The sequence below is a fragment of the Lissotriton helveticus genome, chromosome 6 (assembly GCF_964261635.1).
Source record: "Lissotriton helveticus chromosome 6, aLisHel1.1, whole genome shotgun sequence".
Classification (NCBI taxonomy): Eukaryota; Metazoa; Chordata; class Amphibia; order Caudata; family Salamandridae; genus Lissotriton; species Lissotriton helveticus.
Genome location: NC_136067.1, coordinates 625,443,372 through 625,731,729, shown reverse-complemented (window position 1 = coordinate 625,731,729; position 288,358 = coordinate 625,443,372).

Genomic DNA, 288,358 nt, shown 5'->3' with positions numbered 1-288,358 from the left:
CAGGTAGTGACTGAGATCGTGTGGGTTCGAGACCCAAATTAACTATTTATTCGTTTACACAAGGCAACACTGCAGCGATGGTGTGGGCTGCCTTGTATGAATTGGAGAGAGAACATATGCACCATACCTACTAAGATATGCTGCAATATTTCTCTCCCTGTGCATTGCTGCACTTTTGGCACGCAAAAGCCAAAGCACACAACCTTGTCCTATAGTGTAAGGGTGTGTGAGCTCTCAGTAGCATATCGTTTGTACTGGAAGGGGTCCCTTTCAATTCAAGTGCTATGCTTTGAGGCTTTTCCAATGTTTTATGTGGGCTGTATAATGTAGCACACATTCCTTCACGTTATGTTTACCTCGAGAAGTCTTAAGATTCTGGTGCAAATTCCTCTCTAGCACTGTTTGTAGATAGGGATTTGCATCAAAACCCATGGTGGTTGTATGGGAATGCCCATGGACCACCCATGGAACTCCCACTTGAACAAAAATACCGCAGAGCGTAGAACAATATTATGTTACTTTGGGATACTATCGAATGCAAATCAAGACTTGCATTGGATACTAAATCCCACCCAAATACTTTGAGCTGGGTTTGCAACACAAAAGTGATGCAAACACAGTGCAAAGCATTAGTAAACCTGTGCTTGAGTGCCAGTAAGTATTAGTGAGATTAAGAGCGAATGCAAATGAATGAGTGGAAATGGGTAAGGATGCGTGTTAAGAGGTGTAACAGAGTGTGTGTGATGTTAGGGTTATGTGTCATGCCCTCCTGGAAACACTTTGGGTCAAGTGTCAAATCATGCCACTTCCTGTGATGTCATTAAGATTATAGGATATGTGATGTCCCTTCCACAATCCCAGGGGCCTCATTTATGAGAAATGACGCATCGCTGCGTGAAAGCAGCGATGCGTCACTTCTCAGTGCGCACTCCTTGCGACATTCCTGATGCGTCATATTTAATGTATGACGCATCATGTCGCAAAGAGTTACAGATACTTCAATATTTCTGACGTATCTGTAAGCGCAAAAGTGACGCATTGCTGGAGTGTGTCACAAAAGTGATGCAATGCGCCCTTTCACATGGGGCAAGTCCCATGTGAAAGGGCCTGCGTCAGTCTTATGCCTGCTGTGAGGCAGGCGCAAGATTTTGACGCAACAGTGTCCTAAAAGTGACGCCGTGAAATCTCATAGATTTCACTGCGTCACCTCTACGACCCTTCCTTGCGTCAATACGCCCCCCTTGCATACATTATACCTGGTGCAGGTATAATGTGGCGCAGGGGTTTACAAAGTGACGCATCTACCTAGATGCGTCACTTTGTAAATATGACGCAAAAAGGCGCATTTTTTACGTCACTGGTGCGTCACAAAAAGTGACGCACCGGCGGCGTAAAAGTGACGCACAGCCTCATAAATGAGGCCCCTGACATTTTGGTGAATCCACGCCATTGGAGCCAGACTTCAGGCTCATGCATAGCTCGAGCTTTTAGCGGCTCACCCACCTCTAGTGGCAACAAGCAAATGCTACCGAGCTGATGCCACAGGTAAGTACTCATTTGTAGAGAGGAAGACCCACAATAACTTTAAGTTGAGTAACCTGTTCCTTCCAGGCTATTACCAGAACTGGAGGGCGGTTGCTAGTAATACTTCAGGAACTCGGATCCTGGACCTACATATGGTCCTCGAGGGACCCTAGGGATTCTTGATCTATCCCCGCTGTAAACTAAAAGACAAGCACAACTAAATTATAGCACTGTGCCTCATGAAGCTGTAAATGTCATGAATTTCGTGGTATGTCTCAGTTTAGGTGAGAGTTACCGTTCGCCGGATGTGAAATCCGCATTCAGCGCTGATCCCTTCAGATAATCTGTACACAAAACGAGATCCTGTGTTGGCAAGGTTCTGGGGCTACGTCTGCCTGTGGATCCTGGAGACTGTGCCCTTCCTCCAACAATGGAAGTTGTCTGCTGTGATTGCTAGGTTCAAACAGGCGCTAAATGCACTGGGACAGCAGATTGGGTATGGGGTCCATCAACGTTGCCATGTGCTCTAACCAAGAGTTTGTAATAAATTATGTTAATTGCATTTATTCTAGCATTATGCATATATGCAGTACATAGTATTTGAGTTGATAGTTTAATTTGAAAAATTATTGAAAACTATTCAAACATTCTTGTGGTAGTTTATTTTTGATTTAATATTGAACAACGTGTTTAAAGTCCCATGAGGTAGTGCATTCTGTCAGCATAATTATTACAGGAAAAATCAGCCACTTAAAAAGATTTGTTACCAGTTCTACAGTTACATAATCATTTTTATTTAATAAAAGCAGATAGATTAGCTCAGTTGTAATTGTATCTTCAAGTTATGTTTGCTATATTCATAAAAATATGCATTTTATTGCATTTGCACGCCGCATAATCGTCCATTTAAACAATTTTCCTCAATTATCTTTTCAAATATTTCACGTGTCACATTTGATAAGCAGTTCACTTACATCCTTGTTAGAGCCACAATTCCTTTCCTATTAATGACGAAGATTGTGCTGTTTATCTTAAACGTTACATTTAATGGGGTATATTGCGCAAGGAAGTAGATTATATAATTTACTTGCTTACTTCATGGTCTCGCATGCAGAGACTAGTTCTAGAGCAAAAACAGGTGCACTTGATATTTGCACCTCGTTTTTGTTAATAAAGCCTATTTTTGAGTTGAGCACTAAGTGTATGGAAACTCGTTTAGCATTCCGTATTAATGGTAGCTTCAAACTGATACTGCAAATTGTAGGAAAAAATTCAGGGAGGCTGCTGGCAGGGAACTCATCAGAAGGCTGAAATAGGGTTTTGTAGTCACCCAGGATGTTTTGCATTTTGCTGGAACCTATATTTTTGCTCTCTTTAAAACGCTGTGCAGTTTAACCTGTTAACCAGTACTAAAGTGCCTGTGTTGCTGACATTGCAAGATGATTTGCCTACATTTAAAATAAATAAAATAAATCGTAGGCCTGCTTGTTTTGCAGGGCATCTGCTAGAACCTGCATTCTACACCATTGAACTGCTGCAGTCAGATTACCTTATTTCCATTGGTGGCTCCTCGGCATTGTGGAACAAGTCAATTCAAAAACCTTAACTTTACCGTTCAGACCCAATAATTTCCTCCCCATTTCTCTTCTACCTCCTGTCCTTCAGCTGCTGAAAGTGCAAGCATGGGTCAGCTTCAGAAATTCTTAAATAAAGGTGAAAATATGGATGCTTTACAAGCAGTTTGTAGACCAGAAGAAACTAAATTGGTGTACCTCAGGGTTCTTTTTTATCACTTCTGTTATTTAATATGTATGCCATCAATGAAGCCCTTCTGCTTACTATGGGTGTATGCGTCTTCATGTACCCGGATGTTAGACCTCTCATTCTAAGTGTGGTCTTCCCCCAAATGTTGTGTCTTCCTCTTCTTATTTTTGCTGATCTATTATTTTTTGTCCTTGGGACTCTGCTCAGTTTACCTCTTGTTGGAACTGGCCCTTTTTGCAGGGTTATCCCCACATTTCTTACCTTCCTCCTGTACTTGTTCTGACTTGTGTTTGCTGGTTTTATGACTCTGGGCACTTTACCACTGATGATCAGTGCTAAAGTGCATGTGCTCTCTCTTGTAAACTTGGTAAGATTTGTTTACACATGTTTGGACAATTTAATTTACCTGTAAGTCCCTTGTACGGTGGTATCCTATATACCCAGGGCCTGTAAATTAAATGCTACTGGTGGGCCTGCAGTGCTGCTTGTGCCACCCACTGAAGCAGTCTTTCAAACATGTCTCAGGCCTCTGATATATGCTTCAGTGGTAATTTATTATATAAAATGGCATGTTTTGAATAGTAGTAATAACTCTTTCTTATTGGTGAAAGCGTATTTGTTATTACTATTTTAGAAATGCCAGTTTTAGAAGTGGGCATTTCTGTGTGCTTCTGACTCTTTGTGTGCTGCCTGGCTGTGTATTCAATGTCTGGTTTGTCCTGACAGTAGAAGGGGATGTGCATTCACTCTAGATAGTCCCTAGAGGGGGTGTGATGTGTGTCCAGCCTTTCCTGGGTGACTCAGCGCTGGGATGCATAGACCTTGGCTGCATTTAGAGTGGTAGGAGAAGTTTCCTTTGCACCTGGATAGGGCTGTGCCTGGCTTTCACAATGTTGTCTCTGCCCCCCTGGAGTTTGTCTGGACCCAGGGCTTGGGATTGAATGGGGGTCTTATGCGTTTCTGAAAGTTGTTCAGAAAGTCCCCAAAACAAAGACTTTTGGACTATAAGTACAGGGGCTGTGACCCCATGATTTGAGAATATGCGTGGGACTTGCAACCAGACGCTGCTGGCTCTACAGACTGAACATCTACCAGAAGGATTGCTGAGCTGCAGAGGGACTCACTGGATTGCATTGCTGAGTATTGCCCTGCTGCTAGCCCGCCCCCTTGTCTCTGGACTACCTAAGCACTGCTGGACTGCCAGGAGGAACAGCCCTTCATTGCCTCTAGGAAGCTGGCCTCTTTGGTTACTGCTGCCTGCCATGTGTTCAACCTACCAATGGTCTCCCAGGGAGCCCAGCATGTGGTAAGTGCTGGTTGCTGCCCCTGCAACCATAGCATGTGGGGAAGCGATACATTGGGCAAATCAATTTCCTTTAGCCTATAAAAATAGCCCATGGAGAGCACTTGGAATCTTCACTTTAGTGTCCCAAGAAGTGCATGAGGAGTGCTGTGTTTATGGGAGAGGGCAGCACATGGGAAATGGGTAGCCCTGAGCACTCATACACGTGGGTGTTGATGAGAGGTGGTGCGGGTGTGCCCGAGTCCTCAAGGCAGAGAGACTACCACAAGTGTAGGACACCACTGCTGCCCAGCCTCGCATGCATCTGTGAGGTTCTAGTGAGATCCAGAGTGGCTCTGTGTGGGGAGCAGCATGGAAGGACCTCCAGCTTCCCCTGTGGGCAGGGGGGTGTGAGGGAGAGAGAGAAAGAGAGAGAGAGAGAGAGAGAGAGAGAGAGAGAGAGAGAGAGAGAGAGAGAGAGAGAGAGAGAGAGAGAGAGAGACAGACACACGGACACACAGACACACACACCGGGACACACCGGGAAGTCCCCAATGGCTCCAGCTTTGCAGCAACGTTGACCGTGCAGTAGGTGTGCAGCCTCACCATGGTATGCACACACCTTGGGGCATTTTCTTGTTTGATACCCATCCCGGGGGAATCCTCGGCAGAGGCCTCTGCTACGTGGAATAGAGAACTTGCTGAGGATTACCATATTCTCCTTTAAAGGAGTGCAGGTGTCTCTGCACTCTGTCAGGAATCTAGGATATTCATATCATTTGTAGGCACACAGATGCTCCTTTGGCCTACATACAGGCTTCTCTTACAGCCAGGCTCTCTCTGTGTACTGTATTATAAATAAAATGAGCACAGGGCTTCCTGTGACTTGTTGGTGATGGGCCTATGGCAGATGATGGGTTTCTAATGAGGTATGTTGATTTATGTACCATGATGTGTAGCAACCCATCTGTTTTCTCTTCCTAACCTACCTACTGAATTTCTTTCCCTGATGTGATGATTTATTGCATTTGTCAAGTTAGAAGGCATGGTGCAGTGGTGATGTTTTTGTAACCTGTGCTACCTATAAAGTGTTTACTTGATTGCACTACCTACACAGTTATGATAATTGCCTTATGGCAAAGTGATTTATGATCTAAGTGATGTCATGACAATCGCTTAATTTTCAAGGTGATATATGTGATTATTGTTAGAAATGGGGGTCTCTAGCTGGCAATAGCTTGCACCTTTTCCAAGTAGGGATTGTTTCTTCTAGTCAGGGTAGGGGAGTTAAGCCCTTAGACAACCTTTTCACACCCCCTTGGTAGCTTGGCATGAGCAGGCAGGCTTATCTCAGAGGCAGTGTGTAAAGCATACGTGCACACATAAAGTAATACAGTGAAAACACTCTGTGGGACCTCTTTGCTATCTCATACCTCTAAAACCACTGACAAATGTAATCACTAAGCATACAACCCTTAATCAACTCCTTGAGAATATGCACACTCCCTCTAGATGCACTGAAGACAATCTTCCACCATTGGAACTGGACTCCACACTCTTGGCTTTTATGCCCAGCTCCTTCAAACTTCTCTCATGCTCTAAAAGCATCCTCTTTCCATTCATGGCAAGCTTCTGTTTCTACAACTCCAATTTCTTATCCTCCATATCACTCTCTTTCCCCAAATTGAGCATAGCAAGCTCCATCTCATGCACTCTGCTTCTCACTCTGTCCTCCAGCTCTACTGGAGACAGCCCCTTTGAATACACACTGCTGCCCCACTGGGAAAGCACCCTCACTCCAGGCAGAACCAATAGCCGATCCTGCTGCCCATCTGAATTCTCTTCCTCTACCATAGGCTCCTTGGTATGCTTACTGGCATTCCTTGATTCCAACCATGCCCTCAGCGCGTTTTAGTATTCCTCCTTTCTGGTGAGGCCTCCTACTGAGATTTTGAATTTCTTGTAGATGGAATTCAATTGTGGCACAGTGTAGGTTTTCACCCTATCATCTTCAAACTTAATATCCACCGATGCAATTGATGCTGGTTTTGTCATGGTGAAAATTTGCAGTTCACAAGTTGCAGACACGTCCCCCCCAAAAAAAGTCACCAAATAGTATGTGGTTGCGTAATGGTCTGCACTATACCAGTAGTGTACACTAATCACTGTATATTAGGCACAAATGCAAGTCCTAATCCTCCCCGCTGACCACCAATGTTAGGAATGGGGGTCATTATTTTGCAATGGTTGGCACCTTTGTCCAAGTAGGTACCTTTGCTTCTAGTCAGGGTAAGGGAGTTAAGTCCATAGACAACCCCTGCTCACCCCCTTGGTAGCTTGCCACGTGCAGTCAGGCTTGTCTTAGAGGCAGTGGGTAAAGCATTTGTGCACACATACAGTAATACAGTGAAAACACTCCAATTGGACGCCACACCAGTTTAGAAAAAAAGTAGTCTATCTAAATCTAAAAAGACCAAAACAACAAAATCCACAATACATATACCAAGATATCCTCAAAAAGTAAGTTATTCACACAAATACAACTTGTAGCGAGAAATAACTCCATCTGGAGCTATTACGACGCATGACAGATGAAATTCCAAAGTACGGCAGTAACCGCAAGGTGCGCAACGTCGGGCGTGGAGTCACACAGACCCCCAAAGAACAGTACCTTGACAAACGATGAAAGCCATCGTGGTGTACAGCATCAGGGAGGTGATGCTTGGTTGTCGCCGGGTGGTGTTGGTTCCTTATGACCACAGGAGAGGTGTTGCGTTGGTTCCCTACAACCCCAGGCGAGGTGAGACCCCGTTCTTTACTGTGCTGCAGGGGAGCTGAGGCGTTGGTTCCTTACTGTTGATGGGGAGGTGATGTTGAGATGATGGTGAGGCATTGTTTCCTTACAAAGGTGTGGTGTCTATGGATAGAGGAATACACCCATGCCCAGTCTCCGCTCCACGATGATGAAGCACCAGCATCTGTAAAGTCGGGGCTGCAGTGTAAGTTAGGGAGGAGCGTCCTGAGCGTCACAAGCAGTGCCTTCAGCTCCGTGAAGGCAGTGGCCTCATTGACGGCGTCTGAGTCGATATGGTGCTGCGTCAGCAGGCATCAGGGCTGTTGTAGAAGTCGGGATGGTGCGTCGTGCTCTTCAGAGTGGTGATCACAACTTTGTTGCAGGTTGCAACATCGCTCGCCTGCGTTGTGGTTGCAATGTTCCTCTGTGGCAGCTGAAACAGCAGCTCCAGGTGCAGGAGGGCAGAGGAAATGAAACCTGGTGTCCTTGAGACTTCAGAACAGGAGGCAAGCTCTACAACAAGCCCTTGGAGATCTTCTACAAGCAGGATACACAGCACACAGAAAAGTCTTGGTCCTCTCTTTGGCAGAAACAGCCACTGCAGTCCAACCTCAGACAGCTCACAGCAACGGGGCAGTATGTCTCCTACAGGTTTCCCAGCTCCTACCCTTGGCATAGGTTCCTATTGAGTTCAGAAGTAATTTATACAACATTTTCCTTTGTTCTCTGGTGGCAGAGACGCTTTAAGATCAGCCAAATCAATGTTGTCCTCTCTGGTCCAGCTTCCTGGCAGGAGGTGGAGACAGCTTTGTGTAGGTCCATTCAGGTGTAAGGACATGTCCTCCCCCTACTCTAAATGCATCCCAGGTCTATTCAGCCCAGCCCTTACTCATGCAGGAAAGACAGGATACACCTCAACAACTCAACCTCCCCATTAGCTGTCTACAGTGTTTGACAAGTACTTTTAATTTTTACATGCCCTGGTAGTGAAAATCTTATTACATTTAGAATGTGATAACTTAGCAATGAGGAGCAGGCCCGAATATTAAGTTTAGTGTCTAAAGAATTGTAATACAAAAAGCCCTCTTTAATTGTAAAGTCAGATTTTAAGTCACAATTCTGAAAATGCCACTTTTAGAAACTTAAAAGATCAGTGGACAGAATGCAGAATAATGCAAACATTCATCCCCAGTAAGAGATCTGGGTTTAATGTATTGTTTTTTGCTTACCAGGCCACCCCAGTGTGGACCCAGCCATATGCAAATCAGTCTTGACCCTGCTCCTCATGGGAAGTCCAGCCCGAATTGCCGGCCAGGTCCTCCCTGGACCGGAAAAAAGTATCCTGGGACCGGTTTTAGGATAAACCACTTATCACCCAAGATAGCTTGAATCCAGAAATGTAGTGAGCACATTATCCACTTCTGGGCATACTCTTCCCACTTAGCAGGACAAAAGCAAAAATAACAGACTACCCGTTAGAAAATTGCAAAAACCTCAGTAAAATTTTTACCAACTCTGCTTATTCCTGAAAGCTGGAAAGAGGATGATCTTAGCATAGCAAACCTTTTGTTGATTTCACTCTTTGACAAAAGCACACTTTCATCCTCAGCACATAAAAAAGAAACACTTTGTCACATTTGAACACTTTTCTTATTTGCTTCCAGATGAATGCACAAACCCTGGGTACCTCTAGAATCACTGCTTGATGAGGAAAAAGAGAACACAATTATGGACTGTTTGATTTGTGTTAAATCTTTATGAAGACTTAAGTGTGAACTGGACCAAATATCAAAAAAGGACTCAGCACTGTCAGGATGAAGTTGGGGGTGGGGAAGCCTCAGGACTTAATGGGGAAGACTCAGGACTTAATAAAGTTAATTTTGCAACAGGTAGCGTATATATTTGTCTTTGAAATTTGCATATAATATGCGTATATATAACCAACATGTTAAATTGTGAATTAAAACTTCTGCAGTTTTCTAAGAATTCAGTAGAAAGCGCGCTTACTGAAAACATATCACTAAATGTCAATGTTTGATCTGTCTTTTTATTTCCTGGCTTCTAACTCTTGTTTCCAAGACCCAGCTACAAGCGCTACATTGTCGAACAAGAGCACATCTTCAAGGGCAAGTCTGCTCATCACAAAGTTGAACAACGTCTTGAGCGTTATCATTGGGTACACCTACAGAACATCAATGAGAACACAGGGAACAGATCAAAAGAACTTCTTGAACGCAAGATTATGAAAGGTCTGTTAAAAGGAAGAAGCAAAAGGTCACAATGAATCTTTTAATACACTTTGAGTGAAATATGATGGCGTTGGATCCACGATCTATAATTTAACATGTCGAATATAAAAGAATGCCACGATTAAAACCAGCTGCTTTTAGCAATGAACGTTATGCATTATTTTCGGGATTACTGTTTTTGTATGTTGTACACTTTAAATAATATGCATTTTCATCAAACTATGCACCGCTCATGAATGTTTTTGTAATTCTAGGGCAATGACTATAGACATTAATTCAGTAACATTCATTACTACATTTTGAATGTACTGTACAATATTGCGCTTGATAGCCCATACTAATATAGTTAAAGTATACCGCTGTTGAATTGCAATTCACTTATTGCCCATTCATGTATGACTTTGGCCATAACTTTGTCATTGAAGTTAGAGTTGTGCGAAAATGATATGTTTTGTTTCTTCAAACCTTATAAAGATCTAAGAAAAACTTTGCAAACTTCACAGAGTATGTCAAGATTTTCACCTTACACCTTCTGTGTGAAGATTGGAGCTTTTTTTTAGTTTAAATGTACATGTAATTAACGACAAACGGTGTCATTGAAATTATCAGCCTGATTCATGAAGCAAAATTGCACTCGCAAAGGGCAAGATTCTCAGAATCTTGCCTTTTGCGAGTGCAATTTTGGCATTTGGGATTCACAATCCCAAATGCAAAAATCGCTAATGAGGAATTAGCAAATATGCGAGGATTAGCATTTAAGGAATCTCTATTAGAGATTCCTTAAATGCTATTCATGACACTTGCAAAAATTGCGATTTAGCAAAATTGGGCCGCTATTTACCGAGAGGTCAGACCTCTCGGTAAATAGCAAAAACATAGAAAAATGCTTTTAAAAGCATTTTTCTAAGTTGCATGTTGCACACACACATGTCCTTTGGACATGTGTGTGCGCAACACCTGTTCAAATGTGCATTTTAGGGGTGCTACAGGGTGTCCTTTGGACACCCCTGGCACCCTTAAAATCGCTATCTGATTTGCGAGTAGCAAATTGCTACTCGCAAATAAGGGATACTCCCCATTCATTCCTATGGGCCTTTTGGCCCATAGGAATGAATCGGGAGTTATTCCTTTTTTTGCGAGTAGCAAATTGCTACTCGCAAATAGAGAACATGTAGGAATCGCTATTGATTTAGCAATTCCTACATGAATGCCGTTTTGCGTGTCCTCAATAGCGAGTCGCTATGATTCGCTATTAGGGCCACGCAAAACGGCCCGTACATGAATCAGGCTGTAAATTTCTTAGTAGTCAGCCTTTCTCTTCATTGTAAAGACTGTAGGGCAGATTTTCAAAAAAGCCATGCAACGCTGGGCAGGAGCCAGAAATGTTGTGCTGCGTTGTGTGACAGGAAGGGAGCAGGCCAGGGCCAAATCTACAGAGATATGATTTTCTACTCCCTCTCCCTTGTGCTGGCGCTGATTTTAGCTGCCATGCACCAGGCACAAACATTAGCACCATAGCGATAAAGTGTGTGCCTGAGTATAGCATAGGTTTTGTGCATAGCCTACATACAACGACGAGGTGAAAATTAATGATTTATTTATTTTCCCTCGTGGTCATCTGTCAAATCCCCCCAACCCGGCCCTGCCATCCCGCTGCTCTTACCTGTACGGGCCACCCCTGTTTGTTCATGAAGGGTCCCCTTCCTGTACAAAATACTATGCCTAGACAAGATCAAACACTTTTCCCACTTTGTTAGTGGGCTGCACGGTCCAGCACGCATACAAAGTAGGAAAATCAAGGCGAAATGAAAACATTTATCCTCTTAAAACCTTTCGGATGGAATTCATTTTTGGCACTAAACTCCGTCTACAATTGTTTGTAGATAGGGTTTTGCATCAAAAGGCATGGGTGGCTGCATGGGAAAGCCCATGTGCCACCCATGTAACGCTCCCTTGGCGCTAAATAACACAAAGCAATGATTTGCATTACTTGTAGGGCACTTGTAGTGTACCTTTCAATACAAAGCAAGTTTTGCACTCAAAAGTAAATTGGTAAAGAAAAATGGCGTGCTGGTTAGTGTTACTTTTGTTTGAAAATCGACCCCATTGTGTGTAAATGATTTCCCTGCAAAAATTTGCCTTATAGGAATCAACAATTACAAGCATTTTAAGTGAGTTTTTTGCTCAGTAATATGAAACAATACACAACTAGCTTGAGTTTAATTCTCTGGTCGTTTTCGCCTAAAAAACATTATCTATCATATTGGTTCCTTTTTCTAATTTTTCAACAGAAACACAGTCCTGGTAAAAAATTTCAACCCATGCCTGCTCCATTCTTCCCTCTTTCATTCGCTCTCTCTTTGCCATCAATCCATTCCATTCTCTCTTTTCTCCTTCTCTCTCACACATCTCGTTCTCTGAATTCTCTCTTTCGTTTAATCTTCAGAAGCCCCGCTTCTGCCCCATGTAATTAAACTCAGAGAGCTAGATAAAGGGACACGGGCACCAGATGTGGTATCAGGCCTTTCAAAAAACAGCACCCTGTGGAGCCAGTCCTCAGGGGAACAACTTGTAAATTGTGTTAAGTACAAAATATGGATAAAGTGATTTTGTTGCACCAGAAATGCGGCTACATTGGGCAGGGCTGTGAGAAAGTTGAGAATTGGGACTCTGTCAGGTAAGGGTCGACTACCAATCAAAATACAACGAAACATCATTTGTGTGAGAAGTTAGCCTGGCATATGATGTCCACTAGTTCTAGTGGGCAGCTTGCACTCAATCAATCAATCAAGCATTTGTATAGCACGCTACTCACCCGTAGGGTCTCCACCAGTCTAATCGACCCTTATTGATGGTGGTTGTAAAGTCAACGTTATAGAAAGCTATCCTCGTGGTAGCATGGACCAGCAGTCATCAGGCTAAGACTTCAGAGAGCGTAATAAGTAAGTTGTTTTACCAATTATAATATCTTGAGTACCAAATGAAAGGACACCACACAAGGTATATATCAAATATATATGTATTTATTCTAAACACAACCCCTCTGCACTCTTTATGAGGTCAGAGGTAAACGCACAATACAAGTTACTCAATTACTATACGATAAGTTGCACAGTATACGTTATGCCCTAGGGGCCTCACAAACCATATACTAAAATAGTGGTATAAGAACCACGAGAGAATTAGAAAGCAGGCCTGGGGCCTGTGGAATCACTGGGCTACTCTAAACAACCAAAGGTTAGAAAGTAGGAGGCCCACAGGAGACGCGTGCAGTGTCTAAACACAGCCACGGATTACCATTGACTTTCTACGGGAAACAAAGAAGTTACAAATATACAATTTAAGGACACTTCCGGATAGACTACGATGGAACCCTTTTAAACTAGGACACTTCGAGAGTCAAGACCCACAGGAGCACCGGAGTACTTGGGTGCATAGGTGTCTTTTTGTGTCGTGTTTCGTCTTCGTTTTCAATGGAGAGCTGCAAAAAAGTGCTGCAGGCGACCAGAGGAGAAGTGTCCGGGAGGATCCAAGGGTGGATCGAAGATCTGTAGAACCTGAAAGCAGAAGGGACAGAGTCTGGGTCACTTACCAGTGACCAGGGCGGTGATAGGAAGATGCCACCAGATGTTGGGTGATTTCAGGTGAAGATGTGAAGTTTGTCTCTTCAGCCACGAGGACCAGGAGGTGTTGACGACAACCAGGAGCTGGATTTGATCTGTGCCATGAAGGATATAGTTGACTGCGGTGTCGGTATCTGGACTGGACCCAACAAGCCTTGGCAAATGCAACCCGCACAGGATATCAAGATTGGCTTCGGAGCAGACCAACAAGGTCTGAGGAACTTTTCCTTTGTACGAAAGTTGGAGCAAGCCTGGAGCAACTAGGAAAGCAAGTTAGATGTAAAGGAAAGTCTTTGGTGGGGCTCACAAGGCAATGGACTAGGAACCGCAAAGACGCGTCAAACTGAAATGCAAAACTGGGGCCCACGAGTCACTCATGGAGTGGGGGCCTCAGAGCTTCCGTGCAAATAGTGCGCGGGTCTGGGGCTTCAAGAACCCCAATGCATGACTTAGAGTTACCTCATGAAGTGAGTGCAGCTTGCAAAATGCAGGATATCCAGGAGTTCCAGTCCCACGTCTCTCGTGTCCGCCACGGGTCTCAGCTTTGCTGTGAGCGAAGGCAAGGGTCAGAGATGTCTGGAAGTCTATCTCTTGTGTCACAGATTCTTCGGGATCCGGCAGGAGCCTCGAAAATGCAGACCAGCAAAGTTGCTGTTGGGGCCTGTTTGAACAGGGTGGTCACTCCTTGACCACAAGGGAGAGGTCTTCCATCTTCCAGTCCAAATGGAATGTCGAAGGTCCAAGATTTATTTTTTAGAGTTTCATCCAGGGTAATCTAAAATCCTAGTGACTGGGCTCCTATACTTATACTGAGTTTAGGGGCTGGACTACCCTTAAGGTCCCTCCTATGGGTGGACCTGGGAAGGGGGTGGTTACACCCCTTTCACTTTGTCCAGTTTCACGCCAGAGCTCGGGCAGAGTTCCCCAGCAACTGGTTTGAACTGGGAAATGTATGGAGCACCTTGTGTGCCCCAGGCAGTGTCTGGAAAGCATTCACTGAATGCAGCCCTCCCTGCCCCAATACACTAAAGCCTGTCTGGGGAGGTGCTGGCACCTCCCTTAACAGGAAACCTATTGTCCAGGCCTCCCCTGCCGGAGTTTCGTCCAGCAACAGGAGGTCAGACTCGTGTCTGTGGCAGAAGCATCCATTTTGTGATGCTGAGGCTCTGTTTAACTTTAACCGGGTAAACCAGTAACTAGAGGGGCTCAGCTCATGCTAGGGCGCCCTCTCACATAAAACCAAGCACTCTGCCTCCAGGATTGTTAAGGCCTGCCATAGGAGTGACTTATAGGTGTATATGTGTCTATATGTATATATAGATATAGGTATACTATATCTAAGTAAGGGGTGATTACACCAACTTACCCAGGCTGTGTGAACCGACCCGTGGTGTCAGTTTGGAAGGCAAACCAGGGGTGGCACAATACATGCTGCAGCCCCTGGTAGGACTAGGGTGCACCTATGCCCTGGGTACCTATGGTACACTATACAGGGGCTCACAAGGGTGACCCAGTAACCAATCTGGTATATACCTAATGTACATGGAGTTCATTTTATAGAGAACGCTAACTAAGTCGAAAACCAGCAAAACACCAGGAAAAAAGAAAAGTGGGGGTAACCATATAGTCAGATATCCACCTTCCTACAATTTGTATAACAATAGCATAGAAGAAGAATTATTAGTAGGATAGAGGCAAGAAGAAGGGAGAAGGTTCACAGAGATGGACATGTTCTGCTAGACAGAGATAAGTACTGAAATGCCGGTAATGGAGTATTGGCTACGTAGTTTTATAGTTTTGCTTTTTCCAGTATATTTGGTGTGTTGCCCATTACTGATATGTGTTCTCGACCTGCATTACTTTATGTGCTGAAAATACAATACTTAAGGTGATATTGTTACACTTCAATTTGCTTTAATGGGTCAGAACATATAACCTTAACCGATAAACGATGTGAGAATCAAATGAAATCATGGATAAAAGGGTGTTTTTAATTCTACACTTCCTTCTTCTTCAGATGCTAGTAGTACAATGGTAAGAAGAGTACAATTACAAGCTGTTTATGTTACTCAGAATGTATTCCCCCCATTGTGAATTCATATGTATTTGGTCTTTGGACTCCTGCCAGATAAAAACCAAAGTACATGCTGGCAGCTGAACAGAATAATGGGTTTAGGGTGTATTGACATTTCATCTTTCCATTGCGAATTATTTTAGCCTAAAAGATTGCTTCTCAGACCCGCTGTCATATTACTTCCCACTAACAGGCACTTAATTATCAAGCATACGTATTTCACGTATGTAAAAAAAAATATGTATATGTACCTACAGTAAATTGTAGCCTTCTGGGGGGTTTTTCCACCACACTCGTTTTAAGATTAGTCTTTGCATCCCAACAACTGTTCCATTCCTTTTTAGAACATAACGATTTTCTGTTAGTCCTATAGAAATCAAACGAAATGGAGAGTTTAAAGTTTATAGAATGCGAAAGCATTCTTTTGCCTAAGAAATCATAGAGCAAGGCAAACATGCCTGACTGTGCAATCCAGGGAGCCATTGTGTTTTCAGATAAAACTTGAGACCTTTTGTTACTAACAATGAAATTTAGAGCACAACAGAACTCATAATAGAAGAGGTTGAGAACTAGGACACTTGATTGGAAGAGAAGGGTGGTATCAGGACTACGTTTGGTATATTGTCATATGATCAACATCACATCACTCACCCGCATGATGCGTTTAAAATCCTCAGTGCAATGATTTCACTCTATATATTTTATTATACCTTTTTTTAGGGAACAGCATAGAATAAAGGATAATGTACTAATAATTGGAGTCGAATTTCCAGTCTGGTCATTATATTCGTTGATGGTTAAGGTAGAATAAAATTATGCCTTATCACCTGCAACTCAAATTCAACTCGATGGGGAACTGACACGTAAACCTTCACTCGTTGTCCTACTACTTGTTTTATCACTTGTGTTTTTAACTGCCATATTAAATGTTTGTTGCACTCTGACCTCTGTGACTCAAGGAACATTTTACATCAAAAATAAATATGCTTAATTTTACATCTAATAGATCTATGGAATTCTTGGGGGAAGCTCTCCAAAAAAAGCTTTCCCCTTTGCCAGAATAGCAACAAGAGAGAAGAGTTTTCCACAATTTTAGAGCAATTGACAGTCAAATGCTTGAGACAGGTCCATAAATGGCAAGTAAATAGGGGAACATTTAGCCACAGTATAATTTGCAATAATCAGTGACAAATTAATACATTGCTCAACAGTCCCCACCCAGTTTCTGAATTGTATTGGCAAGGGTATAAAGTGGACGTATCCTGTATCCACTCTTTAATCCTGTTATACAACACCCTCTCTAAAGTTTTAACAGGTGTGTCAGTCAAGAAACTTTATTCAGTCGATTTAACCATAAAAAGTATAATGGGTACAGAATAGTAGATTCACCAACACTTACAATGATTACTGATGTTACTATATACAACATTAGCTGACAATTAAAACATCTTCATGAGAAGGTTTAAAATAGATAAAACATTGCAAATTAAAAAGAGAAAATAGAAATTAAAACTTGTCGAGAGAGCTACAGTCAGTTGTTTAGGTATTATTCAGTTTAAGTCTTCTAATTAGCCATACTTTACAAAGAAATGTGGCCACTGCACAAGCTAATAGTGGAATAGAGTCTGTTTTTAGAATACTTAGCTCCTCTTGATAACATCGGGTACCCATCAGCCTACAGACGGGGGCAAACCACTTGAGCCTCGGGGATTTGTACAGTGGGCATGCAAAGAAAACGTGGTTAATCATCTCATGAGCCCTTGAGCAGTGAGGACAGCAGCGTGATGCGTCGTCAGATCCCCACTGCCAGTCAGCTGTAAATGAATTCAGTGGGAGTGTACCAAATCTGAACTGTATGTATCGCTTTCTATCATTTGGGATGATGATTACCTCAATACACTGCTCACACATACTAAATAGCTTGAATTCAAGAAAATCTGTTGTAAGGCGGCCACGGCCACCTAACAGGTCTTGATGCAGTCCCAACTAGATAGCAAATTAATTTCAGACTCATCCTACAGATTCCCCAGACAAACCGCACAGGGGGATTTTGGAATGTTACTAATCCAGACTATTTGTTTCGAACAATCTAGGCTACAAACTTTTTCAAGGGCAGCCACATAGTGGATAAGCTCAGGTGTTTTTTTTAGACGTAGCCAAAAAAGAATGAGGCGTAATCTGGCTTTGTCCACTATCGTGGATCTACCCATTTTGTGTCTTAGAAGGAGGAGTGGAGTACTCTGCGGGAGGGAGCAAATTGACTTCAGGAATTTATTTTCAGTGCAGAGAATACCCTCAAAGTTATCAACCCCCCAAAGTTCAGCTCCATAAAGAGTAGAGTTTACCACTTTCTGATAGTAGATTTGGAGCAATGCTGCTATCAGCCTAGTTTGTGAAGCCCTGTGTTCCTTCAGTGATGCCCCTGTAGTTTTCCTCTGCTGGAGGGTCCGTTTCAAGATGTGATGTTTCCAGGACATTTTCTCCTCCAGCGTTACGCCCAAGTAATTGAAAGTGTCCACTCTCTCTAGGGACATCCCATCAAGCAATAGTTTGCCCTTGAATGATTTATGTGTATTTAACTGCATGAGCTTTGTTTTGAGCAGTTAATCTCTAATCCTCTAGATTTACAGAAAGACATAAAGTGATCAAGTAGTAATTGAAGGCCACTGGGGTTTTTTTTTAGACCAGGAGAGTATGATCCACAAACAGTAAGGCTGTAATTTTCACTCCCCCCAATTTGTAGGCATCCGCGTGAAACTCAGCTAGGTACTTCACCACTCCATTTATGAACATTGAAAAAGGAATGGGCGCCAGGATGCAGCCCTGCTGTACCCCTCTAGCAACTTTGATTGGAACTGACAACTGCCCTTGGTATACCCACCTCATCCTTGTGTAGTTTCCCTCGTGTAGCCATATAAGAAGAATCAAAATGTCATGTGGGAGCCTCTGATCATGTAAAACCTGCAATAATTTAGGCCTGGGTATGAGATCAAAAGCTGACTTTAGATCAATAAAGGCAGTATACAGACTACCCTGTTCTAGGAATATTGTTTTCCTGGCCAGCATGGAAAAACGAAAAACTTGATCAACGGAGCTCCCTTTCTTTCTGAACCCCGCTTGGTAGGGGGATAGTATGTTGTTTTCCTCCATGCAATCTGTGATTTTGTTTAATAGAGCACCGGAAAAAACCTTCTGAGAGGCATCAATAAGGCTGATTGGCATATAGTTGGAGTGTAGTGAACAATCTCCCTTCTTAAATACTGGGATAACTTCGGCTCCCCTCCACGACCGGCGTATCGGGGCCCCTGCGTAAATTCCATTTGCTAAAGTCAGAATATAGTTAGTCCAGTTCGGGATGTCGCTCAGGAAAACATCTCCAGGTATGCCGTTGTAGTGTAGTTCCTATCATCCCAATAGGCTCTGCGCATTGGAATAATACCTACAGCAGTAAAGGCCTAGACCAGACGTTAACTAGGTCTACTACTGTCGATACTAGACTTAAAGTTTTGGGTTTGCCAGCGTAGCTCAGAGTTCACTAGAAACTTTCTCGAATGTTCAAGGAGGACTTAACTTCCCTGATTAGACAAGAAGGGATTTAGTTTCTGACAACCATAGAACATGACAACTTTGCTCTCCCCTAATCAAGAGTAAATCTCGAGAGTCGTGTGAACAAAAGGCAATTTATTTTACTCAGTCAGTACTCAGTCATTCTTAGTCTCATCAGAATGTAGAGAAAAGGAAGAGACGGGCGTGTTCAATAAAAAGGTGTTATTTATTGATCAGTCTCTTTTCTCATACAAGAGAAATGGATCGATATTATTGCAATACTTATAGCTAAGTAAAGTGCATACATTAAAAGCAATAGTATAAAATAATACTGTAAAAACATTGATATGGTTTCTAAGCCATAAGATGTTTTAAAATGAATAAAATATATTACATACACATATACATTTGACTAAACGTGCTCAACTGGTGTTTCTAGATACGCCTACCCCGTGTACCTGACCTAAGCCTAATACGTGGGCGGGAATAGAAAGTTACAGTTTAAGTTAAGTTTGTTTTTGCCAAGTGAATAACTAAAGAATTCTCTGTGAGGGGTTATTCAGTTCTGTACCTGGAAGTTAGGATGAATGAGGAATGGTATCTCTCTCTCTGGTCTCGATATTCCAGGCTGCCTGCGAGGGCTACCCAGAAACGCCGGTGCTGGATTCTCGGCAGGAGAAAGCAGCGCGTCTCTCAGCGCGTCAGGAAGGCGGGGCTGCTGCCAGCGGGGTCTGCTCTGCTCTTGGCTTCGGCAAGTATGGCTGCTCCGTCTCGTCACCACGCGTGTGTTTGCATAGGGCAAGATCGGTAATATTTATACCTTTAAGGTGCCGAGATTGACGTAAGGATGGACATAGATACGTCAATAAGGATGTCATACGACTTGCTCGTTAGCACATTCTTTTACTGAAGTTCTCGGTGAAATCAAAACAATGGCCGCAGGGTTTTGCCCAGGTTGTCATAGGTTTGATTTGTTATGAGAACTCCGTATGCCTTATCAGGGGCTGGAGGAATATCGCTTGTCTAATTAGATCGCAAGCGTTATGACCTAATCAGATAACACGTTCCTGTGCCGTAGTGTGACTGCGTCAGATAACGGTATCTGCATCATGGGGGTTTTCTGCCTCATGGGCTGACTGCTAGTTAACTTGTTGGTTTGTTTAACTAGAATAGGGTCAGGAATAGGGGGATCGATTCAGAACCTATAGGAATACATGACACCCACTCCATGCTAACTATGAACATATTTACTAATCTAGGCATAGTATAACATAGTACAACATACTATAGAGTAGTGTGTATACCTTACCACCCCAAAATACATAAATGCATTTTGAAATTCTTCAAATATACGGAAAATTTGCAGACATATATATTGTATGCACTCAAGCTATGGAATAATGCTAAAGTAATCACGCATTTGTATACATTATTGCTTATTTGGTATATGAGAATTACACATGAAATGGTTTCTTAAATACAGAAAAAAGTTTTGAGACCATTCCATCACAGAATAAAATATTTGTGAACATACCAGTGGGCAGCTAAAGTCTATAAAGTATCTAAAAATAGAAATCTTAGTTCTTTAGGAATAGTTTCTTACTTTAAGCAGAAGATAAGTGTCCCGAAAAACCGAAAAAATGAATTGGGGCTTCTGAAAGAGTTGCTGTCCGTGAACTGGAGTGAAAAATAGTTCATGTGACTTTATTATTTAAAGTTGAAGGCCGAATTCAGGGAACGCCGTGTGCGAGCTTGCTCAAAAGTCTCTATTTCTGTTCGGGTGAGAACATCATATCATTTAGGCTTTCGAAAAAACTGTCAACAGCTTCCTGGGAAAGTTCTACTAACTCGGAAATAGGTGTAATCATGCATTCTTGTGCATGATTGTCTTCATTGACATTCTGATTCGCATTGCTGACAGAAGGTCGTACCTGTTCGATGCTGCTTTCATCTTGAACTTCACTACCCATCAATCGCAGTGGTGAAGCTTCCACGAATGCCATCATCAGGATTGGTAGCCTTTGAGGGCAGCACAAAGCATGAACCTTGATCGGGCTCAACAATGTTTCTGCATCCATCGGCGCATCCGATTGTAGCGTCAGACATGTGTCTAACACGCATTCTTCTCCGCATAGCAGACACCTCAATACAGGTAAAACACATCTTTGCCACATTGGTCGAAATGATAGAAACCAAGTCATGTTCAGGTCTCTAAGCCGGGAGAGTCCCAGGATTTTTGATATCCGGTCCCGGTATCCAATGGCTAGGATTGTTTCTTCTCTTGTCGCCAGAGTTTTGTCTGTGACATGAGTTGCCATAACGAAAAATAAGGACTAATAATAGGATTCCTGCAATTAGTCCCAAGATCAGGGGAAGTCCGCCAAAAATCGAATGGACGAAATCTGGAAAAATACCCAGTATGGCTTTGAATGGTGTTAATGCCATCGAAAATACTGTCTTAAATACCTTTGAGACCCCATTGGTATCAGAAATATTTAAGATTTCATTCAGGATTTCCGCGAAATGTACGGGGGAATTAGTTGATAATAATGTATGTATCTCTGCAGTCGTCCTTGCGACTTGTAGATCATACATTTCTTTTGATGACGAGAGCCTGGTAGGCGTCTGAAGAAGCACTGTTTTCATTCTGCTTAAAGTATCTATTCGAATAGAAGTAATTTTCAAATCGGGCCATGCCCTTGCCTCCCTGTCTGGGAAGGAGCTGGGGAACAACAAGCGTCCACAGCACTTGACCTTCGCAGTGGTAGTTACTAGATAAGGAGTCCCGGGCATAAGACTACAACATCTGCGGTCTACAATTAGAATGTAACTCCCATTATAGAGTCTTTGAAAGAATGGTTCTATTTCTGTTGCAGGTGCGCCTTGCTGGTGACATGAAAGGTTGTATGAATTCCCTTCACAGGCTCCATGCAAACTAATTCCGTTACACAGAAGTGTGCCACTTAGTGACATCGTACAATTGTTGCCACTAAGAAACACTTTCTGTCCTTTATTACTGACACATGCATGTGAATAGGGCAGGTTCCATGTTGTTTTAAGGTACCCCTTTCCCAATTTCTCGTACATGCCAGCCTGTATATATTTTTGGCAGTATTGAAACCTGAAGGTTGAGATTGGAATATTTATTATCCCATGTATTATCCATTCACTGACAGGTCGTTCCGACATTGTCACTGGTAATCTTTCGAGTTTTTCAATGCTCAAAATTGTATAATCAGCACCCTTTTGTGCCATACTGATTTGTCTATCAGTAAGGTTAAAGATTTGGAATAATGACGTTGTGTTGATTAGACGCCAAGGCACATAGCCTGAACGCAGATTTTGTAACGTCCAGCCAAGCTGTACAATAGAACGCAATTGTGACTGACCGTGTTGTAATAACAGTAAGTCTTGCGATAATATATCGATTGCTGAAGACACAATGCTGTCCAAAGAAAAAATTCTGGAGGACAGAGTCATTAACCCATTGTCCACTACAGAAAGTGATTTTTCCAAATTAATACGATCAATTTCCCGTATTCTCTCTGCTGTTTCAATTTGAGTAACCTTCCAGGCCTCATTGTATGCTGCATATACAGAGGCTGCTATGAAACGCTTTTGACGCTGTTTGCGTGGTCCCATAGTGAAATCACGCAAGTCAGCACCATCAGTAAGTAAAGTTAGGTGTTGCTTAATTTCTGCCAGTGTGGAAGTTTGTAGCCATTGAAGGCATAATTTGCCCACACTGTAGGTGGTTATTATCCCTGGGTGATGTCTTTGAGGATATCTAGGGTCTGGCCTGGTCATTTTGAACCCCTGCATTTTGTTCAGGAATCTGTCTTGACAGTTATTAGTATCTGTGGGCCAGATCAACCACTGTTTCCAATCAGGATGTGTTCTGTTTTGGTTTAATATATGGTTTACGTCTATCTCTTCATCTGTATCAGAGTTATTGCTAAACATTGTTGGCTTTGGAATAGACGGTTTATTTAAATCTTTGATTTTGGCTAAGCCAAGACAGGTGGTCTGTTGAACAGTGTCATTTAAAAATATCATTTGTTCTGGGATCATGCAGGCTCTAAACAAAGCTTCTATACCCTGTACTTGCCAATCTTTTGTACCCCAAACACTTTTCAATTCAACATTTTTGTCCCAATAATCAAATCCAAAGGTATTCATTTTTTCAAAGAATGAGTCTGAATATAACAATTTTGTGTTGGTTATCATGGTCTTGGTCCCTGTCTTATTTGATAATTTAAAATAAAATGCTTCAGCATTACTTGTGTTAAAACCTGAAAAATATGAATATTTGTCGTAAACGGTTCTTGAGCTCCCTTTTGGAGGTGTTGCACAATGTTCCCATTGATTATAGTTTAAAACATTTCTAGGTTGTGCAGATCTATGTAAAAAATGGTTACCATAGTGGTTATAACAGTACATACTATCATAATTGGTAGAACCCTGCAAATAATCATGTTTGGTAAATTTAGCAGACATTACTAAATCAGACATCATACTATTAATGTTTTCGAAGTCCCAATCATCAGCAAATGAGTTTGGTTTTACAAAGTCACTCAAGGAGATCTTAATTTGGTGTGGATATTTCAGGATCTCGACCGGACCATAAATTTCATAGTCAGTGTTGTCCCAGGCTACCCCACCAGGTATCGGATTGGCTGTGAAGTTGGCTGAAGAAAGTTCAATTTTCTCGACGTGTGAAGATGTGTGTGGTTTGAGGATCAAGTTGATTTTCTGACTTGCTGTGTCCATTTTTGCATATTTTCCCTCAATAAAGCGTCCCAATGTTAGTATCATGATGAGCCAAAGTATGAGGATAAATGCACCAAAACCCACCCAAAATTCAATCCATGGAGAAATCAGATATGTTTCTTTCAGTTGTTTCAAAAGTTCTTTGGCTTTATCTTTAAAGGTTTTTGATGATGGCTGTGTCTTTGATTCACTGAAGCCTTCAGAGGAATCATCGAAGTTTATGAAGTAGCCAGATGCTGTTCTGTCAATTGTTCCAATTGCTTCAGGATTACTGTTTCTTGCATTTTCACTTGGTACTTCATTATAGATTGGTGTGTCTCTGCTAAATGTTTTTATTTGGGTTTTCAGAGGTCTGAGTTCTATTGCATTGTTGCATAGTCCTTGTTGTTCTTCTGTAGGCGTTTCGTATGTGATGAGCCTCTTCGTTAGGACCTCTGTACTGGTAGCAAACCTTGGTGTTCTGCTACCTATTGGGAGTCCACTTGGCCTACTGTTTGTTATCGGCCACATGTTGTGGTTTTACCAGGTCGATGGATACAACTCGGTTCTCCTTTTTACCAGCAAGTGGCAGTAGTACAACTGATCTTGTCCCGTTGACAGACAAGACGGAACTGCTTTTCTGTAAGAAGGCCCAAATTCCTTCTTTACCGCTATCTTCTCCCTGACTAGATCCCCGACTTTAGGAATCCAGACAGGTCTTGCTGGGACAGGTGGTGGTTCTTCAGTGGTTGTTGGCTGTTGTTTCAACTTTATGTTGCTCAGGTCTTTTCTTGTTTTGTTTAAGTCCTGCAAAATAGCCAAACGGTCTTTGCTATCAAAGATTTTTTCTTTCACCACTGAAGTCTGACTGTCAAGGTCAGAGATAATCATCCTAGTTCCTAATAATAATTCGTACGGACTGAATCCCTTCAGAGAATTTCTTGGCAAGTTATTGAGACTACGTTGGACACTTATTAGATGTTTGACCCACCCAGCTCCCGTACCTAATATCCTTTCCGTTATAGATTGCTTTATGCCTTGGTTTTTTCTTTACACCATCCCGTACCCTCAGGAAGGAAGTGAGAAGATTCCCGCTGGGCTATGCTCATTTGGCCATGTTTCCCCCCATGCTTGAGGGCTAGAGTGGAGACAATGGTCAAACATAGCATGCTCTTAGCGTATATGCCATTTAGACTCGCAAATCTTTGTATAACAGTCCGGACGTCAGCCGAGTGCTGGTGATCTACATTATAAGTGGAACTAGCCTGTATAAGTTAATCGCAACCCTTCCTTTTTACTCCTGCTTCTTCCTGGAGTAAACCGACGAGGTATTAAACTGTTTCTCTCCTCACTGCGATCTCTGTTGCAGTTTGGGCAGTTTTTTACAAACATGGTGTGACACAGGCTCATGCCTGGCCACCAGTACCTTGATTGTAATTCTTCCAGAGAATTTTTTAGTTTGAGGTGTCTGAGACCCTCGCCCATATGTGCGTCTGCGATTAACAAGTTTCTCCTGTCCATGTTTGGAATCACTCTATCCCCCACTCCAGGGATTCGAGCAAAAGGGACGGAGTTTGCATCGATTATGTATGTATAATTGAGTGGATAGTTGATCGGTAACGCTGAGCAGTCGCCTTTTGATGACGTTTTCACTGCCAGCACTGTTTCACCGTCAATGTATTTTAATGTACGCTTTTTTCGATCTACGGGAGCCGTTTTAGTTGCTGCCGCTGTGGCTGTTTCAGCCAATGAATTCCCTGCAACGTGAACGCCATCACGCTGATGACTCAGTGAGTGTGTCACGTGAGTCTTTGGTAGTTCTTTTTGTAAAAGAGCTACTTGTTCCCAAAGCAGTTTCTGCTTTATTGGTGCATCTGTGTCATCTTTGTAACCGTTTTGAATCCATGTCTGCAAATCCTTGTTATATGATTTGACGCAGTAATATGAATCTGACACTATAAGTGTCGGGAATTCGCGATCCGCATTATCTAGCGCCATTTTCAAAGCTAATATTTCAGTTTGTTGTTCTGAATTAGTTTCTACTGAGTGTGTCTTTGTTAATAGAGGTTTTAGTTTACCTCCGCGCCACACTTCTTTTGTAATCTCACATGTGGGGTTGTATGCTTGTTCTCCCCAAACGGAGGGTTGAGCATGTCCGTCTGTATAGATTACACAGGCGTAATGTCGTAAAGGCAGAATATCGAGTGGCAGAGGATATGTTTCTTCATATTCTAGATTTTTCAATTCTTCTAGTTCTTGATCAAGGTAATAGTATACTTTGTCCGTTGTGATTGAATTCACCCATTGTATCCACTTTGGATTCAATGTTGTTGTTGGTAAATTACACGGTGTTGTTAGTGCCTCAAAGGCTGATTCTGCTGTTCTGACTGTGATGTGTCTACCGTCAGCTTGATCTTTTTCTCTAGCTATTGCTGTTTGAACTGCATGAACAATTTTTTCTTTGTTGCTGGATTTCTGTTCAGCTTCTGTGTACAAGTGTGATTTGAATGCAATTGGTACCTTTTCTCCCTCATTAGAGGTCAGGTATGTGAATCCGCATCTTCCTGGGATGACTCGAATCACAAGATTGCGTGTGTTATCACGTGTTTCTAATTTTGTTTTAATTAGCATGTCTGTTTGTAGGGATCTCAAAATTTCTGTGTGTATTTGAGTCCAATTGGATCTTTTAAAATCTGGTTTTATCAGATCATAAAGGGGTTTGACCCTTTCTGCGTAATTTGCAATGTATGTTCTTCCGAAATTTAGGAAGCCTAGAATCGACTGTAAGTTTTTTAGTGTTCTAGGTGCTTGGATTACGGCACATTTCTCTAGGAAATTGTCAGCCAGGCTTTTGCCTTCACTTGATAACTCATATCCTAAGAATAGGACTGTCAGATGGGCAATTCTGGATTTTTTTAAATTGAATTTGTAACCCTCTGCTGCGAACCCAAGTATTATGGTGTTCACTCTCTTCAAGTGAGTCTCCAAGTCATCATCTGTTAAGTAAATGTCATCGACATAAGATAATGCTTCATCATCATATAGTTGTAGTAATTCTGTTACTCTCGCTGAGAATACCCCCGGGCTGTTCTTGTACCCCTGGGCTAACCGACAGAATTGTTTTTGAGTGCCATTTATTGAGAATGCATTTAAATATCTGCTCTCTGGTGCTATGTTTTGACAAAAGAATCCATTAGAGATGTCCAAGGTTGTTTTGTATTTTTTGCGCACTATGTTATTCATTAGTGCAGCACTGTGTGAGTTTTGCACTGCAAAAGTTTTGCAACATGTGTTAAGGTGTCGGTAATCCAAAACTAGACGATATGAATTGTCTGGTTTGGAGACCGGAAACAAAGGGTTGTTCATTTGTGAGGTGCAAGTTTCAATCACCCCCTGGTATTCTAGCTGATCTAGTATTTCATTTACCTGTTTTTTAGCTTCTTGCTTAATTGGGTACTGCCTTTGTGCAGTTGGTTGTGATTTTAACTGGATTTTGTGAGGAGGAGAGTCCTCATCCCATCCTACATGATTTTTATATAAGGCAGGAGCTAGAGCCACTGCCCACTTTCTAGCAAGTGTGTATTTTTTATGAATTGGAATTTGATTTGAGAAGGCAGGCATAATTACTTCTTCGCCATGAGGGCACTCCCTGACAAACTCTGGTGGCCAGTCTTTTTCAGCTAGAAGGATATCATAGCCCTTGGAGAGATTATCCCAAAATAGTCCCCTTATTTTCCTAGTCTTATCCCCCTCTACACGCAATGTTATTTCGTATATTTTGTGAGGTTTGCTAACTCTGGTGTCCGCAGTTTCCACTTGAAGATATTCATTCGTGTCCACTGTCTCCAGATGATTCATAAGGACTTTGCGAGCTATGCTCACTTCTGCTGCGCTGTCTAGCATTGTCTGAGCCCACTCTCTGTTTTTCAGTTGTGTCCTCAGTATTCTCGGCATTGTTAACTACCTTGATACTGGCTACCTTCTTTTTTGGAAATTGTAATTTCTTTTTTAGTTGAGCAGGTTCCTTGTCTTTGGACTTGGCGTGCTCTTCTCTTTGTTCTGATCGTCCTCTTCTTTCCGATTTCTGCGAGGAAGTCTGAAAAGATTGAGAGGGACGTGTATCAATGTCTTGATATCTATCAGGCTTTTTTATATTATCCCTATTTCTAAGGTTATATCTTTTCCCAGAGGGGTCACTCTGGGGTGACCTGTGTCTTTGGTTCGGAGATTTCTCTCTTCGCCTAGGAGACCTTCCTCTGGACTGGAATTTCTTTTCTTTAGGATTGGATTGTTTGTTTCCATCCCAGTTCTTTTTTGGTGAATTATTATTAAAAAATATTTTTTCTGGACTTTCAGTCAGTTGTGGTTTTACTGGTATTCCACCTAAACTATCTCTACCTAGTTCCTCATAGGATTTTTCTATGATTCTGGCAATTTCAGCTGGTTGGTCTGCTATATCTGTCTCTTTTAACCTCTGGCGGATCGCCACGTTTGCTGCTTCTCCCTTTATGTTGGCTAATAATATAGCCGAGACCTGCTTGAAGTTTTTTAGTAATTTCATACCAAGAGTTAAAGCGGGTTCAGGTCCATATTCATCTTGAATTTGTTTTAGCACATCTGGTATTACCGAAATGGATGGAACACCGTGCGTTTTTGTGTAGATGGAAGCAAAGACTGTACCCCAAGTGTCACAGTCCTCAATGTGTGGTGCGATTCCCATTGGAAGGCAGATAGTCAGAATCCTGTGCTTTTCTAGCGGGGTGGTGTCAGGAAACACCGCCTCTATTTGGGTGATTTTTTGCGCTAGCCAGAATGGTATTTGTTCCCGTTTAGCCGGTACTTTACCTAGGCAGGATTGGATGTTCTGTGGTGTAATTTTATTTGTGTTCCCCTGGTGAGGGGTCAGCTGTGGAAGTTTAATCGCTGGCTGAATTGTTGATGTCCGCATCACATACTGAACTAATTGTCTATGAATTTTTATTAATTGTTTTAGCTCTGTTAACAGCTCTGCTGCAGACATCCCATTGATGTCTGGATGTGGTGTGTATCCGGCTAGGACCGGCCACGTTGCTCCTGGTCTACCTAAAGGACCGAGCCTGGTGATGTGATTGTTATGTTTTAGGGCGCCATCAAATAAGAGCAAATGCTCTTGAAATTTGAGTGGTACTTCCACCTCCTCGAAAGGAGTGTACTCATTAGGAGGTTCCTCTATTTTGTAATAGTGGAAGTACTTTGTTACAGCATTTGCTGCTGGAAAATGTATCCATGAATAGTATACCTCTGTCTGCCGATATTCGTGTGCCTCAATTACGAATATGACTGTGCCACCTCTAGGTGTCAGTCCATTTTCTATAAGTTTCAGGGTTATAGATCTCCTTTTGATGACCGGGATGAGTATTATATCCCCGTCCGCATCTAGTGCTGCAGCATCAGCCGCTGCGAGTTCAGCTGCTAATCTGACTGCCTCTCTTTCTTCTCCATTGTCTGACATTTTACTGTCCTGAAGGTTATTTCTTTTGTTTGCAGATCAGGTTTCTTATGGAAACAAAGATTAGATGCACAATATTTTGGAACAGTGTATCCTTCAACGTTGACTATACCAAGACCCATACATAGGAGTTCCCTCCTGCGAGGTCTGGCGGATATAACCTTTCACCCACTCCAGACGTCTTTGGAGTATTTGGGAAAAGGGGTCTGAGTGAGAAAGCACGACTGAGTTACTCTAAATGTCTTACGTTAGTTTTATCGCCCTTTCCAAACGCGTTGGGCGCCATGTAGTGTAGTTCCTATCATCCCAATAGGCTCTGCGCATTGGAATAATACCTACAACAGTAAAGGCCTAGACCAGACGTTAACTAGGTCTACTACTGTCGATACTAGACTTAAAGTTTTGGGTTTGCCAGCGTAGCTCAGAGTTCACTAGAAACTTTCTCGAATGTTCAAGGAGGACTTAACTTCCCTGATTAGACAAGACGGGATTTAATTTCTGACAACCATAGAACATGACAACTTTGCTCTCCCCTAATCAAGAGTAAATCTCGAGAGTCGTGTGAACAAAAGGCAATTTATTTTACTCAGTCAGTACGTGCATTCTTAGTCTCATCAGAATGTAGAGAAAAGGAAGAGACGGGCGTGTTCAATAAAAAGGTGTTATTTATTGATCAGTCTCTTTTCTCATACAAGAGAAATGGATCGATATTATTGCAATACTTATAGCTAAGTAAAGTGCATACATTAAAAGCAATAGTATAAAATAATACTGTAAAAACATTGATATGGTTTCTAAGCCATAAGATGTTTTAAAATGAATAAAATATATTACATACACATATACATTTGACTAAACGTGCTCATCTGGTGTTTCTAGATACGCCTACCCCGTGTACCTGACCTAAGCCTAATACGTGGGCGGGAATAGAAAGTTACAGTTTAAGTTAAGTTTGTTTTTGCCAAGTGAATAACTAAAGAATTCTCTGTGAGGGGTTATTCAGTTCTGTACCTGGAAGTTAGGATGAATGAGGAATGGTATCTCTCTCTCTGGTCTCGATATTCCAGGCTGCCTGCGAGGGCTACCCAGAAACGCCGGTGCTGGATTCTCGGCAGGAGAAAGCAGCGCGTCTCTCAGCGCGTCAGGAAGGCGGGGCTGCTGCCAGCGGGGTCTGCTCTGCTCTTGGCTTCGGCAAGTATGGCTGCTCCGTCTCGTCACCACGCGTGTGTTTGCATAGGGCAAGATCGGTAATATTTATACCTTTAAGGTGCCGAGATTGACGTAAGGATGGACATAGATACGTCAATAAGGATGTCATACGACTTGCTCGTTAGCACATTCTTTTACTGAAGTTCTCGGTGAAATCAAAACAATGGCCGCAGGGTTTTGCCCAGGTTGTCATAGGTTTGATTTGTTATGAGAACTCCGTATGCCTTATCAGGGGCTGGAGGAATATCGCTTGTCTAATTAGATCGCAAGCGTTATGACCTAATCAGATAACACGTTCCTGTGCCGTAGTGTGACTGCGTCAGATAACGGTATCTGCATCATGGGGGTTTTCTGCCTCATGGGCTGACTGCTAGTTAACTTGTTGGTTTGTTTAACTAGAATAGGGTCAGGAATAGGGGGATCGATTCAGAACCTATAGGAATACATGACACCTTCAGGGCCAGATGCTTTGGTTTTAATTATAGTGCAAATACTTTGTGTTATCTCTGCTGAGGAGAACAGATTGATACTAAGGTGGTTAGTTCTGTGATCCATCAGGGGATCTTCTGAATCTTCCACTTCTGATCCTGTGCAAACTGCTGGGAAATGTTCGTACCGTGCAGCTTCAAGGATATTACTTGTCGGTAGTTTGGATTTTTCAGCATCGCCCCTCGTAAAAAACAGCCAGAACAGTTGGGAATCTTTCCTTTGACAGGCTTCACAAATTTTAACCCAGCTGTTTTTAGTCCACTCCATTATTGCTTTGGCCTGCGCTAGTTTGTATTGTTTCCTCACCAGTCGTATCACCTCTACTTGGTCTACTCTTATCACGGATGCCAGCTCAAGCCGCAGCAGCTTTTTACACTTCGGGGTGAACCAGGAGAAGTGACACTGTGTAGGGCCCCGGCCCGGTTGCACTCAATTGAATACGGCAATACTTTGGTTGAGTGGCATAAAGTTGGAGGGTTTCAAGGACGTGCTCCACCTGTCAATCAATTAGGGCCAAAGGTGAATCCATCCCCAACCGGGTATCGTGCCTTCTATATGCTTGGTTCTGGAACATGGCGGGGGGTATACTTCATCTGTATGTTAGTGGAAGTGGGTGAGCATGATCTTGCCTCCAACGCTTTAAGATAATGAACCAGGGTCTCATCTTTCAGATGTAATTCAATTGAATCGGTCAGCGAGGTGCTTTGGTTTAGCCGTCGCTAATATCGAAAATAAATATGCTTAATTTTACATGTAATAGATCTATGAAATTCTTTGGGGAAAGGTCTCCAAAATAAAGCTTTCCCCTTTTCCAGAATAGCAACATGTTATTGTTTCCAAAAGAGCCATAGAGAAGCAAAGTAGGAGCACACAGGGGCGAATCTTACAGTGAATAAAGATGGTGCTTTCAAATAGGAGAACATCCATTCTGTGTGGGGTATTGTCGGACAAAACCGTTTTTATTCGGATAATCAAATATCCATAAAAGAAAAAACATATTAAGGACATATAAAAACATATAACGTATTAAGTATAGAATAAAACATAATTCATCATACACAGAAGTGACTTAAAAAAGCACTACAGTTTTAACTGTACAATCTTGACCGGGAAACATTATATAGAATAAAGACAATTGATGACACACAAAATTAAAACCAACCTATGGTGACATGTATAATCACTACAATATCAACAGGGCCATCTTAATCAGAAAGAATGGAATGTCGCTTTAAGAAAAGATCCTACATATAAGTTTGTCTCATCATCCGGTATTTGTAAGAGAAAACAGAATGCCACCTTAAAATCCTTAATATTGTGTATTTTAACGAGCAGAAGTAAAACGTGTTTCTCATATCTTAAATAAAAGTAGCAAAAATGTGCAAAGTGCTGCATGGACTGACCAGAACTCCAATCACAGGGGCGAGGGAGTATTTTAATGTGCCAGCCCTAGACTGAAACAACAAACTTCATGCCCAGCGTCCTCTTACTGTAAAGAGGCAGCTGGTAGGAGTGCTGTCTACAGCCATGTTTAAATAAACTGTCACTGTCGACGTCCCCTCATCCTAGTTTAATTAGTGATACGTTCATAATTAAACAGGGGTTGCTGCACAAATTTCTTATTTACATTCACAATATTTTTGGGGTCTGTGAAGACACACTGTCAACCAATCTCTTGAAAAACAGACTCCATAGCTCCAACTCCTAACCATGTGATTTGGTGTCCCCTTTCACACCAAAGACAGTCCCTATTAATATTCCTGGTTAAAGTGCTCTGCATTTTTACAAGCTGCTGACCACAGTTGTGCAAGTTATGCTCTACTGTGATATTTTAATTATTGTAAATCCAGTTCTTTGTGGCAGATCACATAGGAGGATGATATAGGGACCGACAGCACCTTCCTGCAGAACCTATTTTCTTTGATCTGTATAGCATCGCATTTGGAGATACCCCATATCCCAGCTCAATATGTTGCCACAGGAGTGCAATAAGGGGCAAGGAGCACACCCTCCTGGTGGCTGTGGTGGATTACATAGTGAGACAACCACCCTAGACAACTTAGACATTGACTGAGGCCTTCAGGACCCAGAAATAGCAAACGTGACACCCAAATAGGAAAAAGTGCTGGTGCATCTTAAACTGTTATTACCCACAGAAAGGGTTGCTAAATGCTTGCTCTTTTGACCACATAGCATAATATAGGATTTAATAAAGTTTGTTTGTAAATCCATGGAACCCTTTAAGTTCACAAAGGCATACACCAGCTGATGCAGGGCTTTAGGTGTCTGCATCATCGACGTAAAGTAGAGACAGGAGCTGTAGCCTTTGGGTTCTAGGTACATCTGGGGTAGCAGTGACCCAAAAAAGGTGAAACCTATTAATATATATCATAAATAAAAGATGGGCCAAAACACACCCTTGTTTCACCCCGCGTAAAAGCATTGGATACCTTTCCTTCCATACTTATTCTAACTCTAGCCTTCATATATCGATGGAAATATGCCATGAGGTGCACCATTGCTTATTCCATCCCTTAAGAGAGAAGAGTTTTCCACAATTTAGAGCAATTAACAGTCAAACGCTTGAGACAGGTTCATAAATGGCAAGTATAAAGGGGAACATTTAGCCACAGTATAATTTGCAATAATCAATGACAAATTAATACATTGCTCAATGGTCCCCACCCGGTTTCTGAACCTGTATTGGCAAGGGTACAAAGTGGGCGTATCCTGTATCCACTCTTTAATCCTGTTATACAACACCCTCCCTAGAGTTTTAACAGGTGTGTCAGTCAAGAAGCTTTATTCAGTCGATTTGACGATAAAAAGTATAATGGGTACAGAATAATAGATTCACCCAACACTTACAATGATTACTGATGTTACTATATAAAACATTAGCTGACAATAAATACATCTTCATGAGAAGGTTGAAAATAGATAAAACATTGCAAATTAAAAAAAGAAATTAGAAATTAAAACTTGTCGATAAAAAACATACATTAGCAATAAACAATTTTTATAGGCATGCAACTAATGTCTAATAGGCGGAGTTTCCTTGGATCAACTGAATAGCTCCTTTAGTTGAGTCGACTAAGCTTACAAATATCATGATAAAAGGAAGATACATATTGATAAAGTTAAGCGCAAAAATGAGCACCAAACAGTGTTCTCAAACATAAAACATCAGAGTGGAAGATGGAGAAGAAAAGTGCTAGTGCTTGTAATACAGGAGTACCACTGTACAAAGTTGCTATTTAGCTAGTACAAATACAGCTTACACTGTTTTACCCTAATAAAGATGAAACAAATGTGCAGTGAAAAAGGAGTGGGTGCCAGGATGCAGCCCTGCCGTACCCCTCTAGCAACTTTGATTGGATCTGACAACTGCCCTTGGTATACCCACCTCACCCTTGCGTAGCCGTATTAGAAGAATCAAAGTCATGTGGGAGCCTCTGATCATGTAAAACCTGCAAAAATGTAGGCTAGGGTATGAGATCAAAAGCTGACTTTAGATCAATAAAGACAGTATATAGACTACCATGTTCTAGTAATACTGTTTTCCTGGCCAGCATTGAAAAAAACGAAAAACTGGATAAACGGAGCTTACTTTCTTTCTGAACCCCGCTTAGTAGGGGGATAGTATGTTGTTTTCCTCCATGCAATCTGTGATTTTGTTTAATAGAGCACCGGAAAAAACCTTCTGAGAGGCATCAATTAGGCTGATTGGCCTATAGTTGGAGGGTATGGAACAATCTCCCATCTTAAATACTGGGATAACTTTGGCTCCCTTCCTCGACCGGTTTATCAGAGCCCCTGCGGCAATTCCATTTGCTAAAGTCAGAATATAGTTAGTCCAGTTGGGATGTCGCTCAGGAAAACATCAACAGGTATGTCGTCAGGGCCAGATGCTTTGTTTTTAATTACAGTGCAAATACTTTGCGTTATCTCCGCTGAGGAGAACAGATTGATACTAAGGTGGTTACTTTTGTGATCCATGAGGGGATCTTGTGAATCTTCCACTTCTGATCCTGTGCACTGAGAAATGTTTGTACCATGCAGCTTCAGAGATATTACTTGTCGGTAGTTTGGATTTTTCAGTATCGCCCCTCGTAAAAAACAGCCAGAATAGCTGGGTATCTTTCCTTTGACAGGCTTCACAAATTTAAACCCAGCTGTTTTCAGTCCACTCCTTTTTTGCTTCAGCCTGCGCTAGTTTGTATTGTTTCCTCACCAGTCATATCGCCTCTACTTGGTTTGCTCGTAGCACGGCTGCCAGATCAAGCTGCAGCAGCTTTTTACACTTCGGGGTAAACCAGGAGAAGTGATAATTGTCTGGTGGCTTCTTGCCGGGAGATATTTGGAGGAATGAAATGAGAAGCTAGCTCTGAAAACAAGGACGTGGGGGTGGTCATTCTTGCTGAAAGCTCATCCCTTTTCAGTATTAGATCACTAAGAATGTTGGTAATGTTCAGAAGTGCTTGATTAATAGCTTCCAGCTTACATTCATCAATAGCTACTCAAGCCCACTTAAGATGCCTATTGTTGTTCGTGGAGTATACCTACTCTGTTGCAAGCTTCGCAGCAATAGAGCATGAGTTCTCCTTACAACTACTGTTCATTGTAAGATCAAGGGGGTTGTAATCACTATCTGAGGTTTATCCAACAATCATATACAAAACATCAGGCCACAGTCTCAGATCAAGTAGTATGTAGTCAATTCGGTTCACATTGTCCGTTCTATTGAATGTATTTGCCCCCTTCCTATCAGATAAGGTGCGGCCATTGACAGCCCTGAGACCGTACTCAAGAGTAAGGGCTTGGAGTTGTAGGGCAGTTTGGGTCAATTTTGTAATAGATTGGAGTTCAAGTAGAGGAACATGCCATATCTCATCTACCTTGTTGGTGTCTGTAGGATCATCTATACCCAGCGGTTTAAACTTAGTATTAACATCTCCTGCTATTAGTAAAGGGGATAAGGACTCTCTTTCTACTAGGCAATCGTCCAAGGCTTGTATGGTTGGCGATCTTGAACCCACTTTGGCGTCACGGGCATAGACATTATAAATGTCTAGCCCCTTGCCATTCTTGCCCCTCAGGTTGCTCGCAAGTATATCTGGGCTATTGGTCGTGATCACCCTGACAGCGCATTGCAATTCAATCTTGATCCAGATCAGCAGATCCCCAAGTGGCCGCTCGGTCTACTTTTCAAAAGTGGGAGCTTACCGTAACATAACCAGGGATAAAGATCGGAACAGCAGCCCACGTTTCTTGCAGGATGCAGATATCGAAGTGCTCTATGTACTGGACCCAGTGGAGGAGTTCTACCTTAGATCTTAAACATTTCATGTAAGTATACAGAGTTTGGACGTCGATTCTACTGAGCTGGTTCGGGTTGTCTGGAAATCCTCTATTATATTGCATGTCTGTGGTGGAGTAGAGCATACTTCCTGGTCTAAACTTAACAGTGGAGTAATGCCAATATTAGCTGATAAAGAATCCTGCAGCTAGCTCCATGGTGGTAAGCTTGAACTTTAGTGGCAAGACACTGTGTAGGGCCCTGGCCCGGTTGTCCTCAATTGAAGATGGCAATACTTTGGTTGAGTGGTATAAAGTTGGGGGGTTTCAAGGACCTATTCCACCTGTCAATCAATTAGGGCCAAATGTGAATCCATCACCAACCTGGTATCGTGCCTTCTATTTGCTTGAGTCTGGAACATGGCGGGGGGGTTATACTTCATCTGTATGTTAGTGAAAGTGGGTGAGCATGATCTTGCCTCCAACACTTTAAGATTATGAACCAGCGTCTCGTCTTTCAGATGTAATTTAATTGAATCGGTCGTCGAGGTGATATGGTTTAGACGTCTTGCCCAGGAGATGTCTTCTCTAATTACTGACTTACACCCTCTTGTTTTCCAGATCCAATGAACTGCTTTGTAAACCAAAGAATTTGTATCTTCGTGTTTGGCTAGGGCATGTGGAACTTTTGGTACATTGATCAAGAAAATGCTATTCAGAGAGAGGTCGGTCTCGATCATATCTTGGGCTGTGAGGATACTTTAACTCAGCTGACTGAGTATCATTTGATCCTGCTGGCCTCCAAACGTTTTCCTCTACTTGTTGTGAGTGCCACGTTTGTATGGACATAAGAGGGACAAGAGGTGCTGAGTTATTAAAAGGTTTAGGTGCAACATTGGTACCTTGCATAGTATCCTGTCTGCATTGAGGGCTCAGCGGCTCGGCGGTGTAAGAGGCCTCTCTAAGTTGTTTGTTGGTCATCAGGATCCTAACTTGTTTGGTAAGTGCTACAATGAGCGAGTTAAGTAGGGTGACTTCATCCCTGAGATCAGAGATGATCCTATGTGTTTCCAGCCCTACTGACGGATCCTTAGTTAAATCTCCCTCCCCTCTATTATCTTGGGCCTCTATCACAGGGACCTGGCGTACTGTAACTTGGGTTACCAGTGAAGGTATCCTACCTGATTCATGACCTCTTGTTGGGCTTTCAGATAAACCATGTAGCAGGGAATAACTGTTAGTAGTAGAAACATCAAAGATGGTATTGCTTAAACCACTATTGGCCATCTCTGCTACATCTTTAAGGTCTTCACTTGAGCTTTTATCTGTCACCTCAACAGGTAAAAAACCTAATCTTTTATCACTAATGGCTTTTACTGAATCAAGACAAGGGCAATTATCTAGCACTGATGCCATAAACGTTGAGCTACGCGTAGTATGCTTAGAAATAATGGACAGGATTCTTTTAATCAAGTTAGAAGTAAGGCTGGGGAGAGGGGGAGGGTTAAATACACTAGATGAATACTGTGTATGAGACAGCTGGAATCAAAAACGGGTCTAATATGTCATGGCATTCTACCAGAAGATCATCGATACGGTTAAGAACACAATTGGTAGCACTGAGTTTTTGGGTCACCTTGATTTTGCTAACTTTCCTGCATGGCCCTTCACTCTTCCCACCCCCTTCTTTATCAACAGACTTCCTTTTTCCCATAATAGTAGATCAATAGGTGGTGGTGCTTTGGTGTGCAAACCAGAAAACAATCTATTGAACCCAGACAAATAGTCTATATAACCTCGATTGCACCAATAGGAAGAGAGAATAGAATCATAGAGACCCTGAGTCTACAGCTCGAGGAGGAGAAGCTCACTAGTAAATCTTAAGACTTAAACAGAATAACAGAAAGAGCATGACAAATCCTATATTATGTTATTAACTCACAGTTTAGGGAGTATAACAGAGTTCAAAGTCCCAGACAATTCCAGTTGGAATAGGAGCGCAAGGACCGGAAGCCAAGTGGGGTGGCCCTGCCCTGCCTCTTCCTGTCGATGATGGGCACAGGATGGGCCAGCTGCTGGATCTTAAGCGCAATGTTGACTCATCCCTCCTGGGAGGCGGATTGCTTTTGGGGCTTTGCGGAGAAAGAGAAGGTGGCGTCCTTTGTGGTTTGAAAGCAGTATTAGTCAGTCCGCTACATACCACACAGCTCCCCGCTCTGGTCGGTCAAGCAGCTCCCGGCAATCTTGGCTCTCCCTACTTGTCTTCCTATTTATCAGGATATCATCCGTCAGATAACAGGTGTGTCTATTATAGAGATGGGCCTGTGTGAGAGTGATCTCCCTTCTTAAAGATGGGTTTAATAGTTGAGGTTTTCCAGGACTCTGATAGTGGGGAGTTAACAAGGTTGTTGAAACATTTGTTGATAGAGGTGCCCAAAATTCCAGATTGTATTTTGTAAGATCAATAGATACCTCGTCTGAGCCGGGGGTCTTACCAAACAAACTCTGGCTAACGGCATCTTGTACGTCTCTCAAAGTTACCTGCATGCCTGAACAATTGTTATTAACCAGAGAGGACTCAATGTCTGTAGGCTATGTTGTGTAGATTTCAGAGAAATGCGCCTCCAAAAACTTACTGGGAATACGACCAGCTAATTCGGCTCACAGTTAAATTCATTCTACGCATTTCTGTCACACGCAACCAAAAACGTTTACTGTTCTTTTTGTCTGCTGCTACTACAAGGAAGTCCCGTTGCTGTGTTAACACCTCCCTGCGACGCTTGAGGTTAGCTTCTTTAGAATTCCTCCGCAAGTTAGCCACCATCGAGAGAACCCTTGGCCTTGTCACAAGCCATTGATGTAATGATCAATTGGCCACAGAACATTTGTGATTTGTCCACTTAAGTGTATTAGATGGAGGACAGGAGGGTCTTGATAAAGCTTTTCTAATATTGGTACAGAGGTTGGTAAACACTTCCACCTCCTGATGGTCTATTTCTTCTGCTACTAGACAGGCTTATACAAGCCCTAAATTCTCCTTGATTGTCTGGGGGTAGAATTGGGCTGGCTCATGTAATCTCCATACCAACCTAGTGTTTTCTGATGAGGGTTTGAGGTTACATTCCCCACTGTCTACTCTATATTGGGGCTTTGATGACATTAGAAGTGCTAATTTGATGGTGTCTTAGCCTTCAGAGTTAGAGGAGACCACTTTCCCCACACAACATTCTCTTGTTGTGGTTCCTGCCACAGCTCACCTCTCTTGACTATCATGAACTATCATGACTCGTATCATTCTCCTCAACAATTATAATTGAAAAAATGTCTTGTACCTTGACTTTTGACCATATTACATGCTGTTGGTCATAGCTAGCTGCAGCTAGTGCTTCCCCGTTTGTTTAAAAAGGCTTAATAGCTTTTCCTAAGGTTTTACCATGCATATGCAAGGTCAGGTTTCAGGCACCATGGAAACATCCAGAAAATCCACCAGAATAAGCATGAACCAACCTATATAGATGACCTCAACGTAAAACTTCTGGAAGACAGCCATCATCAAATTAATCCCCTTCGCCTGTTTCTCGCTATAGGCAGTTGGAATGTGACCTTCGTGATCATTCTAAAACACCTTCTAGAAGACAGCCTCATCAAATTAATCATCTGCACCTGTTCCTTCCTATAAGCAATTAGATCGCAACATTTTGTGAACATTCTAAAACACCTTCTAGAAGACAGCTTCATCAAATTAATCATCTTGCCCTCTTTCTTGCTATAAGCATTTTGAACGCAACATGTGTGACTATTCTAAAGCACCTTCTAGAAGGCAGCCTCATCAAGTTAATTATCTGCTCCTGTTCCTTGTTACAAACAGTTTGAATGTGACTTTCATGAATGTTCTAAAGCAGTCTTATTTAAAGGCTGTCCACACGCCTCCCCACTTCTTGGACTCTTCTGCCATTTGCCTGTTTACCGGTTTCCAGGGCTTTTGTTTTGCCAGCTCCCTTGATCCTCCAGCCTCAACATCACCACAAAGAGCATCCTGCATTAGTCGTCGCACCTGGATGGAAAAAAGAACAAGAAGAAAAGAAGAGACGCATTAACAGACTTGATTTTTCTATGCTCTGAGCTCAGTCTCAACATTGTGCTGCAAATAAAAGTAGCAAGTGTTTTTGTTCAACTTGTACATACTGCTTGCAGATCTCTGCCAGAGAGGACTTAGGCGGAGCTAAACATGTCCCAATTGGCTTGTGGGTTTGATGCTGAACTCACCACAGTTTTGAAAATTATGTAATCTATGGACAATCTAAATGAAAACAAAACAACAACAAAACTATAGGTTGGTTGAAATTTGAAGAGCTTTCGTGAGATGCTACCTTAAGAGATAGAGTTAATGCTAGACTGAAGCCTTATTATTTGTTTGCTTATAGGTACCATATCTGCCGGTACTATTCATCAGACTGGTGTGAATGCCTGCTGCTGTGTTGTTTTTGAGTAGATGAGCTGCAGCATCTTTGACTATACAGGCTTTCTCCATCCCAACCTCCTTCCCCCTGGGATTTGCCACCAGCGCAGTATATCCTTCTGTAAACCGATGGTGTTTCGGGATGATTCGGGAACTAGCATCTCCGCCCCATTGGAATCATCTGGAATCGAGATAGGTGGCTTATGACATCACTAATAAGTTAGACAAGATAAAGAAGTAGTCAATAGTGGAGGAACGATCTCTGCTTCTATTTGTTGGCACTGGACACTTATTTGCACACGCCCCATCCATAACATTACTTAGGTAATGGGAGATTAGGTTACATGACAGCTCTAGGCCTCTTGGGTCATAACTCACAACATTGCTCACTGACAGGCTGGCCAGGATACCCATTGGAAAAATGGTATAAACTAGAGAGCAGTGGAAGTTTGATATAAAAGTCACCAGCAAGGCACAATAAGGCCGCATGCCTCTTATTAACAGCTTTATTCAATATCGAATTGATGTAATCAAATAATGTCGGAGGTTTTGTATTGGGAATTTTAGTAAAGTTGTTGTTATAGAAATTAATTAAGTGCAGAGTCATATCCCTCACACCTTACTACTTAAAAACTGTTATTTGGGCACTTAAGTGCACTAGTGCAGCCACTAACAGTTTCTATTGTTGTTCTTTCTACACAACACTTTGTTTTTCTCAATATTATTCTTATCAAGAGTTGGTCATGGCTACCACATCAAGCATGTCCCAACCACCACCTTTTTTATCAGAGGAAGGAGAACAGATCCTTCCTTGGAAGAGATGGAGGAACTTGTTTGACTGCTATATAGTGGCAATTGGAGGAGAGAAGTTCTCAGCATTTAGGAAACAAGCTATCCTTCTTCATAATCTAGGTGTAGAGGGAAGGAACATTTATGACAGCATGGACCTTATCCTTGTTGGCAGTGGGGATGGAGAGCCAGCCGACGTTTATGAAATGTCCATGACCATGTTAGAGAAACATTCTGGTCCTCACATTAATGTTGTACTAGAAAGACACAAGTTTTTTACTAGGGTTCAGGGTCCTATTGAACAAATTGGAAGCTGTGTTGCATCTCTTAAGACTCTAGCAGGGACTTGTGAATTTGGTAAACTCTCGGATTCTCTCGTCAGAGATCAGCTAGTGAGATGCACCTATAGCACTCGAGTCCAAGAGAAACTGTTGTCAAAAAACTTGTCATTGGTTTAAGCTGTTGCCATTGTAGAAGGAATGGCGAATACTTCTACTTGGGTAAAAGAGATGAGGAAAAGCCGAGAGGACAAAAAAGAAGGGCAAAATCATGTTAATGCCTTGGTTGACAGCGAGACCAATGAGAACTGTGATAATGTTGCCAAGCTGTGATACTGTTGTGGTTCTGAGCATTGGCGATAGTGAGAATGAAGTTGACGCTGGAAAAATTGTGATGCCTGAATGTGACATCTCTGTTGATGGTCATGACTTTGTAGTTTTAGCTGACTCGGGCTCACCGTTCACAATGGTTGGTAATAAGCAATGGGACGAGGTTATGGGGTTGGACAGTATGATATTGTTGCCACCTGATATAAACCCTGTCAGTTATGGTGGTACGAAAATCAATGTGCTTGGATATGTCGAAGCTAATATCCAATTCAAGTGGAGACAAACAATGGGTAAGGTCTATGTAGCTGAGAGAGGAGACAATCTTTTGGGACGGAGATACCAACATGACCTAGGCATCATACTTAATGCTAGTGCACAAGATACCAAAGATCAAGTTATGTTGGTGGACTTTGAATATGAGAATCACGATTTTAATTATTTTGAGAAGTTTCTAGAAGTTTTCACAGATACTTTGGGATGTCTTAAGGGGGTTGAGCACCAGATTATTCTCAAGGAGAGAGCTGTACCCTGTGTGCATAAAGTCAGGAGGGTGCGCCATATGATGATGGCACTGTTCGAGTCTGAGCTCAAAAGACTCCTAAGTCTGGTAATTATTGAAGAAATAGAAGGCTCGGAGTGGTTAGCCCCCATCGTTTTGGCCCCTAAAGATAGTGGTGCCAGCGTTAGGATGTGTGTGGACTTTAGGGGTCTTAACAAGTGGATATGCGTAGATCGCCAACCCCTACCAAACATTTTTTGAGTCTCTTAGCATGCTCAAAGGAGAGCAGATGTTTAGTGTGCTGGAATTATCGTCCGCATACCACCAGATACTTCTTCACAAGGACTCAAGACATCTTTTGTGACGCCTCTGGGAGCTTACCGCTTCCTGAGAATGCCTTTTGGGTTGGCATTGGCGGTGGCATGCTTCCAGAGGGTGATGAAGATGGTTCTGAAAGAAATACACAATATCATGTTCTTTCAGGATGACATTTTAGTCTATGGGAAGAATGAGGTTAAACATAGTGTTACTCTAACGTCTGTTTTAGAGAAGTTGAAAGAGAAGAGACTTACTGTGAAGAAACAGAAATGTCGCTTGGGGTTGAGATCAGTCACTTATTTAAGACATGTAATCTCTGGTGAAGGGATTCAACCCAAGTTAGAACTTGCAGAGAGTACTGTGAAAGCTCCTGCACCCAAAGATAAAGATCAAGTCAGGTCATTTCTAGGACTGGCTGAATTTTATTCCAAGTTTGTGAAGGAAAGGTACGCATTTTTTATGGCGGGATGATTGTGAAAGAACTTTTATTGACATTAAAACTGAGATTGGGAAGTTACCGACCTTAGGGCATTTTGATGTCAACCGGGAAATTCTGTTAACTACCAATGCCAGTCTCAAGGGGTTGGGGGCAGTGCTCTCCCAAATTGTGGATGGAGAAGAGATGACTGTTCCTTTTGCCTCTAGAGATATTGGAGATGCAGAAGTCAATTATTTGTGTATTGAGAGAGAAGCTCTGAGTGTGTTTTGGGCTATTCAGCACTTTAAGTTTTTATCTCTGAGGTATTCCATTCCTGGTCAAGACAGTTCATCGTTCCTTAATCCAAATCTTTTCATGCCGCCATAGTGAGCATATCATGCCCAGTCTCAATTCTGGAGTGAGGATTTTCAGGAATATAACTTCCGTGTACAGCACATACCCGGGAATAGTAACAAATCTGGTGACTGCCTTTCACGTTTACCTGTTGAACATAGAGAATGTTTGTTGGGTGGCTGAGGCAACCTTGTATGGTGAAGCATGGTTGGATGGTGTGAAGAAAGACAAGATTTTTTCTTCTCTCAAGTTGTGGATGAGTCAAAGCTGGCCTGACTATACAGCTTTGGACCAATAAATGAAATTGTATTTGTCTGTGATGGAAGAGTTATCATTTTATGGTAGAAAACCTATAAGAGGAGATAGGTTAATTCCTTCTGTGGAATTCAGGAACATGATAATTAATATATCACATGAAGGGCACTTTGGTAGAAGTGTCACCAAGGCCAGAGTGAGAGAAAGATACTGGTGGCCCAGCATGGATCACATGACTGAAGATGTTGTCAAGGACTGTGTGTTATGTGCTTCCAGTGAAAGGTCTTGCATTCCCAATCTTGCACCCTTGTCCCCTGTGGAAGTTCCTGATGTTGTGTGGACAAAACTGGTGTTGGATATTGGTGGCCAGTTTGAGGTTTTACCATCTTATGAATGTTTCGTTATTTTGTTAGTGGATTACACTTTAAAATGGGAAATTACCAAATGTGTGTCTACTGTAGCACCAAGAATGTGATTGATTTTATTGGGGATGTTTTTGCCACGGAAGGTTTACCAAAATTTTTGATTACAGATAATGGGGTGCAGTTTGTTTCCCATGAGAAGTGTAAGTTTCTTAAAGATCATAACATCATTCATCAAAAAACAGCTCTATACACGCCCCAAGCTAATGGTTTGACTGAGAGGATGAACTGAGTTGTCAAAAGTTGTACTCAGCGTGCTCTTGAATCTAAAGTGTCTTTCAATAGTCTTTTGAGGGATACTGGTGGGCACACCGTCCTACTCCCAATGTGGTTACACAACAATCACCTTTTGAAGCCTTGAGAGGATGGAAGGCGGTTTCTAAACCCAGTTTGGCTGCCTGCTTGTATTGATGGAGGTATTTCTGTGGAGACCAGGCGTACCAGAATTCCTGAGTATCAGCAGAAATACAAATCTAAGATGTGTGTGAGGAAGAAAAAATGGCACCTTGGTGACAGGGTTATGGTGAAAAATCCTAGGCATACTTTAAAAGGGAAATCTAGCATTTTAGGTCCCTTTACCATTGTTGCCATTAGGAAGAATGTGGTTAAGGTTGCACAGGTTGTATATAGAGCATGTCTAGACTTGTGAGATATACAGAAATACTTTCAGATTCATCTCCAAGTTTAGATTTTCAGCCCTCAGATGTGAATGTCAGCTGCAAAGAAGGCTTTTCTTCAGGAAGAAGTAAGAATCTGCCTGTTAAGTTAAAAGACAACGCTTTATTCTGATGCTATGTTTTCTATAATTATCCTCCTTGCTGGAATTTTGTATGATATATACCCTGTTTTGCAGTGTTTCTAATATCATTTTTTTTGCTTGCAGGGTCTTGTTTGAATTTTTTTTTTATTGAAAGGGGATGTGTTGTAATCTTGGGTAAGGTTAGAAGCTTGCTATGTCATGTCTGGAACTTAGCTGTGTGTTGGAATGCGGCGATGCTTGCCTCTGGGTAGATATGGCATTCCAGAGCTTAGTATCCTGCTGTACAGTTGGTGCTATATGCTCATGCTGAGCTACTTAATTAAATACCTACACAACAACTTCACCTGGAGGGTGTCTTATTTCAACAATGTGCCAGCAAGGGTCCAAGGTCTAACAGATCTGAGGTTAATGGGGAGGCATTCAATGCTGTTGACTTGTAAAAAAAACCTAGGTGAAGTCTTAAAAATGATTTCCCTCTTGGACCTTCAATTTATGCCTCACATAAGAGGGATTACTGAAATTTACCACAATGCAATCCCAGCTGATATCCTTTTTGAAACCTCCCACCCAACCCCTCATTATAATATCATCTATTCCCCAGGAATTTATGCAAATGTGAGTACTCAGCCAGTGTGTAGTTCTATTGCGAAGCTCTGCCCATGATTCTATTTGGTCATGCACTCCTGCTACGGACAGGACATACGGACATGCTGCTGGGGTACATTTTGGATCTCTCTGCTAGGATTTGAGCTTACTACAGAAGGACATCATTGATTTCTCAAGATTTTCTGCCCTAAGGCAGTTGTCTGCCTTTATGTGGCTACATGAAAGATACTGAAGGGTTCATCCATAAACCTTAATGCTACAGGATCAACGCTGTCATGACACTCTTCCTGAGTTGCTACTGGGACCCTTGCAGATACTTGTGCTCCATTTTCCATAGTACATTGAACGGAAGGGACACCTTCCTGCACATAAACAATATTTCATGCCAAATTGAAAGCTGAATGCTGTGTACCACCAGCTCCAAAATTCAAAAAAACAAGTCAGGCCTCAGATAAGCTGCTTCTAATCCACATAATTTGTTCCTGCCAAGAAATGTATTTTCCTATAATCTGGTTCACAGTAAATTGGCATTTTTTCATATATTTTCCCTATGCTGTCACACCTATATACTGAAGAAGGGCATGCACTGCTTATAGCCTGAACTTTGGATGTTTCAGCACCTTTTTGTTATCCTTGAAGGCCAGTAAAAAATCAAAATCCCCGACTTGCTTCACTTACTTCACCACAATGCAAACGGGTGCCTCCAGGTTGATGGAGAGTTCTTCGTTCAAGTCTTGGGTCTGTTCTTCTGCATTCTTTTTGCCCATGAGCTCTTTCCCCCAAGTGCTGTTGCATTCTTCCACTCCATGGGCCACCTTAAGGAGTCTTCTTTCAATGGGGAATATAGTTGGTGGCATCTCTGTTGCAGGATTTGTGCTCCCTTCCTCCTCCAGTGAGGGAGCTTTTACGCTATCTTGCTGCCGGAAAAACATCTATTTCCCCAGCATTTCGGGACCCCAATCTTTTGCTGCCTTCCCTGATCTTGGCGTATTCTGCCTTGCAGGTCCCATAACACTTCACTCTGGTCTCACAGGAACCCTGCAGCAGCCTCACCCACCTGCAGTGTACTGATCTTCAAATATCAGCTATTGTGGCTGATACAAGCAAAATTCCTCTGGGTTCTGTTAGAGCTCCAACAATATGAGTCTAACCGGCCATGTTGTTACGCATTGCCTGTGGTTAATAGTTACTCTTATATAACTCCTAACCCTCTTAGTGGTAGAAGTTCACTAGATATACCATTGCTCTTGTTTCACAAGAATGGTATATCTTTCTTCCCACAACATACCTTGAATAACAAAACTGCTACATTCAGGTATGGGTAGATTTTTTCAATGTTCTTCTAGCCTCTCAATTGTAAGAGCAACTGCTATTGTCCTTGTCATTCATGTCTGTGTCAAAATGTTTCCACACCATTTTAAGCCCTCAGCAGGTCAAGCATTTTTGGGGGGACAACACCATAGTGTACAACCAACCTGTACTGCCAAGGGTTAGTAAAGGTAGATTTTATCACCCGGCTATCTTTAGATTTAGCAAACTATTAACTTAAACGAGAAAATACAGCAGTGAACTCTCACATCACAAGATGAAAACTTAAATCAGTGTTTGCTTAAGACCCGCATAGATTCATCATTGTGTCAGCACTGACACAGTTGTTGTTTCTATAATGCGCTTCACATAGTAGATGTTCTTCAGACAAATAAAGGATAGATTTTAATACAGTGACTGCAGAATAACTATTGCTTATTGGTAGATGAAGTCAACTAGTCTTCAGTGATAATATTCCACCTGAGGATGGATAGCTGTCCTACTGAGAACAAATCAAGGCACCAAATGTGTGGCCGAATCTTATGCACATCAATATTATAAATATGTTTGCCAGCCAGGTAAAATCATGAAGTATGACAGGTGCTATAGATTCTCACCATGAGTCATGCCAGGTTTAACAATATGCTTCCTAGTACTACTTCTGGAGTTCAATAGAATAAATACATAGCATGTTTATTATTCTAACATTTTTAATAGTATCCACTTCTGAATAAGATTAAATATGTAATGTAGAGGCATAGTGTTAGATTTAGGGGTCTCTAGTTGGCAGAGGTAGGTACCTTTGACCAAATAGGGACCCTTGCGTCTAGTCAGGGTAAGGGGTACACTCCTAAAATAACCCCTGCTCACCCCCTTGGTAGCTTGGCATGAGCAGACAGGCTTATCTCAGAGGCAGTGTGTAAAGCATTTGTGAACACATAGAGTAACCCAGTGACAACACTACAGATGGATACCACACATGTTGTAGTATAAAAATAAGTATTTTTATATCGAATTAACACAAGACCACAAATGACAAAAATCCACAATACTGTACTTTAAAAATGGTAGAAATAGCTTAGTTCTCATTTAGATGTAAAATGTGACACTTTGAGTTCAATGTACCTTTGGAAGCGTAACGCTATACAAGGAAAGAGTTGCAGGGAAGGTGATGCATTGGTTCCTTACACGCAAGAACGGTGATGCGTCAGTTCCTTACTGCGCTTGCATGGCGATGCGACCAGCAGCGCCGGGATGCGATGAAGATCCGGTGCAATGAAACAAAATGGCGGCGTCTTCTTGTTGCGACAACGATGCGTGTATGCCTCATGGCCGTGCGGCGACTCAATGAATCTTCTGAGCCACGACAGGCCCTGTGACATGCTTCTCCGGTGATGCAACAGCATCTGCTGCGACGACGACACTCTTCTCTGGTGATGCGGGGCGCCTCGGTGATGCGATGCGACAGTGGCAGCGGTGGTGCACTTTCTCTGCAATGCAACAACAGTGGCTACAGCAGCGACACTCTTCTCCGGTGATGCGACGGCGTCTGCTGCAACGGCGACACTCTTCTCTGGTGATGCGAGGCGCTTTGGGTGATGCGGTGGCGACAGCGGGAGTATGCTTCTCCGGTGATGCGATGGCGTCCGGTGCGACGGCGACACTCTTTTCCGGTGATGCAATGACAATGGATGCAGCGGCAACTCGCTTCTATGTCTTGAGTCGCGCTTCCAGATCCCAGCGACACACAGTCTTTCCCAAGGCCCAGCTCTACAGAAGGCACTTCAATTCCCAGCAAGTGAAGGCAGGGGAGCTGGTTGGTGAAGTCTGTTATCCCAGAGACTTCGGCAGGAGGCAAGCTCTATCTCAAGCCCTTGGAGATCCTTTACAAGTTGATTTGAAAGTAGCACAACATCCTTTCTCCTTTTTTTGGAAGTCAGGCAACCACTGCAGGCCAATCCCCCAAATAGCACTCAGCTTAGGGATAGTCTCCTCCTCAGTTTCTCTGGCTTCTCTCCTCAGCAAAGGTTCTTCTTGTTTCCCAAAAGTGATCTAAAGTTCTTGGGTCTTGGTCCCAATATTTATATTTGAATATATTGAAGGCAGAGGGTCCTGTACCCAGTACAAACTAGTTCTGGACCACTTTGTTGACAAGACACCTTCTTTCCTTTGACAGTGTGGGCCAGGGACGTCAGAAGCACCACAGGAGGTAGAGCCAGCATTGTGGAAGGCAGGCACAGCCCTATTCAGGTCCCAGGTGCAACTCCTCCTTCCCATCTACATGCAGATAGCTCTATCCAGCCCTGTGCTGACTCACCCTGTCTCCTGGAATCCCCCAGCCCCTGTCACTAAAACTTCAGTCAAGGAATACACAACCTAGCAGACACAGGCTTGGACGATTAGACAAGAAAATACCTACTTTCTAAAAGTGGTATTTTCAAGCACAGAATGATAAAACCAACTTCACTAAAATATGTATTTCGTCATTTATTTACGCAACTTTTATAGCGCGACAAATACCCGAAGGTGTCTCGGCGCTGTGGAGCAACTGGAATCTATCATCAAATCATCCTCTTACTGATTAAACAGCCAGGTTTTCAAGAGCCTGCGAAAGCTCATCAGATTCGGGGCGGTTTTGATGGCTAGTGGCAAGAGGTTCCAAAGTTTTGGAGTGGCCACAAGAAAGCGCCTGTCTCCCCAGGTGACCGATCTTGTGCGTGGCACCGGGAGGAGGCTGATATTGGCCGATCTTAATTGCCTCCTAGGAGTATACAGCTGGAAAGCTTCAACCAGGAACCTAGGTCCAATGCCATGTACAGCCTTATAAGCAATACAGAGGGCCTTAAACTTAACGCGGCTCTCCACTCTCAGCCAATGAAGCTGACGAATACCAAGAGTGGTAGATTTGCGACGGGGGATGTTGAGAAGAATCCTAGCAGCCGCATTCTGAACAGATTGCAGCTTCGTTGTGACACGCTTCTGGGTGTGAAGGAAAAGTGCATTCCCATAATCTATCCTAGAAAAGACTAGGGTAGAGACCAGGGTCTTCCCAGCTGACGGCGGGAGATAAGGCAGCAACTTCTTGATTTTTTTCAAAATGAAAAAAGACGACGACACAACCTTGTTGGTGTGGAGGTCGAAAACCAACTTGTTATCAAAGATCACTCCCAGGTTTCTGGTTTTTTCCACTGGGACAGGTGGAGGGCCAAGCTTTTCTGGCCACCAACCAAAAGACCATTCAGGGGAGAGTCTTCCAAAGGACATGACCTCGGTCTTATCCGAGTTGAGGCGAAGGCAGTTCAGAGCCATCCAGCTGCTGACCTCAAGCATAGCTTTCTGAAAGTTGGCTGCTACAGTGAGACCATCCTTATGGATACCCAGCACCAGCTGGGTATCGTCTGCATACGATGTAAGCTGTATCCCATAGGCCTTTATTATCCTCGCCAAGTCCGCTACATAGATATTAAAAAGCATAGGACTTAGCGAGGAGCCTTGTGGGACTCCACAAGGGAGTGCAGAGATAGGGGAATAGAAATCTCCCAACTTTACTGTCTGGGTACGGTTTGCCAGGAAAGATGAAATAAGATCCTTGGCACAACCGTTAATCCCCAAAGCAGTGACACGGTCGACTAAGGTGGCATGGTCGACCGTGTCGAAAGCTGCTGACAAATCCAAAAGGATAAGAACAGCCGCCCCTCCCTGGTCCATGATCACCCTGATCTCGTCAGAGGCCTTTATCAAGGCAGTCTCTGTTCCATGCCCTTTCCTAAATCCAAACTGCGTATCGTCGAGAAGCTGGTGCGTCTCGACGAACTCTGAGAGCTGTCTATTCATCAGGTATTCGCATACTTTGGCAGGAAAGGGCAGGCACGCGATCGGTCTGTAGCTTGCAACAGCTGTGGGATCTAAGGAAGGTTTTTTCAGGAGGGGTTTTATGACAGCGTTCTTCCATATACTTGGAAATTGGCCTGTGGAAAATGCAGTATTGCAAATCTCCATGAGAGGGCGGGAAATCACTTCTGTGAGTTTTAACATCACGGATGGGGGACAAGGATCCAGTGGGGAACCCGATTTGATAGTGGAGACGATTTTAATCACATCCTCATGTGAGGCGGGTAGAAAGCATGGAAAATGGTCATGGTTGTAGTGAGACAATGCTTCTTTCCCGCTACCACCTCTACATTCAGTTCTAGAGTTATCTTCAAAGGAAGCATATATATCTGCAACCTTTGTGATAAAGAAAGCTGCTAATTCGTTACAGAAAGCCTGTGAGGGCTCCACTTCAGGCCCAACAGGGGGGGTAGACAAGCTGGTAACAACGGAGAACAGTTCTCTGGCCGAATTGGCAGCGATCTTGATTTGTGCCGAGAAAAATTCAGTTTTTCGGGCCAAGATTGCCTTTTTATAAACCTGAAGGGCATCTTTATAAGTTTGTCTGGCTATGGGGCAATAGACCTTCCTCCAACGCCTTTCTAGATTTCTTCAGTGTTGGCGATGTAGTCGAAGATCCTCATTGTACCAGGGAGCCGAGGGGGATACTCTGTTGGGCTTCGTGATTTTCTCTGGGGCCACTAGGTCAGCGGCACTTCGGATCCAGTCCTGAAAAGCTGAAGGCGATAGTGCCGGAGTATTTCCACCCTGAGGACGGGAGGAAGCCAGAGAATGTAGCATCTGAGGCATATCTGCAGTTTTCCAGGCACGAGTGCCCATTCTGGTTCCAGGCCTGGAGACTAAAGGGGCAACAGGTCGTATGTCTATTTGAAAGATGATGGCCCTGTGGTCAGACCAAGTAATTGGGATGATATCTAATACAGATATGCCAGGGTCATTCGTGAACAGACCATCAAGGGAATGTCCAGCTTGATGCGTAATGCCCTTGACTAGTTGGTGCAACCCTAAGTTGGAAAAATCAGCTGTAAGTTGGGCAGTGTCGATGTTATCCTGCTCTTCCAAGTGAAAATTAAAATCTCCCAATATGGTGTATGTATCAGAACATATAACATTGTCACTTAGGTCAGAAAGGGAGGAAAGAAAAGAGTTACGGGGGCCAGGGGGACGATAAAGTATGACACCCTTTAGTGCCTGCTTGGGGGTAATGCTAATAGCAAAAACGGCTGATTCACAGTTAGCCGAGTTTATAGTCATTCTGTGTTCAGGCATACTAAACTCGAATTTCTACCTAGTTCCCTGAGCCAGTTAGGACTATAAGATGTAATAATCAAACTGCCCATTCTGGCCTATGGGGAACAGGACAGGTAGCCTTGCAATGGTGAAGAACAAAAATGCCTGTAATTCACTATCAGGACATGCCAAATACATCAGGGCATGTCCTACCTTTTACCTACAATGCACCCTGCCCTTGGGCCTACCATAGGGAAGACTAATATGCAGAAAAGGGAAGGATTAGGGACTGCAAGTGGGTGCACTTGCCCAGTCAACATGGCAGTACCAGACATCACACAGGCTCTACAGTGGCAGACCTGAGACACACTTTACAGGCTACTTCTGTGGGTGGAACAACCAGTGCTGCAATCCCACCAACCGCATGTGGTTTACAAGCCCTGGGCACACACTGCGCAGTGTACTAGGGTCTGACAAGTAAACCAAATCAGCAAATCATGGAGTCACTAATCCGTACATCAATTTTCCATAGGGAGAGCATATGCACTTTAGCACTGAACAGCAGTGGTAAAGTGCCCAGAGTCATAAAACCAACAAAAACAGGTCAGACAAAATACAGGAGGAAGGCAAAAAGATCAGGTATGACCCTGCAAAATGGGCCAAGTCCAACACATAGTTATCAAATGTGTTCATTCATTGAAAGTCGACAACTCTCAATGCTAGTGTGGCTAAAATAGTGAGTGGTTGCATGAAGTCCAACTTGACGCACAAGTGAAAGATATTGATTCTAGTCACTCATCATAATTGCCACTCTGGATGATCAGAACTGTCCAGCGGTCAGTATTATCACTGCCCAGTAAAGATGGTCTTGATTCTGACCACTCACTATATTCTTACAAGAAGAAAAATTGAGTCATGCAGAATAATTTGTGATTTAAATACGGTTCCAAATGGTAAATGTAGTGGCTGCATGTTGATGAATACCTGAAACAGCAGTGTTAGAAATGGGGTCTCTAGTTGGCAGTGGTATGCACCCTGTCCAAGTAGGGATCCTTCCTTCTTGTCAGGATGAGTAAAGTACTCACCCTCTGGTAGCTTGGCACCGAGCAATCAGGCTAAACTTCAGAGGCAATATGTAAAGGATTTGTGTATAACCCACAGAAACACAGTGAAAATACCACTTTTTCTAAACCGAACAAGACCAAAACAACACAAATCCAACGTACACATCTCAAAATATCACTTGTTAGTTGACAATAGCTCCAAATGCAGCTATCTTGACATTGTGACAGGTACAAATCAAAAAAACTACACTGACAGTGAGATGTGTGGGTCGGCCACGGAGTCACATGGACACCCAGGTAAACAGTACCGTTTGGTATTATCCAAACAAAGACATTGCATGGTATTGGGGAGGTGATGAGGTGCCTGTGCCGGCAGCGTTGGTTCCTTACTGCCACAGGGGAGGTGTGGCGTTGGTGTCTTCCTGCCACAGGGGAGGTGAGGTGTTAGTTCCTTATTGCCATAAGGGAGGTGAGGCATTTGTTCTTTACTGCTACGCAGGGGAGGTGAGGTGTTGGCTCCCTACTGTTGCCGGGGATGTGAGGCATTTTGTCCTTATTGTGCAGGGGAGGTGACGCGGTGTTTGTGGTGGTGTGTCTGGTCCTTGCGATGGTGCAGCAAGGGGTAGACACCCACGTTGGTTATCGACTCTGTGATGTAGTGCAGGAGGCACTGGCGTTGATCACCATCAGGAAGTGCTTTGTGAGCTCCACAAACAGTGCCCTTCGCCCAGGTGTTGGCAGCGACCTTGATTACTATGCCAGAGTCGATACGTAGATGGGGTCGGAAGGCGTCTGGGCTGCGATGTTATCACGGTCGGTGCTCACTCACTTAGCCAGCAGTCACCACAACTTTGTTGCAGGCAGCTGCATTAGAGACAACATTGAAAGTCTTCTTCTTGGGGTTTTGCTACTCAGAAAACACCTCCACTGGTCCAGAACTAGGAGTGCCACCACTAGGCAGGTTGGAACTCCCAGCAGTGCTGCAAGTGAAGTGCATGTGTTCCTGAGACTCAAGAACAGGAGGCAAGCTCTACTTCAAGTCCTTGGAGATCATCTCAAGAAGGATTCACAGCAAACCGTAGTCTTTGTCCTATTTCAGGTAGAAGTAGGCAACTGTATGCTAACCCAGCAAAGCATCAGACAGCAAAGGGGCAGTACTCCTCCTTACAGCTCTTCAGCCCTTCTTCTTTTCAGTGGGTCCTCTTGATCCAGAAGCAATATAAAGTTCTTGGGTTTCAGGTCTACTACTAATACCCCTTTTGCCTTTGGAGTCCTTGTTCAGAAAGTCTCTCTTGCTCCATAGAACCAGTTCTCTCCTCCCTGGTCCAGCTTCAATACAGGAGGTGGAGACAGCATTGTTCAGAGCAGAAACAGCTTAATCAGGTGCTAGTGAAAACTCCCACCACTCTAAATGCAGAATGGTCTATTCATTCTGACAATGAGTCACCAGGGAAACGCAGGACATACCTAAATCCCCCTTGTGACTATCTAGAGTGAATGCACATCCGCCAGCTCCTGTCACTCCAAAACCAGACAGGGAATACACAAACAGGAAGAGGCACAGAGAATGGTAAAAATGCTTACAAGGGATTTTGTTTAACCTCAAATTACATATCTTTCAACACTGTTTGTGACGGCCCCAGTGTTAGATTCCTAGCAAAGACATTTTCAACTTAGATACAACCACTTTATCTATACTACTATTATAAAGCAAGAACTTTGGACCTTTGAGGCGGGTAAACTCGGGAACCACAGCGCCAATCCACACACCCGATACATCATTGTAATCGTCAGGGTGTGCAGATGGACATAGGCTATATAAATAAAAAAAATATACGTTATTTTAAAAATTGATGATAAAAAAGTAGTCCCTTGCAAGTAGCGCCGGCTGCGACCTGCGTGGTGACATCAGGAGCGTGGGGAGGAGCGGCGTGCAGGAGCGGAAGAGGAGCGGCGGACATCAGCACGGGGAGGAGCGGCGGACAGGCTGGAAGGAGCGGTGAGGAGCGGCGGACAGGCATGGAGGAGCGGTGAGGAGCGGCGGGCAGGCGGTGAGGAGCGGCAAGGAGCGGCGGGGAGGAGCGGTGAACGGCAGGTGAGGTAGGTTATTTATTTATTTATTAAGGAGCGCGGAACGGCATTGACAATCGTGAGCCATCAAGTGCTACCAAACGGTGCATTAGCGTAGCAAACAGTGCATTACAAGAGAAAAAAGTGACGTGTGCAGGAGCGGCAATGACAATCGTGAGCCAAAAAAATGCAAGAGCTAGCAAATGGTGCATTAGCGTAGCAAACGGTGCATTACAGGAGGAAAAAGTGACGTGTGCAGGAGCGGCAATGACAATCGTGAGCCCCAAAAATACAAGAGCTAGCAAACGGTGCATTAGCATAGCAAACGGTGCATTACAGGAGAAAAAAGTGACGTGTGCAGGAGCGCCAATGACAATCGTGAGCCCAAAAAATACAAGAGCTAGCAAACGGTGCATTAGCGTAGCAAACGGTGCATTACAGGAGAAAAAAGTGACGTGTGCAGGAGCGCCAATGACAATCGTGAGCCAAAAAAGTACAAGAGCTACCAAACAGTGCATTAGCGTAGCAAACGGTGCATTACAGGAGAAAAAAGTGACGTGTGCAGGTTACAAAAGCATACAAAGTAAACAGAAAGGTATAATACTGCAATATATGGAGGAAGGCTCCGGGGGACCCACGGAGAACGTCGGGGCGGCGGGGGGCCTGAAGCCTAATTGCTCCCGGACACCGTCGGGACGGGTTGCTAGTAATGTATAAATCTCTCAAAACAAAAGAAACGAAGTAGGGTCTATTTCTGTTTGTATACATTTATGATCTTATAGTAAGAATCAAAGGGTACATAAATAGCTCATGGATACAGGAGTGGCAGAGACAAAAGTCGTATTATATTATTGATCCCAATCACTGATGTACTACAACCCACTTCAGATAATCCTGATGAAAAAGGCCTATACATTAAGAATAATAAACCCGTATTTGTAAAGCGCAAACAATTACCCCTAAGGGTGTCAAGGCTCTGGGGGCCGTCTGGCAGATTAAGCAAGCTATTGCCCAAAATCACATGGTGCTGGGCTAACCTGCCACTGGAATCGAACCATGAGCCCCCATGTTCCGGAGTCAGCCGCCCTGGCCGCTGCACCACACCTCTTCCTCTTATACATTAGACATAGTTTTCAAGAACATCGATGTTCTTTTAAAAAAGGCGTTGGTGCGTCTGCGTTTTGGTCTTTTATGTTATCCATCTATAAGACCATCTTCAGGACATTGGAATTCACATGAAAAAAATTGTTATGTGAATCAGTAAGACTTAATTGCTCCAATCATATTATCGCTCATGAGTTATATAGATAATCTCCATGTCGAGTGCCATTAAAATGTTTTAGTTAATTTTTTAGCGTCGTCCTCAATCAACGTGTCTGTGCAGTGTCTTTTCTGCGGCCTAAAAGTGGCATTTTCAAACACTCAATTTAAAAACCACCTTTCCTAAAAGGTGTGTTATTAAATTCTGAGTTCAGAGAGCCTAAACTCCAAATCTCTAGCTGTTCCCAATTGAAAGTTACACATTTTAAATGTTACAGTGCAGCTCCCATGTTATCCTATGGGAGAGATAGCCCCTGCAACAGTGAAAAACGAAATTGGCAGTATTTCACTATCAGGACTTGTAAACACATGACTACATGCCCTACCTTTCACATACACTGCACCCTGCCTTTGGGGGTACCTTGAGCATACCTTAGCAGTGCCATACATTTAGGAAACTGGAAGGTTAGGGCCTGGGAGGTGGGTGCACTTGCCAGGTCGACATGAGAGTTTAAAACTATACTCACAGACATGGCAGTGGCAGGTCTGAGATACATTGTAAAGAGCTACTTTGGTGGATGGCACAACTAGTGCTACAGGCCCATTAGTAGCATTTGATCTTTAGGCACTGGGCACTGCTAGCTTCTACGTGATTAGCATATTTTTTGTAGTGGTAGATTTAGTACTCTTGAAATCCAGGGTCAGAAGACTGTGTGACTACAAAATGCTATTCGTGTTGTTCATGCTGGCGAAATTGTAATAGAAGTGTTCATTTTGTTTTCTGTTACAATAATAGGGGCTAACGGGCATGCTAGGCTGACTCAGTACCTCTGTTCCTTCCTCTGTCCTATTAAAGATCATATATTCATCCAAAGACCATCTTCATAACAAGTAACAACCAGACCTTCTAAGCATTTCCTTTTGCCATTTAACATTTCCTGATAAGATACATGCCCCATGTCACTGCCAACATCACCTACACTGGGACATGAAGAAGATGAGGAACTGTTTCTTGGAGGGGTGATGCATTCTCCATTTCCGATACTGCTCTGATACTACAATTGTAACTTCGCATTGTTCGTCTGAGTAATAATTCTTGGCTCCCGGCTGCCTCACTGATTGCTACAACCAGCAGAGCATATCCAGGAAAAAGAATCACGTTTTACCATCGATGGGAAATTGTACATTAGAGCCAGTATAGTCTACTTTTTCACCACTAGTACTGGTGCGCCAGGTACAACATGATTGAAAATGCAGAGGTTGTGTTTTTATCTTCTTCCACATTGGTCGCCTTCTTATAGGTAGACGCAGTGACCCGTTTATGGAATTCATTTTATTCGTGCTTGCAGGCAGGAGTAAATAAGAAAGAATATCGCCGCATTTGGGAACTGCAGTACAAACATTCAATGCAGATATGATATTTTAACATTTATTTATGCAAACATTTTTTGCAAAGCGAACAACGGCATGGGCTATCTCTTAATCAAGAGTTTGACTCTGGAATATCTGTAATTAGTTACTCATGTAAACACACAAAGATGAAACTTTTGACAATTCGTAGATATAATTTTGCCTTCATTGCTCTTTCCGGCTTGCAGCAAATAAAAAGGCACTTCCTAAGGACAGCCATGCAAATTATGCCACACACACAATAATAATTGTCATAACATTTCAGGCGATATTCCAGAGCCAACCAGGCTTATATCCTTAATGAAACAAAGAAACACAAACTAGGATTATATATATATGGTAAACCACTCACACTTTCAAACCAATACAGGTTCAAACCATGTGGAATTAAAAAAAACTAAAACTCATGGATTCGTTTGTGTTTTCCTATTTCCGTGACCTCAGCACTCATACAAATTGTATACAAAATACACAGACAAAGCTGGAGACTACCACACAGGTCCACAACCCTACAGACACATTACATCCTGAAATACCCCAAAATGCAGGTGGTATCTGTTAGCAAATATTCACCATCCACAACCCGGTCCTCTAAATACATATACCAATGACATAAACATCTAAAAACCTCTAGAGTAAACCTATGGCATCTCCCATCCTTGCACGTCACCCAATATGCCCTTACTACTAACAAAAAAATGAATCGTATTGATGCTTGGGTAAGCATGAAAGCAAAGTTATGAGTACTCCAAATGTATACTGCTCACATTAGATAATGCACAGGAATTGGAGATGTTCACCTCAATGCAGCAGTTGACTTACAATTAGCTTAAAAAACGATCATTATTCTTTCATAAATATGCGCAAATCTTTACTTGTCCCAAACCCTTCATACGGATAAAAGATACATCACAACATTAAGATACTTCTAGTAGCAATACACACCCTTGAAATTACTCCTCCTAACATATACATCTTTAATAATAAAAGGCTAATGAGGAGGCGGGGCTTGACTCCGACGAGTATGGCGACTCTTCCCTAAGGCTCCCTTGAAGACGCAAGGCTGCAAGCCCTAAACATCCATCTCCCGGTTGTCTAGGTGCTCGGGGGTGGGGCAATGATGATCCTGTACCAAGGACAAGAATAAACTACAGCTTTCACTTAGCCTGTGCCATATCCCGCAAATTTTTCTTAAACAAAAACAAGAGCAATCCTTATGTCCATGTGAACATAGGTGTCAAGTTATGCTCGGAGCAAGTGTTCACATAGAACTCATTTCTAAAGACAAATAATAGTTGCACAGATCTTATTGTGTAGAATCAATCTTTTATGCCATTAGTGTTTTTTCCATCAACATTAACATTTAAAGAATGGTTGAAAAATAGTTTTAAAAAATAGCCAGCATCTGTAAATAGCTACGAATCTTCCGAACCAAGCTTTATCTGAAAGACATATATGTATTTTCATATATTACCTACTGGCGGTCGCCAGTAGGTATATATAGTTAGGATTTTTTCCCTATGGGATTTTTGAAAATTCTATGTCTAATAACTTTGGCGTTTGTGGACGGAATTGGCTGAAATTTTCTGGAAAATGGAACATTTTGTTTCTGAGCAGCCCTTGGAAATTTGGGGGGGTTTCGTCAAGGGGGGGCCGAGAAAAAAGGGGGGTCCCAAAACGTGTTTTTAACATTGAGTTTTCCATAGGGCGGTTGGCCTCACTTTTAGCCCGAACGGCTGAATGGATTTCCATGAAACTTGGCAAAATTGTAGGGACTGGTAGCCCGATGTGCCTTTTCTAGGTCTCAATATATGTGCTCCAGTGGATTTTGAGAAATTAACGTTTAAAAAAAGATATATATCTGTAAGCGCGCTCCGGGCAGCGCTCCGGTCCGCGGACCTTAAGCGTACCGGAACTTCGCGTAGCTAAGCTGATTGGCTCTCCGGTGTCTGTCAACATTCTAAACAGTCCGGAGCGGCCGCCATCTTGTCTCTCGGTAGGATTGAGAGACAAGAGGAGGCCAAAACAAAGGCGAAAATGACCATAAGGGGGCATACTAGATCCTCCCTGACCCCCTAGGTTTAATGTGGAGGTTTTAAAAGGGCCCCGCGGGGCAAAAAAAACAAAAAAATTTTTTTGTTTTTTTTGCGTGGGGAGCGCCCGGTCCGCGAACCGGGAAGCGTTCTGGGCAGCGTACTGCAATGAAAAATGAATGATAGACTTTTCAAATGCTGTATGTTAATTGATTGTTGTTTTTGTTGATTATTTTTTATTTTCTTTATTTTTTAAGCATTTTTTTTTTATGTGATTGTGTTTCATAATTTATTAAACTTTCTAACATTTCATTGTCAGAAATTTCATAATTATCATGGAATATACATTGTAGTCTCTGAGGGTGTAAAATGTCCTCATTTGCAAGGAGGTTATCTACTGCTTGTACACATTGCAGTAGTTCATTGTCCCAAGTTTCATCGAAAAATTCAATGTCAATTTGATCAATTGTATCAATCAATTCTTGGCTGCTCTCTTGCAGGTCCATTTCAAAAGAAACTTGGTTTTCGCCTTCCATTTTGCCTGAAATTTGGATTAAAAAAATATATATTAGTAGAGATAGGGCAATGTTGGGAATAATTTTAGATAGGCATTTTTTATCAGTGAATTTATCTTTGGGCAGTGTATAGTATCAGAGTGGAAGTAGGAATATAAAAAAGTGTATGTGATTTAACGTAAGTAAATTCATAATTATACAAGAGAAGCCTAACTCCATCCATAACTATAACAGAGAAGTCTCTCTAAATCTATAACTACTACAGAGGGATAGTATATATCTATCATAAAAAGTTTACCATATTAACTTATAGTGCACAATATACTTCAGTTTTAAAAATAAAAACTTACCTTTAGAAAGAAGTTGAAGGAATTAGTGAAAATACTATTGAAATGTACAGCAAGAAGTAGTAGTCAAAATGGCTGTGTTTTCTTCTCTTCCTTTATATATATTCAGGTATATAACCAATGAAATGTCAGGTAAAAAAAATAGAAAATGAAAGTAACATTTTCATTGGTTGTCAATTCCAACACTTCAGATGTGTTTTGTGAAGTAATTTACCTCAGGGTATTTAGAGAGGTCTACAGGCTAAATGACTAAATGGAATTCCAATCAAATTTGTGAAAATGGTAGGGATTGGTATGTAGTATGAGCTAATCTATATTTGGTGAAATTGTCTCCAGTGGCTTTTCTGTGAACTACTTTCCCACCTTTTTTGATGGTGCGCTTCCCAGAGAGCGACCCGGTACGCGAACCGTTGAGCGCCCCGGTTCGCGAACCTTAAGCGTTCCGGGAGTCCACCATTTTGTGTTTCGGTCGAATTAAGATACAAGATGGAGGGCAAATAATGTTCAGAATGGGTAGAAGGGGGCACGGTAGAGTTATCTTGACCCCCTAGGTTTTCTGAGGGTGGCTGAGGAGGCTTATATGTGCGAAAAAAAAACATTTTAAAAAATTTTTTCGCAAGGTTAGCTCCCGGTTCGCGTACCGGGTAGCGCCCCAGGGAGCGTACTTTGTTGGAAATTAGTGAAAAATGTTAGAGTAAAATAATAATTGTGAGTGATCAGATGTAGGGTAGCTCTGAGAAGAGCTTTTGGGTTTATGGTACATTTAGGTACTTATAAGTAGGTACCAATGCACATTCTTAAATTCAGAGTGAAAACTCTGTTGCCCTCATCTGAGAAGTGAACTCCATCTCCTCTGTAGATATCTTGCATGTAGTAACGCAAGTTATTGTTGTACAGGGAGCCCATTCCATGGTCTCTCATGTAAGCTGAAACAGATTTGTTTACATGCTTCCTCGACTTCTCAATTTGTGGACAAAATTGGTTTGACCACCTCCATTTCTGTCTTTGGCATATATTTGAATATACCAAGGCAGTCTGAGGAAAAAGTGCCATTAATTGCTCAAAGGTGTCCTTTAAAAGCATTTCCAGACCTACACCAGTCAAAGTGCCCAAGTCATTACCTCCACAGTGCACAATTAACAGGTCAGGTTTGGGCAAATGCATAAAGGTTTTCACCAATGGTATCAATTGGTGACATTTTAATCCTCTGTGGCCAAACCACTTAATTTCCACATCTTGTAAATTGAGGTTAGGTAATTTCCTGTTTTCAACGTACCTTTGAGCCCAGTGAATATAACTATGTCCAACAATCCAGACAGAAAACATGGTGAGAGAAGGTTCTCCTGCAGTCAGATGAAGTGTGGCAATGAAATGGCAGTTGAAAAAATGAGAGTTTAAAATGAAAAAAAACTGTGGAGTTTCTGTGTTCATGAAGCAGTAACAGTGATTGGTGGATTTTGATTGCTGAAAACAGAAAGTTAGGGTGCACGGATGTGTTCTTTGAAAGATGTATTTTGAATGGTCAATAAAAAATCATTAAATGAAAGAATGCACTGGATATGCAGGTGCACTGAGAGTTCAGAGTTCAATTGCAACAAAGTTGTGTGAACTTGCAAACACCAGAAGTCTTCCAAGAGGTGGTTGCCATGCAGAAAAGACAGAAAGGGCAGAGGGGGGAAGGGTTTTCATTTGAAAAAAAGTGAGGGAAGAGTTTTGATTGGGTGAAATGAGAAATATGTGTGAAGAATTACAGCATTTCTGTGCTTTTGATAGCTGCAGACTCTGGAGTGCATACCTTTTGCTCTGCTGAAGACAAATTGGTGTGTTTCTGAGACTGTTTTCAAACTCAACGTATTTGCTAAGGTGAGAAAATATTTCTTTAATTTAGAGAATAGTGTGCTTTAAGGAGAAAATTATGAATTATGTGGCGCAAATTGCTTGTAAATATGCTCCCACCTGTGCATGGAAAATTTAGATTTTGAATGTTTGTGTTACATAGCCATGTTAAAGGTGACCCAACCATGCAGGAAAGGCAATCAAAAAACGCTTTTATGTGTCTTAAGGACATTTTAAGTAATTTTCCCATGTGCAGTGTTTTGAAATTATGATTTGAAAATCGTTTTTGAGGTAAAGGAATTGTTTTTAAATTTATGACAAGGACATAATGGTGTATGCTTCTTTATAAGGCAAATGACTGTCCCTGATGTTATTTTTCCCATTTTAATGTAAGACTTTTCTCTGTGGCGCAAATTGCTTGTAAATATGCTCCCACCTGTGCATGGTAAATTTAGATTTTAAATGTTTGTGTTACATAGCCATGTTAAAAGTGACCCAACCATGCTGGAAAGGCAATCAAAAAACGCTTTCATGTGTCTTAAGGACATTTTAAGTCATTTTCCCATGTGCAGTGTTTTGAAATTATGATTTGAAAATCGTTTTTGGGGAAAAGGAATTGTTTTTAAATTTATGACAAGGACATAATGGTGTATGCTTCTTTATAAGGCAATTGACTGTCCCTGATGTTATTTTTCCCATTTTAGTGTAAGACCTTTGTCTGTGGCGCAAATTGCTTGTAAATATGCTCCCACCTGTGCATGGCAAATTTAGATTTTGAATGTTTGTGTTACATAGCCATGTTAAAAGTGATACAAACATGCTGCAAAGGCAATCAAAAAACGCTTTTATGTGTCTTAAGGACATTTTAAGTAATTTTCCCATGTGCAGTGTTTTGAAATTATGATTTGAAAATCGTTTTTGAGGTAAAGGAATGTTGTTAAAATTTATGTGCGCCATATGCCCCCAAATTTCTTTTTCAGGGGTGCAGCAGGGTGTTATTGAGACACCCCTGCAGCTTTGGAAAAATTCCTAATTTGCGATGAGCAAATTGTTAATCGCAAATTGCACCTTCATTTATATGAGCCTCCTAGCCCATGGAAATGAATGGGTAATTTGCAATTAGCAATTTGCTCATCGCAAATTTGGAATGGTAAAGAATCGCTATTTATTCCTTAAAATTCGCTATTTTGGAAATGCAAAATAGTTATATGATACATATGGCGGTTGATGTCTAAGAAGATAAGAAGCTTAGGGATACATTTATGATGACTGGTGCAATGAAGTTGACATCACTTACTTCATTGGTAGAGCTTTACATGTATTATGTCCTCTGTATTCTTCATCAAGCGTAACTTTAATCTGCAATCCTGAGTAGGCCTCACCTTAAACAAACCTCTGGATAGGCCACATCTTATTGTCATCCTGAATTAATCATTTAAAATGCTAGGGACAGATTTATGATAGGTGTATGCCTCTTTTGCGCCACTTAGAAAACACTGTCCATGGGGAAATGACTTAAAATGTCCTTAAGACACATGAATGTGTTTTTTTAAAACGTTTGCAATTTTTTTGGGTCACTTTTAACATGGTTATGTGACTCAAACAGTCAAAATCTAAATTCGCCATGCTCAGGTGGGAGCATATTTACAAGGAATGTGCTCCATGGGGAAAGGTCTTATAATGTAATATGGGAAAAATGACATCAGAGACACTGAAATGCCTTATAGAGAAGCATACACCATTATGTCCTTGTCATAAATTTGCAAACCATTACTTTTCCCCAAAAACGATTTTCAAATCATAATTTCAAAACACTGCACATATGGAAATGACTTAAAATGTCCTTAATTCAAAATTTGCTATTCCTTATTTTGCGATTGCACTGAAGGATTTGCAAATTTTACGATTCCTTAAATGCAATGTATCAAACAAAAAATATGTAAAAAATGATATTAAGGATTTGGAAACTACCACCAACTTCTAGTTTGTGGTAATTTGCGAATTCTTTTCAAAAAGCATTTTTTTCTAAAAAACAAAAGGTCCCATATGACGCCCATACATGTCCTTAGGGCATGTATGTGTGCCATATGCCCCCAAATTTCTTTTTCAGGGGTGCAGCAGGGTGTTCTTGAGATACCCCTGCACGCTTGAAAAAATTCCTATTTTGTGATGAGCTAATTGCTAATCGCAAATTGCAACCTTCATTCCTATGAGCCTCCTAGCCCATGGAAATGAATGGGTAATTTGCAATTTGCTCATTGCAAATTAGGAATGGTAAAGAATTGCTATTTATTCCTTAAAATTTGCTATTTAGGAAATGCAAAATAGTTTGATGGTACATATGGTGGTTCATCTGTAACAAGATAAGAAGCTTAGGGATACATTTATGATGACTGGCGCAATAAAGTGGACATTACTTACTTCATTGGTAGGCCTTTACATGTATTATCTCCTCTGTATTCTTCATCAAGCGTAACTTTAATCTGCAATCCTGAGTAGGCCTCAACTTAAACAAACCTTTGGATAGGCCACACCTTATTGTCATCCTGGATTAATCATTTAAAATGCTAGGGACAGATTTATGATAGGTGTATGCCTCTTTTCTGCCACTGTGCGTCACTTTTATGATGCAGCGGCGGTGGAAAAGATTTGCTATGAGGCGACAACATTACAAATTGATGCATTTAGGCAGATATGTCATGGTGTAAAAAAAACGTACCACATGAAACCGATGCAGCAGTGATGCAAAAGATGCACCATGTCGCAAGACAGGCCTCACTTGGGGCCATATGTATCAAGCTAATTAGCATTCGCAAAGATCAAAATTCTACGAATTTCGGCCTTTGCGAATGTTAATTAGACAAATGGTATGTATCAAACAAGTTTGATGCAAAATAAGGAGTAGCAAAATTAGCTATTCCTTATTTTGCAATTGCACTGAAGGATTTGCACATTTTTTTGAGACTACTTAAATGCAATGTATCAAACAAAAAATATGTAAAAAATGACATTAAGGATTTGTAAACTATTGTGGTAAATTGGTGGTAATTTGTGAATTCTTTTCAAAAAGCTTTTTTAAAAAAAAACAAAAGGTCACATATGACGCCAACACATGCCCTTAGGGCATGTATGTGTGCCATATGCCCCCAAATTTCTTTTTCAGGGGTGCAGCAGGGTGTTCTTGAGACACCCCTGCACCCTTGGAAAAATTCCTAATTTGTGATGAGCAAATTGCTAATTGCAAATTAAACCTTCATTCCTATGAGCCTCCTAGCCCATGGAAATGAATGGGTAACTTGCAATTAGCAATTTGCTCATCGCAAATTAGGAATGGTAAAGAATCGCTATTTATTCCTTAAAATTCGCTATTTAGGAAATGCAAAATATTTTGATGATACATATGGCAGTTCATCTCTAACAAGATAAGAAGCTTAGGGATAGATTTATGATGACTGGCTGTTATATATTCACAATTGATTATTAATCTTGGTTCTCTCGTGCTTGCAAGCACGAGAGACCTTCATTGTTTGTTCTAGAACCCCATGTCCAGCCTCGAGGATTCCTGGAACGTCACTTGAGACGTTGGCTTCCTCAAGACTGGACGGCTCTGGTAGTGGGTGCTTTCTTGTATATTTATTCTTAAAATAAATACTGAATTGAACCCATATTAGTCTCTAAGACTATTCTTAACATATTTGGCGACGATCGGGATTTTCTCCGCACCCACCGCCAGTCAAGACTCACCAGGACAACAACTCGACCACTGCTCGTCTTTCACCAAACCTGCCTCCAGTCCAACGATACCAAAGGTCGTATAATTCTTGGACATTATCTCCCGTCCATCACCTGGCCCCCGGCATGAATATCCGTCAATTTTGACAATTTCTCGGCGTTACTTGTTGCTGGCGGTTGCTGCCTCGCGCTCCATCACGCGCGCAGCATTCCAACTTACTCCTCGCGCTACTTCACGCGCACTGCGCCTACGCCACAAAACAAGCCCACCGCCTCTAAAAATTCACGTTGTCCCGTCCTGTCACCTTGACAACGACGCCGGCGGCCATTTTAAGCGACTTTTACACAACATTCAGCATTAATTACAGTTTACCGCTTTCAATAATACTTGCATCTACAGCGATAGGCACGCTTTACAGCCTATCATCTTCAGCATTAATTACAGTTTACCACTTTCAATAATACTTGCATCTACAGCAATAGGCACGCTTTACAGCCTATCATCTTCTTCAACATTTTATTTTAACAAATCTTCTAGTCAATTACAACAAAGCGATAGGCACGCTTCACAGCCTATCATTTTCATCGTATTTACATTGACAAGATTCAAATTACAATTAATACAAGTTTTCAAATAAACTTTAAAAACTGTGTCAAACAAATACAAACAAAGTCACACTTATTAATATCATTTATTATTTTACATTTTGAGCCTTTCATTCACCAAATTGATAGACAATACTTATAGTTTACCAATGGCTTCCTCTCAACAATTTCAAACCCCAGCTCCTTTCCTACAAACACCTGGAAAACCTACTCTCGCTTGGCGCAATTGGTTCAAAAGTTTTGAAAACTATTTAGTGGCCATCGATGCTACCAAATATGATCCTCCTCGCAAAGTTGCCATTCTTTATGGATGTTTGGGAGTTGCTGCTCAACAAGTTTTTGAAAATTTACCCCATATTTCTGCTCCCACTGGCAAAGCAGGTGATGGCTGGAACGCTTATGAAGAAGCCATTGCTCGTCTCAATAAACAATATGACGATGAACCTAGTATTGTTCTAGAACGTCATAATTTTTTCAAACGTAAACAGAGTGTTGAAGAAAGTGTAGAAGACTATATCGCTCAGCTCAGAATTTTAGCTTCTACCTGCGAATTTGGTGCTGGCACAGATATCTACATTAGAGATCAATTCATTTTGGCTTGCTACTCAAAGAAAGTCCAAGAGCGTTTATTAAGCTGCAAGAATCCTCCCTTATCTGAAACAGTCGATATCGCAAAAGGGATTGAACGTGCAACTTATTCATCCAAAATTCTACAAGAAAGTCTGTCTCAACCTTCAGTTCATTTAGTTGATCAAGCTTCTGGTTTCACCTCCATTGACCTTGTCAACAATTATTCAAGACAACCAAACAAGAGACCACTCATTTGCTACAGATGCGGATCCAAGAATCATCTTGGCAATTCTCCCACGTGTCCGGCTTCTGGCAAAAAATGCTCTTCCTGCAAGAAGATTGGACATTTCCCCTCCGTTTGCAGAGGTCGCAAAAGATTCACCAGAGTCAATAACATTGAATTTCAAGAAAATGTAGAATTTATTTCCTCTAGACTCAATGATGTTATGTTATCCATTGAATGTGATTCTATTGAATTTACTAAAATTAAGAGTCCCTTGTGTGAATTGTTAATAGGCACAATTTCAATCCAAGTCAAAGCAGATTCTGGATCTCCCATCACCATTCTATCCGACCTTACATTTTATGCTAATTGGAGTCATGTTGTTCTTTCAGAGTCAGACGTCAATCCCAAGGCATTTGGCGAAAAGGACATCGATATGTTAGGTTTCTTTTATTCTGATATTGCTTGCCTAGGCAGATACACATTTACTAAAGTATATGTTGCACTTAAGGGCAGGGATATCGTAGGTTGGTTCGATTTAGCCAGAATGGGTTTGATTCTCAAACCCGGATCTGATCAACCTATCGCCCTAGGCGACATCCCGGATGACTATTATACTAGTCATGATTCGGGAAATTTCAATATCTCGGACATTTCCTTTCCCATACTCAAAATGGACACCTTATTAAATTCCTTTCCGAATTTATTCAAAAATAAGGTTGGCACAGTAATAGGTTTTAAACATGAAATTCGACTTAAACCCAATGTTCAACCCATCGTTCACAAAGTTCGTCCTCTTCCCTTGAGTGCTAGAGATGAACTTAAGACTGTCCTAAAAAGTCTCTGCAATGAAGGAATCATTACCCCTTGTGACTCATCTGAGTGGGTATCTCCTATCGTTGTAGTTCGCAAAAAATCCGGAGAGGTGAGATTGTGTGCTGATTTACGCTCACTAAATAACAATATAATTGTAGATTGCCACCCCCTTCCCAAAATTCATGACCTTTTGGCTAATTTGGGTGAAGCTAAATTTTTCTCCCTCCTTGATCTCAGATCTGCTTATCACCAGATTCCCTTGTCCCCCGCATCTCAAGAATTAACAACATTCATCACACCCTTTGGTGCCTACAAATACCTCAGGCTTCCCTTTGGTTTAGCTTCGGCAGCCAGTATTTTCCAAAAACTGATGGACAATCTTTTTCAAGACATCCCCGGTGTGCAGGCATACCAAGATGACATCTTGGTCTATGCCAAAGACTCTTTACAACATAACCACACTCTTAATACTGTATTACAAGTTTTGGAAAAAGCTGGCATGACTATTAGACACGACAAGTGTAAATTTGGTGTTCAAAAGTTAGATTACTTAGGCCACTCTCTTTCTCCCAGTGGCATTAAACCTAAGTTCTCTTTAATCAAAGCCATTCGAGATGCCAAACCCCCCAAGGATCGTGATGCTCTTCGCTCCTTCCTGGGCTTATCTGAATATTACGCCAGATTTATTCATGGCTATGCCCAGATTGTTGAACCTTTAAGAGCACTTTTGAGAAAAGGTGTCAAATTCGTTTGGTCTCAAGACTTACAAAAAGTTTTTGATCAAGTCAAAAAGATCATCAAAAATTCACCTGCATTAAATCCTTTTTGTGACGGCTCCAAATGTTTTATCACAGTAGATGCCAGTCTTACTGGTTTGGGTGCCGTTTTGGGACAATGGGTTGAAGGCAAAGAACACACAGTTGCCTTTGCCTCCAGAACGCTGCTTCCAGCTGAAACCAGGTACAGCACAATCGAAAGAGAAGCCCTAGCTTGCGTTTGGGCAATTCAGAAATTCAAATCCTACATTTGGGGTCGAGAATTCGAGATTTACACAGACCATAAACCCCTTATGCATATGCTGTCTGACAGTACCTCCAATAGAGCTTCTGCCAGACTTGTTCGTCTTTTATCCAAACTCCATGAATTCCATTTTGTCATTAAACACATTCCCGGGGGTAAGAATTTCAGGGCCGATTGCCTGTCGAGAATGTCTTTAAATGATGATTCAATTATTAATGATGATATTGAGTGCGTTGTTGCCACATTTGATGCAGTTACTGAATGTCAACCCATTTCTGTAACACAATGGAATGTGGCATATAAGAATGATCTTGTTCTTTCCAAAGTTAAAGATTTCATTGTTAACAAATGGCCTGAAACTAAAACCCTTTCCCCCGAGCTAAGAGGTTTTGCAAATGTGTCAGACGAACTATCTTTGGTCAATGATATGGTCATGCGCAATGATTTATTTGTTCCTCCTCAGTCTGTTCGTGATCATATCATTCGTTATGCCCATCAGGGTCACCTTGGTATTATTAAGACCTGTCAACGCATCAAGCAATTTTATTGGTGGCCTTCCATGGACTCTCACATTAGAAAGATGATTGAAAATTGCACACAGTGCATCCTTTCTGATAAGCACTGGAAGACTCTTTCCACACCTTTATGTCCCGTTCCATTACCGGCTGCTCCATGGGACAAAGTAGCTTTAGACTTTGCCGGTCCATATGATGTTTTACCTTCAGAACACAAATTTCTTATCCTTCTTGTTGACTATTACTCTAGATGGCTTTATTATTCATTTTGCAATTCTGCATCTACTGACAATGCTATTAAATTTTTACAGTCTATTTTTGATGTTGAAGGTTTTCCCAAGTCCATCATTACCGATAATGGTACTCATTTTGTCTCACTGAAAATGTGTTCCTTCCTCAAGTCACACGATATTTCTCACCTCAAAGTGGCCTTGTATTCACCATCATCGAATGGTCTAGTAGAAAGATGTAATCGCATTATTAAGGAGGGTATTCAGACTGCTTTGTCTTCTAGGCTCGATCCTTTAGCTTTTGTTCATGACAAAGTGTGGGCATACAATACTTCCCCACATTCCACCACTGGTGTCTCGCCCTTTAGTCTACTTCGTAAAAGAGGTTTTCATTCTGCTCTCAATCCCAGTTGGTTACATAAAAATTGTGATTTATCAAATTCTTCCTTTTCTGTACAGGATCGTGTGTGTGCAAAACAATTGTCGATGAAATCACGCTTTGACAAAGGTAAACATTCTGTTGACCAACCTTTACAAAAAGGTGATCTTGTTCTTGTCAAACATCCCAAGAAAGTTTCTAAAGGAAAATCTAAATTTTCTTCCCCTAATTTGGTTACACACGTCAGTAAAACGTCAGCTCTTCTTGATGACAGTGGATGGTGGAACAAACGAGCTCTTGTTAAGGTTTCTCCATTTCAAGCCCACGTCATCAGGGAACATGCCACTTCAGATTCCGAACATTGCGATTGGTTTGATTATTCACCCTCATCCAATCCAATTACTGAATCTTCTTCTAATCCACCTATTGAAATTTCAGATGCCATGCCTTCCACTTCCACCTTACCAACGACCTCCATTTCCACAGAGTTACCCGAGTCACATGATTCGACTTCACAGGAAACCTCTGAAGTGACAACAAAAAGAGCTTTCCGTTTAAAGCAGTTATCATGTAGATTGAGAGACTATGTCTTAGAATAACTCTGTTTTATTATTCAATTGCTCATGTTCACACTCATATGTTTTCATTGTTTCTCATTGTAGTGGGAAGGATGTTATATATTCACAATTGATTATTAATCTTGGTTCTCTCGTGCTTGCAAGCACGAGAGACCTTCAATGTTTGTTCTAGAACCCCATGTCCAGCCTCGAGGATTCCTGGAACGTCACTTGAGACGTTGGCTTCCTCAAGACTGGACGGCTCTGGTAGTGGGTGCTTTCTTGTATATTTATTCTCAAAATAAATACTGAATTGAACCCATATTAGTCTCTAAGACTATTCTTAACACTGGCGCATCACCAGGGATGTGCCAGTCATCCTGCGCCGCTGTTCCGCCACCCATGGTGTGCTGCATTTACAATGCGGCGCAGCATGGGGCAAAAACGGCACAGATGCGTGACGCATCTGTGCCGTTAAGGTGGCGCATTGCTGGAGTTGTATCGCAAGTGCGATGCAGCTCCAGCAACGCTCAAGGGTGCACCATCTCCACAATGTTGCGTCAAGACCTATGCCTGCTTAAAGCAGGCGCAGGGTTTTCACGCAGGTTTCTCCTATCTGATTGTAAATGCGGCACACCATGGGTGGCAGAGCAGTGGTGCACGTTAACTGGTGCATGCCTGGGGATGTGCCATTTAACATAAATCTGCCCCTTTACATTTAAGTATGTGCAGGGGACACAGAGTCGGTGAGGCTTATCCAAGGTTAAGAAGAGATGAGTCCTGTTCAGTGAAAAATTAGACATAGGCTTCACCTGCTCAGCATCGCTGGACATGGCTAAATAATAGCTGCAAAATTTTACTCTTGTTAAACAATTTTACTATTATATTCTCTGAGATTTGTCTCTTACTCTGCAACATCTCATTGTTGTTATCTTTCTTTAAAGATAAAGACAACCTCAACATGAGCGACAATCTGCAATCAGTTGATTTTGACCTCATCATTGAACTTGTAATTGAAACATCAGTGGATGTTGATCCCTTGGATGATTTAAATCCTGAGGATGAAGAAGAGCGTGATGAGGATGCAGATTTGTCGGAATTATATGAAATAGGATGGGAAGCTGACCTGCTTGAGCCTATGGAAATATAAACATTTATTTTTAAAATTTATAATTAATAAAAAGTAAAAAGGTAAACCGTTTAATTTAAAAATAAAGACACCTTCAAAAGCAGGTTATGTGTAGTGTCTTCAATAAAATATTAAAATATGCTCATAAAATTAGATCAGATTCACATATAAAATAGCATAGGTAACATAAATATAAATGTCATTTCTTTTCTGGTATTTCTGTATTGTAAATTTGCAAGGACTAAAAAATCTTCTATTTAAAATGTCAAGTAGTGTGTTAAGTTTTTGATCACTGTTATTGTTTTACTGTTTGGTAATAATGGTTAATAACATTTTTTATTATATTTTACCACAGATTCAACTGCAGATCATTTCAAGATTTCACCATGCCTACAATAGAAAGACAGAGAAAGGCTGCAAAACGTCAAAGACAGCAGGTGAAAAAAAATAAGCAGCAGTCCTCTAACAAAAAGATTTGTCAAGTCACGAAGAAAGCACCGGGTAAGAGCACAAAACAATTCATAAGAAATATGTGTAGTAAAAAAAATATTACTACTGAAAATGTTTCAGTCCATAAAACGAGAAGGAAATCAAATGGAAAGGAAAGGCCAATGAAAAATGTTACTGCTAGAGCAAGATATAACTCTGTGCATGATAGTAGAAGGAAACAACAGTTTAGGGAGATTCGTAAACGAATGTTCCGCAACAGGATAATTGGCAATTTGTTAAAAAATATTAAGAAACGTCAACAGAAACTGTTTTTTTATAAGAGAAAAAAAAAAGTTGAGAAAGTTATTGATCAGGCATTTGAAATTAAACGTAAGTTATTTATTTTGATAATCAATAGAATTAGGAAGCTAAACAAGGCAATTTATGATTTCAAAAGAAATAGTAGATGGAAGAGAATAGTTAATCGTAGTAATTTTTGTGAAGTTTTTTCTGGAGAATGGATGCATAGTTCAAGCTGTGAGGCATTTTTTAATGAGGAGAGTTATTTCCAGGATAATGATTTGGTGCATGCAGTTGACACCAGTGGTCGTGCTTATGAAGTGAAAAATGGTTGTCCAGTTGAAAAAGAAAAACTTGTGACAACAGAGGCAGAAGAGGTGTTAGGTAATGAGGTTTTAGGAAGACGTGCTAAGGGTCCTGTGTACACCTGGAAGTGTAGTAGTATTTGCAGTGTGCGACAGGATTCCATCAATTTGCTTTGTGATTTTGTACGGTCATTTAATAAGAAAAGTTTGAAGCAGAAAATAAGGTTGTTGCAAGAATTAGATCCTTGCAGAGTGAGAGAAGTGACAGGTTTGCATGGTCATTCACTGGCTTGTCTTTCCAGGAGAGTATGCCAGAGTGTTTTTCATCATTTCAGGATGCTAGCAGTGCATCATAATAAAGTGAGGAAATTAGTTAGAATGTTGTATTATGCTAAGAGTCCAGCAATTATGCTTAAAAAATTATGCGCTGCTCTTTTGCATGGTTCTGAAATAGATGTGAAGAATATATGTGAAGAAATTGAGTTTTGTTACTTTGGAAGTAAAGAGGAGAATGTTGAAATTGAGCAAGAAGAAGAGGGTCATGTGGAAGATAGTGTACAGGTTTCCAGTACAGATAATTTTCAGAGGGAAATTGCCACGTTTCAGGTGAAATCAAGTGAGAGGCCTAATTTCACTTGTGTGTGTTGTCGACGCACTTATTATAAGAATCAGACTAAGTTAGTGGATTTATATGCAAAAAGTGAAAGGGAAAATAATAGTGAATGGAAGGATTTTGCAACATACTTGATGGTAGAAAATTGTTTTGATTTGGGATTGGATCAACGTGTGTGTACTTATTGTTGTTGCAAATTAAATCAAAACCAGATGCCTGCTAGAGCAGTTCATAATAATCTGGAATTGGTTGAGATTCCTTCTGAATTGAAGGATTTAAATACTTATGAATCTATTTTGATTCAAAGTATCCATCCCTTTCAGGCTATTGTAAGAATGGAGCCAAAGACAGGGAAATTGCCTCCATCAGATTTACAGAGAGGATTAAAGGGAAGAGTTGTTTATTTGCCTCTAGATTTGAAGAAAAACATTAACACAATTGGAGTAGAAAAAGTGGAAGAGGAACCTCTGGTTATCTTAGTTAATGGGGTTCCGACAAAGAATAAGAAAATATGGCAATATTTAGTAGATGTTAGGAAAGTTAAAAAGGCAACATTGTATTTGAAAAAAAATAATAAATACTATAAGAATGTATATGTTGCAGAAGAGGAAGTAAGTGAGGAAGAGGATAGCGATTTGTGTGCTGGTCAAATTGAGAAAGTAGAACCCTCTACTAGTGAAGAAATATATGAACATTATAGTGTTCATCCTTTGCATTCCAAGGAAGTCATGGGGAATGCTATTGAGTTCTTTCAAATGAAACAAGCCAAAGGGAGTCCCATTAGTGTTTGGGAGGAAAGTTTGGAAGCTCGGTGTTTCCCACAGCTTTTTCCAACAGGTCAGGGAGGAAGATATGATGAGCGACCTCATCAAATTCCTGCTTCTGAATACCGGACTTTGCGATTGTATGCAGGAGATGCTAGGTTTCGACAATGCATTCCTTATTTGTTTCATCTCCTGTTTGAAAGCGATCTGTCTGGACTGTCATATGCAGTGAACCACATCTTGAAAAGTGGTATACACATGCAAAACATCTCGGCAAGTGACTTTATGGATAAAGTCAATGTCCAAGACAGTATTTTGGATTCTCACCTGATTAATCTCATGGCGTGTCAGCGTGGTACTAATGAGTACTGGTACCGTCGTCATGGTGATTTAAAATGTATGCTGAGGAACTTAGGTACTCCCACATGGTTCCTCACTCTGAGCTGTGCCGAGTATGGCTGGGAAGACTTACTTGAATTTCTACGAGAGGCAAATGCTAACGTAGATAACATCGAATTCAAGACACCTGGAGAACTGTGCTCTTTGGATCCAGTCAATGTATGTAGGTACTTCAATCATAGATTTGAAGCTATGATGTCTTTCATCATGAAGAAGAAGAATCCACCTCTTGGAGAGGTGTTGGATTTCTTCTGGAGAAAGGAGTACCAAGCAAGAGGTGCTCCTCATATACATATGTTGCTGTGGATCAAGGATGCACCTAAATTTGGAACGGATCCAGAAGACTCAGTGATGAGTTTCATCCAACAGTATTCTACGTGTGCTGTTCCAAACTCAAAGGAGAAGAAAAGCCTAAGAGAAAAAGTTCTGCGTTTCCAAAGCCATCGATGTGGAAAGTACTGCCGTCGTAAATTCCGAAACAAGGACAAGTTCTACACTAAATGTCGTTTCGGCTTTCCACGACCGGTGATTTCTAAAGGAAGAGTAAACAGTTTGATGTCTTCGCTGCGACACAATGTCATGAAGAAATCACCTAAAAACACTTACAATTTGAAGAGGAACCAAGAGTCCAAGTACATCAACGACTACAACCCGGTGATTTTGTCCATGTGGAATGCTAACATGGATATACAGTTTGTGGCTGATAACTGTATGGCTGTGGCTCGGTATGTGACGTCTTACATCACCAAAAAAGAGAAGACAGAATTGAAGGATATGTGGGAGGACATTTCCCATGAAAAGAGCCTCAGCAAGAAGTTGTACAGTTTCAGTCTGAAGATGTTGTCGCATCGAGAAATCGGAGCGTACGAATGTTCTGACCGGTTGTCTTCAGCAAGTCTCTATGCCAAGTCCAGGAGTATCGTTTGGGCGAGTCTTGGTCTTGCAGCAACGCGTAATCGAGTTCTCAAACCTGTGCGGGAAATTGAGTATTTGGCGGAAAAGGAGCCAAACAGTACCGACATTTTGAAGACAAACATGTTGGATACATATTATCCAAATCGAAGCAGTCACCTCGAGAATGTTTGTCTGTATGAGGTTCTGCAAAATTACATATTCAAGAGGAACATCAAAGAAGATACTGAGAAAGGAGTGTATGCTGTAATAGGAAGTGAGGGATGTCTGGTCAAGCAAAGAAAATGCCACTTGGTAAACCATCGAAAATTGAGTGGTGAATCTCCTGAAAAAAAGGAGTTTTTCTATTTAGCACTTTTGCAACTTTTCAAGCCTTGGCGTGCAGAAGAGGAACTGCTTGGAGATTTCCTCTGTTACGAAGACTCTTTCAATGCCGCCAAGGAGACCATAGAATGTCCTGCTTTTCCCAAATATGTAGAAATGTTGAATGCGGAAATTGAGCAGGAAGCAACGATTGCAGCCGAGATTGCCAGAGACAGTTCTCAGGACAGTCAGAGTTCTGCTTCATTGAGTCAGGATCCACTAGGAGGACCTGTTATCGAAAATGAAGCTGCCACTGCTATGAATGAAGTGGAAAGAGCCATGGCACATGCTCAAGAGGATGCGGTTAACTTAGAAGAGTTGGAAAGACAACTCAACGTTGAGCAGAGGAAAATATATGACGAAGTTACCATGCAAATTGATCATGGATTAAGTCATGATAAGAAAGAGTGCTCATGTACGTCGTTGAAGCCTGTCCGACTGTACGTGAGTGGAGAAGCGGGAACTGGAAAAAGTTTCCTCATTAAAGCAATTTCATGCTATTTGCAGGAAAGGACAGAGTCATCGCTGTCTTGTGTTGTCACTGCTCCAACTGGACTGGCAGCACATAATATTAAAGGGATTACTTTACATCGTTTACTGATGCTGCCAGTGGAGCATGACAACAAATTACAATATCACAAGCTATCTGGAGATGCTTGTTTTGAAGTTTCAAGAATCTTGAGGAAAATGAAACTTCTTATCATTGACGAAGTAAGCATGGTTTCCAATGTCATGCTTGTCTTTGTGCATTTGAGGATGCAAGAAGTTCTCAAAACAGAGTATGATGTGTTATTTGGTGGCAAACACATCATTGTTTTCGGAGATCTTCTGCAGCTGACACCAGTGAAAGGGCAACCTGTGTTCAAAATGCTCACGCATGAAGATACCAGGAAGTGCCTAGGCAGCATTGGCAACGTCAATATATGGTTAAACTTCAATTATGCTGAACTGCATGAAAATATGCGTCAGGCGAAGGATGAAGTTTACAAGACTATTCTACAAGATGTTAGAATTGGAAAAGTGACCGAGCATGGGAAAGAAGCTTTACATGTACGATTACTGTCAAATTTATATCCAAAACAAGATGTTGTGCCTGAGAATATTTTTCAGAAAATTACTGAGAAGAAATCTGGAATATGTTTGATGCCAACTCTTGCAGAATGTGCCAAATTTAACAACAAAATGTTGCATTTAGAAAAGCAAGAGATTGTGAAACTGGAAGCTATTGATAGAGTAGAGCATATGGGATCAACAATTATTTTGTCTGAGAATCTGAAAACAAAATTGGATTCATTAGAGAAGAGTATATCTAAAACTGCAGGTTTTGAAAAGACTCTGAATGTGTGCTTGAACTGCCGTATAATTTTAAGAAGGAATTTACATGTTGAAAGAGGTCTGGTAAATGGATCAATGGGTAATGTTGTTGATTTTGTGAAATACAGAAATAGAGATGGAATTGAATTTTTAAAAATTAAATTTGATGGCATTGAGGAAGTACAGCTAATTGCTCGTTGTTCTGCTAGATTTTTGCTTGTAAAAGACTTATATGTTCGCCGTAAGCAGTTTCCTGTTTGCTTGGCATATGCGGTGACAATTCATAAATCGCAAGGTTTAAGTGTAGACAGTGCATTGGTGAATATTGGCAGTTCTGTGTTCAAGGAGGGTATGGCATATGTGGCATTGTCACGAGTTAGAACTTTATCGGGATTGTACTTGATTGAGTGTGATGTCACAAACATTTGTGCGGATCTAGATTGTGTTAAGGAATACAATAGGTTAAGAAGAGAGTATGCGCCACATTTGCCTCAGTATCCTTTGTTTGAGAAACGTGTGGTAGGCCGGAAACGAAGAAATGAGAACAATACTGGGGAGGTTGTAGCAAAAAGACAAAAAGTCAATGAACCTAAAATTACAAGCAGAAACAAAAAGGATTCTGTTGAAGATGTTGTTGGTTTTCAGTTTGAAAACAGTTCTGGTGTCAACTGCTATGCTAATGTAGTGGTTAATGTTTTGTTTTCTCTAAAAAATGTAAAAGAAGAGATTGTGGTCAATTCTGATCAAAGATTTTGCAGTTTGTTAAATTCTGTGTTAGAGAAATGTACCACTGATAGAAGAAACATAGAAAGTGTGTCTGAAATTCGAAATCTGTTAGACAGATGTTCAGGCCAAACACAATTCTCTCAAAATATTCAGCAAGATTGTCAGGAGTTTTTAATGTATATGCTTGATGTATTACATGCTGAAGGTGTAGATGTAGATCAGCTGTTTGGGCTTTCTTATCAATGGCAGCATGACTGCGAGAACTGTATGGTATCAAGTACTACTAGTGTAGACTCAGAAAGATTTATATATTTAACTTTGCCAGACAGTAAATCAGTCTCCTTTAATAAGCTAGTAAAAGCAGCTGATCACAACATGGAGTGTAGCCAATGTAAATCTGAAATGATGTCCACATTATTTATACGAACATATGGCCAGTATGTCATTTTAATGTTCCAACGATGTAGGCCTGATGGAACAAAATTGACAACTTTAATTAAAAATGTTGTAGCTTCGCAGTTGTCAATATCAGGAAGGACTTTTGTAACTGCAGCAATTATATATCATGACGGCCCTTCAATAACATCAGGACATTACACAGCTTATTTAAAGTCTAGAAATGGCTGGTCATTCTGCAATGATTCTGTTTTAATTTTCAAAAAAAAATTGCCGTATGACCTTAAAAACTCTTACCTGGTGTTTTTAAAACCAAAATTTTAGGGAAATAATCTCGGGATGTGCTCTGTGGAATTTCAAGAAGTTCTAATGGCTCCTACACAATTTGGCCTTGAGGATAAGTGTAGTTCAGAGACATAACTTCTAACCATAGGACTGGACATTATGGAGAAATACGTGCACTTTGAATGAGTTCAGAAAAACTGTTTCTTTTTATAAGCTAATTGAAGCAGCCAATCAAAACATGGAGTAGAGGGAATGTAAGTCTGCAATGCTGTCTACTGTTTTACATTGCTTTGTGATTAAAAGTGATGTAGAGAATTAAATAATTGTAGTAGTCATAGAGGTAGTGTAAGTCTGCTTGTATCAGTGTCATAGGAAAAGTAGAACATGACTGAGCAAGAAGGGGAAGATATTACTATTCCAGGATTGTGAAAATGATCTTCAACATTTTAATTCTGAAAGTTGCGGAAATGCCAAATGACGGGATTGGCTTACAAGAAATCCAAGAGTTATAAATGGCTCTGACCAGATTTGGCCTTGTGGAAAATTGTGGTAGAGAGCAAGAAGTCATTTATTGCATGTAACGTGTTTTTAAAAACGATGGAGATTTTCTTTCAGAAAGTGGCGGGCTGAAAGTAATAACAGCACAAAAGAGTGTAAGCTGTTCATAGGACATCCTTGGACGTCATGGAAAGTAAGTTAACTTTAAGGAGTTCTGAATTTTGATTTCTGATGTTGTATGGGTTTTTTAAACACAATCATTTTGATTGTGTTTTTTTTTCCCCGCTGTTACATGATGAATACCTTCAAGTCACTGTTTTTAGTGAATTTTGATACATTCTGAGAACAGCAAAAATAAACCATTTAACATGTATAATTAATTCTGTACTGTTTGCATTTATGATGTATATGTAGAACTGTGTAGGAGGCATGGAGAAGGTGAGGCTTCTGTAAGTGTCAAAGTTGTTGCATGCAGTGCTGCACTTCTGCGTATTCTTTCATATGCTAGACTACATCTGCACAATGAGATACCTAAGCAAAGGAAACACAAGTGATGTGATTGTGAAATGCAAAAACAACAAGTGATGGACTGAATGTGGATCAATGTCACACACTCCCCCAGTCAAAAGATCTGGGCCCAAATCCATCGTTTTTTTGCACTCCACACCACCCTGGGTTAGACAATGGCGATATGCAAATCAGCTCTGACCCTGTTGCCCCATGGGAACAGTCCAGTCCGAACTACAAAGGCCATGTCCTTCCCAGAACGGAATCAAGCATCCGAGGACCGGACCGGTTTCGAGGTAACACCTCTCTTCAGCCCGGCTAGCTTGACTCCAAGTGGTGTGGAGTGCCTGGGACCCACGTCTGGGCATCCCCAGCGCACTTAGGGCGGCAATTGCAAAAACAACAAGTGATGGACTGAATGTGGATCAATGTCACACACTCCCCCAGTCAAAAGATCTGGGCCCAAATCCATCGTTTTTTTGCACTCCACACCACCCTGGGTTAGACAATGGCGATATGCAAATCAGCTCTGACCCTGTTGCCCCATGGGAACAGTCCAGTCCGAACTACAAAGGCCATGTCCTTCCCAGAACGGAATCAAGCATCCGAGGACCGGACCGGTTTCGAGGTAACACCTCTCTTCAGCCCGGCTAGCTTGACTCCAAGTGGTGTGGAGTGCCTGGGACCCACGTCTGGGCATCCCCAGCGCACTTAGGGCGGCAGTTGCAAAAACAACAAGTGATGGACTGAATGTGGATCAATGTCACACACTCCCCCAGTCAAAAGATCTGGGCCCAAATCCATCGTTTTTTTGCACTCCACACCACCCTGGGTTAGACAATGGCGATATGCAAATCAGCTCTGACCCTGTTGCCCCATGGGAACAGTCCAGTCCGAACTACAAAGGCCATGTCCTTCCCAGAACGGAATCAAGCATCCGAGGACCGGACCGGTTTCGAGGTAACACCTCTCTTCAGCCCGGCTAGCTTGACTCCAAGTGGTGTGGAGTGCCTGGGACCCACGTCTGGGCATCCCCAGCGCACTTAGGGCGGCAATTGCAAAAACAACAAGTGATGGACTGAATGTGGATCAATGTCACACACTCCCCCAGTCAAAAGATCTGGGCCCAAATCCATCGTTTTTTTGCACTCCACACCACCCTGGGTTAGACAATGGCGATATGCAAATCAGCTCTGACCCTGTTGCCCCATGGGAACAGTCCAGTCCGAACTACAAAGGCCATGTCCTTCCCAGAACGGAATCAAGCATCCGAGGACTGGACCGGTTTCGAGGTAACACCTCTCTTCAGCCCGGCTAGCTTGACTCCAAGTGGTGTGGAGTGCCTGGGACCCACGTCTGGGCATCCCCAGCGCACTTAGGGCGGCAATTGCAAAAACAACAAGTGATGGACTGAATGTGGATCAATGTCACACACTCCCCCAGTCAAAAGATCTGGGCCCAAATCCATCGTTTTTTTGCACTCCACACCACCCTGGGTTAGACAATGGCGATATGCAAATCAGCTCTGACCCTGTTGCCCCATGGGAACAGTCCAGTCCGAACTACAAAGGCCATGTCCTTCCCAGAACGGAATCAAGCATCCGAGGACCGGACCGGTTTCGAGGTAACACCTCTCTTCAGCCCGGCTAGCTTGACTCCAAGTGGTGTGGAGTGCCTGGGACCCACGTCTGGGCATCCCCAGCGCACTTAGGGCGGCAATTGCAAAAACAACAAGTGATGGACTGAATGTGGATCAATGTCACACACTCCCCCAGTCAAAAGATCTGGGCCCAAATCCATCGTTTTTTTGCACTCCACACCACCCTGGGTTAGACAATGGCGATATGCAAATCAGCTCTGACCCTGTTGCCCCATGGGAACAGTCCAGTCCGAACTACAAAGGCCATGTCCTTCCCAGAACGGAATCAAGCATCCGAGGACCGGACCGGTTTCGAGGTAACACCTCTCTTCAGCCCGGCTAGCTTGACTCCAAGTGGTGTGGAGTGCCTGGGACCCACGTCTGGGCATCCCCAGCGCACTTAGGGCGGCAATTGCAAAAACAACAAGTGATGGACTGAATGTGGATCAATGTCACACACTCCCCCAGTCAAAAGATCTGGGCCCAAATCCATCGTTTTTTTGCACTCCACACCACCCTGGGTTAGACAATGGCGATATGCAAATCAGCTCTGACCCTGTTGCCCCATGGGAACAGTCCAGTCCGAACTACAAAGGCCATGTCCTTCCCAGAACGGAATCAAGCATCCGAGGACCGGACCGGTTTCGAGGTAACACCTCTCTTCAGCCCGGCTAGCTTGACTCCAAGTGGTGTGGAGTGCCTGGGACCCACGTCTGGGCATCCCCAGCGCACTTAGGGCGGCAATTGCAAAAACAACAAGTGATGGACTGAATGTGGATCAATGTCACACACTCCCCCAGTCAAAAGATCTGGGCCCAAATCCATCCCAAAAAACGATGGATTTAGGCCCAGATCCTTGTACTGGGGTGAATGTATGACATTGTTCTACATTCTGTCCATCAAGTGTGTTTTTTGTAATTTTCACCCCGAGTGGGCTGGGTATGCTCAGACGTGAGTCCCAGGCTCTCCACACCACTGGAGTCAAGCTATCCAGGCTGAATGAAGGCTGATAGCCAGAAACCGGTCCTTGGATGCTTGATTCCGGTCTGGGAAAGACATGGCTTGGTAGTTCGGACTGGACTTTTCCCATGAGGCAAAGGGTCAGAGCTGATTTGCATATAGCCAGTGTCTAACCCAGGGTGGTGTGGAGTGAAAAAAAACGATGGATTTAGGCCCAGATCCTTGTACTGGGGTGAATGTATGACATTGTTCTACATTCTGTCCATCAAGTGTGTTTTTTGTAATTTTCACCCCGAGTGGGCTGGGTATGCTCAGACGTGAGTCCCAGGCTCTCCACACCACTGGAGTCAAGCTATCCAGGCTGAATGAAGGCTGATAGCCAGAAACCGGTCCTTGGATGCTTGATTCCGGTCTGGGAAAGACATGGCTTGGTAGTTCGGACTGGACTTTTCCCATGAGGCAAAGGGTCAGAGCTGATTTGCATATAGCCAGTGTCTAACCCAGGGTGGTGTGGAGTGAAAAAAAACGATGGATTTAGGCCCAGATCCTTGTACTGGGGTGAATGTATGACATTGTTCTACATTCTGTCCATCAAGTGTGTTTTTTGTAATTTTCACCCCGAGTGGGCTGGGTATGCTCAGACGTGAGTCCCAGGCTCTCCACACCACTGGAGTCAAGCTATCCAGGCTGAATGAAGGCTGATAGCCAGAAACCGGTCCTTGGATGCTTGATTCCGGTCTGGGAAAGACATGGCTTGGTAGTTCGGACTGGACTTTTCCCATGAGGCAAAGGGTCAGAGCTGATTTGCATATAGCCAGTGTCTAACCCAGGGTGGTGTGGAGTGAAAAAAAACGATGGATTTAGGCCCAGATCCTTGTACTGGGGTGAATGTATGACATTGTTCTACATTCTGTCCATCAAGTGTGTTTTTTGTAATTTTCACCCCGAGTGGGCTGGGTATGCTCAGACGTGAGTCCCAGGCTCTCCACACCACTGGAGTCAAGCTATCCAGGCTGAATGAAGGCTGATAGCCAGAAACCGGTCCTTGGATGCTTGATTCCGGTCTGGGAAAGACATGGCTTGGTAGTTCGGACTGGACTTTTCCCATGAGGCAAAGGGTCAGAGCTGATTTGCATATAGCCAGTGTCTAACCCAGGGTGGTGTGGAGTGGAAAAAAAACGATGGATTTAGGCCCAGATCCTTGTACTGGGGTGAATGTATGACATTGTTCTACATTCTGTCCATCAAGTGTGTTTTTTGTAATTTTCACCCCGAGTGGGCTGGGTATGCTCAGACGTGAGTCCCAGGCTCTCCACACCACTGGAGTCAAGCTATCCAGGCTGAATGAAGGCTGATAGCCAGAAACCGGTCCTTGGATGCTTGATTCCGGTCTGGGAAAGACATGGCTTGGTAGTTCGGACTGGACTTTTCCCATGAGGCAAAGGGTCAGAGCTGATTTGCATATAGCCAGTGTCTAACCCAGGGTGGTGTGGAGTGAAAAAAAACGATGGATTTAGGCCCAGATCCTTGTACTGGGGTGAATGTATGACATTGTTCTACATTCTGTCCATCAAGTGTGTTTTTTGTAATTTTCACCCCGAGTGGGCTGGGTATGCTCAGACGTGAGTCCCAGGCTCTCCACACCACTGGAGTCAAGCTATCCAGGCTGAATGAAGGCTGATAGCAAGAAACCGGTCCTTGGATGCTTGATTCCGGTCTGGGAAAGACATGGCTTGGTAGTTCGGACTGGACTTTTCCCATGAGGCAAAGGGTCAGAGCTGATTTGCATATAGCCAGTGTCTAACCCAGGGTGGTGTGGAGTGAAAAAAAACGATGGATTTAGGCCCAGATCCTTGTACTGGGGTGAATGTATGACATTGTTCTACATTCTGTCCATCAAGTGTGTTTTTTGTAATTTTCACCCCGAGTGGGCTGGGTATGCTCAGACGTGAGTCCCAGGCTCTCCACACCACTGGAGTCAAGCTATCCAGGCTGAATGAAGGCTGATAGCCAGAAACCGGTCCTTGGATGCTTGATTCCGGTCTGGGAAAGACATGGCTTGGTAGTTCGGACTGGACTTTTCCCATGAGGCAAAGGGTCAGAGCTGATTTGCATATAGCCAGTGTCTAACCCAGGGTGGTGTGGAGTGAAAAAAAACGATGGATTTAGGCCCAGATCCTTGTACTGGGGTGAATGTATGACATTGTTCTACATTCTGTCCATCAAGTGTGTTTTTTGTAATTTTCACCCCGAGTGGGCTGGGTATGCTCAGACGTGAGTCCCAGGCTCTCCACACCACTGGAGTCAAGCTATCCAGGCTGAATGAAGGCTGATAGCCAGAAACCGGTCCTTGGATGCTTGATTCCGGTCTGGGAAAGACATGGCTTGGTAGTTCGGACTGGACTTTTCCCATGAGGCAAAGGGTCAGAGCTGATTTGCATATAGCCAGTGTCTAACCCAGGGTGGTGTGGAGTGAAAAAAAAACGATGGATTTAGGCCCAGATCCTTGTACTGGGGTGAATGTATGACATTGTTCTACATTCTGTCCATCAAGTGTGTTTTTTGTAATTTTCACCCCGAGTGGGCTGGGTATGCTCAGACGTGAGTCCCAGGCTCTCCACACCACTGGAGTCAAGCTATCCAGGCTGAATGAAGGCTGATAGCCAGAAACCGGTCCTTGGATGCTTGATTCCGGTCTGGGAAAGACATGGCTTGGTAGTTCGGACTGGACTTTTCCCATGAGGCAAAGGGTCAGAGCTGATTTGCATATAGCCAGTGTCTAACCCAGGGTGGTGTGGAGTGGAAAAAAAACGATGGATTTAGGCCCAGATCCTTGTACTGGGGTGAATGTATGACATTGTTCTACATTCTGTCCATCAAGTGTGTTTTTTGTAATTTTCACCCCGAGTGGGCTGGGTATGCTCAGACGTGAGTCCCAGGCTCTCCACACCACTGGAGTCAAGCTATCCAGGCTGAATGAAGGCTGATAGCCAGAAACCGGTCCTTGGATGCTTGATTCCGGTCTGGGAAAGACATGGCTTGGTAGTTCGGACTGGACTTTTCCCATGAGGCAAAGGGTCAGAGCTGATTTGCATATAGCCAGTGTCTAACCCAGGGTGGTGTGGAGTGGAAAAAAAACGATGGATTTAGGCCCAGATCCTTGTACTGGGGTGAATGTATGACATTGTTCTACATTCTGTCCATCAAGTGTGTTTTTTGTAATTTTCACCCCGAGTGGGCTGGGTATGCTCAGACGTGAGTCCCAGGCTCTCCACACCACTGGAGTCAAGCTATCCAGGCTGAATGAAGGCTGATAGCCAGAAACCGGTCCTTGGATGCTTGATTCCGGTCTGGGAAAGACATGGCTTGGTAGTTCGGACTGGACTTTTCCCATGAGGCAAAGGGTCAGAGCTGATTTGCATATAGCCAGTGTCTAACCCAGGGTGGTGTGGAGTGAAAAAAAAACGATGGATTTAGGCCCAGATCCTTGTACTGGGGTGAATGTATGACATTGTTCTACATTCTGTCCATCAAGTGTGTTTTTTGTAATTTTCACCCCGAGTGGGCTGGGTATGCTCAGACGTGAGTCCCAGGCTCTCCACACCACTGGAGTCAAGCTATCCAGGCTGAATGAAGGCTGATAGCCAGAAACCGGTCCTTGGATGCTTGATTCCGGTCTGGGAAAGACATGGCTTGGTAGTTCGGACTGGACTTTTCCCATGAGGCAAAGGGTCAGAGCTGATTTGCATATAGCCAGTGTCTAACCCAGGGTGGTGTGGAGTGGAAAAAAAATGATGGATTTAGGCCCAGATCCTTGTACTGGGGTGAATGTATGACATTGTTCTACATTCTGTCCATCAAGTGTGTTTTTTGTAATTTTCACCCCGAGTGGGCTGGGTATGCTCAGACGTGAGTCCCAGGCTCTCCACACCACTGGAGTCAAGCTATCCAGGCTGAATGAAGGCTGATAGCCAGAAACCGGTCCTTGGATGCTTGATTCCGGTCTGGGAAAGACATGGCTTGGTAGTTCGGACTGGACTTTTCCCATGAGGCAAAGGGTCAGAGCTGATTTGCATATAGCCAGTGTCTAACCCAGGGTGGTGTGGAGTGGAAAAAAAACGATGGATTTAGGCCCAGATCCTTGTACTGGGGTGAATGTATGACATTGTTCTACATTCTGTCCATCAAGTGTGTTTTTTGTAATTTTCACCCCGAGTGGGCTGGGTATGCTCAGACGTGAGTCCCAGGCTCTCCACACCACTGGAGTCAAGCTATCCAGGCTGAATGAAGGCTGATAGCCAGAAACCGGTCCTTGGATGCTTGATTCCGGTCTGGGAAAGACATGGCTTGGTAGTTCGGACTGGACTTTTCCCATGAGGCAAAGGGTCAGAGCTGATTTGCATATAGCCAGTGTCTAACCCAGGGTGGTGTGGAGTGAAAAAAAACGATGGATTTAGGCCCAGATCCTTGTACTGGGGTGAATGTATGACATTGTTCTACATTCTGTCCATCAAGTGTGTTTTTTGTAATTTTCACCCCGAGTGGGCTGGGTATGCTCAGACGTGAGTCCCAGGCTCTCCACACCACTGGAGTCAAGCTATCCAGGCTGAATGAAGGCTGATAGCCAGAAACCGGTCCTTGGATGCTTGATTCCGGTCTGGGAAAGACATGGCTTGGTAGTTCGGACTGGACTTTTCCCATGAGGCAAAGGGTCAGAGCTGATTTGCATATAGCCAGTGTCTAACCCAGGGTGGTGTGGAGTGAAAAAAAACGATGGATTTAGGCCCAGATCCTTGTACTGGGGTGAATGTATGACATTGTTCTACATTCTGTCCATCAAGTGTGTTTTTTGTGATTGTGAAATGAGCAACATAAATTGCATGTATTTCAATTACATCACCTGTGTTTCCTATCATTACGAATCACATTGTGCAGATCAAGTTTAGGTCTGTCCAGGGAAACATAGGAGGTTTGGACTTTGTTGAAGAGTGCAGTGGACATGACTCACTTCATTGGTAGACCTTCACATGTATTATGTCCTCTATTCTCTTCAACAACTCGAAATTTCATCTGCAACCCTGAGTAGGCCTCACCTGAAACAAACCTCTGGATAGTAGACATCTTATTGGCATCCTGAAGCAATTATTTAAAATTTTAGTGTGTTGCGACACTTTTCTGAAACAACAGCAATGCAAAAGATGCACCATGTTTTAAGATAGGCCTCACTTCATCTGCATCAAGATACTGTTAGTTTAAAATGTATATCTTTAGGACTGTGTAGGGGGCCTGGAGAAGCAGAAGCTTCTGTAAGTGTCAAAGTTTTTGAAAAACTGTTTGTCCTTCAATCTTTTCCCTTGTCTTTTCAAATTTTTAAATACATGTTTTAATATTTTTCAAATGTTTGTTCTCTCTTTCACAGATTGAAAGTATAAAAACAAAAAGTGAGTAATTTAACGACAATTATAAGGTAAATATTTTGTACTGTTTTCGTTACATTTATATCACATTTAACTACTATTAGTTCCACTGCTTCATTTCTTTAACCCTCAGTTTCCTGCCTTTGCTACTTCCCTCATTCCTTTCTCTATTACCTACTTACTCAACTCCTTCCACTCTTTTTCTCAGTCCCTCTCTTCTCATAGTTCCTCACTCTTGTTCACTCACTGCGTCTCTATTACTCTTACTGTCTTTGACTGATCAGTCTATCACTACTTGTTCATAATGCTTTCTCTGTGTAGTTGAAGCACACTAAGGGGAATATTATGAACACAGCCAATAAAATTATTGCTCTTTTTATTGGCAGAAAACTGGTGCAAAAGTGGTTTTAGTGGCAGTTTTCTGCCACAAAAGCAGCTTTAGCGACACATTTCTGCCAATAAAAGCTGCAAAACTTTTATTGCCTATGTTGATGATATGGCTCTATGTTAATTACATTTCTTTGCTGTTTCAATTAATCTTTTTCTGTTATTTTTTGTTTTCTGGTTTCTATTTTTTCTCTCTGTTATTCCTCATGTTTTAATCTTATTTTGAACATTCACTCACATTCTCCAAGAAACTCTTCTTTGTTAATGTTATACTCTCTTTTTTTTTCTTTCACTTCCTTATCTATTTTGTTTTTCACAATTATACCCTCTTCTGTCTTTTCTTCGGTAAATAGATCAATTAAACAGTATCTCTTCTTTACTCCCTATAGCTGTCTTTCTTTTAACATCACTCTCTGTTTCCTTTCCTTATACTTACATTTAAAAAAAAATAAATAATTTTTTGGTTAGCTCCCGGTCCGCGTACCGGGAAGCTAACCCGGAAGCGAACCAAAAGAAATAGAGCTTGCCAGAGTGCTAAACATTCTAGCAATTTTTTTGGAAAGGGAAGGTAGTTCTGAAAAGAACTTTTTTTTTAATATTTTTGTTGTTTTATATTTTTTTTTGAATTTTTTTTGGTTTTTTTTGTATTTTTTGAACGATTTTATATTTTTTTTGGTTGTTTTGGGGGGGGGGAAACAACAAAAAACAGGCGTTGAAAATGGCTCAACAGGAGCAAAAAAAAATTACTGGGGGCGGTTAGGGCAATCATGGTGTTCATATGCCAGGTTGAGTGCATTGATGCTCATGTTGCCACAAGCTAATAATGCACGACAGTGCATACATAAGTGAATCATGTGCCCAAAATTTTCTTGAATATTTGGCACAGTTTCCCGTGCCTCTTCTGGTGTTAGAGAAACCGGTTTTGTTGGTCTGGCCACAGGAGTTGGTCTTGGATTGTCGTGCATATCCCTTAATTCTGCCCGGCTGTAATTTAGGGGATGTTTCCTCGTCATGTGCCTGTGCATTGTGTGATTTCCAAAGCTATATTTTTTGTCCGTCCCTCTGGACAATTGTTCCTTGCATATCAGGCAGGTGACATACCTTGCGTTGACCTTTTTTTGGCCACGAGGCATTGAAAAAAACTGCCAGATGAAACTGGCTTTCTTTCTGGAAACCCGGGGCAACTCTTCTAAAAATTGTGGTTCTTCTCCCTCCTCATCCATTTCTTCCTCTTCCTCCTCAGTGTTGGTAAGGACCTGGGGAGGTGGTCCTCTCTTCCCATGAGGAGGTGGTGGTGGTGGTGGGGGTGAACCAGCTGAAGCAACCAATGAAGCCATTTTCACACAAGCAAAATAGGTCTTCCAACAAGCAAAATAGGTCTTCCTCTCACAATGATGAAAGTCAGAGTGAGGAAAGAAGGAGGGGTTTTCATCATTTGGGAAAAACAATACTTCTCAACCAATGAAAAGTGTTATTTTTAAGTCACCTGACCTAGCCTTCCATCATTATGAAACCAAAAGTGAAATGAACCAATGAAAAGTTTTATTAACAAGTCACATGACCTCTCACGCTCATGTTACGCGCTGCGGAACGCTCCCCGGTTAGCTTCCGGGGAGCTGCGTTTCGCGCCTCGGTCCGCGCCCCAGGGCACTTCCGGGTGCGCTAACGCAGTACGTCATAAGACACATTACGCGGCAACGCGATACCGTCACTATGTTGATTTCTTACCGGTTCGCGGACCGGGTCGCGGAATTAAATTGAGCTAACGGGAAGCTTCCCGGTTCGCGGACCGGGAGCGAAACAAAAAAAATATTTAAAAAAAATTATTAATAAACATATAAAATATATTTTTGGATTTAAAGAAGAATACACTTTACAGCTATAGATATTAGCTTTTAAAAAACCAATGAAATTCACTGAAAAAACCATAGGTTGTAGACCATATATAGTTAGGAATTAGCATTTACAAAACCTTGAAAATTCACTGAAAAAACCATAGGTTATAGACCATATATAGTTAGGAATTAGCATTTAAAAAACCTTTATTTTACTCACACAAAACCATTGAAATTCCATATATAGTTAGTTGTACTAACTATATATCGCGCACCCGCAATCCACTGCTGATCATGTCACATATTACATCATTCATGACATGGTCAGTGACATCACTGATGACATCACTGATGACATCTCAAATGACATCACTGATGACATCACTGATGACATCTCAAATGACATCACTGATGACATCACTGATGACATCTCAAATGACATCACTGATGACATCACTGATGACATCTCATTTGACATTACTGATCACATCACTGATGACATCATTCATGTGATAATACGATGAACCTCTTCAGACTCTAATATAACCTTAGATACACTCAGTGTAAACAGACACTCATAGACTGTCACTCATCCATGGAGTTACTCAGGCACTTAGTCAGTCATGCAAAGAATCAATCACACCTCCATTTCCTCAACTATACAGTTATACACACCTTACTTATTCAAACATATACTAAAACATATTTACTCACTTATACAATCCTGGATACAAGTTCACAATGATCCATACAGCCACTCACACATTCACTGGCTCTTATGCACAGTTATTTATATATGTCAACGCTCACATATACTGTATTTTACATATGTACTTACTTTGACATGTAGCACTGAGATATCCATTCACTCACCAATACACTCATGCACACAGTCAACTGCCCATACAGCTGTTTCCACATGCACTTTCGAACCCATACATCTAGTCAATCAACTGCTCACACATCTATGCAGAGAGCCATACACCTCCCAGCCACCCACACACACACTCAGTCTCCCATACAAATGCTTGGCCAACCAATCAATAACCCATATAGTTAATCATATAGCTACTGATCAACACATGCAGCAGTTTACAGAACAACAGACATAATGATGCACAAATTAAGACAGTTTAGTCACTAACCCATGCACTCAGTGAGACACATTTAATCAGTCACTCATACAGTCAGTCATGCCCCTACTAAATCCTTCATCAAGACACTTATACATCCACTCATTCTTCAATATGTAAGACATATTTTAACTTTACAGAATTATACAGTCACTGGATGTAGTCATCAGTGATGTCATCAGTGATGTCATTTGAGATGTCATCAGTGATGTCATCAGTGATGTCATTTGAGATGTCATCAGTGATGTCATCAGTGATGTCATTTGAGATGTCATCAGTGATGTCATCAGTGATGTCACTGACCATGTCATGAATGATGTAATATGTGACATGATCAGCAGTGGATTGCGGGTGCGCGATATATAGTTAGTACAACTAACTATATATGGAATTTCAATGGTTTTGTGTGAGTAAAATAAAGGTTTTTTAAATGCTAATTCCTAACTATATATGGTCTATAACCTATGGTTTTTTCAGTGAATTTTCAAGGTTTTGTAAATGCTAATTCCTAACTATATATGGTCTATAACCTATGGTTTTTTCAGTGAATATATATATATATATATATATATATATATATATATATATATATATATATATATATATATATATATATATATATAATATATAATTTTGCCAGCACACGCTGCTCTGCTTAGAGGCTCCATCATCCGCAGATGATATGGGTGCACTATGGTCGACTTCACCAACTCACACGGAACCACCCATATGGAGTCACTCCTTGAAGAACGGCACTGGTCACGTTCCTGTGATTGGTGAACTGATACTGTTTACACCCACCTGCTCAGTTTGATGCCCACCCCCAAATGCAGGGCTCGTGCAAATCGGTGAGTGGAGCAACTGAGGTGTGGATGCAGCTTGGGTCTGGCAGGTTGCCGAAGGAACGAAACCTGCTATTGAGTCTGCTTACTGCTGGTAAACATCTGAAGTGGAAGTGAGCTGGGTCGGAATGGGAACCCAAAGAAGCCCTGGCAATTTTCTCGGACCAACCCATGGGGAGGCACTCCCTGGCCCCGGAAGTCTGGAATCGCTTGCTGCTTTTGCTACTGGGAGCCTATATTACAGCACTGCTGCAAATCTCCGCGAAACGGTAAAAATCTCCACGGACACGCAGAACTTACGCGAACATGCAGAATTGCTTGTTGGCGATGTGTGTTTTCCTGTTCGCAATTGCTGTTTGAGTGCTCAGGGGAAATATCTCGCGAACACGCGTTTTGAGAACGCAAACAATCAAAAAATTTCACGAAGTCACGGAACGCAGAATTTTGGGCAATTTTGCGTTCTCCACGGAACCCAACATTACCCAAATTCCACAAATTCCGCGAGCGGAACGAAATACACCGCCCAGGCCTACTTGTAACAAAAGTGGCCCCCCACCACTGTGAAACAGGCCCCACCCTTCCAGCCTCCTGGGGAAATGTCCGGCCCTGGAAGTGAACCCACCTGCATGGCTGTCATTTTAGAATGGCTATCATCAGATGGGCTTCATATTGGCTTTCCGGTTACCTTCTACATCGGATGACACTCAGCAGGCCATCTCAGTGACTCCATGGTATAGGCACTGCATGCATATATTCACTGTTCCGCTGACTACAATCAGAGCCAGCCTTTTTAAGATAGCACCCTAGGTGGAGAGAATTTTGGCGCCCTTGCTGAGTCTACATAATTAAATGAGTCATCAAGGGTGCCCTTTTAAGGTCACTGGTCAGCCCCTGGATCAGCAGAGATTGTCCCTGAACATAAATGTCTTTATACCTCCTCCAGCTCCCCTAAATTACTGATTGCGTAGCTGCCTCATGATGATGATGGTTTTGTTAGTCTGTGTCAGCAGGGGTCAGAGTGTGAGAGGAGGGCGAGAAAAAGTGCAATGGGGTGTTAAAACATTGCTTATGGTATGATAATGACGTATTAAAACTAGCTACTGGCAAATCAAACAGAAACACACACCCAAGGACATGGACGAGGCTGGAGCAAGACAACAGGAGTGCTGCTATAGGCATTACCTTACTGCATACAGTTCCATGCGCCCTCAGAATATTAGCGCCCTGGGCCTGGGTCCAGCTCGCCCATACTAAAGGCAGGCCCGGCCTACAATGATGCAGCTCTACTAAGTCACTCCCTAATTCTGTAGATACAATACCTCTGAAGATCTTGCAGTGATACAGTGGCCCAGATTATGAAAGAGAGACATTAAATATGGTTACGAATTTATGATGTTACAATACATACATTTACAATGCTTGCCTTTACAACGCAGTTTTTACATCGTAACATCCTTTACAACGCACTCTTTTACATAGCATGCCATTACCTCGCATTTTCAGAAATTACCTTTACAACGCATTTTATTACATCGCAATATACCTTTACAACGCATACCATTACAATGCATACCATTACATTGCATTTAAGGTAAGTGTTCGATAGTATAGGGTTAATAATTACTATTCTAACTCCAGTGAGTGCAACAGTAGGGTAAGTGTTGGATAGTGTAGGGGTAAAAATTACTATTCTAACTCCAGTGAGTGCAACAGTAGGGTAAATGTTGGGTAGTGTAGGGGTAAAAAATACTATTCTAACTCCAGTGAGTGCAACAGTTGGGTAAATGTCAGATAGTGTAAGGGCACTGTGCATTTTAATGGTATGCATTGTAATGACTTGCGATGTAATGCATGCGTTGTAGTGGCATGCATTGTAATGACCTGTGTAATAGTGACATGCAATGTGATGGCTGCGTTGTATTGACATGCTATGAAAAGGATGTTGTGATGTAATGACTGTTATGTAAAAGTAGTGTGATGTAATGACTGCGTTGTAAAGGTTGTTTCTCGATTATCACTGTTCATGATAGCACAATAAAATGTCATGTTCCAAAGTTCCTAGAAAATTTCTAGAAAAAGATACATAATCGTTGCTACACTACTAGAAAAGTTTGCTGTGTCAAATAAACAATATGAGGACCTGGGTTATGGAAAATCCTCCGACCAGTATGAACACCACTGATGGGATTTGGTGAGACACAAATGGTCCCAAGGAGGCAAGGGGAGATCATGAGAACCGTCAATGACTAGGAAGAAATTGAGGTTACCCATTAAGATATAATCAAAGTCTCGCCTGGGGGCAGATGCCGAACTTTCATAATGTATACTCGTTAATCTTCTTTTCCTATACAGCAGGTTATGAACTCAATATCCCACAGTTATGGGTCTTGTTCTTTTTCAAATGGTGCAACTACCACAACTGTTACCTTAGATCTACTATATCCCTACTATGGTTGGATGCATAGGCCCTACCCACTCATTTTGCCCATTGCCCCCTCTCCCTCTCATAGCCTTTTTGAATTCCCTATTGAAACTTGATGGACTACAACTGAATAGAATATGCAAAGTCTCTGTGGTGTTTCACATCCTAGGTGACGGCACCACCTTTTTCCTCTAGAATCAAAGATCAACATCACTGTTAGCAAGCACCTCTTGTGCTTACAGTGAGTTTTTTGTTCAGCCTGGCCCACACTAGCCTTCTTATAGTGCTTGGTTTGCCGCCCACTCTTCGGACTCCATCAGACATCACCTACCCGGATCCCTTTACGACCCTTGTTCTTCTTCCTTGCCGTTTTGTTAACCAGGATACATCCGCACAAACACTCCTATAAAACACATTGTTACAGGTAATAAGAGTCTTCTGTATACAAATTCTGTGAGAAATTCATCCTTTTTGCCCTGATCACCCCCATTTTCTTGACCGATACTGGTGGTAACTTACTTTGACTGCACCGGAGGCTCTGCCAACGAGGCACACGGCCAGGGCTCTGATTAAACAGGTATATGGTATTTAGGTGTAATTACAATTGGCATTGACAACCTACCTGTAAGCCCCCGCTACATGGTAGGGCATGTAGGTTTAGCGGTCCAGCAGCTTTGAGAAGCTTAAGTGTGCTCTGCGGCGTTGCCTGCTATCATTTTAATAGTCAACCATGCCTTGCATGCTGCTTTTTAAATGTAAATTACATGCAAATTTGACTTTGGATTTAAAGGTATTTCCAAAGTATTTCTACATATACATCACTAACCAGGTCTACTTTAGGTGTACCCAAGGTAGGGTGACATGTTAAATTAAGCAGGGATATTTTAAACGGTGATTTATATGCCCTGGTAAGGGAAAAACGACCAATCTCGTTTTTACCCATTGTAGCACTTTTAGCTCCATAGGCTAAAATCAGAATACTGTAATAACAGTGTAACTATCGACTGGAGTGAGCTAAAATATTATTTCAAGGACTTAAAGATTGGTAATGATGAATCCAACAACTTGCCACGGTTAAATTTATCATAAATATTGCAGAGAATAAGTTATAGAACTTTTTTTGGGTGAACCATAATTCAGCCATCTAGCAGCCTCTCCTGATTGGCCAGCATTGGTCAGGGGTGTCCCCCTGCTTGTCACCCCAGAGCATTGAATACATATGTGATATCTGCATAGAATCTCAGATCTGCTGCCTGAAACTACAAGGAGCAGAAGGACTATCCTACTAGAACCCTGGTCTGCACCCCAAATGATTATACTGTGAAGGACTACTCCTGCTGCACACTTAGAACTACAGCCGTGAGGACATTGCCTTGTCTCAAGGAGGACTGAGGAGTGAATTCCCTGAAAACAACAGGTTACTAGAGCTCACCTGCACCATGTCTTCCAAGAAGTTACAAACCTAGATTACGTCCAATGGACTTTTAAGGACTTGGAAAGAGGCATTTTGGTAACTGTAGTCCCAACCTCCGAAGAGCAAATCAGAGACTCTGGAACCTTGGATTTGTGTCGTGGACACTTTGAACACTCAAGAGGAAAGTGTTTATTCTTTAAATTCATATCTCCAGTTCCCAATATTGGATTTTTCTCATATTAGTGCCATTTTGATAAAAAAAATGCCCTAACCTTGTGAATTTGTTGTGGAATTTTATTCGTGTGGTGTCTTACTTATGCAACGCATTGGTGTTTTTAAATGCTTCTCAAACCTGTCTCCTATGTTAAGCATGCCTGCTTATTGCTAGCTACCCAGGTTTGAACAAGGGAATGATTTATTGAGACCTTGTCAGGACCTTATACTGCATTGGTGGCCTTATTGCTATTGGTAGGTGCATACTTACCCCTACTAATAATCCACCTTCCAACAACTTCCTTTAATGTCAATGTGCTACCACTACTGTAGGAAACGGCTCCATCCCGCGGTCAGAGCCTTTCCTATGGCATTGCACTCAGCTGTTTGGATTAATTTTCGACCAACCCATTTGGATGGAGTCCGTCGGAAAGGAATCTGAACTGGATTTCCGAATGGCTTCCGACACCCACCAGTAATCCCAAGAGCATCTCTTTTCGCCAGAGGGATTACAATGTCAGATTCAGACAGCCTTTCTGTGGCAGCCTTTTCAACACAGGAAGGCTGTTGGCGGTCGACTTTGGGTGCACAGCCTCCGGTTGGAGGCAGAGGGGGCACCTATGGTGCCTCTCTGTTGAACCCTGCACCCGTGGCAGGCACCTTGATGTGCCTGCCACCGGTGCAGGGATGAACTGCACCTATTCTCTTTACAGTGACAGCATGCATTCCGGTTGGAATGCATGCTCCCATTTGTAAAGAATAAGAGTGCGACTGAGCACTGTTTAGTCGCATCCTAATTGCTGGGTTCGGACCGCCGACAGGAGGTCGGTCGGTCCCAGCATTGAATCGATGTTGGACGGACTCAGGTCTGTCTGGCATCGAAATCGAGCCCTTTATTGGATAGAAGAAAATACATACTTACTCTACTCATAATAGGCTAGGCGTTGCTCTCTACAGGAGACCCACCTTGTCCCAAATGGAAGCCATATGCTTAAAAGAGATGGGGTGATCTGTGTCATATATGCTTGTGCTGCATACAAGAAGCAGGGTGTGCTGAGACATCTACAGCACGTCCAGAAGTGAGGGTTTGCTATTCTCTTGCACATAAACTCCCATTTAAATTGTTATTCATTTGGGAGGATGCTGACAGGATGTATCTATTCGCAAACCTTTAAATCCAAGGTACCTATTTTATCGTCAGCACCACCTACACTCCGACAAAGGCCAAATCCAACTTTCTCTCCCAGATCAATAGATCTCTTACATTATTTGACTCCACCAGAATCGTTATAAGTGGTGACCGGAATGTACCCATTCATCCCTTCCTACACAGGGCAGGCAAACAATAGAGGCAGATGCTACCTGCTTGATGTTATCAAAGACCATGCTGTACAAGACTGCTGGTGGGGAACGAGACTACACCTTCACTTCCTGCCCACAAAAATTCCAAACAAGGATGGATTTTTTTTTTGCTCACACACACACACTCCCCTTCAGCAGCTGATCAGTGCATCTATCACTCCATTTGGAACGTCTGAGCATGATCTTATTGATCTCCGTGTAGATGTGGATTTATTGAAACCCACTAAAAGTCCTAGGCATATAAATCTTTCTCATTATAGAGATCCACAGGAGAAATGTTGTTTGTATTCAAAAGTAGAGCAGTTCTTTGAGCATAAAATGAATAAGTAATGTCAGCACAGACCCCTTGTGGTCCAGGAAAAATCTCAGTGAGAAGCATGCTGATAAGGGATTCAGCATTGGCCAAAAAACAGGTATGCCATGCTATGCTCAAACCGGAGTCCAATAGTTAAACGACAGCCTAATTTTCTAATGCCTTCACTCGAAAGTTATGAGAGACCTCCTGACCCTTAAATTCAAATTAAAATGATTATACACAATGGACGTCAAGAAATGCCTTGTCAAGATTGTCAAAGACGATACAATGACAGGAAGAAAAGAGGACTCCTGACTTCTGAATTATGGCATTAGACTCATCCAGGACTATTCCAGCACTTCATAGCTCAACAAGGAATATCATGACACTCCCGACCAATATAGTAGCAGAATTTCAAAGGTTCTACAAGGTCCTATACACCTTTGATGCCATGCCCAGGTGTCTCAAAAGAGGCAAACTTCTTTACACATCTATGTTTACCCTTTATCCTTGCCTTCGCCAAACTCCCTCGGCTACATTAGATGGTAAAATAACTGCAGAAGAAGTCAGTAAAGCAATTGATGTTGTGTACACTGGTGAGGCAATTGGAGAGAATTGCTTCCTGGTGGAGTTTTATAAAATGAATAACGTCCTGACAATTCCCATTCTAGACTCAGTCTTTACATAAGCACTTGATAGGGATACTTGTCACAAGATATTCTTAGAGATAGGATCTCTGTAATACAAAACCGGGAAAGAAGCTACTTGAATGCTCCAGCTAGAGGCCCATCTCATGTATGAACTAGGCCTGTGAATAATTTTAACTACTCCACAGTAATCAGAGTAAATTTGGTTAATCCACGTTACTCTTTGACATAGAATTACCACTAATAATGCTATTACTCCCACGTGCATAATTAAGAAACATTTAGGGAAAATAATTCTACTGCAACACATTTAGAGTCCTTGAACGGCTGTTCGCTCTTCTGTTTGTGTTCTGTTGCATTTAGCAATATTTTCTAACTGCAAAATGCACCCTCATCCATTTTGGGTGTTAGTTTCATTTTATGCTAAGAAACAGGGGGCATATTTTCAAGGGCCTTATCGTCGCTTTAGCGGGACTTTTTCCCGCTAAAGCAGCGATAATTCTAACGCCCTATTAGCAAGCTGTCGTCGCTAACAGCAGTTAGCGATAGTTTGTAGGCGATAGCGAGCGGTTTGGGGCCCGCTTTGCATGTCAGCAATATTTATCGCTAATGACATGCAAAGTGGGCCTACCCAACCTGTTAGCGACTGAAAGCAGTCGCTAACATCGCTATCGCCTATTATCAACGCAGGTGTAGCGATAAAAAAAGTTTGCACTAAGCGCGAATATCCCTGAAAACTAACGCCTGCTCAGACCACTTCTTAACCTGAATATCCAATGGGATTTGGATATTCAGGTTAAGACGCTATTGGCGTTAATGCCTGAATATCTCTGGATTTCCAGCGATATTCACGCATTAAGCCGCTATCGCCGGATATTTTATCGCATTTGAGATAAACGTTGCTAATAGCACGTTATCTCTGCGATAAAAACCGGCAAAGCACGGCGATAGAAAAAATGTTGCTAAGCTTATTTAGCGATAAATATCGCTAGTTGTTGATAATATGACCCCTGGTTCTAAACACCCAGGCTAAATTGGGAGAAAATTCTACAGCAAGAGCACATTTAGTGAGCATGAGCAGATGATCATGACCCTATTCATGTTCTGCTTCATTTAGCACTATTTCTTAGAACAAAATGCATACAATCATCCATTTAGAATGCGAGGGGGCATTTTTGCATTAAGGAAATAGTGCTAAATGTAGAATAACTCTTTGCTTGTGTAATTATGCATAACGTCAAATTTTCAGGTAATTCGACGTGATTATGGTATAAGGAATTATGCCTGTATGCCCACCCCTAATAGAAATGCGGATGTAAAAATTACTGCCCAAACTCCTCATCTAAACAAAGTAGTATCTTCATTAATCCACCCTTCACATGTTGGCTTTGTGCCAGGATATTCCTCTTCAAACCGCATACATGTCCTCCTCTGTGACATATTTTGACAGGTAAAAGGCGACCAAAACGATAAATGCCTCCTATCCATGGATACGGAAAAGGGCTATGATCAGGTAAACTGGACAAACTTATTCAGTACAATGGAGAGAAGAGGTATTTCGCACGACTTTCTTAAGCTGACTAAGGGAATGTACTACAATCTCAGTGCAGCAACCAGTTACAGTGGTTTTAACTCCCAATAACTCCGGATACACTGTGAGACTCCCCAAGTCTGTCCCTTGTCTCTTATACTGTTTCTACTTAGAACCTTTGGCAATCGCAATACTGACTACTTTAGAGGAGATCAAAGCATTCTACTAAGCCGAATGTAGCCTACTGATCTTGTCTTAATGTTTGGAATAGGCCACTGATGTCCCACCTTTAATACTTCTCCACATTCTTGGGCTTCAGAATAAATTAGTCCAAATTTAAGGCATTACCTTTGATGCTGATCGCTATAGAAGCCTGCAGGCCGGGTCTCCCATTCACATATCTGCATAACAAATTAAACAGGAATGAAAAAAAATAACCTACATGAATTCTCTAGGGGTGAAGGGCCAGTTCATCAAAACGAGCCTGGGGCCTACGGTTATTTATATCTTTGATATGTTTTTCTTTTTAACACCCAAATCACTTTTAAAGAACATTTCACAAAAATGTCCCAATTTATCTGGTTGAAGGATAAACCGAGACAGAAGGAATTTAAACTATATATATATATATATATATATATATATATATATATATATATATATATATATATATATATATATATATATATATATATATTCACTGAAAAAACCATAGGTTATAGACCATATATAGTTAGGAATTAGCATTTAAAAAACCTTATTTTACTCACACAAAACCATTGAAATTCCATATATAGTTAGTTGCACTAACTATATATCGCGCACCCGCAATCCACTGCTGATGATGTCACATATTACATCATTCATGACATGGTCAGTGACATCACTGATGACATCACTGATGACATCATCCAGTGACTGTGTGTTTCTGTAAAGTTTAAATATGTTTTACATATTGAAGAATGAGTAGATGTAGAAGTGTCTGGATGAAGGATTTAGTAGGTGCGTGACTGACTGTATGAGTGAGTGATTAAATGTGTCTCACTGAGTGCATGGGTTAGTGACTAAACTGTCTTAATTTGTGCATCATTATGTCTGTTGTTCTGTAAACTGCTGCATGTGTTGGTCAGTAGCTATATGAGTAACTATATGGGTTATTGATTGATTGCCCAAGTATTTGTATTGGAGACTGAGTGTGTGTGTGGCTGGCTGGGAGGTGTGTGACTCTGTGCAGATCAATGTGTACTTGTATCAATGATTGTATAAGAGAGTAAGTATGTGTTAGTATATGTTTCAAAATGTAAGGTGCTCTATGTTTAACTGTATAGATTAGAAAATGGAAGTGTGATTGATTATTTACAGGACTGACTAGGTGTGTGAGTAACTCCATGGATGAGTGACAGAGTGTGAGAGTCTGTATAGGTGTATGAGTGCATATGATAGTGTTGTAAAGATGAGTGATTGTATGTATGAATGATTGTATGGGTAAATGAGTGAATGTGTGTGTAAACATAGGAATCACTGAGTGCGTATGTAGTAACTAGTATTGGTGTGTCAATGGTTTCAAAAATTATACTCTGTATTTAACACTGGGTGTAACAGAGGTTATATTAAAGTGTGAGGAGATGCATTGTATTGTCACATGAATGATATCATCAGTGATGTGGTCATTGATGTCAAATGAGATGTCATCAGTGATGTCATCAGTGATGTCATTTGAGATGTCATCAGTGATGTCATTTGAGATGTTATCAGTGATGTCATTTCAGATGTCATCAGTGATGTCATCAGTGATGTCATTTGAGATGTCATCAGTGATGTCATCAGTGATGTCACTGACCATGTCATGAATGATGTAATATGTGACATCATCAGCAGTGGATTGCGGGTGCGCGATATATAGTTAGTGCAACTAACTATATATGGAATTTCAATGGTTTTGTGTGAGTAAAATAAGGTTTTTTAAATGCTAATTCCTAACTATATATGGTCTATAACCTATGGTTTTTTCAGTGAATTTTCAAGGTTTTGTAAATGCTAATTCCTAACTATATATGGTCTATAACCTATGGTTTTTTCAGTGAATTTCATTGGTTTTTTAAAAGCTAATATCTATAGCTGTAAAATGTCAAGTACGTGGTAAGTGAAAACATTTTCGTGTTTATGCACACTGATCTGCTTTGAATGGTGCCCCCCCCCCCCTCATTTCTATTAGGAGTACTCTCTCTTTGCACATAGTGAAGGGTAGTTAACGCAGGCCTTTGCCCCCGTTGTAATACGTCGTGCCTGCTTCTCTCTCCATTTGATTGATTGTTATCCAAGTATTTACTGTTTTAGAATTGGTTCTCTTTGGTTCATTCTCTATTTACAAACAAACACAGAGTCGCAATACTCTGTTTAGTCTTTGCAGATAACGAAAAATCGTGTAAAAAAAAAAGAAAAGGAACGAGCAAAATCAGTAGGCCACTAACGGGATCTCTTTTTGACCTCGCTAAAATAGAAACATTAGGAACAACCCCTCATAACAAATACAAAACTAGTGAAATGAACTGAACTCCACACAATGATGGCTGCAAAACAGCTCGGCTCCGCCACCCACCCCGCCCAAAATAACGATAAAGAGCGGCTGCCATGATTGGTTGCGGAATGGCCATGACGGAGCTACGAAATGGTACTGCTCTCATGCTAACCCCAGCTTCAGTCTGAAACATCCAGAAACACTGTAGACTACCAATTCGATCAGTTCCGGTAGCGCCCCAATGTAACCCGGTAGAGAAGAACTAGCCCTCCCCTCTTTGACTGATGGTTCTTGTTGCCTGTCCCTTCTGTTGTCATTTAACAGAACTATTTAGCCTGCTGAAAGGGGTTGTGTTCCGACCGCTGGTTGGTGGAGACATTTTGACTATATTCTGGACCTGCGTTGTCGCGTAATGCGTCATATGACGTGCCGCGTTAGCGCATCCGGAAGTCATCCGGGGCGCGCAGCGCGTAACGTAAGCATAACAAGTCATGTGACTTGTTAATAAAACTTTTCATTGGTTCATTTTACTTTTCTTATTCTAATGATGAAAGGCTTGGTCATATGACCTAAAAATTACGCTTTTTATTACTTCCGAACATTATTTTTTCTTAAATATATGTTATAATGTTCCAGGCTAATGTACTTTCCCGGAAAATTTACAACTGTCCTGCAAGTAAAATATATTCTTTTTTCGAAAAAAAGAGCGTTTCTTCGTCCCATGACGGAGCCGTTGAGCAAAAGAGGGTCGACCTGCTGTCTTAGTCGCCGATACGCCTGAATATGAGATTCTTATCGATCACTTTATGTTGCAGGAATAGAAAACACAACAGCCCTTGACCATTTATCTTTACTGCGTTCCTTCGTATTATACCTTTTACCCTTCATGTAATTGGTCTGCTTTATTTCACTTGCCTTTTAATGATTCTAAAACAGTGACTATTATTAAAAACTTTACCAATGTATATACTACTACCATGTTTTCTTTTAAAAACCTTTATTGTGAAAATTTCATTATACAAATACGAGCCTATAACCACGTGGGCCTGCCACGGAGCAAACTGTAATCGTATATGATGAGTAGACATTTACACTGTAGAGGAACGTAACGGGCGGACCATTAGGTTGCAAGAACTAAGGTGTCTAACAGTTACAGAATCGGTGGACGTACATTTTATAATTAAAATACGACAGGGCCAGTTACAATAAAATTATCTAGATATACATTTGCGGGCAAGTACCATGGGTGACGTTAATTCGAACTTTCAATAGTACAGTAATCAATAACACATCAGAACTTAATATCAATAGGGATGTCGAAATATTCAATCAATTCTCGTCCCCGCCCGCCATGTGCTTCAAAACTGCATACGTATCTCGTGATTTCAAGGTTCTGCAACCAGTACACAACAAGGAGTTACGAGTCCCATTTATTCCGGCGCCATTTTGGGCGAGGACGGGCAGGTCCAGGATATAGTCAAAATGTCTCTACCAACCATCGACTATGATGATGTTCATATGCTGTATTTATTAGAGTAACACTCATCTGTCCACATGAAATTAATTTGCCACAATCTAAACATGTCATTTTAATCTTTCCAAAGTTCTTCTAAATATTTGGGACCGTTTCCCTTGCCTCTGATGCTGTCAGTGCCACTTCTTTGATGAATGTACTAGCAGGTCAGGGGTTCTCCTCCAAATCTCTCTTTTATGCAGCACTATAATTAATTGGTGCCACCTCTCCATATGACGATGCATGGTATAGTTACCATAACTATATTTTTTTTCGGTTCCTCTGGAGAGTTCATCGTGGCAGATGAAGCGTGTAACGTACCGGGCATTTACCTTTTTTTGCATGTACAGGAAAGGAAAAAAAAATCGAGCGTCCGAGTTCTAAGGTGTCCCAGGGCCATTTTAGTGGACCAGGCCCAAATCCAAAGAACAGGCCGCCATTTTGAGAGTCCTGTTGCAGCCGCCTGTCGCTGTAGCATCAAGAGCAGCCGAAACTCAGCTGAATGGCAACTGAAACGGTAAAGGGGCGCCCCACTACAGCAGACGAGCCTCCACCTAGGAAGGCCCGTTCACGCCGCCTCCCCCCCCCCCCTTCGGGCACCCCACGCCGTTATTCGGAGCAGTATTGTAGGATGGCCACACCAGTGCGGCAACTTGCTAGACATCACCTCGGTGGTAACCGAATCTCAACGCCTTGTGGTGTCTTCTATTCAGAAAACATTGTTATGCTGCCTTCGACCTATTCGCCGCAAGTGCGCACACAACTCAACTGCATAGCTTGCTAGACACCACCTCGATGCCATCCGGATCTTGGAATCTCAGCGCCTTTTGGTGTCTTCTCTTCAGAAAATATTTTTGCGCTGCCTTTGGCCCCTTTCGCACATCGGTCCGCTACTGACGCCATCTCACAGGCTAATGGGGCGCCCCACGCCGACTTTCAGCATTGTAGGATGACCACACCAGTACAGCAACTTGCTAGACATCACCTCGGTGCCATCCAGATCTCGGCGCCCCACTGCAGATGAAGTGCCTCTCAACTATGAAACCACCACGGTGACATCCGGATCTTGGCGCGTTGTGCTGCCTTCGGCCTATTCGCACATCGGTCCGCTACTGACGCCATCTCACAGGCTAATGGGGCGCCCCACGCCGAGTTTCAGCATTGTAGGATGACCACACCAGTACAGCAACTTGCTAGACATCACCTCGGTGCCATCCGGATCTCGGCGCCCCACTGCAGATGAAGTGCCTCTCAACTATGAAACCACCACGGTGACATCCGGATCTTGGCGCGTTGTGCTGCCTTCGGCCTATTCGCACATCGGTCCGCTACTGACGCCATGTCACAGACTAATGGGGCGCCCCACGCCGAGTTTCAGCATTGTAGGATGACCACACCAGTGCACCTTACTAGACACCACCTCGGTGCCATCCGGATCTTGGCATCTCAGCGCCTTGTGGTGTCTTCTATTCAGAAAATATTCTTGCGCTACCTTTGCCCCATTCACACATCGGTCCGCTACTGACGCCATCTCACAGGCTAATAGGGCGCCCCACGCCGAGTTTCAGCATTGTAGGATGACCACACCAGTACAGCAACTTGCTAGACATCACCTCGGTGCCATCCGGATCTTGGCATCTCAACGCCTAGTGGTATCTTCCATACAGAAAATATTGTTGCGCTGCCTTTGGCCCCATTCGCACATCGGTCCGCAACTTAGACATCACCTCGGTGCCATCCGGATCTTGGCATCTCAGCGCCTTGTGGTGTCAGTCAGAAAATATTGTTGCGCTGCCTTTGGCCCCATTCGCACATCAGTCCGCTACTGACACCATCTCACAGGCCAACAGGGCGCCCCACGCCGACTTTTACCATTGTAGGATGGCCACACCAGTGCCACAACTTGCTAGACACCACCTCGGTGCCATCCGGATCTTGGCATCTCAGCGCCTTGTGGTGTCTTCTATTCCGAAAATATTGTTGCGCTGCCTTTGGCCCCATTCGCACATCGGTCCGCTACTGCCGCCATCTCACAGGCCAACGGGGCGCCCCACGCCGACTTTCAACATTGTAGGATGGCCACACCAGTGCGGCAACTTACTAGACACCACCTCGGTGCCATCCGGATCTTGGCGCGTTGTGCTGCCTTCGGCCTATTCGCACATCGGTCCGCTACTGACGCAAACTCACAGGCCAACGGGGCGCCCCACGCCGACTTTCAGCATTGTAGGATGGCCACACCAGTGCTGCAACTTGCTGGACACCACCTCGGTGCCATCCGGATCTTGGCGCGTTGTATTGCCTTCGGCCTATTCGCACATCGGTCCGCTACTGACGCCGCCTCACGTGCCAACGTATTTTCTCTGCATTTTATACCCTATGCCGCATAACAGGTCATGTGACTTGTTTATAAAACTTTTCATTGGTTCATTTTACTTTTGGTTTCCTAATGATGGAAGGCTTGATCATATGACCTAAAAACAACACTTTTCATTGGATGAAAACTTTTTTTTTTTCCCAAACGATGAATGCCCCACCTTGTTTCTGGATGTTTCAGACTGAAGCTGGCGTCAGCATGAGAGCACCACCATCTCGTAGCTCCGTCGTGGTCATTCCGCGAGCAATCATGGCAACCACTCCCCACCAGAAGCCTACAGGAGTCGGGGGCCCCCAAAACTTTTGATGAATCCTCAAGGCGGAGGGGACGCTTTCGAGAATGGGGTCCAAGACCTAGCAGACAAGCGTCCGATTTCCAAGGTGTCCCAGGGCCATTTCAGTGGACCAGGCCCAAAAAGGAAAGAGCCTGCCGCCATTTTGAGAGTCCTGTGACAGCCGCCTATCGCTGCACCGCAAGAGTGGGCGCAACTCAGCTGAATTGCGGCTTTTGACACAGTGGACCAAAAACGGACGGAATGGCAACTGAAACGGTAAAGGGGCGCCCCACTACAACAGATGACACTCCACCTGGAGAGGCCCGTTCACGCCGCCTCCCCCGGGGCGCCCCACGCCGTTATTCGGAGCAGCATTGTAGGATACCAAAACCAGTGCGGCAACTTACTGGACATCACCTTGGTGCCATCGTTCTGCTGCCTTGGAACTATTCGCACAACAGTTTGCTACTGATGACCCACCCCCCGCGACGCCCCACGCCGTAAATCTGGACGTTGTGCTGCGTTGGGACTATTCGCACAGCCGACCGCTACTTCGTTGTTTTTCCCTAAAAATGTTTATATGTTATTACTATTTTTGTTTTCTTGTATATATTTATAAGTTATTAAAGTTTTATAATCTTACTACTTTGTCGGAGTGCTATATATTTTTAATGTGACACATAATTGTAAAAACTTTGATGTACAAAGAGTCATCCCTGGAATCTTCCGCTTCAGGCTCGGTCCCCTCCCCAATCACAATACAGGATGGTTTTCAGATAATAGGAACGCGTCTGCTGTGACGGATCTCATCGAGTGTGGGCCTTGATCTACTATAACTCCTTTGAAGAGGGGTGATTCTTTACAGCTGGGGCCATAAACTACATCTGCAGGGCTAGCTGATACCCTAGGACCAGCCTGGACAATCGGACACAGAGGAAAAGGAGTGTCAGAGGGTGCGGTAGTGAATAGGGCGAAAGGGAGGTGTCGGGCGGGCACAGGGTGTGATTCTCAGGGAAGAACAGCGCAGATGGGGGGAGGTTTATTACCCATGCATAAGACAGAGAGCGGGGGTGACCACTGCCTGGGGGAGATGCTTGCGAGGGTGGGGAGCCATGCTAAGGATCGACAGCGTGCACAGAGTGGGTCTGGTCAAGGCATCTAAAATGGCTGCCGTGCACGACAAAAGTGTGGCATTTGAAAAAAGACAAGATGGCGCAGACAATGTTTTTCAACACTTCCTGATTTCCTTCGAATCGAACGTTAACAGACGTTGGGGCATATTACCAAAGTTAAGCGATATTTATCCCTAACGATGCTTAGCAACGATTTTTTTACCGCTAAGCATCGTCAGAAATTATCGCAGATAAACCTTGCTATTATCAAGGTTTATCGCAAATACGATAATAAACGACCGCAATGCATTAATATCGCTGAAAACTCAGTGATATTCATGCATTACCGAGCTAATGCTCTTAGCCATGTTATCCACCTCCCATTGGATAACATGGCTAAGAACTGCTCAGGGCAGGTGCTAGCTTTTGGAGATATTCGCGCTTATCTCGAATATTTCCAAAAGTTGATAATAGGAGATAGCGATGTTAGCGAGTGTTTCCAGTCGCTAACATCTTGGCATGCCCACTTTGCATGTCATTAGTGATAAATATCACTCACATGCAAAGTGGGGCCCAAGATGGTCGCTATCTCCTACTAGCCGTCGCTAACTGGTGTTAGCAACAGCTAGGTAATACAGATATAATTTTATCTCCGCGAAGCGGAGCGCTGTTACAGATATATATCTTGTTTTTGAACGTTAATTTCTCAAAATCCACTGAAGCACATATATTGAGACCTAGCAAAGGCACATCGAGCTACCAGTCCCTACAATTTTGCCAAGTTTCGTGCAAATCCATTCAGCCGTTCGATTATTATTATTATTTTTTTTTTGCCCCGCGGGGCCCTTTTAAAACCTCCACATCAAACCTAAGAGGTCAAGGAGGATCTACTATGCCCCCTTATGGTCATTTGCCCCTTCGCTTTGGCCTCCTCTTGTCTCTCGATCCTACCGAGAGACAAGATGGCGGCCGCTACGGACTGTTTGCAATGTTTACAGACGCCGGAGAACCAATCAGCTTCGCAAACCTCCGTTACGCGAAGCGGAGCGCTGTTACAGATATATATCTTTTTTGAACGTTAATTTCTCAAAATCCACTGGAGCACATATATTGAGACCTAGCAAAGGCACATCGGGCTACCAGTCCCTAATATTTTACCAAGTTTCGTGCAAATCCATTCAGCCGTTCGATTATTATTTTTTTTTTTTTTTTTTGCCCCGCGGGACCCTTTTAAAACCTCCACATCAAACCTAGGGGGTCAGCGAGGATCTACTATGCCCCCTTATGGTCATTTGCCCCTTCGCTTTGGCCTCCTCTTGTCTCTCGATCCTACCGAGAGACAAGATGGCGGCCGCTACGGACTGTTTGGAATGTTCACAGACGCCGGAGAGCCAATCAGCTTCGCTACGCGAAGTTCCGTTACGCGTAAAGTCCGCGAACCGGAGCGCTGCCCGGTCCGCTGTTACAGATATATATCTTTTTTTAAACGTTAATTTCTCAAAATCCACTGGAGCACATATATTGAGACCTACAAAAGGCACATCGGGCTACCAGTCCCTACAATTTTGCCAAGTTTCGTGCAAATCCATTCAGCCGTTCGGGCTAAAAGTGAGGCCAACCGCCCTATGGAAAACTCAATGTTAAAAACACGTTTTGGGACCCCCCTTTTTTCTCGACCCCCACTGGACGAACCCCCCCCCAATTTTCAGGGGCTGCTCAGAAACAAAATGTGCCATTTTCCTGAAAATTTCAGCCAATTCCGTCCACAAACGCCAAAGTTATTAGACATAGAATTTTCAAAAATCCCATAGAGAAAAAATCCTAACTATATATACCTACTGGCGACCGCCAGTAGGTAATATATATATATATATATATATATATATATATATATATATATATATATATATATATATATATTCACTGAGAAGGAAGGCATGCGTTTACATAATTTAGAAAGCATTTGGCTTGCACATCAACTAGCCCAATCCACATACATATTGCTTACCTATTGCTTACCAACAGAGAAATGGCCAATTGGGTAATCATTGAATGGAGCATTCGGAAAGTGAAAGCATACCTCTTTTTCTAATACACTACACAGCCACATATCACCTCACTCACTAACCCCATTATATATACCTGTCACTATGCATGGAAGAGGTTGCATACACTTCTTAGAGACCCTGAACGCCTCCATTCCAGGCACCAATATGGCACAACACTGACACCAAGATTGATGGGGAGGGGTGTTATAGTTCCTCTGGAAAACTCAAAGGAAACACCATATTGATGACTGTATCTCTCATCACATCCTAAAATCATTCCTAGACGTACAAAGGGAATATAGTATCCCTGCTACTCAAGGGACACCCAATTATTACATGCACTCAGTGAAATTGATTTGAAATATAGTTTCTTGAAAATCTGCCAACGCTGGTAATGGCCACCAACAAAATTACTCAGGCCCAAGCTCAGTAATGACTCCTGTTGCTGGGCATGTGGACACCTGGACAGTGACATTGTTAATATTCCGTGGGTGCATGTCACTAAAGGCATACTTGAGCTGGGTAAGGGACTAACTGATATCTGAGCTTCATTCACCAGGTAAGTTAAACACACATATGGAACTCCTACATGATACCTCAAAGCTACCCATGGTCACAACACATGTAACCATAATGGGAGAGGGAGCACACTGCTGTTATATTCCCGATTTAGGCCCATGCATCAAAGCAGCTTGTTTCTTACATTGTTCCCACAAATAACATTTCCAGGTGTGACCTTTTGCATATATTTGCATGCACGACAATGTTGGATTTGTTTCTCTGAAACTAAACTTGTTTATACATCTAGCTTCGCACAACATTATCACAACACCCTGAACATCATGTACAAGGTCTCGTTTCACACTATGTACAAATGTCATCACTATATTCACCCACAGGGCGACAGGGCTAGCTATATATCCATAACATCACTAATCTATGCACACATTTCAAATGGTGGTTTCGATTATAAAAGATGAGCATCCCAATAGATTAGTAGAGGAGGCACTTCTGTTGACACCGAGCGTTCTTTCATGCTGAAAAATCACCACACAGTGGTCTGACATCTCATGAGGGGTGTCCAGTTCATGACCAAGAGGGGGACGTCACTCTATCCCATCACCTTATGGGGTTAGGTCATCCTTTGGGGGGATTCTTAGTTCTACACCTACACACACTCTAGGTATACTTAGAGTATGGTTTGAATAGTAGGAGTACGCTGAATTCAATCAATCAATCAATCAATCAATATGGGAATTGGAAGCACACTCCTCACCCGTGAGAGTCTCAAGGTGCTGGGGAGAGGGGTGGTGGGGTTGATCAGCTCCGTTCAGTCAAACAGCCAGGTCTTGAGTGACTTCCTGAAGACTTTTAGGGGGGCGCGTCTGATGTCAATTGGGAGCTCATTACAGGTATTGGCCGCGATGTGGTAGAAGGCTATTCCTCCTGTTCTGGCACTGCTGATGCACAGTGTTTCGGCGAGGGTGAGGTTGGTGAATCTTAGGTTTCTTTTGGGTATGTGGAAGGAGATTCTCTCATTGAGGTATTGCAGTCTGGTGTTGTGGAGGCATTTGTAGGTGTGGGTGAGTATCTTGAAGGTGACTCTCTTCTTGACAGGGAGCCAGTGCAGGTTCCGATGCAGAGGGTGTTAAAGCAGCTGGAGATAACGGCGTTGGCCTGTCTATTACTGGAGAAGGAGGGGTCATGTATGATGCAGAGGTTCGGGCGTGGTCCGTGGGGTACAGGGGACTGCCTAGGGTGGTGGGCCACCAGGTGTTGTCCCATGTCGACGCGGAGGTTCCGAGGATAAGGACTTCTCCGAGTTGAGCTTCAGGCAACTGTTGCTCATCCAGGATGCAACGTCCTACATTCCTTCCTGGAATTTGAGTCTAGTGGTGGTGGGTCCTTGGTGAGGGAGAGGATGTCATCAGCATAGGACATGAGGTTGTGCTGTCTGACGCTGATGGCGAGGGGGGACATGTAGGTGTTGAAAAGGGTTAGACTGAGCGAAGATCCCTGGGGTACTGCACAGTTGATTTCTGTAGGTTCGGAGAGGAAGGGTGGCTGTCTGATTCTTTGGGATCTGTCAGTGAGGAATGAGCGGATGCAGTAGAGTACGGTTTTTTGTATGCCGGTGTGGTGGAATCTGGCAGCGAGTGTGCAGTGGGAGATGGTGTTAAAAGCTGCTGAGAGGTTGAGTAGGATCAGGGCTGCAGTGTGTCCTTAGTCGAGGAGGGTGCGGATGTCATCTGTGGCGGCATGTAGGGTGGTCTCAGTGCTGTGGTTGCTGTGGAACCTGGATTGGGAGGGGTCGAGGATGGAGTTGTCTTCAGTGAAACTTGTTAGTTCTGCGTTGACAATCTTCTCAGCAACTTTTGCTGCGAAGGGAAGGAGAGAGACGGGACGGTAGATTGTGAGGTCCGTGGGATCTACTGAGAGCTACTTGAGCAGGAGTCTGACTTCTGAGCCTTTCCCGTAATCAGGGAAAGTGCCGGTCTTGAAGTGCAACGTAGTACTGGTGCGATGGCGGTAGTGGCTCTGTGGTAGATGTGCGGTGGGCAGGGGTCTGTGGGGGCCCCCGAGTGGATGCTTTTCATGATCGAGGCCGTTTCTTCGGTTGTGACCAGAGTCCAGGAGGAGATGGTGGGCTGGCTGTCGTTGTCGGCGGTGGGAATGTTCGTGGAATGCGGTGTCTGGTCGTTGAAGTTGTCGTAGAGGTTCTTGATTTTCATATGAAAAGAAGATCCGAGCTTGTCGCAGAGGTCCTGGGAAACGATAATGTATGTGGTTTCGCTGGGGGGCTTGGTGAATTCCTGGATGATGCTGAAGAGTTCCTTGGAGTCACTGGAGTTGTCGAGGAATTTGTTGTGGATGAAGGTCCTTTTTGTGGTTCTGATGCATTGGTGGTATTCCATCATGGCATTCTTGTAGGTGGTGTGGTCCTCAGATCAGATTTTCTTCTGTTTTTCCAGTTCTTTTCCAGATGACTGCGTGTGCCTCAGGCTTCTTGGAGTTCAGTGTTGACCCAGGTGGCCTTCCTGGGGCGCTGTCTGTCGAGGTTGCGTAGGGGTGCAAGCTTTTCTGTGCTGTTGGAGATCCATTTGTGCAGTTATCTGGCTTCGAGGATGGCGCCAGTAGCAGTGGTGGGGATTTTGTGTTTGAGGGTGGAGTTGAGCTGATCCTCCGTGACTTTGCTCCAGTGTCTTCCTGGAATGTGTAGGAAAGGTTTTGGCAACTTGGGTTTGTTTATGAGGAAGTGTACACAGTGGTGGTCCATCCATGGGGATTGTGTGGTGTTGCTGAAGTGGATGTTTATTCCTGCAGCGAAGATGGGGTCGAGGGTATGCGTGGTGATGAGCTGTTTCAGTCCGATGTTGGCAAGGTTGTCCAGGGGGGTGGCGGGGTTGGGAACGCTGAGGTTGTTGAGGTGGAAGTTCAGGTCTCCGATGAATACATAGTCCAAGGAGGTGATGGGGTAGGATGTGATGAGGTCGGTGATGATGGTGGAGAATGGGGTGTGGGGGCTGGGGGTTTGTAGGCGAGGGTGTCTCAGAGTGTGGTTCTAGGGCTGGTCTGGACCTGAAAGTTAAGGTGTTCGGCGACGGGGAAGGTGTCACTCAAGGAGGAGAGGCAAAGGGAGTTTTTGTGTGTGATGGCCAGCCCTCCTCCCGGGTAGTTGGGGTGGTCCTTCCTCTGGTTCTTGTATCCGTCAGGGATGGCAATGTCGGGACTGGAGGTGGTGTTGGTCCAGGTTTCTGTAAAGAAGGCGACATCTGGTGAGAGGGTGTCCAGGAGGTTCCAGATCTCTACAGCATGTCTGTGCAGGGATCGTACGATGAGGAGGATGCACTTCAGGAGGTGGGCAGTGAGTCATAAGGTGGAAGGTCGGAGATCCAGGGTCCCTGGCTAGTCCACAATCGGGTCACTGACAGGCGCAGACAAGCTTGCCTTTGGCGTGCCATCAGCGCCACCGCACAGCAGCTGCCAATAAGTAGGGGAGAGGGGAGGGACGTTCAGATGGGCGGTGGGAATGGGAATCAGCAGGGGGAGGGGCCACAAAGGCAGCAGCAGTGCAGGGCACAATACAACTAAGTACACAGCAAAACAAGGCAATAAGCAGCAAATTAAGTAAAATAAAGACGAGGGGTAGAATAAGCAGCAGATTTAATACAGTGAAAGAAGGGCAAACTAAACAACAATTAAACAGAAAACAATGGGCAACTAAGCAACAATCAGTTAACAAGACACAACAGGGGCACTGACCAGGCTGCCACGGGCACAGCACTGGAGCGGACAACAGCAGCCTTGAAGTGTGGTTCTAGGGCTGGTCTGGACCTGGAAGGGAGAGTGTTCAGCGGCGGGGAAGGCATCATTCAAGGTGGAGAGGCAAAGGGAGATTTTGTGTGCAATGGTGAATCCCCTTCCTCTGAATCTTGTATCCTTCAGGGATGGCGATGGCGATGTTGGGCCAGAGGCGGCGATGGTCCAGGTTCCTCTACAGAAGGCAACGTCTGGTGAGAGGGTGTCCCGGAGGTTCCAGATATCTACAGTGTGTCTGTGCAGGGATTTACGTTGAGGAGGATACAGCTCAGGGCATTAGTGGTGTTGGTGGCTGGGTGGTGCTGAATGTCAGGTGGAACTGGCAGCAGGAGTACTGGCTGTGGTTGGTGTTCGGCGTGGACAGCTGGCAGTTGTTGTTGCTTCCGGAGTTGAGTGCAAGGAGGGCAGGTGAGTCGTAGGGGTGCAAGGTCAAGTGAGTCGTAGGGGTGAAAGGTCAGAGATCCAGGGTCCCTGGTGCTGGCCATGATCGGGTCACTGACGGGCACAGATGGGCATGCCTTTAGCACACCAGCGGGGCACTAGCAGCGTGACAGCACAGCAGCCACCAATAAGTAGGGGAGGGGGAGGGACATGCAGCTGGGAGGCGGGATCGAAAAACAGCAGGGGAGAGGGTCCGCAGGGGAAGCAGTGGCGCAGGGCACAATACAATTAAGCACAAGGCAAAACAAGGCAACAAGCAGCAAATTAAGTATAATGAAGACCAGGGGTAGACTAAGCAGCACATTTAATACAGTGACATGAAATGCAAACTTAACAACAATTAATACAGAGAAAACGATGGGCAACTAAGCAACAATTGGGTAACAAGGCACGACAGGGGCACTGACCAGGCTGGAATGGGCACAGCATCGGAGCGGACAATAGGAGCCTCAAACACCTACCAGGTGGAAGCAAGGCACGCATGGTGGAGCTCCTGCGGGGAGCAGGACTCAGACCGGGGCCTACTGCCTTATTTATATGCCTGCATACATACATTGTTTAGTGCCATGGTAGAACTATATCTACTATTTACGCTCTTGGTGCTTGTAATCACATTATCTACTTCTGTCTACTAATCATTGCAGTACACATATTTTCTGCAAGAATAACATTGGTTCAATAAATATTATTGAAAACATTCCACTGTATTTTTTCTGTATATTTCTCTGAAAATAAGTAAGCTTGATTGACGGAGCGAAAGGTTCTGTACTGTTTTAATGATCCCTGAGGGGTCAGGGTTGTCATGCTCAGTGGTTGCCAGAAAACCATTCGCTCCCTGGTAGGTTAGGGGGCTTACGGTGACACTGTGAGCTAGCTGGTCTATAGGCCAAAAAAACCTATGAGGGTGTCCGGAATCAGTCTTGACACCAAACCCTTAGTTTATGTTGTTCAAACAATGCAAAGGTCCTAGGGATTGGTAGGAACTATACAACATTGATTATCATCCCAGCACAGTTCACCGCCGTGCATTCTGGTAAATGAAGCACACTGACTTCAAAGTTGCTGTAGTTTCTCACCCAAGTTGGTGTGTTAAAGATTGCAGGGATTTGTTAGCATGAGCTGAAAGCCATTTTTGTACTTGGCAGCCATTTTAGTTAGCCATGTGCTCGCCATGTGCTGTTTCCCTCTTCAGAGCCTTGCACATGCTCAGAAGGGCCTAGCTAGTAGAATGCACCTGCTCCTCTTATATTACTGTCAGGCTATTCTTGCTGATGTATGGAGAAGTAACTCTCCTCCCACTTTGTTGAGCAAGCAGATCTTGCATGCCCATATTAGGCATTTTGCATGCTTACATGAGCCACAACCTCCCCTTGGTTTTATACTGACTATATAACCCTAAGCACATATAAGGCCCCAGTTTTCTGTACTCCTTAGACTGCCTCATACAGTTTCTGAGGGTATTGTGTGACGTAGTCTCCCTCATCTGAGGTTAATAAATGAATTCTTTTTATATTTCAGCTTCTGTGCCAATTTCTTCTTCGTTGGTTTAAAAGGACCAGGTATCAGTGAGACCCCTGAGAAGGTTTCTATTTTCTTCAGGTGCAGGTAGTACTGTTATCTTTAGACATGTGTTTTCAGGTTTAGTCCTTCATCAATAGAGAGCCGGAGTAGTAGACATCAGAGAAAAGTTATCTGAGATTGCAGAAATGCTGCCCATATCTTCAGAGGTCACAGTACCACTCCTCAGGCACACAGGTGCATCCCAGGTGAACTTGTAAGCTCATTGGCTTAAGGGATCCTTTTGAACACAAGGGGGTAATTCGTCACTTCTCGACAGAGACATCCTCTTTGCTTCGTACATCGTGGGCAGCACTGTTAGACGCGTCTTTCCTAGATAATGATTGGGATGTACTACTTGCTGAATATCACAAAGGGCTCAATGAATCTCATTTGAATCATAGTTTCCTCAAACTTGGCCAACATTGGTACTGGTCAACAGCAAAATTACTCGGCCGAGCTCAGTAACCAGTAACAACTTCCCTTTCTGAAGATGTGGAGACATGGACAGTGACATTGATAAAATTCTGTGGGAATGCATGTTGCTCCAGGCATATTCATGCTGAGTATGGGACTATCTGAAATCCGAGCTTCATCGTAAGTTAAACACACATATGGATCTCTTGAAGAATCCATCAAATCTACCTGCCTTCACAATACATGTAACAAGGTGGCTGTTCACTGCCCTAGGCATATCTAAATTACGTAAATTAAGGCTGGGAAAATGAGCAAAATCCTGGTGCTTCAGGCTGACTGGAAACATGTATGAAATGGGGCCTTTTGAAAGACTGATTTATAAGCTTTATGCTAAATTGCACCATTTTGAGGATGTCTCTGCTCCTTTTTCAGAGTCTGATCCTCTATCAAGTAGGAAACACTTAAACTATTAATTAAGTGAGCTAGGTGGGCTTATGTTTTATATTTTTACTCATCTAAGGTTATTAGTACTTAAAAGATGGTTATGATTCCTGGTCTGAATGTATCTAACCACCATCTTGCATTTGTTGAACAGTGAGGGGGTTATTTACAAGCCCAGTGCACTGCTGGAACAACACTTTTTTTGATGTTCCTACAGCGCACAGTGCAGACCCATATCTACAAAGTCACAGAAAGTCACAGTGCATGGCTTTTCATGGCCTTGTAGATATGGTGTAAGGCAATGCTACGCAAGTTGCTGCTTCGGGGAGGTGTGCCAGGGGTGTTGTCTTGGGTGGTCCCACTAAACGCCCATGCTTTTCGACTCATTTCCAGATTTACAACATAGTGAAATCTGGGAATGCATCAAAATAGCGCCCCATCTCTGTGGGTGGATATCAGATATTGGGGAGAGATTCAATTGAGGTAGTCAGGGGCCAGAATCCAAATCAAAGTTTTACCAAAAAGTTTTACCCCTAACACCATAGATCATAAACACTTTTTTGAATAGCAGTAGTCCCTTTTATTGACTCTACTGATCTTATTACTCTTTTTTTCTTTTTTATGCAACTTATTTTGTTTAGGTGTGTTTACAGTCTATACAAATTCCTTACTTATATTTCCTGTCTTAATTCTTTGCACACAAGTATATACACTTAGTTCTTTACACACTAGTATATAGATCACACGATATTAGAGTTAACTCACTTGCACATGTAAATAGATGTACACACGGGACCTAAAACGTCTTCCCCTTGATTGTTTCTTTACAGAAATTGAACTGTGTCCTACATAACATTGACTATGCCCTGAAGAAGACCTCATACACAACAAGAGGTCCAGAAATACTGAGGTCGAACCGCGCTGGCAATATTTTTAGAGGATTAGAGCACAACAGATTCTAAAAGATGAAGAAGAACAACAAACGTGGAGACTGATTGCCAGAGCCCACAAGAACTCTGATAAAGAGCAGACTCTTAACTCTATCAGGACCTAATACTAGGAACTGCCAAGCAAAGAACAGTAAAGCACTGGCAAGAGAGTAGGACCTCCTTTGTAAGAAATAATACAGGATTAACGTTTGAAATATAAGGTCTTTGCTTGTGATTTGAACACTGAATTATATGTATAAATTTGTCTTTATGTGTTATATTGTAAATATCGCGTGATGTATATACTAGTGTGTAAATAACTAAGTGTATATACTTGTGTGCAAAGAATTAAGACTGGAAATATAAGTAAGGAATTTCCTCCAAAGGAAAAACAATGGAGTGCAGAATGGAGCAGCCAGGGACAAGTGCAGCACAAATCAACAACCTCCCCAAACTCCCCAACATCCAGGATGACCAGCCAGAGTCCCAGGGGAAGACGAAAGGCAGAATCAGGGCTACATATATGAAAAGAGGCACATAGCTGGGGAAAACCTATGATGCATACATTTTCATAGCTCCCTACTTGCAACACTATGGCAGCCAAAACCTTGAAAGCATGGACAGTTCCCGGGGGCCTTACTGTACCTGCGTCTGGGACCAGGAGTGGAATGTTGAGGTGCTGTGGAGTTGTTGGGCTGTGGCGGTAGACATTGAGGCATGGGAGATCATCCTTACCTGAGGGTGAAGTCTGCCAGGTCACATGGTGATACGTTTTTGACCTGTGAGAAGACAGCCTGGTGCCCCTTGGAGGTGTAAACATCAGAGGTACTCCTGCGCATCACCGTAGGGAGCTCTGCATCGCATACCACGTGCTGCCACTACACCAGGGTCCACAGAGGGGATCACAATTAGTAGGCCACGCCTCTCTGCATCACAGGGCGGAGGATGTTGCCTTGGCCGGACACCACACAGGTTGAGGCACCGGAGCTGCACCGAACTTGTGTGGCAGGAGCGCTGCAACTTCAAGCATGAGGGGTCCCTGTTGCCTCACTTGCAACGGGAGGTTCCCCTGTGGACATGAAGGTGACTGTTGTTCCCAGGCTTGTGAAATCCCTCCCGCCTGGCTGAAGCTCCTGCTGGCTTAGTCACAGATATGGAGAGAGTGCAACAGATTGCACCATGGTGTCAATGTCCAGGTGAGAATGGTTTGGGACATATACTGGAGGAGGTACAGGGTCGAGTCGGGCCCAGGCCTAGCATCTGTGGGTGACGCACCCCGGATGCGGCCTCTGCGCTATGGTGGAAGAGCACTGCCCCACTGCTTTCAAACAGTGCAAGAAGAGGAAGCATAATATGATGACAAATTTCTGATATTCTCATGCTATTTCCTTTGCGGGCCGGAGGGTGGGTGGGATCTGCTCCACTAACGGAGAAGGGCAGGGGTGGAGTGGCATGCCCACTCAAGTGTGCAATGACTGCTTGGTTGGCCCTCTCAGGCCACCCAAAGCAGTCATGCGCACTTCCCCATTCACAATGTAGGCTGCATTACAGCCTGCATGGAGAACATGCCGACCCATCCAGCCCCTTCTTGAATGCCTTGTCACGGTGCTCATGAACAATCACAATGCTGCATTGCAGCATTGTGATTGGCTTTGGGGAGGGAGCCTGACTTCCTGCATTATGTTCCTGGAAGCAGACTCAGGATAGCAGGAGCACAGAAGACACGGACCCGGCCTTGAGGGAAGATTCTAAAAAAATATATATTTATAACCCCACTCAATGCCGCAACCTGCCCCTCCAGTGTCCTTCCCCATGTTTCCTGCCTCCCAGCTGTCCAGTCAACCCTGCAGCACAACTTAATCGTGTGCGCTGTGCGGCCATGCGCAGCAGGCGTACCACTGATGTGCCAAAGGCAAGTCCATCTGCCTCCATCCGCCCCTGGCCCATGCTCAGCACCAAAGACCCTTCCTCTCAGACACCCCACCGCTTCAACGCCAGCATTCTCTTCGCCATCAGCTCTGGGTGCCAAACCGCCTGCCATATAGCATTACTGCAGAATTCCCTTGCATCCTGCGCCTGCCAAAACCGAAAACGCACCTTCTGCCACATCAGCACACCAGCCACTCCTTCTGCCCAGGCGACCGGCTCAGCTGCAACATCATCAATGTGCGGTCCCTCCACAAAAAAGCTACAGAACTACTCCACGCCACCTCTCCAGACATCGCCTTGTTCACTGAAACCTAGACCAACTTCTGCTCTGGACGGGACATCGCCATCACTATCCACGACGCCTACAAATTCACCCGCAAGGACTACACTGAGTGCCCAGGAGGAGGCATTGTCTAAAAAAGCACACACTGACTGACCATGCACTCTAATGACCTGACTGCTATCATGGAACACCTCAATTTCCAGATCCGGACCAACCACACCATCTGCAGCACCCTCGGCTACAGTCCCCCGGCACATTAACCCCCATTCAATTATGCCATTGTAGGCCTCATCGCACCCTAGGCCCTCCCATCACTGTCTACATCCTACTCAGACACCTCAACTTCCACCTGGACAACACCAGTGACTAGAACACAACCACCCTCCTGGCAAACCTCACCAAGATCGGACTCAAGCAGCTAGTCACCACACCAACCCACATAGCCAGTCACACGCTCAACCCCGTCTTCTCTGCCAACGGGGACTTCAACTACAGCCACACCACTGAACTCTCCTTAACCGATCATCATAGTATACCTCACGCCTTCAACACACCCACCTCACACCACCACCTTCATCGTCCCCCAAGCTGCAGCTGGATCAAGGCCATCAAAGAACTTTTGGGCATCACCCTCAGCACCACCACTCCCCCAACACTTACAGACGCCAACTCTGCAGCACGGAAACTCCACCGATGGAACTCTGACTGCGCCAACACCCTGGCAGCTCCTTGGTGTCAGTGGACCGAGCATATGGGGGTAACTGGCCACCAGGGAAGGAGACAGCAGACACCCAGAGGTCGAACTAGACTCTGTACCTTGTGAACCCCTATGCCACATTATACCTGCGTCAGGTAGGATGTATGCAGGGTGGGCATTCCCACATAACAAAGCCTCATAGGAGTGTCGCACATTCGAGGACGTCACTGCATCAAAACCTTACGCCTGCCTCATGGAAGGCGTAAGGGTGATGCAGTGCCATAGGGATAGGCCTGCCCGATGCATTGCTGGAGTTGCATCATGCTTGCAAAAAAATGTAGGAATGCGTGACCTTAGCACCGACAGATATGTCAGGATTACTAACATAACTGTAAATCCTTGCGACATGGAGCGTCGTACAGTAAATACTGCGCATCCATGGTGTCACAAAGAGAGCACAGTGCAAAGTGTGCCAATGCTGTTTTGGTGCTGTGATGCAACACTTTCCATGAATGAGTCCAAGGACTGCGCCCTATCTTATTGTGGGTTGCATTCCTGAGCTTTTGATTTGGCGCAGTATAGCACAGCAATATTCTTTGGTGCGCTGTCCGGCACCAAAACCTCTGAAATGAGGTCCCAAGTGTTTGAACCAAATTTAAGACCAGCTAGTTTCTTGTCTTAAAACTGCCTCTAACTGAACTTACAGGCAGTTTTGGGGTTTTGCACTATACAAGGAATTTCTTGTAAATATTGCGAAGTGGGGTTAGCATTATTGTTTTCACAGGAACGCCCACCTTGCACCTCATTTTCGTTATCTCTCGCAAACAGAAGTGGAGATCTTTAAAATTCACGTTTTTTCCGGAAAACTTCAGTTAGCGGCAACTTGTGAATAAGTTGATAATAAAAATAGCCACTGTGACATCAAAAAAATTATGCTACGGGGGTGTTAAGTTCTTGTAAGTCAGCCCCAGTGTTTTGCAAATTCTTAATTGCAGACTTAATGAACAGGCAGCTGGACATCTCTAAATGAAAAAGAAATTGACCATTGTATTACTGCACAGGATGTTCACAATGTTGTTACAAATATTGCTTGAAATGGGAAAAAATCATTGAGAAATAGCATAATATCTTATGTGTGCTGATTTATGGTTCCGATTTTGGCGGTGATAAGGTAAAAATTGATCTAGTGGCACAAAGGAATTGCTGTCATCAATGTGTGATAGGGAAAGGCAGTGTAGCAAGGAAGACAAGGAAAATATAAATGATGAGGGATTGGGAAGCTTTCCTATGAGGGTCATCAGGGTAAGATAAACAAATTTAAGGATTTGTCAGCAGTGAATATTAACGTGCAGTGAGGATAAATGAGTCAATCACTGCGGTTGTTGAACTGATGACATTTTGCATGTTCTGTATTACATACAGGTAAGATTGAACTTTATCTGCTGAGAAATAAATGCAAAATGAAAAACTCTGGAACATTTGCAAAGCTGCAACATTTTCCATAGATCTCTAAGACTGCAAAAATAAAATGTAAGTTGCACACCGCAAAAGGTAACAGAGGAGAGCCCAAAAATAAAACCTAGAGAAAATAATGGGGATTTTCCAATTAGCTGAAAGGTTGCACAGATTAAACTAGAACATGCTGACATGTGTGTTTGTGGTGTGACAAACTATCATGCAATTGAACTAAGCACATTGCTTTCTGGCCATTTGGCCTCAGAGTGAAAGACTGCGCCTCACAGTGACTGTTCAAATGTTGCAGGATTCTGCAGAGTCGCAGGACTATGCTTTGGATCATAGAACCGTAGTAGGCATGGACTGAGTCCTCCTACCACCTGAGAACTCATAAGCCCTGGACCAACTGACTATGGTGTCTCACTTGCCTTCCTACTCACAGAGGAACAAGTGATTAGACACCCCAGAACACAACACTTCAGACCCTCTCATGAATCTCGAATACAGGACACACCCTTTCACTCTCACACTCATACTAGCCCGCAATATGTTCTGACAGAGACAAAAGAAAAGTTTAACATGTTTATTTCAACTATCGTGCTCTTGTACGCAATATACGTGCCACAACTAGTAGGAAAATGCCTAATTCAAATACGGTCAGCATAGCAAGTAGTCTCTTAATCATATATGGAGCTGTCATTATATACAACAGTGAAGCCTAATCTCCCTCCCCTTCTACAGATTCAAAATGATTATATATTAGAAGATCTCTGGATGCTAGCAGCAAACCCGGTACTTTAGCATACACAGATGTAAGTTCTAAATCTCAGGTGCTGTCATGGTCTTTTCCCTGGAAAGGTCCCTCTCCAAGTGTGTGTTACATATCTGTGCATACCTATATGACATAAGTATGAGTTCCCAAACAACACCTGCATTTGTGTGTTTTGTCTAGGTGCTAGGGCCTGACCGGGCCTGACCGGAACAGAATAAGAAGGGGCATTGATGTTTGACCTTGTCTGCATGTTCAGACTAAATCTGAGGCACGAGGAGAATTTAAAACCAACAGCGTTTTCTGTGTGAAAAAAAAGTTTGTCACAAAACAAAATGTGTTTGTAGAGTAACATGCACTAAGCAAAGGACAGTCTGCAACGTGTTCATGCGAACATAGGGAAAAAACATTATGCCTGCTCAGGAAATATGACACAAACTGCATCACTGCTCTTTAAAATTGACTGCCAAATCCATCTAATGTCTGTCAAGTCCCTATTCAGCCATATTCCTAGAGGTAAATGCTGTTGTCAATATGAGTTTATGGCCAAATTTACCATATTTATGTCTGCCAGGAATGTACAAAGGGATTCCTGGAAGATGTAATCCTATTCACAAGTGTTCTTCCTACCTGTGAAACCCAATCAAGGGATGGGAATCGGGGCATTCCAAGGCATAATTAGCCTTAGAAATTTACGAACAATACCTACAATTTCTAGACACTCACAAACACCTATCATTCCCCATTCCACTCTGAATAGGAAGAGGAATAAAAGATTTCCAGATTTTTGACAGGGGCAGGGGAAGTGGGTTTTCCATGTGTACATTTTTTTTCCTTGTGGAGTACAAAATTAAAAGAAAATGTGTGTTTACATGAGGGATTCAATTGCCACTGTGCAATGGATTGAATAACATAATATTGACCCCAAATATACCACAGAATAAATATATATATTGCAGGCTGCCAGTAGGTTGTTATAGTTAGGGCCTCATTTCCATAGAAAAAGTGTTTTTTACTTGCTTATATCTTTGGCACGAATAGACAAATCTTAATTAAACTTTCCCGAAAAAAGTGCGCTGCTTATTCTAGCGATGGTTGAGAAAAAGGGGGGTGGTCAAAAAAGTGTGTTTCCCATGTTAATTCTCTTAAGAATTTGAAACAATTACATCCTAAACTGCTGGATGGAATTACACCAAATTTGGTAGAAAGGTAGCTCTTTTTCCAGAAAGTGTCTTTTTGGTGTAAATCTGTTGAGTAATTTTTAATTTATTACAAACAATAATTTGTATATTTAGGGTAATGACCCCTCTGCAAATCATCCCAATCTTGTGCAGAGATATAATTGGCTACCAACACTTCAACCAAGAAGTGTTGCCTGCCATTTTGGGACTTGGCTGAAAACCCAAAAATAATGGAAAAGGAACAGGGTATGGATACCCGGAACCTTAGGTTTGATGCTGGTGTTCCCTGGGAAACCCAAAGTGCAAAAAAAGCATCTGTTTAAAAAAAATTGCCACAAAAGCACGATGGAATGGCAAATTCACAGGAATTTGTTTTTTTTAATCAAGCATGGTCTCCTACGGTTGTTTTTATTAAAGCCTGTGGGTCTGCCAGGTCCCGGAGGCATAAAATACAATATATTTTGAGAAGAGGGCCAGATACAGCCTCTTTGCCCCTTCCGATGGCCAAAGTTAGCCCTGGGACTGCCACTTCCCTGGGGATTGCTGCTTTTTAAAATATAGTGGAGGAGAGACCTGCAACCCTCCTGCTGAAGCTGTTAGAGCCCTGGGGACCACCACCTCCCCAGGGCTTTATGAAAAAAAACTGGAGGGGGACTCTGTGGACCTCCCTCCATGGACCAAAAGGGACACGGGTGCCACCACCTCCCCAGGGACATATATATCACCAATCAATCAATCAGGGGTTTGCAAAGCACACTACTCACTTGTTAGGGTCTCAAGATGCTAGGAGGGATGTGTGCGGCTCCGTTGGGGTCGTCTGAAGAGCCAGGACTTGCGGTCTTTCTTGAACTGGAGGGAGGGAGTCTGTGTGACACCCCAGTGCAATGTACAGCCATTGGGACCCTCACCTCCCCGGGGCTTTCTTTATTTTTTCAATGAGGGTGCCAAGGGGCCCCTCTTGGGCTGTTCTCGGCACTGGAGACCAGCACCTCCTGGGGACAGGGCCTTCAAAATGAAAGGTGGGGACCATGCAGCCACCCTCCAGTTGACATTATTGGCCCTTGTGAACCACCACCACCCAGGGCCAGCTGCTTCTGTCTCCTACCTCTGGAGATAATAGTTTGTTTTTGCTTGGTGGGAGCTGTGACAACTCCCACCAAGTGAGAGCCAACACTAACTCTGCTCCCAGCTGTCAAACTGCTCCCGCTTGCTGGGAGCTGAATTTTCATCAGATGAAGGATTGTTCCCACACACAAGGAGCTACATGTTTAGCAAATTACTGCAGGAGCAGTACCAGGTACCGTGGGGGCATTTAGGATCCCTCTGCAGTCCCTAACACTGCACACTGAATGCCCTGGGTGGGCTCCAGGGCACCCAGGAACAGAAGTCAGGCCCTGGAGAATCGGGTTCCCTGGGCCAAAATCAGCACAGAGAGATGGGCGGCGTAAATCTCCTCCCCCATTGAATTTTGGCCTCCCAGTTTCCCACAAAAGGCAAAATGGGCAGAAAAAGTAAAACAGAGCAGAAGAGGACAAAACAGAGGGCAGAAAAATGAGCCAAAAAGACAATACAGAGGGCAGAAAAATGAGAAGGAAAAGGCAGGGCAGAAAAACGAGCACAACAAATAAAACAGACGGAAGAAACTTAGCAGAAAATTCGAAACAGTGCACAATAAGGCAACACAGAGGACAGAGTAACAAGCATAAACGGCCACATGGAGGGAAATAAAATTAGTAGAAAAGGCAAAATAGAGCAAAAGAGGGTAAAACAGATGGCAGAAAAACCAGCTGGAAAAGCAAAACAGAGTTCAGAAACACAAGCAGAAAAGGCAAAACAGAGCAAGAAACAAACAGAGGAGGCACAAATAGAGGGCAGCAGGTAGACAGACAGCAAAGGGTAGTGGACTGCAGGCAAGCTGGGCAGGAGAAATGTTGCAGAGGGGAACTGGCACGAGGACCTGCTTAATTTTTACAGAAATTAAAAACCTCAACGGGAAACACGTACATATATATAAACATAGCATGTGCCCCATTTGAAGCTCTACTTCTGTAAGGAACAAACAATCCTGTCCTCCGGGGCTTGACAAAGGCAAAGCAAGTGTGTATTTCCACATTGAAAGATGCTTCATGGACACTGAAAGACCCCTGCTGCCACTATCCTATCCCACTCGCAGATCCACATAGCAACTCATTAGGAAACAAAATTAATAAAACTTCAAATTCACTGAACAAATAAAGGTTACAGGGATGTTATATTTAGGAAATTGAATATACAAAACATTTGAAATTCACTGAAAAAAATTAAGGTTAGAGGGATATTTATTTATTTATTTATTATGGAGTTTATATAGCGCTAGCTTGACCCAAGGGTATCGGAGAGCTGCACAACAGTTTTTGATCAAGATTAATACAATAAGCAATATTCTACACATGGGTTCGGCAGTCCAAGTGAAGTGTGCCGAGCAGCATTGAGGTAGTAGGTGAGTCCTGAGATAACCTCATAGAGTGCACGTTGTCTTGGAGTTGATACAATAAAGCAGGATTTTACATATAGGTTCGATAGTCCAAGTGAGCTGAGCAGCAGTGATGTAGTCCGTGAGCCCGGAGATAACCTCATAGAGTGCATTTTGTCTTGGGGTTGAACCAATTAAGGGGGGATGGGCAGTTGGGGGTTGAATAGCAAGAAGGAGGTAATTCTTAGAGCTACAATGTCAGGAAGAGACAACGAGCAGGGAATAGCGTTTTGATGGCAGCTATCCATTCGGGAGGGAGCGGTTGAGGGAAAGGACTTTAAGTTGTTTTATAAATTTTGTGAAGGACAAGATATTCCTGAGACCGACCCGGGATGGCGCGTTTCCGGCGAAGGACCGTGCAGCAGTTTTTTGTTAGCGTTTTTTCATGGGGATGAGTAGTAGGGTGCTGGAGCTCCTGAGGTTCCTTGTCTGACCAGCCCTCTTGAGTTTGGCAGCCAAATACTCAGGTTTTCCTGTTTGCAGGGCTATGTGTGTGAGGCAGGCAGTTCTGCATCTGGCACGCAGTTCGATTGGGAGCCATTTTAGTTCTCTGAGTGCTGGTGAGATGTGATCGTATTTCCTATTTCCAGTGAACATTCTAGCTGCGGCATTGAGAGTAGTTTTGAGGGGAGCTGGGTGAGGTTTTGTTGTACAAGTGAGGTGGCATTCTCATAGTCGAGTCTGGATAGCACCAGTGATTAGGTGGCTTGTTTGAGGTTGTTGATTGAGATGGATAGTTTTATTTTTTTAAGTAACTTCAGGTTGACGAAGGCACTCTTTGCGGAGTTCTTGATGTGATTGGCCATGTCGAGTTTTGAGTCTAGGGTGATTCCTAATAATTTAGCGGAGTGGGTCAGAGTGTGATTGCTGTTAAGAACATCCAAAGCTTTTAGCCATTCTGAAGTATCAGGGTTCTCCTCTTTGTTGGAGATGAGGAGTATTTCGGTTTTATCTTGGTTGAGTTGTAAGTGGTTAAGCGATAGCCAATGTTGGATTTCTTTTAGAGTGACATTTAGTCTGTGAATGTCATCAATGGAGGAGGTTTCCAGATAGATTTGGGTGTCATCTGCATAGAGGTGAAAAGGGATGTTAGCATTTTTTAGTAGGGTGTCCATATATATGTTGAACAGTTGAGGTGGGATCACTTGAACTTTAGGGGAACCCCTGTTGACAGGGTGTAGGTCGGAGGTAAAGTTTTTTTTTTTTATCCTTTGTGAGCGGCTATGTAAGAAGGAGGCGAACCAGCTTAGGACCACCTCATCAGCTCCTACCCTTTCTTGTAAAGCCTTGATGAGAAGTTGGTGATCAACCGTGTCAAAAGCTGCTGATAGGTATAGGAGAATGAGGAGGCAGCATTGGTCGGTATAGAGGAATTTGTGGATTTCACCTGTGATGCTGAGGATCGTGGTCTCGGTGCTGTAGCCTTTTCTGAAACCCGATTACTGGGGGTCAAGAAGGTTGATGTTATCCATGTGCTTAGTCAGTTGTTGGAGGACGCATTTTTCAAGGATTTTGGATATGAGGGGGAGATTGGAGACAGGTCTGTAGTTATTCAGTTCCTTTGAGTCAAGGCCTGTTTTTTTTAGTAGTGGCGTGACTTGGCCAACTTTGAGGCATTTAGGTATGATGTCAGTTCTCAGGGAGCTGTTAATGATCTTGCACCAGGACGGGGCTATGGAGAGTCTCAGTTTTTTAGTGAGCTCTGTGGTAATCGGGTCAAGGACATGAGAGGCTGATTTGGAGGTGGAGATCAGTTTGAGGATCTCGGTTTCCGGAATGGGGTTGAAGGACTTCCAGGTTTTTGTGGGCTGCTTGGGTGAGCTATCTACTGTCACTGGAGTCAGGATTTTTCTTCGAAGAAGTTGACAACATTTTCTCACAAGTCTTTGGAGTCCTGTAGATAGCATTCCAGGGGTTTGGAGGTTTGTTGTCTGATGAATTTGAACAGTTTGCTGGGCATGTTTTTTGCGTTGTCCAGGGCAGAGCAGATAAAGGTAGGTTTTTCACTGCTAGTGTGTTTTTTGTATTTCCTTCGGGCTGCTTTCATTTGTTTGAGTAGGCTTGAGGAGAGGTTGCTCCTCTATAGTCTTTCTGTAGCTCTTAGTTGTCTTCTTTCGTTGTTAATGTCCGTGTTATACCAAGATCTGGATGGGATGTTCCTGTTTCAAGGGGGCAACTTGATCTAAAATGGATGTCATGTTTGTGTTGTAGTGGGCGGTGAGTTCTGTTGTGGAAAGATCGCCCGTGGAGGCAGTGAGGAGAGAGTTAACCCTTCCCTCTAGGTCAGTCACGTTAATCTGGGTGAAGTTTCTAGTCCATGGAGGAGGGTCTTTGGTGGGGGGGTTTAGGTGTGATAGGCTGAGTGAGGTGGAAAAGGATTAAGTGGTGGTCGGACCAGTCCACGGGCAGGGTGCGGTCTATCGTGACAGTGTCATGCTGGGCGATAATGGCGTCTAGGATTGCTCCTTTGTTTTGGGTTTCCTCTAAGCAGTGTTGGGTAAGGTTGTTGCTGTGAAGCAACTCCTTCAGCTTAGCAGGTTGTTTTCTTCATTCCAGTGAAGATTGAGGTCGCCCCGAATAAGGTTGTTCATATCTCGGAGAGAGCAGTGGGCAATCAGGTCAGACAGGTGTTCAGTGAATGTGGTGGTGTTGCCTGGGGGTGGTAAATGAGGTGGCAGATAGGTGGTTTATTGTTGCTAGTGTTGATGTTGTTGGTTAGGCACTCAAAGGTGTTGTAGATGAAGGAATCTATTTCCGTCACGGAAATATTGTTTTTGTGGATGATGGTTATGCCTCCACCTCTTTGATCTTTTCTATCTTTGTTGGTGATAACAAAGCCAGAGGGGACAAGAGTATTCATGAGTGGAAATGAGGAGTCATTTAGCGATGTCTCAGTGATGAATGCTATATCTATGTTGAGGGTGAGGATGGATTCCGCTAGCTGTGTGGCATGCTTGGTGGCTGATCTGCAGTTTATGAGCATGCAGTTTGTGGGTGACGTCTATGTTGTGTGTTTTATCGTTCGGGGAACTGTGGGGATGACAGTGCGTGTGGCCGGGGGTCTAGGGGATTTCGGAGGGGCCTGTTCTCTTCCCAGTCCGGTGATCACCTGTATTTTGGATGGGAGGGTGGCAGTAATAAGATTATCGTACGACGAAGCGAGAGCTGCTGCTTCACTCGCAAAAGTGTCATCTCAAGTTCTTTTTGGTCTCTGTGTCTGATGAGCGAGGGGTGTAGAGATCCCATCTGGGTGGGGAGCATTGGGAAGCCTCTGTTGAGAGAGAGAGGGGAAGGAAGGGTAATGGTGTGCCGCGAGGTTGGTAAAGATTTTACTTAGACCCTGGATTATGGTGGTTATTTGGCTTTCAAGCAGGGTGAGCCGCTGCCCAGTCTTTATATCGGTGTGGGTGTTCTGTCTGGGAAAGTTAAACTTGGGGGGAGAGCCTAACATTGTTAAGTTGCCCTTTAGTGGGTGAGGTGTTTGTGTGGGATCTATGTGAGGTCAGTGGGGTGGGGAGGTGGGAACCATGTTGGGGCGTAGATGTTAAATTGCATGAGGGACGGGGGAGGGGGTTTGGTGTCATGTACTGTGTGTTGAGGTTGTTCAAAGTGAGTTGGAAGAGAAGTAGGGCGGGGGTTGGGAGAGGGTGGTTGCCTGAGGGGGGTAGAAGGGGTTTGTTCTCTCTGGTAGTGTTGGAGGTGGAGTCTCGTTGTGGGAGGCAGGTGTTATTACTAGGGTGCACCGGAATGGTGGGTGAGTTCTGTTGGCGGTTCAGGTTCTTTAGGGAGAGGAGGATGGGTGGGATGGCAAGAGAGCATCAAAGCCTTCTAGGTTGTCATTGTTGGCTTGTAGCAGGACTGTGCCATTGGAGTAGATGGTCACAGTGGTGTTCCAATTTCACCTAGTGTGGTTAGGGGCTGAGAAAGTTAGTTTGCAGCTATGGAACGTTTTAGTCATTTTGGAGATATTGAGTTGCGATCTGAGGATGTAGTTCTTTCAGTGTGGAAGATGAGGTCCATTTTTACTTGTTCTTTGGAGGCGCAGTGAAAGATGTCCACGAATAGTGAATTAGGATGTTGTCTGATCAGTTTTTGTTTAAAGATTTTTTTTGCTTTGGGTGAGAGGTTAGGGGGAAACTGATCGAGAAGGAGTTCGGGCCAAAGTTGGTGATCTTTTGAACACATCACTCCTCACTTGATCATTGAACATGGTAACGCCAGTCGCAAGAGTCTCCGTGCAGCAGAGAGTTGAATTTGGCAATGCGTTTCTAAAGATGTGAAGTAAGGTGGCCATAGCCAGAGTTCTCCATGATTGATGTAACACAGAACCAAAATCATTATTGAGCTTTTTTCTGAGTTAATTTTCTGTATGGGCTCAAACGCAGATTCCCCTTGGTAGCTCGACGTGACTCCGCCCCCTATGGGAGCTGGAACTGGGCAGCTGTTTCTCTGAGGAGTTCCCAGACATTTACCGCGAGGCTGCATAATAGAGGGTGTGGTCCCCCAACAAAACTCTGAAGGCTTTGTATATGGCAGGTCAAGGTTGATAGAAAGACTGATATAGCTCTTGCAAAGGGGATGTTCGATAGAGGCGCTTTGGGGGCCACACCTTGTATAATGATAGTCTCTGGGCAAAGATAGAGTCCAAAATCCTGCTCAAAAGCAAGTTGGGGGTGGATGGAGAGAGGTCTCCTCCTCTGTGACTTACCTCCAACTGCCCGGAGCCAGAACAACACAAAGGCGTTAGGCGGTTTGGAGCCTCATTGACTGATCAGGATAATATTGGGGCGTTGAATACCCTTGGAGACCCAGTAGAGCTAGGTATAAGTGGGGGAGCTCAACTTGTACCAGGGATGAGGAGTAGATATCTCCTACATTCTGCCCCTGAAAAGAAGAGTTTAGCAGGAAGGGGGAAAGCAGTAAATGTCTTCAAGCTGTAACTTCTGTAAAGAAAATCGTTAAGGAAGGCAAAGTAAAAAAGTGTGACGCGAAAGAAACACGCTCTCTTCCAAAGCCTCCCCCCCCCCATTTTAAAATTATGGAACAGGTGGCAGGAACAGTGGCGTCAGAGGGGTGTACTGGGAATGTAGGGAGCATTACAAAAGATACAAGAATGCAGTTGAGTCAGGGCGAATCATTGAGGTTGGAAAATCGTTTTTCCACACTTGCTGAGATTCCAACAGAGAACCAAGAGGACGGTACATTTGGCTCCCCTACCACCCCAAACACTCCTATGTCTACTGTATGACCAACCAAAGAAAGAAGGGTACCTGTGAGTTAAACTTGCAATGACGCATCCCTGAGCAATGATGTGAGCCCTAGGTTAGAGCATAATTCACAGCAGGGACCTTCCCCAGAGACCCTGGTGACAGACCTAATATTTAGATTGAGGCAAGACATGCTGCGTAAGTTCGAGACCTCTGAACAGAACCAGAATGACATTCAAGATAAATGTGGAATTCTTGAACAGAAGATGGATAGAATTGCTGTACACATTGCACCTTGGAAGAGGCGGTGAAGGCGCAGGGTGAGCTTAACACAGTAAACTCTAGAGAAATAGTGGGACTTAAAGAAGAGAACAAAACTTTACAATAGGACCTGGAAAGACTTGAGCTGCATGCTAGGTGGAATAATGTCCGCCTTCTAGGGGTCTCAGAAAATGCAGAAGGCTCTGATATTAAAGAGTTTGTGTGCAAGTTACTGGGAAAACTGTTCCAAGACAGGACGGATATCGACTGGGAAAGGGAACTTCAAAGAGTCCATATACATCCTTATAGGCTTCATCCAGGGAGGAAGGCCCCAAGGAAGATACTTACAAATTTCCTTACTTCTCAATTAAGGAACTGGTGTTGGGATGAGCATTGAAAGCTGAAATTTGGAGTTGTTACTTATCAAATTCGCTCTGACATGGGCAAGAGGACTGCCCAGAGGCAGTGGACATTAGGTGCAAAAATGAGTGAATTACGTTCTAGGGGGGGACCAAGTGCACATGAAGTTTCCTGCTATGTTAAAGATAATGTGGCATAATATAATGTACACTATTAGAGATCCTGTAGAGGTTGACTCCCTGTTAAAACAGATGGAAGGCTCAGAATAGAGTATTGAACCTGATATAATAAACAACATATAATTTGTATATAGAATGTACATAGAAGACTAGAATGAACAGGTGTAGGTAATCACTATATGTACTAGTTACTTAGCCACTAAAATTCCCATAACACGCACACATTTTTCTCTTTTTATTCTCGTTTTGATATTAGGTATTGAGCTTGCTTTAGAGATTCGCCTCTTACTAGCACGGAGATATCTCAAAGGCTTTGCCTAAGAGATAGGGAGGGGGTTCCCCACAGAGAGGGGCGTTCATGGGTGGTTTGGAGCATGAGGAAAAAAAGAAAAAAATGTCCTCACTCTGTCTTACAGTTGGTGGATTTCATCAAGATGTCTTGACTTTCTTGCACCTCTATATAAGGTGGTGCAAAATCGGTCTAATCTGGAAGGGGTAGGAAGGAAACTAGGTCAAATCTTTGATAGATGAATAAGAATTTGGTTCACTTTGTATCCTGGAACTTCAATGGCCTGAGGTCTATGAGGAAGTTAGCTCGGATAATAGAATTCCTCAAGAAAACGGAGGTCAATGTCATCTTATTACAGGAAACTCATCTAGTAAAAAGCGAATGTGAATATATGTTTAAAAGGTGGGTTTGGGTCCAGGATATCGCTTGTTCAGAGCAGAGTGGCAATACGAAGGACGTAGCAGTAATCATACGAAGTAATTGCGGTATTAAACTGGAAAGCTACCAGACAGATACTTCTGGGAGATGACTAATAGCCGAGATAAAGATACAGGGAATGTCAATAGGTTGTGCTAGTTATTATGGGCCAAACGAGGACAACCAAGAAGCATTAATTAAATTGGAAGCATGTTTATTGCTTACTAACGCTCCGATAGTAATTGGAGGGGATTTTAACTTGGTTAGACAGAACCTCCAAAGTTAAATATATTAGTCCACCTAAAACAATGACGGTACTTAAAACTTTGATAAAGGAACTACATTTAGTGGATATCTGGAGAAATAAGATAGGAGATAAGAGGGACTTTAATTTCTTCAGTAAGAAATGTGGCCATCACTCACATATCGACTACTTTCTAATTGATCATGAGTTGTTTATGTGGTGGAAACGATTAAGCATATACCTGCTATACTCTCCGATCACTCAGCCATTTTTCTTTCCCTGAAGTTTCAATACAAGACGGGTAAAATAAGGTGGACCCTAGATAGAACAATCTTGTTAGACAAAGGGTTATATCTAGGATGTAGAAGAGGTCTCGGTCTATTTATAGCTAATAACAGGTCAGCAAAAATTCAAACTGTATGGGACGCTTTTAAGGCCTTCTTAAGATCTATAAGTACTGCCATAATGGTGGGTAAAAAAACCAGTATGAGGCAACAAGAGGAAACACTTTTAAAAACTATTAAAAGTAAAGAGCAAGAGCTACAAAAGGCATCTTTAGAGAGTTTCAGTAAGGTGGCCTCACTGACTGTAGAATTAAAACATCTCCAAGCAGAATACCAAGGAGCTCTGGATTATATATTATCAGATAGATGGAAGGTTAGTAAATTACAACACTTTGCATATAGTGGGAAGAGCGTCTCCCTCTTAGCTTGAAAAGCCAAAGTAGATAAAGCTTGCAACCAAACAAGTAGCGTAAGAGAGTCTACAACATGAGATATAGTTGTCACTAATACCAAAATTAGTCTGGAGGTTTGCAGACATATAAGAAAATTGTATAAAGAAGATATTTTTCCAGAGAGGGAAAATATTGAAGGCTTCCTAAAGAAAATAAAACACCTTAATTAAAGAGAAAATCAGAATGGGATTTTAGCAGCTATGATAACGGAGGAGGAGATCCTACTACAGCTGCAAAAGATGGCCAGAGGGAAGACATCCAATTGAGAGCTACCTGAGCCTTCTTGATTCCATAGTACCAGTTCTTCAAGAGCTCTTTAACGGAATATTGCTAGAAGGGAAAGATCCTCTGGTAACCTGGGCTGAGGCAACCGTAACCCTAATTTTAAAACCCAACAAAGACCCTCTTGCGGCAGATTCCTACAGGCCTATATCGTTGTTAAACACAGACTATAAGGTTGTTGCGGGGATACTGGCTGCTAGTGTAGTCAAGGTCATAAAATGCATTACACATATTGATCAGAGAGGCTTCATCCCTGGGAGGCAGCTTAATGAGCTAACTTTTGTAATGCTTGGGGTAGTGGATTTGGCAGAAACTTATGATCTACCAGTAACAGCGGTGGCAGTGGACACCACAAAGGCCTTTGATCAAGTTCACAGGCCCTATCTTTGGGAGGCCTTAAGGATCTTCGGTTTCCCCAATAACATGGTAAAGGCTGTTCAACTTCTGTATCCTATATCTAGAGCAAGGGTGCTTGTAAATGGAGGGCTAATCGAATCGTTCAATATAACACGCGGAACAAGACAGGGGTGTCCCCTGTCTCCACTTTTATTTAATCTGTATATTGAACCATTAGCAGCATGGATTAGAAAGGATGATAATATTGCCCCGTTTAGATATCGAAGCTTTGAGATACAATTAGCTATATATGTGATTACCTTATTTTGTATACTTTGAACCCCGGAACAGCCATTCCTACCCTAATGGCCAAAGCTGAAGCTTTTGGAAAGATATCAGGATATAAAGTAAACAAAAACAAGACAGAAATTATGTAATGGAACCAACCTAAACAAACCCCGGGGACAACACCATATGTGTGCTACCCTGGTATTATAATTAGAGTTAGAGGAAGTGACTACGGTGAATTTGAGAAAGATTAGTCAGGAGGAAGGGAGATTGCTGATTAGGTGGGCAAATCTTCAATTAAACATGTATGGTAGAGTAAACCTTATCGAGATGATTATTTTACCAAGGGTCACTTTTCTCTTAAGATCTATACCCTTAATATTTGACAAAAGAGAGATTATTAAAATGCAAGGAAAGATAGGTAGCTTCATTTGGGCTTCGAAGGGTGCCTGGATAGCTTTGAAAAATTAAGGAGGAGGTTGGAGAAGGGCGGGGGGCGCTGGCACTACCGAACTTGATGTTATATGGGAATGCTTTTTATTTTAAGAATTGCCAGATGCTTCTAAATAAAGCAGACAGCTGAGCATTAGGAATTCTATTTGGGGGCATTGCTTGGTGATTTGAGATAGGGGCAAGATCAATTTCTATTTAAGTTTGGGGACCCAAAGTTTTTTAAGAAAGTTAGATTGAAGATTTTAGTGGAGGCACTGAAAGTATGGGCCTTTATCCGAAAAAAGCTAGGAATACCCTATTATCCATCTAGGGCCCTGATATGGGAATCTCCAGGAATCCCAGAATGTTTGAAGGACTCAATTAGTCTTCCTTTAAAGAATGTGGGAATTTCTCGCTTGGGAGACTTAAAGCTGGGAGTTGAGTTTGTTGGCTGTAAAACGTTGAGTTTATCTACAGGCGGCCAACTAACCAGATTCAAGTACTATCAACTTTCACCATGGGCAAGTCAAAGCTGGGAAGAGGAGGAAGAGTATTCTTGGTTGGATCAAGCAATAAAAATCGGGACGGTGAAGAAGGAGGTTGGTTTGTGGTATTATACTTTGGTAAGTACAGAAGATGAACTGGATAAAGACATCGAAAAGCTTTGGGGAGATGATGTTCTAAACATTAACCTGAGGGAGGCCTGGTTGGGATCTTTCACAATGCTTTGGGAGACAGTCAAACCTGCATATCTTAAACAAAATCACCTTTTTACTGTTTACAGGGTGTACTGGTCCCCACCAAAACTGGCAAAACTTTCAGGAACACACTATGAATGCCCAAGATGTAGGGACCCCTCAGCAGATGACTGTCATATGTTTTTTCAGAGATTACAACATTTTTGTTCGAAGTTAGCGATTTCTTAATGTCACAGGTATACAGGTGAGGGTAAGTCCCCAACTTATATTTTTGGGAATTTGTCAAGATAGTGCCACCCGTATTGGTAAACTGGATACAAGTTTTATTTTCTATGTGATTTTACTGGGAAGACGGGAGATTTGCAAATCTTGAAAATCTGGTGTTCCACCTCCTTTTTTGGAGTGCAAAAAGAATGTTATAAACATAAGCCAACAGAATACAACATGTGATCTCAGTAGTCTGAAAAAAGTATGGGCTAAGTTGGTTGACTGGATTAAAAAACCTGGGTCCAATGATTAAGCCAATTATTTGCTGTCGGTCCTGTTCCCTTCAAGGCTACGGGCACACCAGTGAAGGGTGGAAGTAGAAGCAGCTTTCTTTTCTTGAGTGGAACGACTCTAACCTCTACCAGAGATCGGAAGGGAGTATTGCCAATGATGAAGCAAGGTACAGAACAATATTTTGTTCAAACTTGCGAAGTTAATCTCTCATAATTATAACAGAATTAATATGTTTGTGGTGAAAATACTAATCAACATAGTTTAAGAAATTCCTGCAACAGAACACGCGGGTTAACTAATGTGCTTTTATGTCGCAAACGCAAAGAAGAAATAATAAACTAACCTTGTCTATTGTCTTTGTCAGTATTAAATGCTGCTGTTTAATTAATGGCATGTGCTTATTTTGTGTGCTTATGTTATGTCTTTTCTGTGACAAATTGCATAAAAGAGTTCCTGCAGTTCCTCAAGAAATGGTAGATATAATGCTGCTTATTTGTGCTTCAGCGAGGTAACATAATTAACAGGATTAATTAGTAAAGGGGGTGGGTAACAGAATGGGTTTCAATTCTTTAATTATGTCTTGTGTTTGTTTAATAATAGTTTCCGAAGCGAGGCCTAGAAGTGATTTGGCAGACAGAGTCGCAGTCAAAACTTGTCCAGAGCGATGCTTTGCACATGCGCAGCTGTGAAGACTTTTACTGCACGAGCATCACAAAATATGAAAAAGCAGTCTTTCAGCTGAATTGAACGTGCACTCGGAGAAGAGCTCAAGGACAGGAACTTGTTATGGCTGCCAAGGCTAGGAAGTGATTTTTGAAACTCGAGGAAAATGTATCATTCCCGAGGAAGCTAGAAGACGTAAAAATAAGAGACAATAGGGCTTATGTGAAGCCTGGACATGAGGTGACCTAACAGTGGACTGACATGGCTCAGCCAATGAGAGGTTTGGATTTTCATGAAAGAATGCAAAAGTTGATAGTTTAGCTAGAAAGAAAGGTATAAAACCTGACACTTGGAGCGGAGAAAAAACTCTATTCTTCCGATTCCTGATTGACGTGAGATGCTGTCAAACTTTTGGCGCACGTAAGGACAGCAGACTTTAAATGATTTTTCCTTTCTAGGTGGAGTGAGAATCAGATAGGGTAATAGATTTAGGAAATGGAAACTGTTATTTTTCTATTAATTCATGACTTAGAGCTCGCTTTTAAAATGTCAGTTAATTAATTCATTTCTTCACTAAAATGCTGCTTTCTTGATTGCTTATAAAATAAAGATTTTAAAACGCAAATGCCTTTTCCTTATGAAAATAAAGATAATAAAAATTAGATTTGAAATGACAGGCTGGTCTTGTTTATTCATGATCTAGTTACCATCAGTTGATTCAATCGCCTTAGTCGCCTGATTAATGATTTATGAATGTTTTTAAAACCATGGTGAATACAGATAAACTGCAGTTGTATATAATAGTGTAAATAATATGTAAGTGGTGTTTATTAATCAGACCACATGATTCAGTCGCTCAGAAATTGTCTCATTGGTGTTATGGGCCTTTATAAGTGTTATATGATTAATGGTGAGTATTGAGGTGATAGGTAGCGTTATTGAGACAGTTTTTTAATAGGAGCGCTGGATCACTAACAAGTGAATTAGCAGAATGAGGACAACGAAAAAAGAAAAAGAGCGAAGGAGTTTGGGCCCTGCGGTTTTAAGTGGTTTGCAGAGGCGGGTTGGAGCAGGCTGATGTGGCGTATGGCATAGTGTCTAAGTGGGATGTGGCAGACACCCTATAAGGAAGGGTGGGCTAGAGTTTCCAGAGCTTTCCGTAGAGGGGAAAGTTCGAGTAGTAGAGAGATTTTGTGCTGTTGTTCTAAGGCTGGTCGTTGCCTCTCCAGAGCATAAGGCTGAGGGTGACTTCTAGGAGGTCATAGAAAGGCGAGAAATCTACAGACAGGGCAGCTACAGACTTTGCAGCTACAACATTTTCACTCATTATACCAACACAGCTCAGGCCTGCTTGGCGTAAAGGTGAGGTATCTACAGACAAGGCAGCTACAGACTTTGCAGCTACAAAATTTCCACTTCCTATACCAACACAGGTCCGGCCTGCTTGGTATTATAGTTAGAAAAGTGCGAAAGTGCGAGTCCAGGAAAAAAGGGAACGTGAAGATGGCGACCGAAGCGAAGACGAGGAAGACAACCACTGGTCAGAGGAGTGGTGGTGTCCACCGGAGGAGGCTGAGGAGCGGCCGCAACCGGTGAGTGACGCTAGTTCAGGAGAAATTCGGGAGGTTTTAGACGAGGGTGGTGGGAGGGGGGAGGCTATCGGGTGAAGGAAGGGGGAGGGCGGAGCTGTCTCATTCTGAGGCACAGAAACGAGGAAACCCTGAAAAGACCGATTGACATACTATTTTCTGTTTGATTGGCACCGCGTTCGACGCCCCCTAGACTTAACCCTTCCTTATTTTTGTTGCCTCCCTATCACTTCGTAATATCCCTCGAGAAAAAGTGAAAAGGTCCTAAAATGCACTGGGTTTGGTGACGGTAGTGACAAAAGCACTAGCTCTGTACAGAATTCACTGATGGCCACCATTATTTTTCCTCCTTTACGAGCCTCCGGTTCAAGATACCACAACGGAGGAAGCCGAGCACCAGTCCCTGGTGTAGCGATATCATGGACAAGGGGGCTGAAGCCATATCATGCACGCAAAATTCGTTGTAGCAGGGTTAGCATGGTATAACCAGAAATTTACAGTGGACTACAGGGACCAGCATGCTAGGGGCGATTCTATCCTTGGTACAGGGCGGTTCTATACATAAGCACCTCCTTCTCAAGGGAAAGGTGCTTGTTAATCAACCTGTTTTTGTGGAGGATGGGATCCCCGCCGGATACCAGCGTGAAGATTCAAGTTTCCCTGCTCTGGATTCAAACCGTGTTGTTCATTACTTGGAGAAACCCTGTATTCCAATTATCCTGCAGTGACTGAAGACTTTTGGCAGGTAAAAAGGAAGGAGCGCGGGTTCGCCTCCTCCGTGTGAAAACTCCTCTGGCTGTTTGTTTATAGTAGAGATAAGAGGAGAATTAGACACCGCGGTGCATTTAACCGCGCTAGACGCGTCTATCTAGCTCTCCGTGTGTCAAAGAAAAGGCTTTTTACTGAGAACGCGTCTGAAGGAAAGACGCGTCCAGTGGAAGAGCTTTTCGATTTAGTTGAGAAGGATCCTTGCTCATTTGTTACGTTTACCTCAGCGTGGTGTTTCGTCTGCCTCGAGGAAGGGGCATGTCACTGAGAACATTCACGCTGTTGCCCTCATTTCCTATCGAGCAGTTTCACATTTAAGAACTGGGGAAAAAACCGAGTTGTGACTTTAACAGCTCCTCAATACGATAGGAAGGAAGCCTCTCTCCTGGGATATATCATTTGTACAGTTTCTTGGCAACATTTGAAGACTACGCTTGTGGGTAAAATTGTTGGCTCACGCACTTCATTGGATAAGAAGAATCTGCCTAAGTTTTCCTTAACATTATTTGAAATATAAATCCTGAGTAAGAATTCCTGCAATTGGCTGTGGAACTCTGGTGAGTTGTAGGTGAAAAGGTGTGGATCTTGTATAGATACTTTCGGGAAGACCAGTGTGTAACCATCTGCTTTGTCACCTTCTTGTACAATGTGGAAGCCGTCCTGGTACAGTACAGAGAGGTCGCCAAGTCCTTGATGACACCACAGACACCACAGCTCCTTTATTATTTTATCCCCATTCCCCTTTTCCCCCAGGGGCAAAAATTCACGCAGAGAGTATACATTCCTCTGTTGGGGGTCGTGTCTAGAGGGACTAGGGATTCAGAAAAGGGGGTGGTGATGAACAGAGTGTCTGAATTAAGCAGACCACTCTTACCCAGTCCAAAGATCAGGGCTTGATCCATCACCGTTATTTAGCTCACTGCCCCATCCCAGCTCAGAACCTGGCTATATGCAAATTAGTCTGTCCCTGGCCCAGTGCATCATGGGAACAGGGCAGACCAAACTACCAAGCCAATTCTTCACCAGAAAGGATACAAGCTACCGGGGACCGGTTTCTGGCATTTCAGCCTCGTCGGCCCGGCTTGCTTGAATCCTGATGGAGCAGTGAGCAAGGGACTCATGTCTGAGTATACCCTGCCACACCTATAGTGGCCAAAAACGATTCAGAAAAGGGGGTGGTGATGAACAGAGTGTCTGAATTAAGCAGACCACTCTTACCCAGTCCAAAGATCAGGGCTTGATCCATCACCGTTATTTAGCTCACTGCCCCATCCCAGCTCAGAACCTGGCTATATGCAAATTAGTCTGTCCCTGGCCCAGTGCATCATGGGAACAGGGCAGACCAAACTACCAAGCCAATTCTTCACCAGAAAGGATACAAGCTACCGGGGACCGGTTTCTGGCATTTCAGCCTCGTCGGCCCGGCTTGCTTGAATCCTGATGGAGCAGTGAGCAAGGGACTCATGTCTGAGTATACCCTGCCACACCTATAGTGGCCAAAAACGATTCAGAAAAGGGGGTGGTGATGAACAGAGTGTCTGAATTAAGCAGACCACTCTTACCCAGTCCAAAGATCAGGGCTTGATCCATCACCGTTATTTAGCTCACTGCCCCATCCCAGCTCAGAACCTGGCTATATGCAAATTAGTCTGTCCCTGGCCCAGTGCATCATGGGAACAGGGCAGACCAAACTACCAAGCCAATTCTTCACCAGAAAGGATACAAGCTACCGGGGACCGGTTTCTGGCATTTCAGCCTCGTCGGCCCGGCTTGCTTGAATCCTGATGGAGCAGTTAGCAAGGGACTCATGTCTGAGTATACCCTGCCACACCTATAGTGGCCAAAAACGATTCAGAAAAGGGGGTGGTGATGAACAGAGTGTCTGAATTAAGCAGACCACTCTTACCCAGTCCAAAGATCAGGGCTTGATCCATCACCGTTATTTAGCTCACTGCCCCATCCCAGCTCAGAACCTGGCTATATGCAAATTAGTCTGTCCCTGGCCCAGTGCATCATGGGAACAGGGCAGACAAACTACCAAGCCAATTCTTCACCAGAAAGGATACAAGCTACCGGGGACCGGTTTCTGGCATTTCAGCCTCGTCGGCCCGGCTTGCTTGAATCCTGATGGAGCAGTGAGCAAGGGACTCATGTCTGAGTATACCCTGCCACACCTATAGTGGCCAAAAACGATTCAGAAAAGGGGGTGGTGATGAACAGAGTGTCTGAATTAGGCAGACCACTCTTACCCAGTCCAAAGATCAGGGCTTGATCCATCACCGTTATTTAGCTCACTGCCCCATCCCAGCTCAGAACCTGGCTATATGCAAATTAGTCTGTCCCTGGCCCAGTGCATCATGGGAACAGGGCAGACCAAACTACCAAGCCAATTCTTCACCAGAAAGGATACAAGCTACCGGGGACCGGTTTCTGGCATTTCAGCCTCGTCGGCCCGGCTTGCTTGAATCCTGATGGAGCAGTGAGCAAGGGACTCATGTCTGAGTATACCCTGCCACACCTATAGTGGCCAAAAACGATTCAGAAAAGGGGGTGGTGATGAACAGAGTGTCTGAATTAAGCAGACCACTCTTACCCAGTCCAAAGATCAGGGCTTGATCCATCACCGTTATTTAGCTCACTGCCCCATCCCAGCTCAGAACCTGGCTATATGCAAATTAGTCTGTCCCTGGCCCAGTGCATCATGGGAACAGGGCAGACCAAACTACCAAGCCAATTCTTCACCAGAAAGGATACAAGCTACCGGGGACCGGTTTCTGGCATTTCAGCCTCGTCGGCCCGGCTTGCTTGAATCCTGATGGAGCAGTGAGCAAGGGACTCATGTCTGAGTATACCCTGCCACACCTATAGTGGCCAAAAACGATTCAGAAAAGGGGGTGGTGATGAACAGAGTGTCTGAATTAAGCAGACCACTCTTACCCAGTGCAAAGATCAGGGCTTGATCCATCACCGTTATTTAGCTCACTGCCCCATCCCAGCTCAGAACCTGGCTATATGCAAATTAGTCTGTCCCTGGCCCAGTGCATCATGGGAACAGGGCAGACCAAACTACCAAGCCAATTCTTCACCAGAAAGGATACAAGCTACCGGGGACCGGTTTCTGGCATTTCAGCCTCGTCGGCCCGGCTTGCTTGAATCCTGATGGAGCAGTGAGCAAGGGACTCATGTCTGAGTATACCCTGCCACACCTATAGTGGCCAAAAACGATTCAGAAAAGGGGGTGGTGATGAACAGAGTGTCTGAATTAAGCAGACCACTCTTACCCAGTCCAAAGATCAGGGCTTGATCCATCACCGTTATTTAGCTCACTGCCCCATCCCAGCTCAGAACCTGGCTATATGCAAATTAGTCTGTCCCTGGCCCAGTGCATCATGGGAACAGGGCAGACCAAACTACCAAGCCAATTCTTCACCAGAAAGGATACAAGCTACCGGGGACCGGTTTCTGGCATTTCAGCCTCGTCGGCCTGGCTTGCTTGAATCCTGATGGAGCAGTGAGCAAGGGACTCATGTCTGAGTATACCCTGCCACACCTATAGTGGCCAAAAACGATTCAGAAAAGGGGGTGGTGATGAACAGAGTGTCTGAATTAAGCATACCACTCTTACCCAGTCCAAAGATCAGGGCTTGATCCATCACCGTTATTTAGCTCACTGCCCCATCCCAGCTCAGAACCTGGCTATATGCAAATTAGTCTGTCCCTGGCCCAGTGCATCATGGAACAGGGCAGACCAAACTACCAAGCCAATTCTTCACCAGAAAGGATACAAGCTACCGGGGACCGGTTTCTGGCATTTCAGCCTCGTCGGCCCGGCTTGCTTGAATCCTGATGGAGCAGTGAGCAAGGGACTCATGTCTGAGTATACCCTGCCACACCTATAGTGGTCAAAAACGATTCAGAAAAGGGGGTGGTGATGAACAGAGTGTCTGAATTAAGCAGACCACTCTTACCCAGTCCAAAGATCAGGGCTTGATCCATCACCGTTATTTAGCTCAGTGCCCCATCCCAGCTCAGAACCTGGCTATATGCAAATTAGTCTGTCCCTGGCCCAGTGCATCATGGGAACAGGGCAGACCAAACTACCAAGCCAATTCTTCACCAGAAAGTATACAAGCTACCGGGGACCGGTTTCTGGCATTTCAGCCTCGTCGGCCCGGCTTGCTTGAATCCTGATGGAGCAGTGAGCAAGGGACTCATGTCTGAGTATACCCTGCCACACCTATAGTGGCCAAAAACGATTCAGAAAAGGGGGTGGTGATGAACAGAGTGTCTGAATTAAGCAGACCACTCTTACCCAGTCCAAAGATCAGGGCTTGATCCATCACCGTTATTTAGCTCACTGCCCCATCCCAGCTCAGAACCTGGCTATATGCAAATTAGTCTGTCCCTGGCCCAGTGCATCATGGGAACAGGGCAGACCAAACTACCAAGCCAATTCTTCACCAGAAAGGATACAAGCTACCGGGGACCGGTTTCTGGCATTTCAGCCTCGTCGGCCCGGCTTGCTTGAATCCTGATGGAGCAGTGAGCAAGGGACTCATGTCTGAGTATACCCTGCCACACCTATAGTGGCCAAAAACGATTCAGAAAAGGGGGTGGTGATGAACAGAGTGTCTGAATTAAGCAGACCACTCTTACCCAGTCCAACGATCAGGGCTTGATCCATCACCGTTATTTAGCTCACTGCCCCATCCCAGCTCAGAACCTGGCTATATGCAAATTAGTCTGTCCCTGGCCCAGTGCATCATGGAACAGGGCAGACCAAACTACCAAGCCAATTCTTCACCAGAAAGGATACAAGCTACCGGGGACCGGTTTCTGGCATTTCAGCCTCGTTGGCCCGGCTTGCTTGAATCCTGATGGAGCAGTGAGCAAGGGACTCATGTCTGAGTATACCCTGCCACACCTATAGTGGCCAAAAACGATTCAGAAAAGGGGGTGGTGATGAACAGAGTGTCTGAATTAAGCAGACCACTCTTACCCAGTCCAAAGATCAGGGCTTGATCCATCACCGTTATTTAGCTCACTGCCCCATCCCAGCTCAGAACCTGGCTATATGCAAATTAGTCTGTCCCTGGCCCAGTGCATCATGGGAACAGGGCAGACCAAACTACCAAGCCAATTCTTCACCAGAAAGGATACAAGCTACCGGGGACCGGTTTCTGGCATTTCAGCCTCGTCGGCCCGGCTTGCTTGAATCCTGATGGAGCAGTGAGCAAGGGACTCATGTCTGAGTATACCCTGCCACACCTATAGTGGCCAAAAACGATTCAGAAAAGGGGGTGGTGATGAACAGAGTGTCTGAATTAAGCAGACCACTCTTACCCAGTGCAAAGATCAGGGCTTGATCCATCACCGTTATTTAGCTCACTGCCCCATCCCAGCTCAGAACCTGGCTATATGCAAATTAGTCTGTCCCTGGCCCAGTGCATCATGGGAACAGGGCAGACCAAACTACCAAGCCAATTCTTCACCAGAAAGGATACAAGCTACCGGGGACCGGTTTCTGGCATTTCAGCCTCGTCGGCCCGGCTTGCTTGAATCCTGATGGAGCAGTGAGCAAGGGACTCATGTCTGAGTATACCCTGCCACACCTATAGTGGCCAAAAACGATTCAGAAAAGGGGGTGGTGATGAACAGAGTGTCTGAATTAAGGAGACCACTCTTACCCAGTCCAAAGATCAGGGCTTGATCCATCACCGTTATTTAGCTCACTGCCCCATCCCAGCTCAGAACCTGGCTATATGCAAATTAGTCTGTCCCTGGCCCAGTGCATCATGGGAACAGGGCAGACCAAACTACCAAGCCAATTCTTCACCAGAAAGGATACAAGCTACCGGGGACCGGTTTCTGGCATTTCAGCCTCGTCGGCCCGGCTTGCTTGAATCCTGATGGAGCAGTGAGCAAGGGACTCATGTCTGAGTATACCCTGCCACACCTATAGTGGCCAAAAACGATTCAGAAAAGGGGGTGGTGATGAACAGAGTGTCTGAATTAAGCAGACCACTCTTACCCAGTCCAAAGGTCAGGGCTTGATCCATCACCGTTATTTAGCTCACTGCCCCATCCCAGCTCAGAACCTGGCTATATGCAAATTAGTCTGTCCCTGGCCCAGTGCATCATGGGAACAGGGCAGACCAAACTACCAAGCCAATTCTTCACCAGAAAGGATACAAGCTACCGGGGACCGGTTTCTGGCATTTCAGCCTCGTCGGCCCGGCTTGAACTGGGATGGTGCAGTGAGCTAAAAAACGGTGATGGATCAAGCCCTGATCTTTTGACTGGGTAGGAGTGTTCTGCTTAATTCAGATACTCTGTCCATCACCACCCCCCTTTTTGAATCGTTTTGGCCACCACAAGTGTGGAAGGGTATGCTCAGATGTGAGTCCCTTGCTCACTGCACCATCAGGATTCAAGCAAGCCGGGCCGAAGACGGCTGCAATGCCAGAAACCGGTCCCCGGAAGCTTGTTTCCTTTCCAGTAAAGAATTGGCTTGGTAGTTTGGTCTGCCCTGTTCCCATGATGCACTGGGCCAGGGACAGACTAATTTGCATGTAGCCAGGTTCTGAACTGGGATTGTGCAGTGTGCTAAAAAACGGTGATGGATCAAGCCCTGATCTTTTGACTGGGTAGGAGTGTTCTGCTTAATTCAGATACTCTGTCCATCACCACCCCCCTTTTTGAATCGTTTTGGCCACCACAAGTGTGGAAGGGTATGCTCAGATGTGAGTCCCTCGCTCACTGCACCATCAGGATTCAAGCAAGCCGGGCCGAAGACGGCTGCAATGCCATAAACCGGTCCCCGGAAGCTTGTTTCCTTTCCAGTAAAGAATTGGCTTGGTAGTTTGGTCTGCCCTGTTCCCATGATGCACTGGGCCAGGGACAGACTAATTTGCATGTAGCCAGGTTCTGAACTGGGATGGTGCAGTGAGCTAAAAAACGGTGATGGATCAAGCCCTGATCTTTTGACTGGGTAGGAGTGTTCTGCTTAATTCAGATACTCTGTCCATCACCACCCCCCTTTTTGAATCGTTTTTGCCACCACAAGTGTGGAAGGGTATGCTCAGATGTGAGTCCCTTGCTCACTGCACCATCAGGATTCAAGCAAGCCGGGCCAAAGACGGCTGCAATGCCAGAAACCGGTCCCCGGAAGCTTGTTTCCTTTCCAGTAAAGAATTGGCTTGGTAGTTTGGTCTGCCCTGTTCCCATGATGCACTGGGCCAGGGACAGACTAATTTGCATGTAGCCAGGTTCTGAACTGGGATGGTGCAGTGAGCTAAAAAACGGTGATGGATCAAGCCCTGATCTTTTGACTGGGTAGGAGTGTTCTGCTTAATTCAGATACTCTGTCCATCACCACCCCCCTTTTTGAATCGTTTTCCCACCACAAGTGTGGAAGGGTATGCTCAGATGTGAGTCCCTTGCTCACTGCACCATCAGGATTCAAGCAAGCCGGGCCGAAGACGGCTGCAATGCCAGAAACCGGTCCCCGGAAGCTTGTTTCCTTTCCAGTAAAGAATTGGCTTGGTAGTTTGGTCTGCCCTGTTCTCATGATGCACTGGGCCAGGGACAGACTAATTTGCATGTAGCCAGGTTCTGAACTGGGATGGTGCAGTGAGCTAATAAACGGTGATGGATCAAGCCCTGATCTTTTGACTGGGTAGGAGTGTTCTGCTTAATTCAGATACTCTGTCCATCACCACCCCCCTTTTTGAATCGTTTTGGCCACCACAAGTGTGGAAGGGTATGCTCAGATGTGAGTCCCTTGCTCACTGCACCATCAGGATTCAAGCAAGCCGGGCCGAAGACGGCTGCAATGCCAGAAACCGGTCCCCGGAAGCTTGTTTCCTTTCCAGTAAAGAATTGGCTTGGTAGTTTGGTCTGCCCTGTTCCCATGATGCACTGGGCCAGGGACAGACTAATTTGCATGTAGCCAGGTTCTGAACTGGGATGGTGCAGTGAGCTAAAAAACGGTGATGGATCAAGCCCTGATCTTTTGACTGGGTAGGAGTTTTCTGCTTAATTCAGATACTCTGTCCATCACCACCCCCCTTTTTGAATCGTAGAGGGACTAGGGGGCTTAGCTTCTGACATCGTCTCCCCTTGGCATCAGGACGAGGTTAGTGGCATTCATTATTCTTGCGCTGCTGCCAATCCTGACAGATTGACAAGCCCAAGTATATAAGCCCGGCCTAGACGATGGAGATTGAGGTTGTGTTGAAATCTGTGGTGGAGAGCCTGGCAGCTCTGCAGCTAGAGGTCAATACATCAAGAAGTGAAAATCAAGCCCTATACAAGGAAGTAGGTAACTTGCGGAGGGAAGTAGCAGGGCTAAAACGCAAGGGTCCTGGAGGAGTTTCATTTATCAAACCAGCTACACTTCCATCTCCTGTATCTACCACACACACTCCAGTGTTAGGAGCAGAAGGGGGTGAGTTCTTTGTAAATTTCCCTACTACATCTCCCCCTACTGATCCTGCCCATACTGTGCATGTTATACAAAGCACTGGTATTTCATTGGCACCTCCTGAGAGATTCTATGGAGACACCAGAAAGTTTGAGACCTTTCTGAACCAGTGTAAGTTACACTTTTTATGCAAACCTGGAGTGTTTCAAGAAGACTCTGCAAAAACGGCATTTATGATGTCATATATGGGCGGCAATGCAGCAAGCTGGACTATTCCTTTACTGGAACGGAACGATCCCGTGTTGAGCAGTTTCTTTGATTTCTGTCTGGAACTGCGAAAATTGTTTGATCGGAAATCGCATATGATGACCTTAGACAGGGAACTGTTAACATTACGTCAAGGTTCTCAAGACCTGTTGTCATATATCACGTCTTTTAATCGACTAGTGGTAGAAACTGACTGGCCTCCTGCAAAACGGATTTCATTATTCTATCAAGGACTAAGAGGGGAGCTCAAAGATGTTCTGGCACAAGTGGTTCAACTACCTAACACCTGTGAGTAACTCATAGATCTGACCGTTCAGTTAGATCATCGACTCCTAGAGTGGAGAGGGAATAGGAACAGAGGAGAAGGACGTTATTTCTATCCTCGTTTTAAAAGCTCCATCGAAGACCATTCCAGGACTCCTGAAGGGGTAGAGCCTATGCAAATAGGTGGTACACGGGGCCCTCTTTCACAGGAAGAAAAAGAGAAAAGAAGACGTTTGAAGCAATGCCTGTACTGTGGGAAGGGAGGACATTTCATAAAAGAATGTAGGGCAAGGAATGCTCTACCTGTACGACCTTTTGTGCCTCGTGTTCAAGCAATCGTACAATCAAGTAAGCCGGCAGAAAACTAAAGAACCCAAATCAGGAAGAGGTCTCTGTCTTGGGTTATCAACTACCAACGATCTCACCTACGCTTGCTAACACTCTTCATCCAGCGGTAGCCCATATGAATCTTAAGGTCACTCTTTGGGTCACTTCTGAGGATGCTTTGGAAATAGACGCATTGCTCGATTCCGGTGCTACCGGCAACTATATTGATCAGGAGTATGCCCTTAAAATCAGAATCGTTTGTGAAAAGAAAGAAAAACCTGAACTAGTGAAGGCAGTCGACGGAACCGTCCTGTCATCTGGTCCTGTGGCATATCATACACGTTCCTTATTGATGCAGACAAGTCAGAATCACGAAGAATACATTTAATTTGATCTCATTGACGCTCCTCAATTTTGTCTCATCCTGGGCATGCCATGGTTGACTCTTCATGACCCTAAAGTTAGTTGGGCAGCTCGCACCATTACCCTGTCATCGGATTATTGCAAGGAGAACTGCCATCAGGAAATATCTAGTCCCAAAGTTACCAACAACTCTCCTACGGTATGTTTGGCGACCGAATGTTCACGTGAACTCTTTTGTTGTGCCACTGTTCTTCCAGAGGAGTATCAGGAATACCGTTCCTTGTTTGATAAACAGAAGGCAACCAACCAGCCGCCACATAGAATTTATGACTGCCGTATTGAACTAGTGCCAGGAGCAGACATCCCTTGTAGTCGAGTTTATGCCTTAACTGAAAAGGAGACACAGTATTTGAAGAACTATATCGATGAGAATCTCGCATCCGGCTTTATCAGGCATTTTACATCACCAGCCTCATCCCCCATGTTTTTCATTCCTAAGAAGGATTGTGCCGAATTGAGGCCGTGCATCGATTACAGAGCGATCAATCGAGTGACTGTAAAGAATTGCTACCCTCTCCCTTTAATACCAGTGCTTTTGGACCAGCTGAGAGGAGCCCGCTTTTTTACCAAACTCGACCTTCGCGGGGCTTATCATTTGGTCAGGGTCCAGAGAGGAGATGAGTGGAAGACAGCCTTTCGAACGAAATTCGGGCTTTTCGAATAAAGAGTGATGCCATTCGGGCTCTGTAATGCCCCTGCAGCGTTCCAGTTTTTCATGGATGAGGTGGTGAGGGGATGTTTTGAAACTTTCTGTGTCGTGTACATAGACGACATTTTGATCTATTCGTCTACCCTTCCGGAGCATGTAGAACATGAGAAAACCGTGCTTAGCAAATTGCAACTTAATTCGCTTTATGCGAAATTAGAGAAGTGCCTGTTCCACGCCCAGGAAGTGTCCTTTCTTGGATATGTCATCAACTCTCAAGGGTTTCAAATGGACACCAGTAAGGTCGACGCTATCACAAGTTGGAACACTCCTCAGAATGTTAAATCTGTACAAAGCTTCCTTGGGTTCGCAAACTATTACAGGCGATTCATTAAAGACTTCTCAAAAATCATCCATCCGATTTCCAGTCTGTTGCGAAAGAACACCCCGTTTGTATGGAGTGAAGAAGCAGCTATATCATTCCGGTTTCTGAAAGAGCACTTCACTCAGGCTACCATTCTTCGCCATCCTGATCCACAGATACCCTTCGTGCTTGAAACGGATGCATCTCAATATGCTGTCGGAGGGGTACTATCCCAACGTCATCCTGTGAGCGGTCAACTTCATCCTGTTGCCTATTTTTCGAAAAAACTCACTCCTTGCGAGATCAATTATACTATCTCTGATAAGGAACTTTTGGCAATAAAAAGGGCCTGTGAGGAATGGCGCCACTATCTATTGGGAGCGGTTCATACTGTGGAGATCTATACTGATCACAGGAACTTGTTGTTTCTGAAGACTGCAAAGGCACTTACTCCTCGACAGCTCAGATAGACACTGTTTTTCTCCGATTTTGATTTTATCATCAAATATAAGCCAGGGCCACAAAACGGGAAAGCGGATGCCCTTTCTCGCATTGGCGAAGTAGAAGAACAGGGAGATCCTAGTGACATCAAACCCCCTTTGATTTTAACTGAGGCGGGCGAGTCGAAACTATCAGTAGCCTTGTTATCACAAGACTTTCTTGAAGACGTGTGAGTTGCTCTAGCTAACACGAACCTACAGGAATGGATACAGGAAGATCCTGAACGTCGAACAGAAAAAGATGATCTTGCTTATCAAGGCACAGCGATATATGTTCCAACCAAAACATTACAGCAACAGGTATTGACCTGGATTCATGATTCCACTCTGGGTTGACACCTGGGTGTATATAAAACAATCGCCAATGTAGAACGCTCTTTTTGGTGGCCACGAATTCGAGATGATGTCTGACACTATATCAAGAATTGCGCTATCTGTGCACAAGGAAAATCCATCCATACAAAACCCATTGGACTCCTCAGACCTTTGCCTATTCCTCCACAACCCTGGCATACGCTCTCGATGGATTTCATAGTTGAGATGCCACCCTGTGAAGAAAAGACTGTGATCCTGGTCGTGGTAGACCATCTGACAAAAATGGGACATTTTGTACCTTTGGCTGGCTTGCCTACATCTGCGGAATTAGCAATAGTATTCCTACAGCATATAGTAAGGGCTCATGGCATCCCTTGTGTACTCATTACTGATAGGGGGACCCAGTTTACCTCACGTTTCTGGAAGGCTCTCTGTAAGACACTAGATATTGATGCAAGACTCTCCTCCAGTTACCACCCTCAAACCGATGGCAAAACAGAACGCCTGAACAAGACATTGGAGCAGTATCTTTGGTGTTTCACTTTACAGAATAACTCGGATTGGACCACGTTGTTATGGATGGCAGAATTTACCTATAACAACGCTGTACACTCTACCCTGGGTTGTTCACCTTTCTTCTGTCTCCATGGCTATCACCCTAACTCACTCCCTTTTGAGTGGCCTGTCCGCTCTCTTGTTCCTAGCATACATGAACACCACGCACATCTCAGAGCAGTGTTAATTGTCGCTAAACACAGTCTAGCTAATGCTCAGTCCTCACAGAAACGCTTTGCTGACAGGAAAAGAACCCCAGAACCAGACTATAGGGTGGGGGATAAGGTATGGCTCTCTACAAAAAGACTTTGTATCAAGGGGGTAAATAAATTGAAGCCAAAATATGTGGGTCCTTACTGTATAGTTGAGGTCATCAACCCGGTGGTGATGAAACTCTCCCTTCCCGACTCTTGGCAGCTCCATCCTGTGTTTCATGTTTCCCTCCTACAACCTTGTCCTCCCAGTATGAGAATTCCTGATAGGCCCCTTCCCTTTGAGGTAGATGGTCAGGAGGAATACGAGGTGCAGGCCATACTTGACTCCCGTATGGTGAGAGGTAGGGTCCAGTATTTGGTGGAATGGAAGGGATTTGGGCCAGAGGAGAGAACCTGGGAACCTGTGGGCAATCTGAATTGTCTGGTGTTGGTGGACCATTTTCATACCTTGCATCCCGGGAAGCCGGGTCGACCGCCGGGTCGGCAGTCCTTGAGAGGGGGTTCTGTAGCGATATCATGGACAAGGGGGCTGAAGCCATATCATGCACGCAAAATCCGTTGTAGCAGGGTTAGCATGGCATAACCAGAAATTTACAGTGGACTACAGATACCAGCATGCTAGGGGCGATTCTATCCTTGGTACAGGGCGGTTCTATACATAAGCACCTCCTTCTCAAGGGAAAGGTGCTTGTCAATCAACCTGTTTTTGTGGAGGATGGCGGATGGTGATCCCCGCCGGATACCAGCGTGAAGATTCAAGTTTCCCTGCTCTAGATTCAAACCGTGTTGTTCATTACTTGGAGAAACCCTGTATTCCAATTATCCTGCAGTGACTGAAGACTTTTGGCAGGTAAAAAGGAAGGAGCGCGGGTTCGCCTCCTCCGTGTGAAAACTCCTCTGGCTGTTTGTTTATAGTAGAGATAAGAGGAGAATTAGACACCGCGGTGCATTTAACCGCGCTAGACGCGTTTATCTAGCTCTCCGTGTGTCAAAGAAAAGGCTTTTTACTGAGAACGCGTCTGAAAGAAAGACGCGTCCAGTGGAAGAGCTTTTAGATTTAGTTGAGAAGGATCCTTGCTCATTTGTTACGTTTACCTCAGCGTGGTGTTTCGTCTGTACCGAGGAAGGGGCATGTCACTGAGAACATTCACGCTGTTGCCCTAATTTCCTATTGAGCAGTTTCACATTTAAGAACTGGGGAAAAAACCGAGTTGTGACTTTAACAGCTCCTCAATACGATAGGAAGGAAGCCTCTCTCCGGGGATATATCATTTGTACAGTTTCTTGGCAACATTTGAAGACTACGCTTGGGGGTAAAATTGTTGGCTCACGCACTTCATTGGATAAGAAGAATCTGCCTAAGTTTTCCTTAACAGTATTTGAAATATATATCCTGAGTAAGAATTCCTGCAATTGGCTGTGGAACTCTGGTGAGTTGTAGGTGAAAAGGTGTGGGTCTTGTATAGATACTTTCAGGAAGACCAGTGTGTAACCATCTGCTTTGTCACCTTCTTGTACAGTGTGGAAGCCGCCCTGGTACAGTACAGAGAGGTCGCCAAGTCCTTGATGACACCACAGACACCACAGCTCCTTTATTATTCTATCCCCATTCCCCTTTTCCCCCAGGGGCACGAATTCACGCAAAGAGTATACATTCCTCTGTTGGGGGTCGTGTCTAGAGGGACTAGGGGGCTTAGCTTCTGACATCGTCTCCGCTTGGCATCAGGACGAGGTTAGTGGCATTCATTATTCTTGCGCTGCTGCCAATCCCGACACCTGGCCACCGGCCCTACCTTTGATGATACAGAGGCGAAAGCACCACCATCCCATTCTGAGGACTCTGAATTGGAGGAAGATCAATTACCTGCTGCCCTACAACCCCAATCTGAACCATTTGAAAATAAAAGACCTGCTGTTAGACACTATTTAAAGCCTCCACATCTGTATATCGGACTAGCCCTCCCACACTGAGCTAACTATAACTTACGCCCATGGAATGTACTATAGGTGAGTGAATGAGTAGCTGTGTGAGTGACTGTATGGATGAGCGAGTGGGTGTCTGAATGTCTTTATGAGTGAGTGAATGGGTATGTAAGTTTCTGTATGGCTAAGTGAGGGGCTGTTTAAGTGGGTGTTTGGTTAAGTGAGTTGTATGAGTGGCTGTATTAGAGAGTAAATGTCTGTGTGAATAACTATATTGGAGAGTGAATGGGTATGTAAGTTGAATGGGTGTGCGAGTCAGTGTGTAATTGCTGGTATGGGTGAGTGGGTGGATGTGTTGAGAGACTGTATGGGTGCGTGAGTGAATGTGCCGATTGGCTGTATGGGTGAATAAGTGGGTGTATATGTAGCTGTTTTGCTGAGTAAGTGACTGTGAGTAGCTGTATGGGTAAGTAGCTGGTTGTATGAGTGGCTCTATGGATGAGAGTGGATGTGTGAGTATTTGTATGGATCTTTGAATGGGAATGTGACTGGCTGTGTGAGTGGGTGTATGAGAGGTTGTAAGGGGATATGTGAGTGCTTCTGTGGATGATGTCATTAATAATAGTAATTTGAGATGCCATCAGTGATGTCAATGACCATGTCAAGAGTTATGCAATATGTGAGGTCATAAGCAGTACATTGCATGGTCGTGAGGTATACTTAGCTCAGGTAATTATAGCTGCTGAATTTCTATGGTTCTGTATGTAGTAGTAACTCAAGTGCCACAGGTAGTTATTGATGTGAGTTTATTTGCTGACTACATGGTAGTAGAGCCCAGGTAGCACATGCTCCACAAAACAGCTCCTGCATCAACAGTACCACTGCAAGTGGGTTCTCAACACCTAGGAAACCAAATACATTCTAAATAATGACATCAGAATATCTACATTCTAAATAATGACTTCAGGCTATGAATAGTACACAGGAAGAGATACTACACATCTTCCTTCATAAAGCCAAACAAAACAAAACAAAACCAAAAAATAAATAAAAAAACAAAATGCAGTAAAAAAACTAAAAGAGTTTAGGATCTCAATCTGGCAGGTTTAACAATCACTCTGGTTCTCTTCCTGGGAAGCACCTTTAGAGCAGAACCCTTCTCAGGAGAATGGGAACCACTGGAATGTAAAGGACTGATGGAACTTGATTTATGAACAACCTTTGCCACCTTGGACAAGTTCAAAGAATGACCACCCTCCACCAGCACAGCCTTTCCCATCAACTTGACCACTTTAAGACAGGAACACTGTACTTACTCTCCCCTTTTTTAATAAGCAGAGACGTTTTAATCTTGACAAAATCCCCAAACTGTAGAAAAGATAATTTGGCACCTTTCTTAGATTCAAACCACTCCTTCTGCTTGGATTGAGTAGCGCACATATTCTCTTTGACCAAAGACATCAATTTCAGAACATCTGATTCGGACTTCAGAACTCTTGACATCCACCCTGGCCTAAAACTGGTGTTGGCTGTTCTCCCTCTCAAAAGTTCAAAGGGGTAAACCATGGTGGATGATTGAGGAAGAGAACGATAGAACCAAATCATGCTGTTAAATGCCTCTTTCACATCACGAGTGCCAGCTCTGGCCCATCTGACACACTCCCCAACCACACAATTCATCCTCTCAACAAGACTGCTGCTTTAAGGATGATAACGGGAGCTCTTTAGATGCCTGCTCCCAAATGCTTGAAGACAAGACTGAAATGTATCACTCATGAACTGTTTCCCATTTTCAGAAACCAGATACTCTGGAAATCCCCCACACATGCACATATCCTTCAAGAAGGCGATGCTGCTTCCAGTATTAGCTTCTCTCACTAATTAGACCTCAGGCCACATGGAAGTATAGTCCGAAATGACCAAAATTAACCTAGAACTTCCCCAAAGAGCATCAAAGGGATCCATACTGTCAATCTCAACCTTCATCCAGGGCCTATCACGACATTCAATAGGAGTGAACACTTTGAGATGCTTATCAGCAAAAGCACACAAACAACAACTCGAAACAAACTCCTCATTTTTAGTGTCCATCCCAGGAGACCAAAAGGTGTCACAAACACAACGTTTAGTCAAGGAAACTCCCAGGTGGCCTTCATGACATCTTTTGATGATGTCATTCCTGAACACTAAAGGTGGAATGAGACTTTCAGCTCGCAAAAGCATACCATATTCTAACGAGATTTTACTTTCAACTTTAGAGTAAGGCTGCAATAAAGGTGACATTTTTTTTTCGCTAGGTTAACCTTTGACCACATGTACATAAACATCCTGCAAAACAGAATCTTTTTGGCAAACACCCCGCCATTTATCCTCGGAATACCAAGTCAACTTAGGTATCTCTAGACTGGCAACCAAACAGTCCTCACAATCCTCCTCTGCTAAATCCTTACAATTGATGAGTTCGGACTCATCACAAGTGGAAGGAAAGTGTGACAAAAAATCAGCTCTGGTATTCTTCCCCCCCGCAATGTGATGTACATCAACTTGATATTGAAGTAATTTGGTAACCATTCTTACAATCCTTGTAGTACAGCATTTAGACGTGTTCTCACTCAAAATGCTTAACAAAGGTTTATGGTCAATAAGAAGCACAAAACCCCACAAAAAAGGACATCATTTCTTGATGGCCCAACAGCATGACAACTCTTTTTCAATTACTGAGTATTGAAGTTCTGCTGCTGTCTGTGCTCTGGAGGCAAAACAAATAGTGTTTTCAATGTTCTTGACATTTTGAGTCAAAGTCCCACTTGACAGGCATCTACAGTCACACAACAGGGGTTACTGGATCAAATGATTTGAGAGCTTTACAGTCTTTCAAAGAAGACTTGACATATTCAAATGCATGCACAGAATCCTCATACCACAGAAACTTGACCCCCTTTTTCAGAAGATTGCTGATAGGCCGAACTAAGGTGGCAAAATCAGGAATGAACTTGGAATAATACTTACAAAGCCCCCAAAGGGACTTTATACCATTCTTATCTACGGGAGCTGGGGCCTTGTAGATGGCATCAAGTAAACCTAGCTTGGGACTGACAACCTCACGAGACACAACATGCCCCAGGTATTCCACCGCTTCACTGAAAATGTTTCATTTTTCGGCTTTAAGGACAACACCATGTTCGAGAAACAACAAAAGAACTTTGTCTAGAACAATATTGTGAGAACTGACGTCCTTACCGAAAATGAGGACATCATCTAAATCTTTAAGGATATTGTTCATCACCCTCTGGAAGACAGAGGCCACAGAAGCCAGGCCAAAAGGCATGCAGTGCTATTGGAAGGTGCCCAAATGAGAAATAAAAGCAGTAAGATGGCGGGACTCAGGGTGAAACTCGACTTGATGATAGGCACTGGCCAAATCAAGTTTAGAGAAGTATTTTGCCCCTCTAGTGGATGCTAACAAGTCCCTAATCTTGGGAAGAGGATGTGAATCAACCCCAATTTCTTTATTTAAGTATCTCAAATCCACATAGACCCTAAGTTGGCCGCAACTCTTGCGGGTTACAACTAATGGAGACAACAACAGTGAAGATTCAGTTGGTTTGCTGATTAATACTGCACATAGATCCTTAAGCACTTTGTCAAGATCACTCCAGACACTGTAGTGCACACCTCAAAGATTGTGTTTGATGGGTGTGGCCCCATCCTCGACTATGATCTTGTGCTTGAAACCTTTCATCTTTCCCAAACCAGTACCAAACACTGAAGGGAATTTCTCCTTCCACACTTGCCCAATGTCATCTTCACCGGACCTCACCAATAACACCTGTTTAACCCCCCCGACCTCAAACTCATACCAAATAGCCCTTGCTGGAACCACCCCAAACTGTTGAAACCTTTAACAGCCACATCAATTTTCCCCCTTATCTTCCTACCCTTGAAAACCATATCATGCAAGGATTATTATCATCTAACACAACATAGATTACTTCATAATCAGAACCAATGTCAGACTCTTCAGTAGAAACAACAGTTTTTTTGTAGCCCCTCCTTTTCAAACAAACTTTGACAAAATGACATTTTTTTTTGCAATAGTTGCAAGTCACATTAATAGCAGGGCAACAAGCATTCTTAGAATGAAGAGAATTACCATATCTCAAGCAAGTGTTGGAGGATATGGGATGTTGAGAATCTGTCTTCACCCCCTTGGCGAAAGTGGAAGAACTTGGAAGCACACTCTTTGCATGTAATTTGTCATTATTGACAATACTCACGCGTTTCACACTCTTCTCATCTGGTTCTTTAAGAGAAAACAATTTTGATAGTTTCGTCTAGTGGAATTACCTAAGTTTAAATTTTTTTGCCTGATATGCTTGTCCTTTTACAATGGCAAACAAACTGGTACCTAATGAGTTGGTCTGTAAAGTTTTCAAACTTGCAGTCTGAAGCCAACCTACGCAAGAGGCAGGGCCGGCGCTAGGCATGGGCAGCATGGGCGGCTGCCCAGGGCCCCGAGCTCAGCCCATCAACAGGGGGCCTCGCAAAAGTGTTTCCCTACCAGCCTTGCGCCTGTGGTGAGCACTGCGTGGCCCAGGGAAGGGCTGCCTCTCCTCTGGGCTTCGCAAGCATGTGTAAGAATAGGAGACGAGGCCCCCTCCCCTGTGCCTCGCAGCACTGGTTAATGGCTGTTAACCCCAGGGAGGGGGCCCCTTTTCCCCAGGGATGTGCAGCCCACATGTAGTGCGAGGCCCATCTGCATTTGCAGCTTTGACCTCTAATTGGGGACAGGGTCGGGTTGCGAAGGCAAGCAGTGCTGAAAGGTGTGACATGTGGGCCGGTTGTTAAAGGGCCTCAACTTTATTCCTGCCTCCCAGGCCATCACACTTCTGGCTTTTGTGTGCGGGGCGAAGGTGTTAAGTGTGGCAATCTGCCTTAATTGTGGCCAAGTGTTGCTCTAAGTGTTGTGTCATTCTCCCTCAGCCCCCCATTGGGGCCGCAAAGAAGTGTCTTGCCCCAGACCGCTCCCCTGCCAGGCAATGGTGGGTGGGGGCAGGTGGGAGTATGCCGGGCTATGTGTGAAATTTTCATAATTCAGTGTCATTATGAGTGACATTTCAACGACCATGAGTGACCCTTTCTAGTATGCAAAATCAAGCAACGATGACGCGGAAAACATATAAAATAACGTGGGACACAGCCCAAACAGGGTGTGTGAAGACCCAACTGAGGCACGAAAACATCATGGACCTGCCTGGACATCTGTGTTGATGGGCAGGCCGGCAGAATCCTGTCTTCCAGCCTTTGGCGACTCATACTGGGTCCCCTGGCTCCACCCTTGAAATTAATGGTGCTGTTGTTTAGAGCATCAGTCTATCAAGGGCCTCTCTGCCACGTGGGACACTACTCTAACAAACAACACACTCCTCCGGTGCCTACTGTTGCCGGGCGGGCGGGCCACCAGAAAAACAGAATACAGATTGCCAGCCTATGTGGTAGGCCCCCCTCCCCGCTGGCAAACTCAGGGCCTCTGACATCACGTGAGTGACCTGGGCCAACTGGGAACGGGGACGGACCTATGTCAGAGAGGGCCCAACAACATGAACAGGTGTCATTTATATATACGTTTGATCGGATCAATCCACCTATGTCACTCTACAGAGTAACAACTTTAAAGTAACACCGGCAGGAACGACTGCAGCTACCTGATGTGATTGTGATTGTGGAGGAGTGTGGCTCACTGCTTAGAGTGGCAGACTCTGATGCAGAGGTCTGGCCCGGGACCAGGGTTCAATTCCCGACGCGGCAGGGTCCTGAGCCCAAAATGTCCACGGACTCGATAATTCTCGCCTCGGTGCCTATTCTAATCATGGGGTCCTACGCTGCAACTCTGGGCAATAGTTGCTTAATCTCCACTACGGCGGCCCACCCACGGCGGGATGCCTGGCTTTCACCCTGGGGATACCCAGTAGGGGTTATCTCACAGGGAAAAGCCAGGACGGGTTCCCAAAGCAAGCGCCTTGATGCCTTCGGGTGATACGTGCGCTATATAAATCGCAATACAATACATACATTGTGCGCTGCACTGGCACCATCACTGTCTATTACAAACACACACAGGTTCACAATGCCTGGTACTTACGGTCTTGGGCCACGGCCGTAGATGAGTCTGAGTCAGTACGGAGTACGACTGTGGCGCATGCAGGCAGTGACTCTGGTCTGCTTAGTGTACATCTGAAGGGCGTCGCTTTGCTATTTCAAGGCATTACTACACACCTATTCTTGAATTACTTTAACAGCAGGCACTTGCTCACTTTGTGAAAGGAGAGGAGCGGCAATTCAGCATGGGGCGCCTCGTGGCCGCAGCGACTTCCGCCGCAAATGTCATCTGCTCGGGCATACTTCAGTGACTCCACTAGGGCGGAGGAGCGTCACCCCACTGCTTTCTCGCAGAGCGAGAAGCAGAAATATAAAATGCAAAAACTACCATTTTATGTTTCTGCTACTCACACTGCGAGAAAGCAGAAGTGTTTGGTTGGGGGCAGGCGGGTCTGCTTTAGGGCAGGGGAGCTGCCATGCCCCCTGCTAAGGGCCCTGACTGTTTGGTTGGCCCTCCGGGACCGACCTAACCAGTCATGCACACTCTGGCCTTTCTCCATGTAGGCACCAATGCACCCTAGATGGAGAAAACGGCCTTCCCATAGGCGCCTGGCAGGTCCGGGTCCCAACTAATCACAATGCTGCCATTGGGGAGGGAGGCTGCCTGCTTCCTGTTCCTGCCAGAGGCAGGAAAGAAAGAGAGCAGGTCAGGAGCAGAGATGACACGAGACCTGGGAAGGTAAGTTTATTTAATTTTTTAAATAACCCCTGCAAGACCTCCCGCCCGCGAGTCATGCTAGCCGCGACTGGATTTTACATGCAAATTAGAGGGGGCTCACATCTTCCCTTTCGCCCGGGGCCCCAGAAGTTCTAGGACCGGCCCTGGCAAGAGGGATATGTAAGAATCAACGTTTTATCCTTCGCTTTGTTTGGTGATGAAAAACGTATGCCTAAGGACCATTAGACTTGGCTGCTTGTCAAATATGTTCTTAAGTTTGAGAACCGTTTCGTAATACTGATCTGCACCACTAAGTTCTTCAGGTGATAGACTAGGTAAATGTTTAGAAATAGGCCTTCCTGTGAAACCTAAAGAATGTAAAAGAAGACATTTTTCCCTATCCACTAAATCTAGAAGCCCCAGTTACTCCTAAATAAGTCTTGAAAGTATCATGCCAAATTTCCCACCTGACAGGTGGCTCACCTGTGGAGTCCAAAAATGATGGTGGAGGATTGACAGACTGTAAAGTACACATGAGTAAACGTGGATATTTTAGAGACTGAGGTAAAAAAATATATATGTATTAAACTGGCATAGGTGTGTGTATCACTGTGTAACATGCAATAAACAGACAGTATATATGTATAGCACGGTGAAACTCCAATGGCAATAAATGAGTGACACACCCTTGAGGACGTGCGTGTCGTTGCAGTGAATTAAGATGTATAACTGTGACATCCACTTGATGACATGGGTATTGACGTAGTAAATGTAATTTAGAGGTAGCAAACAAAATACTCGCAAACCAGGTATGGGTATCTCCGAATGACACACCAAATGAATGGATGATGTGTGTGTCGTCATGTTATGGCAAAATGAAATGAAATGCTTCTTAAAAATGTCTGATATTCTTGTAAGCACATTCGCTGTAGCAGATCATGGATCGTGAAAGATGGCCTCCGTTGATGTGACATGTAAGATGCAGGAACACGCACTAGATGCTAGCGTGTAAACCACTGTGGCACAAAACTGTAAGGAAGTCATCCAATCTCACAAAAAGAAAAACAGCCAGAAGGAGCGCACTAGTTTATTGACGCAGAAGTGGCAGGACGCCTGTGACGTGACAAAGGTGAACGTGGCTCACAGTGCTCGAGCGCGGCATATTGCAGATTCAGACAACCAGCTGATTTATGAGGAATATTGAGGAGGAACGGAGAGCATGGCTTATATTGAAAAGTAAGCACAGGCTCGAGCGCAGAGCAAAGCTCACAACACAGCTTTGAGTTAAACAGTGAATGATGGCGCAAGCACAGGGCAAAGCGCATCCAAGGCACAACTTTTTGTACACATAGTTAAACGGTGAACAGTGGTGTAAGCACAGGGCAAAGCACATCCAAGATCGAAATGTTTGTACTCTGAGTCAAGCGGTGACTGATGGCGCGAGCACAAGGCAAAGCGCATAAAGGCATAAATGCTTGTAGAGAGATTGAAATGGAAATGGAAGACTAGCGCAGGAGAGTCTGATCTAGCATGGCTCCCAAACAACTCTCAAATCTCATCCGTGGGGCACATAGACCAGCGAGTCACACATCCACACATCACACTACTCCTGAATCACTGGAAAAGAAGGCGATCTACTGGACAGCGGGGTACCTTATTAACCCAATTTCTAAATTTTATACATGATATACATCTATGCACATTTCAATTTGTTTTAGCTTAGACTTTAGTATCCTTTATACTTTGTCTTTTTGTATCATACATTTTCTCTTTAAATTATTCCAACTCTATTTCTCCCATTTCACGTTCTCTTTCCTTGCTTTCTTCAATTTTCTTCTTTATCAGTTTTTACAGTTATCTTTTTCTGACACATTTACATAGTAATCTTAATATTAATACTATAAAAATGACTATTGTTAAGGGTATTAACACTTTCCCTATTATTGAACTACCAATTTCTACAAACCATTTCTTTACAGCAGAAAAACTCTTACCAAGTTTCTCTAGAAAACCATCAACCTCCAGTGGAGTAACTTCTTTATGTAATTCAGTAATATTCTTAATATATCTTTCAATGTTCTGACTTTTGTCAGGTATGTAAGTACAACAGTGTTGCCCTTTTATAAATCCAGAAATTCCTCCTTCTTTTGCCAATAAAATGTCAAGAGCAAGTCAATTTTGCATCACCATAGCTCTCATAGCAACCATTTCAGTATTTACCGTTAAAAATCCCCCGGCAGTATTTGTTGACAATCAATCTACTATCAGTGATCATTTTTGAATTGTATTTGCATTAAATGATATACCCAGTGCTGGTATCAATGCTCCAAAAATGCCACATATTATTTCTTAAAAATGAATACTTCTTCTACATGTTAATAGTTTACCTAGTTCATGAATTCCGTTAGTTCCTCTATCTACATGAAATATTTTTGGAAAGACCAGATCTACATAACATGTCCCAAACCAGTGGTCCGGTAACCTATAATAAGCTTTGTTCCCACATATAAAGTAAATTCCAGGAAAAACAAGATAATTTCCACCTTTAAATCCCCATCCCCCTGTGATTATGTACGTGTCTTTACATTCACTTGCACCTACAAAATAATTGTCATACATAGTATTGTTTCTACAAATACACCGTTTCCCTTGTTGTGGCGTATCTATAACTATTACTACATTAACATTACTTTTATCAAGGTTTTCATCTTCAAAATTCCACATTGTTGATTTCGATTTACTTTCAGTTGCTTTTCTTTGATATCTAATTCTTCTTTCCTCAACCATGTCCAGGAAAACTTTTTCTTCCTTACGCATTCTACATGTTAGATTATATTTAGAAGCATACTCTAAAGTCATTTCTTGTGTTTCCAAATAATATTCACCACAATCTTTATCCATTTTCATCTTGTTCAAACCATGTGCTATTGACAAAAATGCTAAAGTGTCATCTGAATCAGAATATTAATATTCTAATGTACCTGTTTTGTAAAATAAACTAGCTAATACACTACAAGTTATTCCATAAGTCAAAGGAAGATGATGATATGTTACTCCCTCTGATACAGATGCTGGTAACTGCATGCAGACATAGCAGTCTCTGACATCCATAGTCTCAACGTACTCATATAACAAACTAGTAAAAACATTCTTTGAAAAATCATTAATACATCTATCTCTATGTAATTCAGTGTTATTCACAAGTTTCACATCATTCTTTAATTCATGTATCTTTTCACTTTTACTGTTATTTTGTTCTTCATGTTCAAAACTCGGTCTAAAATGAATCACTATTGCTAATATAAGCCATATAAGTATTAATAAACCTGTACAGATCAACCACATTCTACACCATTTGCGAAAAATAGCACATTTAGATGTTCTAATATCATTTTCAGAAATGTATTTTTTATTTAACAAAGCACTTTCCACACTATAACAAATGTCCTTTAATCCTTTTCTTTCTAATGTCTCTTTAGCTGTTACACATAAAAATGTGTGTCCTAAAATAAAATCCTTCTTTTCGGTATTGTCACTTTTCCTTCTTTTTTTCCAACTTTCTTTGATTTGTCATCCTTCAGTTTCCATTTTAAACACAATTCGTTTCCATTCACCTTTTTCACTCACCAAAATTGTCTTATTTCTCTTGTTTTTTTTTCAATTTCCTCTGTATCATGCAAAGCAATGTAGGTCCATTCAGGTGATTTGTATTTCAGGTTTGGTCTCCTCACTCCTTTTGGCCTTTGTACAATTTCTTTATTTATTTGATCCTTTTGACTCGTTATTTCATTCAATTGTTCCTCTTGATTTCTATTTATGTTTATCAATTTGAACTTCAGTCATTTAATATCTTTAGGCCAATTATCTCATTTTCTAGGCTTTTTTATTTCAGGCTCTATCATTCCAAGTTCAATTCTCCAAGCTCTTTTTCTGGATCTTTTTCGTTGAGTTATCTCTCCTTCACTGTCATCAGACTCTGTTTCAGACCTTATTTCACTTCCTCCTATTTTAAACATTATGATTTCCGATTCATCAACTGAATCTGGTGTTTCTTTTGTTAATTCAGTTCTTTTACAAGGAACTTCTCTCTGGCAGGTACTTGGAATCTCATTCTCATTGTGAGTTATTTCCTTTTCACCAGTTTCAAGATTTACGTTCCTATTTTCAGAATTCTCTGTTTGATCTTCAGAGTTCTCACTTTTACCAGTTTTACTTTGCTCCTTTTTAGTGTCCAAACTTGTATTCTGTACCTCCAGATGTCGACTTAAAGGTTGATCTTCAAGATCTGGAATTTCAATTATCTCATTCTCTGCTTCAGATGCTGAACTTGTATCTGATACCTCCAGATGTCGACTTACAGGTCAAGCTTCCGGATCTGGAGTTTGGTCTGTTTCCCCTTCAGTCTCAGAGTCTGAACTAGTATTTGCCTCTTCCTGATGTTGATTTTAAGGTTCTGGTACTCGATTGGTGTGGCTTGCATGATCCCACCTTTTCACACCTGCACACTTCACTGCGGTGTTGCTGACCAGAATTACCTGCCGTGGTTTATCCCAGCGTGGAACTAGACAGTTTCTCCTTCTGTGCACCTTTATTCGAACACAATCTCCAGGACTCAGATCGTGAGCTGGATGCTTTTCCTTATTACTCGCATCAATCCCAACCTGGTGAAACACAGAAGGCACTACGTCAGACAGACTCTTACAGTAATCCACTATGATATCATCATTTATAGCTAGCAGTTTGTCGACAGGTACATATGCTTGTCTCATTACTCTTCCAATCAATATCTAATGAGGCCTTATATCTGTTTTTCTGTCTGGAATGTGGAAGTGGCAAAGCATCAGGCCATTTTAGTCCATTTACTTCTTTGACTACCCGAGAAGCCTCTGGTCTGTAAGCACAATGCAATTTTTGACGAATTTCCCGTGCTTCACATATCAATTTTATGAGTTCATTCTGAAAGTGACTTCCTCTGTCTGTTTCAATTGTCACTGGAAAACCGAATCTAGGAATCACTTCCATTAAGAGGAGCTTTGCTACAGTAACTCAATCGTTCCTCCTGGTTTGATAGGCCTCTACCCATTGTGAAAACAAACAAATGATTACAAGTACATATCTCAAACGATTGCATGGTGGAATCTCTATAAAGTCTAACTGCATTATGGTGAAAGGACCTCCCTCCCGTCCTATGGTTTCCAGACTTACAATAGTTTTTCGTCCTGGATTCAATTGTTGACATATCAAACATCTTTGGCACAAGCTCTCGGCTATGATGCAAAACTTCGGATTATACCAAATCTGTCTAAAAAGTCTGATCACTGCATCCTACCAATGTGGGGTTGACCATGGTACCTTCGGGCCGTGTTTGAGATGATGCTATCAGGCATAACTGGTCTGTCATCCCTGTATACCCAAATTTCATCCTCCTCTTTTCGTCTAAAACCTGCTTCAATCCACTTATCTTTTTCTTCTTCACTTGCCTCTTCTTGTAATTGTCTCACTTCAAGCCAAGTTTCAACTATGTTAGTAAGCATCAAAGGACTTGAAACATGTTCTTTTTCTCTTTCCTGATTGATAGATGCTGTGTTATCTACACAATATTGGGCTATTGCATCTGCAATTCTTTTACCTTCGGTGACATAGTCATCTCCATTTTCGTGAGCTGCACACTTCACAACACTAATTTTCTTTGGCAACTGTATCACCTCAAGCAACATTCTCACAAATTCACTGTTTCCAATGGGTGATCCTGTAGAAGTCATATATCCTCTTTGAGACCAGAGTTGCCCATAATCATGGACAACCCCAAATCCATATTGACTATCAGTCACTATGGTAATTTGGACATCTCTTCCCAATTTGCATGCTGTAATCAATTCAATGAGCTCAGCCATTTGGGCAGAACATATTCCTTTCAAACAAGATGCTTCCATGACATCTGCCTCTGTGCATAAAGCATATGCAGCACTAAAAACACCTTCATCTGTTCTCAAACATGAACCATCCACAAACAGCACAGAGTCTGATTCTTCCAAAGGTTCATTCTTAATGTCAGGTCTTGATTTGGTACAATACTCAAGCACATCTAGACATTTATGATCAATGTCATTTTTGACTTCCACATCCAATGTATCAGGTAGCAAAGTTGAAGGAATCCCATTTACATATCTTACAACCATCACATCCTCTGCACCTAGAATTACTTTCTCATATCTGGTAAAATGACTGTTTGTCATGTACTGTGTCTTGGTTCTAATGAGGAGTATTTCAACTGAATGTGGCACATATACCTTAACTGGATAACCCATCACTATACCTTCACTCTGTTCCAAACTCACACTTGTTGCACCAACAGCTTTCAGACATCCAGGCAAGGCTCTGGCTACTGGATCCAAAACAGCTGAGAAATATGCAATTGGTATTCTCATTCTCCCATGCCTCTGAATCAAAACTGATAACGCACATCCTTCTCTTTCACTGCAATACAGTTAATTTTTTTTCTTCATATTAAGGTATGCATAACGCTGGTGCTTCACACAAGCTAGTTTTCAATTGCTCAAATGCTTCCATCTTCTTTTCGTTCAATACTATAGGATCTTTCACATCTCCTTTTGTTAGGCGTTGTAAAGGTTTTGCAATCAATGAAAATCCACTTATCCACTGTCGGCAATAACCAACCATTCCCAGAAACATTCTCACTTGCTTCTGTGTCTTTGGGGGTTCATTACTGTGATAATTTAGATATTCTCTGAGGTCACTTTCCTCATCCCTTTTCCAATCTTAGGACCTAAATATTGTACTTCTTGCTGACAGAACTGCAATTTTGATGTAGACAATTTATGTCCTCCTTCTGCCAAATGATTCAACAATGCTACAGTATCAGAAATGCAAGCTTCTTTGGTCCTTGATGCCACTAGTAGGTCATCAATGTACTGAACCAAAACAGATTTTTCAGGCATTTTTAGACTTTCCAATGATTTCTTCAATATCTGATTAAAAATGGAAGGACTTTCAGTATACCCTTGAGGAATTCGGCACCATGCCAAAATATGCTCACCAAACCTGAACGCGAAAATTAGCTGACTTACAGAATGTAATGGAACCGTAAAGAATGCATTACACAAATCAATGACTGTGTACCATTCGGCATCATGTGGAATTTGATACAATAGCACAGCTGGATTTGGTACAATTGGACAACATGGGACAACAATTCTGGTGACCACGGTGGATCCACAAACCCTCCCGAGCATGAGCTTGATTCTGATTGGCTGCCAACACTTCAAACTAGAAAGTGTTGGCACCCATCTTGTGACTCGGTAGAACAGAGTCACAATAAAAAACATAAAAAAAGATAAGGGGGCAGGGTAGATAGACCCTGACCCCCTAGGCCTGCTGAGGGGGGTGCCACAGGGACCCCCAGGTCCCCAAAAAGCATTTAAAAACATTTTTGGCAGGATTCACCTAGGGTCCCCAATTCCGGCAGAAAAATAAATAAATAAACAAAGCACGGGCTTCCGTGCTTCATTTGTTTTAAGGCCCCAAGGGGGCCAGATCCCTGGGGCAATCCCTAACACCCCCGGGGACCGCCACCTCCCTGGTGCTTTGCTAATATTGTGTGGGACCACACGGCCCTCCTGCAGCCCCGAGAACCACCACATCCCCGGGGCTTGTGGAAAAAAATGCATGGGGGTCCTTCCCCCCTGGCTGCCCCAGGGACTGCTACCTCCATAGGGCTTTAATTTATTTTGGGTGGGGGTGCCTAATGGTCCCCCCAAGCCCTGGGGACATTCACCTCCCTGGGGCTACATGTAAATACTAAGTGTGTGGGGGCTCAAACCCCCCACACTGCCCCAGGGACCACCACCTACCTGGGGCCCACTTTATTTAAATATGGGGATACGTTGTGGACCCCCAGCCCTGGGAACCACCACCGTGTTGGGGCTTTAAATCAGTTAGTAGGGGGCCACACGGCCCCCCTCCAGGAGCTCTCCTTGGCCCTGGGGACCTCTACAAACCAGGGCCGGCTCCAGGAATGTACCAGCAATGTACCGGGGTGCTCACCCCGGGACATTGCAGTTTGCAATGGCAGGGTGGTAGCACTGCCCCCACCCTGCCATTTCAAACTATTGCTTTGCTTCATGGAAGCGAGAGCAGGAAAACTGCTCTTGCTTCCATGATGCAAAGCAGATTTGCTTTTGGGCAAAGGGAGCTGCATGTTTGCAGCTCCCTTTGTCCAAAAGCAATGTATGTTCCCACAGGAGACGGGGAGCCGGCATGGACCGCGGGGACAGCATTGGTGGTCCCCAATGTGATGCCAGGCCCAGGGGAATGGAGTACCCAGGGTCAAAAGTGGCTCAGCAAATGGTGGCTACGCAGCCCCCTCTTGTAAAAAAAATGTATATGTAAATTTTTAAAAAGAGGCAAAGCCCTAGGGGATGGGTCCCTAGGGCCAAAAATGGCCTCAGGAGGGGGACCTCATGTCCCTCCTCCTTTAAGAGAACAGATATTAAAAGAAGTGGCCATGCCCCGGGGGATTGGGTCTCCGGGGCCAAAATCATCCTCTGGAGGGAGGCTGTGCAGCCCCCTTCCACTTTAAAAAAAAATGTCTATGGCCCTGGGGACCCAATCCTCTGAAAATATTAGGAGGAGGGGCCACATTGTCCCCCTTAAAAAAATAACAGAAAAGCCAGTATCTCTCTTGAGGCCCCGCCCCCTCCTTGCACCACTATGGAAACGCACCTCCTGGCACTTTCCGGGTTGGGGATTAAGTCCCCTTGAATTCTAAGGGTCCTTAGGGGCCAACAAACTAACCAGACAACTCCCGTAAGCTCTACACAGTGAGATTGCTGAGAGGTTGTTCTAGGTCATGCCCTTTTTTACACCACTCTGCAAATGCGCCTCTTGACGTACTGCTGGTGGGGTGATGAGGTCCTCTTGTGTCCTAAAGTGGACTTTATCTCTGCACAGCAGTGCGCCAAGAGGTGTATTTGAAGAGTTGTGCCAAAAGGGGGCATGGCCTTGGACCACTCTGAGCAATCCAGCTGTGTGAGGCTTACTGGAGATGACAGCAGGGCTATTTGGCTGCCAGGGACCCTTAGGTGGCAAGGGGACTTCATGCCCCAACCAAGAGCACGCCAGGAGGCAAGTTTGCAGAGTGGAGGAGAAAGGGGGCATGGCCCTTAGCCACCTCTCAGCAATCACACTATCTGGGCTTACTTGAGGTATCAGGTAGGCTAGTTGGCCCCTAAGAACTCTCAGCAGTGAAGGGGGCTTTAATCCATATCCATTAACTCAATGAGACAAAAAAAGAAGGAACCACTGAGGAACACCTCTGGCCCTAGTCAGAGTTATGAGCAGGGCCACTGGAATTATGTCACTGTTTGGCTGCACTGACGTTCATACAATTATACATTTTCCGCATTTGCTACATAATCCATCAGCTGGAGCATAATCTGCAGATTTGAAAAAAAAACCTTGTTTCAAGCTCAAACGTTACCTAAAATGCAGCGACAAGCATTTCAGCGTAACGGAAGGCCCTTTGCAAACCCATAATGGTCACCTGTTACTTATTGCTAAATGTGGGTATTAAATTCATACTAATAGTGTGCAAACCATTCTTGCTTCTTTCTGCGTCTCTCTTGCCTCTTTCTGAATTTCTGTTGCTTCTTTCTGAAACTTCTTTTTTTCTGCAAGTATCTTGCCCCTTTCTGCACCTTTTTTCTACTTTCTGCACCTCTCTTGCCTCTTTCTGCAACTCTGTTACCTCTTTCTGCACCTCACTTGCTTCTTTCTGTATGCCTCTTGCCTGTCTCTGCACCCTTATTCCCTCTTTCCTTATCTCTCTTGCCTCTTTCTGCATCTCTGTTCCCACTTTTTCTGCACATCTCCTGCCTGTTTCTGTACCTCTCTCACACCTTTATGCACTTCTCTTGCCAGTTTCTGTACCTCTGTTGCTTCTTTCTACACTTCTCTAGCCTCTTTATGCACCCATATTTTCTCTTTCTGTACCTCTGTTGGTTCTTTCTGCACTTCTCTTACTTCAGTCTGCACCTCTCTTGCTTCTTTCTGCACCCCTCTGTCATCTTTCTGTACCATGCTTCCTTCTTTGTGCAACTCTCTTACCTCTTTCTGCACCTCTCTTCCATCTTTCTGCACCCCTCTTGCCTCTTTTTGTACCTCTGTTCCTTCTTTCTGCCCTTCTTTGGTTTCTTTCTGTAGTTCTGTTGCTTCTTTCTACACCTCTTGAGCCTCTTTCTGCACCCTACTTCCTTCTATATGCACTTCTCTTGCCTCTTTCTGCACCCTTCTTCCTTCTTTCTGTACCTCTCTTGCCTTTTTCTGTACCCCTGTTCCTCTTTCTGCACCTCTCCTGTCTGTTCCTACACCTCTCTTGCTTCTTTCTGTACTTTTCTTGCCTCTTTCTGCACATCTGTTGCTTGTTTCTGTACTTCTTCTGCCTCTTTCTGTACCCCTATTGCCTCTTTTTGTACCTCTATTGGTTCTTTCTGCACTTCTCTTGCTTCTTTCTGCACCTCTCTTGCCTTCTTCTATATCCTTGTTGCCTCTTTCTGTACCCTTCTTCCTTCTTTCTGTACCTCTCTTGCCTCTTTCTCCACCCCTGTTCCCTTTTTCTGCAACTCTCTTGCCTGTTTCAGCAACTTTATTGCCTCTTTCTGTACTTCTCTTGCCTCTTTCTGCACCCCTCTGGTCTATTTCTGCACCTCTATTGGTTCTGTCTGCATTGCTCTTGCTTCTTTCTGCACCGCTCCTGCTAATTTCTGCACCCATTTTGTATCTTTCTGCACCCCTCTTGCCTCTTTCTTCACCTCTGTTGTTTCTTTCTGTACTTCTCTTGCCTCTTTCTGCACCCCTGTTGCCTCTATCTGCACCTCTGCTGCTTCTTTATTCACATATTACATCACTCATGACATGGTCAGTGACATCACTCATGACATCTCTGATGACATCTCAAATGAAACCATCGATGACATCATCCACTTAATATCTGATGCAGCTCTTCACACCCTAATAAAACGTTTGATACACACACTCTAAAATACAGACTACCATTCTCGAATCCAGAAACATACCAATACCAGTTAGTACATACCCACCCACAGATTCATAGGTATACACACATCCACTCTGTCACCCATACAGTCACTCATTCACATAGTCACTCATCTATATAGCCACTGATATATGCAATCATATACCTATACAGACACTCACAGACTGCAACTCATCTATTGAGTTACTCATACACCTAGGCAGTCACGCAAAGAATCAATCACATTGCCATTTACACACCTATAGTTATACACTCACAACCTCACTTATTCATACAGATACTAACAGATACTTACCATCTTAAACAATCACTGACACAAGCACACACTCATCCTTACAGCACTCTCACAATCCTCACTCTCACATATAGTCACTTATATACTCCAACACTGACATATACTTCCTTTCACATTTGTAGTTACTCAAACATATACCACTGAGATATCAACTCACTCAGGAACACAGCTATACACACACTCACTCATCCATACCACCCCTTGCACATGCACTCAGGAACTGATACACCCAGTGAATCACCCACTATATATATATATATATATATATATATATATTCACTGAAAAAACCATAGGTTATAGACCATATATAGTTAGGAATTAGCATTTACAAAACCTTGAAAATTCACTGAAAAAACCATAGGTTATAGACCATATATAGTTAGGAATTAGCATTTAAAAAACCTTATTTTACTCACACAAAACCATTGAAATTCCATATATAGTTAGTTGCACTAACTATATATCGCGCACTTGCAATCCACTGCTGATCATGTCACATATTACATCATTCATGACATGGTCAGTGACATCACTGATGACATCACTGATGACATCTCAAATGACATCACTGATGACATCACTGATGACATCATCCAGTGACTGTGTGTTTCTGTAAAGTTTAAATATGTTTTAGATATTGAAGAATGAGTAGATGTATAACTGTCTGGACGAAGGATTTAGTAGGTGCATGACTGAATGTATGAGTGAGTGATTAAATGTGTCTCACTGAGTGCATGGGTTAGTGACTAAACTGTCTTAATTTGTGCATCATTATGTCTGTTGTTCTGTAAACTACTGCATGTGTTGATCAGTAGCTATATGATTAACTATATGGGTTATTGATTGATTGTCCAAGTATTTGTATGGGAGACTGAGTGTGTGTGTGGCTGGCTGGGAGGTGTGTGACTCTGTGCAGATCAATGTGTACTTGTATCAATGATTGTATAAGAAAGTAAGTATGTGTTACTATATGTTTGAAAATGTAAGGTGCTCTATGTTTAACTGTATAGACAAGAAAATGGAAGTGTGATTGATTCTTTACAGGACTAACTAGGTGTGTGAGTAACTCCATGGATGAGTGGCAGAGTGTGAGTGTCTGTATAGGTGTATGAGTGCATATGATAGTGTTGTAAAGATGAGTGATTGTATGTATGAATGATTGTATGGGTGAATGAGTGAATGTGTGTGTAGACGTAGGAATCAGTGAGTACGTATGTAGTAACTAGTATTGGTGTGTCAATGGTTTCAAAAATTATACTCTGTATTTAACACTGGGTGAAACAGAGGTTATATTAAAACGTGAGGAGATGCATTGTATTGTCACATGAATGATATCATCAGTGATGTGGTCATTGATGTCAAATGAGATGTCATCAGTGATGTCATCAGTGATGTCATTTGAGATGTCATCAGTGATGTCATCAGTGATGTCACTGACCATGTCATGAATGATGTAATATGTGACATGATCAGCAGTGGATTGCAAGTGCGCGATATATAGTTAGTGCAACTAACTATATATGGAATTTCAATGGTTTTGTGTGAGTAAAATAAGGTTTTTTAAATGCTAATTCCTAACTATATATGGTCTATAACCTATGGTTTTTTCAGTGAATTTTCAAGGTTTTGTAAATGCTAATTCCTAACTATATATGGTCTATAACCTATGGTTTTTTCAGTGAATTTCATTGGTTTTTTAACAGCTAATATCTGTAGCTGTAAAATGTATTCTTCTTTAAATCCAAAAATATATTTTATATGTTTATGAATAATTTTTTTTTTTAAATATTTTTTTTTCTTCGTTCCCGCTTCGCGAATCGGGAAGCTTCCCGTTAGCTGACCTTGATGCCGCGAAATAGACCGCGAGCCGGTAAACGTTTCTTTACCGCAACTGCCGCGTTAGAAAACAACATCGTGACGCCTCCCGTCCGCATGACGTTTCGCGTTGTCGCGTGATACGTCATATGACGTGCTACGTTAGCGAACTCGTACGCTTACCGAGTCGCAAAGCACAGGTTTCTGGAAGCAAACCGGGAGGCCCTGCAAAGCGCGTAACGTAAACACAGCAGGTCATGTGACTTGGTAATAACACTTTTCATTGGTTCATTTCACTTTCGGTTTCCTAATGATGTAAGACTAGGTCATATGATCTAAAATGAACACTTTTCATTGGTTGAGAACTATTTTTTTTCCCAAATGGTGAAAATCCCTCCTTCTTTCCTCACTCTGACTTTCATCATTGTGAGAGAAAGACCCTTTGTTACCAGTGAGCAATGGCTTCTTTACTAGCTTCAGCTGGTGCTTCCCCACCACCTCCACCACATCCAAGGAAGAGTGGACCACCTGCTAAAGTTATAATTCAGCAAGAAGAGGAAGAAGAGGAACACGACGACCTAGATAATCTCCCTATTATGGCCAGAAGATCTGTTGTACCGGAAGTAACGGGACCAGAGGGCAGGGAGATGGTGCCAAATATACAAACGAGATTTCGTGAAGTAAAACAAGTCTGCGTACATTGCAGTGGAATCATTTGCTACGCAGAAAGTAGCATCACTCTGATCAACAGAGCTATTAACAATCATGCTCATGTTTGTCCGAAACTCCCCAAACAATAAATTCTTTTTTTTGTTTTCTTCCTCCTGTTGAGCCCTTTACAATGAATCGTTTTCGTTGCCCCCTCCGAAAAAAAAACAAAAAAAATATAAAACTGTTCAGAAAAATTCAAAAAAAGTAAAAAAATGTTCAGAAAAATAATAAAAAAAATATAAAACAACAAAAACAATTTAAAAAAAAGTTCTTTTCAGAACTACCTCCCCGTTATAAAAAAATTGGTACAATATTTGCAACTGTGCCAACCTCTATTTCTCTTAGTTCGCTTCCCAGTTCGCTCCCCGGTACGCGAACCGGAAGCGAACCAAAAAAATGTTTTTTTAAAAAAGAACAGTAAGTATAAGGGAAGGAAACAGACAGTTATGTTAAAAGAAAGACAGCTATAGGGGAGTAAACTAGAGATACTATTACCCGTAATCCACTGCTGATGATGTCACATATTACATCATTCATGACATGCTCAGTGACATCATCAGCAGAGGATTGCGGGTAACAGTATCCCTAGTTTATTCCCTATAGCTGTGTTTCTTTTAACATAACTGTCTGTTTCCTTCCCTTATACTTACTGTTCTTTTAAAAAAAATTTTTTTAGATCTGTCAGAAACAGTGAAAGTAATGAAATATAAAAGACTACGTAGAATATGAGCACTGTATGCAACAACTTTGACACTGACAGAAGCCTCACCTTCTCCATGCCTCCTACACAGTTCTACATGTACATCATAAATGCAAACAGAACAGAATTAATTATACATGTTAAATGGTTTATTTTTGCTGTTCTCAGAATGTATCAAATTTCACTAAAACAGTGACTTGAAGGTATTCATCATATAACAGCGGGGAAAAAAAAACACAATCAAAATGATTGTGTTTAAAAAACCCATACATTACAAATCAGAATTCAGAACTCCTTAAAGTTAACTTACTTTCCATGACGGCCAAGGATGTCCTATGAACAGCTTACACTCTGTTGTGCTGTTATTACTTTCAACCCGCCACTTTCTGAAAGAAAACCTCCATCGTTTTCAAAAACATGTTACATACAATAAATGACTTCTCGCTCTCTACCACACGATTCCACAAGGCCAAATCGTGTCAGAGCCATGTATAACTCTTGGATTTCTTGTAAGCCAATCCCGTCTTTTCGCATTTCCGCAACTTTCAGAATTAAAATGTTGAAGATCATTTACACAATCCTGGACTAGTAATATCTTCCCCTTCTTGCTCAATCATGTTCTACATTTCCTATCACACTGATACTGCTTACTATGAAGCAGACTTACACTACCTTTATGACTAGTACAATTATTTAATTCTCTACATCACTTTTAATCACAAAGCAATGTAAAACAGTAGACAGCATTGCAGACTTACATTCCCTCTACTCCATGTTTTGATTCGCTGCTTCAATTAGCTTATAAAAAGAAATAGTTTTTCTGAACTCATTCAAAGTGCACGTATTTCTCAATAACGTCCAGTGTTATGGTAAAAAGTTATGTCTCTGTACTACACTTATCGTCAAGGCCAAATAGTGTATGAGCCATGAGAACTTCTTGAAATTCCTCAGAGCACATCCCGAGATTCTTTCCCTAAAATTTTGGTTTTAAAAACACCAGGTAAGAGTTTTTAAGGTCATATGGCAATTTTTTTTTGAAAATTAAAACAGAATCATTGCAGAATGACCAGCCATTTCTACACTTTAAATAAGCTGTATAATGTCCTGATGTTATTGAAGGACCATCATGATATATAATTGCTACAGTTACAAAAGTCCTTCCTGATATTGACAACTGTGAAGCCACAAACTTTTTAATTAAAGTTGTCAATTTTGTTCCATCAGGCCTACATCGTTGGAACATTAAAATGACATACTGGCCATATGTTCGTATAAATAATGTGGACATCATTTCAGATTTACATTGGCTACACTCCATGTTGTGATCAGCTGCTTTTACTAGCTTATTAAAAGAGACTGATTTACTGTCTGGCAAAGTTAAATATATAAATCTTTCTGAGTCTACACTAGTAGTAGCTGATACCCTACAGTTCTCGCAGTCATGCTGCCATTGATAAGAAAGCCCAAACAGGTGATCTACATCTACACCTTCATCATGCAATACATCAAGCATATACATTAAAAACTCCTGACAATCTTGCTGACTATTTTGAGAGAATTGTGTTTGGCCTGAACATCTGTCTAACAGATTTCGAATTTCAGACACACTTTCTATGTTTGTTCTATCAGTGCTACATTTCTCTAACACAGAATTTAACAAACTGCAAAATCTTTGATCCGAATTGACCACAATCTGTTCTTTTAAAGTTTCTAGAGAAAAGACAACATTAACCACTACATTAGCATAGCAGTTGACACCAGAACTGTTTTCAAATTGAAAACCAACAACATCTTCAACAGAATCCTTTTTGTTTCTGCTTATAATTTCAGGTTCATCAACTTTTCGTCTTTTTGCTACAACCTCCCCAGTATTGGTCACATTTCTTCGTTTCCGGCCTACCACACGTTTCTCAAACAAAGGATACTGAGGCAAATGTGGCGCATACTCTCTTCTCAACCTATTGTATTCCTTAACACAATCTAGATCCGCACAAATGTTTGTGACATCACACTCAATCAAGTACAATCCCGATAAAGTCCTAACTCGTGACAATGCCACATATGCCATACCCTCCTTGAACACAGAACTGCCAATATTCACCAATGCACAGTCTACACTTAAACCTTGCGATTTATGGATTGTCACCGCATATGCCAAGCAAACAGGAAACTGCTTACGACGAACATATAAGTCTTTTACAAGCAAAAATCTAGCAGAACAACGAGCAATTAGCTGTACTTCCTCAATGCCATCAAATTTAATTTTTAAAAATTCAATTCCATCTCTATTTCTGTATTTCACAAAATCAACAACATTACCCATTGATCCATTTACCAGACCTCTTTCAACATGTAAATTCCTTCTTAAAATTATACGGCAGTTCAAGCACACATTCAGAGTCTTTTCAAAACCCGCAGTTTTAGATATACTCTTCTCTAATGAATCCAATTTTGTTTTCAGATTCTCAGACAAAATAATTGTTGATCCCATATGCTCTACTCTGTCAATAGCTTCCAATTTCACAATCTCTTGCTTTTCTAAATGCAACATTTTGTTGTTGAATTTGGCACATTCTGCAAGAGTTGGCATCAAACATATTCCAGATTTTTTCTCAGTAACTTTCTGAAAAATATTCTCAGGCACAACATCTTCGTCTGGATATAAATTTGTCAGTAATCGTGCATGTAAAGCTTCTTTCCCATGCTCGGTCACTTTTCCAATTCTAACATCTTGTAGAATAGTCTTGTAAACTTCATCCTTTGCCTGACGCATATTTTCATGCAGTTCAGCATAATTGAAGTTTAACCATATATTGACGTTGCCAATACTCCCTAAGCACTTCCTGGTATCTTCATGCGTGAGCATTTTGAACACAGGTTGCCCTTTCACTGGTGTCAGCTGCAGAAGATCTCCAAAAACAATGATGTGTTTGCCACCAAATAACACATCATACTCTGTTTTGAGAACTTCTTGCATTCTCAAATGCACAAAGGCAAGCATGACATTGGAAACCATGCTTACTTCGTCAATGATAAGAAGTTTCATTTTCCTCAAGACTCTTGAAACTTCAAAACAAGCATCTCCAGATAGCTTGTGATATTCTAATTTGTTGTCATGCTCCACTGGCAGCATCAGTAAACGATGTAAAGTAATCCCTTTAATGTTATGTGCTGCCAGTCCAGTTGGAGCGGTGACAACACAAGACAGCGATGACTCTGTCCTTTCCTGCAAATAACATGAAATTGCTTTAATAAGGAAACTTTTTCCAGTTCCCGCTTCTCCACTCACGTACAGTCGGACAGGCTTCAACGACGTACATGAGCACTCTTTCTTGTCATGACTTAATCCATGATCAATTTGCATGGTAAGTTCGTCATATATTTTCCTCTGCTCAACGTTGAGTTGTCTTTCCAACTCTTCTAAGTTAACCGCATCCTCCTGAGCATGTGCCATGGCTCTTTCCACTTCATTCATAGCAGTGGCAACTTCATTTTCGATAAGAGGTCCTCCTAGTGGATCCTGACTCAATGAAGCAGAACTCTGACTGTCCTGAGAACTGTCTCTGGCAATCTCGGCTGCAATCGTTGCTTCCTGCTCAATTTCCACATTCAACATTTCTACATATTTGGGAAAAGCAGGACATTCTATGGTCTCCTTGGCAGCATTGAAAGAGTCTTCGTAACAGAGGAAATCTCCAAGCAGTTCCTCTTCTGCACGCCAAGGCTTAAAAAGTTGCAAAAGTGCTAAATAGAAAAACTCCTTTTTTTCAGGAGATTCGCCACTCAATTTTCGATGGTTTATCAAGTGGCATTTTCTTTGCTTGACCAGACATCCCTCACTTCCTATTACAGCATACACTCCTTTCTCAGTATCTTCTTTGATGTTCCTCTTGAATATGTAATTTTGCAGAACCTCATACAGACAAACATTCTCGAGGTGACTGCTTCGATTTGGATAATATGTATCCAACATGTTGCTCTTCAAAATGTCGGTACTGTTTGGCTCCTTTTCCGCCAAATACTCAATTTCCCGCACAGGTTTCAGAACTCGATTACGCGTTGCAGCAAGACCAACACTCGCCCAAACGATACTCCTGGACTTGGCATAGAGACTTGCTGAAGACAACCGGTCAGAACATTCGTAAGCTCCGATTTCTCGATGCGACAACATCTTCAGACTGAAACTGTACAACTTCTTGCTGAGGCTCTTTTCATGGCAAATGTCCTCCCACATATCCTTCAATTCTGTCTTCTCTTTTTTGGTGATGTAAGATGTCACATACCTAGCCACAGCCATACAGTTATCAGCCACAAACTGTATATCCATGTTAGCATTCCACATGGACAAAATCACCGGGTTGTAGTCGTTGATGTACTTAGACTCTTCGTTCCTCTTCAAATTGTATGTGTTTTTAGGTGATTTCTTCATCACATTATGTCGCAGCGAAGACATCAAACTGTTCACTCTTCCTTTAGAAATCACCGATCGTGGAAAGCCGAAACGACATTTGGTGTAGAACTTGTCTTTGTTCCGGAATTTACGACGACAGTACTTTCCACATCGATGGCTTTGGAAACGTAGAACTTTTTCTCTTAGGCTTTTTTTCTCCTTTGCGTTTGGAACAGCACACGTAGAATACTGTTCTATGAAACTCATCACTGAGTCGTCTGCATCCGTTCCAAATTTAGGGGCATCCTTGATCCACAGCAACATATGTATATGAGGAGCACCTCTTGCTTGGTACTCCTTCCTCCAGAAGAAATCCAACACCTCTCCAAGAGGTGGATTCTTCTTATTCATGATGAAAGACATCATACCTTCAAATCTATGATTGAAGTACCTACATACATTGACTGGATCCAAAGAGCACAGTTCTCCGGGTGTCTTGAATTCGATGTTTTCTACGTTAGCATTTGCCTCTCGTAGAAATTCAAGTAAGTCTTCCCAGCCATACTCAGCACAGCTCAAAGTGAGGAACCATGTGGGAGTTCCTAAGTTCCTCAGCATACATTTTAAATCACCATGACGACGGTACCAGTACTCATTAGTACCACGCTGACACGCCATGAGATTAATCAGGTGAGAATCCAAAATACTGTCTTGGACATTGACTTTATCCATAAAGTCACTTGCCGAGATGTTTTGCATGTGTATACCACTTTTCAAGATGTGGTTCACTGCATATGACAGTCCAGACAGATCGCTTTCAAACAGGAGATGAAACAAATAAGGAATGCATTGTCGAAACCTAGGATCTCCTGCATACAATCGCAAAGTCCGGTATTCAGAAGCAGGAATTTGATGAGGTCGCTCATCATATCTTCCTCCCTGACCTGTTGGAAAAAGCTGTGGGAAACACCGAGCTTCCAAACTTTCCTCCCAAACACTAATGGGACTCCCTTTCGCTTGTTTCATTTGAAACAACTCAATAGCATTCCCCATGACTTCCTTGGAATGCAAAGGATGAACACTATAATGTTCATATATTTCTTCACTAGTAGAGGGTTCTACTTTCTCAATTTGACCAGCACACAAATCGCTATCCTCTTCCTCACTTACTTCCTCTTCTGCAACATATACATTTTTATAGTATTTATTATATTTTTTCAAATACAATGTTGCCCTTTTGACTTTCCTAACATCTACTAAATCTTGCCATATTTTCTTATTCTTTGTCGGAACCCCATTAACTAAGATAACCAGAGGTTCCTCTTCCACTTTTTCTACTCCAATTGTGTTAATGTTTTTCTTCAAATCTAGAGGCAAATAAACAACTCTTCCCTTTAATCCTCTCTGTAAATCTGATGGAGGCAATTTCCCTGTCTTTGGCTCCATTCTTACAATAGCCTGAAAGGGATGGATACTTTGAATCAAAATAGATTCATAAGTATTTAAATCCTTCAATTCAGAAGGAATTTCAACCAATTCCAGATTATTATGAACTGCTCTAGCAGGCATCTGGTTTTGATTTAATTTGTTACAACAATAAGTACACACACGTTGATCCAATCCCAAATCAAAACAATTTTCTACCATCAAGTATGTTGTAAAATCCTTCCATTCACTATTATTTTCCCTTTCACTTTTTCCATATAAATCCACTAACTTAGTCTGATTCTTATAATAAGTGCGTCGACAACACACACAAGTGAAATTTGGCCTCTCACTTGATTTCACCTCAAACGTCGCAATTTCCCTCTGGAAATTATCTGTACTGGAAACCTGTACACTATCTTCCACATTACTCTCTTCTTCTTGGTCAATTTCAACATTCTCCTCTTTACTTCCAAAGTAACAAAACTCAATTTCTTCACATATATTCTTCACATCTATTTCAGAACCATGCAAAAGAGCAGCGCATAATTGTTTAAGCATAATTGCTGGACTCTTAGCATAATACAACATTCTAACTAATTTCCTCACTTTATTATGATGCACTGCTAGCATCCTGAAATGATGAAAAACACTCTGGCATACTCTCCTGGAAAGACAAGCCAGTGAACGACCATGCAAACCTATCACTTCTCTCACTCTGCAAGGATCTAATTCTTGCAACAACTTCATTTTCTGCTTCAAACTTTTCTTACTAAATGACCGTATAAAATCACAAAGCAAATTGATGGAATCCTGTCGTACACTGCAAATACTACTACACTTCCAGGTGTACACAGGACCCTTAGGACGTCTCCCTAAAACCTCATTACCTAACACCTCTTCTATCTCTGTTCTCACAAGTTTTTCTTTTTCAACTGGACAACCATCTTTCACTTCATAAGCTCGACCACTGGTGTCAACTGCATGCACCAAATCATTATCCTGGAAATAACTCTCCTCATTAAAAAATGCCTCAGAGCTTGAACTATGCATCCATTCTCCAGAAAAAACTTCACAAAAATTACTACGATTAACTATTCTCTTCCATCTACTATTTCTTTTGAAATCATAAATTACCTTGTTTAGCTTCCTAATTCTATTGATTGTCAAAATAAATAACTTACGTTTAATTTCAAATGCCTGATCAATAACTTTCTCAACTATTTTTTTTCTCTTATAAAAAACCACTTTCTGCTGACCTTTCCTAATATTTTTTAACAAATTCCCAATTATCCTGTTGCGGAACATTCGTTTACGAATATCCCTAAACTGTTGTTTCCTTCTACTTTCATGCATAGAGTTATCTCTTACTCTAGCAGTAACATTTCTCATTGGCCTTTCCTTACCATTTGAATTCATTCTCCTTTTCTGGAGTGAAACATTTTCTGTAGTAATATTTTTTTTACTACACATATTTCTTATGACTGTTTTTCGACTCTTACCCGGTGCTTTCTTGGTGACTTGACAAATCTTTTTGTTAGAGGACTGCTGCAATATTCCATGCTCCTGCTGTCTTTGACGTTTTCCAGCCTTTCTTACTCTTTCTTTGCTAGGCATCCTAAAATCTTGAAATAATCTGCAGTTGAATCTGTGGTAAAATATAATAAAAAATGTTATTAACCACTATTACCAAACAGTAAATTAATAACAGTCATCAAAAACTTAACACACTACTTAAGTATATAATATACTGAAGCCTATCTCCAATTTTTCACTGAACAGGACTCATCTCTTCTTAACCTTGGATAAACCTCACCTACTCTGTGTCCCCTGCACATAATTAAATGTAAAGGGGCAGATTTATATTAACTAGCACATCCCCAGGGATGCACCAGTTAACGTGCACCGCTGCTCTGCCACCCACGGTGTGCCGCATTTACAATCAGATAGGACAAAGCTACATCAAAACCCTGCGCCTGCTTGAAGCAGGCATAGATCTTGACGCAGGTAGGCTGAAAGCTAAAGCAACAACTAAGTGTCGTGTGCAGAAGTTACAAAAAAGGAAAAATGGCGTTTAAACCAGTAATGAGACCATGCTAACGTAATACAGAGTAAAAATATCCAGGATCTACATCAGTTTGGGGTTCACGAACCTGGCAGGTACAAGGCACTGAGGCTTTCCACCGTGCATGTCTCATCCCAAAACATATGTTGTTTGTGAATGAAACAATTTCCCAGACCAAATGCTTTGGATTGGCTACTTCTAAAAAACTTAAACACCCCTACTATCCCGGAGTTAGAGGAATACGATGGTTGGAGTAATTTTACTCGTTGTCTATTAAAGATTTACAGGCCCTACTCCGTAATTCTTCCTTTAACATTTCCAGTATAAATCCAAAAGGTTGACTGCTTTGGCAACGTGCCTTATCCACGGTTTAATAACGCTGCCTTTTGCTTTATATAAGTTTTCAAATTGTATGAAATATATACCAATAGGTCGTTATTAACCTTTAGGTAGTGGTTTTCTTCATCAAGTCTGGTCGCTTCCATACACATACAGATTTTCAAAGATGATCAAGAACTTTATCTGAATGGAGAGGAATGCACTGAGACGCCAGATCATTCACTAATGTGTAGGCACATACAGTTACACGGTTCATGCAACAAACACCGACCAAATATGGCTTGCGTGTTGCAAGGCACACCAGTTCCTGCTATCATCCCCACGTTCAAGTTCTTGGAAAATGGTAGTTATTTGATGCTCAATAATGAAGATTGTTCTGGGTTAATTAAAAGTATTCATTTTATCGTAACAGTAAATGAACGGGTTATTTGCTGCAGAAATGTTCTATTTCCTCCCACACATGAACATAGGGAGTTTTCAATCTGGCCACAAATACCAACCTTGGCAGCACATTTCAACGGCATGGCAAGAATAAGAGCTATTTTGTCTCAGAGAGAGGTGGCCTTGAGTTCGGCCCGTGAAACTTTCGTCCTTCACACAGCGAACACCCGTACAGAGGTGCAGACCCTTTTAAATACAGATTCGACTTTGCATTTCAGCAAGATTACCCATTCATTTCCATGCAGCAGGAGGCCCATAGGAATGAAGGTGCAATTTGCGATTAGCAATTACCTCATCGCAAATTACGAATTTTTCCGACGGTGCAGGGGTGTCTCAAGAACACCCTGCTGCACCCCTGAAAAAGAAATTTGGGGTCATATGGCGCACATAAATTTTGAAAACATTCCTTTACCTCAAAAACGATTTTCAACTCATAATTTGAAAACACTGCACATGGGGAAATGACTTAAAATGTCCTTAAGACACATAAAAGCATTTTTTGATTGCCTTTGCAGCATTTTCCGTCACCTTTAACATGCCTATGTAACGGAAACATTCAAAATCTAAATTTGCCATGCACAGGTGGGAGCATATTTACAAGCAATTTGCTCCACAGACAAACTTCTTACATTGAAATGGGAAAAATAACATCACAGACTCTCAATTACCTTATAAAGAAGCAGACACCATTATGTCCTTCTCATCAATATTAAAACCATTGCTTTTTCTCAAAAACGATTTACAAGTCATAATTTGAAAACACTCCACAGCTCCTATGCACATAAAAGCCCTGTCAGTACTAATACTTCACATTTTCTCCAATTACAATTTCTCAAAGAAACAAAATCTATTTGTGAAACACTTGAGACAAAGCAACATTTGAAAAACACAACTTTCTTCATAATTTTCTCCTTAAAGCACACTATTTTCTATCTAAATTAAAGAAATCTTTTCTCACCTTAGCAAATACTTTGAGTTTCAAAACAGTCTCAGAAACACACCAATTTGTCTTCAGCAGAGCAAAAGGTATTCACTCCAGAGTCTGCAGCTATCAAAAGCACAGAAATGCTGTAATTCCTCACACATATCTCTCATGTCACCCAATCAAAACTCTTCCCTCACTTTTTTTCAAAGCAAAACCCTTCCCCCCTCTGCCCCCTCTCTGCTTTTTCTGCATAGCAACCACCTCTTGCAAGACCTCTCACACAACAATGTTGCAATTGAACTCTGAACTCTCAGTGCACCTGCATATCCAGAGCATTCTTTCATTTAATGATTTTTTCTTCGCCACTCAAAATACATCTTTCAACGAACTCATCCATTCACACTAACTTTCTGTTTTCAGCAATCAAAATCCACCAATCACTCTTACTGCTTCATTAACACAGAAACTCCTCAGATTTTTTCATTTTACACTCTCATTTTTTCAACTGCCATTTCATTGCCACACTTCATCTGACTGCAGCAGAACCTTCTCTCGCCATGTTTTCTGTCTGGATTGTTGGACATAGTTACATATATTGGGCTCAAAGGTACGCTGAAAACAGGAATTTACCTAACCTCAATTTACAAGATGTGGAAATTAAGTGGTTTGGCCACAGAGGATTAAAATGTCACCAATTGATACCATTGGTGAAAACCTTTATGCATTTGCCCAAACCTGACCTGTTAATTGTGCACTGTGGAGGTAATGATTTGGGCACTTTGACTGGGGTAGGTCTGGAAATGCTTTTAAAGGACACCTTTGAGCAATTGATGGCACTTTTTCCTCAGACTGCCTTGGTATATTCAAATATATGCCAAAGACAGAAATGGAGGTGGTCAAACCAATTTTGTCCACAAATTGAGAAGTCGAGGAAGCATGTAAACAAATCTGTTTCAGCTTACATGAGAGACCATGGAATGGGCTCCCTCTACAACAATAACTTGCGTTACTACATGCAAGATATCTACAGAGGAGATGGAGTTCACTTCTCAGATGAGGGCAACAGAGTTTTCACTCTGAATTTAAGAATGTGCATTGGTACCTACTTATAAGTACCTAAATGTACCATAAACCCAAAAGCTCTTCTCAGAGCTACCCTACATCTGATCACTCACAATTATTATTGTACTCTAACTTTTTTCACTAATTTTCAAGAAAGTACGCTCCCCAGAACGCTTCCCGGTTCGCGAACCGAGCGCACTCCACGCAAAAAAACTAAAAAAACGGTATATATTTTTTTGCCCTGCGAGAACCTTTCAAAGCCTCCACATCAAACCTAGGGGGTCAGGGACGATCTACTAGGCCCCCTTATGGTCATTTGCCCCTTCGCTTTGGCCTCCTCTTGTCTCTCGATCCTACCGAGAGACAAGATGGCGGCCGCTACGGACTGTTTGGAATGTTTACAGACGCCGAAAAACCAATCAGCTTCGCAAACCTCCGTAACGCGAAAAGTACGCGAAGCGGAGCGCTGTTACAGATATATATCTTTTTTTGAACGTTAATTTCTCAAAATCCACTGGAGCACATATATTGAGACCTAGCAAAGGCACATCGGGCTACCAGTCCCTACAATTTTGCCAAGTTTCGTGCAAATCCATTCAGCCGTTCGATTATTATTATTATTTTTTTTTTTGCCCCGCGGGGCCCTTTTAAAACCTCCACATCAAACCTAGGGGGTCAGCGAGGATCTACTATTCCCCCTTATGGTCATTTGCCCCTTCGCTTTCGCCTCCTCTTGTCTCTCGATCCTACCGAGAGACAAGATGGCGGCCGCTACGGACTGTTTGGAATGTTGACAGACGCCGGAGAACCAATCAGCTTCGCTTCACAAAGCTCCGTTGCGCGAAAAGTACGCGTCCTGGTCCGCTGCCCGGTCCGCTGTTACAGATATATATCTTTTTTTAAACGTTAATTTCTCAAAATCCACTGGAGCACATATATTGAGACCTACAAAAGGCACATCGGGCTACCAGTCCCTACAATTTTGCCAAGTTTCGTGCAAATCCATTCAGCCGTTCGGGCTAAAAGTGAGGCCAACCGCCCTATGGAAATTAACATGGGAAAAACGCGTTTTGGGACCCCCCTTTTTTCTCGGCCCCCCCTTGACGAACCCCCCCCAAATTTTCAAAGGCTGCTCAGAAACAAAATGTGCCATTTTCCTGAAAATTTCAGCCAATTCCGTCCACAAACGGCAAAGTTATTAGACATAGAATTTTCAAAAATCCCATAGAGAAAAAATCCTAACTATATATACCTACTGGCGACCGCCAGTAGGTAATATATATATATATTCACTGAAAAAACCATAGGTTATAGACCATATATAGTTAGGGATTAGCATTTAAAAAACCTTATTTTACTCACACAAAACCATTGAAATTCCATATATAGTTAGTTGTACTAACTATATATCACGCACCCGCAATCCACTGCTGATGATGTCACATATTACATCATTCATGACATGGTCAGTGACATCACTGATGACATCACTGATGACATCTCAAATGACATCACTGATGACATCACTGATGACATCATCCAGTGACTGTGTGTTTCTGTAAAGTTTAAATATGTTTTACATATTGAAGAATGAGTAGATGTAGAAGTGTCTGGATGAAGGATTTAGTAGGTGCGTGACTGACTGTATGAGTGAGTGATTAAATGTGTCTCACTGAGTGCATGGGTTAGTGACTAAACTGTCTTAATTTGTGCATCATTATGTCTGTTGTTCTGTAAACTGCTGCATGTGTTGATCAGTAGCTATATGAGTAACTATATAGGTTATTGATTGGTTGCCCAAGCATTTGTATGGGAGACTGAGTGTGTGTGTGAGTGGCTGGGAAGTGTATGACTCTGTGCATAGATGTATGGGTTCAAAAGTGCATGTTGGAAACAGCTGTATGGGCGGTTGACTGTGTGCATGACTGTATTGGTGAGTGAATAGATATCTCAGTGCTACATGTCAAATTAAGTACATATGTAAAATACAGTACATGTGAGAGTTGACATATATAAATAACTGTGCATAAGAGCCAGTGAATGTGTGAGTGGCTGTATGGATCATTGTGAACTTGTATCCAGGATTGTATAAGTGAGTAAATATGTTTTAGTATTTGTTTGAATAAGTAAGTAAGGTGTGTTTAACTGTATAGTTAAGGAAATGGAGGTGTGATTGATTGTTTGCATGACTGTCTAGGTGTGTGTGTAACTTCATGGATGAGTGACAATCTGTGAGTCTGTGTTTACACTGAGTGTATCTAAGGTTATATTAGAGTCTGAAGAGGTTCATCGTATTATCACAACAGTGATGTAATCAGTAATGTCATTTGAGATGTCATCAGTGATGTCATCAGTGATGTCATTTGAGATGTCATCAGTGATGTCATCAGTGATGTCATTTGAGATGTCATCAGTGATGTCATCAGTGATGTCACTGACCATGTCATGAATGATGTAATATGTGACATCATCAGCAGTGGATTGCGGGTGCGTGATATATAGTTAGTACAACTAACTATATATGGAATTTCAATGGTTTTGTGTGAGTAAAATAAGGTTTTTTAAATGCTAATCCCTAACTATATATGGTCTATAACCTATGGTTTTTTCAGTGAATTTTTAAGGTTTTGTAAATGCTAATTCCTAACTATATATGGTCTATAACCTATGGTTTTTTCAGTGAATTTCATTGGTTTTTTAATAGCTAATATCAAAACCTTTACAATGTATTATTCTTTAAAAAGAAAAATATTTTTTACATGTTTTTTATACATTTTTTTTTTTATTTTTTTTTGTTTCGCTCCCAGTACGCGTACCGGTTAGCTTCCCGTTAGCTCAATCCGGAGGCGCGACCCGGTACGCGAACTGGTAAACGTTCCTTTAGCGCACCTCTCGCGTTACAAAACAACATCGCGACGCTTCGCGTCAGCATGACGTTTCGCGTTCTCGCGTAATACGTCATATTACGTGCTACGTTCGCGTACCCGGAAGCGCAGCGGTACGCGAACCGGAAGCGATCCGCGGCGCGGCGCCGACCGCGTAATGTAAACATAGCAGGTCATGTGACTCGATAATAACACTTTTCATTGGTTCATTTCACTTTTGGTTTCCTAATGATGTAATACAAGGTCATGTGATCTAAAATGGACACTTTTCATTGGTTTAGAACTTTTGTTTTTCCCAAATGATGAAAACCCCTCCTTCTTTCATCACTCTGACTTTCATCTTGGTGAGAGAAAGACCCTTTATTGAGACTTTGTGATGGCTTCATTAGTAGCTTCAGCTGGTGCTAGCCCACCACCTCCACCAAATCCAAGAAAGAGAGGACCACCTGCAGAAGTAATTCTGCAAGAAGAGGAAGAACAGGAAGAGGAGGAAGAGGAGGAAGAGCATGAGTTTTTGCCAGAGGAGCCCAGGAGGTACAATCGACAGGAGAATTATATCTGGCAATTCTACAGAATTCCTGAGGGGCAAAAGAAAGTGAATGCTCGTTACGTGTTTTGCCGCATATGCGGTGACAGATTGTCAAGGGGCACTGATAAAAAATATAGTTATGGCAATCATACTATGCATCGGCATATGAGTAGGTGGCACCCAAATAACTATAGTGCTGCCCAGCTACGTGACCAACAACAAAATCCCCTCCAAATGGCAAGAAGATCGGTGGTTCCAGAGGTGTCGGGACCAGAGGCGAGGGAGGTGATTGCAAACATCCAAATGTTGTTTGGGCACGTAAAACAAGTGTGCGTGGAATGTGGCGCTTTCATCTGCTACAGAGAAAGTAGCATCACTTTGATTTTGCGAGCAATTCAAAATCATATTAATGTTTGCACAAGACGCACCAAAAAATAAATTCTTTTTTTTTTTTTGCTCCTGTTGAGCCCTTTATAATGGATCGTTTTTGTTTCCCCCCCCCCCAAAAAAACCAAAAATTTTTTAAAAACGTTCAGAAAATACAAAAAAAGTAAAAAAATGTTCAAAAAATACTAAAAAAAATATAAAACAACAAAAACATAAAAAAAAAGTTCTTTTCAGAACTAACTCCCCATTATAAAAAAATTGGTAGAATATTTGGAACTCTGCCAACCTGTATTTCTCTTAGTTCGCTCCCGGAGCGCTACCCGGTACGCGTACCGGAAGCTAACCAAAAAAATATTTTTTAAAAAAGAACAGTAACTATAAGGGAAGGAAATACACAGTTATGTTAAAAGAAAGACAGCTCTAGGGAGTAAACTAAGGATACTGTTACCTACAATCCACTGTTGATGATTTCACATATTACATCATTCATGACATGGTCAGTAACATCAACAGCAGTGGATTGTAGGTAACAGTATCGTTAGTTTACTCCCTATAGCTGTCTTTCTTTTAACATAACTGTCTATTTCCTTCCCTTATAGTTACTGTTCTTTTTTAAAAAACATTTTTTTGATCAGTCATAAACAGTGACATTAATAGAAACAGAGAGAGTGAACAAGAGTGAAGAACTATGGTCCTCCTCAGCCACCCTCAGAAAACCAAGGGGGTCAAGATACATCTACCGTGCCCCCTTCTACCTATTCTGAACATTATTTGCCCTCCATCTTGTATCTTGATTCGAACGAAACACAAAATGGTGGACTGCCATAACGCTGCTGGTTTGCGAACCGGGCAACTTCCCAGGAAGCGGTCCCAAAAAAAAAAAAGTTGGGAAAGTAATTCACAGACACTAAGAGTAATAGAGATGGAGTGAGTGAACAAGACTGAGGAACTATGAGAACAGAGGGACTGAGAAAAAGAGTGGAAGGAGTTGAGTAAATAGGTAATAGAGAAAGGAATGAGGAAAGTAGCAAAGGCAGGAAACTGAGGATTAAAGAAGTGAAGCAGTGGATCTAATAGTAGGTGAATGTGATAGAAATGTAACGAAAAGAGTACAACTATTTACCTTGTAATTGCCGTTAAATTAATCACATTTTATTTCTATACTTTCAATCTGTGAAAGAGAGAACCAACATTTGAAAAAAAATTAAAATATGTATTTAAAAATTACAAAAGACAAGGGAAAATATTGAAGGACAAATAGTTTTTCAACAACTTTGACACTGACAGAAGCTTCTGCTTCTCCAGGTCCTCTACACAATGCTAAAGATATACATTTTAAACTAACAGTATCTTGATGCAGATGAAGTGAGGCCTATCTTAAAACATGGTGCATCTTTTGCATTGCTCTTGTTTCAGAAAAGTGTCGCTTCAGTATGCCAATAACATGTCTCCTATCCAGAGATTTGTTTGAGGTGAGGCCTACTCAGAGTTCAAGATGAGATTTACACTTGTTGAAGTGTACAGAGGAGATAATATCTGTGAAAGTCTACTAATGAAGTGAGTCATGTCCACTGCACTCTTCAACAAAGTAGAAACCTCCTATGTTTCCCTGGACAGACCTAAACTTGATCTGCACAATGTGATTCGTAATGATAGGAAACTCAAGTGATGTAATTGAAATATGTGCAATTTATTTTGCTCATTTCACAATCACATCACTTTTGTTTCCTTTGCTTAGGTATCTCATTGTGCAGATGTAGTCCAGCATATGAAAGAATACGTAGAAGTGCAGCACTGCATACAATAAATTTAACACTTACAGAAAACTCACCTTCTCCATGCCTCCTACACAGTTCTACATATACATCATAAATGCAAACAGTACAGAATTAATTATACATGTTAAATGGTTTATTTTTGCTGTTCTCAGAATGTATCAAAATTCACTAAAAACAGTGACTTGAAGGTATTCATCATGTAACAGCGGGGAAAAAAAAACACAATCAAAATGATTGTGTTTAAAAAACCCATACAACATCAGAAAATAAAATTCAGAACTCCTTAAAGTTAACTTACTTTCCATGACGTCCAAGGATGTCCTATGAACAGCTTACACTCTTTTGTGCTGTTATTACTTTCAGCCCGCCACTTTCTGAAAGAAAACCTCCATCGTTTTTAAAAACACGTTACATGCAATAAATGACTTCTTGCTCTCTACCACTATTTTCCACAAGGCCAAATCTAGTCAGAGATATTTATAACTCTTGGATTTCTTGTAAGCCAATCCCATCATTTGGCATTTCCGCAACTTTCAGAATTAAAATGTTGAAGATCATTTTCACAATCCTGGAATAGTAATATCTTCCCCTTCTTGGTCAGTCATGTTCTACATTTCCTATGACACTGATACTGCTTAATATGAAGCAGACTTACACTACCTCTATGAGTACTACAATTATTTAATTCTCTACATCACTTTTAATCACAAAGCAATGTAAAACAGTAGACAGCATTGCAGACTTACATTCCCTCTACTCCATGTTTTGATTGGCTGCTTCAATTAGCTTATGAAAAGAAACAGTTTTTCTGAACTCATTTAAAGTGCACATACATCTCCATGATGTCCAATCCTTTGATTAGAAGTTATGTCTCTGAACTACACTTATCCTCAAGGCCAAATTGTGTAGGAGCCATTAGAACTTCTTGAAATTCCACAGATCATATCCCGAGATTATTTTCCTAAAATTTTGGTTTTAAAAACACCAGGTAAGAGTTTTTAAGGTCATACGGCAATTTTTTTTTGAAAATTAAAACAGAATCATTGCAGAATGACCAGCCATTTCTAGACTTTAAATAAGCTGTGTAATGTCCTGATGATATTGAAGGGCCGTCATGATATATAATTGCTGTAGTTACAAAAGTCCTTCCTGATATTGACAACTGCGAAGCTACAAAATTTTTTATTAAAGTTGTCAATTTTGTTCCATCAGGCCTACATCGTTGGAACATTAAAATGACGTACTGGCCATATGTTCGTATAAATAATGTGGACATCATTTCAGATTTACATTGGCTACACTCCATGCTGTGATTAGCAGCTTTTACTAGCTTATTAAAGGAGACTGATTTACTGTCTGGCAAAGTTAAATATATAAATCTTTCTGAGTCTACACTAGTAGTACTTGATACCATACAGTTCTCGCAGTCATGCTGCCATTGATAAGAAAGCCCAAACAGCTGATCTACATCTACACCTTCAGCATGTAATACATCAAGCATATACATTAAAAACTCCTGACAATCTTGCTGAATATTTTGAGAGAATTGTGTTTGCCCTGAACATCTGTCTAACAGGTTTCGAATTTCAGACACACTTTCTATTTTTGTTCTATCTGTGCTACATTTCTCTAACACAGAATTCAACAAACTGCAAAATCTTTGATCAGAATTGACCACAATCTCTTCTTTTACATTTTTTAGAGAAAACAAAACATTCATTACTACATTAGCATAGCAGTTGACACCAGAACTGTTTTCAAACTGAAAACCAACAACATCTTCAACAGAATCCTCTTTGTTTCTGCTTGTAATTTTAGGTTCATTCACTTTTTGTCTTTTTGCTACAACCTCCCCAGTATTGTTCTCATTTCTTCGTTTCCGGCCTACCAGACGTTTCTCAAACAAAGGAAACTGAGGCAAATGTGGCGCATACTCTCTTCTTAACCTATTGTATTCCTTAACACAATCTAGATCTGCACAAATGTTTCTGACATCACACTCAATCAAGTACAATCCCGATAAAGTTCTAACTCGTGACAATGCCACATATGCCATACCCTCCTTGAACACAGAACTGCCAATATTCACCAATGCAGTGTCTACACTTAAACCTTGCGATTTATGAATTGTCACCGCATATGCCAAGCAAACAGGGAACTGCTTACGGCGAACATATAAGTCTTTTACAAGCAAAAATCTAGCAGAACAACGAGCAATTAGCTGTACTTCCTCAATGCCATCAAATTTAATTTTTAAAAATTCAATTCCATCTCTATTTCTGTATTTCACAAAATCAACAACATTACCCATTGATCCATTTACCAGACCTCTTTCAACATGTAAATTCCTTCTTAAAATTATACGGCAGTTCAAGCACACATTCAGAGTCTTTTCAAAACCTGCAGTTTTAGATATAGTCTTCTCTAATGAATCCAATTTTGATTTCAGATTCTCAGACAAAATAATTGTTGATCCCATATGCTCTACTCTATCAATAGCTTCCACTTTCACAATCTCTTGCTTTTCTAAATGCAACATTTTGTTGTTAAATTTGGCACATTCTGCAAGAGTTGGCATCAAACATATTCCAGATTTCTTATCAGTAATTTTCTGAAAAATATTCTCAGGCACAACATCTTGTTCTGGATATAAATTTGACAGTAATCGTGCATGTAAAGCTTCTTTCCCATGCTCGGTCACTTTTCCAATTCTAACATCTTGTAGAATAGTCTTGTAAACTTCATCCTTTGCCTGACGCATATTTTCATGCAGTTCAGCATAATTGAAGTTTAACCATATATTGACGTTGCCAATGCTGCCTAGGCACTTCCTGGTATCTTCATGCGTGAGCATTTTGAACACAGGTTGCCCTTTCACTGGTGTCAGCTGCAGAAGATCTCCGAAAACAATGATGTGTTTGCCACCAAATAACACATCATACTCTGTTTTGAGAACTTCTTGCATCCTCAAATGCACAAAGGCAAGCATGACATTGGAAACCATGCTTACTTCGTCAATGATAAGAAGTTTCATTTTCCTCAAGATTCTTGAAACTTCAAAACAAGCATCTCCAGATAGCTTGTGATATTCTAATTTGTTGTCATGCTCCACTGGCAGCATCAGTAAACGATGTAAAGTAATCCCTTTAATATTATGTGCTGCCAGTCCAGTTGGAGCAGTGACAACACAAGACAGCGATGACTCTGTCCTTTCCTGCAAATAGCATGAAATTGCTTTAATGAGGAAACTTTTTCCAGTTCCCGCTTCTCCACTCACGTACAGTCGGACAGGCTTCAACGACGTACATGAGCACTCTTTCTTATCATGACTTAATCCATGATCAATTTGCATGGTAACTTCGTCATATATTTTCCTCTGCTCAACGTTGAGTTGCCTTTCCAACTCTTCTAAGTTAACCGCATCCTCTTGAGCATGTGCCATGGCTCTTTCCACCTCATTCATAGCAGTGGCAGCTTCATTTTCAATAAGAGGTCCTCCTAGTGGATCCTGACTCAATGAAGCAGAACTCTGACTGTCCTGAGAACTGTCTCTGGCAATCTCGGCTGCAATCGTTGCTTCCTGCTCAATTTCCGCATTCAACATTTCTACATATTTGGGAAAAGCAGGACATTCTATGGTCTCCTTGGCGGCATTGAAAGAGTCTTCATAACAGAGGAAATCTCCAAGCAGTTCCTCTTCTGCACGCCAAGGCTTGAAAAGTTGCAAAAGTGCTAAATAGAAAAACTCCTTTTTTTCAGGAGATTCGCCACTCAATTTTCGATGGTTTATCAAGTGGCATTTTCTTTGCTTCACCAGACATCCCTCACTTCCTATTACAGCATACACTCCTTTCTCAGTATCTTCTTTGATGTTCCTCTTGAACATGTAATTTTGCAGAACCTCATACAGACAAACATTCTCTAGGTGACTGCTTCGATTTGGATAATATGTATCCAACATGTTTGTCTTCAAAATGTCGGTACTGTTTGGCTCCTTTTCCGCCAAATACTCAATTTCCCGCACAGGTTTGAGAACTCGATTACGCGTTGCAGCAAGACCAAGACTCGCCCAAACGATACTCCTGGACTTGGCATAGAGACTTGCTGAAGACAACCGGTCAGAACATTCGTACGCTCCGATTTCTCGATGCGACAACATCTTCAGACTGAAACTGTACAACTTCTTGCTGAGGCTCTTTTCATGGGAAATGTCCTCCCACATATCCTTCAATTCTGTCTTCTCTTTTTTGGTGATGTAAGACGTCACATACCGAGCCACAGCCATACAGTTATCAGCCACAAACTGTATATCCATGTTAGCATTCCACATGGACAAAATCACCGGGTTGTAGTCGTTGATGTACTTGGACTCTTCGTTCCTCTTCAAATTGTAAGTGTTTTTAGGTGATTTCTTCATGACATTGTGTCGCAGCGAAGACATCAAACTGTTTACTCTTCCTTTAGAAATCACCGGTCGTGGAAAGCCGAAACGACATTTAGTGTAGAACTTGTCCTTGTTTCGGAATTTACGACGGCAGTACTTTCCACATCGATGGCTTTGGAAACGCAGAACTTTTTCTCTTAGGCTTTTCTTCTCCTTTGCGTTTGGAACAGCACACGTAGAATACTGTTGGATGAAACTCATCACTGAGTCATCTGTATCCGTTCCAAATTTAGGTGCATCCTTGATCCACAGCAACATATGTATATGAGGAGCACCTCTTGCTTGGTACTCCTTTCTCCAGAAGAAATCCAACACCTCTCCAAGAGGTGGATTCTTCTTATTCATGATGAAAGACATCATAGCTTCAAATCTATGATTGAAGTACCTACATACATTGACTGGATCCAAAGAGCACAGTTCTCCGGGTGTCTTGAATTCGATGTTTTCTACGTTAGCATTTGCCTCTCGTAGAAATTCAAGTAAGTCTTCCCAGCCATACTCGGCACAGCTCAGAGTGAGGAACCATGTGGGAGTACCTAAGTTCCTCAGCATACATTTTAAATCACCATGACGACGGTACCAGTACTCATTAGTACCACGCTGACACGCCATGAGATTAATCAGGTGAGAATCCAAAATACTATCTTGGACATTCACTTTATCCATAAAATCACTTGCCGAGATGTTTTGCATGTGTATACCACTTTTCAAGATGTGGTTCACTGCATATGACAGTCCAGACAGATCGCTTTCAAACAGGAGATGAAACAAATAAGGAATGCATTGTCGAAACCTAGCATCTCCTGCATACAATCGCAAAGTCCGGTATTCAGAAGCAGGAATTTGATGAGGTCGCTCATCATATCTTCCTCCCTGACCTGTTGGAAAAAGCTGTGGGAAACACCGAGCTTCCAAACTTTCCTCCCAAACACTAATGGGACTCCCTTTGGCTTGTTTCATTTGAAACAACTCAATAGCATTCCCCATGACTTCCTTTGAATGCAAAGGATGAACACTATAATGTTCATATATTTCCTCACTAGTAGAGGGTTCTACTTTCTCAATTTGACCAGCACACAAATCGCTATCCTCTTCCTCACTTACTTCCTCTTCTTCAACATATACATTCTTATAGTATTTATTATTTTTTTTCAAATACAATGTTGCCTTTTTAACTTTCCTAACATCTACTAAATCTTGCCATATTTTCTTATTCTTTGTCGGAACCCCATTAACTAAGATAACCAGAGGTTCCTCTTCCACTTTTTCTACTCCAATTGTGTTAATGTTTTTCTTCAAATCTAGAGGCAAATAAACAACTCTTCCCTTTAATCCTCTCTGTAAATCTGATGGAGGCAATTTCCCTGTCTTTGGCTCCATTCTTACAATAGCCTGAAAGGGATGGATACTTTGAATCAAAATAGATTCATAAGTATTTAAATCCTTCAATTCAGAAGGAATCTCAACCAATTCCAGATTATTATGAACTGCTCTAGCAGGCATCTGGTTTTGTTTTAATTTGTTACAACAATAAGTACACACACGTTGATCCAATCCCAAATCAAAACAATTTTCTACCATCAAGTATGTTGCAAAATCCTTCCATTCACTATTATTTTCCCTTTCACTTTTTGCATATAAATCCACTAACTTAGTCTGATTCTTATAATAAGTGCGTCGACAACACACACAAGTGAAATTAGGCCTCTCACTTGATTTCATGTCAAACGTCGCAATTTCCCTCTGGAAATTATCGGTACTGGAAACATGTACAGTATCTTCCAAATGACCCTCTATTTCTTGCTCAATTTCAACATTCTCCTCTTTACTTCCAAAGTAACAAAACTCAATTTCTTCACATATATTCCTCACATCTATTTCAGAACCATGCAAAAGAGCAGCGCATAATTGTTTCAGCATAATTGCTGGACTCTTAGCATAATACAACATTCTAACTAACTTCCTCACTTTGTTATGATGCACTGCTAGCATCCTGAAATGATGAAAAACACTCTGGCATACTCTCCTGGAAAGACAAGCCAGTGAATGACCATGCAAACCTGTCACTTCTCTCACTCTGCAAGGATCTAATTCTTGCAACAACCTCATTTTCTGCTTCAAACTTTTCTTGTTAAATGACCGTACAAAATCACAAAGCAAATTGATGGAATCCTGTCGCACACTGCAAATACTACTACACTTCCAGGTGTACACAGGACCCTTAGCACGTCTTCCTAAAACCTCATTACCTAACAACTCTTCTGCCTCTGTTGTCACAAGTTTTTCTTTTTCAACTGGACAACCATCTTTCACTTCATAAGCACGACCACTGATGTCAACTGCATGCACCAAATCATTATCCTGGAAATAACTCTCTTCATTAAAAAATGCCTCACAGCTTGAACTATGTATCCATTCTCCAGAAAAAACTTCACAAAAATTACTACGATTAACTATTCTCTTCCATCTACTATTTCTTTTGAAATCAAAAATTGCCTTGTTTAGCTTCCTAATTCTATTGATTATCAAAATAAATAACTTACGTTTAATTTCAAAAGCCTGATCAATAACTTTCTCAACTTTTTTTTTTCTCCTATAAAAAACTAATTTCTGTTGACCTTTCTTAATATTTTTTAACAAATTGCCAATTATCCTGTTACGGAACATTCGTTTACGAATCTCCGTAAACTGTTGTTTCCTTCTACTATCATGCACAGATTTATCTCTTGCTCTAGCAGTAACATTTTCATTTGTCCTTTTCTTTCCATTTGATTTACTTGTGTTGTTATGGATTGAAACATTTTCTGTACTAATATTTTTTTTATTAGAAATATTTTTTATGAAATATTTAGAGCTCTTACCCGGTGCTTTCTTCATCGCTTGAGAAATCTTTTTGTTAGAGGACTGCTGCATTTTTTTTTCTCCTGCTGTCTTTGACGTTTTGCAGCCTTCATCTCTCTTATTTTTGTAGGCATAGTTGAATCTGAGGAAAAATATAATAAAAATGTTAATAAAAAAATATTATCAAACAGTAACTCAGTAATAGTGATCAAAAACATAACACACTACTTGACATTTTAAATAGAAGATTTTTTAGTCCTTGCAAATTTACAATACAGAAATAGCAGAAAAGAAATGAGATTTATATTTATGTTACCTATGCTATTTTATATGTGAATCTGATCTAATTTTATGAGCATATTTTAATATTTTATTGAAGACACTACACATAACCTGTTTTTGAAGGTGTCTTTATTTTTAAATTAAACGGTTTACCTTTTTACTTTTTATTGATTATAAATTTTAAAAATAAATGTTTATAATTCCAAAGGCTCAAGCAGGTCAGCTTCCCATCCTATATCATATAATTCGGACAAATCTGCATCCTCATCACGCTCTTCTTCATCCTCAGGATTTAAATCATCCAATGGATCAACATCCACTGATGTTTCAATTACAAGTTCAATGATGAGGTCAAAATCAACTGATTGCAGATTGTCGCTCATGTTGAGGTTGTCTTTATCTTTAAAGAAAGACAACAACAATGAGATGTTGCAGAGTAAGAGACAAATCTCACAGATTATAATAGTAAAATTATTTAACAAGAGTAACATTTTGCAGCTATTATTTAGCCATGTCCAGCGATGCTGAGCAGGTGAAGCCTATGTCTAATTTTTCACTGAACAGGACTCATCTGTTCTTAACCTTGGATAAGCCTCAACGACTCTGTGTCCCCTGCACATACTCAAATGTTAAAGTGCAGATTTATATTAAATGGCACATCCCCAGGCATGCACCAGTTAATGTGCACCACTGCTTTACCACCCATGGTGTGCCGCATTTACAATCAGATAGGAGAAAGCTGCTTCAAAACCCTGCGCCTGCTTGAAGCTGGCATAGGTCTTGACGCAGCATTGTATAGATGGGGCACCCCTGATCCTTGCTGGAGCTGCATCGCACTTACGATACAACTCCAGCAATGCGCCACCTTTACAGCACAGATGCGTCACGCATCTGTGCCTTTTTTGCCCCATGCTGCGCCGCATTGTAAATGCAGCACACCATGGGTGGCGGAACAGTGGCGCAGGATGACTGTCACATCCCTGGGGATGCGCCACTCATCATAAATCTATCCCTAAGCTTCTTATCTTGTTACAGATGAACTGCCATATGTATCATCAAAATATTTTACATATTATAAATAGCAAATTTTAAGGAATAAATAGCGATTCTTTACTATTCCTAATTTGCAATGAGCAAATTGCTAATTGCAAATTACCCATTCATTTCCATAGGCTAGGAGGCTCATAGGAATTAATGTTGCAAGTTGTGTTTAGCAATTAGCTCATCACAAAATAGGATTTTTTTCAAGCGTGCAGGGGTATCTCAAGAACACCCTGCTGCACCCCTGAAAAAGAAATTTGGGAGCACATGGCACACCTACATGCCCTAATGGCATGTATGGGCGTCATATGGGACCTTTTTTTTTTTTTAAAAAAAAATTCTTTTTGAAAAGAATTCGCAAATTACCACAAACTACAAGTTGGTGGTAGTTTCCAAATCCTTAATATCATTTTTTACATATTTTTTTTTATACATTGCATTTAAGGAATCACAAATTTTGAATTATTGACATTTTAAGTAATTTCCACATGTGCACTGTTTTCTAAATATAATTTGAAAATCGTTTTTGGGGAAAAGTAATGGTTTGCAAATTTATGACAAGGACATAATGGTGTATGCTTCTCTATAAGGCATTTCAGTATCTCTAATGTCATTTTTCCCATATTACATTATAAGACCTTTCCCCATGAAGCACATTCCTTGTAAATATGCTCCCACCAGTGCATTGCAAATTTAGATTTTGACTGTTTCAGACACATAGCCATGTTGAAAGTGACCCAAAAAAATTGCAAACGTTTAAAAAAAAAACATTCATGTGTCTTAATGACATTTTAAGTCATTTCCCCATGGACAATGTTTTCTAAGTGGCACAAAAGAGGTATACACCTATCATAAATCTGTCCCTAGAATTATAAATGATTAAATCAGGATGACAATAAGATGTGGCCTATCCAGAGGTTTGTTTAAGGTGAGGCCTACTCAGGATTGCAGATTAAAGTTATGCTTGATGAAGAATACAGAGGAGATAATTTATTGTAAAGGCCTACCAATGAAGTAAGTGATTTCTACTTCATTGCACCAGTCATCATAAATGTATCCATAAGCTTCTTATCTTGTTAGACATCAACCGCCATATGTATCATATAACTATTTTGCATTTCCAAAAAAGCGAATTTTAAGGAATAAATAGCGATTCTTTACCATTCCAAATTTGCGATGAGAAAATTGCTAATTGCAAATTACCCATTCATTTCCATGGGCTAGGAGGCTCATATAAATGAAGGTGCAATTTGCGATTAACAATTTGCTCATCACAAATTAGGAATTTATTCCAAAAGTGCAGGGGTGTCTCAAGAACACCCTGCTGCAACCCTGAGAAAGAAATTTGGGGGCATATGGCGAACATAAATTTTAACAACATTCCTTTACCTCAAAAACGATTTTCAAATCATAACTTCAAAACACTACACATGGGAAAATTACTTAAATTGTCCTTAAGACACATAAAAGCGTATTTTGATTGGCTTTCCTGCATGGTAGGGTCACTTTTAACATGGCTATGTAACATAAACATTCAAAATCAAAATTTTCAATGTACAGGTGGGAGCATATTTACAAGCAATTTGCGCCACAAAGAAAGGTCTGACATTAAAATGGGAAAAATAACATCAGGGACAGTCAATTGCCTTATAAAGAACCATACACCATTATGTCCTTCTCATGAATTTAAAAACAATTCCTTTTTCCCAAAAACGATTTTCAGATCATAATTTCAAAAAACTGCACATGAGAAAATGACTTAAAATGTCATTGAAACACATGAAAGCGTTTTTTTATTGGCTTTCCTGCATGGTTGGTTCACTTTTATCATGGCTATGTAACACAAACATTGATAATTAAAATTTTCATGCACATGTAAGAGCATATTTACAAGCAATTTGCGCCACAGAGAAAGGTCTTACACTAAAATGAGAAAAATAACATCAAGGACAGTCAATTGCCTTATAAATAACCATACACCATTATATCCTTGTCATGATTTTAAAAACAATTCCTTTTCCACAAAAACGATTTTCAAATCATAATTTCTAAACACTGCACATCAGAAAATGACTTAAAATGTCATTAAAACACATGAAAGCATTTTTTGATTGGCTTTCCAGCATGGTTGCGTCACTTTTAACATGGCTATATAACAAAAACATTCAAAATCAAAAATTTCCATGCACATGTGAGAGCATATTTACTAGCAAATTGCGCCACATAAATCATAATTTTCTCCTTAAAGCACACTATTCTCTATCTAAAGTAAAGAAATATTTTCTCACCTTAGCAAATACTTTGAGTTTGAAAACAGTCTCAGAAACACACCAATTTGTCTTCAGCAGAGCAAAAGGTATGCACTCCAGAGTCTGCAGCTATCAAAAGCACAGAAATGGTGTAATTCTTCACACATATTTCTCATGTCACCCAATCAAAACTCTTCCCTCACTTTTTTTCAAATGAAAACCCTTCCCCCTCTGCCCTTTCTGCCTATTTTCCATAGCAACCACCTCTTGGAGAAACTCTGGTGTTTGCAAATTCACACAACAATGTTGCAATTGAACTCTGAACTCTCAGTGCACCTGCATATCCAGTGCTTTCTTTCATTTAATGATTTTTTATTGACCACTCAAAATACATCTTTCAAAGAACACATCTCTACACCCTAACTTTCTGTTTTCATCAATCAAAATCCACCAATCACTGTTACTACTTCATGAACACAGAAACTCCACAGTTTTTTTCATTTCAAACTCACATTTTTTCAACTGCCATTTCATTGCCACACTTCATCTGACTGCAGGAGAACCTTCTCTCACCATGTTTTCTGTCTGGATTGTTGGTCATAGTTATATTCACTGGGCTCAAAGGTACGTTGAAAGCAGGAATTTACCTAACCTCAATTTACAAGATGTGGAAATTAAGTGGTTTGGCCAGAGAGGATTAAAATGTCACCAATTGATACCATTGGTGAAAACCTTTATGCATTTGCCAAAACCTGACCTGTTAATTGTGCACTGTGGAGGTAATGACTTGGGCACTTTGACTGGTGTAGGTCTGGAAATGCTTTTAAAGGACACCTTTGAGCAATTAATGGCACTTTTTCCTCAGACTGCCTTGGTATATTCAAATATATGCCAAAGACAGAAATGGAGGTGGTCAAACCAATTTTGTCCACAAATTGAGAAGTCGAGGAAGCATGTAAACAAATCTGTTTCAGCTTACATGAGAGACCATGGAATGGGCTCCCTGTACAACAATAACTTGCGTTACTACATGCAAGATATCTACAGAGGAGATGGAGTTCACTTCTCAGATGAGGGCAACAGAGTTTTCACTCTGAATTTAAAAATGTGCATTGGTACCTACTTATAAGTACCTAAATGTACCATAAACCCAAAAGCTCTTCTCAGAGCTACCCTACATCTAATCACTCACAATTATTTTTTTACTCTAACTATTTTCACTAATTTTCAACAAAATACGCTCCCTGGTGCGCTACCCGGTACGCGTACCGGGAGCTAACCTCGCGAAATTTTTAAAAAAAATGTTTTTTTTTCCGCACATATGGGCCTCCTCAGCCACCCTCACAAAACCTAGGGGGTCAAGATAAGTCTACCGTGCCCCCTTCTACCCATTCTGAACATTATTTGCCCTCCATCTTGTATCATAATTCGACCGAAACACAAAATGGTGAACTCCCGTTACGCTTAAGGTTCGCGTACCAGGGCGCTCACCGGTTCGCGTACCGGGTCGCTTCCTGGGAAGCGCACCATCAAAAAAGGTGGGAAAGTAGTTAACAGAAAAGCCACTGGAGACAATTTCACCAAATATAGAATAGCTCATACTACATACCAATCCCTACCATTTTCACAAATTTGATTGGAATTCCATTTAGCCATTTAGCCTGTAGTCCTCTCTAAATACCGTGAGGTAAATTACTTCACAAAACACATCTGAAGTGTTGGAATTGACAACCAATTAAAATGTTACTTTCATTTTCTACTTTTTTTACATGATATTTGATTGGTTATGTACCCGAATATATATAAAGGAAGAGAAGGAAACACAGCCATTTTGACTACTACTTCCTGGTGTACATTTCATTTGGATTTTCATTAATAACTTCAACTTCTTTTTAAAGGTAAGTTGTTATTTTTAAAACTGAAGTATATTGTGCACTTTAAGTTAATATGGCAAACTTTTTCTGTTAGTTATATACTATCCCTCTGTAGTACTTATAAATTTAGATACACTTTTTTATATTCCTACTTCCACTCTGATACTATACACTGCCCAAAGATAAATTCTCTGATAAAAACTGCCTATCTAAAATTAATCCCAACAGTGCCCTACCTCTACTAATATATATTTTTTTTATGCAAATTTCAGGAAAAATGGAAAGTGAACAAAACATTTCATTTGAAATTGTCCTTCCAGAGTCCAACACAGAAATCATTGATCCAAATGAGATTGAATTTATGGATGAAACATGGGACCAAGAACTACTGCAATGTGTGCAAGCAGTAGATAACCTCCTTGCAAATGAGGACATTTTACAACCTCAGAGACTACAATCTATATTCCATGATTATGAAATTTCTGACAATGAAATGTTAGAAAGTTTAATAAATTATGAAACACAATAAAAAAAGTTTAAAAAAAAAAAAAATAATCAACAAAACCAACAATCAATTAACATACAGCATTTGAAAAGTCTATCATTCATTTTTTATTGTGATACGCTCCCCAGTACGCTTCCCGGTTCGCGTACCGGGCGCTAACCACGAAAAAAAACAAAAAAAATTTTTTTTTTTTTTTGCTTAGCGGGGCCCCTTTAAAGCCTCCACATCAAACCTAGGGGGTCAGGGAGTATCTACTATGCCCCCTTAAGGTCATTTGCCCCTTCGCTTTTGACCTCCTCTTGTCTCTCGATCCTACCGAGAGACAAGATGGCGGCCGCTCCGGACTGTTTAGAATGTTGACAGACACCGGAGAGCCAATCAACTTCGCTACGCGAAGTTCCGTTACGCGTCAAGTACGCGTACCGGGGCGCTGCCTGGTCCGCGCTTACAGATATATATCTTTTTTTGAACGTTATTTTCTCAAAATCCACTGCAGCACATATATTAAGACCTACAAAAGGCACATCGGGCTACCAGTCCCTACAATTTTGCCAAGTTTCGTGCAAATCCATTCAGCCGTTCGGGCTAAAAGTGAGGCTAACCGCCCTATGGAAAACTCAATGTTAAAAACACGTTTTGGGACCCCCCTTTTTTCTCGGCCCCCCCTGGACCAACTCCCCCCAAATTTCCAGTGGCTGCTCAGAAACAAAATGTTCCATTTTCCAGAAAATTTCAGCCAATTCCGTCCACAAACGCCAAAGTTATTAGACATAGAATTTTCAAAAATCCCATAGGGAAAAAATCCTAACTATATATACCTACTGGCGACCGCCAGTAGGTAATATATATATATATATATATATATATTACCTACTGGCGGTCGCCAGTAGGTATATATAGTTAGGATTTTTTCTCTATGGGTTTTTTGAAAATTCTATGTCTAATAACTTTGGCGTTTGTGGACGGAATCGGCTGAAATTTTCAGGAAAATGGCACATTTTGTTTCTGAGCAGCCCTTGAAAATTTAGGGGGGGTTCGTCCAGTGGGGGCCGAGAAAAAAGGGGGGTCCCAAAACGTGTTTTTAACATTGAGTTTTCCATAGGGCGGTTGGCCTCACTTTTAGCCCGAACGGCTGAATGGATTTGCACGAAACTTGGCAAAATTGTAGGGACTGGTAGCCCGATGTGCCTTTTGTAGGTCTCAATATATGTGCTCCAGTGGATTTTGAGAAATTAACGTTTAAAAAAAGATATATATCTGTAACAGCGGACCGGTTAGCGCTCTGGTTCGCGGACTTTTCGCGCAACGGAGCTTTGTGAAGCGAAGCTGATTGGTTCTCCGGCGTCTGTCAACATTCCAAACAGTCCGTAGCGGCCGCCATCTTGTCTCTCGGTAGGATCGAGAGACAAGAGGAGGTCAAAACAAAGGGGGAAATAACTATAAGGGGGCATAGTAGATCCTCGCTGACCCCCTAGGTTTGATGTGGAGGTTTTAAAAGGGCCCCGCGGGGCAAAAAAAAATAATAATAATAATAATCGAACGGCTGAATGGATTTGCACGAAACTTGGCAAAATTGTAGGGACTGGTAGCCCGATGTGCCTTTGCTAGGTCTCAATATATGTGCTTCAGTGGATTTTGAGAAATTAACGTTCAAAAAAAGATATATATCTGTAACAGCGCACCGCTTCGCGTACTTTTCGCGTTACGGAGCTTTGCGAAGCGAAGCTGATTGGCTCTCCGGTGTCTGTAAACATTCCAAACAGTACGTAGCGGCCGCCATCTTGTCTCTCGGTAGGATCGAGAGACAAGAGGAGGCCAAAGCGAAGGGGCAAATGACCATAAGGGGGCATAGTAGATCCTCGCTGACCCCCTAGGTTTGATGTGGAGGTTTTAAAAGGGCCCCGCGGGGCAAAAAAAAAAATAATAATAATAATCGAACGGCTGATGACCATAAGGGGGCATAGTAGATCCTCGCTGACCCCCTAGGTTTGATGTGGAGGTTTTAAAAGGGCCCCGCGGGGCAAAAAAAAATAATAATAATAATAATCGAACGGCTGAATGGATTTGCACGAAACTTGGTAAAATATTAGGGACTGGTAGCCCGATGTGCCTTTGCTATGTCTCAATATATGTGCTTCAGTGCATTTTGAGAAATTAACGTTCAAAAACAAGATATATATCTGTAACAGCGCTCCGCTTCGCGGAGATAAAATTATATGTGTATTACCTAGCTGTTGCTAACACCAGTTAGCGACGGCTAGTAGGAGATAGCGACCATCTTGGGTCCCACTTTGCATGTGAGTGATATTTATCACTAATGACATGCAAAGTGGGCATGCCAAGATGTTAGCGACTGGAAACAGTCGCTAACATCGCTATCTCCTATTATCAACTTTTGGAAATATTCGAGATAAGCGCGAATATCTCCAAAAAGTAACAGCTGCCCTGAGCAGTTCTTAGCCATGTTATCCAATGGGAGGTGGATAACATGGCTAAGAGCATTAGCTCGGTAATGCATGAATATCGCGGAGTTTTCAGCGACATTAATGCATTGCGCTCGTTTTTTATCGTATTTGCGATAAACCTTGATAATAGCAAGGTTTATCTGCGATAATTTCTGACGGTAAAAAAATCTTTGCAATGCATCGTTAGGGATAAATATCGCTTAACTTTGGTAATATGCCCCAACGTCTGTTAACGTTCGATTCGAAGGAAATCAGGAATTGTTGAAAAACATTGTGTGCGCCATCTTGTCTTTTTTCAAATGCCACACTTTTGTCGTGCACGGCAGCCATTTTAGATGCCTTGACCAGATCCACTCTGTGAACGCTGTCGATCCTTAGCATGGCTCCCCACCCTCGCAAGCATCTCCCCCAGGCAGTGGTCACCCCCGCTCTCTGTTTTATGCATGGGTAATAAACCTCCCCCCATCTGCGCTGTTCTTCCCTGAGAATCACACCCTGTGCCCGCCCGACACCTCCCTTTCGCCCTATTCACTACCGCACCCTCTGACACTCCTTTTCCTCTGTGTCCGATTGTCCAGGCCGGTCCTAGGCTATCAGCTAGCCCTGCAGATGTAGTTTATGGCCACAGCTGTAAAGAATCACCCGTCTTCAAAGGAGTTATAGTAGATCAAGGCCCACACTCGATGAGATCCGTCACAGCAGAAGCGTTGCTATTATCTGAAAACCATTCTGTATTGTGATTGGGGAGGGGACCGAGCGTGAAGCGGAAGATTCCAGGGATGACTCTTTGTACATCAAAGTTTTTACAATTATGTGTCACATTAAAAATATATAGCACTCCGACAAAGTAGTAAGATTATAAAACTTTAATAATTTATAAATATATACAAGAAAACAAAAATAGTAATAACATATAAACATTTTTAGAGAAAAACAACGAAGTAGCGGTCGGCTGTGCGAATAGTCCCAACGCAGCACAACGTCCAGATTTCCGGCGTGGGGCGTCGCGGGGGGTGGGTGATCAGTAGCAAACTGTTGTGCGAATAGTTCCAAGGCAGCAGAACGCGCCGAAATCTAGATGACACAAAAGTGATGTCTAGTAAGTTGCCACCCAGCAAATAACGGCGTGGGGCGTCGCGGGGGGTGGGTCATCAGTAGCAAACTGTTGTGCGAATAGTTCCAAGGCAGCAGAACGATGGCACCAAGGTGATGTCCAGTAAGTTGCCGCACTGGTTTTGGTATCCTACAATGCTGCTCCGAATAACGGCGTGGAGCGCCCCGGGGGAGGCGGCGTGAACGGGCCTCTCCAGGTGGAGTCTCGTCTGTTGTAGTGGGGCGCCCCTTTACCGTTTCAGTTGCCATTCCGTCCGCTTTTGGTCCACTGTGTCAAAATCCGCCATTCAGCTGAGTTGCGCCCACTCTTGCGGTGCAGCGATAGGCGGCTGTCACAGGACTCTCAAAATGGCGGCAGGCTGTTTCCTTTTTGGGCCTGGTCCACTGAAATGGCCCTGGGACACCTTGGAAATCGGACGCTTGTCTGCTAGGTCTTGGACCCCATTCTCGAAAGCGTCCCCTCCGCCTTGAGAATTCATCAAAAGTTTTGGGGGCCCCGACTCCTGCAGGCTTCTGGTGGGGAGCGGCTGCCATGATTGCTCGCGGAATGACCACGACGGAGCTACGAGATGGTGGTGCTCTCATGGTGACGCCAGCTTCAGTCTGAAACATCCAGAAACAAGGTGGGGCTTTCATCGTTTGGGGGGAAAAAAAGTTTTCATCCAATGAAAAGTGTTGTTTTTAGGTCATATGATCAAGCCTTCCATCATTAGGAAACCAAAAGTAAAATGAACCAATGAAAAGTTTTATAAACAAGTCACATGACCTGTTATGCGGCATAGGGTATAAAATGCGGAGAAAATACGTTGGCACGTGAGGCGGCGTCAGTAGCGGACCGATGTGCGAATAGGCCGAAGGCAATACAACGCGCCAAGATCCGGATGGCATCGAGGTGGTGTCATAGTTGAGAGTTCTGAGCAGCGGTTGTAACACTGTCTGAAGCTTATTTGCAGCTGCTGCAGCTTCACTACGCGCCAAGATCCGGATGGCACCGAGGTGGTGTGTAGGAAGTTGCCGCACTGGTGTGGCCATCCTACAATGCTGAAAGTCGGCGTGGGGCGCCCCGTTGGCCTGTGAGTTTGCGTCAGTAGCGGACCGATGTGCGAATAGGCCGAAGGCAGCACAACGCGCCAAGATCCGGATGGCACCGAGGTGGTGTCTAGTAAGTTGTCGCACTTCTGTGGCCATCCTACAATGTTGAAAGTCGGCGTGGGGCGCCCCGTTGGCCTGTGAGATGGTGTCAGTAGCGGACTGATGTGTGAATGGGGCCAAAGGCAGCGCAACAATATTTTCTACTATATTTCCGGTGTAGAAGAGACCACAAGGCGCTGAGATGCCAAGATCCGGATGGCACCGAGGTGGTGTCTTGCAAGTTGTGGTACTGGTGTGGCCATCCTACAATGCTGAAAGTCGGCGTGGGGCGCCCCGTTGGCCTGTGAGATGGCGTCAGTAGCGGACCGATGTGCGAATAGGCCGAAGGCAGCACAACAATATTTTCTGACTGACACCACAAGGCGCTGAGATGCCAAGATCCGGATGGCACCGAGGTGATGTCTAAGTTGCGGACTGATGTGCGAATGGGGCCAAAGGCAGCGTAACAATATTTTTTGTATGGAAGATACCACTAGGCGTTGAGATGCCAAGATTCGGATGGCACTGAGGTGATGTCTAGCAAGTTGGTGTGGTCATCCTACAATGCTGAAACTCGGCGTGGGTTACCCCATTAGCCTGTGAGATGGCGTCAGTAGCGGACCGATGTGCGAATAGGCCGAAGGCAGCACAACGCGCCAAGATCCGGATGTCACCGTGGTGGTTTCATAGTTGAGAGGCACTTCATCTGCAGTGGGGCGCCGAGATCCGGATGGCACCGAGGTGATGTCTAGCAAGTTGCTGTACTGGTGTGGTCATCCTACAATGCTGAAACTCGGCGTGGGTCGCCCCATTAGCCTGTGAGATGGCGTCAGTAGCGGACCGATGTGCGAATAGGCCGAAGGCAGCACAACGCGCCAAGATCCGGATGTCACCGTGGTGGTTTCATAGTTGAGAGGCACTTCATCTGCAGTGGGGCGCCGAGATCCGGATGGCACCGAGGTGATGTCTAGCAAGTTGCTGTACTGGTGTGGTCATCCTACAATGCTGAAACTCGGCGTGGGTCGCCCCATTAGCCTGTGAGATGGCGTCAGTAGCGGACCGATGTGCGAATAGGCCGAAGGCAGCACAACGCGCCAAGATCCGGATGTCACCGTGGTGGTTTCATAGTTGAGAGGCACTTCATCTGCAGTGGGGCGCCGAGATCCGGATGGCACCGAGGTGATGTCTAGCAAGTTGCTGTACTTGTGTGGTCATCCTACAATGCTGAAACTCGGCGTGGGTCGCCCCATTAGCCTGTGAGATAGCAGTTCTTTGGATTTGGGCCTGGCTCGTCTGCTGTAGTGGGGCGCCCCTTTACCGTTTCAGTTGCCATTCAGCTGAGTTTCGGCTGCTCTTGATGCTACAGCGACAGGCGGCTGCAACAGGACTCTCAAAATGGCGGCCTGTTCTTTGGATTTGGGCCTGGTCCACTAAAATGGCCCTGGGACACCTTAGAACTCGGACGCTCGATTTTTTTTTCCTTTCCTGTACATGCAAAAAAAGGTAAATGCCCGGTACGTTACACGCTTCATCTGCCACGATGAACTCTCTAGAGGAACCGAAAAAAAATATAGTTGTGGTAACTATACCATGCATCGTCATATGGAGAGGTGGCACCAATTAATTATAGTGCTGCATAAAAGAGAGATTTGGAGGAGAACCCCTGACCTGCTAGTACATTCATCAAAGAAGTGGCACTGAGAGCTTCAGAGGCAAGGGAAACGGTCCCAAATATTTAGAAGAACTTTGGAAAGATTAAAATGACATGTTTAGATTGTGGCAAATTTATTTCATGTGGACATCTGAGTGTTACTCTAATAAATACAGCATATGAACATCATCATAGTCGATGGTTGGTAGAGACATTTTGACTATATCCTGGACCTGCCCGTCCTCGCCCAAAATGGCGCCGGAATAAATGGGACTCGTAACTCCTTGTTGTGTACTGGTTGCAGAACCTTGAAATCACGAGATACGTATGCAGTTTTGAAGCACATGGCGGGCGGGGACGAGAATTGATTGAATATTTCGACATCCCTATTGATATTAAGTTCTGATGTGTTATTGATTACTGTACTGTTGAAAGTTCGAATTAACGTCACCCATGGTACTTGCCCGCAAATGTATATCTAGATAATTTTATTGTAACTGGCCCTGTCGTATTTTAATTATAAAATGTACGTCCACCGATTCCGTAACTGTTAGACACCTTAGTTCTTGCAACCTAATGGCCCGCCCGTTACGTTCCTCTACAGTGTAAATGTCTATTTATCATATACGATTACAGTTTGCTCCGTGGCCGGCCCACGTGGTTATAGGCTCGTATTTGTATAATGAAATTTTCACAATAAAGGTTTTTAAAAGAAAACATGGTAGTAGTATATACATTGGTAAAGTTTTTAATAATAGTCACTGTTTTAGAATCATTAAAAGGCAAGTGAAATAAAGCAGACCAATTACATGAAGGGTAAAAGGTATAATACGAAGGAACGCAGTAAAGATAAATGGTCAAGGGCTGTTGTGTTTTCTATTCCTGCAACATAAAGTGATCGATAAGAATCTCATATTCAGGCGTATCGGCGACTAAGACAGCAGGTCGACCCTCTTTTGCTCAACGGCTCCGTCATGGGACGAAGAAACGCTCTTTTTCTCGAAAAAAGAATATATTTTACTTGCAGGACAGTTGTAAAATTTCCGGGAAAGTACATTAGCCTGGAACATTATAACATATATTTAAGAAAAAATAATGTTCGGAAGTAATGAAAAGCGTAATTTTTAGGTCATATGACCAAGCCTTTCATCATTACAATAAGAAAAGTAAAATGAACCAATGAAAAGTTTTATTAACAAGTCACATGACTTGTTATGCTTACGTTACGCGCTGCGCGCCCCGGATGACTTCCGGATGCGCTAACGCGGCGCGTCATATGACGCATTACGCGACAACGCAGGTACAGAATATAGTCAAAATGTCTCCACCAACCAGCGGTCGGAACACAACCCCTTTCAGCAGGCTAAATAGTTCTGTTAAATGACAACAGAAGGGACAGGCAACAAGAACCATCAGTCAAAGAGGGGAGGGCTAGTTCTTCTCTACCGGGTTACATTGGGGCGCTACCGGAACTGATCGAATTGGTAGTCTACAGTGTTTCTGGATGTTTCAGACTGAAGCTGGGGTTAGCATGAGAGCAGCACCATTTCGTAGCTCCGTCGTGGTCATTCCGCAACCAATCATGGCAGCCGTTCTTTATCGTTATTTTGGGCGGGGTGGGTGGCGGAGCAGAGCTGTTTTGCAGCCATCATTGTGTGGAGTTCAGTTCATCTCACTAGTTTTGTATTTGTCATGAGGGGTTGTTCCTAATGTTTCTATTTTAGCGAGGTCAAAAAGAGATCCCATTAGTGGCCTACTGATTTTGCTCGATTCCTTTTCTTTTTTTTTACACGATTTTTCGTTATCTGCAAAGACTAAACAGAGTATTGCGACTCTGTGTTTGTTTGTAAATAGAGAATGAACCAAAGAGAACTAATTCTAAAACAGTAAATACTTGGATAACAATGAATCAAATGGAGAGAGAAGCAGGCACGACGGATTACAATGGGGGCAAAGACCTGCGTTAACTACCTTTCACTATCTGCAAAGAGAGAGTACTCCTAATAGAAATGAGGGGGGGGGCACCATTCAAAGCAGATCAGTGTGCATAAACACGAAAATGTTTTCACTTACCACGTACTTGACATTCGACAGCTTATGATATTTGCTATTAAAAAACCATTGAAATTCACTGAAAAAACCATAGGTTATAGACCATATATAGTTAGGAATTAGCATTTACAAAACCTTGAAAATTCACTGAAAAAACCATAGGTTATAGACCATATATAGTTAGGAATTAGCATTTAAAAAACCTTATTTTACTCACACAAAACCATTGAAATTCCATATATAGTTAGTTGCACTAACTATATATCGCGCACCTGCAATCCACTGCTGATGATGTCACATATTACATCATTCATGACATGGTCAGTGACATCACTGATGACATCACTGATGACATCTCAAATGACATCACTGATGACATCACTGATGACAACATCCAGTGACTGTATGTTTCTGTAAAGTTAAAATGTGTCTTACATATTGAAGAATGAGTGGAAGTATAAGTGTCTGGACAAAGGATTTAGTAGGTGCATGACTGAATGCATGAGTGAGTGATTAAATGTGTCTCACTGAGTGCATGGGTTAGTGACTAAAGTGTCTTAATTTGTGCATCATTATGTCTGTTGTTCTGTAAACTGCTGCATGTTTTGATCAGTAGCTATATGATTAACTATATGGGTTACTGATTGATTGTCCAAGTATTTGTATGGGAGACTGAGTGTGTGTGTGGCTGGCTGGGAGGTGTGTGACTCTGTGCAGATCAATGTGTACTTGTATCAATGATTGTATAACAAGGTAAGTATGTGTTAGTATATGTTTGAAAATGTAAGGTGCTCTATGTTTAACTGTATAGACAAGAAAATGGAAGTGTCATTGATTCTTTACAGGACTGACTAGGTGTGTGAGTAACTCCATGGATGAGTGGCAGACTGTGAGTGTCTGTATAGGTGTATGAGTGCATATGATAGTGTTGTAAAGATGAGTGATTGTATGTATGAATGATAGTATGGGTGAATGAGTGAAGGTGTGTGTAGACGTAGGAATCAGTGAGTGCGTATGTAGTAACTAGTATTGGTGTGTCAATGGTTTCAAAAATTATATTCTGTATTTAACACTGGGTGAAACAGAGGTTATATTAAAATGTGAGGAGATGCATTGTATTGTCACATGAATGATATCATCAGTGATGTGGTCATTGATGTCAAATGAGATGTCATCAGTGATGTCATCAGTGATGTCATTTGAGATGTCATCAGTGATGTCATCAGTGATGTCACTGACCATGTCATGAATGATGTAATATGTGACATCATCAGCAGTGGATTGCAGGTGCGCGATATATAGTTAGTGCAACTAACTATATATGGAATTTCAATGGTTTTGTGTGAGTAAAATAAGGTTTTTTAAATGCTAATTCCTAACTATATGTGGTCTATAACCTATGGTTTTTTCAGTGAATTTTCAAGGTTTTGTAAATGCTAATTCCTAACTATATATGGTCTATAACCTATGGTTTTTTCAGTGAATATATATATATATATATATATATATATATATTCACTGAAAAAACCATAGGTTATAGACCATATATAGTTAGGAATTAGCATTTACAAAACCTTATTTTACTCACACAAAACCATTGAAATTCCATATATAGTTAGTTGTACTAACTATATATCGCGCACCCGCAATCCACTGCTGATCATGTCACATATTACATCATTCATGACATGGTCAGGGACATCACTGATGACATCACTGATGACATCTCAAATGACATCACTGATGACATCACTGATGACATCTCAAATGACATCACTGATGACATCACTGATAACAACATCCAGTGACTGTATGTTTCTGTAAAGTTAAAATATGTCTTACATATTGAAGAATGAGTGGATGTATAAGTGTCTGGATGAAGGATTTAGTAGGTGCATGACTGACTGTATGAGTGAGTGAATAAATGTGTGTCACTGAGTGCATGGGTTAGTGACTAAACTGTCTTAATTTGTGCATCATTATGTCTGTTGTTCTGTAAACTGCTGCATGTGTTGATCAGTAGCTATATGAGTAAGTATATGGGTTATTGTTTGGTTGCCCAAGTATTTGTATGGGAGACTGAGTGTGTGTGTGTGTGGGTGGCTGGGAGGTGCATGACTCTGTGCATAGATGTGTGAGCAGTTGATTCACTAGATGTATGGGTTCAAAAGTGCATGCAGAAACACCTGTATGGGCAGTTGACTGAGTGCATTGGTGAGTGAATGGATATCTCAGTGCTACATGTCAAAGTAGGTACATATGTAAAACACAGTACATGTGACAGTTGACATATATAAATAACTGTGCATAAGAGCCAGTGAATGTGTGAGTGGCTGTATGGATCATTGTGAACTTGTATCAGGCATTGTAAAAGAGAGTAAATGTGTGTTAGTATATGTTTGAATAAGTAAGGTGTGTATAACTGTATAGTTGAGGAAATGGAGGTGTGATTGATTCTTTGCATGACTGACTAGGTGTGTGAGTAACTCCATGGATGAGTAACAGTCTGTGAGTGTCTGTTTACACTGAGTGTATCTAAGGTTATATAAGAGTCTGAAGAGGTTCATCGTATTATCACATGAATGATGTCATCAGTGATGTGATCAGTAATGTCAAATGAGATGTCATCAGTGATGTCATCAGTGATGTCATTTGAGAAATCATCAGTGATGTCATCAGTGATGTCATTTGAGATGTCATCAGTGATGTCATCAGTGATGTCATTTGAGATGTCATCAGTGATGTTATCAGTGATGTCACTGACAATGTCATGAATGATGTAATATGTGACATGATCAGCAGTGGATTGCGGGTGCGCGATATATAGTTAGTACAACTAACTATATATGGAATTTCAATGGTTTTGTGTGAGTAAAATAAGGTTTTGTAAATGCTAATTCCTAACTATATATGGTCTATAACCTATGGTTTTTTCAGTGAATTTTCAAGGTTTTGTAAATGCTAATTCCTAACTATATATGGTCTATAACCTATGGTTTTTTCAGTGAATTTCATTGGTTTTTTAAAAGCTAATATCTATAGCTGTAAAATGTATTCTTCTTTAAATCAAAAAATATATTTTATATGTTTATTAATAATTTTTTTAATAATTTTTTTTTGTTTCGTTCCCGGTCCGCGAACCGGGTCGCTTCCCGTTAGCTCAAAATGGTGCCGCGACCCGGTCCGCGAACCGGTAAACGTTCCGTTTGCGCAACTGCCACGTTAGAAAACAACATCGTGACGCGTCGCGTCAGCGTGACGTATCGCGTTGTCGCGTGAAACGTCATATGACGCGCCGCGTTAGCGTACCCGGAAGTGAACCGGTACGCGAACGAGGCGCGAAGCGCAGCTTCCCGGAAGCGATCCGGGACGCGGCGCAAAGCGCGTAACGTAAACACAATCGGTCATGTGACTTGTTAATAACACTTTTCATTGGTTCATTTCACTTTTGGTTTCCTAATGATGTAAGACTAGGTCATGTGACCTAAAAGTAACACTTTTCATTGGTTTAGAAGTATTGTTTTTCCCAACTGATGAAAACCCCTCCTTCTTTCCTCACTCTGACTTTCATCTTTGTGAGAGGAAGACCCTTTGTGATCACTGAGCAATGGCTTCATTAGTAGCTTCAGCTGGTGCACCCCCACCACCTCCACCACCTTCAAGGAAGAGAGGACCACCTGCTGAAGTTATCATTCAGCAAGAGGAGGAAGAAGAAGAAGAAGAGGAACAGCAGGAAGAGAGGCATTTTTTGCCTGAGGAGCCCAGGAGGTCTCATCTGAAAGAAAACTTTATTTGGCAGTTTTTTAAATATCCTCGGGGCCAAAAAAAAGTCAATGCACGTTACGTAACTTGCCTGATCTGTAAGAAGGATTTGTCCAGAGGGACAGATAAGAAGTACAGTTACGGGAATTATACTATGCATCGCCATATGGAGAGGTGGCATCCTATCAACTACAGTGCTGCACAGTTACGTGACCAGCAAGATAATCCCCCTTCTATGGCCAGAAGATCAGTTGTACAGGAAGTGACGGGACCAGAGGCGAGGGAGACGGTCCCAAATATACAGATGAGGTTCGGGGAAGTGAAACAAGTCTGCGTGCGTTGTAACCAATTACTTTGCTACAGAGAAAGTAGCATCACTCTGATCAACAGAGCTATAGACAATCATGATTGTCCAAAACGCCCCAGAGAATACATTCTTTTTTTTGGTTGCTCCTGTTGAGCCCTTTACAATGAATCGTTTTCTTTCCCCCCCCCCAAAAAAACCAAAACAAATATAAAACCGTTCAAAAAATACAAAAAAAGTAAAAAAATGTTCAGAAAAATAAAAAAAAATATAAAACAACAAAAACAATAAAAAAAAAGTTCTTATCAGAACTACCTCCCCTTTATAAAAAAATTGGTAGAATATTTAGCAATCTGCCAACATCTATTTCTTTTGGTTCGCTTCCCGGTTCGCTCCCCGGTACGCGAACCGGGAGCGAACCAAAAAAAAATGTTTTTTTAAAAAGAAGAGTAAGTATAAGGGAAGTAAACAGAGAGTAATGTTAAAAGAAAGACAGCTATAGGGACTAAACCAGAGATACTGTTTAATAGATTTATTTACCGAAGAAAAGATGTAAGAGGATATAATTGTGACAAACAAAATAGATAAGGAAGTGAAAGAAAAAAAGGAGAGTAGAAGAATAACAAAGAAGAGTTTCTTAAAGAATGTGAGTGAATGTTCAAAATAAGATTAAAACATGTGGAATAACAGAGAGAAAAAACAGAAAGCAGAAAAGAAGAAGTAACAGAAAAGGAATGATTGAAACAGCAAAGAAATGTAAATAACATAGGGGCATATTATCAACATAGGCAATAAAAGTTTCGCAGCTTTTATTGGCAGAAATGTGTCGCTAAAGCCGCTTTTGCGGCAGAAAACTGCCGCTAAAGCCGCTTTTGCAGCAGTTTTCTGCCGATAAAAGCAGCAATAATTTTATTGGCTGTGTTCATAATATGCCCCTTAGTGTGCTTCAACTACACAGAGAAAGCATAATGAACAAGTAGTGAAAGAGTGATCAGTCAGAGACACTAAGAGTAATAGAGACGGAGTGAGTGAACAAGAGTGAGGAACTATGAGGAGAGGGACTGAGAAAAGGAGTGGAAGGAGTAGAGTAAGTAAGTAAGTAATAGAGAAAGGAATGAGGGAAGTAGCAAAGGCAGGAAAGTTAGGGTTAAAGAAATGAAGCAGTGGAACTAATAGTAGTTAAATGTGATAGAAATGTAACGAAAAGAGTACAAAACATTTACCTTATAATTGTCGTTAACTTAGTCACTTGTTATTTTTATACTTTCAATCTGTGAAAGAGAGAACAAACATTTGAAAAATATTAAAACATGTATTTAAAAATTAGAAAAGACAAGGGAAAAGATTGAAGGACAAACACTTTTCCAACAACTTTGACACTTACAGAAGCTTCTGCTTCTCCAGGCCCCCTTCACAGTCCTAAAGATATACATTTTAAACTAACAGTATCTTGATGCAGATGAACTGAGGCCTATCTTGAAACATGGTGCATCTTTTGCACTGCTGTTGTCTCACAAAAGTGACGCAATGGCAGCGCAAAAGAGGTGCACAATCATCATAAAACTGTTCCTAACCTTTTAAATGATTGTTTCAGGATGGCAATAAGGTGTGTCCTATCCAGACGTTTGTTTCAGGTGAGGCCTACTCAGGGTTGCAGATCAAATTTAGCCTTGTTGAAGAGTACAGAGGAGATAATACATGTGCAGGGCAACCAATAAGGTTCAGACTTCCTCTGTTTCCCTGGAGAGGCCTAAACTTCATCTGCACAATTTGATTCGTAATGTTACGAAACACAGGTAATGTATTTGAAAAATATTCAATTTCTTTTGCTCATTTCACAATCACATCACTTGTGTTTCCTTTGGTTAGGTATCTCATTGTGCAGATGTAGTCCAGCATATGAAAGAGTACGCACTGAATGCAACAACTTTGACACTTACAGAAGCCTCACCTTCTCCATGCCTCCTACACAGTTCTAAATGTACATCATAAATACAAACAGTACAGAATTAACTATACATGTTAAATGGTTTATTTTTGCTGTTCTCAGAATGTATCAAATTTCACTAAAAACAGTGACTTGAAGGTATTCATCATATAACAGCGGGGAAAAAAAAACACAATCAAAATGATTGTGTTTAAAAAACCCATATAACATAACCAATCAGAAATCAAAACTCCTCAAAAGTAACTTACTTTCCATGACGTCGAAGGATGTCCTATGAACAGCTTACACTCGGTTGTGCTGTTTTTTCAGCCCGCCACTTTCTGAAAGAAAAGCTCCATCGTTTTGAAAAATATGTTACATACAATAAATGACTTCTCGCTCTCTACCACATGTTTCCTCAAGGCCAAATCGTGTAAGAGCCATTTATAACTCTTGGAATTCTTGTAAGCAAATCCCGTCATTTTGTATTTCCGCAACTTTCAGAAAGAAAACGTTAAAGATCACTTTCACAATCCTAGACTAGTAATACCTTACCCTTTTTCCTCACTCATGTTCTACATTTCCTATGACACTGATACTGCTTACTATGAAGCAGACTTACACTACCTCTATGACTACTACAATTATTTAATTCTCTACATCACTTTTAATCACAAAGCAATATAAAACAGTAGATAACATTATATCAACCCCTAGAATCATTATACGCCAGTTACCTACCCTAAATTCTCTTTTCTGAAAACAGAAAGTAAGAATATTTTTTAGTAAAAAGGCAACATTGTATCGTAGTCAAATGGCAATAATTTCCGAAACAGCAAATTTTTTTACATTTTCAATAACCTGTCTAATAAGCGGATCTTGTCAAATGACCATCATGCAATATAATAGCTGCAGTTACAAATGTTCTTCCTAAAATCAACGACTGTGTAGCCACAACATTTGTAATTAAAGTTGAAGACTTACTTTCATCAGATTTATATAATTGGATTTTTAAAATGACATTATAATCAAAAGTTTGGACCAATAATTTAGACAGCATTGCAGACTTACATTCCCTCTACTCCATGTTTTGATTGGCTGCTTGAATTAGCTTATAAAAAGAAACAGTTTTTCTGAACTCATTCAAAGTGCAGTTATTTTTCCATGACGTCAAGTGTTATGGTAAGAAGACCGTTTGCTTTGGGAAATACTCTGTTGTCCTTCAACTAATCTGTGCCCACCACTTTCTGTAAGAAAATCTTCTTTTTTTCCAGGAACTATTGTCTCTGTACTACACTTATCCTCAAGGCCAAATCGTGTAGGAGCCATTAGAACCTCTTGAAATTCCTCAGAGCACATCCCGAGATTCTTTCCCTAAAATTTTGGTTTTAAAAACACCAGGTAAGAATTTTTAAGGTCATACGGCAATTTTTTTTTTAAAGTTAAAACAGAATCGTTGCAGAATGACCAGCCGTTTCTAGACTTTAAATAAGTTGTGTAATGTCCTGATGTTATTGAAGGACCGTCATGATATATAATTGCTGCAGTTACAAAAGTCCTTCCTGATATTGACAACTGCGAAGCTACAAAATTTTTAATTAAAGTTGTCAATTTTGTTCCATCAGGCCTACATCGTTGGAACATTAAAATGACATACTGGCCATATGTCCGTATAAATAATGTTGACATCATTTAAGATTTACATTGGCTACACTCCATGTTGTGATCAGCTGCTTTTACTAGCTTATTAAAGGAGACTGATTTACTGTCTGGCAAAGTTAAATATATAAATCTTTCTGAGTCTACACTAGTAGTACTTGATACCCTACAGTTCTCGCAGTCATGCTGCCATTGATAAGAAAGCCCAAACAGGTGATCTACATCTACACCTTCAGCATGCAATACATCAAGCATATACATTAAAAACTCCTGACAATCTTGCTGAATATTTTGAGAGAATTGTGTTTGACCTGAACATCTGTCTAACAGATTTCGAATTTCAGACACACTTTCTATTTTTGTTTTATCAGTGCTACATTTCTCTAACACAGAATTTAACAAACTGCAAAATCTTTGATCAGAATTGACCACAATCTCTTCTTTTACATTTTCTAGAGAAAACAAAACATTAACCACTACATTAGCATAGCAGTTGACACCAGAACTGTTTTCAAATTGAAAACCAACAACATCTTCAACAGAATCCTTTTTGTTTCTGCTTATAATTTCAGGTTCATCGACTTTTCGTCTTTTTGCTACAACCTCCATAGTATTGGGGACATTTCTTTGTTTCCGGCCTACCACACGTTTCTCAAACAAAGGATATTGAGGCAAATGTGGCGCATACTCTCTTCTTAACCTATTGTATTCCTTAACACAATCTAGATCCGCACAAATGTTTGTGACATCACACTCAATCAAGTACAATCCCGATAAAGTTCTAACTCGTGACAATGCCACATATGCCATACCCTCCTTGAACACAGAACTGCCAATATTCACCAATGCACTGTCTACACTTAAACCTTGCGATTTATGGATTGTCACCGCATATGCCAAGCAAACAGGAAACTGTTTACGGCGAACATATAAGTCTTTTACAAGCAAAAACCTAGCAGAGCAACGACCAATTAGCTGTACTTCCTCAATGCCATCAAATGTAATTTTTAAAAATTCAATTCCATCTCTATTTCTGTATTTCACAAAATCAACAACATTACCCATTGATCCATTTACCAGACCTCTTTCAACATGTAAATTCCTTCTTAAAATTATACGGCAATTTAAGCACACATTCAGAGTCTTTTCAAAACCTGCAGTTTTAGATATAGTCTTCTCTAATGAATCCAATTTTGTTTTCAAATTCTCAGACAAAATAATTGTTGATCCCATATGCTCTACTCTGTCAATAGCTTTCAGTTTCACAATCTCTTGCTTTTCTAAATGCAACATTTTGTTGTTGAAGATGGCACATTCTGCAAGAGTTGGCATCAAACATATTCCAGATTTCTTCTCAGTAATTTTCTGAAAAATATTCTCAGGCACAACGTCTTGTTCTGGATATAAATTTGACAGTAATCGTGCATGTAAAGCTTCTTTCCCATGCTCGGTCACTTTTCCAATTCTAACATCTTGTAGAATATTCTTGTAAACTTCATCCTTCGCCTGACGCATATTTTCATGCAGTTCAGCATAATTGAAGTTTAACCATATATTGACGTTGCCAATGCTCCCTAGGCACTTCCTGGTATCTTCATGCGTGAGCATTTTGAACACAGGTTGTCCTTTCACTGGTGTCAGCTGCAGAAGATCTCCAAAAACAATGATGTGTTTGCCACCAAATAACACATCATACTCTGTTTTAAGAACTTCTTGCATTCTCAAATGCACAAAGGCAAGCATGACATTGGAAACCATGCTTACTTCGTCAATGATAAGAAGTTTCATTTTCCTCAAGACTCTTGAAACTTCACAACAAGCATCTCCAGATAACTTGTGGTATTGTAATTTGTTATCATGCTCCACTGGCAGCATCAGTAGACGATGCAAAGTAATACCTTTAATGTTATGTGCTGCCAGTCCAGTTGGAGCGGTGACAACACAAGACAGCGATGACTCAGTCCTTTCCTTCAAATAACATGAGATTGCTTTAATGAGGAAACTCTTTCCAGTTCCCGCTTCTCCACTCACGTACAGTCGGACAGGCTTCAACGACGTACATGAGCACTCTTTCTTCTCATGACTTAATCCGTGATCAATTTGCTTGGTAACTTCGTCATATATTTTCCTCTGCTCAACATTGAGTTGTCTTTCCAAGTCTACTAAGTTAACCGCATCCTCCTGAGCATGTGCCATGGCTCTTTCCACTTCATTCATGGCAGTGGCAGCTTCATTTTCAATAACAGGGCCTCCTAGTGGGTCCTGACTCAATGAAACAGAACTCTGACTGTCCTGAGAACTGTCTCTGGCAATCTCGGCTGCAATCGTTGCTTCCTGCTCGATTTCCGCATTCAACATTTCTACATATTTGGGAAAAGCAGGACATTCTATGGTCTCCTTGGCGGCAGTGAAAGCGTCTTCGTAACAGAGGAAATCTCCAAGCAGTTCCTCTTCTGCACGCCAAGGCTTGAAAAGTTGCAAAAGTGCTAAATAGAAAAACTCCTTTTTTTCAGGAGATTCGCCACTCAATTTTCGATGGTTTACCAAGTGGCATTTTCTTTGCTTTACCAGACATCCCTCACTTCCAATTACAGCATACACTCCTTTATCAATATCTTCTTTGATGTTCATCTTGAATATATAATTTTGTAGAACCTCATACAGACAAACATTCTCGAGGTGACTGCTTCGATTTGGATAATATGTATCCAACATGTTGGTCTTCAAAATGTCGGTACTGTTTGGCTCCTTTTCCGCCAAATACTCAATTTCCCGCACAGGTTTCAGAACTCGATTACGCGTTGCAGCAAGACCAAGACTCGCCCAAACGATACTCCTAGATTTGGCATAGAGACTTGCTGAAGACAAGCGGTCAGAACATTCGTAAGCTCAGATTTCTCGATGCGACAACATCTTCAGACTGAAACCGTACAACTTCTTACTGAGGCTCTTTTCATGGGAAATGTCCTCCCACATATCCTTCAATTCTGTCTTTTCTTTTTTGGTAATGTAAGATGTCACATACCGAGCCACAGCCATACAGTTATCAGCCACAAACTGTATATCCATGTTAGCATTCCACATGGACAAAATCACTGGGTTGTAGTCGTTGATGTACTTGGACTCTTCGTTCCTCTTCAAATTGTATGTGTTTTTAGGTGATTTCTTCATCACATTATGTCGCAGCGAAGACATCAAACTGTTTACTCTTCCTTTAGAAATCACCGGTCGTGGAAAGCCAAAACGACATTTGGTGTAGAACTTGTCCTTGTTTCTGAATTTACGACGACAGTACTTTCCACAACGATGGCTTTGGAAACGTAGAACTTTTTCTCTTAGGCTTTTCTTCTCCTTTGCGTTTGGAACAGCACACGTAGAATACTGTTGTATGAAACTCATCACTGAGTCTTCTGGATCTGTTCCAAATTTAGGTGCATCCTTGATCCACAGCAGCATATGTATATGAGGAGCACCTCTTGCTTGGTACTCCTTTCTCCAGAAGAAATCCAACACCTCTCCAAGAGGTGGATTCTTCTTATTCATGATGAAAGACATCATAGCTTCAAATCTATGATTGAAGTACCTGCATACATTGACTGGATCCAAAGAGCACAGTTCTCCGGGTGTCTTGAATTCGATGTTTTCGATGTTTCCATTTGCCTCTCGTAAAAATTCAAGTAAGTCTTCCCAGCCATACTCGGCACAGCTCAGAGTGAGAAACCATGTGGGAGTTCCTAAGTTCCTCAGCATACATTTTAAATCACCATGACGACGGTACCAGTACTCATTAGTACCACGCTGACACGCCATGAGATTAAACAGGTGAGAATCCAAAATACTGTCTTGGACATTGACTTTATCCATAAAGTCACTTGCCGAGATGTTTTGCATCTGTGTACCACTTTTCAAGATGCGGTTCACTGCATATGACAGTCCAGACAGATCGCTTTCAAACAGGAGATGAAACAAATAGGGAATGCATTGTCGAAACCTAGCATCTTCTGCATACAATCGTAAAGTCCGGTATTCAGAAGCAGGAATTTGATGAGGTCGCTCATCATATCTTCCTCCTTGACCTGTTGGAAATAGCTGTGGGAAACACCGAGCTTCCAAACTTTCCTCCCAGACACTAATGGGACTCCCTTTGGCTTGTTTCATTTGAAACAACTCAATAGCATTCCCCATGACTTCCTTGGAATGCAAAGGATGAACACTATAATGTTCATATATTTCTTCACTTTTAGAGGGTTCTACTTTCTCAATTTGACCAGCACACAAATCGCTATCCTCTTCCTCACTTACTTCCTCTTCTGCAACATATACATTCTTATAGTACTTATTTTTTTTTTCAAATACAATGTTGCCTTTTTGACTTTCCTAACATCCACTAAATCTTGCCATATTTTCTTATTCTTTGTCGGAACCCCATTAACTAAGATAACCAGAGGTTCCTCTTCCACTTTTTCTACTCCAATTGTGTTAATGTTTTTCTTCAAATCTAGAGGCAAATAAACAACTCTTCCCTTTAATCCTCTCTGTAAATCTGATGGAGGCAATTTCCCTGTCTTTGGCTCCATTCTTACAATAGCCTGAAAGGGATGGATACTTTGAATCAAAATAGATTCATAAGTATTTATATCCTTCAATTCAGAAGGAATCTCAACCAATTCCAGAATATTATGAACCGCTCTAGCAGACATCTGGTTTTGATTTAATTTATTACAACAATAAGTACACACACGTTGATCCAATCCCAAATCAAACAATTTTCTACCATCAAGTATGTAGCGAAATCCTTCCATTCACTATTATTTTCCCTTTCACTTTTTGCATATAAATCCACTAAATTAGTCTGATTCTTATAATAAGTGCGTCGACAACACACACAAGTGAAACTAGGCCTCTCACTTGATTTCACCTGAAACGTAGCAATTTCCTTCTGAAAATTATCTGTACTGGAAACCTGTACACTATCTTCCACATTACCCTCTTCTTCTGGGTCAATTTCAACATTCTCCTCTTTACTTCCAAAGTAACAAAACTCAATTTCTTCACACATATTCTTCACATCTATTTCAGAACCATGCAAAAGAGCAGCGCATAATTGTTTAAGCATAACTGCTGGACTCTTAGCATAATACAACATTCTAACTAATTTCCTCACTTTATTATGATGCACTGCTAGCATCCTGAAATGATGAAAAACACTCTGGCATACTCTCCTGGAAAGACAAGCCAGTGAATGACCATGCAAACCTGTCACTTCTCTCACTCTGCAAGGGTCTAATTCTTGCAACAACTTCATTTTCTGCTTCAAACTTTTCTTATTAAATGTCCGTACAAAATCACAAAGCAAATTGATAGAATCCTGTCGCACACTGCAAATACTACTACACTTCCAGGTGTACACAGGTCCCTTAGGACGTCTTCCTAAAACCTCATTACCTAACACATCCTCTGCCTCTGTTGTCACAAGTTTTTCTTTTTCAACTGGACAACCATCTTTCACCTCATAAGCTCGACCGCTGGTGTCAACTGCATGCACCAAATCATTATCCTGGAAATAACTCTCCTCATTGAAAAATGCCTCACAACTTGAACTATGCATCCATTCTCCGGAAAAAACTTCACAAAAATTACTACGATTAACTGTTCTCTTCCATCTACTATTTCTTTTGAAATCATAAATTGCCTTGTTTAGCTTCCTAATTCTATTGATTATCAAAATAAATAACTTTCGTTTAATTTCAAACGCCTGATCAATAACTTTCTCAACTTTTTTTTTTCTCTTAGAAAAAACCACTTTCTGTTGACCTTTCTTAATATTTTTTAGCAAATTACCAATTATCCTGTTGCGGAACATTCGTTTACGAATGTCCCTAAACTGTTGTTTCCTTCTACTATCATGCACAGAGTTATCTCTTGCTCTAGCAGTAACATTTTTGATTGGCCTTTCCTTTCCGTTTAAATTGCTTCTCTTTTTCTGGACAAAAACATTTTCTGTAGTACTACTTTTTTTTCTAGAAATGTTTCTTATGAATGTTTTCGTGGTCTTACCCGGTGATTTCTTGGTGACTTGACGATTTTTTATTGTAGAGGACTGCTGCATTATTTCATGGACCGGCTGTCTTTGACGTTTTGCAGCCTTTTTAATTCTATCTTTGGTTGGCATTCTCAAATTTTGAAATGATCTGCAGGTGAATCTGTGGTAAAATATAATAAAAAATGTTATTAACCACTATTACCAAACAGTAAATCAATAACAGTCATCAAAAACTTATCACACTACTTGACATTTTTACATAGAATATTTTGTAGTGCTTTGGCAAATTTAGAATACACAAATAGCAGAAAAGAAATGGAATTCTTCTTCATTTTACCTGTGCTGTTTTTTATGTGAATCTGATCTAATTTAATGAGCATATTTTAATATTTTATTGAAGACACTACACATAACCTGTTTTTGAAGGTGTGTTTAATTTTAAATGAAACCGTTTATATTTTTACTTTTAATTTCTTCTAACTTTTAAAAATAAATGTTTATAGTTCCATAGGCTCAAGCAGGTCAGCTTCCCAACCTATGTCATACAATTCTGACAAATCAGCATCCTCATCATAGTCTTCTTCATCCTCAGGATTTAAATCATCTAAGGGATCCACTTCCACTGACGTTTCAATCACAAGTTCAACGATAAGATCAAGATCAACTGATTCTTCATTATCACTCATGCTTGATGTTGTTGTTATCTTTAAAAAAAGAGAACAACAATGAGATGTTGCAGAGTAAGGCACAAATGTCAGAGACTATAATAGTAAAATTGTTTAACAAGAGTAACATTTTGCAGCTATTATTTAGCCATGTCCACCGACTCTTTTTACCCTGCTCATACCTAAATGTAAAGGGGCATATTTATGTTAACTGGCGCATCCCCGGGGATGCACCAGTTAACGTGCACCGCTGCTCTGCCACCCATGGTGTGCCGCATTTACAATGTGGAGCACCATTGAGTAAAAACAGCACAGATGCGTCATGCATCTGTGCCGCAAAAGCAGCACATTGCACGAATCACGTCGTAAACACGACATGTCTACTGCAATGCACAGGAGGAAGCCACACATTGCATGGTGCTTCACTCCTTATGCCTGTTTCAAACAGGCGTAAGGATTTGATTCAGCAATGCTATAAATCTGACTCAGTGAAATCTTCTAAATTTTACTGTGTTAGTTTTACAGGGCTTTCATGCAAATGAATGCCCACCCTGCAACAAAACACCTATATGAAACCTGACGCAACTTTCCTGTGGCACAGGACTTTACAGCATAACACATCTGCCTAGATGCTTCAAGTTGTAAATATGTCACCACATAGCAAATCTTTTGCACCGCCGCTGCGTCACAACAGTGACGCACAGTGACGCAAAAGAGGCATACACCTATCATAAATCTGTCCCTAACATTTTAAATGATTGATTCAGGATGACGATAAGGTGTGGCCTATCCAGAGGTTTGTTTAAGGTGAGGCGTACTCAGGGTTGCAGATGAAATTTACGCTTGTTGAAGAGTACAGAGGAGATAATACATGTGAAGGCCTACCAATGAAGTAAGTTATGTCCACTTCACTCTTCAAGAAAGGCCAGACCTCTTCTGTGTCTGTGGACAGACCTAAACCTCATCTACACAATGTCATTTGTAAACTTAGGAAACACATGTGATGTAATTGAAAAATATGTAGTTTCTTTTCCTCATTTCACAATCACATCACCTGTGTTTCCTTTGCTTAGGTATCTCATAGTGCAGATGGACTCTAACATATCAAAGAGTACACATAAGTTGAGCAGTGTATACAACAATTTTCACATTTACAGAAGATTCAGCTTCTTATCTTGTTGGAGATGAAATGAGGCCTGTCTTGCAACATGCTGCATGTTTGGATCACTGCTGCATCAATTTCATGTGGCACGGGACTTTACAGCATGACACATCTGCCTAGATGCATCAAGTTGTAAATATGTCACCACATAGGAAATCTTTTGCACCACCGCTGCGTCACAAAAGTGACGCACAGCGGCGCAAAAGAGTCACACACCTATCATAAATCTGTCCCTAACATTTTAAATGATTGATTCAGGATGACGATAAGGTGTGGCCTATCCAGAGGTTTGTTTGAGGTGAGGCCTACTCAGGGTTGCAGATGAGATTTACACTTGTTGAAGAGTACAGAGGAGATAATACATGTGAAGACCTACCAATGAAGTAAGTCATATCCACTTCACTCTTGAACAAAGGCCATACCTCTTCTGTGTCCGTGGACAGACCTAAACCTCATCTGCACAATGTCATTTGTAAATTTTGGAAACACAGGTGATGTAATTGAAAAATATGGAGTTTCTTTTCCTCATTTCACAATCACATTACCTGTGTTTCCTTTGCTTAGGTATCTCATAGTGCAGATGGACTCTAGCATATCAAAGAGTACACATAAGTTGAGCACTGTATACAACAATTTTGACATTTACAGAAGATTCAGCATCTTATCTTGTTGGAAATGAAATGAGGCCTGTCTTGCAACATGGTGCATCTTTTGCATCACTGCTGCATCGGTTTCATGTGGCATGGGACTTTACAGCATGACACATCTGCCTAGATGCATCAAGTTGTAAATATGTCACCACATAGGAAATCTTTTGCACCACCGATGCGTCACAAAAGTGACGCACAGCGGCGCAAAAGAGTCACACACCTATCATAAATCTGTCCCTAACATTTTAAATGATTGATTCAGGATGATGATAAGGTGTGGCCTATCCAGAGGTTTGTTTGAGGTGAGGCCTACTCAGGGTTGCAGATGAAATTTACGCTTGTTGAAGAGTACAGAGGAGATAGTACATGTGAAGGCCTACCAATGAAGTAACTCATATCCACTTCACTCTTGAACAAAGGCCAGACCTTTTCTGTGTCCGTGGACAGACCTAAACCTCATCTGCACAATCTCATTCGGAAACTTAGGAAACACAGGTGATGTAATTGAAAAATGTGGAGTTTCTTTTCCTCATTTCACAATCACATCACCTATGTTTCCTTTGCTTAGGTATCTCATAGTGCAGATGGAGTCTAGCATATCAAAGACTACGCAGAAGGTTAGAACTGTATGGAACATGGCTATGTAAGTCAAATAATCAAAATCTAAATTTGCCAAGCACACATGGGTGCGTATTTGCAAGGACCTTGCACCACAGGGAAAGGTCTTAAATTAAAATGGGAAAAATAACATCAGAGAAACTCAAAGGCCTTATAAATATGCCCCAAGCAACCTATGAAGCTCTAGCAGTACATATCAAGAAACCTAATTCTTTTTATAAATCGTTTTTAAACACATCATCTAAATTAATTATATACCTACATTCAAGGGGAAATGACTTAAAAAGGCCTAAGACACATGAAAGCGTTTTTTTTAAGGCCCTTGCAACATTTTTGGGTCATTTTTGACATGGCTATGTTAGTCAAAGAATTAAAATCTAAATTTGCCAAGCACAGATGTGGGCATATTTACAAGGACCTTGCACCAAAGGGAAAGGTCTTAAATTAAAATGGAAAAAATAACATCAGAGAGACTCAAAGGCCTTATAAATATGCCCCAAGCAACCTATGAAGCTCTAGCAGTACATATCAAGAAACCTAATTGATTTCAAAAACCGTTTTTAAACACATCTTTTATAGCAATTATATTCATACATTCATGAGGAAGTGAGTTAAAATACCCTAAGACACATGAAAGCATTTTTGTATGACCCTTGCACTTTTTTTGCATCACTTTTAACATGGCTATGTAACACAAAGAAACAAAATCTATTTGTAAAACACTTGACACCAAGCAACATTTTAAATACACAACTTTCTTCATAATTTTCTCCCAACACCATACTATTCTCTATCTAAATTAAATGAATCTTTTCTCACCTTAGCAAATACTTTATGAGTTTCAAAACAGTCTCAGAAACACACCAAATTGTCTTTAGCAGAGCAAAAGGTATGCACTCCAGAGTCTGCAGCTATGAAAAGCACAGAAATGCTGCAACTCATCACACATATCTCTCATGTCACCCAATCAAAACTCTTCCCTCACTTTTTTCAAATCAACACCCTTCCCCCCTCTGGCCTTTCTGCCTTTTTTGCATAGCAACCACCTCCTGAAAGACCTCTGATGTTTGCAAGTTCACACAACAATGTTTCAATTGAACTCAGAACTCTCAGTGCACCTGCGTATCCAGTGCAATCTTTCATTTAATGATTTTTTCTTTACCATTCAAATTACATCTTTCAAAGAACACATCCATGCACCCTAACTTTCTGTTTTCAACAATCAAAATCCACCAATCACTGCTACTGCTTCCTTAACACAGAAACTCCACAGTTTTTTTCATTTTAAACTCTTTTTTTTCCAACTGCCATTTCATTGCCACACTTCATCTGACTGCAGCAGAACCTTCTCTGACCATGTTTTCTGTCTGGATTGTTGGACATAGTTACATCTACTGGGCTCAAAGGTATGCTGAGAACAGAAATTTACCTAACCTCAATTTACAAGATGTGGAAATTAAGTGGTTTGGCCACAGAGGATTAAAATGTCACCAATTGATACCATTGGTGAAAACCTTTATGCATTTGCCTAAACCTGACCTGTTAATTTTGCACTGTGGAGGTAATGACTTGGGCACTTTGACTGGTGTAGGTCTGGAAATGCTTTTAAAGGACACCTTTGAGCAATTGATGGCACTTTGTCCTCAAACTGCCTTGGTATATTCAATATATGCCAAAGACAGAAATGGAGGTGGTCGAACCAATTTTGTCCACAAATTGAGAAGTCGAGGAAGCATGTAAACAAATCTGTTTCAGCTTACATGAGAGACCATGGAATGGGCTACATGTACAACAATAACTTGCGTTACTACATGCAAGATATCTACAGAGGTGATGGAGTTCACTTCTCAGATGAGGGCAACAGAGTTTTCATTTTGAATTTAAGACTGTGCATTGGTACCTACTTATAAGTACCTAAATGTACCATAAACCCAAAAGCTCTTCTCAGAGCTACCCTACATCTGATCACTCACAATTATTATTTTACTCTAACTTTTTTCACAAATTTTCAACAAAGTACGCTCCCCGGAGCGCTACCCGGTACGCGAACCGGAAGCTAACCGCGCGAAATTTTAAAAAAATATATATTTTTTCCGCACATATGGGCCTCCTCAGCCACTCTCAGAAAACCTAGGGGGTCAAGATACGTCTACCGTGCCCCCTTCTTCCCATTCTGAACATTATTTGCCCTCCATCTTGTATTTTAATTCGACCGAAACACAAAATGGTGGACTCCCGTAACGCTGCAGGTTCGCGTACCGGGGCGCTCACCGGGAAGCGCTCCATTAAAAAAGGTGGGAAAGTAATTTACAGAAGAAACCCTGGAGACACTTTCACCAAATATAGAATTGCTCATACTACATACCAATCCCTACCATTTTCACTAATTTGGTTGGAATTCCATTTAGTTATTTAGCCTGTAGACCTCTCTAAATACCCTAAGGTAAATTACTTCACAAAACACATCTGAAGTGTTGGAATTGACAACCAATTAAAATGTTACTTTCATTTTCTACTTTTTTTACCTGACATTTGATTGGTTATGTACCTGAATATATATAAAAAAAGAGAGAGAAACACAGCCATTTTGACTACTACTTCCTGGTGTACATTTCAATAGGATTTTCAGTAATTACTTCAACTTCTTTATAAAGGTAAGTTGTTATTTTAAAAACTGAAGTATATTGTGCACTTTAAGTTAATATGGTAAATTTTTTCTGATAGTTATATACTATCCCTATGTAGTAGTTATACATTTAGATAGACTTCTCTGTTATAGTTATGGATGGAGTTAGGCTTGTCTTGTATAATTATGAATTTATTTACCTTAAATCACATACACTTTTTTATATTCCTACTTCCACTCTGATACTATACACTGCCCAAAGATAAATTCACTGTTAAAAACTGCCTATCTAAAATTAATCCCAACAGTGCCCTATCTCTACTAATATATTTTTTTTTAATGCAAATTTCAGGCAAAATGGAAGGCGAACAGAAAATTTCATTTGAAATTGTCCTTCCAGAGACCAACGAAGAAATCATTGTTCCAAATTACATTGATTTTATGGATGAAACTTGGGACGAAGAACTACTGCAATGTGTGCAATCAGTAGATGTCCTCCTTGAAAATGAGGACATTTTACACACTCAAACATTACAAGCTATGTTCAATGAAAATAATGACATTTCAGACCGTGAAATGTTAGACATTTTATTAAATTTTGAAACACAATCACAATAATAAATAATTGCTTAAAAAATAAAGAAATTAAACAGAAATCAACAAAACAAACAATCAATTAACATACAATATTTGAAAAGTCTATCATTCTTTTTTCCTTATAGTACGCTCCCCAGACCGCTTCCCGGTGCGCGTACCGGGCGCTCCCCATGCAAAAAAAACAATTTTTTTTTTTTTTTTGCCCCGCGGGGCCCTTTTAAAGCCTCCACATCAAACCTAGGGGGTCAAGGAGGATCTACTATGCCCCCTTATGGTCATTTCCCCCTTTGTTTTGGCCTCCTCTTGTCTCTCGATCCTACCGAGAGACAAGATGGCGGCCGCTCCGGACTGTTTAGAATGTTGACAGACACCGGAGAGCCAATCAGCTTCGCTTCGCGAAGTTCCGTTACGCGTCAAGTACGCGAACCGGAGCGCTGCCCGGAGCGCGCTTACAGATATATATCTTTTTTGGAACGTTAATTTCTCAAAATCCACTGGAGCACATATCTTGAGACCTAGCAAAGGCACATCAGGCTAACAGTCCCTACAATTTTGCCAAGTTTCGTGCAAATCCATTCAGCCGTTCGGGCTAAAAGTGAGGCCAACCGCCCTATGGAAATTAACATGGGAAAAACGCGTTTTGGGACCCCCCTTTTTTCTCGGCCCCCCCTTGACGAAACCCCCCCCAAATTTTCAGTGGCTGCTCAGAAACAAAATGTTCCATTTTCCTGAAAATTTCAGCCAATTCCGTCCACAAACGCCAAAGTTATTAGACATAGAATTTTCAAAAATCCCATAGAGAAAAAATCCTAACTATATATACCTACTGGCGACCGCCAGTAGGTAATATATATATATATATATATATATATATATATATATATATATATATATATATATATATATATATATATATATATATATATATATATATATATATATATATATATATATATATATATATAGTTATAGTTATAGTTAGGACCAAGTTTCCATAGGATGAAAGTTTTTTGTTTTGCTTATAACTTTGGCGTCGTTTAATGAATCTTCATGAAATTTCCCAAACAAATTAATTGTTCATATGAGCTCCTATGTTGAAAGTTCGGACATGATTGGTCAAGGGGGGGTTGAGCAAAAGGGGGTCCCAAAACGTGTTTTCCCCACACAATTTCCATAGTGAGGTATTGCCTAGAGTCTGATACTGCTAAGGTGAGCTGCTGCGGGACTCGGGGATTAAAGCGTGAGCCCAAACTGTGTGTCTTATGCTGTAAAGTCATGTCCTCTGGCCGCTGTGCCAAATCTCTCCAAGTAGTGTCAGCATGTAGTTATACCTACTCGAATGAACTTTTGTTTCGAACATTGTAACTTGTGTATGGTGCTTAGGGGATATTATACAGGGAGTTTGAAGGTAATTTTGCACATATCAAACCAATACGGTATTTGTAAAGCACAAACTACTCACCCTTATGGGTCTGAAGGCCCTCGAGGCCAGCGTGGAAATTATGTGAGCTATTAAGTGAGCTATTGCCCAGAGTCACATGGTGCTGAGCTGAGGTGCTACCGGAGCAGGGGATTAAATCGTGAGGCCTGTGCTCTAAACTCATGTTTTCTGCCCGCTGCGGCACACCTGTCAAAGTAGTGTCAGCATGTGTGCATACGTAGTAGGAGGAACTTTGTTTTAAACAGTGTGACATCTGTAGGGTGATTGGGGGTGCTACAGTGGGAGTACGAAGTTCAATTCTGCGGTTTCAACTCAATCCAGTATTTGTAAAGTGCAATCTACTCACTCGTACGGGTCTGCAGGCGCTGGGGGCTGGCGTGGAAATTAAGTGAGCTATTGCCCAGAGTCCCATTGTGGTATCCTGAGCTGTCGCTAGAGCCGGAGTTCAAAGCGAGAGGTCTGTGCTGCAAAGTCAGAATGTCTGGCCGCTGCGCCACAGCTGTATGGAGAATACCTTTTGGCAAGGGTTCGGGAGTTACCGTTACCTGGCCCTAAATAGGCAGGCCTAAGTTGTCAGTTATAGGGTGGCTCAAAAAAAAACCCTTGTGTGCATTAGTTGGAGCTACATGTAGGTGCGGATGCAAAACTTCAGGTTATCCAGAAAAACTCTGTTTCCTTGATCTGTGAAGTGTACTCCGTCACTTCTGTAGATATCAGGCACATCAAAACGTATGTTGTTGTTGTAGATCGACCCCATTCTATGGTCTCTGAGGTATGCAGACACAGCTCTGTTGACATTTTACCTATATTTTTCAATCTGAGGACAAAATAGTTTTGACATATATTGGAATATACAAAGACAGTTTGAGGCAAAAGTAACATCAGGGGTCCAAAGGTATCCTTGATAAGCATTTCCAAACCTACTCCAGTCAATGTGCCTAGGTCATTTCCACCACAATGCACAATCATGAGGTCAGGGTGTGGAAGATGCAAAGAGGTTTTAACCAAGGTAGCAATTGGTGCCACTTCAATCCTCTCTGTGCAAGACATTTAACCCCTTCCGTGCGGGGCACGTTCAGCGGACGTTGCGTGCACTACCTCAGTAGTGCTGCGCACGTCCGCTGAATGTTCCGACCCCGCCCGCGCAATAGAACGTTCCGCACCAGCGCGGAACATTCGGCGCAGCGGAGGGTTTAATGTCCACATTTTGTAAACCTAGGTCTAAGTCAATACGTCTGTGTTCTGCATACCTCTTGCACTAGAAAATATAGCTATGTCCTACGATCCACAATAGCATTTTGAAGGTATGGCTGGAAGGTATGGTAAGATGTCTGTAGCTCATGCAGTTCGTTCGTAGAATAAGAGATATGTTTAAAGATGGGGAACTACTTTTTTTGCCATACAAAACGATACCTGATTGGGAAATGAAAAGCATTATTTTTTAAAAGTAGGGTGCACATTCATTTTGTGGAAAAGCATCTTTGTTATTGGTAAAAAAAAAAAAGTTTCAACGTGGAGTATATATCATAGGATAAAATTTGCTCAACACAACCACACTTGCTGCTTGCATTTGGAAGGCACTGTTCGAACTTAAAACAATCGTGAACTTTTAACCTGCAGGTACCGTTAAATGTTCGAGAAAATGTTGCAAAAAAATTGTTAGATTTAAAAAAAAAAATTAAACTTTTAACCTGCATGTGTTGTAGAATGTTCTAGAATGTGTGTTGATAGAATACGTTGCACGTTTGACTTCTATGTGTCGTTAAATATTAAAAAACTGTTTATATGGAAAATTAAAAAGAAACCAAGAGAGAAGTTTTGAAACCTAAAAGAATCAAGGAACGATTCTAATTTGTTCTTAACATTTATTTATGTGTGAAGCAACAAAATTATAGACACAACAGCACCAGGAAGAGGAAGAAGCAGGGAGTGGGGGGACGGGGGGAGATGGGCACAATGGCACACATGCACAATTAAATACAGCACAAGTATAGACAAACAATGGCCAAAATGAAACATACCAACAAGGAGCACAAGTTACACAACTTGCCAACATCACACCACTGAACAAGCATAGAAGTAAAAACCACACTGGATTCATACAGGATGTGTACAAAGGCTGGTCGTGGGTGTTGTGGGATGTCTGTGACCGTGGTCATCATGGATGAGATACCCAGCACATAGCACATGGGCGGGTTCACTGTGTATTACATTGCCAAACAGCTGCTCCTCCCTCCCACGAGCCCCCACACTTTTGTACGGTGCGCTGTTGTATCCCGTGCTCTCGTACGGCACACCATTGTAATGCCTATTCGGACATGTCCTGCTGCATTCCAACTTCACCATGACAGTGCCGTTTGGAGGTGGTGTATGCCACTTTACAACATCGACTGCTGCGGCCCTTGTGGTAGCACACCAGAACACAGAGACACAGTTACCACACTTCCTGTCCACGGACATGTCCGAGATGCCCCGTTCCCCTTGCCAGATAGGCACACCCCTGCGCTGACCTGTGTACGCCGGACCAGCACACGCCGGTTGTGCATGCTGGAGGATGAGTGCATAGCTACAGGTCCTGGGGTTGTTGCGATGAGTCTTATGGCCCTTATGGGTATCCCTGCATCATGCTCATTGACTCTATGGCACCTATGGGTGTTCTGGTGTGGCTCTTGGCTGTGTTCCCTTTCATGCTGCAGGTAGTCGTCCTGCTTAACACCAGCAGAAAGCAGGTGTAAAATCCCTTATGCTAATGTGGCTTATCGGCAGAATTTGTTTCGCATTGCAGTTGTTGTGAAAGTTGTGATGTGATTTTTTTTGTGTGCAGAACAATATACTAACTGGGCAGTGTATCCCGTTAAGATCCATCACCTGATGCGCTATTCCCAATCAATATAAATACAATGAGATTTCTTCATTGATTTTGTGTGTACACTGTAAGTGCAGCCACTACCTCAGTGCAATTCAATACAGAATTTTAGTATTTAGAATAAATCGCAAAGGTGCACCTTGAATCTTTTTGCACAGGAATGGCTAGTCTGCATTTCATTATCAGCACTTTAATGCAAGTAAAGTTGAGATAAATATAACACACTATTCAGAAGTTAATGCAAACTACAGACATCACCAGTATTCCCGCGATAAGTGCCCCAAGATTTAACACTATGGTGGACACCATCAAATAACAGTGATAAGAACAAGAAAGAGTCACAAGCATATATATATATATAAACGATAAACTATTTTCAAACTTTATTTTCGTATTAACGATAAACTAATAAACAAAATTTGACAAAAATAATACTCCTGTGGGGACCATGGATTTCGACGACAGGGCCTGGAAAATAATGCACAAAATAAGGACGTGTGTAATGTGCATATCAAAGGAATGAGACACAGAAAAACAGAGCAAGAAAAAAACAGAGAGGAAAAGAGAGGGAAAGAAAGAAAGGGAGTGAGAAAGGGAGAAAGAAGAGAGAGAGTTAGATAGATAGAAGGAAAAAGAAGGAAGAGAGTGAGAGAGAGAGAGTGAAGAGAGAGAAGGGAGAGAGATAGAGAGAGAGAGAGAGAGAGAGAGAGAGAGAGAGAGAGAGAGAGAGAGAGACGCTGCGGATCCTGTACATCCATGAACAAGTAATTACCCGGTGCCGCTGGAGTGTGCAGCAGTGGGCACTCCACGTGCCTGTCTAAACTCTGCAGATCTCAGAGATGTAGCTGAGTCCTGAATCATGAATGGCGGAGACCAAATCATGTTTTCCATGGCCCGGCAGATCTCACACATGTTGCTGGGTCCTGAGTCATCAATGCCAGAGACCACATCACCTTCTCTGTGGCCCGGCATATCTTACACATGCTGCTGAGTCCTGAGTCATCAATGGCGGAGACCACATAAGCTTTTGATGCCGCTAAGCCTGTGGAACTCAAGTCCGTGCCACGTGGTGGTAGGCCCCTGATGGCTACATGAGCTTTGGGTGGCACTAACCCTGTTCATCTGAAGTCCACGCCAAGGGGATGGTAGGCCCTTGACGGCCATGCAGAACAGGGTGCGACTAACCGTCTGCGCAACTTTATGGTTGAGACCTGTGGAGCGTCCACCATCCAGTCAGCACAGGCAATAAAGCATGTGACGTTGTTGATCTATTATATTTACGTGGTCATATGGCTTGTGACGCATGTGCCATATGGGTGAGGTGTGTGTGCAAACCTGCCCTCTGTGAGTGGCCATGAGATTTTGAGAACTAGACCACAGAGCTGCACACCAACAGCGAGTACGCCTGTGACAGGTAGCTATGTGGGGCCAACGTCGGAACATAATCGGAGTGGCATGGCGTGGGGTACCATGGAACAGGGCAGGGATAGCTACAATGACGTGGACGGCTCATAGTACTGCTTCTGTGAGATGAGCGGACAGGACCCAGCTGGCCCTTCTGCGAGCCTGGGTGCGAATTGTTCATAACTCACACTACATAAGTATTGAAAAATCATTTTGTGATTCAGTCCATCAGCTCGCATCTGTCCAAGGCGTTTGTGAAAACATATCGGAGTTCTTTCTGGGATAGATACCCCTTTGATGCTACATCTCCCCACATAAGCAGGTAACGCATCCTCTTCCCACATTACCAACATACCCCCAACAATCTTCTTGGGCCCAGAAGTGTTCCTGTGTGGTTGGACAAAGAAGAATCTTAGTCATGTATAGATTTACATCTAAAAAAATATTTAAAGAAAAGAACAACAAATAAGACTAAATGGAGTCTGGTGCTGTGGTCGCTGCCACGAAGTTGGGGTGACTGCCATTCAGGACTCAGGATTGTTTTTTTTTTTTAAACAATCTTTTATTTTGTTTCGAGGAAGGAATATTGGTTAATCAGTTACATACATCCAATCGGTATACAGTACAGTTCGTACAAGTTAGCAACGTAGTAAATTACGGGCTACAATCTTCCAACAAAGACAGTAATTCTTTTCCGGCAGTAGGTCTTTTCTGAGCCCCTGATATGGAACATCGTTCCCTTGTAAAGTGTATTCCCCTGATAACCCTTCCTCCCAACCCCAGGATGGCTGCATTTCTTACCATTTAACCCCTTAACAATAAACTCCCCAACAATCCCTCCCATCCCTGTGTCATCATCACCCTTTGCTCTCCCTCGCAGTGTGACATAACCTGTGTCGCCATTCGCATTGTAGTAGAAAGGCCAGTGTAGTGTCTCCCAAGTTGCCCTGCCATGTCCCCGAGGCCTTCGCCCCGCAGCCGTTCAGTCACTCCTCCTCCCCCTCTGAGTCCGAGTCCTCTTCCTCCGGTAAGGGCTCACAGAGTTCCCCTCTGTATTTGTTCCACGCCGTCCACACCTTATTCCATTTCCGGGGCGCTGCTCGAATCACATAGACCGCTCTTTCCGTCACCATTAGGATGTCCATGTTTTTAGCCCATCTATTAGCGGTGGGCACTTCCGGCGCCCCCCAGTTCTGTGCTATGTCTCGTTTTGCTACTGTCATTGCCAGTGACGCCCATATCAGCTGATATCTACCCAGATCGTTTGGGTCCCATATGTTTAGAAGGCACTTACGTGGTTCGGGCAGAATGGAAAGGTTGAGGGCCTGGGAGATGGAACGGAGCACTTGTCTCCAAAATTCGCGTATCTGTGGGCATTCCCATAGTGTGTGGAACAGTGTCCCTTCCTCCCCGCATCCTCGCAAACAGAAGGGGTGTGGTGCTCTGTGTATTTTGTGTAGCAGTGTCCTGGTGTAATATATGCGGTGCAGTATTTTAAGTTGTACCAGTCTGAGCTTACTAGAGATTCCCACCTCTTTTGGGGAGGCCAGGGCCTCGTTCCATTCAGATTCGTCCGTCTCACCTAGTTCCCCCTCCCATTTACCCTTAAGTTTTAGCGTCGGGTCCTTAAGATTGTTGATTAGCTTTTTGTATGTAAAGGAGGTGGCGCTGTGGAGCATGTATTCCGTTAGCAGTCTGTCTTCCAAAGGAGAGGATTCCGGCAGTGTGGTGCCGGCAGGGATTGCCTGCAGCAATGCATGCCTGATTTGGACATACCTAAATGTTTCTGTGGGTCCAAGGTGATATTGTTGTTGCAGTTGAGGAAACGATATTACCGTGTCAGTATCCCAGAGGTCTCCTATTGTAGAGATACCTATTGAATCCCACCGTTCAAACCCTTTACAGCCCCTCAGGTTCCCCAATACCTTCGTATCCCACAAGGGCGTCATTTTAGTGAGGCGGCCTGCCCATCCCAGACGGGCCTGTGCAACATGCCATAGCGCTGCCGTATGTTTGGTCGGGCCGGTCAGGACCTTCAGTTTCGATTTATTGTAAAGCACGGACAGCATACAGTCCGTCCCAAGTTGTGACCAGTCTGCCCGAAAGGCCGGGTCGTCCTTCGGGGCATGGATCCAACTGTTTATAATCTTAAGTTGTGCCGCCCAGTAGTATAGCTGAATGTTGGGGAGCGCTATACCTCCCTCGTACCAGCTCTTTACCAGCTTGTCGTACGCTATACGCGCCGGGCCTGTGTTCCAGAGAAGGACAGTGACCAGCGCCACAATCTGTTGGAAGTAACGTTGTGGTACCCTATATGGAGTATTTTCCAGGACGTAGAGGAGTCTTGGGAGGGCCATCATCTTGTATAACGCGGCCCTGCCCAATAAGGTCAGGGGAAGGGTCGCCCAATGTTTAACATCTGCTCGCAGACGATCAATGGGTGGTTTTAGGTTATTAACAAAAAAGTTCGCTTCTCCACTCGCGACAACAATGCCTAGGTACTTGAAAGAGTCCGACGACGTAAGCGTAGGATAGTTCCCCCGCAGCCGTGGCTCTGGGCCTTTTAATGTGTAAATGGTGGATTTCGACCAGTTGAGAGTGTATCCCGACGCCCGCCCATGCGCATCACAGAGGTCTAGTAGGGCCGGGATGCCGGTCTCGGGTGCGGTCATATATATGAGCATATCATCTGCGTACAGCGAGACCTTGTCTTCCCATCCCTCCTCCCACTTAATGCCTGTGAAGAGCGTTGTTGACCTGATTTGAATGGCCAATGGTTCAAGCACCAGCGCGAAGAGCAGGGGGGATAGAGGGCAGCCCTGCCTGGTTCCTCTGCCCAGGGGGAATCTCCGTGACGTGTGACCATTTGCCACCACTTGTGCAACGGGCTTCGTATATAGTAAGCGTATCCATGATATGTACTTCGGCCCAAAGCCCATGCGTTCCAGTACCACGAAGAGGTATTCCCACTCTACTAAGTCGAATGCCATTTTGGCGTCGAGAGAGAGAATCACCGCCTGCTCCGTAAGAAGGTGCGAACGGGCCAGCACTCCATGGACCCTTCTGAGATTTAGTGCAGTGCTCCGGTGGGGCATGAAGCCCGATTGATCAGGGTGGATTAGGGCACTGAGATGGGGTAGCAGGCGGGTGGCTAGGAGTTTAGCCAGAATTTTGGCCTCTACGTTCAGTAACGATATCGGGCGGTACGATGTGCACGCCGTCGGTGGTTTCCCGGGCTTGGGTATTGCTACAATCGTGGCCGTGCGCTGGTCTAGCGGCAGCTCCAGTTTGTCCCTACTCTCTAAATACATGGCCAGTAGTGGGGCACCGAGGTCAGCAGCCATGGTCTTGTACCACTCTATCGGTATCCCATTAGGGCCCAGAGCCTTACCCGATTGTAGCGCCTGGATTGCCAGTTGGATTTCTTCCTCCGTTGGGTCCAGTTCCAGGATGTCACTATCCTCTTGTGTGATGCTGGGGATGGCAATGTCTGTGAGTGTTGCTTCCGCAAGTTGTCGTGTGATCCTCCCTTTTGGTGTATAGATCGCCTGATAGTGTCTTGCTAATTCGCCCACTATTTCTTCAGGATGTACCAACATCCGCCCATCTTCTGTGGTGATCTTCTGAATGCCTCGTATCCCATTCCCTCTCTTGTCCAGCCATGCCAACATACGACCCGCTTTGTCACCCACATCGTAGATTCTATGTCTGGTGTTGGCGATGTTACCCTTTTCTGTTGTTGTGAGGTGAGTTAGGTATTGTCGCTGCCGAAGCATGAGCGTATGTGTTGCTGACGGGGAGGGGTCTGCCATATGAGCGTTATTGGCTGAGTCAAGTGCAAGTTCCAGGTCTATGAGTTCCTTCCGTGAGTCCCTTTTGTGTCCCGTAATTGCCGCAATGGCCGCCCCCCTGAGGACTGTCTTGTATGCCTCCCACAAGGTGGAGGGCGATTCTACTGTGCCCGTGTTTTCAGCAAAATACAATGACGTCACCAGTTTGAGTTTTTTCCGAATCTTGGGGATTTTCAAGAAATTGGGATAGATCGGGTAGAGCCGAGCATTCCGATTCTCTCCAGTGGTCAGTGATAGGACAACGGGAGAGTGATCTGAGACCCCCCTGGGAAGTGTGTCCACTGCCTCGAACATGTCAAGTCCCAACCCCAGTGTCATGAAGTAGTCTATGCGAGATAAGCTATTGTGTACCGCTGAGTAGTAAGTGTAATGGGTGTTCTCAGCGTGAAGCTGCCGCCCGAGGTCCACTAGGCCTAGGGCTTCTGCGAATTCGCACAGTGGCGTAGCACCACGCAGTCGGGTTCTGGAGGGAAAAGTGTCCTTAAGGGGATCCATGACTGCGTTAAAGTCCCCCCCCACAATCGCGCCATCACCAGGGAGATCAAGAAGGAACTTGCCCAGCGCCGGCAGGGCCACAGAGTGCAGGGCTGGTGGAACATATACTGAAATCACGTTTAGGGCCCTGCCCTCCCACTGCCCATGGATCGCGGCAAAGCGGCCCTGATCGTCCGCCACACGGCGGGACACCATAAAGGGGGAAGAACATCTAACCAGTATGCCTGTCCCCCTGGATCCAGTAGTAAATTCGGCATGGACCGCCATCGTGTATCCACGTCTGTCTAGTGCTTTGCATGTGGATCCCGTGAGGTGGGTTTCTTGCAGGAGGACTACATCCGGGTTCTGCCGCTTTATAGCCTGGAGTACCAAGCCTCTCTTGATTTTGTCACCCAGACCCCGGACATTCCATGTCATTATGCGTAGCGGGGGAGCCCTCCCAGCTATGGAGTGGCCCTCGGGGGGCTTGTGATTAAGCGGCCTGGTCATCAGATTGGTAAGGGAGCCCAACACAGAGTGCGTGCTGTGTCCCAACCCCTGCATCGATTAGTGTCGTACTGCGTAGGAGACATGCAGGTGTCAGGGTGATATCAGAATGTAGGTGGTGAATGATGACTATAAACAAGAGCAAACATTTCAACATATAAACTTCAATCCCATCCCCCCTCCCTGCTACCCTGCTCCACGGACAAAACCCCGCCCGCTTCCCCAACTGTGCAGAGTGCTTCATCCCTCCCTCAAACATCTTACTTGCTCGTAGGGTTGGTGAGTCCCCTCTGGGCATTGCCTGTGCCCACCCTACTCAGCCACGTCCGAGCCACAGTCCCGCGGCCCACACAACTCCAATAATGCGTACAGTTCAATGCTACACCGGAGTCAATCGCCCAGAGGCCAGCGGATCCCTCTCGAGGTCCGATTCTAATTCCGCCCCTTCTTCCCGGCTTGGCGAGTGGGAGGATTGATGTGGTGGTGTTCGCGTCGTTTGATGTCCCTGGCGGTCTCGTTGTGAGCGGTGCCGTTGCCCCGCCGGTCTCCAGCCCTCCAGCCATTCTTGAGCCACCTCCGGGGTATCAAAAAACCAGGTCTTCCCCTCGGCCACTATCCGTAGTTTAGCTGGGAATATCATGGAGTATGGCAGTTCTCTGTCGCGCAGTGCCTTCTTGACCTCCGTGAAGGACTTACGTCGCCTGGCCACCTCTGCTGTGTAGTCTGGGAAGAATGCTAATGTTGCGTTATGAACGCGCACTGGTGGTGAATTCCTCGCAGCCTGTAATATAGCATCCCTGTCTCTGAAATTGAAGAGCCGGGCTAACACTGGCCTCGGGGCCGCCCCCGCCTTTGGTGGGCCTCCCGGAACTCTATGTGCTCTTTCCACCGAGAAAAAATGCGACAGGCCCTTGGGCTGGAGTTTGCTCTTGATGAGGTCTTCCACATAGAGGTCCATGGCCCCCTTCCCCTCTGTCTCCGGAAGCCCAAGGATGCGCACATTGTTACGGCGTGATCGCCCTTCCTGGTCGTCCAGCTTGTCATGCAGGAGCTTGGTAACTTTCTGCATCTTTTCCATGGCCAATTGGAGCTCCGAGGTGTCCTCCACGAGTGATTTTGTGACCACCTCTACCTGTGTCACTCTCTCCGCCATTTTGCGAAAGTCCGCTCGAAGCAGAGACACCTCTGAGGAGATGGCACCCACTGTAGTTTTCACTTCCGTGAGAGTTTTCATGACGTCTTCCAGCGTTATTTTCGTCGGTTTGTCTGCTTCCTGGGTATGGCCCGCAGAGGGTCGCCCTGTAGCTTGCTGTTGCCCCTGATGTCCGTAGGCGAATTTATCCAGCTTGGCCTGCGTGGATCCGCTCCTAAGGCCTTTTCCCGCCATGGTGCTGGGATCCTCGAGTAATAGAAATATGTCTCAGGTGACCGCAGCCTGCGAGTCTATGAAGTTCCCCGGCAGGTGGTGGCGGCCGGATAGTGATTGGCCTTCCCGGTTGTGCGTGTGGGAGCCTAGGAGCCACAGACGCGGTCCGAGTCTTCGTCTCCAGTAGTCCTTCTGCGGGACGGGGCGGTCACTGTGGTCCCCCCCTTGCTCGCCTGCACTGCACTGGCCCGGGCCGGTGGCCCCTCTCGCTTACTGGTTAGGCCGCTGTACGTTGGGATATTGCCGTTGTGGCGACTTCGCCGACTCTGCTGATGTCGTCTAGTCGGTCGCAGGCCTGGGGGGGGGGTTTTCCACTCTCCCGCGGATACGCCCGGCAGATCGCCGTCCCCCCGGGGCACCGTCGAGCCGGCGTCAGTGCTGGGACAGTATTCGAGCCCACTGTTCCCCGTCTCTCCGGCGATGACTGGTGTTGCCCCCCGCAGTGTTGTGCCGCCAGGTGAGTACTCGCGGGGAGGGGGAAAGCGGGGGACAGAGGTGCTTCAGGCGACTTAGTACGCCGCTTCTATGCCGCGTGGGCTAGGCTGTGTCCGGTCCGACCTCCGCGCTGTCCAGGTCCCACCAGGAGATCGTGGTAATACTGGAGGAGTCAGCCAGGGGTATCAGGCTTATTTGTATTGGCATGGGAGGCACCGGGGCGCGTCCCCTCCTGTTGACCGGCCCCATCGCACTTCCGGCGGGGTCCGGGTGCCACGCAAGGCCGGTGCTTCTTCTCCGGTTGTAGGCCCCAACACGTCACACGGTGCAGCTCCGGCTCCGGTGCATCGATCTTCTCGAAACTTGGACCGGAGGCGCCGCTTGGGTCCCGGACTCGAACGCCGCCGCTTCAGGCGTGCGTGGTGACGGATATCTGCGACGGATAGTTGAAAAGGCTGCAATGCCCTCGGGAGCTCTCACACTAGGCGGCCGCCATGCTTGGCTGCTAGCCACGCCCCCGACTCAGGATTTAGTTGCACATGTGTGATCTGCTTGTGTTAAAGAGGGTTAGTGGGACTACTTGTCGCCGGCCTTGCATATCAAAATATGCCTCACTGATCGAAGGGAGTGTGGTGCTGTGGTCGGTGCCATGGACTTGGGGTCACTGCCATTCAGGACTCAGGACACAGTTACACATGTGGGATCGGCTTGTGTTAAAGAGGATTAGTGGGAGTACGTCTTGCCAGCCTTGCATATCGAAATATGCCTCACTGATCGAAGGGAGTCTGCTGCTGTAGTCGCTACCACAAAGTTGGGGTCACTGCAATTTAGGACTCAGGACACAGTTACAGATGTGGGATCAGCTTGTGTTAAATAGGGTTAGTGGCACCAGAAGCATTAAGACTGTATGAGCCTGTGATGATGCTTGGTGAGGACGGGACGCACTGGGCGCAATGTGTCTTGCCTACTGGACTGTGTCAAGTGGGATCAGGACTCTATCTGAATTGTGAGACATGCTGACTGTAGTGTAGGCCAGAGGTAGCAATGAGCAGGGGCCCATAGCCACGTGCATATGTTGGTGGCCCCACTGGTCTGATTAGTGCGGGTTCAGGGGCACCTTGTGTCGCCAGCCTTCCATATGCAAATACCCCTCACTAATCGAAGGGAGTGTGGTGCTGTGGTCACTGTCACGAAGTTCGGGTCACTGACATTTAGGACTCAGGACACAGTTACACATATGGGATCGGCTTGTGCTAAAGAGGATTAGTAGGAGTACGTCTTGCCAGCCTTGCATATGGAAATATGCCTCACTAATCAGAGGGAGTGTGGTGCTGTGGTTGCTGCCATGGACTTGGGGTCACTGCCATTCAGGACTCAGGACACAGTTAAACATATGGGATTGGCTTGTGTTAAAGAGGGTTAGTGGGACAACGTGTCGTTAGCCTTTCATATCGAAGTATGCCTTACTGATTGAAGGGAGTGTGATGCTGTGGTCGCTGCCACGGACTTGGGGTCACTGCCATTCAGGACACAGTTACACATGTGGGATTGGCTTGTGTTGAACAGAGTTAGCGGTAGCACGTGTCGCCGGCCTTCCATATAGAAACATGCTGCTCTGATCGAAGGGAGTCTGCTGCTGTGGTTGTCTCATGCAGTTGGGGTTACTGCCATTCAGGACTCAGGACACAGTTCACATGTGTGATCGGCTGGTGTTGAAGACGGTTAGTGGCACCATGTGTCGCTGGTCTTCCACAGTGTAGGCGGGAGGCAGCGGTGAGCAAGGGCCCACAGCCACGTGCATACGTTGGTGGCCCAACGGGCCTGCGTAGTTCAGGTTCAGTGGCACCACGTGTTGCCGGCTTTCCATATGCAAATATCCCTCACTGATTGAAGGGAGTCTGGTGCTATGGTCGCTGCCACGAAGTTGGGGTTGCTGCCATTCAGGACTGAAAACACAGTTACACATGTGGGATCGGCTTGTGTTGAACAGGGTTAGTTGGCACCACGTGTCGCCGGTCTTCCACACTGTAGGCCAGAGGCAGCAGTCAGCAAAGGCCCACAGGTATGTGACATTGACTATATATGCACATATTGGGAGCATTTGATCTTCTTAACCCATTATAGGGCCAGATGTAGGAGACAAAATACCGGTCGGTAACGGCCGAGTTCGGCCGTTACCGACCGGTATTAAGGAATTGGCATGTAGGGGCCTTTATTTTACAGAATCGGTAAATTTACCGATTCGGTAAATTTACCGATTCTGTAAAATACCGAATCGGTAATTTTACCGATTCGGTAAATCAAAATGTAGGTGACACTCCTGAGAGTGTCACAGGCCCTTAAGAGTCGGTATTTTACCACACAATCCTATTGTGCGGTAAAATACCGAATCCAGGTGTGCATGCACATCTGTGCATGCACACTGTGCAATGTGACACACAGACATGCCCTAGGGCATGTATGTGTGCCACATGTCACACATGCCTTTACTTCGGGTGCTAGAGGGTGTCAAAGTGACACCCCCTGCACCCTTGCAACATTCGGTATTTACATTTACCGAATCGGTAAATACCGAATGTTACCGATTCAGTATTTTTATTTTAAAAAATACCTACATCTCCCACCTTCATATTTACCGATTCATAAATACCGAATCGGTAAAATTCGGTATTTATGAGTCGGTAAATATCCCTCACCTACATTGGGCCCATAGTCTCTTACACAATTTGCGTTGCTACTAATCTTGAATTGTGAACCATGTAACCCCAGTGTAGGGCGCAGGCAGCGGTCAGGATGGGTGCACAGCCACGTGGTGTTGAGTTGAGCTGCACAATTAGTGGCACCTGGAATACTCAGTGTGAGCGCACCCTGCGATGATGCGTGGTCCCGGCTTGCTGCACTGGGAGCAATGTCTTTTGTCTAATGAATTCTGCCTTGATATGGCCATGTGGCGATGACTTATGGTGCATTCATTTAGTAGCACCTGAAGCACACAGTGTGTGTGCAGCCTGCGATGATGCATGGTCCAGACGAGTCGCACTGGGAGCAATGTCTTTTTTCTAATGAATTCTGCCTTGATAAGGCCACATGACGATGACTTATGGTGCAGTGAGTTAGTAGCATCTGAAGCACACAGGGTGTGCAGCCTGTGATGATGTGTGGTCCAGATGGGTCGCACTGGGAGCAACGTCTTTTGTCTAATGAATTCTGCCTTGATAAGGCCCAGTGGCGATGACTTATGGTGCAGTGAGTTAGCTGCACCTGAAGCACACAGCGTGTGCACACCCTGTGATGAAGCTTGGTCCGGGCGGGCCTCACTGGAAGCAACGTGCAATCGCCACTGCAGCTGACTTGTGAGCCCTGCTGTCCACAGTGTAGATCGAAGGCAGGACTCGATACAGACATAAGTCTGTGGTGCTGTGCCGCTGGATTCGCAGAGGGCCTGTGTCGAGGAGGTCTGTGATCATGGCGGCAGCCACGTGGCAGAGTAAGGGCCACCGCTCTGGCAGAGTTGTGGTCATCCTGTAAAAATAGACCTCAGCAAGGCCTACTGGTGCTAGGGGTTCGCCCTTCTGGGCACCAGTCCTCAGACCAATAAGTAAAGATTGGCACGGAAGCTGAAATATCAAGAAAACACTTTATTAAACTTCAATGAGGTGGAACTACATCCATACAACACCCTTCACAAGTGTATGAAGTAGCACAAGGAGTAGAAGAACTGTGGGTTTTTAATACCCACACAGAGCTCAAAAAGGGCCGGTACAGGCACACTTAGGAAGAGTTACATGCATAGATGGTCATACAGAGAATGCACAGTCAGCAAAAGGGAAGAGCAATGAGTAGCTGACATTGCTTAAAACAGCCTGACATTTACAGATTACAGCAGGTGCAGAGGCAGCTACAGACTTCTACTGAGCATGTGCAGTGTAGCAGGGCTAAGAATAGACAGTCCTCTAGCAAAGCACAAGGGTAATCAACAGCGAAGACGGAAGAAGCACATGGCGAGCACATGGTCAGTCAAGATGGCTGCCAGAAACAATATGGCTTCAGCTCATGCTAACACTGATATAGGTCCATTTAAAACAAACAACCCTTTTAGCATTAGCCGAAGACATCTATAATATAGAAGAGTCTAGGTATACATCATGCACATCGATCTGCATCATGTCATCAGCTTCTTTATCTAGTACACGTTGGGCATTCATTTGTTTAACATCACGTCTGGCAGGTGTACAAGCAGTGATACAGAAGGAGCAAAGCATCGGTCCACATTGTATGCATAAACAGATCATCAGAATCGCAAACAATATACATAATATCTTCAACAACCTCCAGCCCAGGTGGTAAACAGTGTCCATAGCCAACCGGCTAAAGTCCATGTGCCAGTGAATCGCAGCAGCTATTTTGTGTAGCTTGGATATTGCATCAAAAACTGAAGGGACATGATCAGGGATGAAGATACAACAACAACTTCCGATGATGCGAAATGCACCACCTCGATCAGCTAGGACAAAATCCAGGACCATACGATTTTGGAGGGCCCCAATCCTTGCAATTTGTAGTTCTTCTGTAATGTTCCCAAGTGCCATAGCTGTCTGGTTGGTCACAGCTTCTACAACACGTGTCAGTCGCTTTATTTTTCTGCTGTTTAAGGCAGCACCGACAAAGAAGAACAACCCCAAATTGAAATCAATGTATTGCTGCAGTGCAGTATCAGTCTGATCCACCTCATCATTACCTATTGTTCATTTGTATCTGTTCTTGGAAATACCATTAAACAATTTGAAGTCCCTGTGATATGATGCAGGTGCCAGGAACATAGGTGGTAATAAAAATGACACATAACATGTTCCTGACCAACCAACAGAGAAATTATAGTACCCCTTGTTCCCACATATAAAATAGGTGTTATGTATTGATGTGAAACTGCTGTTATTCAATCAGGTAAGATTTAAAACCAAAGTATAATCACTTTTCCCTACAGGAATTCTGCCAACACTGTTTGCACACAAATCTGCACGGGTTCTAGTCAGCTATAACAAATGGTCCATTGCCCTTAGCAGTTCCAATGCTCAGAAAAAACATAGCCTGTGGAAGAGTTTCCATTACGATACTCGCCCATCTCCCAAACAGTTCCTTTGGCTTGTGGATCTCCTTCATCATCAGTATAGCACACTTTATTCAGCTGATAATTCAGGTCTCCCACACCAAAATCAGTGAAATTAGCATTGTGAGAGAATGGCAAAGGAATGAAAGGTGTTCCTCCCTTTTTCTGATGAGCAGGCATCATTCCACACACCCAACAGTTGGTCATATTCGTACCATTATGGGTGTGGTGTAATATCTGGATGAATGTATTATTCAGATAGGATTGTCGATGTTTCTGCTCATGATATGGGAAAGAAAAGTTGTGATGTTCAATGGGTGCTGGAGTAATGGTAGTCAGAATTCCTCGAGCAGGAGCCACTTTCTGTACAACCCAGGCTATTACTGCTATAATGATAACACTGACAGTAAGCCCAACAATGCACATAAACTTCTTATCACAGATTCTCGCAGCAGTCGAGGTCTCTTTCACAGGCATAGTCTCTTGATGCTGAAACAACGAAGCAGATGGAACTCTAAAGTCCTGGGCAGCCGTTGGTTTCTTCACTGAGGGCTGAGACGAGTGTCACTAAGCAAAAGGATCCCCCCTCACCACATCAGTCAATCACAAACCCAGGTCAGTTGCTCAACCAGTCTATTTCAGTGAAGCAGTTTCTCTCCGTGATCACAGCTGGTATCGGGATGTACCAGGGATCGTGAGGTCTGGGAAGACTCCCTCAGGTTCTTCAGGTGATATGGCTTGGTCTCTCTCTGTGTCCAGGATGTCTCGATGGTCGACAAGGGCAGCAGGTTCCACCAGGGTAGACGCCACCTTCTTGCAGTGGGTGGAATGCCCCCAGTTCTTCCTGTTCATCACTCGGACTGCAGTTCTCGTTGCCAAGAGAACCTACTCTGGTCCACGCCACCTGGGCTGTAGGCTGTTCGACCTCTGGAACACTTTGATCATCACATGGTCACTGGGCCGCAGCTCATGGCCTTCACCTTCAGACCTATCAGGAAGAGCTTATCAAACCTGTTGATGAATAGAAAGCAAGCTGTCAATCAACTGTGACGGGGAGTCACTCATCAAAACACAGGGTACATCATGTATGGGGTGTGGTTAAAGAATCCCCCAAATATTCATAGGCCTGCCAAATACCACCTTATACGGTGTAAGGCCAAATCAGGAATGTGGCACTGATCTAATGAACAACAATGCCAAGGGTAGTGCGTCAGGCCATTTCAAGGATGTAGAAGTCTGTATCTTAGCTAGCTTAAGCTTGAGGGAAAAGTTGTACCGTTCCACTAGCCATGCTGATTGTGGTGCTTCGGTGCATTGCAGTTTTGCAAGCTATGCGATCTGTGAGAGCAATGCCTTGTCCTATTTTATCAATTACTTTCTTGTGTGCACTACACTTAACAATCGCTATCTTCTTTGCATATGTCAAGGCAGTCAGGGGATTGTGCACTAGTTCTCCATGCACTATTTGTGTCCCATGTGATGTAAGAAAGCATCTTTCCTTCCAGAGTAACCCAAAGTTGGGAGCCACTCCAAAAGCATAGCGTCAATCAGTGTACATGTTAACAGACAAGTCAGTACTAAGTTCACACGCTCTCATCAGGGCTATTAGCTCAGCTGCCTGAGCTGACTTCTGTGGAATACAGGCTGTCCCGTCTGAAGTGTTGTGATTGTATATGCAGCTGATGTTGTGCCATCTGGTAACTTCAAACAGGACCCATCAACCCATAATTCCCCATATTCATTTGACAGGGGTGTGTCTTGTAGGTCAACACAACACTTTGTTTGTTCCTCAGTAAAGAAAATACAATCATGGGACTCATGTGATTGAGATTGGGTAGCTGGATACAGCAGCAAAGTAGCCGGGTTTAAAGTTGAACATCTTTTCAGAGTGCTATGAGGGGCCAAAAGTGTCAGTTCATATCCTGTCAAACGAGCACTGGTTAAATGCTGCATTTTCGTCTGGTTCAAAAGGGCGTCAACTGCATGGGGTACTAGCACAAGCACTCTTTGTGACAGACTATCCCTTCACTCTGACGTATGGACACAGCTGCCACTGCAACAGAGTGAAAACACCCAGGCAACGCATGGGCGACTGGATCAAGGACAGCTGAAAAATATGCACAAGGATGCTGTTTGTCACTGTGTGTGTGTACTAAAACTGAAAGTGTACAACCATCCCTCTCATGTACATAGAGTATAAAAAGCCTTAGTGTAGTCTGGAGTGCCTAATACTGGTGCAGAACATAGCGCTTGACGCAACTGTTGAAAAGCATTCTGACATTCAGTAGCCCATGGAAGAGGCATTGGAGTGTCTTTGGTCAAGAGGGCCAACAAAGGTTTAACAATGTGTGAGAAACTAGGGATCCATTGCCTACAAAAAGAAGTAAGACCAAAGAATGCACGAACATCTTTCTGAGTACGGGGCACAGGTGTTTCTAAAATAGCTTGAATGTGGTCAGGTGTAAGTGCACATCCCTCCTTAGACAGGAGGTGACCTAAATAGGTAACTGTGGTATTCCATTATTTGATGTCACTTGGAATTGGTTCATGTCACTTAGAATTAACCGATGTCATATTAGAATATTGATAGTAGATTACTGGTCAGTTGCTGTGGGCTGTATCCCTACCGGTGGTTGTTAAGCTGTTCTTCTCCTGTAATAAATCTTCTTGGAACCTACTTCTGTGTGGCTGGAAATCTCTACACATTTGCTGGCGACGATTGGGAGGATTAATTCAAAGAAGATAGAAGACAGCGTTCACACGTTATTTATTATAAAGAAAAACCGACAATCCTTGACTAAACAGAAGCTCATCTGCGGTAATATCTTTAAAACTTTACAAAAAGAAAAAGAAAAGAAGTTAACCGCGATAACTCAACTATGTAAGTTTTTCTTTATTATTTTCTCTTCTCTGAACGACTTTGATTCGTGTCGAGATTGCGCTTCAACGACATTTAGTCTGTTTATTGCCATCATTCGACCGCATTAATCGAGCGGTGTTTGGCGTTATAAGGACGAATTTTGGCGAATTTTAAGAGTGGCAGACTGAATTAACACATCGAATATTAGAAATTGTGCCGAGCGTTTTTCTGCATGTTGACGTTTAAAATTTAAGAGGCTTACCTCGAGCATTCGAATTCTACCTCCAAGTTCGTCCCTCTCTCGAGCTTCATGGAGTGAATTCCAATATTTTGACGTCTTCGCGCATAATAGCACGTTCACGGCGGTCATCTTTGTTAAACTTGAAGCACTTTTAGCGCTGATCGTGAACAGTTCACGATAAGAGGAAACACAACGAAATATCTTCAACTTGGTATTCACGGTGATTTGCACACCTATTTCGAGACTTTGAAAGTATAATTCCACATCAGCAAATCATTAACTACGGTGATTTGCACACCAATATAAAAAAAAAATTAAAAAAAGATTTTTTTTTTTTCTCTCTTATTATTTCTCCTCTACTCTTATTTTCTACCAGTTTAAACACAAAATGTCGAATATAGCTGCACCTCCACATTTTCTTCAAGTTGCAGGTGATCCTATCATAGAATGGGATCTTTGGTATCCTATGTTAAATGCATATTTCAGATGTATTAGAAAAAGATGAATGTTCTGCTAAGAGAAAACTGGCTCTTTTAAGACATTGTCTTGGAGGTGCTGGGATTAAAGAATTTGATAATTTACCACCTCTAGAGGATGCCGGTGACATGAATGTGTTTGATAAAGCCGCAAAGCAAATGAAAATTCGCTTTGGTAGAAGGATAAATACTGTAATGGAGAGGTTCAAATTTTATTCTCGTGAACAGAAAGCTGACGAAACAATTGAGGATTATGTTGCGGCATTACGTTCCCTTGCTTCTTCTTGTTCTTTTGAAACTATATCCTACGAACAAGTTCTTAGGGATCAAATTATGATGAAGACCAAGAGCAAAAAGATCCAAGAAAGACTTTGGTTGGGAACGGAGACTACATTAGCTGCAGTAGTAAATATAGCAAAAGGTATAGAACATTCTGAATTATTTGTTTCAGAAATCAGAGAGAAAAATCAGAAAACACACGTTCCCGAGACTGAAGTAGCTATTGTTAAAAACCAACCTACTTCAACTGTTTCTAGTAATAAAAGTAACTTCAAGAAAGAATATGTAAAACATGCTAATGAAAACAAAAGTTTTGTAAGAAGGAGTACTATACGTTGCTATAGATGCAGCAGTTCCAACCATGTAGGTAATTACAGAGGATGTCCTGCTTGGGACAAAATCTGTGTAAAGTGCAAAAAAAGGGGACATTTTGGTAATGTTTGCAAGTCAAGTCAGACAATTAATTATATATCACCTGAAGAAGAAGAGGTTCTTAATAGTTTAAATTGTATAATTTCTGTAGATGAGTGTATTCAAAAGAATTTTCCTTCATGTACAATTCTAATGGATGATAAACCCGTTGAAATTTTCGTTGATTCATGTGCATGGTACACCATTATTAGCAAGAAAGTTTTTGAACAATTGTGGTGCCAAAGAGAATTGTTGAGTCCAGACATATATCCTGGTAGTTACACAGGACAAAAGATTGCATTAGAGGGATTCTTCTGGTCCAAACTATCTTTTAAAAATTGGGACATCAGGGCAAAAGTTTATGTTTCTACCAAAGGAGTATCCATTCTTGGTTGGCCTCACCAACAAGATTTAGGAATTAAATTAGATCCAAATGCAGACCCTCCAGTCTATGTTGATGAGCCTCGCTTTGAGAAATCAATTGTTAACTCTATGGTAAATTTAACTCTAGATTCATCTAACAGCTTTAATTTCACTAAAGAAGTATTAGAGAAGTTTCCTGAAATTTTTAATGAAAAGTTAGGAAAATATGTTGATTTCAAGCACAAAATCATTTTGAATGATAATGCTGTTCCGGTTAGGCATAGAGTGAGAAATTTTCCTTTAGCTTATAGGCCAACATTGAAAGAAATGTTGGATGATTTGGTCAAAAGGAACATAATTGAACCAATTGAGTCATCCCCTTGGGTTTCGCCCATTGTTCTATCGCTTAAGAGTTCAGGTAATCTTCGTTTGTGTGCAGATCTTCGCAGTCTTAACAAAGAAATTTGGATAGATAAACATCCTTTACCAAATATCCATGAGTTGATTGCTGCATTATCTGGGGCCACTGTGTTTTCCACCATTGACCTAGCTAGTGCTTACCACCAGGTGGAGTTGCACGATGACTCCAGAAAATGTACTGCATTTGTCACTCCAGAGGGCATGTTTCAATATTTGCGTATGCCTTTTGGTTTGGCGAGTGCAGCCTCTGTTTTCCAACGTTTAATGAAAGAGTTGTTGATGGAATGTAAAGGAGCCATCGCTTTCCAAGATGACATATTAATTTTTGGGAAAGATATGAATGAACACGATCAAAATTTAGTTTCTGTCTTGGGAAAAGTAGAGTCTAAGGGTCTTACCTTGAAACTTAATAAATGTAAGTTTAGACAAGATCAAGTAGAATATTTAGGCCACGAAATTTCAAAGGATGGTATCAAGCCAAAGGTTAACCATGTGCAGAGTATCACTAATGCTCCCACACCTAAGTCCAAAGAACAATTACTTTCCTTTTTGGGTCTGACTGAATTTTATGGGAAATTTGTAAAAAATTATTCAGACATTGTATATCCATTGAGGACTTTGCTAAAAAAAATGCAAAATTTGAGTGGGGCAAGGAACAACAGGAATCTTTTGAAATTTTGAAATGCAAAATTGTTGAAGCTCCATTTTTGAAACCATACTCGGTGGGCAAGGAGTGCATTGTTTATGTTGATGCAAGCAATGTTGGTCTTGGAGCCGTATTGATGCAGAAAGATAAATCTGGTGAGTTTGTTGTGTCGTATGCCTCTAGAGCTTTACGTGACGCTGAAAAAAATTACTCAACTATTGAAAAAGAGTTGCTTGCCTGTACCTGGGCATCTCAACACTTTAGGCATTTTTTGTGGGGAACTAAGTTTTCTTTAAGGACTGATCACAAGCCCTTAATCACTATGTTATCCGCAGGTGGGGGCAGAGTACTTACTGCTCGTTTAGCGAGGTTGGCTGCCAAATTACAGGAATACCGTTGTGAAGTTGTGTATATTCCTGGACGCTTGAACGTTCACGCAGATTGTATGTCACGTTTTCCTACCAGTGTGGCTGTTCGTAAAAGTACTGAATGTGATGTTGCATACTCTTTTGCAGATGTGAATGTGATTTTAAGTCAAGAAGGTTCTCTGGTTTTGTCTGAGAAGGAATGGGTAGAAGCTATGGAACAAGATGAAGTTTTGAACCTGGTCAAACAGTTTTTGACTAATGGTTGGCCTGAAGAAAGAAAACTTTCCGGTGAATTGGCGTCATTTTACAAAGTCAGAGATGAGTTAATGTTGAGTCAGGATATTATCATGAGGTCTGATAAAATCATTCCTCCATTGGGACTAAGAGAAACTATTTGTAAATTAGCACATGAGGGACACATGGGTATGTCTACAACTAAAAGAAGGATCAGGGAACATTACTGGTGGCCAGGAGTTGATTCTATGGTAGATAATTGGGTAAGGAATTGTTCTCCTTGTTTGTTGAGTGACAAGACTGTAAAAAATGTTACTGTTGAGATGACTCCTATTGAGTATGCCAATGGTCCTTGGCAGAGAGTGGCAATTGATATCATTGGACCTTTTAATTATCAATCTGGAAAAGAGTTGTTTGCTTTAGTTTTAATCGACTATTTTTCTAAATGGCCGGAATTGAAAATTGTTGAGAGGACTTCCTCTGAGTGTGTGATTGAATTTCTTGATGAAATATTTTCAAGAGAGGGTTTACCAGAAGAACTCATTTCGGACAATGGTCCACAGTTCATCAGTAAAGAATTTGATGATTTTCTTAATAAATGTGGAATTGTACATAAAAGAACCTCGAATTACTTTCCACAAGCTAATGGCCAAGTCGAGAGGTTTAATAGAGTCATCAAGGAGTCTTGTCAACTAGCTGTGAAGAGTGGTTTGAAATGGAAGAAGGCCCTTCAAGCAACCTTGTTGACTTATCGCTTATCTCCCAATTCTGTGACGGGGTTGTCTCCGTTTGAGTTGTTGCGTGGCAGGAAACCAGGTTCTCGACTTTTACCTTGGTGGTTGAGAAATAATTCTTCTTATGAAGTAGATTTTAAAAGATTGAAAGAAAAAATTGGGAAGTATCAAGAAAGGATGGTTCAACATAGTTCTAAGAAAAAGTATAATGTTTGCAGATAAAAAAATCGGTGATTTTGTACGTGTGAAATTTGGTGGTTTATTGCGTAGGAGAGTATCTAAATGGTCTGACCCTGTTAAGGTAATTGAGATCTTTAGCAAAGCTGTCAGAGTGGAAGGAGGGAAAATATGGAATTTGAGGAGAGTTTCCTTATGCAAAACTACTGTTGTTCCTTTCACCCAAAAGATCACTTTACCAGAAAGACATGTTTTAGATGATAATTCTGAGGGTTTTTCTGGCACACATGAAGTATATGACAACCTAGAAAATAAAATTGTAAATAATTCTGATGTTGAGATCGATTCTAATGTTAGGTCCAATGCTTGTGTTGAAATCAATAACCATTCTTCGAATGTGGATTGTGAAGAAATTTCCTTAAGACGTAGCGAACGCATAAAATGTGCTCCTTCTAAGTATAAAGACTATGTTAGAACTTAATTCATTATTGAATTGTTGCTTTTTGTTTTTGGGGCTTTAATAATTTTTTTTTTTTTTTTTTGAAGGGGGGAGGTGTGTGGTATTCCATTATTTGATGTCACTTGGAATTGGTTCATGTCACTTAGAATTAACCGATGTCATATTAGAATATTGATAGTAGATTACTGGTCAGTTGCTGTGGGCTGTATCCCTACCGGTGGTTGTTAAGCTGTTCTTCTCCTGTAATAAATCTTCTTGGAACCTACTTCTGTGTGGCTGGAAATCTCTACAGTAACCTTCTGTCTACAATACTGCAATTTCTTCTGAGAAACTTTTTAATTGTCGTGGTCCCTCGGAGGCCTCTCAGGATCGGCTCGTTGTTCAATGGGGTCCACCTATTGACAACCTCACTTCCGAATTGCCGTAATGGCACGGAAGTTTAAGGGGGTCAATTGGGGGAAGGAAAGGATAGGAACAGCGCGGAGGTAGACCTGTGAAATAAAAGAAGGTTATTTAGACATAACACATTACTGTAACCAATGGTTACTTTATAGCAATATTGTTTTGCCACCTTAAGACTACCTGCAAAGAAAAATAACTCAGTTCAGGTAACTATAAGAAGAAGGACGATTGCGCAGTCATCGAGACCTTCTCTGGGCTACCCTGTATTTGTGTAGTCCAATGGCAAAGACATGTGTTGATAGGCAAGGCACTGAAATTTAAAGGAACAAGGAAACATAAACAGTGCACCCTGGAAACACAACCAATGCACCTTGTACGACAGGTACAACTACATGCAGTACCCACCCTTCAGTGTATGTGTAAAGGCCTCAGAAGGGAGGAAGGATTGCATGTGACAGCTACCTCTCTACGTCCCCTGCTAGGAGATAAGCACAACACACACACACAACGTTAGCTCACAGGAAACACCTTTGCCTTCATAATACAACAGGCTTTTTTCCAATGTGACATGTGGTATCCACCGCAACCAGCCCAAGAGCGGTACCACGTAGTAGAGAGAAAATAATATATACCACCTGGCATCAATACCAGTAGAAATGTCACGTATTACTTGAGCATAGTTGTTTTCACCAAAACTCGTAAAATGCTAATACTTGTTAGGCTTTCAAAGTCTCAACCGAATTTGTCTCTTGGCGTTGTCACCGATTTCCAAAACAAGCTAGCATCCGCTAGCGCAACATAAAGAATGGCAGAAGATTGACTCTTGGCGGTGTCACTGACACCCTTACCCCACCGGGAATGTAGTTACCCCAAAATCCATTTTACAGCTCCTTGCAACCATGCCGGAATAATCTGCGAGCTTCCTTAGTCCTGCCTCGGCTTTCATAGCCGACCAGAAGCCCAATGATGTGTCACGTCCTATGCGCGTTCCTTTCTCCGCTCAGGCTTCTGGGGATTGAAGTCCGGGGGCGCCGGCCCTCCAAATGCTCCCACATCTGGCGTAAACTGACAGCGGCCCGTTTCCACAGGTTCCGTCTTTCGTCTTGGACTGAAAACTGTGTAGCAGCTGAGGCTGTGCACACGACAGTAATGGTGTGATGCAAGAAATGAAAGCAATGACTGTGTTCCTTCTTCACAATGCTCGGGAGTATCAGCTGCAAACAAGATGTCATTGTCATATTGTATGAGAGCCCCCCCTGTTGGCACAGGAAAAGAATCAAGCTGCCTTTTCAACACTTGGCTGTAAATACTAGGACTCTCTGTACACCCCTGTGGAACTCTACAAAATCTGAAAGATCTAGTATCCAAGGTGAAGCCGAACAAATACCGGCTATCAGGATGGATAGGGATTGAAAAGAAAGAGTTCTTCAGATCTATCACTGAAAATGTAGTAGCAGTCGGAGGAACCATGGTAAGGAGTGTTGTAATGTCGGAGACTACGGGGTATTGGGGCACTACGAACTTATTAACCTCTCGAAAGTCAATGATGAAGCTGTATACTTTAGTATCAGTGTCTTTCTTTCACATAGGAAGGAAAGGGCTATTGCAAATATTGTCAAGGACCTCTTCCACAACCCCCACTTCAATCAAATCCTGAACAATTCGTATTAATGCCTCCTTGAGAAATTTTGTATTGAGGTAACCGAGGCAATGAAGCACCTTCCCTCATGTGGATATGACCTGGTGGGATAACCATGTGTCCTACATCTGTATCTGACATAGCCCACAAATTACTAGGGAGTGAAGCTAGGGCAATATCTTCTCTAACAAGACAAGATTTTTCAGCCAAGGGATAGTTGTCATTCAAAATAACACACACACCTTCTGGGGGTCATCATATCGTAGCCCTGAAATGCTTGAGCATGTCAAGACCCACAATATTATCCAGCATGTTGCATGTTAGGGGAAAGCAAATACAGACATGGGGCTGAAAATCTATCAACATGAAATGCAAGTGGTTGTTACAGTGGGCTAAGGGAAGGTGCCCCATCAAAACCTATCAATGAAATGGTTAAACCAGACAGGGGAGCCCTTGGAACCAATTGTTTAGACAGGGCGCTACGAGTAGCTCCTGTGTCAATCAAAAAATGATCACTAGAACCCAAAACACGTGCTTTAACATATGGAACCTTTTGATCTACTGGGACTTCAACTGATTCCATACCCCATCCTAGGCATTCCCATGCATGAGCAGAATCCTTCAAGTCAGCGATTGGATAATCAGACATCTGATATTGGTTATGTTGATCAAAAGTATTAGAAGAATTCTGAGTATGCTCCACAGCCTCAACCCTGGTACTGTCGTCCATAGCTCCCCTATATCCTTAATTCCCAGAGCGGCCTCTCATTTGCCCTCAGCGACGCTGGTATAGCTGAGTACGCAATTGTGGACAATCAACAGCCCAATGTCCGATCTTTTTACAATAAGCACACTGATTAGGGGACAAAGTAGTTCGAGTGAAAAAGGTTGTTCCGGGGCAATACATCGCACTTTTGCCCCTGCTGTCACCTCTATAAGATGGACCATAAACCTGAGCTAGCATAACCTTCATTTTAAGATATTTAACCTTTTTATCCTCGTGGCCCTTGGCTTCCAATTCCTGTTGTTCATAATACTGAGCCATAGTCAAAAGAAAGACTGGTGAAGCCGTAGTCCATGAACTCTCGCTGGACTTTAGGCGACTAGCTATTCCTGGCATGTTTGCGATAAATGTATCGACAACCAGAGGCCTGCCCTTGTCATCTGTCAATGACTGGCCACTAAAGTCGTGGAATGTTTCTTCAAAAAGTGTAAAGAAGTCAGAAACCAATACATCTGCCTTTTGCTTACAGGATGCTAACATAGTCCAATCTATCTTTTTAGAAGGAATAAGAGTTTTCAATTTTACTAATATAGCTTGCGGAAGATCCAAAATCTCTTGTTGCAGTTTCTGTGCTGGTTCCCTGTCTGAATCTATCTTCTCTAGTCCCTCCCAAGTATCTCCAAAAACTGCCTGATCATCAACTTTACAAATAGAGCGCCACATGTCAGGGGGTACAATAAGCCAGAAATACATATATCAGGCAAAGTCATAGTATAAGAACTAAAGGCTCCCTCGACTTCATAAAAAGCAGCCGGATTCTTCCGCGGACTTGGCAAAGCGGCTTTAAGAGCCATAACATCTGCTTTACTCCAAGGAGTATATACCCAATTATAAATAAAATAACCCTTCGCATCAGTGGAATCTTTATTATCGTCCGATCCCGCACCCTTAGGAGGGACATATAAAGGAGCGGCTTCATGCATTGGTCTCTCATGAACCACAAAATCCTTATCTGTTCCTGGATCTTCATCCTGCGACATGGAGGTCCGATTTGTTTGTTCAGCTGCAGCAGCTGCCTTTTTCTCCTCTCGCAAATGGAATGCATCAGCTCGCAGTTTAACCACGCATCTAATTAAGTCAGCCACTTGAGAAGGGAGAAAAAGACCTTCACTCATCTGTTTATGCTCATTTTTAATATCAACAGGCTCTATTTCAGTGGAATGTTTGCTAAACTGTCAATCACTTTTCCAGTAAACCTCTCTGTAAAATATAACTTCTCTTTTTCTGTCCATTTCTGAATTTCCACCAGAAGATCTGGAGCAGAATCTTCACCACGGGCCGCTTTCCGAGCAAAAGATCCAAGAGTGGCCGCTCGGTCAGCCGTTAGAAAAGAGTGAGTTTGTAGTCCAGTGCCTGATCCTGATTTGTCACGATCCAAGATAGAGAGATCATCGTCAAAATCAATTTCAGGGCGGAGGGGAAAGTATAAGAAGGCGGAGAACGACCTAATAGAAGTGAATCATCCTGAGGTTTATTAACCACATCCTCGCGGCACATTTTCCCTTCCTGCGCTGGGATTTTAAAAAACCCATTATTCATGACGAGCTGGGCTCGTCATGAGCGTGCTGGGAGGCTACCTCATGACGAGCCCAGCTCGTCATGAGCGTCGAAGGGGTTAAATAGAGGGTAAATGGTACTACGGACAGGGTATTAGCCATATACTCTAAGCGGTGCTCCCCAGCCTTCCTTTCTTATGTTTCTTTTTCATCTTTAAGTTTCATTTCCAGCACTTTCACATAGATATTTTTGCACTGTTCTTTTTCTGCTAAGGCTTGTTCTCGTCTCACACATTCAAGCGTTTCTTTCTCCCACATTCGTACACAGTCAAACATATCTTGTCCACTTTTGCGCTTAAACATCGAATGACCCATTTATAGGCCAATGCAACTCCGGATCCTTGCTGGTATATTTATTCCATAATGTGCTGTACATCATAGAAGAAATACAATTTGTTTTATACATATCCCTATTAGGTGTCCCCTCGGGGGAGTCAGCTGAGCTCGTTCAAGATTCACACTGGTACCTCCAAGAAAGCAGCACATTCTACGAAGTGCGCTTGAAACAGGCATGTCAAGAATATTGTAGAATATAGAATATTATATACAAAGTAGCACTTAGCTTAAAGTGTGCTGAACAAGTATTCGGAATTTAGAGAAAAATCTCCTCAGTACCTGCCTTGTTCTGCTAGATGGTCATACAGAGAATGCACAGTCAGCAAAAGGGAAGAGCAATGAGTAGCTGACATTGCTTAAAACAGCCTGACATTTACAGATTACAGCAGGTGCAGAGGCAGCTACAGACTTCTACTGAGCATGTGCAGTGTAGCAGGGCTAAGAATAGACAGTCCTCTAGCAAAGCACAAGGGTAATCAACAGCGAAGACGGAAGAAGCACATGGCGAGCACATGGTCAGTCAAGATGGCTGCCAGAAACAATATGGCTTCAGCTCATGCTAACACTGATATAGGTCAATTTAAAACAAACAACCCTTTTAGCATTAGCCGAAGACATCTATAATATAGAAGAGTCTAGGTATACATCATGCACATCGATCTGCATCATGTCATCAGCTTCTTTATCTAGTACACGTTGGGCATTCATTTGTTTAACATCACGTCTGGCAGGTGTACAAGCAGTGATACAGAAGGAGCAAAGCATCGGTCCACATTGTATGCATAAACAGATCATCAGAATCGCAAACAATATACATAATATCTTCAACAACCTCCAGCCCAGGTGGTAAACAGTGTCCATAGCCAACCGGCTAAAGTCCATGTGCCAGTGAATCGCAGCAGCTATTTTGTGTAGCTTGGATATTGCATCAAAAACTGAAGGGACATGATCAGGGATGAAGATACAACAACAACTTCCGATGATGCGAAATGCACCACCTCGATCAGCTAGGACAAAATCCAGGACCATACGATTTTGGAGGGCCCCAATCCTTGCAATTTGTAGTTCTTCTGTAATGTTCCCAAGTGCCATAGCTGTCTGGTTGGTCACAGCTTCTACAACACGTGTCAGTCGCTTTATTTTTCTGCTGTTTAAGGCAGCACCGACAAAGAAGAACAACCCCAAATTGAAATCAATGTATTGCTGCAGTGCAGTATCAGTCTGATCCACCTCATCATTACCTATTGTTCATTTGTATCTGTTCTTGGAAATACCATTAAACAATTTGAAGTCCCTGTGATATGATGCAGGTGCCAGGAACATAGGTGGTAATAAAAATGACACATAACATTTTCCTGACCAACCAACAGAGAAATTATAGTACCCCTTGTTCCCACATATAAAATAGGTGTTATGTAACGATGTGAAACTGCTGTTATTCAATCAGGTAAGATTTAAAACCAAAGTATAATCACTTTTCCCTACAGGAATTCTGCCAACACTGTTTGCACACAAATCTGCACGGGTTCTAGTCAGCTATAACAAATGGTCCATTGCCCTTAGCAGTTCCAATGCTCAGAAAAAACATAGCCTGTGGAAGAGTTTCCATTACGATACTCGCCCATCTCCCAAACAGTTCCTTTGGCTTGTGGATCTCCTTCATCATCAGTATAGCACACTTTATTCAGCTGATAATTCAGGTCTCCCACACCAAAATCAGTGAAATTAGCATTGTGAGAGAATGGCAAAGGAATGAAAGGTGTTCCTCCCTTTTTCTGATGAGCAGGCATCATTCCACACACCCAACAGTTGGTCATATTCGTACCATTATGGGTGTGGTGTAATATCTGGATGAATGTATTATTCAGATAGGATTGTCGATGTTTCTGCTCATGATATGGGAAAGAAAAGTTGTGATGTTCAATGGGTGCTGGAGTAATGGTAGTCAGAATTCCTTGAGCAGGAGCCACTTTCTGTACAACCCAGGCTATTACTGCTATAATGATAACACTGACAGTAAGCCCAACAATGCACATAAACTTCTTATCACAGATTCTCGCAGCAGTCGAGGTCTCTTTCACAGGCATAGACTCTTGATGCTGAAACAACGAAGCAGATGGAACTCTAAAGTCCTGGGCAGCCGTTGGTTTCTTCACTGAGGGCTGAGACGAGTGTCACTAAGCAAAAGGATCCCCCCTCACCACATCAGTCAATCACAAACCCAGGTCAGTTGCTCAACCAGTCTATTTCAGTGAAGCAGTTTCTCTCCGTGATCACAGCTGGTATCGGGATGTACCAGGGATCGTGAGGTCTGGGAAGACTCCCTCAGGTTCTTCAGGTGATATGGCTTGGTCTCTCTCTGTGTCCAGGATGTCTCGATGGTCGACAAGGGCAGCAGGTTCCACCAGGGTAGACGCCACCTTCTTGCAGTGGGTGGAATGCCCCCAGTTCTTCCTGTTCATCACTCGGACTGCAGTTCTCGTTGCCAAGAGAACCTACTCTGGTCCACGCCACCTGGGCTGTAGGCTGTTCGACCTCTGGAACACTTTGATCATCACATGGTCACTGGGCCGCAGCTCATGGCCTTCACCTTCAGACCTATCAGGAAGAGCTTATCAAACCTGTTGATGAATAGAAAGCAAGCTGTCAATCAACTGTGACGGGGAGTCACTCATCAAAACACAGGGTACATCATGTATGGGGTGTGGTTAAAGAATCCCCCAAATATTCATAGGCCTGCCAAATACCACCTTATACGGTGTAAGGCCAAATCAGGAATGTGGCACTGATCTAATGAACAACAATGCCAAGGGTAGTGCGTCAGGCCATTTCAAGGATGTAGAAGTCTGTATCTTAGCTAGCTTAAGCTTGAGGGAAAAGTTGTACCGTTCCACTAGCCATGCTGATTGTGGTGCTTCGGTGCATTGCAGTTTTGCAAGCTATGCGATCTGTGAGAGCAATGCCTTGTCCTATTTTATCAATTACTTTCTTGTGTGCACTACACTTAACAATCGCTATCTTCTTTGCATATGTCAAGGCAGTCAGGGGATTGTGCACTAGTTCTCCATGCACTATTTGTGTCCCATGTGATGTAAGAAAGCATCTTTCCTTCCAGAGTAACCCAAAGTTGGGAGCCACTCCAAAAGCATAGCGTCAATCAGTGTACATGTTAACAGACAAGTCAGTACTAAGTTCACACGCTCTCATCAGGGCTATTAGCTCAGCTGCCTGAGCTGACTTCTGTGGAATACAGGCTGTCCCGTCTGAAGTGTTGTGATTGTATATGCAGCTGATGTTGTGCCATCTGGTAACTTCAAACAGGACCCATCAACCCATAATTCCCCATATTCATTTGACAGGGGTGTGTCTTGTAGGTCAACACAACACTTTGTTTGTTCCTCAGTAAAGAAAATACAATCATGGGACTCATGTGATTGAGATTGGGTAGCTGGATACAGCAGCAAAGTAGCCGGGTTTAAAGTTGAACATCTTTTCAGAGTGCTATGAGGGGCCAAAAGTGTCAGTTCATATCCTGTCAAACGAGCACTGGTTAAATGCTGCATTTTCGTCTGGTTCAAAAGGGCGTCAACTGCATGGGGTACTAGCACAAGCACTCTTTGTGACAGACTATCCCTTCACTCTGACGTATGGACACAGCTGCCACTGCAACAGAGTGAAAACACCCAGGCAACGCATGGGCGACTGGATCAAGGACAGCTGAAAAATATGCACAAGGATGCTGTTTGTCACTGTGTGTGTGTACTAAAACTGAAAGTGTACAACCATCCCTCTCATGTACATAGAGTATAAAAAGCCTTAGTGTAGTCTGGAGTGCCTAATACTGGTGCAGAACATAGCGCTTGACGCAACTGTTGAAAAGCATTCTGACATTCAGTAGCCCATGGAAGAGGCATTGGAGTGTCTTTGGTCAAGAGGGCCAACAAAGGTTTAACAATGTGTGAGAAACTAGGGATCCATTGCCTACAAAAAGAAGTAAGACCAAAGAATGCACGAACATCTTTCTGAGTACGGGGCACAGGTGTTTCTAAAATAGCTTGAATGTGGTCAGGTGTAAGTGCACATCCCTCCTTAGACAGGAGGTGACCTAAATAGGTAACTGTGGTATTCCATTATTTGATGTCACTTGGAATTGGTTCATGTCACTTAGAATTAACCGATGTCATATTAGAATATTGATAGTAGATTACTGGTCAGTTGCTGTGGGCTGTATCCCTACCGGTGGTTGTTAAGCTGTTCTTCTCCTGTAATAAATCTTCTTGGAACCTACTTCTGTGTGGCTGGAAATCTCTACACATTTGCTGGCGACGATTGGGAGGATTAATTCAAAGAAGATAGAAGACAGCGTTCACACGTTATTTATTATAAAGAAAAACCGACAATCCTTGACTAAACAGAAGCTCATCTGCGGTAATATCTTTAAAACTTTACAAAAAGAAAAAGAAAAGAAGTTAACCGCGATAACTCAACTATGTAAGTTTTTCTTTATTATTTTCTCTTCTCTGAACGACTTTGATTCGTGTCGAGATTGCGCTTCAACGACATTTAGTCTGTTTATTGCCATCATTCGACCGCATTAATCGAGCGGTGTTTGGCGTTATAAGGACGAATTTTGGCGAATTTAAAGAGTGGCAGACTGAATTAACACATCGAATATTAGAAATTGTGCCGAGCGTTTTTCTGCATGTTGACGTTTAAAATTTAAGAGGCTTACCTCGAGCATTCGAATTCTACCTCCAAGTTCGTCCCTCTCTCGAGCTTCATGGAGTGAATTCCAATATTTTGACGTCTTCGCGCATAATAGCACGTTCACGGCGGTCATCTTTGTTAAACTTGAAGCACTTTTAGCGCTGATCGTGAACAGTTCACGATAAGAGGAAACACAACGAAATATCTTCAACTTGGTATTCACGGTGATTTGCACACCTATTTCGAGACTTTGAAAGTATAATTCCACATCAGCAAATCATTAACTACGGTGATTTGCACACCAATATAAAAAAAAAATTAAAAAAAGATTTTTTTTTTTTCTCTCTTATTATTTCTCCTCTACTCTTATTTTCTACCAGTTTAAACACAAAATGTCGAATATAGCTGCACCTCCACATTTTCTTCAAGTTGCAGGTGATCCTATCATAGAATGGGATCTTTGGTATCCTATGTTAAATGCATATTTCAGATGTATTAGAAAAAGATGAATGTTCTGCTAAGAGAAAACTGGCTCTTTTAAGACATTGTCTTGGAGGTGCTGGGATTAAAGAATTTGATAATTTACCACCTCTAGAGGATGCCGGTGACATGAATGTGTTTGATAAAGCCGCAAAGCAAATGAAAATTCGCTTTGGTAGAAGGATAAATACTGTAATGGAGAGGTTCAAATTTTATTCTCGTGAACAGAAAGCTGACGAAACAATTGAGGATTATGTTGCGGCATTACGTTCCCTTGCTTCTTCTTGTTCTTTTGAAACTATATCCTACGAACAAGTTCTTAGGGATCAAATTATGATGAAGACCAAGAGCAAAAAGATCCAAGAAAGACTTTGGTTGGGAACGGAGACTACATTAGCTGCAGTAGTAAATATAGCAAAAGGTATAGAACATTCTGAATTATTTGTTTCAGAAATCAGAGAGAAAAATCAGAAAACACACGTTCCCGAGACTGAAGTAGCTATTGTTAAAAACCAACCTACTTCAACTGTTTCTAGTAATAAAAGTAACTTCAAGAAAGAATATGTAAAACATGCTAATGAAAACAAAAGTTTTGTAAGAAGGAGTACTATACGTTGCTATAGATGCGGCAGTTCCAACCATGTAGGTAATTACAGAGGATGTCCTGCTTGGGACAAAATCTGTGTAAAGTGCAAAAAAAGGGGACATTTTGGTAATGTTTGCAAGTCAAGTCAGACAATTAATTATATATCACCTGAAGAAGAAGAGGTTCTTAATAGTTTAAATTGTATAATTTCTGTAGATGAGTGTATTCAAAAGAATTTTCCTTCATGTACAATTCTAATGGATGATAAACCCGTTGAAATTTTCGTTGATTCATGTGCATGGTACACCATTATTAGCAAGAAAGTTTTTGAACAATTGTGGTGCCAAAGAGAATTGTTGAGTCCAGACATATATCCTGGTAGTTACACAGGACAAAAGATTGCATTAGAGGGATTCTTCTGGTCCAAACTATCTTTTAAAAATTGGGACATCAGGGCAAAAGTTTATGTTTCTACCAAAGGAGTATCCATTCTTGGTTGGCCTCACCAACAAGATTTAGGAATTAAATTAGATCCAAATGCAGACCCTCCAGTCTATGTTGATGAGCCTCGCTTTGAGAAATCAATTGTTAACTCTATGGTAAATTTAACTCTAGATTCATCTAACAGCTTTAATTTCACTAAAGAAGTATTAGAGATGTTTCCTGAAATTTTTAATGAAAAGTTAGGAAAATATGTTGATTTCAAGCACAAAATCGTTTTGAATGATAATGCTGTTCCGGTTAGGCATAGAGTGAGAAATTTTCCTTTAGCTTATAGGCCAACATTGAAAGAAATGTTGGATGATTTGGTCAAAAGGAACATAATTGAACCAATTGAGTCATCCCCTTGGGTTTCGCCCATTGTTCTATCGCTTAAGAGTTCAGGTAATCTTCGTTTGTGTGCAGATCTTCGCAGTCTTAACAAAGAAATTTGGATAGATAAACATCCTTTACCAAATATCCATGAGTTGATTGCTGCATTATCTGGGGCCACTGTGTTTTCCACCATTGACCTAGCTAGTGCTTACCACCAGGTGGAGTTGCACGATGACTCCAGAAAATGTACTGCATTTGTCACTCCAGAGGGCATGTTTCAATATTTGCGTATGCCTTTTGGTTTGGCGAGTGCAGCCTCTGTTTTCCAACGTTTAATGAAAGAGTTGTTGATGGAATGTAAAGGAGCCATCGCTTTCCAAGATGACATATTAATTTTTGGGAAAGATATGAATGAACACGATCAAAATTTAGTTTCTGTCTTGGGAAAAGTAGAGTCTAAGGGTCTTACCTTGAAACTTAATAAATGTAAGTTTAGACAAGATCAAGTAGAATATTTAGGCCACGAAATTTCAAAGGATGGTATCAAGCCAAAGGTTAACCATGTGCAGAGTATCACTAATGCTCCCACACCTAAGTCCAAAGAACAATTACTTTCCTTTTTGGGTCTGACTGAATTTTATGGGAAATTTGTAAAAAATTATTCAGACATTGTATATCCATTGAGGACTTTGCTAAAAAAAATGCAAAATTTGAGTGGGGCAAGGAACAACAGGAATCTTTTGAAATGCAAAATTGTTGAAGCTCCATTTTTGAAACCATACTCGGTGGGCAAGGAGTGCATTGTTTATGTTGATGCAAGCAATGTTGGTCTTGGAGCCGTATTGATGCAGAAAGATAAATCTGGTGAGTTTGTTGTGTCGTATGCCTCTAGAGCTTTACGTGACGCTGAAAAAAATTACTCAACTATTGAAAAAGAGTTGCTTGCCTGTACCTGGGCATCTCAACACTTTAGGCATTTTTTGTGGGGAACTAAGTTTTCTTTAAGGACTGATCACAAGCCCTTAATCACTATGTTATCCGCAGGTGGCGGCAGAGTACTTACTGCTCGTTTAGCGAGGTTGGCTGCCAAATTACAGGAATACCGTTGTGAAGTTGTGTATATTTCTGGGCGCTTGAACGTTCACGCAGTTTGTATGTCACGTTTTCCTACCAGTGTGGCTGTTCGTAAAAGTACTGAATGTGATGTTGCATACTCTTTTGCAGATGTGAATGTGATTTTAAGTCAAGAAGGTTCTCTGGTTTTGTCTGAGAAGGAATGGGTAGAAGCTATGGAACAAGATGAAGTTTTGAACCTGGTCAAACAGTTTTTGACTAATGGTTGGCCTGAAGAAAGAAAACTTTCCGGTGAATTGGCGTCATTTTACAAAGTCAGAGATGAGTTAATGTTGAGTCAGGATATTATCATGAGGTCTGATAAAATCATTCCTCCATTGGGACTAAGAGAAACTATTTGTAAATTAGCACATGAGGGACACATGGGTATGTCTACAACTAAAAGAAGGATCAGGGAACATTACTGGTGGCCAGGAGTTGATTCTATGGTAGATAATTGGGTAAGGAATTGTTCTCCTTGTTTGTTGAGTGACAAGACTGTAAAAAATGTTACTGTTGAGATGACTCCTATTGAGTATGCCAATGGTCCTTGGCAGAGAGTGGCAATTGATATCATTGGACCTTTTAATTATCAATCTGGAAAAGAGTTGTTTGCTTTAGTTTTAATCGACTATTTTTCTAAATGGCCGGAATTGAAAATTGTTGAGAGGACTTCCTCTGAGTGTGTGATTGAATTTCTTGATGAAATATTTTCAAGAGAGGGTTTACCAGAAGAACTCATTTCGGACAATGGTCCACAGTTCATCAGTAAAGAATTTGATGATTTTCTTAATAAATGTGGAATTGTACATAAAAGAACCTCGAATTACTTTCCACAAGCTAATGGCCAAGTCGAGAGGTTTAATAGAGTCATCAAGGAGTCTTGTCAACTAGCTGTGAAGAGTGGTTTGAAATGGAAGAAGGCCCTTCAAGCAACCTTGTTGACTTATCGCTTATCTCCCAATTCTGTGACGGGGTTGTCTCCGTTTGAGTTGTTGCGTGGCAGGAAACCAGGTTCTCGACTTTTACCTTGGTGGTTGAGAAATAATTCTTCTTATGAAGTAGATTTTAAAAGATTGAAAGAAAAAATTGGGAAGTATCAAGAAAGGATGGTTCAACATAGTTCTAAGAAAAAGTATAATGTTTGCAGATAAAAAAATCGGTGATTTTGTACGTGTGAAATTTGGTGGTTTATTGCGTAGGAGAGTATCTAAATGGTCTGACCCTGTTAAGGTAATTGAGATCTTTAGCAAAGCTGTCAGAGTGGAAGGAGGGAAAATATGGAATTTGAGGAGAGTTTCCTTATGCAAAACTACTGTTGTTCCTTTCACCCAAAAGATCACTTTACCAGAAAGACATGTTTTAGATGATAATTCTGAGGGTTTTTCTGGCACACATGAAGTATATGACAACCTAGAAAATAAAATTGTAAATAATTCTGATGTTGAGATCGATTCTAATGTTAGGTCCAATGCTTGTGTTGAAATCAATAACCATTCTTCGAATGTGGATTGTGAAGAAATTTCCTTAAGACGTAGCGAACGCATAAAATGTGCTCCTTCTAAGTATAAAGACTATGTTAGAACTTAATTCATTATTGAATTGTTGCTTTTTGTTTTTGGGGCTTTAATAATTTTTTTATTTTTTTTTTTGAAGGGGGGAGGTGTGTGGTATTCCATTATTTGATGTCACTTGGAATTGGTTCATGTCACTTAGAATTAACCGATGTCATATTAGAATATTGATAGTAGATTACTGGTCAGTTGCTGTGGGCTGTATCCCTACCGGTGGTTGTTAAGCTGTTCTTCTCCTGTAATAAATCTTCTTGGAACCTACTTCTGTGTGGCTGGAAATCTCTACAGTAACCTTCTGTCTACAATACTGCAATTTCTTCTGAGAAACTTTTTAATTGTCGTGGTCCCTCGGAGGCCTCTCAGGATCGGCTCGTTGTTCAATGGGGTCCACCTATTGACAACCTCACTTCCGAATTGCCGTAATGGCACGGAAGTTTAAGGGGGTCAATTGGGGGAAGGAAAGGATAGGAACAGCGCGGAGGTAGACCTGTGAAATAAAAGAAGGTTATTTAGACATAACACATTACTGTAACCAATGGTTACTTTATAGCAATATTGTTTTGCCACCTTAAGACTACCTGCAAAGAAAAAGAACTCAGTTCAGGTAACTATAAGAAGAAGGACGATTGCGCAGTCATCGAGACCTTCTCTGGGCTACCCTGTATTTGTGTAGTCCAATGGCAAAGACATGTGTTGATAGGCAAGGCACTGAAATTTAAAGGAACAAGGAAACATAAACAGTGCACCCTGGAAACACAACCAATGCACCTTGTACGACAGGTACAACTACATGCAGTACCCACCCTTCAGTGTATGTGTAAAGGCCTCAGAAGGGAGGAAGGATTGCATGTGACAGCTACCTCTCTACGTCCCCTGCTAGGAGATAAGCACAACACACACACACAACGTTAGCTCACAGGAAACACCTTTGCCTTCATAATACAACAGGCTTTTTTCCAATGTGACATGTGGTATCCACCGCAACCAGCCCAAGAGCGGTACCACGTAGTAGAGAGAAAATAATATATACCACCTGGCATCAATACCAGTAGAAATGTCACGTATTACTTGAGCATAGTTGTTTTCACCAAAACTCGTAAAATGCTAATACTTGTTAGGCTTTCAAAGTCTCAACCGAATTTGTCTCTTGGCGTTGTCACCGATTTCCAAAACAAGCTAGCATCCGCTAGCGCAACATAAAGAATGGCAGAAGATTGACTCTTGGCGGTGTCACTGACACCCTTACCCCACCGGGAATGTAGTTACCCCAAAATCCATTTTACAGCTCCTTGCAACCATGCCGGAATAATCTGCGAGCTTCCTTAGTCCTGCCTCGGCTTTCATAGCCGACCAGAAGCCCAATGATGTGTCACGTCCTATGCGCGTTCCTTTCTCCGCTCAGGCTTCTGGGGATTGAAGTCCGGGGGCGCCGGCCCTCCAAATGCTCCCACATCTGGCGTAAACTGACAGCGGCCCGTTTCCACAGGTTCCGTCTTTCGTCTTGGACTGAAAACTGTGTAGCAGCTGAGGCTGTGCACACGACAGTAATGGTGTGATGCAAGAAATGAAAGCAATGACTGTGTTCCTTCTTCACAATGCTCGGGAGTATCAGCTGCAAACAAGATGTCATTGTCATATTGTATGAGAGCCCCCCCTGTTGGCACAGGAAAAGAATCAAGCTGCCTTTTCAACACTTGGCTGTAAATACTAGGACTCTCTGTACACCCCTGTGGAACTCTACAAAATCTGAAAGATCTAGTATCCAAGGTGAAGCCGAACAAATACCGGCTATCAGGATGGATAGGGATTGAAAAGAAAGAGTTCTTCAGATCTATCACTGAAAATGTAGTAGCAGTCGGAGGAACCATGGTAAGGAGTGTTGTAATGTCGGAGACTACGGGGTATTGGGGCACTACGAACTTATTAACCTCTCGCAAGTCAATGATGAAGCTGTATACTTTAGTATCAGTGTCTTTCTTTCACATAGGAAGGAAAGGGCTATTGCAAATATTGTCAAGGACCTCTTCCACAACCCCCACTTCAATCAAATCCTGAACAATTCGTATTAATGCCTCCTTGAGAAATTTTGTATTGAGGTAACCGAGGCAATGAAGCACCTTCCCTCATGTGGATATGACCTGGTGGGATAACCATGTGTCCTACATCTGTATCTGACATAGCCCACAAATTACTAGGGAGTGAAGCTAGGGCAATATCTTCTCTAACAAGACAAGATTTTTCAGCCAAGGGATAGTTGTCATTCAAAATAACACACACACCTTCTGGGGGTCATCATATCGTAGCCCTGAAATGCTTGAGCATGTCAAGACCCACAATATTATCCAGCATGTTGCATGTTAGGGGAAAGCAAATACAGACATGGGGCTGAAAATCTATCAACATGAAATGCAAGTGGTTGTTACAGTGGGCTAAGGGAAGGTGCCCCATCGAAACCTATCAATGAAATGGTTAAACCAGACAGGGGAGCCCTTGGAACCAATTGTTTAGACAGGGCGCTACGAGTAGCTCCTGTGTCAATCAAAAAATGATCACTAGAACCCAAAACACGTGCTTTAACATATGGAACCTTTTGATCTACTGGGACTTCAACTGATTCCATACCCCATCCTAGGCATTCCCATGCATGAGCAGAATCCTTCCAGTCAGCGATTGGATAATCAGACATCTGATATTGGTTATGTTGATCAAAAGTATTAGAAGAATTCTGAGTATGCTCCACAGCCTCAACCCTGGTACTGTCGTCCATAGCTCCCCTATATCCTTAATTCCCAGAGCGGCCTCTCATTTGCCCTCAGCGACGCTGGTATAGCTGAGTACGCAATTGTGGACAATCAACAGCCCAATGTCCGATCTTTTTACAATAAGCACACTGATTAGGGGACAAAGTAGTTCGAGTGAAAAAGGTTGTTCCGGGGCAATACATCGCACTTTTGCCCCTGCTGTCACCTCTATAAGATGGACCATAAACCTGAGCTAGCATAACCTTCATTTTAAGATATTTAACCTTTTTATCCTCGTGGCCCTTGGCTTCCAATTCCTGTTGTTCATAATACTGAGCCATAGTCAAAAGAAAGACTGGTGAAGCCGTAGTCCATGAACTCTCGCTGGACTTTAGGCGACTAGCTATTCCTGGCATGTTTGCGATAAATGTATCGACAACCAGAGGCCTGCCCTTGTCATCTGTCAATGACTGGCCACTAAAGTCGTGGAATGTTTCTTCAAAAAGTGTAAAGAAGTCAGAAACCAATACATCTGCCTTTTGCTTACAGGATGCTAACATAGTCCAATCTATCTTTTTAGAAGGAATAAGAGTTTTCAATTTTACTAATATAGCTTGCGGAAGATCCAAAATCTCTTGTTGCAGTTTCTGTGCTGGTTCCCTGTCTGAATCTATCTTCTCTAGTCCCTCCCAAGTATCTCCAAAAACTGCCTGATCATCAACTTTACAAATAGAGCGCCACATGTCAGGGGGTACAATAAGCCAGAAATACATATATCAGGCAAAGTCATAGTATAAGAACTAAAGGCTCCCTCGACTTCATAAAAAGCAGCCGGATTCTTCCGCGGACTTGGCAAAGCGGCTTTAAGAGCCATAACATCTGCTTTACTCCAAGGAGTATATACCCAATTATAAATAAAATAACCCTTCGCATCAGTGGAATCTTTATTATCGTCCGATCCCGCACCCTTAGGAGGGACATATAAAGGAGCGGCTTCATGCATTGGTCTCTCATGAACCACAAAATCCTTATCTGTTCCTGGATCTTCATCCTGCGACATGGAGGTCCGATTTGTTTGTTCAGCTGCAGCAGCTGCCTTTTTCTCCTCTCGCAAATGGAATGCATCAGCTCGCAGTTTAACCACGCATCTAATTAAGTCAGCCACTTGAGAAGGGAGAAAAAGACCTTCACTCATCTGTTTATGCTCATTTTTAATATCAACAGGCTCTATTTCAGTGGAATGTTTGCTAAACTGTCAATCACTTTTCCAGTAAACCTCTCTGTAAAATATAACTTCTCTTTTTCTGTCCATTTCTGAATTTCCACCAGAAGATCTGGAGCAGAATCTTCACCACGGGCCGCTTTCCGAGCAAAAGATCCAAGAGTGGCCGCTCGGTCAGCCGTTAGAAAAGAGTGAGTTTGTAGTCCAGTGCCTGATCCTGATTTGTCATGATCCAAGATAGAGAGATCATCGTCAAAATCAATTTCAGGGCGGAGGGGAAAGTATAAGAAGGCGGAGAACGACCTAATAGAAGTGAATCATCCTGAGGTTTATTAAATAGAGGGTAAATGGTACTACGGACAGGGTATTAGCCATATACTCTAAGCGGTGCTCCCCAGCCTTCCTTTCTTATGTTTCTTTTTCATCTTTAAGTTTCATTTCCAGCACTTTCACATAGATATTTTTGCACTGTTCTTTTTCTGCTAAGGCTTGTTCTCGTCTCACACATTCAAGCGTTTCTTTCTCCCACATTCGTACACAGTCAAACATATCTTGTCCACTTTTGCGCTTAAACATCGAATGACCCATTTATAGGCCAATGCAACTCCGGATCCTTGCTGGTATATTTATTCCATAATGTGCTGTACATCATAGAAGAAATACAATTTGTTTTATACATATCCCTATTAGGTGTCCCCTCGGGGGAGTCAGCTGAGCTCGTTCAAGATTCACACTGGTACCTCCAAGAAAGCAGCACATTCTACGAAGTGCGCTTGAAACAGGCATGTCAAGAATATTGTAGAATATAGAATATTATATACAAAGTAGCACTTAGCTTAAAGTGTGCTGAACAAGTATTCGGAATTTAGAGAAAAATCTCCTCAGTACCTGCCTATGTAAATTGCAATTTACGTATACCCAAACAAGTAAAAAAAAATTGGCCAAACAAACAAGCATATGTTGACGACCTTACCAAGTACAAATGTCCAGCCTCCACTGCCAAGTTCTGAATCGACCAAACGGTCTCCATGGTGAACACCAGAAGGAATCCCAGTAGAGGACCGGCACCACCTGGAGGGTCAGATCAGGAAAAGTATAAAAATGCCTTGGTTGCCAGGACACGGGCCTCCTCAGGCAGTGATCATCCACAACGAGATTCCAATCCTTCATCAAGACCACTACTTCCGGAATCCGAGTCACTGATGAGCCCCACGGGTTGGGCACCAATTTGTAAAAGTAGACCTCAGCAAGGCCTACCGGTGCTAGGGGTTCGCCATTCTGAGCACTAGTCCTCAGACCAAAAAGTTGAGATTGGCACGGAAGCTGAAATATCAAGAAAACACTTTATTAAACCTCATGAGGTGGAACTACATCCATACAACACCCTTTGGTAGTGTATGAAGTAGCACAAGGAGTAGAAGAACTGTGTTTTTTTTTATACCCACACAGGAGCTCAAAAGAGGCGGTACAGGCACACTTAGGAAGAGTTACATACATAGATGTTCATACAGAGAATACACAGTCAACAAAAGGGAGAAGCAATGAGTTGCTGACATTGGTTAAAACAGCCTGACATTTACAGATTACAGCAGGTGCATAGGCAGCTACATACTTCTTCTGAGGATGTGCAGTGTAGCAGGGCCTAAGTATAGACAGTCCTTTAGCAAAGCACAAAGGTAATCAACAGCGAAAATGGAAGAAGCACATGGCGAGCACATGGTCAGTCAAGATGGCTGCCAGAAACAATATGGCTTCAGCTCATGCTAACAGCGGTCTTCATCAATTTACAACATTCCCACAAGTGAACCACGACCAGGGCCTGGCCTATTTATTCATACTCCTACGCTGGAGTGGCGTATGTTGGACCAGCCCACCCTGCTTCCGCTTCCAAGGGGGGACAACACAGCTACATGACCGAGATCATCCCCACTGCCTGAGGTAACAAGGTTGCGTCCACTGTGCACTACAGTACACGTATCAATAGTATATCTCCACATGGAGAGGTTTGTGCTCTGCATAGTGAGGGCTGTGTGCATTACTATTGATATCATTAGCTTTAGTTGTGGCTCTCGTTTTTGGCGATTTTGTTGGCGGAAGGAATTGATGGAAGAGCGGTGAGATTTGCAGTTTTCACTAGGTTGAGAATGGGATGATAATTAAAAAACACAGAAAAAAGATAGGTTTAATGAACATTATAATTAGAAATTAGCATTTAAAAAACCTTTGAACATCACTGAAAAAACCATAGGTTTGAGGCACGTTATAGTTAGAAATTAGCATTTAAAAAATCCTTTGAAATTCACTGAAAAACTGTAGGTTCAGTGACGTTATAGTTAGAAATTAGCATTTAAAGAACCTTAGAAATTCACGGAAAAAAACATAGGTTTCAGGGACTTTATAGTCAATTGGACATTTCACTCATAGAAAACCATAGAAATTCCCCTGTTGTAGTTAGTGAGCTAACTATAACTCGTGCCTCCACAATGCACTGCTGATGACGCCACATATTACATCATTCATGACATGGTCAGTGACATCACTGATGACATCTCAAATGACATCACTGATGATATCACTGATTGGATTTAAGAAGTAATAAATCATTTCTGCATTGAAAACTTCTGTGTTCTGGTTCCTTAGAGCATGCACATTGGGCTGCTTTTTGAATTAAGAATTACTGGGGACCTGCCGGTTCCCGTGCCAACTCCCACGGGTCTCCTGGTTTCTGGAAGGAGCGCTTTTTCTTTTTGGATTTTTACGGAGGGCAGCTACATGGAGACCAGCCATCTCAGACCTGGATTGCTGCTTGCGATTACAGTGAGGTGTCACAGAGGTGAGTGCATGTGCTGTTTGGTTGGGTGGTGGGGTCTGCCAGTATTGGAGGACACAGGGGCTTTACTACGACTGATTGGGCAGCGCATACATCTCTGATTGGCATATGACATCTTTCCCTGTGATACATGGATGACCTGGGACTACTAAGAGTGTCTACCCCAGTACCCACAGCAACAACACCTGATCATTCCCCTCTATCATAAGAACGCATGTGCACATAAACAGTTTATCAGCACACAAGGCGGCAGGAAGAACCTTACATTACTTAATACTTCTGGTATGCACATTGTGGACTACTGTATTCAGACATCATGGTAGATGACACAGATAGGCCTGCAGTGACACAAACATTATTTGCAAGAGCTCCAGGAAAAGGGCAGGCAATCAGCAATTCAGCAAAAAGAGAATCCACAACCATGGACTTACTCAGAAAGGTAGAGAAACTAAACAAGAATGAGATCTCAAAATGGTGAGAGGCGATCTCCCTCCAAGACTATATTGATAAATAAATAATGCCAAGAGGTTTACAGATATACATTACTCCATCTTATGAGTCACCAAATCCGGGCGTGCTTGAAGAATGGGCTGCGAACTCTGACAAAAGTTCCAGAACTGTGATGAAAATACTGGTAAAATATGCCTGGCAAGACAGGGAAGTAACCATAAGTGACATTAACTGTTTGAAAGATAAATTGAATAAAAGCAATGAGCAAGACAACATTTCTAAATTCATTGGTGAAAGGAAACAAAGGCTGATCAGTTATGAGGATGGCATCAAAGCTCATAAACAGAGAAAGCTACATAACGACTGCGCTGGTTACGAGTCAGGAAGGATCCTTACATACAGCCGCAAGTATGATCACTTGTACGAATCACATCATACCAGAATAAGACCAGTCAGTCATATTTCAACTGCAACAGTAGAGATTAGGGAAACATCAAGTGATCCTGACACTGACACAACAGCTACATCGCTGACTTCAGGAAGCTCAGCCTCAGGAACTGAAACAGATATTCACACCAAGACTTTTTTAGATGAATACCGGCTCCTACGTTGAACCACCAAACAACAAGGATGACTCCAAAACCCAAAACCAAGAACCCAAATCCACGAGGACGAGGCAGGGGAAGAGGCCGGGGCGCCAGCGCAAAATATGGAAGTGACTCAAGCAGAAGTGGAGGAAGAGGCAACTACAAGTAGCACATGGGAAATTCATTGACTCACTTCAGAACAGCTAATAATGGATGACGAACAGGTATCCCATTTAATCATTAACCTTCCGGACATACCACTCAGCCAACTTGAGTGAAGAACTTTGTGCCTAGGCTTATCGTTCTGCCGCACGCAGCCAATTGACTATGTAGACACCCGGATAGACTTCAAATTTTTCAGAAAATTAAAACTAAAAAAATGGCACAAATTGAAACCCCTCAGCAACAAAGAACCAAGAACTACCCAGAGGACAATGACTGGCGAAGGGTTGAATATCAGTGACATTGATACCCTCGTTGCCATGCATGACTTGGAGGGTGGGACAAGCCAAGACAACACTAACATTCACCACATATTAGATAATCTAGAGGTTGCTAATGACAAAGCAACATCCAGGAGATTCAAGCCCAAATGCACTTTTCTCCCATTGATGCCGCATGACAACATTGACACTTTTCAAGACATGGTGTCTAATGAGCTCCTAAGGTTTAGGCAGAAACCATTGTTGTGTGGTGTTTTAAGCTCCGAGTGAATTTTCCCGATTCATGCTCCTATATAGGTACTATTCACATTGCCCTTATATAGGCATAGAAATCAATCCCTTATTTAGGCATACCCATGCTACCCAAATACAGGCATGGCTACTTCCACCCATACCAAACGTAACAACGATTTCTTGGAAAACCAGCTTAAGCAGTTAGGGAACTTCCCCTTGCTTGAATGTTGATTTGTCCAAGAACTCAGTTACCTTACAAAGAACAACTATTCCCTAGGGGTTCTTTCCTGACGTTCATATGCCAGACTTTACATCAAACTATGGCATTCCCAAACACCTTCAAGATATAAATTTACCTACACTCGCTCTAGCACGATACGGTGGTTCGGAGCAGTTCGAAAACCTACTTGCCCGACGCAGCTCGCTACAGCAAGTGCCGAAGGATGCCAACTCTCCAGCTGACTCACTGATAAAGCAGCTTCCTTTCTATTGCCGAGAATCCAGCTCCAATGTTTCCGGCTCCCCTTGCGGGGTGTTGAGAAATCGAGTCCCGAGACAGAGATACCAGACCTCCTTCATTCTGTCCAAGGTATGGAGTTGATTAGAACCTAGAGAAACCTTTGGTAGATTCATAGCAAAAACAACTAAACCTATGCTACACAATACTTACTTCTTCCCGCGTACTATATTTAGCTTAGGTACATTGGGGTAGGCGTATTTTAGATGCACCAGTTGAGTATTTTAGTCAATGTTTTTTATGTATGTATTTTTATATGGCTTAGAAAGCATACAATGCTCTTACAGTATTATTTTATAATACTATTCTCGCTGTACGCATTATACTTTGCAGTCTGCATAACGATTCTAGCAGTTCACTTATCTTGTATGAGAAAGAAGACTGTTCGATAAACCTTTTTATTGAATATGCCTGTCTCTCTATTTCTCTGCAGCTCTGTAGAAACGAAGCATGCACAATTGACTGAGTGAAATACTTATCTATTGTTTCCGAGACTCTGAGAGTTATATTCTTATTCTTGGAAAACAAAGTTGTCATGTTTATGCGGTTGTCAGAAACTAATCCCTTCTTGTGTATTCGAGAAAGTTTCTAGTGACCACTGAGTTACTGGCACACACAATTAGGTTTAGTATATTCAATAGAGATCCAGTTTACCTCAGTCCTACGTCTAATATATAGGCTATATTATTCCAATGCACAGTGCCTATTGGGAATATAGGAAATACACTACACCATGGTTCAGACAACATTTTACATTACAACACAATCTCATCAGTATTCAGAGAGATGCAATCAGGATTTTGGCCAATTGCAACACCATTGTTGTCAGGCCAGCCGACAAAGGTGGAAATGTGGTCCTTTTAAGCAGGGAAATGTATATTACTGAGGCCATGTGGCAGCTCAATGACCCGATGTTCTATTTCAGAGCTAGCAAAGATGAGCATACTAGGAGTGTCACAGGTATCTCGAGCATGCTCATGGATTGGAGGGACAGAGGTCTTTTGGAGTGGGAAGAATTTTCCTTTCTTAAAAGGGATTTTATCAAACTCCCTGTCCTCTATCTCCTCCCCAAAATCCACAAGAACACATAGAACCTACCTGGCAGACCGATCGTGTCTTCCAGAGGGAGTGCACTTGAAAATGTCTCCAGATATATGGATAACTTCCTTAGGGACTACGTCATCACTCGTCCTTCCTATGTTAAGGATACGAAAGATTTCCTTACTAAAATTCAAGACATCCAATGGCAAACTGGGCTTCTACTGATCACATGGATGCCAACTCTCTTTATACAATCATCAAACATGATTTGAGCATTAAGACATGTGCCACATATCTTACTAAACGCCCCATATGATATATGGAACAAACTAACATATAAGATATGATGAAGTATTGTAAGCTATTTTTTCTTTTCAATGGTGACATATACAAAAAGATCCTCAGGACTGCCATGGGGACTTGTTTTGCCCCAAGTTTCATGAATCTGTTCTTGGGGTCATGGACTGAAGACATCATGAAGGACATCAACTTTAGTAAAGATTTTAAACAGGTCATCTTATGGCTGAAATACATAGGTGACCTGTTTATTATATGGACAACACTAAACCGGAGGCTGTAGACTTCATCAGAAGACTGAACCTCAACATCATTAATATTACACTGACTAGCAACATAAGCAATACCTCTGTGGAATTTCTGGATGTCAAGGTCAAAATCATTGGCAACAAAATACATAAAAGTCCACAGCCGGTGACACTCTATTACAGGCTATGAGCAGTCACCCCGGCAATCTTAATTGGAGTATCCCCTATGGGGAACTCCTCAGAGCGAAACACAATTGTAGCTCTGAGGAATCGTTTCTCCTGGAACAAGATACCATGCTCACTAGATTAATCGAAAGAGGTTACCCGAATTGGGTTCTCCGCTAAGCAGGTGACAAAGCAGGCAAGTAGAAAGAATCACCACTTTGGGGGATACTGATGATGAACCTGGATAATGAAGACAGTGATATGACTAGGATTATACTGACTTACAAAGTTAATTCCAGTAACATCTAAAAAATCCTGACCAAAAATTGGGAATTCTTAACCAAAGACCCGATCCTTGGCAAATCAATTCCTGAAAGACCCAGAATAACTTACAGAAGGGGATGCAATTTGAGAGACATACTTGTGCACAGTGATATCACCACCACTGCAGGTAAAAACAATATGAATCTACAGGGTTTCTTTCCATGCGGCCACTGCAAGGCATGCCATGGCAGCCACATGAGAAAGGAATACCTGAACACTACCAACAATACCACCATACATATAGAACAGTTTCTCACCTGCAGCTCTTCCTATGTCATTTATGTAGTTGAATGTCAATGTAATCTCCGCTATGTGGGTAGTAACACATCCATGGCCAAGAAGAGAGTCTTGGAACATATGAGGGCCATAGCCAACACGTACCATCACTACCCCATAGCAAGACATTTTGAACAACATCATTACTCTGACAGCTCCAAGTTGAATATACTTTGATATTGAGAAAGCCAACATGGGTATACCGGGAGGCAACAGAGAAGTTCTATTGAGAAAACGTGAGTCCTGCCACATTATAGATCTAGGCACTCAATACCCAGGCAGACACAATATCGATGAAGAAATAGCCATACATCTGCACACTATGTAAAAACTGCTGTAATTATTACTTTGCAACTTACCTGTATATCTCTCTCCTTTTTAAAGCCTCTTTTTCAAAGTCTCTCTTTATTACTCTTGTTCTACCACTTCTTTAACATTTCTACTATGCAAACATGTCTCTAATTTCTTGTGCCATTAGTTCCTGCTCTAACATCATAATTTCTATGCTGACTCTTTCCAGCCAGCTCCTTTGTCCCTGACATCCATTTTCTCTATTCCTTGACCTTCTGGGTTCCCTACCCTTTTCTTCTCTGGATATGTTCAACCGCTGTCCACTGTGCCAAAGATAAGGATTATAATTTTCAAAATGTTACTATTTTATTCTTATTTCCTTTTCTATCACTTTGTTCTTTTGAGGGTCCTAGGACTTGTTTTGTCATACCCTGTTAACCCGCTTGGGTATTCCAAGCACACACGAGAAAATGTTGTATTTACATGTGTACTACTGGTATGCTGCAGTGATGTATCTTATACTACATGGATTTTGCACATTACGATACTTTGTCACTGATGTTTAACTTTGCCATTGTAAACTTTATACCATGGTCTCACTTTTCATTTTGCATGCTGTTGTGTGTTTTTATCGGTTCAGATTCCGATTGTTACATGCTTCCACGATGGCTTTTGAATTTTGATCAATCATGCTGATATATTCTTAGCTTGCTGTTGCCACATTCAACCAGGTCTTCACTGTTTTACTTTACTTTCATTTTGCTTTACTTGTGTACACATGGATTATCGCATCAATCAAATTACAAATTGGTTTTCCAACCTGAAACTATTCAGGCGGTAGTATCGTTTGTTGTGCTCTTGTACTTTTAGTCCTTTTGTTAAAGATTGCAGGGATCTGTTAGCATGAGCTGAAAGCCATTTTGTACTTGGCAGCCATTTTGGGTAGCCATGTGATTGCCATGTGCTTTCCCCCCGTTCCAGAGCACTGCACATGGTTAGAAGGGCCTAGCTAGTAGAATGCACCTGCTCTTATGTTATAACTGTCAGGCTATTCTTGCTGACCTAAGGAGAATGACTCTTCTCCCACTTTGTTGAGCAAGCAAATCTTGTAAACCCATATTAGTCATTTTGCATGATGGTACATGCCAGGACCTCCCTTGGTTTCATGCTGACTAATGTAACCTAAGCATATATAAGGCCCCTGTTTTCTGTACTCCTTAGAAGGCCTCCTACAGTTACCGAGGGTACTGTGTGACATAGTCTCCCTCATCTGAGGTTAATAAATATGTCTTTAATATCACAGCTTCTGTGCCAATCTCTTTTTTGCTGGTTAAAAATGACCAGGTGTATTAGTGATACCCCTGAGAAAGTTTCTATTTTCTTCACTTTTACCTTTCCAAGATGGCACTCACAAAATGTCTGACAGTCCTAAGTCAATTTCTTTGACATTCCAGAAGTCTTACATCTGTCTCTAGTATTGTATTTATGACGCTCTGTTTTCCATGTACATTTTGTGTGAGAACAAACGCTGGCGGTTGAAACGTGTCACGACAATTGGATTTATGAAGTAATAAATCCTTTTTGCATTGAAAACTCCTGTGGTCTGGTTTCTGAGAGTGGGCGCATTGGGCTGCTTTTTGAATTTGGAAATACCGGTGGCTCTGCCGGTTCCCGCGCCACCTCCCACAGGTCTCCTGGTTCCCGGAAGGAGCGCTTTTTCTTTTTGGATATACATATATACATTATAGTTAGGCTCACATTTCACTCATACAAAACCTGGGAAATTAAACAGTTATCTTTACCTACGCTAACTATAACTTACACTAGCACAATGCACTGCTTAAGACCTCACATATTACATCACTAATGACATGGTCAGTGACATCACTGATGACATCTCAAATAACATCACTGAGTGTCAATCTTTTCCCCAAAATGGTTTGATGCCATATATATTATATAGTAGACCTATCATCCTTAATGTGGTCTTCCCCTAACTGTTTCCCTGCTTACCTTCACGTTTTGTTGGCCGTAGGACTCTGAGCACTTTACCACTGCTAGCCAGTGCCCCTAAACATGGTGACATTACTATATACCTGATTTGCATATTTAGGTCACCTCTAAGTACCTTTTAAATTGGTATACCACATACCCATGACTTGTAATCTAAATGCTACAAGCGGGCATGCAGCACTGGTTGTGCCACCCACAAAAGTAGCCTTTCAAAACTGTCTCAGGCCTGCCATTGCAAGGTCTGTGTGTGCCGTTTACTGTCACTTCCACTTGGCATCTAAAATCACTTGCTAAGCCTTAAACTCCCCTTTTATTACACATAGATCTCCCCTAAGGTAGTCCCTAGGTAGCCTTACGTGCAGGATCCTGCTTAACTTAAAGGTAGGACATGTTCTTTGATGATGTACATGTCCTGGTAGTGACAAATAGCTACATTTGTTTTTCGGTACTGTGAGGCGTACTCCTCTCTTAGGCTAGCAATTGGAATAACTCCATACTCTTTTAAGCTGTATTTTATTATTAGAAAGGAACAGCTACATCATGTTTCATATTTTTGGAATGGTAATCATAAATCCCCTTTAGTGGGAAAGTTGGATTTAACTTTACTGTTATAGAAATGCCACTTTTAGAAAGTAGATATTTCTTCTCTTACTGCTCTGTGTGCCTTTTACTGTGTCTACAATACAAGTCTGGGATGGGTGATAGCTACACTTTGTACATTCCCTCTATACATTTAGTCAATAAAAAAGGCTTCATGAATATTATAGTTAGGTTCAGATTTTACACACAAAAAACATAGAATTTCAGCAATTATAGTTAGAGTTATCTCAAAAAACTATTAACTTGTGCCCTAAGGTAACTATAACTTGTGCCCCGCCATGCTTAGTTTCCTCATTAATCATTTTACAGCTAATGTTGTACTGATAATATCTGTTAGACCTGACAAGCATGGCAAGGTTTCCCCTGACTTTTTGCCTCTTGACCTCCTGTTTTGCTGACTGCATTTTTGCTGGCTTTGGGATTGTGGGCTCTTTACCACTTCTAACCAGTGCGAAAGTGCATATGCTCTGTACTTCAAACATAGTAGCATTGACCTACTTATCGACAATTGGCATTTTAAATGTATTTGTAAGTCCCTAGTCAAGTCCACTATATGTGCCCAGGGCCTGTAAATTAACTGCTACTAGTTGGCCTGCAGCACTGATTGTGCCACCCACTCAGTAGCCCTTTAAACATGGCTCAGGACTGCCATTGTAGAGCCTATGTGTGAGGTCTTATATTGCTTTTTCAATCTGGAAAGTTAACATAGTTGCCAGGACCAACCCTTCCTTGTTATTAAATGTACGTCACCCCTAAGGTATGCCCTAGGTAGCCTCATAAGCAGAGTGCAGCGTATTTAAAACGTATTTAGTTGTCCCATACCTACCATGGGAAATTACACTTAAATGATGTTTTAAGGCAATTCCCATTTGGAGCAGTTAGAAAATTGGATTTTGGTAACTCTGGACTCACAATTTGAAAAAAAACACATATTTTAATAAGGTTGGTTAAAATTGCAGGACTGAAAATTGTACTTTTTAGAAAATTGGCATTTTCTTCCTTTAACTCTTCTGCCCCTCTCCCTGTCTTTGAATGCACATCTGGGTTAGGGTGACAGTTGGGCTTTTTGAATTTCCTTTACACAGTCACATAAAGGGAGCTGGGGTGTGGCAGTTGCATCCTGATGGCCCATC